The following is a 211,410-nucleotide window of genomic DNA, read 5'->3' as shown; positions in this document are numbered from 1 at the left end:
CATCTAATTAACAATCATCAATCTTTTCTGATTATCTCAAAAACACTGTTTATGGTTGGTTTGTTCAAATTAGGATTCAAATAAGGTCAACACAGTTCATTTTGTTGTTGTGACTCTTAAGTCTCTTTTAATCTAGAACAGTGTTCTCTCCCTGTTTTATTTTCTCATGCCATTGATTTGTTGACAAAATCAGGTCAGTCATCCTGTAGACTGTTCTACATTTTGGATTTGGATAATTGATTCCGTGTAGTGTAATGTAACTTGTCCTTCTATCCATTATATTTCCTGTAAATTGGAAGCTAAAACTAAAGGTTCAATTAGAGTTCAGTTTTAACTTCGTTAGCAAGAATATTTTATAGGCAATGCAATATAAGTTATACTGTATCACATCAAGAGGTATGTAATGTCTGGTTGTCTTACTTTTAGTGACACTAAGTTGACTGGTGGATTCAAGTGGTAACAGCTTAATCCTTACATTGTAAAGTTAACTATCAACCTTTCTCCTAATACTTTTATCATCCATTGATGAGTACTGCCTAAAACACAAAATAGTGGTCTTCTAATTCTATCCCTCCTTTTACGTTTATTAACTCAATTTCTCTCCTCAAGTAGGGCTATTTAGTGATTTTGAAATAGGGTTTGTATAGAACAGGCAAGATAAATTCTTGTTTCTTTTTCTTTAATTTCTAATTTTCAAAGTAAGGACTTGATGCTTGTTGTTACTGAATTGTGTCGTGCCCACCGCGGCCCCCCTCCCCCCCCCCCCCCCCCCCCCCCGCCCGGCCCCAAATCATATGTCAAGTCCTAACCCCTAGTATCTGTATTTGGAGATAAAGTCTTTAAAGAGGTAATTAAGTTAAAGTGAGGTAAATAGGGTGGTCCCTAATCCAATGACTGGTGTCCTTCTAAGAAGAGATTTAGATATAGATACACACAGAGAGTAGACCATGTGACGACACCAGGAGGAGGTGGCCATCTGCAAGACAAGAGAGGCCTCAGAAGAAACTAACCCTGGCCAACACCTTGATCTTGGATTTCTAGCCTCCAGAATTGTGAGAAAACAAATTTCTGCTGTTCAAGCCACCCGGTCTGTGGTAGTTTGCTATGGCAGCCCTAACAAACTAATACAGTGCCCTACCTACTTCTAATGGTGACCAGTGACTTTTGTGTACTTAATTAACTAGTTAATGAACTAGCTTTCTTTTTCTTTTCAGATCATTATGAACTCATGGACTTTATACATTCAATGCATTTCAATAAGTTGTGGTCATTTTTCTTTTGGATGTTTAAACTGTTCTGTATTTTGCCAGAGGAAGTTCCAGAGGAAGTTGACTTTTGTGTCATTTTGATACAAACCCAACAGTCTTGGATAACTTCCTTGCTTTCAGGTAGAAAATATCTCAGGCTCATTTTGTACATTTTCTGTCCCAGACCTGGAATCACTTATCTTAAAAACATAGGATCTGGGTTTATGCCTGTTCATTGCTACTGGGTTGTCATTGCTTCTAAGCTTTTTCAGGAAATAAAAAATTATTGGGCTGTTACATCTTTTTTTTTTTATTTGTATGTATTATCTCTTATATGGGAAGTTTTGGATCCTAACACATTAACATAATCATTTGTTCTCTAATATCCATAAAATAGTTTAAAAAATGAAACCAATATTTATTTTACTAATCATTAGACTACTGAATGAAATTTAAAATTTGCCTTTCTTCTTGTCCTTAGGATACATATTTCTAGGAATAAACGTAGTCAAAGTCTTGTGTTCTAAAAAAACTGAAAATAGTTCTTTTCCTTGTGTAGTTATATCACTAACTTGATATATAGTTAAGTTCATTTGTTTTAGAACAGTTGTCTTGGTACTTTGTCAGGCAATGTTCCTTGTTTATTTTATAAGCATCATTAGAAAATACTTTTCTTCAAGCTGTAATGAGAATTGAGGTTAAAAGACAGAAGAAATGGAAAGAAACACTGTTCTGGGACCTCATCTTCTACTTATATGCACCATTTAATAGTTCACCAGTGATTTCACAGCAATTCATTCAAGATTCCCTGAATAAACTGTTCCCTGACAAAATACCTTAATCACTGCCTCAATTTAGATAATCCTGGTTATGTCATGAACATTGAAGACTTAACGTTTCCAGGCTCTTGTTTGTGCTTGAATACCAAAGCCTACAGATACATTGAATATGTCTTCCAATCCTGTTAATAGTCCTATTTACTGAACTGAAATATTCATGATTAAAAAAAGAAATCCTAGCCAGAAGTTCTCTTTGAGGTCAATTTTCTACATGAAATATTTGAGTTAATCTTTTGCTCCAGTAAAAAGCAAGCACACACATACAAACACACACACCTTTCCTCTTTACACTGTTAGACAGACTGCATCATTTACTATGTGTAAAACATCATCTGGTTGTTGTGGGGCAAGCATGTTTAGACAGAAAGTACAAGAACTCTGGAGTCAGAAGGAATTGGTTTTATATAGCTTAATAGTTGCTAACAGTAAGACTGTAATAAAATTGCCTAACCTTTTATGGACTTGATGACTTCAGCTGTAAAAGGGGTATAATAGTACACACTTAGAGAGTTGGTAAATTAGGTCCCAAATGTAAAGTGGCTAGCACAGTATCTGGCACACAATAGGGGTTTAACCATTTTCATGCTCTCAACCTAAAAACCTCTTAAGACAAAGAGAAGCAGCAGAAATCGTCTGATCTTGAAGATGATTGTGAGTACAGTCCTACTTCCTCCCGTGATTCTTAGGCCATTTTGTGTAAGCTAGCTCTATTTTAAGAGTGACAATCTGAGCTGTCATTCACTACTTCAGTTGGCGAGGAAGCCAAAGTGTTGAGCAGTCTTTTTAGTCCTGTTAATTTATATAGGGCACACAGGTAATATAAAAAAGTGGCTATCCTAATCAGGGGTTCTCCTATCAGCTGTCTGACAGGATATCACAAAGATATCCTAGAGGGAGATTCCTCAGTAACTTTCCAGGGTCACTCATGAAAAGCTACAAGCTTCATCCCCTCTTTGGAGATCTTTTATTCCACTTGAAAAGGCATACTCTCCTCCAGAGTAAAATGAAGCACAAGACTCTTAATTCTAAACCTCAACTTGGTAGTGAGACATCTGGAGGGAGCAATGCTTTCTTTAGGGTTAATACTTTTTTTCTTGTTAAATAATCATTTTTGTCATTTGGCAGTTGTTAAAAAAGGGAAGAGAGCACGCTTCAACCTATTTTTACTGCAACACAAAGTACTCCTCCTAAATCATTATAATAGCAACTTTCAAAGAGTTGCTCTCCACAGAGTACATGTTCCAAGAGATTTTAATGTGTATTACGTGACAAAGTATGTACACATTTGGTAATGCTGGGTTAAGGAGATTTAACAGGTCTCTTTACTACATAACTTCTCAGAACCTTACATGTACTAATGCATATTATCAGTCTCTCAAAACTGCAGATGCAGTTTGTAGAACTTCCTAAACCCACCTGATTCTAGATCTCTTGTTCCACAGAGGAGCTTGGAGGATCATTGTCCCACAGAACACATTCCAGGAAATAATGTCTTATAATTTAAAACTATAGGAGAGAGAAACATTGGACCAATGTGCCCCTAAAATACATTAATGGTTTTCAAGCCAGTATAAGTTCTTCTTTGTCTTGGCTATTGCAACCATTATTTGGCTGTAAGAAATAGAAACCCATTGCAAACCAATTTAAACAGAAAGTGGAAGTTCTTGATAGAACACAGGGTTATCTCACTAAGCCCAAGGTCAGAAAATACACAAGGCTTTAGGAGGACTAGATTGGAACTGGAAAATCAGAGCTTGCGATTAAAAGACCATATGCTTGATTACCTACCCCTCTTCTTGTCTGCCGTTTTCTTTTTCTTTTGAGAAGCTTTGTTTGGACCTGTCAAGAAAAGTGTCTGATACAGTTCTGATTCTATGTTCCCTTTACGAAATCAATAGTATTTATTGCCATGTCCTAAGTCCAACTTTTCAAGAGAAAGAGAATTTTGACCGCCCAGCTTGGGTCAGGTTTTCACCCAAGCCTAGTGCAATCTGCTGTGGCTACAGAGTTCATGTGCTACAAACAGGAAGACTTAGGCCTACTCCCTCAGGAAGGTGAGGGGAACAAATCTTTCTTAGAATGAAGGGGCCATGGCATGAGTAGGGACCATCAAAATAACACTAGGCATGGTTTCCTTACGAGGATCATCTTAGAAAGAAGGGCAGCCTTGATGGCAGTATTTCATATACTGACAGTATCAAATTGGTTTAGAGAGAATGTCTTTCAGAGAATCTATTTGTGAATCTATTGCGAATATTGTGTCAGGCATTATCACTATTTATTAGTATCTAATTCTCCTCTACTTCTGGGTACAAGGATTCCCTGCCCTTTGAAATTAGATGTGACCCTGTGACTTACGTTGGCCAATGAAATGTCACTTTGCGGGAGAACACTTTGATATGTAAGGATTTAGACTGAAGCAGCTTGAAAGTGCCAAGCCAACTCATTGACAGCTGGCAGATCTCCAGGGGACTTAATGTAAGAAAAGTACTTTTACTCATTAAACCCCCTGAAGCTTTGGAGTTGTCTGTTATTGTATAACAATCTAGCCTATCCTGACTAGAACAAATATTCTTTGAAATGAAAAAGATAGGTTCAAAACCGTAATGAAGGTGAAATGCTGTGCTGAGCTGGAGTAAACTTGACAGGCCGTGAGTTTGGTGACCTAGGCCTATGTGCAAGATTCCCCAATTTCTAGTGCAATTGACAAGACTCTTGTGATACATATTGATAAGTAATCTCCTCCTTCCACACTGGAATTTTAAGTATCTTGTAAAGGTTAAAAATATTATTTTCAGGGGCCAGCCCCATGGCTGAGTGGTTAAGTTCACATGCCCCGCTTTGGCAGCCTGGCGTTTCACCGGTTCAGATTCTGGGCACAGACCTAGCACCACTCATCAGGCCATGTTGAGGTGGCAGCATCCCACATAGCACAACCAGAGGCACTCACAACTAGAATATACAACTATGTACTGGGGGGCTCTGGGGAGAAGAAGAAGAAGAAAAAAAAGAAGACTGGCAACAGACGTTAGCTCAGGTGCCAATCTTTAAGTTTTCATTTCTTAACACCATCAAGTGTCATTAGAAGATGATCAGTTTTCTCAGTGAACTAGGTGTGCAACATTTATTATATTACAGTTAGGTAGATTACATCAGATGAGCACCGGTGCCACTGACTTTAGATTATCATACCGTGCTCAACCTGTTATCTTGAAAAAATTGTTCAGGTGTAGTGGACACAGGTGTCCCTTTCTTATACAACCCTGATTTTGCTCACATACTTATCCATATCCCCCACAGCCACCTTCCTCAGAGGAAGCTCAAGTCTCTTCCAGACCTAAGGGTGGGTTGAATGGTCTCAGGGTAACCCCATTCTTTGCCAGGGTGTGGTTCAGATACAGGCATGAGACCCAATTTTACCAGTAGAAGAAAAAGTCTGCTAGAGGGTTTCTAAGACACATTTCCTTTTTCTAAGAGAGAGTTACAGGAAGAGACAGTTTCTTTTTCCCATTCCTTCTGAATATTGTCATTTCTGGATGTGTTGCCTAGAACTGCTACAGCAGTCTTCTTGCTGTTAGCTTGAGGATGAAACCAGAGGAAGCTCAGAGAGTACAGAGCCTTGATATGGCAAGAACCACAATCTTTGAAAATAGTGTTGAGCTACAGAATCCATTGATCCTGAAGTTCTCACTCTCGGCACTGTTACATAGGATAAATTTCCATTGAATCAGAATTTCTGTTACCTGCAGCTAAAAGCATCCTAGCTAATACATTAATAATATATTTACTTTTCTAGATTAGCATATGCTTTTTTATGTTGCCTCTTAGAAAACAGCATGTAAAATTTTAAGAATTCCTAATCTTTATCCATGAATTATGATAGACATTAGATAACAAAACTCTAATAGTCTCTCCAATGATAACTGGAGTCTTTAATCAATCAGCAGTCTTTCAAATTCCAGCAGAGAGAGAAGTTGATTAAACATATGTTTTACTTCACAGGTAACTTACGGTCAAATTTCAAAAATTCAAAATCATGATCTGTCAAGAGGAAGAAGGAAAATTGAAAATCTTCTTAGCTGATGCCTCACAGGGTCTGAGTGCTGCTGGCAATGCGACAGCAAAAGGGGAGGATTAAGCACTGCCTGGTACATAATATCAGAAGTCCTGAAAGGAAGTGAAAATCAAGGTGGTTTATTTTAAATCTTCAAATTGTAATCAAAGTACCTAGGTATCCTATAGATTTTTACCAAGTTCTTGGATAGCTATTTAATTACTTGTTTGCCTACCTGACTAGACTGCAAGCTCGTTGAAAGCAAGTACCATATTTATCTTGTTCTTCATTGCCCCAAAACCTAGAGCAATGCCTGGCATGGAGTAGGTACTCTAAAAAAGTAATTTTATACGAACAACAAAAAGTGAAGAATAGGATATTCTAAATACATGGGACTATTTTCTGGACATTGGATGTAATCTGATAGAAAGCTTATTATATATATGGAGAGAAAAATCTGATACAGGTAACAGAGAAAAATGCTATTTAATAATTCTATACAGGGTACTTTTAAAAATATTGAGGTATAATCTATGTATAACACCCTGTAAATTTAAGGTGTACGATGTGTTGATTTGATATACTTAATATAGTGCAATATGATTACCACTATAGTGTTAGCTAACACCTCCATTACCTCACACAATTATTATTTCTTTTTTGTGATGAGAACATTTAACATCTAGTCTTCCAGCAACCTTCAACTATATAAAACAATATTGTTAACTCTAATCACAATGTTGTGCATTAGATCCCTGGAACTTATTTATTTTCTAACTTCAAGTTTGTACTCCTTGGCCAATATCTCCCCAATTACCCTACTCCCCAGAATACTTATTTTTTTGCAAGCTGTTCCCTTTCCTTGTAAAGTTGTTATCAGGACTCAATTTCCCTTTTAGTGCAGTTATTACCATTATTTTTTATCTGTTATGCCTCTAACAGATGTAGATGAGGCTGGCCAACAAGCGTAGTCAAGCCCTGCAAACCCACAGTGAACATGTCACTAATCCGATTATTCTCCTTTCCTTCCTTCCTCTCTCTGTATACTCTCTCTGACTTCTTCTTAGCTTTCTGTATAGGATCAGTAAATTTCTGGATTTCCAACTGAGCTTCTCTGTTTCAGGGAATAAATTACTGATTCCAAACCACTCTCTAGATCTTTGTGACCTTTGGTAACATCCCTTGATCCCTTGTTATTGGCTAAAGCCTGGAAAGAAAAATTCTGAAAGGCAAATAATAGCAAAGACTAAGAACATGGGGTCTGGCTACTTTTTTCATCCCACTGATTTTTCCTCAGTAGCAACCTCATGTGCAGCTGACCTCATGGTCTATTCTCATTTCTCCTCTGACAGAAATCTTTTGCTCAATTTCCATTCTAGAACATCTCTGATTCTTTCCTCTAGGCTTCACTTAATCACTGAGCCCAAAAGGTACTAAATAGACTTCCCTTTGTGCAAAAGGCTCAAGAACAAGCTTTCCTATATTCAGAGCCATTTTCTTAGTCTTGGCATTAGTGTTAACTCTTAATACCCTGTTTGTCTCACTGAATCATTTATTATGCAGAATAGTAGATATCCACTAGGGTCTTCTCTGAGAACTGCATGCCTCATTAGTAGAGACAGGTCATTCTTAGGGTTGTTTTTACTATGTGACTCCTAACCACCTGGCAAAGGCTGATGGGACCCTTGGTAGAACTTTACTTAAACTGCGCCAAAGGGCCAGCCTGGTGGCACGTCTGTTAAGTGCGCATGTTCCGCTTTGGCGGCCTGGGATTCACTGGTTCGGACCCGGGTGCAGACATGGTACTGCTTGGGAAGCCATGCTGTGGTAGGCATCCCATGTATAAAGTAGAGGAAGATGGGCACGGATGTTAGCTCAGGGCCAGTCTTCCTCAGCAAAAAGAGGATTGGCAGTAGTTAGCTCAGGGCTAATCTTCCTCAAAACAAACAAACAAATAAAAAAACCCTTCATCTTTAGAGGCCAGCTCAGTGGGGCAGCAGTTAAGCGCAGACGTTCTGCTTCGGTGCCCTGGGTTCGCAGGTTCGGATCCCAGGTGTGGACATGGCACCACTTGGCAAGCCATGCTGTGGTAGGCGTCCCACATATAAAGTAGAGGAAGATGGACACGGATGTTAGCTCAGGGCCAGTCTTCCTCAGCAAAAAGACGAGGATTGGCAGCAGATGTTAGACCAGGGCTAATCTTCCTCAAAAAAGGAAAACAAAAAAACCTGGGTCAATCAGATCCTCTTTTCTTGTGAATATGAATTGACCCCAGTGACTTGAGTGAGTCACATTTCTCCCAGCGAATTGGAAATGCTGTCCAGTTACAGGATAACTGTTAGCAGCAGCAATTGGCCACTCCTAAAACTGCCCAGCTCACTGAGATCTGCACGACCTGCTTTGTCAAGGCACTCGGAAGGTGGTCAAAAGTGCAAGTAAGAAAGATGAGCTGCAAACAGAGAAACACGTAACTGACTCAAGGACTTGATAGTGTGAACTGAAGGGAATGGGTAGATCTCAGAGATAGTGACACTGAAGAAGTAGCGAGATTTGGCCAAAAGACAGTGATAAGTTGAAGACGAGTCTACTATTCCACGACTAGGGAACGTTTCCGATTAGTATTGGAGTGGCTGGTTCCTGGGCAGAGGGGGTTCTCTGGGATTCCGGAGCTTTTTAAGCAATGGTTCCTGTCTGTTTCCACAAACAGCAGTGTGAAAGCCAACTACAGAACTTCGCTACTAAAACAGCAGCAAACAATTTAGGAATTACTTTGTTAGGGCTATTCATAAGGGCTTATATTGATTGTGGGTATAAAATCTGGGCTAGTTAGCTCCCCTCTGTTTTGCAGCTAGAGTGCACCCAGACACCTGATTTATAAATACGTGGTTATGGTGACAACCGAGCTAGACTGAGAGACTACAAAGAGTGCATACTCACGAATGATAATAAAAAAAAAATAAAAACACAAAACCAAAATTGAATCAATTTGCCTATGTCCTTGAGAATGTCCAAATTTACAGAAAAAGCACCTACTTCAGTAGATGGCTCTCACAGGGCTAAGGAAAATCTTCACACAATTCTTTTATAAATAATGGCTCAGTTGCTGCTTTTATAAGGAGTCCCCTATTAGCAAAATATTTTGGCTGAAAGGGAACAGATTTCTGTTAGATTGGGGCTTGAGATCTGGCTCCGGCCATTTGCCAGTTGTGTGACTCCATTTAAATTACACAACCTTTCTGATACTGTTTCGTCATCTGTAAAATGAGGATAGCAACCAATTCACACCCTTTCCCTTATTAGCAACTAATCTCTCGGACAGAAGCGTCTAGTGTCACAATTTTTGGACAAGTATTACGTTCATTGCAACAAATGCCTGAACGCTGACGGAAGGCCAGGACCTAAATGAAAGCATTCCTTGTACAGATGGAGCTCAAGGTGCAGTCAGGTGTGGCTGGGACGGGAGAAGCCCTAATACTACCAAGAGCCTTTATTACTGTTTACGAGCCTTTCTTACTCGTGCCGGGTGCTATTGCTACACTCTTTACATACATTATCCCATTTTATCCTCAAAATAACCTCCTAAGGGGGTCTCAGCCTCATTTTGTCCACGAGGAAACTGAAGCCCAGAGAGGTTACTTTGTCCAGGGTCACACAGCTAATGAGTAGTGGAACCCAGACTGAAACCTACTTTACATTCCAAAGGTCCCGGCTCTTAACTATTCCGAGGAAAAGGGGAGGGGGGATTGGCTCTATGAACCGCATTCTGGGATCCGGTGCCTGTAAAACGCCTAAACGGTAAAGCGACCCAGGAATTCTTAGATCATAAGCTTCCCTTAGCCCTTTCTTCCTTTAAGAAAGTCTGTTTAACAGCTTCTCACCATGTGGATTGACTGAAGAAAGTTATAGGAAAAGGAAGGCGGGCTGCGGACGTGGTCCTCAGGACTCCGTGGCGGTCGAGCTGGGCTGGCGCGGCTGTTCACCAGCCCTCAGGTGACCCGTCCCCAGGCGGGCCGGCAGGGTGAGGCGCTCCGGGGTCCAGCGGGTGAAGCGTGGGGCCGCAGCCCGGGAAGAGAGCGTGTGCGGCCCACGCGGGGCGCGCACCGGGAGAGAAGCCGGACTGCGGGGCTGAGAACCCCACGCATTGCGAGGGAGGCAGACGCGCGCTCCGGGAGCCGGGCCCGCGAGCTCTGCCTCCGGCTCCCGCCCCCGCCCGCTCTCGCGCGCGCGGCCCCTCCCACCCTGCTCCCGCCTCCCGGCCGCTCGGGCCAATGGGCGGGGCGGGTGGGCTCGCGGGGCGGGGCGGGGCGGGGCGCGCGGCCTGCGCGCAGGTGCCGCCCGGCGCCCGGCCCGCCTGTTCCGCCGCCGTCGTGCGTGCCGCTCGGCGGAGGGGCTGGCCCTGCGCTCTCTCCTCCTTCCTCCCCGCCTCCCGTTGCCGGCAGGACTGGTCTCCCGCTGCCGCTGGGACCCCGTGTCATCGCCCGCCCAGAGCACGGTGAGGCCCCCGGGGAGTCCGCGGGCGCGCTCCCTGCCGCGTCTTCGGCGCCCCCGCCCGTTGCTGTGAGGCCGGCGTCAGCCAGAGCCAGGTGGCCGGGCTGGGGCGAGGGCAGCGGGCGGCATGGGGCGTCTGGATGAATGAGGCGTCCTGGACTAGGCCGCGCGTCCCGAGGGCGGCCCACGCCTCACCCCGGCACGCTCTGGGAAAGCCTTCTCCCGAGGCCAGGACTCCCAGTGGCCCAGTGCAGAGGGGGAAGGGGTTGGGTGGGGACCTCTTAGGCTGGGCGGCCAGCCGCCCTTCGGTGGGAGGCCAGAGGACTGGAGGGGCTCTCCTCGTGCAGCTGTGCTTCGGAGGCCTGGGCTTTGGCTGGGAACAGGTGTGAGTTAAGACTCTGAAAAGGGAGATCCCAGGTCCTCGGGGTCAAGGACCAGAGGCTGGAAGATCACTTCATGAGCAGGGCCTCAGCGTGGCCCCACGAGGTTCGCCTGGAGCCAGAAGACAAGGGACAGCTTTAGTGCTCAGCTTATAAAACGTGAGGTTGGCAGTCCTCGTGAGTTCAGTTTGCAGTAGTAAAGTGGGATTAATTCTGCACTGAGGAATTTGGAGCCAGGTTAGCAGGGACCGAGAAAGTTTCGACTTGTAAGTAAAAAGAGTTAGTGGGTTCATTTACGACTAAAAATAATGAGACTGTAGATTGCTAAGGTTGCTTATCAAGACTGATGAGTCGTACCTACAGTGCCAAGGGTGGAACAGACTTGGTTGGAAAAACCTTGATCGGGACGTGTGTTCCTCCATGTGAAAAATGGTGTGTGTAGCGGAAATGGGAAAGAGCAGGTTCCAGATAAGAGGAATGGTTTGGTGGGAGGTGACTTGGTTGCTGGTGGTTCTAGAATGGATTTTCTTTGACTCTTATCTGTGCTCCTACTTCCAAATGCTTTCATTCGAATAACCGTATGTCAAGTTAAGAAGTAAAATGTTTTGTGAACAGTCTGGATGGAAGATTTGCAGCTAAATTTTAAGTTTATTTTTGATTTCTGGCGCCACATATTTTTAGATCAATCTTTCCAGGACTTCTCAGGAGTGACTGCTTTGACAACTATCAGAATCAGAACTTTTTTGTTTTTATCTTTGTTGAAAAATAAAGTATCAGTTTTGTGATTGATGTGTACAGTATGTTTTATTCTTAATCTGTAATTCAATAATGTGTTTTGTGTGATGAAATGTGTTTTTGGTTGATGGGATCAGTAAAAAGTTTTGTTCATATATATGTTTGTTTTGACATTTTAGATGCCCCCCAAAAAGGGAGGTGATGGAATTAAGCCACCCCCAATCATTGGAAGATTTGGAACCTCCTTGAAAATTGGTATTGTTGGATTGCCAAATGTTGGGTAGGTGAATGTTGGGCTTGTCTCATTTTTATCTTGTAAATATTTTGGTTCCTGTTGTAGAAATGGAAACTCACGTGGTAATTAAAATTTAAGTTGAAGAAAAGAGGCTGGGAAGCTGGAATACTAATGTTGCAAAACAAGGTTTTTGTTTAGATGTATTTTACTTTCGGTTTTCTACACAGACACTGGTGAAACTTGAGTTACTTATATTGTTTGTTTCCTAAACTCAGAGGAAGAAGCAATGAGAGTTAAAACATCAAGTTGAACCAGATCAGCTCTGTTTGCTTGAAACACTCTTGGGAGACACACAGTATTGAATTTAAGAGGAATTGGAGTAGTTTAAATTTGGTTTTGGTGCTGGTTGGCTGTGTGTGGTACCTACCTATGCCGGCTACCAGGGGCCATGCAATAGGATACTTTTTAGGAAATTATTTTAAAACTTATAAATTTGATTCGATTTTTGGGAGATCAGGGATCAGATTTTTACTGGAAGCAGGTGACAATTTTGAATTTAATTTTGGAAGTTGCTAGATAAAGGGTATCTGTTATAAAGTGACTAAATCTGAAAGTTGTGAGAACAAAAGTTTGAGTTTTGTAATGTTTAAAATTGAAGTGAATCATTTGTTTGCAAATATGACAGTGATAGGAAATATATGTGGAGTTTATCATATAAATCTATACACATGCGACTTGGATGTTCAAAGTCTACTTTTTTCGTTATTTCGCTTCTATTTTAGTATGTTTTACTAACATTAAAATATAAAATGTCTCAAAAGTGATTAGGGTGTACTAATGAGTAACATCCAGTGTGGATTTATTAAGGTGACTGAAGGTATTTTGGCATGTGCTTTAGGCTTTTAGATTGGTGGCAAGTAGGACAACCATGTTCTTTCCTGTGTTCCTTGTAGCCCCTGTCATAGAGATTGCTTAGTGAATGGAGCATGGTATGACCAACTAAGGCAGTTCTTAAATTCTTGTAAAACGTGAACAAGTGTGGCTGTCCTAATTTCAGTCTTTCCCGGAGATGGAGAGGTTTGCATTTTGAAGGAGTTTCCTGCTGTGATATAGGCTGCTTGCAAAGTAAGACTAAATAGAGAGTGGAAATATAAGCAAAACAAATAATTAAGCAGAATACTGTAGGGTGCTGTCAATAAACTTGAAAGCAAGATATGATCATTATGGATGTTGTGAGCTTTATTGCACTAGTGAGCAAGACATAGTTTTTAGATATTCGCTAACCTTATTCTTGAGTCACTGCAGTCAGTGCAGCTTGACTTTAAATGGGACTACTTTAAAATGGGCCATCTTAAGTGTTTCCTGTATAAGTTCTTTAGCCATAGAGCATAATAAAATCAATGTATATGAAAATAATAACCTAAAAACATTTTATTATAAATACATATTTTTAAATAAATATTTTGTTTTTTATAAATGTGCTATTTATGCTTTTAAATTAAATACTCCTTCCACTCCTCCCCAGTTTTATTGAGGTATATACTTTCCAAACAGTAAAATTCACTCATAGTGTAAAGTTTGATGAGTTTTGGCAATTATGTTTGGTCGTGAACACTCCTTTGTGTAGAATGATCTACATTACCCAACTGTACCAAGTAGGGTTCTTTGTAAGCAACACAAATTATGGCTGTTTTAAGCATGAAAAAGAGACTTATTGGAAGGATAGAACTGAAAGACAAGCTGGATAGCCGGGCCTCAGGCAGGACAGGAGCCAGGGTAGTGCTGGCAGAGATGGGTCCACGTGGAGCTCAGCCATGTGAACTGAACTTCTGGGTGTCTCTCATCTGCTGCCTTTCCAGTGATTCAGATTCCTATGTAAGGAAATTCGACTGGACTTGTCCGCTTCTGGATAGCCCCAAAAGAAATAGATAGGGGAGAGGGGTCAGTTCTCTAGAAGATGGCCTGCTGATCAAAAATAAGGACATTTAGTACATCTAAGGAATCTCTTGATTTTTAGAGAACTAAATGAATAAAAAGGTTTGCTTTTTTTAGTATGTATAAGGCTGATTACCTTATAGAGGTAATATTGCTAACAATAGCTAATATTTATTGAACACTTACTATATACCAGTCACTGTTCTGAATGCTTTATATGTATTATCTAATTAAAGCAGCTGTTTAATGCCTTCTCTCCCCATTAAAATTTAAAGTACATGAAAGCAAGGATTGTGTTGTTCTTGTTTATGGTTATATTTCTAGCTCCTAGACTGGTGTTAGGAGCTTAGTAGGCATTCAGTAATTATTTGTGAATGGGATAGTTTTTAAAAATTTTTTTTTAATTAAAAAATTTTTTTTAAATTTATTATTTATTTATTTTTTAATTGAGGTTATGATAGTTTACAACAGTGTGAAATTTCAGTTGTACATTATTATTTGTCAGTCATCTGATAGGTGTGCCCCTTCACCCTTTGTGCCCACCCCTGACCCCCCCTTCCCCCTGGTAACCAGTAAATAGTTCTCTTTGTCCATGTGTGTGTTTGTCTTTAACGTGTGAGTGAAATCATACGGTGTTTGTCTTTCTCTATCTGGCTTATTTTGCTTAACCCTCAAGGTCCATCCATGTTGTTGTGAATGGGACAATTTTGTCATTTTTTTATGGCTGAATAGTATTCCACTGTATATATACACCATATCTTCTTTATCCAGTCATCATTCTCTGGGCACTTAGGTTGCTTCCATATCTTGGCTATTGTGAATAATGCTTCAGTGAACATAGGGGTGCATAAGTCTCTTTGAATTGCTGATTTCAAGTTCTTTGGATAGATACCCAGTAGTGGGATGGCAGGGTCATATGGTATTTCTATTTTTAGTTTTTTGAGAAATCTCCATACTGTTTTCCATAGTGGCTGAACCAGTTTGCATTCCCACCAGGAGTGTATGAGGGTTCTGAGTGGGATAGTTTTTTCCCCTTTGATGCTGTGTAGGTTTAATGACAAAGAGACATGTTTTAATGGACACTTTTAATGAAGTAGAAAGAATATCAAACCAAGAGTATGAAGATTGGGTTTCTAGATTCCTTCTGTTTTTTCTTACCTGAGTGACCCTTTATAAATTAGCTTCTCTTGGGCCAGTGTATTATTGAGGGTGTGAGGCTTGCAGGCTGTTGGGAGAAACTACTTTTTTATAAAAAAGATTAATTTTTTGGGGAACAGTATTAAGTTCACAGCAGGATTGAGGGGAAAGTGCAGAGACTTCCCATATGCCCCCTGCCCTCACACATAAACAGCCTCCCCCATTATCAGCATCCCCAGCAGAGTGGTACATTTGTTGCACTTGATGAACCTACACTGTGACATCATAATCACCCAAAGTCTACAGTTTCTCTTAGGGTACACTCTTAGTGTTGTACCTGCTGTGGGTTTAGACAAATGTATGGTGTGATGTATCCACCATCATAGTATCACACAGAGTAGCTTCACTGCCCTCAAAATCCTCCGTGCTCTGCCTAGTCATCCCTCCCTCCCCACAACCACTAATCTTTTTACTGTCTCCATACTTTTGCCTTTTCCAGAATGTGTTATAGTTGGAATCTTACAGTATGTAGTCTTTTCAGATTGGCTTCTTTCATTTAGTAATATGCATTTAAATTTCCTCCGTGTCTTTTCATGGCTTAAATATCTCATTTATTTTTAGCACTGAATAATATTCTACTGTCCAGATGTACCATCGGTTATTTATTCACTGACTCTTGGTTGCTTCCAAGTTTTGGCAGGTATGAATAAAACTGCTGTAAACGTACACATGCAGGTTTTGTGAGGACCTAAATTTTCAACTTGTTTGCATACAATACTAAGGTGCACAATTGCTGGATTGTGTGATAGGAGTATCTTTAGTTTTGTAAGAAACTGCTGAAGTGGCTGTTCCGTTTTGCATTCCCACCAGCAGTGAATGAGAGTTCCTGTTGTTCCACATCTTGCCAGCATTTGGTCTTGTCAGTGTTCTGGATTTTGGCCATTCTAATAGTTGTGCTGTGGTATCATTGTTGTTTTAATTTGCGTTTACCTGATGACACATGATGTGGGGCATCTTTTTATATGCTTATTTGCCACCTGTATATCTTCTTTGGTGAGGGATCTTTTAAGGTCTTTGGCCCGTTTTTTAATCAGGTTGTTTTCTTATTGATGAGTTTTAAGAGTTCTTTGTATATTTTGGATAACAGTCCTTTATCAGATATGTCTTTTTCGAATATTTTCTCCCAGTCTGAGACTTGTCTTCTCATTCTCTTGACATGGTCTTTTGCAGGGCTGAAGTTTTCAGTTTTAATGAAGTCTAGCGTATCTATTATTTCTTTCACAGGTCATGCTTTTGGTGGTGCATCTAAAAAGTCATTGCCATATGCAAGATCATCTCTTTTTTTCTCCTGTCTTCTAGGAGTTTTATAATTTTGCATTTTACATTTAGGTCTGTGATCCATTTCGACTTAATTTTTTTGAAGGGTATGGGGTCTGTATCTAGATTCATTTTTTTTCTTTTCTTTTTTTTCTTTTTGGTCAGTAATGTTGGCCCTGAGCTAACATCTGTTTCCAATCTTCCTCTTTTTGCTTGAGGAAGATTGTTGCTGAACTAACATCTGTGCCAGTCTTCCTCCATTTTGTACATAGGATGCCATCACAGCATGGCCTGATGAGTGGTGTGTAGGTCCTCGCCAGGATCCAAACCTGTGAACCCCGGGCCACGTAAGTGAAGCATGTGAACTTAACTACTATGCCACCAGCCTGGCCCTTAGATTCATTTTTGTTCATGTGGATGTCCAGTTATTCCAGCATCATTTGTTGATAAGGCTATCTTTCCTCTGTTGCCTTTGCTCCAAAAACTACATTTAAAAAATTTTTTTTTCTTTTTTGCTGAGGAAGATTTACCCTGAGCTAACATCTGTGCCAATCTTCCTTTATTTTGTGTGTGGATCCCCACCACAGCATGGCCACCAAGGAGTGGAGTAGGTCTGAGCCCAGGAACCAAACCCAGACCACCGAAGTGGAGCACACCAAACTTAACCACTAGGCCATGCGGCCAGCCCCCTAGAAACTACATTTTGATATTCCAGACGTCTTTGCTGTGTCATGGGACAGCTCTTCTTGTTGCTACTGCTGCATGAGATGGGATTAGGTTCAGTTGAGAGTGTCAGAAAACCCCAAGTAACCTTGGCTTAAACAGAAGTTTCTTTTTTTATGTGAAAGGGTGAATTTTGCAGTCGTAGATTAGTATTGTACAGTAGTCCCTCCTTATCTGTGGGTTTGCTCTCTGAGGTTTCAGTTACCCACGGTCAAACCACGGTCTGGAAATATTAAATGGAAAATTTCAGAAATAACCAATTCATAATTTTTAAATTGCATGCCATTTTTTTATACCAATTTTTTTTATTGAGTTGTTGATAGGTTACAATCTTGTGAAATTTCAGTTGTACATTAATGTTTGTCAGTCATGTTGTAGGTGCACCACTTCACCCTTTGTGCCCACCCCCCACCCCACCTTTCCCCTGGTATCCACTAAACTGTTCTTGGTCCATAGTTTTAAATTCCTCATATGAGTGGAGTCATACACAGATTATCTTTCTCTCGCTGGCTTATTTCACTTAACATAATTCTCTCAGGGTCCATCCATGTTATTGCAAATGGAATGATTTTGTTCTGTTTTGCAGCTGAGTAGTATTCCATTGTATATATATATACCACATCTTCTTTATCCATTCGTCTGTTGCTGGGCACTTAGGTTGCTTCCACGTCTTGGCTATTGTAAACAGTGCAATTGCATGCCATTTTGAGTAGCATGATGAAATCTCTTGCTGTCCTGCCCGTGATGTGAATCGTCTCTTTGTCCGGTGGACCCACGCTGTATACCCACCTGTTAGTCACTTAATAGCCGTCTTGATTATCAGATGAACTATTGTGGTATGGCACTGCTTGTGTTCAAGTAACCCTTATTTGACTTAATCATGGCCCCAAAGCACGAGAGTGGTGATGTTGGCAATTCAGATATGCCACAGAGAAGCTGTAAAGTGCTCCCTTTAAGTGAAAAGGTGAAAGTTCTCAACTTAATAAGGAAGGGAAAAAAATTGTGTGCTGAGGTTGCTAAGATCTACGGTATCCTTTATTACAATATATTATAATTGTTCTGTTTTATAACTAGTTGTTGTTGTTAATCTCTTACTGTGCCTGATTTATAAATTAAACTTTATCATAGGTATGTCTGTATAGGAGAAAACATTATATATAGGGTTCGGGATTATGTGCAGTTTCAGGCATCCACTGGGGCTCCTGCAGATAAGGGGGACTGCTGTACTCATTTATTTGTCCTTAACTTACTTAACCTCTCTATTTGGCACTATCAGTAACTCCCCACCTCTCTTACTCTTCCTTCAGTCTTTTCTGGTTGCTACACTGCCTGTGTTTGCTCCCTAGTGTTAGGTGTCTGTCCCTGGCTGTCTTTTCTTTTATACTTTCTCCCTGGGCAGTCTCATCCTCTCCTGATTTTAATTATCTATTGGCTTCTACTTTATAAATTTATACATCCTGTTCAGGTTGCATCTGAGTTCCAGATTCATGTATCGAACTGTCCTGAACATCTCCAGTTAAATATCTCCACTCAACATGTCTAAAATTAAGCTCATTTCCCCTTGTAGTCCTTATCTTGGGTAATCTACTTTCCACCTGGGTACTTGAGAAATTCATCCTTTTCCCTCAACTGTATTTTTCAGCAGGGTGCCAAACCTGGTGCCTAAATAGTTCTCTGATAGATTTTCTTCACATCATCATTTCCGCTCATTTCTTACTTGAATTATTCCAGAGGGTTCTTAAGTGGGCTTTCTGTCAGGGCATTACCCATAGTGATTATTATTTTGTTTTGCCCCAGTTTCTTTTTTTGAATTAAAAAAAAATTTTTTTTGGAGGAAGATTAGCCCTGAGTTAACATCTGCACACAATCTTCCTCTTTTTTTTTTTGCTGAGGAAGATTGGCCCTGAGCTAATGTCCATGCCCATCTTCCTCTACTTTTTATGTGGGACGCCTGCCACAGCATGGCTTGACAAGCGGTGTGTAGGTGTGCACCCGGGATCCGAACTAGGTGAAGACTGGGCCGCTGAAGCAGAGCATCCGAACTTAACCACTGCACCACCAGGCCAGCCCCCTGAGTTTCCTTTTTAATTGAGGTATAACTTACATGCAGTAAAATGCACAAACTTTAAATGTACTTATCAAATTTTTACATATCAGTCCACCTGTGTGACCAGTAGCTGCATCAAGATCTGGAACATATCCAGTGCCATGGAAAACTCCCTTGTATCCCTTCCCAGTCAGAACTATCCTTCCTGGGACAACCATGTTCCAACTTCTATCACTACATAGATTAGTTTTCCTGATACAGATGGAATCATATATTAGGTACTCTTTATGTCTTTTCTTATTTTATTTTTTTTAAGATTTTATTTTTCCTTTTTCTCCCAAAGCCCCCCGGTACATAGTTGTGTATTTTTAGTTGTGGCTCCTTCTAGTTGTGGCATGTGGGACGCTGCCTCAGCATGGCTTAATGAGCGGCGCTGTGTCCGTGGCCAGGATCCGAACTGGCGAAACCCTGGGCTCCCGAAGCGGAGCGTGCGAACTTAATCACTCGGCCACGGGGCTGGCCCCTCTTTATGTCTTTTAAATCAACATTATGTCTGAGAGAATACACAGTTTATTACCCATTTTGCCGTTGATGGGCATTTGGGTTGTTCCCATCTTTTAGCTATTATGAATAGAGCTGCTTTGAACATTCATGTACATGTCTTTTAGTGGGTGGATGGATGTAAGAACTCATTTCTGTTGGGTGAATGGATACAACTCACACCCCTCCAACACGCCCACATCCCTAGGAGTTAAATAGCCTTAGTAGATACTGCCACACAATTTTCCAAAGTGGTTGTTCTGATTTATTGTGCCAGCATTGTAGTAGAGTTCTAATTGCTCTGCATTCTCATTTATACTTGGTGCTGTCAGTCTTTTTCATTTTGGCCTTACTTGTGTGTAGGGGTATCTGGTTGTTATTTTGTATATCTCTAACAGCTAGTGATTTTGAGCACCTTTTCATATATTTATTGGATATCTTTTGTGAAGGGTCTGTTTTTTTCTTATTAGGGATTGTTTTTTATTCTGAGTATGAGTTCTTTATTGGATATGTATTAGAACTGCTTCTTCCCAGTCTTCTTGCCTTTTCACTTAAAATTAAAAAGGTTTTTTTTGAAGTAATTTCGCATTTAAAAAACTAGTTAAAAAATTTATATATAATGTCTGCCTATATTCCCCAAATATTAATGTCTCTCATAATCATAGTATAGTTATCAAAATCAGGAAATTAGCATTGATTTACCTGTTGTCCTACTAATTGTCCATTTTCTGGTCCAGGATCTAATCCAGGATTGTATGTTGTATTTAATTGTTTTGTCTCTTCAGTTTCATTTAACCTGGAACAGTTTCTCTTTGTCTTTCATGTACTTGACTCATTTGAAGAGTGCTGGCCGCTTACTCTGAGGGCCCTCAATTTGGGTTTGTCTAATGTTTCTTTGTGATTAAGTTCAAGTTATTCATTTTTGGACACAGAAGTGACGTGCTTTTTAGTATATAATATGAGGAAGCACATGATGTTGATTTGTCTTATTACTGACTGTTTTTGACTGTGATCGCTTGTCTAAGGAGGTGTCTCACAAATTTCTCCACTGAAAGGGTTACTGTATTTGCCATTGCAATTAGTAAATATTTAGTGGGAGATACTTTGAAATTATGTAAATATTGTGTTTTTCATGCTTTTACCCCCTAAATTTGGCATGTATTAATGATTCTTGTTTGAAATAGCTATTATTGTGGTGTTTACCAAATGGTGATTTTAAAATTTCCATTGTTCCTTCTACAGTTATAGAAGGAACAATGGGAATTCTATTATATTACTGATGTATTTGATTATAATTTACTTATATCGAGATCTGTTCTTATTTTACTTTGTTATAATCTGTTACTACTGTTATTTATTTTGCTCCTCAGATTGCTCAGATTTGGCCAATAGGAGCCTTCCTGTTCACACATATTCCTTTTGATGTGTCCTCTATTTTTCCAGTACTTTCTACTTTCTGGCATCACAGTATGTTCCAGCCTTGTTTGTACTTTCTCTGCCCCAGCCTTGGAATACACTAATTTTTGTGTAAACATATGTTTTCATCTCTCCTGGATGTATTAGGAGTGGAATTTCTGGGTTGTATGGTGACTCTGTGTTTTTCTATTTGAGGAACCGCCTAACTGTCCTCTGAAGGGACCGCACCATTTTTACATTCCCACCGGTGTGGGTTCCCGTTTCTCTACGTTCTCACCAATGCTTATTATCTTTTTGATTATAGCCAAGATGTGAAGTGGTATCTTGTGGTTTTGAATTGCATTTCCTTGATGCCTAATAATATGGAACATCTTTTCTTGTGCTTATTATGCCTTCATTTTTGAAAGATTTTCACTGGGGAGAATTTCGTATCTTCCATTTTCTTCTAGCTTTCTGATGAGAAGTCTGTTGTCATTCTTATCTTGGTTTCTGTGTACATAATGTTTTCCCCCCATCTGTATTTAAAATTTTCTCTTTACTACTAGTTTTCAGCAATTTGATTTTCATATGGTTTAGTGTAGTTTTCCTTATGCCTCTCTTGCTTGGTGTCTGCTGGGATTTTAGGTTTGTAAGTTTATGGTTTTTGTTAAATTTGTAAAATATTTCACCAGTATTTCTTTAAATGCTTCCCGCCTCTTCTCCTTCCTCTCCTTCTGGGACTTGTTATATGTGTGTTAGTCCTCTACATAGTATTCCACTGAAGCTCTGGTTATTTTTTTTCTTCAATCTGTTTTTTCTCTATGCCTCATTTGATAGTTTCTCTTGCTCCGTCTTCATCTTTGCTGATCTTTTCTTTTGCAGTGTCTAATCTGTAGTCAATCATATCCACTGTGTTTTTCATTTTAATTTCATTTTATTTCAGATACTGCATTTTTCATACAAAAGCTCTGTCTGGATAGTTTTCATATCTTTCATTTCACTTCTCATTGTCTTCTTACTTCCCTTTACATCCTTCAGAAAATTCTGAAAAGATTTATAACATTTATTTTAAGGTCCTTGTCTGCTAAGTTCATCATCTCTACTGGGTTTATTTGTATTTATTGACTTTTATTCTGATTTTGGTCTGTATTTTCCTGCTTCTTTGTATGCCTTGTAATTTTTATTGGGTTCCAGACACTAAATTTTATGTTGAGCACTTCCTTTAAAGAGTATTCAACTTTGTTCTGGCATTTAGTTATTTGTGTGTCATTTTGATTGCTTTGAGGCTTCCTGTTACGTTTTCTTTGAATTCATAATATTTTTTCTCTGGTGCTCCTTTAGCCCTCATGCTAAGATATGTCTCTTGAAGACTCTGAGTTCCCTTATATTATTAAAATTCTCTGCTCTGGTTGGTAGGAATGTAAAGCATTCCAAGCTCTGTCTGAGCCTGAGAGTTGTTCACTCTACTGCTTTTGGGTGGTTTTTTTCCCTGGTCTTTTGGAGACTGAGCTTACTCATGTGCATCATTACTCAGCCATGTTCTTGAGGATACCTTCTGCTGAACTCCAGAGCCCTCTCTCTGTGCAGCTCCTTCCTTTCCGGTTCCCCTCTCTGTAAATTCTTGCTGCTTTGACCTCCTCAAACTCTCATTTTAGTCTCTTTAACTTTGCATGACTGTCGGGTTCTGTTGGTTCCCCCTCCCAACGGCATTGAAACCACCGTTAGGCAGTAAGCTGGGGCAGTTGTAGAGTTTGGTTCATTTGCTATTCTCTCAGGGAACTTAGTCCTGCGCTGCATACTGTCCTCTGTCCGAAAACTGTTATTTCACATATTTTGTCTGGTTTTCTAGCTCTTTTTGGCAGGACAGTCCCATGGTAGAAGGGAAAGCAAAACTTTCCAATACCATTTTAAATGAGGTTAAATCTTATTGTGTATTTGTCAACATTCAAGGGTGCCTACTCTTTCATGGAAATTTGTGATTTGGGAATTATTTGCTTTCTCTTTTTAATACGTTTTGAATAATCTTTTGGACCACAGACCTGCTCTCCTGTTCACTCGTTCCTGTTATTATTTCAGCAGTAATTGTGTGTCTTAAAAGTACTTCGTAGGTTAATTGGCTTTCTTTTAGATCTTTTAATTTTCATTGTTTCGTTTTCAGAATTCTGGTCTCTCTTGCTGTATCACCACATAATTTCAGATAAACTTTTTTTGCTCACTTACTTATTTACTATTAACTATAGACTTTATTTGGATTTCACCAATTTTCCCACCAATGTCCTTTTTCTTTTCCAAGACGAAAAATTTCATTTACTTTTGAGAAGTCAGGTATTTTGTGTTACATTTCTCAATTCGAGTCTGATGAGTTCTCATGCTGTGGGCTTTTTTTTTAATTGTGGAAAGAAACATGTGATATAAAATTTACCCTTTAAACATTCTGAAGTGTACAGTTCTGTGGTGTTACCTGTATTCACGTTGCTGTGTAACACATCTCTAGAACTTTTTCATTTGCAAATCTGGAACTCTGTACCCATTGAATAGCAACTTCCCATTTTCCCCTCCCCCTCTCCCAGCAATTACCATTCTACTTTCTGTTTTCGTGATTTTGACTACTGTAAATATCTTACGTAAGTGGAATATTTGTCCTTTTGTAACTGGCTTATTTCACTCAGCGTAATGTCCTCAAAGTTTATCCATGTTGTAGCATGTAACAGGATTTCTTTCTTTTTGAAAGCTGAGTAATATTCCGTTGTATGTGTATACCACATTTTCTTTATTCATTTATCTGTCAGTAGACATTTGGGCTGCTTCCATATGGGAAGGTTTATTTCTGGGCTCTCTATTCTATTCTTTTGGTCTCTGTGTCTGTCTTTATGCCAGTTCCACACTGTTTTGACTACTGCAGCTTTGTGATATGTTTTGATATCAGCAGTCATGCTATGGGCTTTAGGGAAGAATACCATGGAGGTAAAGTGCCCTTCTCATTGCGTGATATTGACGGGTATATGATACCAACACGACTTACTACTGGTGATGTTAACCTTGATCAGTTGGTTAAGGTGGTGTCTGTCCTATTTCTCCAATGTAAAATTATCCTTTTTCCTTTTCTGTACTCTATTCATTAGAAGCAAGTTACTAAGTCCAATTCTCTCTCAAGGGGAGGGGAATTAAGCTCCACCTCCTAAAGGAAAGAGTATCAAAGAATTTGTGGATGTTTGTTAAAACCACCTCAGTGATTAGTTAATATTATGGGGGAAAGATATTTTGAGGCTATTCAAATATCCTTTTTTCTCTTTAAAGTTTCTCTGACTTAATTTTATCATTCCTCAGTGATTTTGCCTGCAGCAATTATTAGTGTGGTGTTCTAATAGTGATTTTCTACTTCCTTTATTTTTTTCCATTTATTATTTGGAATTCTTCCACAAGTAAGATTTATTTTTCTTTTTGCTCACATTTAGTTATTTTTAAAATCATTTATATAGTTCTGTTTAGACTCACTAAAATGTGTTTTATTCTTTGGGTTATAATCCAGTGCACTCATGTGCTGCACAGTGATATTTTGGTCAACTACGGACTGCCTGAACCATGGTGGTCCCATAAGATTGTAATGGTGCTGAAAAATTTCTATTGCCTAGTGATTTCATAGCCATTGTAATGTCATAGCACAACGCATTACACGTGTGTTTGTGGTGATGCTGGTGTAAACAAACCTACTGCGCGGCCAGTTGTATAAAAGTATAGCAGATACAGTTAGGTACAGTACGTAATACTTGATAATGGTAATAAATGACTGTTGCTGGTTTATGTATTTATTGTACTATTTATCATTGTTTTAGAGTGTACTATTTCTACTTAGAAAAAAAGGTTACTATAAAATAGTATGTCATGTTATGCCCATAGTAGCCTCAAACATCTTGTGTTTGCCTTGTCTCTTGATTGCATCATTTTCTCTTGTTCTTGATTTAAGGACACTTTATGATCTTTTCACAATGACAGAATCGCCTAGCGATGCATTTCTCAGAACGTGTCCCTGCTAAGTGACGCATGTTCTGTGTTATCAGTATTTTCTTGCTCGCATTGTTCTCATTTTGGCCATTGGGAGCTCTTTCAAGTTGCCTCCTAAGTCCTTTTGACATGCCCCCATCTTTTTTTTTTCTTTTCCTTTTTTTAAGCGCTTCCTTACTCTCTGACGCTATAAGACGTTTCAGGCTAATACTACAATTTTACTGTTCAGCTTTGTCTCCAGGGAACCCTGGTTTCTTTTATTGGAGAATGGTATTTAGAAACTAACATCTGGGCTCTAGGTATGATCCTTCCTGCTGGGGTGTTACTGCTTTTAGGCCTTTTCACCTGATAGAGTTAGGAAATACATGTGTTATTACTAACCCACATATATACGTATTAGTATTCATTTCTGTTATCTATATTTATTTCTGTAGCTAGCAGATAGATACTTTTTAACAGTTTAGTTATATCTAAATTTAAAACATTTTGAAAGAACATTCTACTTTTTTCATGTTTTGGGTCTGTGTTCTGTAAAGGGTTAATTCACAATGCTGTGGGAATTTGCATTGGTATCCTGACTTCCCAATACCTATTGTAATTTTGTATAAGGTTTTAGATAAAACATCTATTCAGTCAGATTTACTTACCTCAGTAAAATATGTAATTTCAAAAATAAAGTATTTAGGTTCTAAATGGAGGGGGCATACATTTAGTCTAGCTACTTTTTTTTTAATGCTACCATTGCTGAAATGATATTTATGTAAACCCTTAAGAGGTTTATCTCTCTTATGCATTTCTTGCGTAGGAGAGATTCCTACAGTGTTGAATCTTATATTTTCAAGCTTTAATAATAACCTTAAGGTTTCTAAGTGTGTGTGTGTGTGTGTGTGAGTGTAAAATCTTCATTTCACAGAAAGCCTTGTGGGCTTTAATATACCAGGCTTAGGCCAAAACTTTCAAATTCTTTGCTTTTGCAAAGCTTCTCTTTAATAGATTTGAATAGATCAAAATGTCTTAATTTGTCACTGAAGCCTGCAGTAATAATCCTTAGAAATTTTTCTTTTTCCTTCTTCCTTATTTCTTTTTACTTTTTTGTATTTATAAAGCTATTGGAAGGTACAGATGACTTGGACTTCATGAAATTTAAAATCCATGTCCAAGATGAGATGATCTGTGCAAATGGAGATTTGTCTTCCAAGTCTAATCTGACTGTATGTAAGCATTTTTTTGGCCTAAGAGATAATGGGACTTTCTTTTGCTGTATTTTTACCATATAATGTTTTAAGGGATAAACTTTTTTCTTTATTATAAAACATGTCTTTGTCGAAGTAGACAGTCAAAAATGCTATACTTGGGACCAGCCCAGTGGTGTAGTGGCTAAGTTTGCATGCTCTTTGGCAGCGTAGAGTTTGCTGGTTTGGATCCTGGGTGTGGACCTACACACTGCTTGTCAAGCCATGGTGTGGCAATATCCCACACAGAACTAGAAGGACTTACAAGTAGGATATACAACTATGTACTGGGGTTTAGGGGAGGGAGAAATGCATTTAAAGAAAAATACTGTCCTTAATAAATTTGAAAATAAGTTCATAAACTCCCTATGGCCTTTTACTATTGCGATTAATATAACTATAGGAATTGCAATGAGCAGGGATTTTTTTTGTTCTTTTGTTTTTTTTTTGCTGAGGAAGATTCACCCTGAACTAACATCCGTCACCAATCCTCCTTTTTTGGCTTGACCAAGATTCACCCTGAGCTAACATCTGTTGTGAATCATCTTCCATTTTGTATGTGGGTCACTGCCACAGCATGGCCACCAACCAGTGGTGTAGGTCCACGCCTGGGAACCGAACCTGGGCCACTGAAGTGGAGTGCGCTGAACTTAACCATTAGGCCACTGGGGCTGTCCCTAAGCAGTTTGTTTTACTACAATATACAAAAATACAACTGCCCTTTTTTTATCCCTCCAGAAGACACAAGTGTTCTATAAGTGTTTGGATTAATTAATATATTTAAATTACGTTTTAAGTACTTTTATGGTAACATTATTTTGTAATATTTTCATTGCAGGGTTGTAATACTTTAGTTACATTTTAAATAAATAAAAACTCACGGACTGTTCTGGCAACCCAGTTATCACTTTTTATTTTTTATTTTTTTGCAGGGAGTGGAGTAGGGGAGAGAGAGTGGGCCCATTTATGTCACCATTTGCTTCAGCCCACTTTTGGAGTTTTCCCTTCTGGGAGAAATATCCTGAGGAGAAAACTGGTTGTGTTCTTGAGATTCTCCAAGTTTCCTCCAGATGCTTTGCTGGGCTCTTTGTCCTTCAGCATCAGCTTTCCGTGAGCGTAAAGCCTGGATTCTTGGCCTTCTTCCTCTGCCCAGAATGGGCAGACGTCCCCAGGGTAAAAGTGGCTTTAGTGGTCAGATCACTTCTTTGAGTTTTTTTTCCCCATTTCCATTCCATTTCCAGATTCCCAGCGCCATCAAACAGATGCTTTCTGTGTTCTGCATTTATATGGCTCTTCTAGTTCTGGTTGAGAGTTAACAGTCTCTTCTTAGCTTTTGCATCTCACCTAGAAGCAGAATTTCCTCCCTCCCCCAATTGACTTGTTTAGGAAATCTGGGTGTTTGTCTTATAGAATTTCCCAAAGTCTGAATTTTGTTGGTTGCATCTATGTGGTGTCATTTAGTATGTTCTTCTGTCCCCTGTATTTCCTGTAAAGTGGTAGTAATATCTAAAGGCTTGATCAGATTGATATCAAATAATTTTTATAAGAATATTTAAAGGATGGCATATATGCTTCTTTTAGGAGTTACTATGGTCTTTTCCTCTTTTTGCAGTATTAATATCATTGGTGATCATTATGTAGATCCATTAATTCTTTAGGGGTTCAAAGGTTGATATTCGAGGTTTTTTATTCTCTCCTCATTTGTTGGCTGGAATATGTCTATGCAATAATCTTTTAATCTGTACTCTAAATCTTTTAAAACTGTACTCTAAAAGTACAGTTCATATAGGAAAGATGCAATAAGTGCTTTGCTTATCAGTCTTCAAAAGAATCAATCATCTAGCATGCTTAAAAGGTGGCCAGAGAGAGGTTCTTTTTGGTCTGGTTTTGTTGAGGACTATTAACAACTCACAGATATAAAGTTATTTATTCCAATCCGTGGAAGCTATTCTTATTGATGCTCAGATTGACTCGTCTTTGGCCAGTGGGCCTATTTAAGTGGGCTCCGGAGTGCTTTTGGTAGGACTTTATGGCCTTTAATAGCTTCCTTATTTTCCCTTGGGAAAAATTGTTTCAGACTCATCTTGTATATTTCTGGTCTCAGACCTGGAACTAGCCATTTCTCTGGGGAGTCCTGGTTATTTTAATGGACACGATATTTAAAGATCATAGTCTTCACATGAATTCTCTTTTTAAAAATTGTCTTCCCCATTACAGGTGTTAATTTTTTTGATGTCTTAAACTTCAGAGTCTTTCTGGAATTAGATGGATTATAACTTTATAGATAAACAGATTATTTTAAATTAAGTACTGTGATGTTTATCTTAACAGGATTGAAATTAAAAGCTAGCACTGTAGAAACTAGTGATTTCCTCTTAATTATCATTCCCAGAGTTCTGGGATTGTTACCAGCCTCTTAGAGGTTTCCAGTATAAATTCTACCACCATCAGTATTATTCAGTGGGTTGTTAGCTGATTCTGAATCTAGCCCAGTGGTTTCAAAACCTGACTTTACATCTGTATCACCTGAGATAATTTAAAAATCCTGGGGCCTACACCAGGTCTGGAAAGAGGCCTGGTCATGCCTGCCTTTACATTCTCAGCTGATTCTATTATAGGCAGGCATTTGAAAGCTGCTGATTTGACCAGTGGTGCCCTAAGTAACCAGTAATGATTTAAGTGACTATTTTAGCAAATGTTTCTACTTTATTCTGAAATGTTTAATCTGAGTGTGATATAAGAGCAATATTTAAAGATCTACAGGCAGTTACAAGTTAAGTATCTTGTTGCCCAAATGTACTTCTCAGCAGTGGTGTTTAGATACGCCTTGATGGTTGCCTTTGTTCATTACTCTCTTATAAGGGTTTCAGAGTTAAAAAAAAAGAAAAAAAGGACTGGTTTTTCTGTTTAAAAGTTCATTCAGATGAGCTAACTGTAGTAACTATAAAAATAAATTTCTCCTGATGAACACAGGTTTAGATCTCATCTTAACAGACATTTTTACCTTAAAAAATGTTTGGAACAGAGAGAAAAATAATCTCCCGTAATTCCATCTTCCTAACAACCATTGTACTTTTTGAATATTGTTTTGTCATCAAATTTGGTCCATATGCAAACATTTTTACATAATCACATCTAGCAAGAGTTAGCAAGCACCAGTCTCACAATTTCTATGTAATCCTTCGCTACTTCCTCAATTCCTCCAGTTTTTAAAAAAATTATATAACAGTGATTTTCCTTTTAAATCCTCATGTGTGCTACAGTCCTCCTTCTGGAGCAAGGAAAAAATCACTTTAGTGAATTCTCCACTGTCCATATTAGTGATGGAATTGAAAAGTAGTACAAAACAGATCAACAAACTTATAAAAATCCCATTTTGTTTTGATTTTTATTCTATGACTTTTGGCACTGTACTTATATTGTAAAAAATGTGGCTGGTGTTAATATGAGTTGGCATTCTCTGAGCATGTGTCACCTGATAAGAATCAGATAATTAGAAAACTAGTGACCAATTTATTCATTATTAATAGATTTTTTCCTTGCTTTGTTATACCTTGAAAAAATTCACATTTTGACTTTCGTAATTATAATTCGCAGTTCTAGACTTAGCAGTAATCCTATGCACTAACAATTAGAAGGAAGTCTGAGTTCCAGCCTTCCATTTCCAACTCCAACCAACCATCCCTTTCCCAATTCAGAATGCTTGCGAAGTGATTGACCTCACTAGATGCACACCTCTCTACGTTTATGCTAGAGAAGATTATATTGGATATAGATGAAGTGATACTGGTACTACCAGGTACTCTTTAGGGATAAAATTTTTTGTGGTATGACGTGAAACTAGCTATCATTTATAACAAAGATTCTTTGGGAAAATGCTTTTCAAGTTCTAAATAGACTGAGATAGGAATGTAAGCTAATTATAAATCATGAGCTGCATTGTTGTAAATTTCATACATTTCTATTGGTAAAAATGTATTATTCCTTCCCACTGCTGCCCTTCCCAGATTTGTTTTATAATCCTCAAGGATCTTATTTGAGCGTTGAAATTAGGGTGAGGTAGATTTTTCTCTGTGTTGGCCTAAGAATTGATTGAAATTGGTTTTATTCATTTTAGGAAATCTACCTTCTTCAATGTACTAACCAATAGCCAGGCTTCAGCAGAAAACTTTCCATTCTGCACTATTGATCCTAATGAGAGCAGAGTACCTGTGCCAGATGAAAGGTTTGACTTTCTTTGCCAGTACCACAAACCAGCAAGGTAAGAAAATCTTAATGCCATTGTTTATTTGGTGGCCCTCTATGGACTGAATAAGTATATGTGAGTGATATATTTAAAATCATGTAGAAGGATTTTTCCCCCAAATTAATACAGCGTTATTATTTTCTGAGGAGTATGAAGTAGAGAGAGTAATTAAGTAGTCTGTATTATATGATCCCATTTATGTAAAATCATTTGGGTATGTGTGTATTCATAGGAAAACGTATGAAGTAAAGATCACAAACTAGTTGATGGTTATCTCTGGGTAACAGAATTTTTAGGTGATTTTTTACTTTATTTCTTATATTCCTCTGTATTGTTTGGAGTTTTTATAACAAGCATGTGTTATATCTTCAATTAGAAAAAATAAGATAATACAGGTTCAGACAATATGGATGTATATAAAGAGAGGAGTAAAAATCACCTGTACTTCTTCTACTTTGGTAGAATAGATATAAGCACTTCGGAGATATGTCCTTCTGTACCTTTCCCTGAATGGGTGTGCACATCCTTACAGAAATAGGATACTTTTTAAATTGAGGTATTATTAATATTTTTCTAGATTAAGAATACAGATTTAAATAATTTCTAATAACATAATTGTGTTTAATACTGTATTATATGAATATACAGTTTATTTGCCATTTCTCTACTATTGAGAACTGAGGTTGCTTTTAGTTTTTCACTATTTTGAATGTGCTGAAAAATTCCATTTCTGTCTCCAGCCCTGAACTCTGCTGAACTCCAGACATATATCTGACTGCCTTCTTTGACATTGACACTTGGATGACTAAATAGGGGCCTCAGATTTGACATGTCCTAAATGGACCTCTTGATTTCACCCGGCCTTGTGCCAAATTTGTTCTTCCTCAAAACTTTTATAATTCAAAAAATAGCACTATTATTTTCCCAAAGTCCTATGAGTTCTAACTACAAAATAAACCAAATTTATTCACTTTTCCCACCTTCATCCACTAGTTTTAGCATCCATTAATTTTTTTGACGAATTAACTATTACTATAATTGTCACATGGTGATTTTGTAATTCCATCATTGGTTTTTCACTTATTAGTTGGCAGTCTACTGTAAGGAGGAGTTTTCTTGTCTTCATTTGTTCATTCATGCATTTATTCATATCAGTGTTACTCAGTTGGTTATAATCTGTCACAGTCAGTGGATATAGCTCAAATTATATCCTTCAAATTGGCTCCTCAAGCTGATTTCTGTGTCCTTTTAAAAAACTTTTTGTTTTCAGATTGTTTCAAATTTATATAAAAGCTGCAAAATTATACAAAGAATGCTTGTATACCCTTCACCCAGATTTCTGTTAACCTTTGAGAATAAGTTGTAGACATGATGCCACATTGCACTTCGTTTCTTCAGTTTGTATTTACTAAAGACAGACATTTCTCCTACATAACCACAGTAAACCATCAAAATCAGGACATTAACATTGATCCAGTGTCACCATCTAATTCGCAGATTCCATTTGGATATCTCCAGTTGTCCTATTAATTAGCTTATTTGGTGATTCCCTTTCCATGTAGCCAGTCTCTTGACCCCATTGGGTTGTCGCATGATTTGGATTCTCCTGGCTTGGACCCTGGCTCCTACTGGGCGGGGCTCCTACCTGGATGCCTTCCTTGTGCAGCCCCTGGCTGCTGCTGTGCTGCATTCTCTCCCCACACCGACTCTTTCCTTGTATGGGTCCTTGCCAGTGCCAGACTGTGTGGTCATGTGACATTGCTGAAATTTCTCAGAGGCATGGAGAGAACAACAATAGTAATAAAGCTCTTGGACTTCAAATTTGTTGAAATTTTAGGCAGTGAGAGAATTAACTTCTCACAATTTCCCTTGCTTTTCCTTTACTAGTGAACATTGATTAAATGCCTTTATGGAGATAAAAAGATTGAATGGGAAGCTATCTTCATGTTTTCCATAATTTAATCTTGGCCTATTTGTGGTCAAGCAAAGAAAAAAGAATTGACAGTAATTCATAGTATTTCTTGCTACCCCAAACTTCTCTGTTATATATATTTTTTTTTAATGAAAGAAAAATCTTACTGGTCATTTCAATCTGATTCAATTGAAGAAAAACTCATAAATGCTTTTGGTATTCAGTGTTCATTATAGTGATTAAAAGGATTTTTAACCTTATTATTTTGGTTTCAAGGAAGTTTCCTATGGTTTAAAAACGTTATTTTGCTCAAGTAGTCATAAAATCATTGGTACAGTACATCAAAATCCTTGAATTAGGCCTCAGATTTTTTTTGAGATACAATATTAATAGTTTAAACCTTTATCTTGGTCTTAAATCAAGAATCAGAAATAAGAAAACTCATTTTCATTAGAAAAATGGAATCTCAGAGCTATAGGTTGTCTTACCTAGTTTTCTTGTAAAAGGAAACTGAAGCCCAGAGAGGTGAAATGATTTGCTCAAGTTCACACAGATAGTATAATGGCAATCAGGAATAAAACCTACAGCTTCTCACTTCAAATTTAGTGCCTTTCCACTCGTATCCATGCTACTGTACTTCATATATATTATATGGGTGGTTTTAGTTGTTAGAATTTATATCATTTAGGATGTTTGGTTACACTTAACATATTGACTTAAAAAGTCGATTTATTGACTTAGTAACAAGTGGCATGGTGTTTGGTGTTGGTTTCAGCAATCAATTATGTCATCAAGGACCTGGCTTCTTTCTCCTCTCCATTTTACTTTCTTTGTCAGCCTAATCATAAGATTGCCTTCTCCTTGTGGTGACAAGATATCTCTCAGATCTTGGAACTTTATACTTTCTCATCCAGGTTCAGAGTGAAAGAAGAGAGGTTTGCTTCTAGAAGCTCTCTCACAGGACTGATGAGCTTCTATTCAAGAACCCTCCCAACCCCTTCCGGCAAAACTCCCCTAAAGTCTTTCTAGACAAATGGGGCAAGGTGAAGGTCCTAGAATCATTAATTGTGCCCAGGGGATGAGATTAAACTGCCTTCTAGAATTAGGGGTAGAGCCAGCTATTCCAAGGCTCTGGCTACACTAGGAGGTGTGACTGGCCAAATGAAAGTCAGTATAGTTACCAGGAGAGAGGCCAAGGATGCTGGGGAGGTGACCACAGTATCCAACAAAAGACCTGACCACATTTTATGTGTGTTTTCTGTAGATTTGCTGATAGCAATTATCAAGTAATTTCTATCTGAATAAAAATTTTTTATAGAATAATTTTTTTTGAAGGACTCATTTTCCATATAAATAATAGGGAAGTATTTTGTGGAAAATTTGTGTTGTATTTTATCATGTGTGAAATTGACATTCTGAAAAATGAATACTCTTTTGAAAATTGACAAAGGATATATACATGAATACACCTTATATCATACACCATATGACATTGAAAATAGCTTTATTTACTCATGTACTTTAATCTCCATTTCCCCGTGGCCAAGTGGTTTATCTTAACTTGGTTTCTAACTTATGTTAACTGTGCTTTTACTTTGAGCAAAGCAAAGGTTATTTTGTATGTATGTCTAATTCTGTTGCCATTGTTAACACCTAGGTTATTACTATGCTGATAACTGGTTCACATCATTGTGTGCATTTTTTGGCTATATAACATGTATGGTAATTAAATGCAAATCCAGGTTTCCTCACTGCCAGCTGAGTGACCCTGTATGTAGTAGGTTTCTTAACTCATCTTCAGTTTCCCCATCTGTGTACATGTACTCTTTACTCGTTCTCTACTGCTATTGTCTATGTGTGCCAACAGAGCAATATAGTAAAATTAATGATATGAGTTTTAATCTTTAGAGACACAATAAAAACACCTATTCTGCTTTGCAGTTTTTTTCCTTCATTTTCCTAGGTAAGAAAGTCCTAATGTATTAAAGGATTATTTCCTATTTAGTTTTTTAAATTCATTTATCAAATGGTTATTGAGTCTTCTAAACATTCTAGAAAGGAAATAATTCATGTAAATGTTTGGGAAATCTATTTGGTTGATAAACAGATTCTTAGTACTATTTTGTAATAAAACTATCTTTTGTTTTTCAGCAAAATTCCTGCCTTTCTAAATGTAGTGGATATTGCTGGCCTTGTGAAAGGAGCTCACAATGGGCAAGGCCTGGGAAATGCCTTTTTATCTCATATTAGTGCCTGTGATGGAATCTTTCATCTAACACGTAAGTGCAGTTGTTTATGGAATTGATTAATTTCATTATGAGCAGTGTTTTCTGTCTATTATTGCTCACATAAAATTAGAAATGACTAATTAATAAAGGTTTGCTTTGCTTCACAAGATGAATCGTGGATTTCTCTGTTAGTTGGTACTTTTAGGCTATTTGGTATCGTCTCCATATGAGAAGCAAGTATGTGCTGTGTTGATATTATATTCTAATTGAATTTTATCCCCTGTTCTGGATTAGATCCATAAGAAGTGTTTCTATGTGGTGGTAATTTTGTTGATTGTATAAAGGCATTTTGAAGTTTTCTTAACTTGTAGAACTTTTCTGCATTCTTGCTTTTCCATGTGTTGAGAAGCAGAATTGATGGAGGAGCGGATTCTGTTATTTCAGAGGAGAGAAAAGCATGCAGGTCATGTATTAGAGCTGAAAGGATTAAGGAAAAACTATAGATCAGCTACTCCTTAAGGGAGACAAGGACATAAAGCAAAGAGAGAAAACCTAGAACTACAAAAGTGAGTCGAGTACATAGTAATTCTCTGACAGAATAGAAAGGTTTGCATTTAGGCTCAGATCAAGACTGCATTGTATGGTAATAGTATTATAATAAGCAAATTAATGCAAATGAAGGAGACATAAGTTAGAGGTGAGGGCCAACTTTGGTCTGGTGTAGTGCTTCTGTTTGTTACTGGTCCTCAACTAGATAACTGTATCGATTGGGAATGAGCATTTAGAAAATTTTATAGCAGTTTGAGTAATTTTTTTGTCATTTGAATTCTAATAAAAAAATTGTGCTGGTATTTTTGTATGTCTTTTTAAAAAAAATTCCTTTGCCTAGTAACTCATTGTTATTGTATTTTACAAAAACCCACCACAGATAGCTTAAGAAGCACTCATCTAGGTAGCTTCTTGGGTAAAGGTGTGGAGACAGGAGACACCTTCCGGAAGGGTTTGTGGTGCAGGCAAAGAATAAGGTTATGGTGTGGGGGGTGGAAAGTCAGTTATGTAGAGTGGTGTTGCCTAAAGCTTGTACATTGGCCAGAGGTTCTGTTTTCCGGATGGTTTGTTTTTTCAGTGGTTCTGGTGACTGATGTGAGAATTTCAAAGAGAGAGTAGAATCAAGTGTGGCTCCTGGATTTCTGGACTGGACCAGTTGAGTGAATCTTTTTTTCTTTTTTAAGATTTTATTTTTTCCTTTTTCTCCCCAAAGTCCCCCGGTCCATAGTTGTGTATTTTTAGTTGTAGGTCCTTCTAGTTGTGGCATGTGGGACACCGCCTCAGCATGGCATGATGAGCTGTGCCATGTCCATGCCCAGGATCCGAACCAGCGAAACCCTGGGCCACCTAAGTGGAGCACATGAACTTACCCCTCGGCCACAGGGCCGCCCCATGGTTGAGTGAATCTTGATACCATTCACTGAGATGTTAAATAAAGAAGGAGCAGCGAGTCTTGGGAGACAGCTGATTTCAGTTTGGGATATTTATTTGAATTTGTTTTGAATTTGAATTTGGTATTTTTTTGAATTTTTTAAAATAGGACGTCCAGATAGGAGATGTCTATAAGGAAGTAGGATTGGTAGGGCAGGTGTGACAGGAGGATAGGGGCAAGAGAACTGAAGGTTTGGGTGTGAGAGTGATTTAACTGATGGGTGGAATAGAGCTTATCATAGGGTAGCAGTAAAAATAGGAGTAAAAAAATGGAAGGCTATGAGATCTGATTTCCTGATGAGGTTCAAGAACAGAGGTACTGGAGATAAGAGGGTGTGTGGTAAGAGGGATATTTGACTTAAAATTTTCAGAGCTGGAGCAGTTTGGGGTGATGATGAGATCCTGATAATGGCCTGGAACCGTTTTAATAAATGTAATCAAGCCTTTGGTTTTGTTGTCTCTTGTATAATATTCATCTGAGCATACATACTTTATTATATTTCATTCAGGCTAAAGTTATTGTTAAGAAAGGATGAAAAATCCAATTAAACTAGGTATCATGCTTTCTTATAGCAGTTGATTTCAGAGATGTTAAACTGAAAATAGGCATCTTAGAACTGATGAAGTATACACACAGATAGTGCACAGAACACAGAATGATACATTTATAAGCAGAATTTTAAAAAACCTTCATAGAATTACAGGCATTAAAAAAGACTTGTAAAGATTAAAAAGATAGATTGATTACTTGGAAGCTATGAAAATTGAGAATTCTTTAATTCCAAGTTATGATATATTTTCATATTCAACAAGCAGATTATTAAATATGAGTGTAAAAAAAGATTTTATCTTTCATATTACTCTATTTAAAGAATATGGGCAAGCCTTTGGTATGCACATAGTGTAGGCTCAGACATTTGACTTGAAGGAAAAGCTTTTGGAATCCCATGGTTTACTTTCTTGTGTGCTTCCAGCAGTGTGCAGTCCCCAATTTGAGAAACAAGATTGTAGGTTAAGGTATAAACACCCCAGACCTACCACGAGGCCTATCTGACCAAACAACTAGGTCCAGCTTGTAATAATAATGAATATCTTTATAGCACTTTGTTTACTTAGTGCTTTTTAAATTGTTAGGTCTTGATCATCAAAGAGCCCAGTGAGATGCATAGGCCTTATTATTATCCCCATTTTCAGATGAGAAAACCAAAGCTTAGCGAGGTAAAATGATGTGCCCAAGTCACAGTCTTTCTGTCATGCTGTAGCATTAACTGCAACTTTGTGTTGTCAAACCTCTGGAAGAAATAGGTGTTTGAGAGAAAACTTTGATAATGCATGGAAAAAGCACCTGATTTTCTAAGGATTAAAACTTTTGATGCTTCATAGAGTAGAAGCTGGGAAGTTTTGGTTAAATTACAATGTTTGTATGCTTCTGTAAGTACCTATCTAGGAAGAATACCTTGTTTCCAATCATTTGTGTTGCTGTATGAAGTACGTAAGGTTTGATGATTTTATCAGGTAGAAAGTCAGTAAAGGATTTTGATGGAATCACTGACATTAGATTTCTTGTCTTTCTCTCGCATGTAGAACGTACCTTTCTCAGTTTGCTTTGCCTGTGTTCACCAAACAAGATACTGGCTCTTAAAAAGCTTGTATTAATACATAAAAATAGTAGAATACAGAATCATCTGTCAGCTCTATTGATAGGGGAAAATGTGTACTTTTGTTTATTAAATGTAGTATAAACTCTGCTTGGGTTAAATTTGCAGTCAAGTACCTTTATATTGTAAAAAAAAAAAAAAGCTCAACTTGAAAAGTTTTATTAGTATATGCTGACTAAAAACCTTTTAAAATGGAGTTTTTAATAGGATTAAGGTTAACTCAAAGAGTTTAGTTTTTCCTGAAAATGGGAGCGGGAGGGAGACGGTTAAACATGAGATAAGAATAAGGTTTTTACAAATTTAATACACAAGTTACTAGCTGAGGGAACCAAAACATGACACATTCGTCTAAGTAATGTTTTTTAAAGAAAACTGACATTTTAACAAATGAGGCTCATCGTTTAGAGGATCTTAAAGTAAACTTTAAGAGAGAATAGCTATTGCAAAATTTGTTGACAAATTTAGGCAAATTTTACCTGGATTCCTTTCTGAGAGCCCTCTCACTGGCTCTTCAGTTACTTCTTGGTGGCCGAGGTGGTTGACTCGATCCGTTCTCATGTTGTATGCAGGTGGGTCAGGTGCAGTTTCAGCTGCTCCGCAGTGGGATGGGTTTATGGGGGTGCGCACTGTCAATCTTGTCCTGAGTTACATGGAAGTGGAGTTGATAAGAGCTCCAAGTTCATAATTTCAGTCAGCAAAGTTGTACTTCCAAGATACCTAATAGTCATCTTATGCCTGAAAATAAGGTGCTATTTATTGTGCTGTGAATTTCCAGAATGTTAGATACGTCTTGAGTTAAATCTAATCCAAAAAACACTCATACATGTTTTTAGGTTTCATGCCTCTTTGTATTATCTGTGCTCTTCTTCCAGCTATTAAATAAACAAACTAATAGTTGACCTTGAGGGGGTTTCTTTTCCTTATTCTCTGTGCTTGTGTTGTTTGAATGAACCTTCAATACTGACAACAAAGAATGTTGCAAAAATTAGATTTCAGTTGAATTTAACCTCTTCTGGTTTCCCTACAATTTTGGTAGTGAAATTTAGTTATTTTTATAAGTAGCTATCCATGATAGAGGATAAATTTTAGGTGGGAAATAGATATCAGAGGCTAACTACCTTCAACACAGGGACCTTACCTCATATGTTCTTATATATTTTATATATAATATCCTTCTATGAAAGGATAAAGGGTTATAATTGAAATCAGGAAAAAAATGAGTATTATCTCTGAGATTTTCTTGTGGATCACAATTTGAGAAATGCTGCCTAAAACTAAATTCTTGTTTTATAAGAATGATTGAATTATTTTTATTTAAACGGAAATGCTGTATCCTAAGCCCTTTGCAAATATTAACTAATTTATTCCTCTTAACACCTCTGTAAGGGTGGGTACTATTATTCTCATTTTGTAAATGAGGAATCCAAAGAATAGATGGGTTATGGTACTTGCCCAAGAATACATGGCTGGTAACAGATAGAACCAGATTTTTTTTTTTTAAAGATTTTATTTTTCCTTTTTATCCCAAAGCCCCCCAGTCCATAGTTCTGTATTTTTAGTTGTGGGTCCTTCTAGTTGTGGCATGTGGAATGCCGCCTCAGCATGGCTTGATGAGTGGTGCCATGTCCGCATCCACGACTTGAACTGGCGAAACCCTGGGCTGCCGAAGCAGAGCTTGCAAACTTAACCACTTGGCCATGGGGCCGGCCCCTAGAATCAGATTTTGAACTCAGGCTCTGGTTACAAAGTCCTTGCTCTGTGTTGGATTAGTCCACTAATCTATGCTGAGAATTATCAGAAATCTTTTTTTAAATCACGAAAATTTTTATCAATCTTGTGAGCCCCTGAGGCTTTGTCTGTGGACCCAGTTTGAGAAACCCTTGTGTAAATTCCAGAGAAGTTGCATTGAAGTTTATCGTTTCTAGGTGAAGCACTTATTTTTTCTTTTTTTAAAGATTCGCACCTGAGCTAACAACTCTTGCCAATCTTCTTTTTTCTTCTTCTTCTTCTTCTCCCCAAAGCACCCCCAGTACACAGTTGTGTATTCTAGTTGTGCATGGTTGTGCCATGTGGGATGCCGCCTCACCATGGCTTCATGAGCGGTGCCATGTCTGCACCCAGGATCCAAACCAGCGAAACCCTGGGCCGCTGAAGCGGGATGCAAGAACTTAACCACTGGGCCATTGAGCCAGCCCCTAGGTCAAGCACTTTTAAATGATACTCAAATTATATCATAAAAGGGCAGTGGAAAATTATTTATTTTATAAATTCTTAAAGGGTAAGGGATGGCTTTATTTAGAGAAAAAACAGACTTGTGTCTCTTGGATGCCAGGTAGACGTTTCGAACTCTTAATGCTTTTAGCAATGAAGACAATGAAACAGATATATCAGAAAAAAGAATGTATTTGAATTTGCTCACACATTCTCTCTTCTGGTATTTTCATTTTGATTTATGAGGGGAATAAAAAGAGAAATGATCAGCAGCTGAGGTCTGGCAGTATCCATAGTGGCTTTCCTTTACCTTTTAGGTGGTAACTTCTTTCTGGAGGTGTACGGAGCTAACGTGTAATGATTGGCTATGTGATGTGATGAAATGTGTACTTTGTTTATAACAGTCTTGTTGGGGAGGGGATATGCCTATTTTAAAGATGAGAAAACTGAGGCTTAAAGAGGTTGGGAAACTAAGCCATGATTTACACAACTGATTAGCGCCAGAACTCAGATTAGACTTCAGGTCTGCCATTTTAGAAGTGTCTGGAGCTGGCAATGCTTAAAATTAAAAATCTGAAAGCAGTCAGATAGTGATTTATCTGAGATATATATTCTTTGATCTGAGGGTCAACTGTATTTGAATGTTGCTTATGTTCTAAATAATCATTTTCCCAGTTAATTCTTCCTCCTCCCCCAAAGTATCTTGAACGTTTGAAATTCTACAGAAATTATTTCTTGGACCAGATATATTATTCTTTAGCTGACTGCTTTTTGGGTTTTTTGAATCATACAGAACATTTTTTAATGGTTTTCATGATTTGAAAAACTTTTTAAAAAGTGGGAATTTCTCCATATTTTTGGCATAAATGGCACCCATAATTTTGGATAAACAACTCTGGATAACTATGGTTATGTCTATACATTACTAATTATGTAATATTCACTATAGAACAGAAATTCTTTATGAATTCTCTATGAATTTTTCTTTTGTTTTGCTTTTGGTTTTTCTTGCTGGACCATACCAGAATTTATTGAACTACTTCCTATTTATGGGCATTTATTTGTTTTTCCAGCTTTATTGAGATATAATTGACATCTTATGTAAGTTAAGGTGTACAATGTGATGATTTGATACGTGTATATATTATGAAATGATTACCACAACAAGCTTAGTTAACACATCCATCACCTCACATGATTAACATTTTTTTGGTGTAGTGAAGACATTTAAGATCTACTCTTTTAGCAACTTTCAAATATACAGTACAGTATTGTTAACTGTAGTCACCATACTGTACATTAGATCCCCTGAACTTACTCATCTTATAACTGGAAGTTCATACCCTTTGACCAGCATCCCCCCATTTTTCCGACCCCAGCTCCTGGCAACCACCAATCTGTTCTCTGTTTCCCTGAGTTCAGCTTTTTTTAGATTCCACACATAAGTGAGATTATACAGTATTTCTTTCTTTGTCTGGCTTACTTTACTTAGCATAATGTTTGAGCATTTTTTATTTCTGACTTTTTTATTGCAGAGACTGTTGCTAATGGACATTGTTATACAGGCTTCTTTTTGGTACATGTCTGGATACTTCTCTGAGAGATATAATGAAGTGGAATTAATAGGCCAAGGGATATATACATTTAGAATTCTATCAGATACTTCCACATCTTCCCCCTACATTCCCATAAGGATATTAGTTTAAAATTTTTTGTTTTTTGAATAATTTTAGGTAGGTCATACATTGGAATAGGTCAAACATTTACATATTTCAAAGAGAAAATTGAATGACATTGGGGTATATATTGAGCAATCTTGTTCCTACCCACATTCTGATTCCTCTGTTTTGCCTTTATAAATGATGGCATTTATTAGTTTCTTGTGTTATTTTTTAGAGCAAGGGTTGGGAAACTTTTTCTTTAGTGGGCCACGTAGTAAATATCTTGCTGTTGCATCATCTTCTGTGTGTGTGTATGTTTGCAACACTTTAAAAATGTAAAAATCATTCTTAGCTCTAGAGTCGTACAAAAATAGGGCACAAGCCTTAGTTTGCTGATTCCTGTTCTAGAGTTTCTTCATGCAATACAGGCGCATGGGAATATGTTAATTATATATGTCATCTTTATTGAAAGTATTTTTAGCAGTCTTTTCTTCTGATTTCTTCTATTACTTTTATATTTAGAAACTTCTTATCCTTCCCGTGATCAGGTAAATATTTACAACTGTTTTCTTCTAGTTATTTTCCTTTGTTTTTATTTAGATATAAAATACATAAAGGGCATAGAGCACACAGATCTGAAGTATATAGCTAGATGTGTTTGTACACACGTACTCACTTGTGTGGCCACCATGTAGATCAACACATAGAACATTTCTGTCACCCTTCTCTGTCAGTTCCCCTCTCAGGGTAATCACTCTTCTGACTTACATCATCATTGATTAGTTTTGCTTATTCTTGAACTTCATATAAATGTAATCATATGCTCTATTCTCTTTTATGTCTTCTTCCCTTCTCTCAACATAATGTCTGTGAGATTCATCCCCATTGTGTATATTGGTATTGATAATTTGTAATTTTCTTAAGTTAGCAGTTTGGATTTCATCCCCTTTGTGGCTGATATGCAGGATTATGTTACTTAGTTAACAGAGTTGAAGCTCTAGCAACTACATATCTACACACTCTGAATAGGTTTGAGTAGGGAGACATTTGGGGCAAAAAGAACAGCCAGAAGATTTTTGTAGTATTTCACGGAAGAAATAATGAGGGCTAGATTTCAGAAAACTGTCAGTGGCAGTTGAAGGGAAAAGCAAATTTGAGAGACTTTGTGAAGACAGGATAGGACTTAATGTTAGGCTCTTCTTACATCTCCTGTAACAGAAATCTCAACTAAGAATGTGTGCCAAAGATTCAGTACAGAATAGGGAAACAGCAACCATATTATGGGAAGCAAATTCTTTTTAAATTCGTACATGCAATGACTTCTGATAACAGGTGTTTTATTTAGAAAAATGATTAATTTTTTCTCTAGGGTTTAGTGAGCCAGTGTGACTTGTTTTTACCAATTTTTAGAAGCAATATACCTTCCTATTGCTAGATTTCTAAAGCTTTGAACATGATGAGTCTGCTGATTTCACTGAATCCTTAGCTTTTTAAGCTGGCATTAGAAGTTTTGAAGTGATATTTCAACAGGAAGCTAAGGCATTTGTGTGTTATCTGAAGGACAGCACCTTTGGCAGTATCACACTGCATCTACTTGTCAAGCTTTTTATAGATAAAATTTGTTAAAGTTTGTCAACAGGTACTGAGAGATATGACCTTGTAGGCTAGAAACAAGAGTTCTGCTTTCTGAGCTATGGGACACTTTTGTTCCCAATTTAGAAACATATAGTAGGTTCAGATTTACAGAACTCTTAATTATAAATCAAGTATATAATCATTTATAGTTATAGAAGATAAAATTTCAAATACAATTTGATTATTTTCAGCTGAATTGGTGTCTGTATATGTGTGTGAGTGCACGCACGTGTAATGGTGGTGGTAATGGTGAGAGTGTGGGATGCAGTAGTGTGTTCTTTCCTGAGTTCTATTGTCCAGGTGCTTGTTAAAGTTGAATTTTCTGCCTGTGGATTTATTTTTAACTTTTTGTGTGAACTTCAGTTGCGTTTATTGTTTTACTCTATTGATTTCTAAAAGGAATTTTAATTGTCTTAGAATAAAAGACAAATATATTAAAATAACAGGAAAATGATGAAGGCCAATTAATGAGAAGTGAGAATTAAAGGGAACAGGGTGGATGGATGGTCACGAGCCTAAGTACATGGTAACACATAACCCATGTAAATAAAGTATTGAAATTGAGAATAAATCTTACCATTGAGCATTATGGTACTCAAGGCAAAGAGAAAAAGTTATGGGTTGTCCAATTTCATATATGTATGATACAAGAAGAGATACCCTTTCCTAGCTCTAAATTGGAGTTTATTGCATCTTCGTAGGAGAGACCTGAGGCACAGCCCAGTGTGTAGTCTTTTCTGTTAGTTTGCATAAAAGACAGTAATTTGGAAACAGTCTTTAACCGCTCTTCTAACACTTCATAAGAATGGAGGACATAGAATTAGATTATTTTTTTCTGAAGTATTTGTCTTTTCTGGAGTATTTGCCTATACTGTTATACAGTAGTATAGGTTTGTAGCTCCAGTTCATACAAGGGATAAAATGTAGAGTCTAGATGACTATAGAGTGAGCATGTTGTTAAACTGCCTCATCAGGGTATGAACACGCTTTGCAGTTGAGGCATAGGGAGAAATTTGATATTAAGATTATTAGCATGTGTCTGAATTGCTGGCATTTTATTTTGATATCCAGGAGAAGGGTAATGATTATTAATCACCTGGTATATGTTATGTACCATGGTAGATTCTTTCTGATATATTATTTTATTTAATCTTAACAATTCTGCAGGATTAGTAATACTGCAGTTGTACAGATAAGGATATTGAGAAAGGTTAAGTAGTTTTCCTAGGGTACAAAGCTAATAAATTGGGTGTAGAGCCTGTCTTTCTTTAAAGTCTTTTCTCTTTCTAGTGTTTCCATCATGCCACACTGCTTTTGTACATTTTCAGATCTGAAGGTTTAAGATCTATGTATTAAACATGTTTAAGATGTGTGTGTTTGTGTGTGTGTGATAGAGAGAGAAAATTCAAATGCTTGGTGTGCATTGTATTTCAGAGAACACCTTCTCTACACAATAGTGACCTACAGGCATATCAGGAGACTCTTCCGAAGAGTCAGGTGCTGTATGGAGATTTTAAAGAAATTGAGTTATAGTTTTTGTTCTTTTGTTGTTATCAAATATTTATTGAGATTCAGTGTGTGCCAGGCTCTGTGCTAAGTGCTTTATGTGAGGAATTTCATTTAATTATCAGCACAAATCAGAAGTGAGTACAGAGAGGTTAGGAAATTTGCCCAAGGTTACACAGCTGAGGATGGTATAGTTGGGAGTAGTACTCAGTAAGGCAAGTCTGCCTCTAAAACCTATACTGTTAGCCTTTGCACCAGTGCTGACCAATAGAAATATAATGTGAGCTACATGTATAATTTAAAATTGTCTGACGGCCACATTAAAAAAAGTCAAATGAAAAGATTAAATTAATTTTAATAACATTTAATCTATCAAAAATATTATTTCAATATGTAGTCAGTATGAAAAATTGTTGATATATTTTTGGTACCATGTTTTTGAAAGCTGTTGTGTAATTTACACCTAGAGCACATCTCCATTTGGACTAGCCACACTTTAAGTAGTTAATAACCACATGTGGCTACAGTATTGGACAGCTCAGCTGTACACTATGCTTGTAGAAAGAAATTTGAAGATACATCAAATCATTGATAGATTTTTTGAGAATAGAATTGGTGGAGGGAGAGATGGGTGACTTTCCTTTTTAACTTTAGAGGCTTGGCTTTTTTATAAGTGAACATGTATTCTGATTTTTAAAACATGAGGAATTTTCTAATTTAAATACCAGTGTAAGGTATGTACAAATGATTCAAATAAAAATCTCAAGCCTTCTGTGTTAAAACAATGAGAAGATGGCTTTGGCTTAGTATGTTGTGGTTCGGGAATTGGCAGTGATCTGATTCTGTCTCTGTAAAAGGTTTGATTTTTAAGCTGAGCTAATCAGGAGGGTTCTGTCAGGGTGATTTGGTTAAGGAGTTTACTCTGAGATAACTAAATTAGTGGGTTCTGTTGTTAAGGAAGTTACTTATGTGATTACTCTGTAGTGTTATTTTTTTTATGGTCTGTTCTGCTGTTTCTAAGAAACCTTAGTGTAGCGTAGTGAGCGCACGCGTGTGTGTGTGCGTGTGTGTGTTGAGGGGAGGAGAGGAGGCTGCAGGGAAGGCAGGACTGCCCTTCTACCTCTTTGTCTTAATAGCAAACTAATTTCTTTGTGTGCGGTTCTCTCCTTGCCATTCTGTGTATTCTTGGTGAGGGGATATTATCCAGCTTCCTCTTCCACCCCGGGAGCCTCGGTGGGCTTTATCTTTGCCCTTGAGCAGAGCCAGGACCTGGCTGCTTAAACTAAGCTGGGCTTTGAAAGATGAAAAAATTGAGGTTATGTCAATTGAGAATTAGTAGTTCATTTCATCTGGCTTTTTTTCTCCCCAAGAGTAAGAATGATGATAGGGAAAGAAGCACAATCTTTAAAGTAGATTCTTAGCAACTTTCTTGTCTTTATACCAGTTGTTTCATTATGCACAGTGCAGAGTCACCTAAACAAAACTCCTTTGTTGATTTGTCAGAGCAAAGGGAAACCTTTGCTAGTCATGCCACCCCACTGTTGCGTGAGATATAATCAGTAGCCATCTACTTGATATAAAAAAACTTCCCTTATAATGGATTGAATTATATGCAATTTAGATACAAAAACCTGTGCTTTAGAAAAATGAGCATCGTTCCATACTGCATATAAAATTGTAATTTAATTATGTGTTTCCACCCCTCCCCTCATATCTAATGAGTAGACAATTTTGGTTTTGTCAGATTTCACTCTACCTTTTGATTATAATAGCCAAACAGATGCTGTTACTGTAAAACATATTCATTATATTTAAAAAATTCTAAATGATATATGCTTATTATAAACAAAATAGGAAATAATTAAGGTGTTCACAATAAAATTTCATGTTTGCCCCTTGTTCCCAATCTCCAGAAGTAATTGCTTTTCTTTCTTTTTCTTTTTAAATCAGAAAGGATAGGGGCCGGCCCCGTGGCCAAGTGGTTAAGTTCGCACACACTGCTTCAGGGGCTCAGGGTTCAGATCCTGGGCGCAGACCTAGCACCGCTCATCAAGCCATGCTGAGGCAGCGTCCCACATGCCACAACTAGAAGGACCCACAACTAAAAAAAAATATACAACTATGTACTGGAGGGCTTTGGGGAGAAGGAAAAAGAAAATCTTAAAAAATCAATCAATAATCAATCAATCAGAAAGGACATATGCTTATTTTCTTCTCCCGATTATGTGAGGGAGTGTAGCTTCTTTTTGAATTTACTTTTAAATATTATTTTCCTAAAAAAGGAGTCTACTTTAGTAAGTAGAGCATTTCAGTTTTTGGAATAATTGCTAATTGTACTGTTTGATTTTTGATGTCATTTCTTTTTATTTTGAAAGATCTATGCAGTTTTATAATTCTTAGAAAACTTGTTTCTCTCTCCCCTATGTGATTTTAGCCCTCAAGTGATTTCCCTTCTCTCTTGGCCTTCACCCCTCTCAAACTAGGCAGATAAGTTCTTACAGAGATGGAACTAAGATTAATCTATGTAGATGATTTCTGTGCAGAAAGTTAGAATTTTTGGCCAGTAACACATTCCCTTTGTTATTAATGACAGATGCATCTTCATTCTGTTTTATATTGCTGTCCCTCTGATTCTGTTTGAATTTCATATGTCTAAATTGCTTAGTTAGAGCTTTAAACAATAAGATTCCAGAGAGCTCCTTTAGTTTTGTTGCCTGTGTTTGCTAAAAAGAGATGAACGTAGCTAGCATTGATGGAAGAAATAGGTTTTAAGTTGCCTTTCTAGTTTATGTGGAATTGTAGCCCCCAAGGCACTACAACTTTATTGAACTGCTAAATGATAAGGTAAAAATGCCTTCATTTAATTGCCCTCTCTCTCCTTTAGGTTGTTAGGTGTTTATATGTTTTGTAAATCACCTTTAATTACCACGAACATAAATTACTGTTTTCAAGAGCCCACCTCTCCCACTCCTCATAAGCACGTCATTTAAAAGTTTAAAATGAATCACACATTTTTGCCTAGACACAAATTGCCTATAGAACGCTGTCTTTGTATCCTGAAATAATGGAGTTTTTTTCTTTGGGTCCTGTAATTTTCTTTTTCAGCAGTATTTATTAAATTAATCTAGTATTGGATTGCAGTAAACAGTCTGACCAAAGAGCATATGTTTTCTTTGTTTCTTTGGTACAAATTCAATGGGTTAAGTAATTATGCAGTGGTTCTCATCTACATATACAATGCATTCTAATAACCAACTTCTGTTTACTGTGGAAAATATTGCAGCATAGGAAACGGTTCCTTCTACTTTGCACTGAAATATTGTATGAAGCTATTTAATCTACTAGCTATTTACAATTTAAGTGTTTGAAGGTATCCTGATATTCATGGTGGTCTATCTGCTTTAGGTGCTTGAGGCGTTCTCATTTTTTTCTTGAATGTCTTTTCTGACATGTTTTAGAGGTCTCATTTCCTGTCCTCTCTACTCAAAATAGCAACTTTTTGGATTGTTTTTAAACCTCTTCTCTCACTAACGAGTTGAAATTACTCAGGGACGTGAGGGCAGCTTTAAGGTCCTGGAGAGTCTCTTGATTTTTAAGTGTCAAATTTTGAACTGTATTTTTTCTTAGTTGTCAGAACACTGTCATTATGTTAAGTTAAAAATGTTAGAATTGAGACTGATTTGGTTTTGAAAACCAGAGCAGTCATTGTTATACTTAACTTGCATGAATGAAATCAGATGAGCACTTGTATTTTATTACAGTAAGTCTCCAATTTCCTTATAACTTGTCCTTTTGCAAATTTTACATTGATGCCCTTAAACCACCCACTGTATGCCACTGCACTTTTCCTACATCAGTGACTTATAATTTTAGTTTATGGGTTGGTGGTAGTGCCACTTGCCAGCCCAGGCAGTTGAAGGAAAGGCAGGACTTCCTCTAAGGGCTACAGGCTGTGTAGCAGCGCTGGTCCTTTAGTACTGCAAGTTTTCTCTTCTCTCCATTGGTGAGGTCAGGGTGTCCCCTCAGAACTCCCAGACTGGCCGAGAGCCTGAAATTTGCTTGTACAGGTCCATGATGTTCCCTCCCTGGTCCATCTTCTCTTCCCACCCTAATCTGTCTTTGCTGTCCTTACTCCCTCTGTGGGAGGGAAGAAGGAGCATTGCCTGGCTGGCCTGGACTTGACTGACTCAGCTCTTGCTAAAGGACCTAAAGAAGATCTATCCCATTGTACCACCAGACCTTTAGATATTTTACACTTCACATAGGTAAGGAGTTGGGTCAGGGGAAGGTGGTTTTGTTCCTCTTCCCTTGTACCTGAGATGAGAGGGACAACGGTATCCACCTTCTCTTCAGGCCAGTTGTGAAGGTCTTCTCTTGCATGACAGGTTGTCAGATGGATAGAACCAAAACTGTGGACTATACATTAATTTGCAGCTTTCTGGGACTAGTTGTCTCCCTCACCCCCCAACTAAATTTATTGTTCAAATTTTGATAAAGCATTAGTGTGAAAGAGAATTGCATGTGTGCCACCATTTTCCTAACTTGTTTTTTTTCATTTTTGTAAATACAGGTTGAATTCTGATATGTGTATTGTCGGTAACATGTTTGGGAAAGAACTCTAATTAAAATTACTTTGAATGTGATTTTTAAAAACAAATGAAATAGTATTATGTTAGGGGTTACAGTCAGACCAAGAGTTGATATTTTACTTTTAAATAACTGAGGAAAATATAAACAACATTAAGGAAATTTACTACAGGTAATAATTTTAAATATGGAACTATAATCTTATCCCCATAGCACCATTTTAGATATGATCTTCTGTTTATAAACTCATGGTTGCAGTAATAGGGACAGATTAGGGTGGGAAGAGAAGATGGACCAGGGAGGGAACATCATGGACCTGTACAAGCAAATTTCAGGCTCTCGGCCAGTCTGGGAGTTCTGAGGGGACACCCTGACCTCACCAATGGAGAGAAGAGAAAACTTGCAGTACTAAAGGACCAGCGCTGCTACACAGCCTGTAGCCCTTAGAGGAAGTCCTGCCTTTCCTTCAACTGCCTGGGTATTACTCATAATTGAGTAATAGGGAAGGGAATTTATTGAGTTAGGGACCAGGCACTTTACAATAATCTCATTTGATTCTCCTGGGAACCCTCTGAGTTAGATCTTATTACCCCATTTTAGAAATGAGGAAACTACATCTCAGGGAGTTTAAATAACTTTCAAAAATCACACAGCTGCTTTTTTTTTTTATGGCTGAGTAGTATTCCAAAATCGTCCTATTTGCAACAACTTGGGTGGACCTTGAGGGTGTGATGTTAAGTGAAATAAGCCAGACAGAGAAAGAATAACTTGATTTCACTAGTATGTGAAAGATAACAAATACATGAATAAAGATAACTGATTAGTAGTTACCAGAGGGGAAGGGTGTTGGGGGGTGGGCGAAGGGGTAAAGGGGCACATGTGTACAGTGACGGACAAAAATTAGACTACTGGTGGTGAGCACAATGAAGTCTATTCAGAAATTGATAAATAATGTACACCCGAAATTACACAGTTATAAACCATTATGATCTTAATAAAATTACTGGAAAAAGAAAGCTAAAGAGAAAAAAATCACACAGCTACTGAGTGACAGAATCAGGATTTTTAGCAAAACTCATACTTTAACTGCTACCCTGTGTTTTCACTCCTAAAGGTATTTTATTACTTAATATTATAAAACATTTTTCTTGTTTTAGAATAGCTTTAATATTAATAAAGATTTTTGATGAGGGGATAATATTTCATTGTGTTGATGATCATTTTGTAAATATTGGAATAAGTTTTCACTTATTTTCCTATGATAGGTAACTCTTCAGTGAGTTACCTATCATAGGATATTCATATATCTTTTTGCATTTATTCTATTATTTCCTTAAGAAATTATTTCTTTGAGAGAAATTAATGAAACAAAGCATGCACTTCTTTTACATTTCACTTCTTGCTAGACATTGCCATGTTGATTCTCAAAAGGGTTTTTTGAATTTACTTTTTGTGGAAATTACCATACTCTATTTAACCAACTGTAAATGTAAATTGTACAGTGTACATTGGGAACAACTTAAAGTGTACATAAATCAGTGAAATAAGATCACATAGTAACTGTTTTACCCTATAGAGAGTAAAGGGGAAGAGCTGGGTGACTTTCATAAGGAAACAGCTGGAGGGGCTGGTCCAGTGGCATAGTGGTTAAGTTTTATGTGCCCTGCTTCCACAGCCCGGGGTTTGCTGGTTCAGATCCCAGGCTCAGACCTATGTACCGCTCAGTAAGCCCCGCTGTGGAGGAGTCCCAGATACAAAATAGAGGAAGACTGGCACAGATGTTAGCTCAGGGACAATCTTCCTTAAGCAAAAAGAGGAAGATTGGTAACAGATGTTAGCTCAGGGCCAATCTTTCTCACCAAAAAAAAAAAAACAAAGAAAACGAAAAAAGGGAAGCAGCTGGAGAAGGCTGAGAGCTGGACTGTTCTAAAACCTATGGCTAGACAGTTCTTGGGAGAGAATGAAGTAGCTTGAATGCTGTGCAATTTATTAGATTTACATGAAGTGTGCACTACTATTCACCTTTTACATACTAGAGAAACAGAAATTAGAGAGGTTAAGTGACTCACGAAGTTAGTAAATGGCAGAACTGGGAGTTGAATCTGGGCTCTTTGATCTAAAGCCCTTCCTTTTAACCACGCTCTCTCATATGTTGTGTACATTTTTAGTTAATTGGCTGTAACATTCATCGTCCCATGTTTTGAGTCTTTAGTCTCCTTTACCTTAGAACCTAGTTACTTCAAGAAAATTGTCACGTTCTGTTTTTGAACCTAAAGTGCTCGTGGTAATTGCTTTGATGTTCACAAGCCCTTCTAGGAATAGAGTTCAGAGGGAAAGAGAGATCCACGTTTCGTCATAGAAGTTGTAATTTTTTTTGGTTCTTAAAGATAGATGTTTTGTGTAGGTTTCTTTGAAGGCAATTTATGCATGGTAAGGGAACTACAGCTTACTTTACAAAGTGGATGCTTACTGTTAATTAGCTTCAATATATCAGTATTTTATCTGGAATTTAAAAATTATATTTAAAGGTTACAGGAACTTACTTTTACCAAATAAGGATTCCATTGAAATGCTTTGTTGACTTTGCAGCCCCACTCCATGTGGGATACAAAAAATGGGATTATATTGACGATTTTCTAGGATAAATTTGGCATAATAATGAGTTGGTTCATTAGCATCCTCCACAAATGATTATTGATACTTTTTGATTCATTGTAAATTCATAGATTCAAATACTTTTATGTTTCAGTCCATTACACTTATCATCATTACTGATATTCAAGTTGTTTGATCTTTGGCCAGGGGAGCCTCTTCAACTTGATTCCTAAACTCTTTTGATACCACACTCGTGGTCTTGATAGCTTTATGCATATCATAAAGCTTGATAGCTTTATGTTATGAAGGATGTTCCTGTCTTATTTCTTCCATATCTCGCCCCAGGTTTGGAAATAGCCAAGTGTCCAAAAAACCTGGTTCCTTTTTCTAACTGCTATAGTCTTTCTCATTCAGCTGTCTCTCTTGATAGCCCTTAGAGAAATTGATTTTTATAAAAAAGAACGCAACTTTTCAGCCACCTGCCCCCATATAGAAAGGTGGGAAAATATCTTAAAAGGAGTTGGGATTAATAACCTCTAAAGCAGCAGTTCTCAAACTTTTTGATCTCAGGACTTTTATATTCTTAGAAGTTTTAAGGTCTTCCAAAAACTTGCGTTTATGTAGGTTCATATCAATCGATATTTACTGTAAGATTTAAAAAAATTATTTCTTAACCTATTTTAAAATAAAGATGATAAACCCATCATATGTTAATATGCTTTTTGAAAAATAATTATATTTTCTAAAACAAAAATATTTAATTAGAAGAGCGGGATTGTTTTATATTTTGTAAATCTCTTTACTATCTGGCATAATAGAAGATGGCTAGATTATCACATTTGCTTGTGCATTTAATCTTTTGCAATGTGTTGTTTTGGTTGAGAAATATGAAGAAAATCTGACCTCACATAGATACATGGTTGGAAAAAGGAAGAATATTAAATTAAATTAATTAATTAGTTAATTAATTTTTAAGGTGGTAGAAGGAAATGTCCTTTTTTAAAAACATTTTTTTGAGGTAACGTTGATTTATATCATTACATAAATTTCAGGTGTACATGATTATATTTTGATTCCTGTGTAGACTATGTCATGTTCAACCCCCAAAGACTAATAACCATCCATCACACACATGTGCCCAGTCACCCCTTTTGCTCTCCTCCTTCCTCCCCTCCTCTCTGGTAACTACCAGTCGTAATCTCTGTATCTCTGTGTTTGGTGGTGGTGATTTTTATCTTATATTTATGACTTAGGTCATACAGTATTTGACCTTCTCCCTCTGACATTTCACTTAGCATAATACGCTCAAGGTCCATCCTTGGACCTTCTGTTGCAACCTTCTGTTGCAAATGGCAAGATTTCATTTTTTTTTTTTTTTTGTAGCTGAGTAGTATTCCGTCGTGGATATATACCACATCTTCTTTATTCGTTCGTCCCTTGATGGGCACTTAGGTTGTTTTCAAGTTTTGGCTATTGTGAATAATGCTGCAGTGAACATAGGGGTGTATGTATCTTTACACATTTGTATTTTCATGTCTTTGCATAAATACCCAGCAGCGGAATAGCTGGATCATATAGTAGTTTTATTGTTAATTTTTTGAGGAATCTCCGTACTGTTTTCCATAGTGGCTACACTGGTTTACATTCCCACCAGCAGTTTCTGAGAGTTCCCTTTTCTCTACATCTTCTCCAACACTTGTTATTTCTTGTCTTGTTAATGATAGCCATTCTCATGGGTGTGAGGTATCTCATTGTAGTTTTAATTTGCATTTCCCTAATAATTAGCGATGTTGAACATCCTTTCATTTGCCTGTTGGCCATCTGTGTATCTTCTTTGGAAAAATGTCTGCTTAGATCTTTTGCCCATTTTTTAATTAATTGGGTTGTTAGTTTTTTTGTTGTTGAGCTGTATGAGTTCTTTGTATATTTGGGATATTAACCCCTTATCTGATATATGGTTTGCAAATATCTTCTCCCAGTTGTTAGGTTTTTTCATTTTGTTGATGGTTTCCTTTGCTGTGCAGAAGCTTTTTAGTTTGATGAGTCCCATTTGTTTACTTTTTCTTTTGTTTCCCTTGCCTGGTCAGACATGGTATTTGAAAATATGCTGCTAAGACTGATGTCAAAGGGCGTACTGCCTCTGTGTTTTACTAGGAGTTTTATGGTTCCAGATCTTACATTTAAGTCTTTAATCTATTTTGAGTTGATTTTTGTGTATGGTTTAAGGTTATGGTCTACTTTCATTCTTTTGCATGTGGCTGTTCAGTTTTCCCAACACCATTTATTGAAGAGACTTTCCTTTCTCCGTTGTATGTTCTTGGCTCCCTTGTCGAAAATTAGCTGTCCATAGATCTGTGGGTTAGGAATAGTGTTTTAATAACCTTTTCAGATAATTATGAGTATTATTCTTTGTTACTGCATCAAAACTTGACAAACAGAAGGTTCTTAAAAGTTAATTGGACTGTGGAGCCTGCAGCTATAGCAATGAACTTTTGTACTCTGTTACATTAAAATTTGTTGCTCTTTCTTGTACTTTGAATGGCTTTTCTACTCATGCATGCATTTAGTCATTTGGGAAACACTGATTCTCAGCGAGTGATGCAGATCTTCTAAATCTTGATACATTTCGTTTTATAATATCAAAAAATACATCTGTTAATATCACCACAGATCTCATAAGAAAAGTCTTTAAATACTGGGAAGCTGTCAAGCTCATGGTGGCATATACAAGTTTTCCAAAATTCTAATTTTCAATTGAAAGCCTGAATTTTATCATTTACAATAAAATGGCTGCCAGATACCGAAGATTAAATAACCATGGTTTGATTGTCAGTCATTCTTTCAAGTAGAAATGATGTTTCTTAAAAGTGGCTAGGTCAGCTTGCAATTCAAATGCTTTTCCTTGACCACCATTGTACTTTGCAGTGCAGCAGAAGTGTTTTATGTGTACTTCTATCTCCTCTCCCACATATTAAAAAGATGTGTACCCAAGAGTTGAGATTTAATAAAATTAATATTTTTTACTTGCTGTCTCATTAAAGTCATTCTTAAGTGAAACTTGATTGTTTTTTTGTGTGTGTGAAGAACACACTGGCTACCAGTACAATTTGGTGTCATTACCTTGATTCATGCTAAGATCCCTGGCAGTTTTTCCACCACTGGTTTTGTACCATGACTGCAAATGTCAACACAGTGGGGAAGGCAAATAACATCTTGGTATTATTGTGAAATAATGTTTTGACCCTGCAGACCCCCCCGGGGTCCATGGCCCACACTTTGAGAATGACTACTCTAAATTCTTTGAAAACGCCCAGGAGCCTTTGTTAGTATTTATGAATCTTCGTACTTTCTCCTCTTCTGTTAACATAACCTGGATTTCTTCAAGTTCCAGTATTCCAGGTAAATGAAAATGCATAGTACTCAACTTTACTGTTTTTGTTTTACAAGCATTGCATACAAAATTTCACTGCAAATGTGCAGAGCTTTCATTTGAAAAGACTTTGAATAATAGATATTGCATGTTTCAAGCACCTTACTTACAATGAATAGTTGGCTAGAGTGTGTACATAAATTAGATGTTACATGTATATCCTAGAATTAAACAGTTGTAATGTGAGTTTTAGAGATAATTCAGTATTCCTGGGTTGTATTGATGTGACTTTAAGGGAAGTTGTATGTCACATCTGCCTGTTTATTTTTTCTTCATTATTTTTAGTGGTTTAAGTCAACCCTTCTCTATCCTCATTTGTTGCCCTTTGAACTAGAACAGTTAAAATCGTTTAATACAAATAAGGATCCTTTTGTATAGGAATATTTGGGAATGGAAAGATTCCTTTAATCATAATCCATTCCTAATCAAAAAGTCTTTTTTCTGTGATTAGTTATTGGGATGGGCGATGGGATAGTGAGTACCTGTGTCTCAAAATTTTGAAGTTTTATTTCATTCTGACTTTGTATTATTCTTTTTTAAAAAACAACATCAAAACAACATAGCTTCTAGCGCTTTCTCAAAAGTTTAGATAGTTAGGTTGGGGGGATGGTGGTAGTGGGGAGTGCTAGTTGTTTTGGACACTACTATCTGTTACACATTTTTCCATCAATGAGAAAACACCTCCAACACTCCTAGCTAATTAGGCCTAAAGAGCTTGGGTGTTTGCTTTTATGGGGAGATTTTTTCCAGCACTGAGTAACAGTACCCAAATATCAATTAATATGGATAGGTTTTTTTTTTTTAATTTGAAAATATTTTAACCTAATTATTAAGCTATGGAATACATTGGTAATATATCAACACATTGGCACTATATTAATACATTGTCTCATATAAACATTTTTGGCCCAGTATTAATTCTGTTTGTCTGGTTCAATTTCTTTTTTTGTATTGAGAATACTATATCTCCCTGTACAAGAAATCTTTTAGCTGTTCAAAGATTAAAGCAAATATTCTGGCAAGACATAAAAATGTTGATTATGAAAATTTTAAGAGCTTTTCTTCAGTATTTTCTTTTTATAAACCACCTGTTGTCTTATGTGCATAGTGTATACATTTGAACAAAATACTTATCACTTGTCAGCCATCATTGGCAGCATAGAAATTACCTGTGGTACTTGCTTTGCAAGAAGTTCTTTTGTATTTGTGACATCAGCTTTGTTTTATACAATTAAAGTATTACACGCTAGAATAATCTAAATTGCAGCCACTAAATGGTGATGTAGTTCTTCTTGCCTTGAGCTGAATTTGTTTACTGGTTGTATACAGCTATTGACTACTATTTAACATGACAGTTTCATAAAAATTTCCCCCTTACTTTGGTAGCAGACGAGAAGGTGGTTATATTCTTAAACGTTTTTCTGAATTTTAAAATTTGCCTTCAGTAAATATTACATTAAGAGATAAAATGTAGAAAACCCTGCGTATGTGGAAAATCCTTCACTTATTTGGTCTGATTTTCAAGTGAAGTTTAATACTGCAAATATGATACATTCATGATCACTTTAAGAGTCTTGTTCTAATTTTTAAATTCCCATTTAAAAGTATTTTCCAGTCATTTTTATTCATTTTCTCCTCTTAAAAAGGAACAAAGTATAACTGTTTGATTAAGACTTAAGATTGATACTAGAATAAATATTTAGACTGTTAGGTAACTTCTTTTATACTTACGGTAGCATTAACTCTACACAGCACTCTGTAGTCTCAGACAACTTTACCAATGAATTCTAAGTAATCTGAATATTTTCCCTTTGGTGTCTTGTTAAATAATGCTAGTTATAATTTATTTAAATAAGTTAACAGCACGAACGTATTGACATTATTTAAATTGACAAGTATTTTCTTCAGGTAATTTTTCGGTGAACAGATTTCAGAACTAATGGAATAAAATTACTCACTTAAGGCAGATTTATCTTGTACTTTGTAAAAAGCTTTAGGAATGTCCCTATTTAGTTTTTATTTTAATAATAAGTAAAAGGTAAAATATAGTATAAGTACATTTTCCAAGGTAGCCAGTGATATATTCTTCAATATAATTGGCTTGCTACACCTTGACAGTAGTTTGTATACAGAAACTACATGTGTTCAGTGATTCAAAAGCAGAAAACTACTTACAAATAAGACTTTCTTGTTCTTTTCAGAAACATGCTGAATCTAAAGGAGAACTTTATATATGCGGGAACAAAATTTGGAGTTTCTTTTTCACTGCTTGGCTGCGCTGACGAGTGATATAGTGTAGTGGACATTAGTATATAAGTAAATGATTAGATGAGTCATAAGATGGAACATCTGCCTTAGAAGGCCTTTCAGACAGCCTAAGTTATGTTGTTGAAGTCTCTAATCAGTGCATCTGTCCCTGAGACTTCAGTTGGTGCAAGGATAGTTTTCTATTTTGGTTTAGTTTCTATATGAAGACAGCATATTAAAAAATTTTTTTTCATGCATGCAACTGGAAAATTTGTGCTTGTGATATCTGAATAAAAAAATTACAGCGATTTTTTTTAGCATAGTAATAATTAAGGAATAGCAATAAATGTATAAACTTTTACTTTTGCTTGCCTTAAAATGGTTATTTATGGTAAGATTTTACATTATAGACCCATAGATGCTTATCGGAGGAAATTTTCTTGCAAATATTGATGTTATAACAGGAGAGAAATCCAGATGGAACCTGAAGCACAGCAGGATTCAGATAAGATATTTAACTAAAACAGAAGCCTGTATTTTGAGTCCGTTCTGGACTAGAACATTCGTATAGTTTTAAAATTGCCACCGGGGTTGAGGTGGGGGGAAGGAGGGCAAAAGAAGGAAAGTCTATGTGCGTGTGTTTTGCACAGGGTAAAACAAAATGTGCTACAAAAGCACATTGTCGAAATATCAGATGATGATAATGACGTACAGAGAATTGTGGTACTTGTATGTGTATTTTAGTCTTTGTAATCAACAAGCCACAGAAGACAAATTCTTATAATCACATTTAATTTTCCCTAAAGAGTGTGATCTAAAGTAGAAAAAAGTCTGCCCTCTTCCCTTAGAAAATTTATACTTAGCCATTCAGTTAATCTTTTTAAGAAGGAAAAAATGAATGTAATTAGAGTACAGGGGTTTGAATAAGAATTGGACACATGCTAATTTACACGTTGGGATTTTTAAATCTTGGAAATATAGGCCAGTCGTCAGGAAATATTTTTGTTGCAAAAATATTTGTGTTAAAAAAGTTACCAGGACTTTCACTTTCTGCCCTGGGATGTAGAGAGCTTTAAGGAGTGTTACTCCCACCTTTACAATGCAAAAGAACCCAACTAACTTCAAAACCTAAGGACAGACAGTGCCTGGAGGGAAGAAGGAGACATGAACCCTCACTTAGCTGAGGTAGACACAACTGGATACCAGTAAGAAGAGTTCAGCGGCAATTGTGGACATGTTGGTGAAGGTCAAAGAGAGGCTGGTAGGAACATGCAGAATTGGGAGGACATCAGAAATTGGAGAACCCTGTACTCTCTTGTGGGGTCTTTCTCCACTACCCCAAGGGGGTGGGGTAAAAACTCCAAGAGATGGGAGATAGGAAAGAGCCGTAAGAAGTATCCATTGTGGTGCATCCTATTCTCCTAGGGAGGAGGATCCTTCTCCGTGCTCTGGACTACATAACAAAAACCTTCATCTGTGGACAGTGGGCTTGGGAGAAGGAGGCAACAAGGACCTCTGCCTTAGGGCATTGATGAAATTGATTCCAGCTGGGGGAAAGAAGGGGGGATGGTGTATTTACTTTCTCAGCATCTGCTGGTCCCACAACTGTGGGATTAGATCAAGGGGGAGGAGAACTGAAAAAGCTACAGCCTCAAGACCCGGAGACACTGCACATGACTAAGTGGGGCTTGCTCAGAACAGCAGAGGATGCACCCTTCCCCTACTATTCCCTGCCACCAAGCCAGGAAGTTCCAAATAATAGCAGAATACTGCTGGTTTAGTTTTGGGAGGGGAGAAAGAACAGACAAAGAGACACAGTGCAAAGGAAAGACCTCAGCTCATAAGAGAATAGACATTACTCTGATAAATCATCCTCCCACCCCAAACACAAGATACCTCTGCAGGAATTTGAAGCCTGTGGTACGCTGAGGGTAACAGTAGCACTAATCTCAAACCCAGTCCAACTCCTAACTAAATAAACTCACCCTCACCCCTACCGCCCAAAGGCTGAGGAGAAGAAAAACCTTGCCCCTTTTCAGGCAGAAAAACTGTTTACCTCAGACTCTTCTGTCCTGTGCAAGATGTTTAACAAAAAATCACAAGGCACACAAAAAGGCAAGAAAAAACACACTTAGGGAAAAAGCAGTCGTTGGAACTAACCTCAGATATAACACAGATGTTGGAAATATCTGACAGGGAATTTAAAATGACTATGATTAATATGTTAAAGGCTTTAACAGAAAAGGTGGACAGTGTGCATGATCAGGTGGGTAATTTCAGCAGCGATGGAACAAAAAGGATCAAGTGGAAATGCTGTAAATGAAAAACACAGTAACAGAGATAAAGAAATGCCTTCAGTAATCTCATTAGTAGATTCCACATAGCTGAGGAAAGAATCAGTGAACTTTAAGATGGGTAAATAGAAATTACCAAAACTGAAACAAAAGAAAACTTGAAAAAATAAAAATAATAAGATTATCCAAGACCAGTGGGAAAACATCAAAAGGTCTAACATATGCATAATTGAGTTATCAGAAGATAAACAGAAGAGAATGGGGTAAAAGAAATATTTTAAGAAATAATGACAGACTTTTCCAAAATTAATGAGACACAAAATCACAAATCCAGAAGCTCCAAGAATAACAACCTGGATACATCACACACACACACACACACACACACACACACACCCGCACAAACACACATACACATACACACATACATACACATACACATATTATTATTGCTGAAAACAGAAGTCAAAGAACAAATCTCAAAGCATTCAGAGAAAAAAGAAACATTACATAAAGAACAAAGATAGGAATTTTGTCTGATGGCTGACTTTTCATCAGAAACTGTGGGAGCCAAAAGACAGTGGAATGACATTTTAAAGTAACGAATGAAAAAAACCTGTCAGCCTAGAACTATATACCCAATGAGAATATCTTTCAAAAATAAAGGAGAAATAGTTTTTCCTAGGCCAACAAAAACTAGATATTCATTGCCAGCAGACCTACTTTACAAGAAATGTTAAAGCAAGTTATTTAGGCAGAAAAAATATGATCTACCAAACTTGTATCTACACAATGACCACTGGAAATGGAAAAAAAAGTTGTTTCTTATTTTTAATTTCTCTGAAACAACATTTTTATATAAAGGGCTAGATAGATAAACATTTTAGGCTTTGAGAGCCATACAGTCTGTCCATCTACTCAGCTGTCTCCTTGTAGTATAAAATATGCAAATGAATGAATATGGCTGTGTTCCAATAAAATTGTTTCCAAAAACAGGCTATGGGCTAGATTTGGCCCATGGGCTGTAGTTGGGCCACCCCTGCTCTAAAAGATAACTACTGACTGTCCAAAGAAAAGGAGTAGCAGTGTGTTGTATGTTTATAGCATATGTAAGAATGAAAGATATGACAATAATGCCGTAAAAGATGGAAAAGAGAAATTGGGAATATATTACTATAACATCCTTACACTACACATGGAATGGTATAATAGTATTTGAAGGTGACCTCAGATTAATTGAAAATGTATATTGTAAACCTTTGGAAAACCACTAAAAATTTGAAATAGAGACATAAATAATGAATCTATAGAAGCAATAAAATGGAATAAAAAGCCTCAGCACAAGCGAAGTTAGAGAAACGGGAAGAAAAAAACAGAGTAGATGAAACAAATAAAAACACAGCCAGCAAGATGGTAGATTTAATTCAGTCATATCAATACAGCCATGTGCCACTTAATGTTGAGGATATATTCTGAGAAATGCATCATTAGGCAATTTTGTCATTGTGCAAACATTATACAGTGTACTGAAGGGGAACAAAATTTGCCACCCCAAAATGTTCCTCTTTAACATAAGGGTTATTTTAGGTTCATAATTTTTAGAACACAGAAAACTCAAAGTTTTTCTTGTTACCTCTCCCTTAACTGCCTAAAAGAATTCAGATAGAAAACCCTGCCTCAGGAAGCGAGCTATTGCCTTAGCAGAACATGAACTAGGTGGTGGACAGGGAATAACCTCCAAAAGCCTGTTTGTTGGGTTCTTCTGTTTCTGTATAGCCAAAAACACACTCATTTTCCAAACATTTGTTCCTTCTCACCCACCTGTGAATTGCTTTCCGTCCCTTTGAAGTCCCTGATTCTCCTCATTCCCAACATCTGCTTTTATTTTTAGCTGGGGATGATATTTAAGGTGAGGACTTCAACCGTTTTGGCGAGTTACTTGGTTTTCCTGGGTTTCTCCCATGTATACGTGTTATTAAACTTTTGTGTGTTTTTCTCCTGTTAATCTGTCTCATGTCAATTTAATTCTTAGACCAGCCAGAAGAACCTAGAAGGGTAGAAGAAGATTTCTTCCTCCCCTGCGGTATTTACACAAACCTAGATGGTATAGCCTATTACACACCTAGGCTATATGGTACTAATCTTATGGGACAACCCTAATATATGTGCTCTGTTCTTGACCAAAACGTCATTCTGTGGTGCATGACTGTAATCACATTAAATGTGGATGATCTAAACCAGGGATTGGCAAAGTACTTTCTACTAGAGTTTCATTTTTTTGTACATGTATGCGGTGATCAAGAAAGTTCCTGGACCTATCAGGCATCTAGAATTTAGGTACTCATATATATTCATGAGGAGGAATTCAAATATTGCACAGTGATACCCCCAGTTTAATGGTAATTTGCCTTTAAGGAATAATTTTCATTTTAGGGGAAAAGTTTGACTTGGGTGTGAGTGAAGGTAAAAGGACAGACTTCTGTATTTCAGACGTTAGAAACACCCATCTGAAACAAAGGAGGAAGCATTACTGTAAATATACATTGAAGCTGTTCTGTCTTATCAATTTCCTAAATGACATTGGATCAGGAGTTATTTTTTAATGTAGGAAATTTTCAAAATTTGTTCGTGAAATAGAATCTGTTATCACGTACATATCCATTCCTAGGGCTAGCGATACTTTTTCCTTTGGAATACCTCTGAGTGTACTGTAGTAGGAATACTTCCACATTACTTTTTGATAAGTAGTGATAGATCAAAATCTGTGCTTAACATTGTGTTGGTAACTTTCATGAAAATAATTTGAAGCTGTACTTATTGCCTTGAAAATAGAATTTCACATATTCAGTATAGAAGTCACCCAATATTTGGAAGAGATTTATGGTTTTCAGTTCCAGCTTTGTTACTTACTGATTCGTTTTGTGCAAGCAGTAACACTCAAGCTCCTGGAGTGAGATGGAGATTATCATCGTACCTGGTTTACAGCCTCATGGTGAGGTTTAAATGAGATGTAATGTATGTCAGACACTAAATACTGAGAAATATTATACAAATTTAAATCCAAAAGTAATTGTTTTGAATACATAACTATATATATGGCTCAAAAGTAAAAATGATATATATAAAGGTATACACTGAGAAGTCTTACTCCGTATCTCTCTCTACCATGCCCCCCTCACAACTCCAGTATTTATTTTTGCAAGTTTTTTTGTTGGTTTTCTACAGTTTCTTTATACAAATACAAGTAAATACAGTTAAGTATTTTTTCTTACTCTTTCCTAAACAAAAAACCTACCATATACACTGTGATGCATCTTGCTTTTTGCTTTTAAAATATCCCGGAGCACTGTCCTTATCAGTGCACAGACAATGTTTTCATTTTTCTTCACAGATGTGTTGTCTTTCATTGTGTGGCTGTACCATCATTCATTCAGAAGTTTTGCTGGTTACTTAGGTCATTTCCAGTTTTTTGCTCTGAGTATATTACAGTGCTATGATGAATAATATAGTATGTATGTCCTTTCATACATGTATAAGTTTATGGGAGATAGATTCCCAGAAATGAGCTTGTTGGGTTACAAGGAAAGTGCATTGGTAATTATGGTAGATACTGCCAGATTTCCTTCCTAGGGGTTGTACCATTTTTGTACTGCCAGCAGCAGTGTGTGAGAATACTTATTTCTCCCTAACCTTGCCTGCAGAAGATATATTAAACATAGATTTTTGCAGGCTATTAGGAGAGAATTGGTAGTTTTAGTTTGTGTTTCTCATTACAAGTGAGGTTGAGCATCTCTTCGTATGTTTAATAGCTGTTTGTATCTTTCTGTGGATTGCCTGTCTGTGTTGCTTGTGGCCATATTGTGATTTGTAAGAAATATATATTTGGTCATTCTCATATATATTTGGTCTTTGTCCACAGTTCCTAGCTCATAGTTCTCAAAACTCTTGGAATTTGCTAAGTGTTGAGGGTGATAAATGTGTCTTTTGTTATGTGAATTAGGTGACCTTTGGAAGCACCCAAGGGCAGGGACTGGTTACCAGGAGAACCAGCCTTGTGATCAGAAGATTGGAACTTTCAGTCCCATCCCTGATTCCTGGGGAGGAGAGGGGGCTTGAGGCTGAATCAATTGCCATTGGCCAATGACCTAGTCAATCCTGGGGTCCTCCGTAAAACCCCAAAAAGACAACTCCACAGCCCTTTTTCGGAGAGTTTCCGTGTTGGGAAACTAGAACGCTTCCATGTGTCATTGTACGTTGCCCCAAGCTCCATGAGGACACAAGCTCCTTTGTTCAGAACCTAACCCTGTGTATCTTTTCATCTGACTGTTGATTCGTATCCTTTAGTATCCTTTGTAATAAATTGGTAATCCAGTGAATAAACAGTTTTATTGAATTCTGTGAGCAAATTATTCAAACCTGAGGAAGGGCTCATTGGAACCTCCAGTTTGTAGCTGGTCAGAAGCACAGGTAACATCCTGGGCTTGCGGTTGGCATCTGAAGTAGAGGCTGGTCTTGGGGGACTGATCCGTTTACCTGTGGAATCTGATTCCGTCTCTAGATAGTGTCAGAATTGAGTTGAATTCTCAGATACCCTGCTGGCATCATAGAACTGCTTTTTGGTGTGGGGAAGCCACCCCCTCGCGCCCCTACCCCCAACGTCGCAATTGAGTCCAGGAATGCTTTGCACTCGCCCTTTTCCTGTTGGGTTGTTCTTTTATTTGATTTTTTTCCTTCAACAACTAAGAATTCTTTTTATGTTGGTAATATTAACGCTATATTACATGAGTTGCAGATATTTTTTTTCCCAATTTGTGGTTTGTCTTTGACTTTGTTTATGGTGTGATTTGCTATATGAAGTTTTTTTGGGAGTTGAACTAAGTTACTATCAAAAAGACCTCCCCCAACTCAGGCTTATCAAGTAATTCACCTATATTTTCTTTCAGTAAGTTTATGGTTTCATTTTTTGTAAATCTCTAATCCCTTTTAAAGTTATCTTTGTATACATTGTGAGACATGGATCCTACTTTATTTTTTTGAAAATGGATCTTTGGTAGTCAAATAATATTTATTAAAAACTGTTTTACTAATTTGAGATGCCACCTTTATCATATGCTAGATTCCTGTAAGTATTTGGGTCTGTTTTGAATCTTCTTAGTCTGTTTCATCAGTGTGTCAGTTTATTCATTTGCTAATGCGATACTTTTTAAATCATTAAGACTTTGTATATCTTGTAATATCTGGTAGGGCTGTTCCCTTTATTTTCAGAGTGTTCCTGGCTAGTCTTGCTTGTTTATTTTTCCTCTATAAACTTAATAATCAGCTTTTCTCATCCCAGAAAAAGAAACCTTGTTGGAATTATTATTATGATGACATTAAATTTATAAGTTAAGAGGAATTTACAGTCTCTATTCAAAAATACGGTACGTTCTTCTACTTGTTCAGGTCTACTTTCGAAGTGTTTGGAAATTTGTTAAAGGTCCCCTTTGTGTTGGTTTTGCCTATTTCTTGTAAAATTTATTTCTGGCTAGTTTATCTTTTCTCTGTTGTTGGTATTATAAATGTGGTCTTCTCTTTCATTATATTTTCTAATTGTTTGTATGTTAAAAATACTTTAAAAAATTACTCTGTTTACCTAATTCTTTATCAGGTTCTGTGGGGATTATCCAAAGAAAATGTGAAAAATTGTCCATGTTTCTGAATGACTAATACGTAAGTTGAGTATATAAGGCTTATATATCTGAAACATCCAGAATACCTTATATTCACATCTGTTATGCACTTCAGACTATAACTGACTTCATAATAACCCAGCATCAGCAGAATGAATTTATAAACTCAACATAGGGGAGACCTGACTAGATAACATAAGTTTTGAAGAAAGCCTTAAAAGGTGGATAAAATATAGATTAGGTGAAGTTAGATGTAGTATATTCAATGGAATACTATGCACTTTATATTAAAGTGGACAGGTGTCTGTGACATTTGAAGTGAAAAAGCAGATTATACAAAGCAGTATAATAGAAGTATTCTGGTTTTGTTTAATCCGTAGGAAAAAAGGTCTCAAAATGTGTTTTCAAATGTTAACAATGGTTATTTGGAGATTTCTATATAATTTCTTCTTTTTGCCTACCTCTTTTGGTGGTGATTACTAGTTGTCTACCAAAATCCATGCTCTCCTTCCTGGTACATGGCTGCTCATCTTTACTGCATTTTCACACCTACCTTGATAATAGACGTGTCTGTATTTCAGCAGTGGATTGTGAAAGGAAGTGTTATGTGACACTTGTGGTCCTAGATGTTAAGATACTGGCTGTGCCTCCTCTAGTAGTTCTCCTGTTATGCTGGTTTATGGAATTGTCTCGACCACGCGGATGATGATGTTGCCTGAGAGGACAGTAGAGCCACGTCTTGGAAGGAACCTGGATCTGTGAATGACTGCATGGAGCAGAGCTGCCTCACTGAGATGGACTTAATTTCAAGATTGAGATTAAAGAGAAATAAACTTTTTGTTTGTTAATCCACTCTATTTTTGGGTCTCTTTATTTCGTGGTCTAGTTTTATTATAGCTAATATATCTGTGTGTTCTAAATATGTGAATACACATCACTTTTATAATTTAAAAAAATCTATTTTCAGAATGTATGATCATATTATACTAAAACTTGTTTTTCTCACTTAGTATATCCTGAATATCTTGCCATGCCATCTCAATGCTCATTTTTGTTTAAATAAACTTTTATTTGGAATAATTTTAGATTTACAGAGAAGTTTCAAAGATAGCACTGAGAGTTCCCATATACCCCTCACTCAGTTATCCTTTTACCTTGGTACATTTGTCAAAACTAGGAAACCAACATTGGTACATTACTATTAACTAAACTCCAGCCTTTATTTGGATTTTATCAGTTTATCCACTGTCCTTTTTCTGTTCCAGGATCCAATTCAGGATACCACATTACATTTACTTGTCATGTTTTTTTAGTCTTCTCTGATCTCCTCTGATGGTTTCTCAGTTTTCCCTTCTTTGTCCTGACCTTGACAGTTTTGACTATTGAGGTATTTTATAGTATGTCCCTCAAATTGGGTTTATCTGGTGTTTTTCTCTTGATTAGATCAGAATTGTGGGGTTTGAGGAAGAATGCCACAGAGGTGAAGTGCCCTTCACATCATACCCTAGAGTACGTGATATCTGCATGATATCAGTGATGATATAAACCTTCATGACTTAATGAAGGTGGTATTTTCCAGGTTTCTCCACCGTAAAGTTAGTATTTTTTCCTTTTCGTATTTTTCCTTTCTTTAGAAGTAAGTCAAATCTAGCACACACTCAAGGGGCAGGGGGAAAATACTCATTTTTGAAGGCCAAATTTAATCTGGTAGATATCATTCTTGATGTCTACCAGATCAACTTTGGGTTCTTGAAATTTTCTGTTTTGATCCTATGGACAGCTGACAAGTCAGCGTGGAACCAGGCTGGAATTTCCTTCTTTATTTGTACAGAATATAGCCTACTAGTTGAGGAAAAAATGGGATCAAAGAGTATGCCTGTGTCCCTCTCCCAATGCCCCATTCTTTCTGTTGGTCATCTTGATCTGGAAATCAAAGTTAGATTCCCCATCTCTGGAGACCTGAACATTTCTGGTAGTGTTAATGGGAAGAAGATTTACTGAGTATTATTTACTGAGTTCCACTTGGGGTCAGGACTATGCTAAGCCTTTTAGATGAATCATATTTAATCTTTGGAGCAATCCTAAGAGGAAAGTAACACTGTTATCTACATTTTACAAATAGGAAACTGAGACTTAGACTTTGAGTTGCCTAATGTCATTCACCCTATAAGTGGTAATATTCAGGTCAAAACGATTTTTTCCCCTTCTTTTTGCCCTCTTACACATCACAATGCCACCAGTTCTTCTGTCTGTACATCAGTGAGAACAACCCAATTATCATGAAATAGAGGCATATGATAGCTATGTGGTGTACTTAACAGGTAGTAAGGACAAATAAAGATCATTAGTGCTCTGTGGTGTAATCAGATTTTCAGGTTAGGATTCTCTCTTCCCCAACCTAGATCATGTACCCTTTCTTTTCCTCTTCTGTTTTCTCTGCCCTAATGTGTACTTTCTGAAATATCTGAAGAAACCCTTGAGAGACTGGACTCTGTTGGTCTCAGTTCCAGCTCACTGTTGGACAGCTAATGGTTCGATGATCAGCTCTGACTTTGTCATTGGCCAGTTCATAATGATGCCAGTGGCCTACTTTCTGCTAACTTGGAATCCTGGTCTGCCAGTGCATTATAACTAATTCCTCCCTCAGAACTAACGACAGTGAAATAAACTTATGATTTTTCTGAGAGTAGGTTATGTGCAGATATAGTAGTCGTATTAGCAAAGATTGACCTTTTTATATTTTTGTTGAAGTAGTGTCCCATTTTATTAAAGAGATGTCAGAGTTTTCTTTAATGGTATCTTTAGAGATTTGTTATAGATAGTAAATAAAATGTTTAAAAAGTGAAATATGTTGTATATTTGGTAATAAATACTAAGAAAAATGAAGTAGGAAAAGAGGATAGTAAGTGTTAGGGTGGGGTTTGCAATTTTAATCACTACAAGGGGAGGCTTCACTGAGAAGCTGACATTTGAGTTAAAGAACTGAAGGAGATAAGGGATCAAATAACGTAAATATTTGGGCACAGAGGCAATAGCAAATGCAAGGGCGCTGAGGCAGAGTGGGGCCTGGGATTTTTGACTTCTGTCATCCTATATCCACCTGTGTCACATAGTCTACCTTTCCTCTTAGTATAACAGGTGAATTGTCCCTGCCAAGGCCAACCTCTGCACTTGCACATTAATCTACTTCCCTCTCTCTCATATAGCACTGTGATCCTGCTGTCATGCCCTCCCTTTTCTGCATCATGTTTCCTCTCTATTGATGTTGATGGCTCCATGACCATGCAAACATGGTGTAATGACCCCTTCAGCTACTGCTTGGTTTCTCTGTTCTCCTTCATGATGAACCTGAAAAGAGGTTGTTTATAATGTCTCCATTTCTTCACGTTCCGTTCTTTTTCTTTTTGTTTTTAACCTATTCTGGAGAGACTTTGCCCCAAAAGAGCATTTAAGAATGCTCTTGTCTAGGTCTCCAGTAACATTAATGTTCCCAAGTGCTCCTTTTTCATCATTCTCTCTGATTAAATATTAGCCACTTATGTGTTTACCTTTTATTATTTGTTTCTTCCTGCTTAGAAGTTCCATGACAGCAGGCACATGGGTGCTCCTCCATGATTGTTGAATGAGTGGGTGAATGATGCTACAAAACCTCCTCGTACATACATTATATGCACCATTGTGTACTTGTCTGAGTTTTTACCCTTAGGATAAATTCCTACAGGTAGAAATGACTGAGTCAAAGGGTGTAAACTTTTTTTTTCTTTTTTCTTTTGATGAGGAAGATTGGCCCTGAGCTAACATGTGTGCCAATCTTCCTCCAGTTTGTATTTGGGACGCCACCACAGCATGGCTTGATGAGTGGTGTGTAGGTCCACTCCCGGGATCTGAACCCAGTGAACCCTGGGCTGCCCAAGTGGAGTGAGCCAACTTAACCGCTATGACACCGGGCTGGCCCCAGGTATACACTTTTTAAAGGCTTTTGTTACTTGTTAGTAAGCTGCCTTCTTAACCAAACATGCTGTTAACAGTTGTTTGTTTTTTTTAGGCTTTGACATTTATTATGAACACCTCTTAAGTACTTTTACTATTTTAGATTTATATCTTTTCGCAGATTGCCAGGATCAAATTGTGTATGCCACAATTCCAGTGTAACTTGCAATGTCATGCTTTATTATTCTGTCAGGGCTAGAGAGTCTAATAGAAAAGGCTCCTCCTGAAGTTCTGTCTCCACAGAGTAGCAGACTTGGAATATCATTGAAGCAGCATGACTGGCTTTAGGAAAGAGGTTTCAGCCATCATACTGCATCCTGCTGTCTTATCTGAGGAATAACACATTTGCCAGAGGTGTTTTCCTTTAAATTGCTGCCCCAGTCAGAGGTCAAGTACTGTGGTAACTACACTTGCTATATTGATTGAAGAAGCAGAGCACTAACACACACATCCACACCCACACCAAATTTGTGCTCTGTGTGGCTGGATTTCTGATGCTGGACTTACAGCTGAGTAGTCTGGTTTCGCTTACATGTTCCCAGTATTTTGTAGTCAAAATGTAGATATAGCTGTTGATAAGAATAAAAAGGGTTACATTTGTTTTATAATTGTCTTAGTGTTATACTAGGTGTAAAATTGTTTAACACATAACTTTATTATATTTCTAACAAGTTATATTTTATTATGGAATCATTAGATTATTTTCCTTCTTTGAGAGAAATGTTTCTGCTGTTGTTAATTAGCTAGTAACTACTGTTTTCAGTGTGCTTCAATTACAGTATGTTGCTTGATTATATGTTATAAAATAAACTTAAGGTTATCCTAGGCTACTAGATTCAGTAGTTGTATGTTAGCTTATTGTAAGGAGCAGGTTTCTTGTAAATTTGGGAGGGAAGAAAAAGATAAAAGTAAAAAAGATATATCAAGGTATTTCTTCTTTCATTAAGCTTTCTCAGTATATTAATCTTCTATTTCTGGTTCTTGTTACATGACTGGCAAGTGAAAAGTAAGTTTAGTTACTAGTCCAGAATGTTTTAGGAACATGGAGTTTTTTAATTATAGCCATCACTACTATCTAGTAATTGATAGCAAACATTTATTAAGTACCTACAATGTCAGATGTAAACCCCTAAGGGCTACATTAGTAAAATGCATAATATATCTATCCTTAAAAAGTTCACAGCCAAATGGGAAAATTAAGACAAATGATGGAATTTGTAATAACTCAGAATTAGTCAATAGTTAATCTGCTTTGTATTCTAAGGGACATCTGGTTTTAGGAAGTTTATTATACTGTTGTTACCACTCTTAGCAACCACTCATACAATGTAATGTAACCTTTACATATTGTCAGGCCATCCCACATGAGCCTGTGTCTTTTTTTTTTTTACAGATAATTGAGCAAAAATATTTATAGGCTCCATGATTATTTTATTTTTTTTTCTCTTAAAGATTGGCACCTGAGCTAACAGCTGTTGCCAATCTTTTTTTTTCTGCTCTTTCTCCCCAGATCACCCCAGTGAATATAGCTGTATATTTTTTTTAGTTGTGGGTCCTTCTAGTTGTGGTGTGTGGGATGCTGCCTCAGTATGGTTTGATGTGTGGTGCCATGTCCGCGCCCAGGGTCCGAACCAAGGCGAAACCCTGCGCTGCTGAAGCAGAGCTCACGAACTTAACCTCTCGGCTACGGGACCGGCCCTACCATGATTATTGATAGTGAAGAATTTCTAAGTATTCTTAAGTTGATAGGGTGCCCGTAAAACAGCCTTAAAGGCCAACAAAGATACATATTTGAATATCCAACATATGGGCATGAAGTTTGGAACATTTAATAAATTGAACTCACATGTTGTGGAATAATGCTCATGCATAACTATTTTGAGAAATTTCTGTTTATTTAAACTTTGATGTATCATACTAATAGGAATCTTTCACATTCTTGGCACCTGTAGCTATTAATTTGTACTTTGAGAATTTGGGGTGTTAGTGAGAATTTCATTAGTAAGTTTTTTTTTGTGATTCTCTCGTTTGTGTTTTACCTTCCTGGATATGAGTAAAATAAACCACTTACAGTTAAAAATAGAAAATGCATGAAAACATATGTATATAATTGTCTGCTCATTATCCTTTTAATTTAAACATTATCCTTGGTTCAAATTTAAGTTATGTAGCTCAGATCATAAACTAAACCAATCCAAAATCAGGCAAGTAAGGCATAATGTTAGGGCATCTTTCTTACGCTTTTATACTTCGTGGTGGAAGTAGAAATTTTGACAATTAGTGGAGATACTCCTTAGAGGGAAACTTGAATGTTGCTGTGTTTGAAATTATTGTTATATTACTTTTTTTCCTTTAAAAACTTGTACTACTTTTCAGAAGTCCAGAGTTTATCTAGTTTGTACAAGTTTTCAAGAACTAGTTCTACAACATAAAATAATTTTGCTGTCTTCTCTTTTTTGTGATTAGATATTTAAAGCAAGCGTAAAGTTTAGGTTAAACATATTAAGCAGAAAATAAAGTACGTTTGTATTGGATTCGAAATATACTTATTTCATAGGCTCATATAAAGGCAGTTTAAATTAGCTGACACAATTTTTGCGGAAAGTAATAACAGTTGATCATCTGAAGTGTGTGTATGTGTGTGTCTCTGTTTGTCTTAAGGAAGTAGAGTAAGTCTGTTAAAATTTTTCTTGCTCATGAAATAATTTACTTTAGATCTTACTTTTTTGGAAGCATTGAGGCTTTGGAACTAGTGTTTGTTTATAGTGTTCCTTCGTGGAAGGAGGTAGATTCATAAATTAAAATTGGCTTGGTTCAACAGTCATTAACTATATGAATACGAAGTGGTCGTTTAGACAACCATATATATTTCCTTGTTCTCTTTTACATTTGAGGTTATGCAAAAATAGTTTATATTTATGTTTTGATATTTAAAAAAATTATCCTGTGCTTTGAATTGATTTAGTGATTGATAGATTGTAGTTCTCTTGTTTTACCAGTGTTTAATTTAGTTTATTAAAGTTAGTTCTTCATAGGGAACTGTGTTTTGATTTGATTAGTAATTAGAAAATAGACATTTAAAAATTTTTGCACAGACTTCTAATATGCCACTAAACGTCTGTAATAATTACTGAAATAAATACCTATATTGTCTTACATGTATAATAAGTCCTGAAAATTATTTAGTGAAATTATTGCATACAGTTGAATTTCCAAGTATAAAAGGGTTTGGATAAAAACTTAACTGCATTTATTAGCAATTTGAAATATACAGCTTTTTAAATGTGATTGAATTTAGTATTTTTTTTTTTTTAAGATTTTATTTTTTTCCTTTTTCTCTCCAAAGCCCCCCGGTACATAGTTGTATATTCTTTGTTGTGGGTCCTTCTAGTTGTGGCATGTGGGACGCTGCCTCAGCATGGTTTGATGAGCGGTGCCATGTCTGCGCCCAGGATTCGAACCAACAAAACACTGGGCTGCCTGCAGCGGAGCGCGCGAACTTAACCACTCGGCCACAGGGCCAGCCCTTGAATTTAGTATTTTAAAGAAGGAGACTTAGTATATTTTGAAACCATTAGAGCATTAGTTGAACTGGGGGAAAGTCAACGATTTTTTGTAAATTGAGTTTTCTTTAAGATACACCTTTCCCTCTTAATTGATGTTAATTTCCTAGGGAATTGCTATTTTCTGATTAAGCATGTTAGGGTTTGCCTGAAAAAAATTTAAGCGATCCAAGTGTACTTGAATTTATTAAACTGACTGACTTGTGGAAAGTCCATTGCCATTTGCTTATGGTTTATGGTTTTTGCAAGCGGAGAATAATAGTGCTCTTAAATTGGATTTATGCTGACTTTTAAGAAACATATTTGTTCCAAGCAGTCTAAGAAGTGCAGAGATCCATGTCAATATTCAGAATTCATATTTTCCTTGAACAGAAGGTTGTGATAAAATGGTACATGGTGTGTTTTCATTGCCTGTTGAAAGACTTTCATGCAGTTAAAATAAGCATTTTGATGGTGGTTGAATTAAGAGTTTTTGTCAGTCTCTTCTCATCATGGATGATTAGACTAAAACGTCTGCTTGTCTTGACTTGAGATCACCACAGCTTCAGATAACATGCTTTGTGATTGAAGGTCGAAATATTTTGAATTCTAATAGGCTGCCAGATGAATTGCTTGAAATAGACTGTAAAATTTCAAGGCTTCCTTTTCCATCTGCTGTGAAAAGAACCATTGGGAATGGTTGAGCTTGATGATCATAGAATTACTGGATGGTGATTCTAAAACCCTCAAAGGGAAGTTGCTATGGAGATCTAGTTCCAAACTGTGAAATGATTCACCTTTGAAAGGCTGCAGGGTCTGAGAAGCTGAACACATCATTGTTGAGGTGGTCATTGGTTAGGAAATTGCTGGTGCCTGTGTAATCAGCACTCCTGTGGTAGTTAACGATCTAAAAAGGTTTGTTCTGAATGATGTGGGACAACAGCAATGTGCATAAGATGGCTTCTGACAATCATGGTTTGTCAGCCTTGTGCTTGTAAAAATACGGTGAACTAAATAGCTCAGAAATGAACTGCTTCACTGAGGAAATCTTTTGAAAACAAAATTTTGCATTGATGAGTTTGACATCTAAAACAGAACGGTTCCTTTTGGAAATAAAGTTTTTGCGGAAACATCCTGTTTTCTTTGTTTTAATCCATACCCCCTCCTCCACTCCCACTTTTGCTTTAAGAAGCTCTTTATCTCTCTGGGTCCAAGCCCTTACCAGGTGAAAGGTTCAGCTTTTAATATCTTAAGTACTCTGTCAAGAGACTCTTTGCATAGCCACGGGGTCGCATGAGAAGGAGTTTAGAAAAGCCCCCAAATCGTAGAGAATGAGTCTAGGGAAGTCCCTAAATCATTAGGAATAGAATGTAATTAATACTCCTATAGCAAATTGTTTCCCTCAAATTGTTTTTTTGTTCATTATTTGTGACATGTACTTTAAATTGATATTTTTTACAATTTTTTCTTCTACTGTTTTTACTAACTTTTTTTTTTTAAATCACTTCACTTTTGTTTCTGGAAACCTGAGACCAGAATAATTTTTGAAATTCATTTGATGGCAGATCATTGTAAACTGCTGTTTTCCTGTATTAAGATTTCAAAATAGGTGAAATTCAGCTTTAGTTAATTTCATAAGCGCCTGTAATGTTGAGCTTTAGTAATCAAGTATGAAACCTTATCAAAGATAATTTTACATATCAAGTTTCTTTAGATAGGGAGTTTTCTCCAAACATTATTGAGGTATAATTTACATATAATAAAATCACTCGGGGCCGGCCCGGAGGCCAAGTGGTTAAGTTCTCGGGCTCCACTTCGGTGGCCCAGGGTTTCACTGGTTCGGATCCTGGGCACGGACATAGCACTGCTTGTTAGACCATGCTGAGGTGGCATCCCACATGCCACAAGTAGGAGGACCCACAACTGAAATATACAGCTATGTACTGGAGGGATTTGGGGAGAAAAAGCAAGAAGAAAAAAAAGATTGGCAACAGTTGTTAGCTCAGGTGCCAATCTTTAAAAAAAAATAAAATAAATCACTCATTCTTAGTGTACAGTTTGATGAATTTTGTTTATTGTGTACACTTGTGTCTCCATCATTGCAACCAATAAATACAATGTCTTAATCAAAAATATTTCCTCGTGTTCTTTTGCAAGATCCCCTCCCCCAACCCTTATCCTCTAGCATCCACTAACCTGCTTTCTATCACTACAGTTTTGTCATTTTTAGAATTTCATTGAGTATCCTATAGTATATAGTCTTTTGTGTTTGACTTTTTTTTACCTACTGTAGTGTTTTTGAGATTCATCCATATTGTGTGCATTAATATTTTGTTCCTTCCTATTGCTGTGTAACCTTTTAATAGTATGCACATGTCACAGTTTGCTTATCTATTCATTAGTTGATTGACATTTGAATTTCCAGTTTCTAATTTTCTTACTATGACTATTTGTGTACAAGTTTTCATCAGGACACGTTACTGTTTCTTTTGGGTGAATACCTAGAAGTGGAATTGTTGAAGCATGTGGTGAACGTGTGTTTAGCTTTGTAAGATACTGCCATATACTGTTTTCCAAAGTGGCTGTAACATTTTGATTTCTCATCAGCAATATGGGAGTTCTAGGTTCTCCACATCCTCTCTAACACTTGGTACTGTCAGTCGTTTAAACTTTAGACATTCTAGAGGGTTTCTCATTGTGGCTTTAATTTTTTTGTTTTTCAGATGGTTAGTGATGAGCATCTTTTCATGTGCCTATTTGCCATCTGTATATCTTCCATAGTGAAGTTATCTATTCAGATCTTTTGCCTATAATTAATTGGATTGTTTTGTCTTATTTTGAGCTGAAAGAATTTTTGATATATTCTGGATACAAGTCTTTTATCAAATATATGTTTTGTGAAATTTTCTCCCAGACTGTGGCTTGCCTTTTGGTTTTCTTTTCTTTTTTTTTGAGGAAGATTAGCCCTGAGCTAACGTCTGCTGCCAATCCTCCTCTTTTTGCTGAGGAAGACTGGCCCAGAGCTAACATCCATGCCCATCTTCCTCTACTTTGTATGTGGGATGCCTGCCACAGCATGGCTTGCCAAGAAGTGCCATGATTGCATTCGGGATCTGAACTGGCGAACCCTGAGCTGCCGAAGCGGAGCGTGCACCCTTAACCACTGCACCACTGATCCGGCCCCAGTTTTTCTTGATTTGTCTTTCAAAGACCAAAAGTTTTTCATTATGATGTTCATCATTTTTTCTTCAGTGGTTTACTGCTTTTTGTGCCCTGTTTAAGAAATCTGTACCCAATTCAGTATCACAAAGATTTTCATTTTATTAAAGTTTAATAGTGTTCTCTTGCATTTAGGTCTATCATTCATTTCTAGTTAATTTAGTATATGGCATGAGGTAAGGGGTTAAAGTTAATTTTCTTCCATACAAATATCTAGTTGTTCCCAGAATTACTTGTTGGAAAAAATTCATTCAGTTAGCTTGGCACTTTGTCAAAAATCAGTTGACCACATTTGGAGGTCACATATAGGTCTATGTCTGGACTCTGTTCTATTCCGTTGAGCTGTCTGTCTATTCTTCTGGCGACACCACGCTGTCTTCATTACTATAGCTTTAGGAGGTCTTGCAATCAGATAGTCTAGGTCTTCCAGCTTTGTTCCTTTTCAACATTATTTTACCTATTTTGTACAAAGTTTAGAATCAGCTTGTCAATTTCTATAACTTAAAAAAAAGCCGGCTGGGATTTTGTCGATTTTTTACTTTGTTTTGAAACTACCAGTGGAGACTGCCGATCCCTGAACATGGTAGATCTCTCAGTTTATGTAGTTCTTATCTCAACAATATTTTGTAGTTTACCATGTACAGATCTTATTCATATTTTTTAAATTCTATCCCAAATAGCTAGTATTTTTTTCTGCTATTATAAATGATATTGTAGGTTATTTGCATATGCCCTCTATGAGATTGAAGAAGTTCTCTTCTATTCCTAGTTGGCTGAGGGTTTTTATTCTGTATGGTTATTGAATTTTATCAAATACATTTCTTTCATATATGGAAATGATCTTTTTTTTATTATATTAATATGGTGAATTACATAGACTGATTTTTGGATGGTAAGCTGCTCATATTCCCAAGATAAACTCGCTTTATCTTAATTCTTTTTACATTATGTTGGATTCGATTTGATGAAATATTTTTTAAAGGATGTTTGAATTTGTGTTGATGAGGGATTATGAGTTGTGTGGTGTTCTTTTCTTGTGATCTTTGTCTGATTTGGATATGAAGGTAATATTCTAAATTTAGTTGGAAAGTACTTCCTCCTCGATTTTCTGAAAGAGTTTGTGGAGGATTGGTGTTATTTCTCCTCTAAATGTTTGATAGAATTTGCCAGTAAAGCCATCTGAGCCTGGAGCTTTCTTTATAGGAAGGTTTTTACTTACTAAATCAGTTTGTTTAATTGATATAGGACTATTCATATTTTCTGTTTCTTCTTGGTTCAGTTTTGGTAATTTGTGTCTTTTTAGCATTTTTATTATTTCATCTAGGCTGTCGAATTTGTTGGCATATAGTTGTTAGCAGTAGTCTCTTGTTAAATGTTTAATGGTTTAGGGTCTATAACGATGCCCTCTCTTTCATTCTGGATATTGAAATGAAATGTAATTTTTGTCTTTTATCTTTTCTTCTTTTTGCTGAGGAAGGTTCGCTCTGAGCTAACATCTGTCCCAGTCTTCCTCTATTTTGTGTCTGAGCCCCGCCACAACATGGCCACTGAGAGGAGTGGTGTAGGTCCAAGCTGGGGAATCAAACCCAGGCTGCTGAAGCAGAGTGCGCCCAGCTTAACCACTAGGCCACCGGGGCTGGCCCTCTTGTTTTGTCTTGATCAGTTTATCTAGAGGCTTGTCAGTTTTATCAGTCTTTTCAAAGGACCATTGGTTTCATTGATTTTTCTTTATTTGTTCATCTCCTGTTTCACCAGTGTCTTCTCATATCTCTAGTTTCCTTCTTTCTACCTTTTTGGTTTTAATTTGCTTTTTTCCCCCTAACTTCTTAAGTTGAAAACTCAGATAATTTATCTTAGAGCTTCTTTTCTAATGTAATCATTTGAAGGTACAAACTTTCCTTTAAGTACTGCTTTAGCTGCATCCCACGTATTTTAATATGGTGTATTTTTATTACCATTTAAAAATATTTTCTTACTTCTCTTGTGATTTCTTCTTTGACTCATTAACTCTTAAAAAATATGCATGTTGGGGCTGGCCCTGTGGCCGAGTGGTTAAGTTCTCGTGCTCCGCTGCGGTGGCCCAGGGTTTTGCTGGTTCGGATCCTGGGCACAGACATGGCACCACTCATCAGGCCATGTGGAGGTGGCATCCCACATGCCACAACTAGAAGGACCTACAGCTAGGATATACAACTATGTACCGGGGGGGATTTGGGGAGATAAAGCAGGAAAAAAAAGAAAGAAAAGATTGGCAACAGTTGAAGAAAAAAAAAAAAGAAATATGCATATTTCTAAACGTTTGGGGTTTCCCTAGTATTCTTATTGTTATTCATTTCTACTTTAATTTCCTTGTGGTCAGGGGTCATGTTCAGTATGATTTGGCCCTGAGCTAGCATCTGTTGCCAGTTTTCCTCTTTTTACTTGAGGAAGATTGTTGCTAAGCTAAAATCTGTACCAATCCTCCTCTATTTTTTTGTATGTGGGGTGCTGCCACAGTGGTCTTGATGGGTGATTGTAGGTCCACGCCCTGGATCCAGACCTGCCTGGGCCACCAAAGCATAGTGTGCGAACTTAACCATTACACCACTGGGCTGGCCCCTAGTCTTTTTAAATTTATTGAGACTTTGTTTTTGACCAAGTGTGTAGTCTGGGCCAAATGAACTATGTGCTCTTGGAAAGAATGTGTATTTTGTTATTATTAGTTGTAATATTCCATAAGTATCACTTAAGTCAAGGTGATTGATAGCATTTTTCATATCTTCTATGTCTTTACTGATTTTTTGGTCTAGTTTTATTAATTTAGTTAAGAGAGGGGTGTAAAAACTCTTGATTGTGGAATTGTCTATTTTTTCTTTTTTCTTTTTTTTTTTAAGGCAGAAGTTCTTTTTACTCACTGCACCTTTCTTTCCTCAGACTTTATTGCTGGTTTTTTGTTTCTGATTTTTTTTGGTGAAGAAGATTGGCTCTGAGCTAACAACTGTTGCCAATATTCCTCTTTTTTTTTTTTTAACTTGAGGAAGATTGTCACTAAGCTAACATCTGTGCCAATCTTCCTCTATTTTGTATGTAGGCTGCCACCACAGCATGGCTTGATGAGCAGTGTGTACGTCTGTGCCTGGGATCTGAACTGGCAAACACCATGCTGCTGAGGTGGAATCCGTAAACTTAACCACGATGCCACTGGGCCAGCCCCTCTTTTCTCTTTAATTCTGTCAATTTTGGTTTCCTATATTTTGAAGTTTTGTTATAAGGCATATGTACATAGATGAATATTGTGTCTACCTGATGAATTTACTTTTTCTTGTTATGAAATATTCTTCTATCTCTGGTAATACTTTCTATTCGAAATCAATTTTAGCTGATATTAATATATCCACTATAGCTGTCTTATGCTTATTATTTTCCATCTGTTTAGTGTCAACCTATCAATGTATTTATATTTAAAGTTGCATATAGTCGTGTCCTATTTTGTTATCAATTTTAACAGCACCTTTTAAAGTGCATTGTTTAATGTACTTATTGGTAGGTTTAGATTTGTGTCCTTATATTTGTGTTCTATTTGTTGCCTCTGTGTTTTGTTCCTGTTTCTCTTTCTCTGCATTTTTTGGTTATTTGAATATTTCTTAAAATTTCATTTTAATATTCATTGTGGTTTTTCACAAGACTTCTTCACCTTTTTTTTTACTGGATGCTTTAGTGATTACAATATACATCCTTAATTTTCACAAGTAGTGTATAGATGTCTTTAAGTTTCTTACAGTTTGTATAGTTTATATCATATCACTTCATGTAAAATATAAAAATTTTGGAAGTATATAAGCCCATATTCCCTCCCAGTCCTTTATGCTCCAGGTGTTGTCTGTAATACTCTACGTGTATAAACCTGACAACTTAAAAAATTGAGATAAAATTCACATAACATTAAAATTAACTGTTTTAAAGTGTACACTTTGGCAGCATTTAGTACATCCCACATACAGCTTTTGCTTTAAACATATACTTGTATTGTAAAGAAATCAAAAGAAAAAAACAAAAGTAATCTTTTGCATTTACTCAGCTATTTGCCATTTCAATCACCCTCTATTCCTTTCTGAAAATCTGAGGTTCTACATACTGTCGTTTCCCTTAAACTTGAAGACTTTTCTTCAGCATTAATTATAATGCAGGGCTGTTGTCAATGAATTCTCTTAGTTTTGTTTAATCTGAAAATGTCTTTATTTCAGCTTCATTCTTTAAGAATATTTTGCCAGATATAAAATTCTTGGTTGACAGGTTTTTTTGTTTTCCTTTCTGCACTTGAGAAATAGTGTGCTCTCTTCTGGCCTTCTTACTTTCTGATGAGAAGTTAGCCATTAATTGAAGCAATCTTTCTTTTGCTGCTTTTAAGATTTGCTCTTTACTTTTGACATTTCTGTCATACCTCTGCTGTTGTCTCTGCCATTGAATGTGTCTCTGCATGAATTTCTTTCTCCTTGGTGTCCATTGAGCTTCTTCAATCTATAAATTTCTTTCAATAAATTGGGTAAATTTTTATTCATTAAGTCTTCACATATTTTTTCTGCCTTGTCTCTTTCCCCTTTTCTCCTAGGACACCAGTTACATGCAGGTTGCCCCATTGCATATTATCTGATAGGTCCCTGAGGTTCTGTCCTTTTTTGCTCAGTCTTATTTTTTTGTACTGTTTTGTATTGTATTTTATAATCTGGATAGTTTGTATTGATTTATCTAGAAGTTAACTTACTCTTTCCTTTGTCATCTCAATTTGGCTGCTGTAGAGAGTTTTTTTTTTTTAAGGTATTGTGTTTATCAATTCTAAATTTTTTCTTTCTTTTTTCTTTTTTTAACCATTTCTGTTTATTTGCTGGGAATGCCTATCTTTTTGTTCATTGTGTGCATACTTTGTTTTTATTTGTTGAAGATAGTTTCAATGTGCACTTAAAAATTTTCTTCAGCTACTTCCAACATCTGGGTCATCTCCAGGTCAGTTTCACTTCTTTTCTTTTCTCTTAGCAATGTGTTTGATTTTCCTTAGGTAATTTTGAATTGTATCCTAGACATTATGAATGTTAAGTTGTGATTCTGGATTCCAGTGTTTTTCTCTGATGTGTTGTTTCTTTTGTATTAGTAGGGAATTGAACTTGAACTACAAACTACTCTTCATAGTTGGCAGCTCCAGTTTCACTTCAGATGTTTTGTCTTTAGCTGGTCTGCCTTGAGGCTGCCCTGCTCATGTGCTGTTCTGATGTCAGAGGTGTGTGTGTACTAAATTTGGGGATTCCCTCTGTCTTTCCTTGCTCTTTGCTGTCCTTTTGCGTTCTTCCATTGCCATAGTTTCTCTGGCTCTTGTTTTCTGGTTCCCCTTCCAGACGGGGTATCTGCTTCTAGTGCTGTGTTGCCTCTATTTGCCCCAGGCTGAAAGTATTGAAAAGAGGAACTCACTTCATATGACTTCCCTCCTTTATGCATGTATTCTCAACTAGTCTGTCTGTTTTTGTTCTGCAGTCTTTAGGTAGCTGGTTTTAGTATCTTGTTCTTGTTCCATAGTGTTTTTCCCCACAGAGTGGTAGTTTTCCAGTGGGGTCTTACTATGCCATTATTGAAAATGGAGGCCCTTGGGTGGAATTTTAGGTTACTTAATAACTCAGTGGCACACCAAAACTGGAATATAATTCCTACCATATTTGTACTCCACTACTTTACTTTCTGTAGTAATAACATGCATACTAAGGCAGTGGATTTTAAACCTTAAGAAGAAGGTTTTTGAGATTTATGGTTAAATTCAACTTACTACCAAAATATAGTCATAATTTTGAATCGACTATTATTTAGTATTTTATCCTTAATTTTAATATATTACCATCATACTTTATTATTAATAATAAAATTTTGTTGAATGAATAATTGATAATTATAAGGATTACATTTCTAAAGATTCTAAATTTACTTGTGCTGGACTGCTGTCTCTCATAGCCTTTGGGGGTGCGTTGAAGAAGATGTAAAAGTTTCAGTCCAGTGTGTTAGTTACTAAATTGTAACTAATTTATATTTACTGATTTCAAATGGGGGAAATATTTTTGTTGGGGCTAGGCTAAATATTGTATTGACTTCTGTTTTTTTTCCCCGTTTTCATCTTTTTCTTTTTTTTAATTTACTCAAGATTCTTTAAGACGTCATTGTTGATACCTTTTAATGTGAGTCAATCTTTATCTTGCGTGGCAATTATTATGACAGTGTTATAAAAGAAGACATATTACATGAATTCTTTTTGTGTGTGTGGGATGCTGCCACAGCATGGCTTGATGAGTGGTGTGTAGGTCCGCGCCTAGGATCTGAACCTGCTAACCCTGGGCCGCCGAAGCGGAGCATGCAAACTTAACCACTACACCACTGGGCCAGCCCCATTTAAGTGCATTCTTAACTAAATATTTACAATAGGAGAAGCGACGAGAACTTTAAAATATTTTTCTCTTAAAGAAAGTCCAAGTTAATAATACCTTTTAGTAGGGTAATTTGGGACAATTAATTGGAATTAGTAGGTAGATAAATCAACAGTACAACAAGAAGTATACTTTACCACATCTTTGTGACCCATTATTTTAAAGATAATACTGATGATTATCACTAACAGAAATTTTGTAGCAGACTATTATTACAGAACAGAATTTTGCAACTATTTAAAGTTGTATAGGTGGAGATGCTTAGCAAAATGATAAAGGACTACTATTGTACGCTGTAATCGTAGCAATAAAAACAAGTTTCCTCTTGGGGACCAGAACCCCATTTAAACAAACTTTTCTTTTTCTTTCTTTTCTTTTCTTTTCTTTTTTTTTTTGTTGAGATTTTCTAGTTTGTGTTCAGATTGTGTTTCCCAGGTGTGGGAACTGGAACTGCCACTCCCACAGTAGGGTTACTGTCAGAGCTTCTTAGTCCTCTGTTGTGTCTGCATGCTCATAACTGATAGAGTAATAGCTGTCACCAGTCTGCCTAGGAAACTGCTTCTTAGAGGCTTTATTATTTCTTTCTGCTTCATAGGAGGCAAATTTAGGTTCTACTTGTAAGCCATTGGCTTATTTTTAGTGTGTGAATTGAAATTCCCAAAGTTGCATCAGAAGTAAAAGGTTCATCAGGTACATAAAAAAACTTTTCAGATATTATCTTCTGATAGGTATTAGGAGGTGACATTAGAGCTATGAGTGATAAATTATTTGCTAGACAATGAAAAGAGGAAAGACATTCTCAGTATCTTATAAAGTACGTTTCTTTTTTCTCTGTTACTGAATTTAATTTGATAAGCTAATCCAATTTCTTTGATAGGTGGTACTCTTACATACAATTGATAAAGGCTTAAACATCATTTAAATGAATCATTTTATGTTTAAGGAAGAAATAAAACTTGAATTGATAGATTTTGGTTAGATGAAAGGGAACAAGAATTTCCTTGGCATGGACTCTCCAGAAAAGGGGACAGCACCAACACTTGTTCTCTACCTTCTTTGTATCAGAGCTATTTTGCTACACAATTTTTTTTTTCAGTAGATAATATCTCTGTTTGGAGATGAAGAAACTAGGAGTCAGAAAGGTTGTTAGCTGCATGCCCTTAAGCAAGTTAATGGCAGAACTCATAATTTCTTTCTCTTTTTTTAAATCAATTTAGCTACTTTTTTTTTTCCCCTAAAGATTAGCACTTGAGCTAACAGTTGTGGCCAGTCTTCCTTTTCTTTTGTTCCTCCTTCTTCTCCCCAGAGCCCCCCAGTACATAGCTATATACCGTAGTTGCGAGTGCCTCTGGCTGTGCTATGTGGGATGCCGCCTCAGTGTGGCCTGATGAGCGCTGCCATGCCTGCATCCAGGATTTGAACCAGCGAAACCCTGGGCTGCCAAAGCAGACCGCGTGAACTTAACCACTTGGCCACCGGGCCGGCCCAGAACTCATAACTTCTGAAGCCAGCACTGTTGGCCTGAGCATATCCTTTCCACGATACCGTATACCAACTGGATGCATTAATTTTTAAATATGAGATAATAGGTACTCCTTATACCAATGTTTTAGTTATGGTAGGAAGCATAATGTCTGAGTTGTGATATTTCCAGTCAATAAAATTCCATTTCAAAATGGCTTAAAAATAAAGTTAATCCATTAGCTTGTACTTTTGAGCAGATAAGATATATCATTTCAGGCATTACTTGATCCACTGACTCAAGACTGTTCCTAAGGACTTAACGTTTTTCATCTCTGCCCTCTGCTTTGACCAACTTTATCCTAAAGCTGATGACTCATGGTCCAAAGATGGCTTCCAGCATCTCACTGGCCATGTGGTTTCTAGTTCACGTCCATCACCGAAGAAAGAGGGACTTTGGCCCACCTTCCAAAAATAAGTTTTGAGATTTACTCCACTTGAATCTGCTTAAGGTCAAATGCCCAATCCTTGACCAGTCACTGTGGGTGGATGGAATCATCTAACCTGAACCCACTTAAACTCCTAAGAAGTAATGGAGGAGTCTAGAAGAGGGTACAGATAGGTGTTAGGGATTGACTACATGTCTGTACGTTCCAATGTAAACTTAAACATTGTTATTTGCAATTCTGTTAATTTGGAGAGGGGAGGAAATGCCTGTTAAATTTTAAGTTTAAAAACTTTTAAAAACTAATTTACTTTGATTCTTGTCTGGCAAATATCATCTTTCTTTTTGTGGTAATACCTCATAATACTGGTTTAAAACATCCCATTATTATGAGTTAAAGCAGTGTAATTCTGATGCAGTTTCATTACTAGAGTTGTAATAAAAATGTTTCCTCTTCATTAAATATATGGGGAAGTTTATTATTCATGAAAATGAAACTGATATATCTTCTTTTTGGGATCAGCAAACATAAAGCAGAATAGTATTAGAGCCTCCTCATAGTGCTCTGTATTGGTTAGTGCAAATTTTAAGCTTATCTATATGGAAAAAAAGGCATAGTATAAATCCAAAACTTTATTAAATGTCATATTTTAAAAGTTTTATTTCTTTTTGTTTATTTTTAAAGTCTTTATTTATTTGGTTAAATAAAGGAGTTCTTTTTTCCAAATGAAAATTTTTCTCTTTTTTGGGTTAAAAGTCTTCTAGTATCTAGATTTAAATCTTTCATCAGCTTTCTAAGTAGGCACCCATACTTTTGTTTAGAGATAATAATTATTTTACTTTATATTATTGCTATAATCTCTCGTAAACTTCTGTTCGTCTTTTCTGGAAGTGCTGCTTTTCTTTCTTTTTTAATTCCTTGTATTAGTCTTTTTTTTTTTTAAAGATTGGCACCTGAGCTAACATCTGTTGCCAATCTTTTTTTTTTCTTTGTTACCTTCTTCTTCTCCCCAATCCCCCCAGTACATAGTTGTATGTTCTAGTTGTAAGTCCCTCTAGTTGTGCTGTGTGGGACGCCACCTCAGCATGGCCTGATGAGCAGTGTCATGTCTGCACCCAGGATCCGAACCAGCAAAACCCTGGGCTGCCAAAGTGGAGCACGCAACCCTGACCACTCGGCCATGGGGTTGGCCCTGCTTCTTTTCTTTTTCTACTTCATTCTGTTTGCACTACCACTTCCTAGTTCAGACTCTCATGCATTATAACTGACCTTAGTCATAAATTCTCGCTGCGGCTCTTTTTTCTAATCAGTGTGATCCTGGAACCACCTGCATTAGACACATTATTTTAAAAATGCAGAACCCTAGGTAGTACCCAGTAATCCAGAATCAGGGAGAGGTCTGGGAATCATCTGAACCCTAGGAGATTTTTGAAAATCACTGTTCTAGTCTCTCCTTCATCCAGCTTCTTCCTTCAAGAGTAGTGGTTCCCAACCGTTCTTATGTCCCATAGTGACTATGTACAAGAATTTGGGTCCCATACCATGGAGGAAAAAAAATGCCTAGTTTTCACAGAGTAGAAAATAATTGTCGTATTTTGTTAAGTTTCCAACTTACATTTTATTAACATTGCAGTATTATTTAGAAGTATATATTATTGCTGGTTTAAAAATATACACACACAAAAATTCTACCAGTAGCTGAATATTACAGTGAATATTAGGTTTTGTATTATGCTGACTCTAAAACACAAAGATAATGAGTATGTAAGGATACAGTTACTAAGTAAGAAGAAGTTACCTTCATAGCCTGGTATAAGGCAAGCAAAGGGGAACCCCCTAGGATCTAGGGATGTTGCTCGTATTCCAGAGGACCACATCTTTGGCATATTGCTTTTAATTGTGATAACAGCCATTGAGAAATTAGATGTATCACTACTTGTGAGTCATTGCATTTGATTATATTACCACCTCTTGTAACACATTCATGCTTTCCTGAGAATTCTATTTTCTGCCGAGTACTCAAGGCTCTTCATTGTCAAGCATTAGTATGCTTTTCAGTGCTCTCTTCTCTGTTCTAAGTTTTCCTCAGACAGATTTGCTTCTTGTGTTCTGAATGTACCTTATGCATTTCACCCTGTCTTTGCTGTACCTCTAGCTAAGTTTTATTCTCTAAGATCCATATCCTTTGTGGTTCTCCTTCCCTACTTGCCTTATGCTCTTTCTTATCTTTGAAGTCAGGAGCTCTGTTTATATAATAGGTACCATTTCATGCAGCCATGATTTAGTTACATATGCTTGTCTTAATTCTCCAACTAGATTGTAAGCTCCTTGAAGGTGTGGGCCATATCATAGAATTTCTTCTCTCCCCATATACCTAAATATGCTTTCTACAAAGCAGTCAGTAAAGAAAGATGTCAGTTTCATTGCTAGAAATTTTTTCCAGCTTTAGCGTAAGCTATTGTAAATTGTGGTCTAGTAAATTTTTTGTCCTACTTTGCTTGCTTGCCTAAGAAAATATGCAAGGTGCATGTGGATTTGTTTTTATTGTCTTTGTCTGAACTGTGGATCAAGCAGTAAGATTTTGTTTTATTTTGTGTGTGTGTGAGGAAGATTGGCCCTGAGCTAACATCTATTGCCAATTTTCCTCTTTTTGCTTGAGGAAGATTGTTGCTGAGCTAACATCTGTGCCAATCTTCCTCTATTTTGTATGTGGGATGCTGCCACAGTGTGGCTTGAGAGATGCTGGTTCCGCGCCTGGGATCTGAACTTGGGAACCCAGGCCACCAAAGCAGTGCACTCAAACTTAACCACTCTGTCACTGGTCCAGCCCCAAGAAGTAAGGTTTTAGATAAATAAAAATAAAATTCTTGTATTCTAATGTTTTACATTTATTATTAGGCCTCTGTATATATTTTTTTCTGTATGCTAGTCACACATGCAGATTTATGTATGGCATATTTATAAATAAGCCTATACATTGATGTTTACATTTTTCATTTTCTTTTATTACTGTAACTTCAGTGTTATATCATCTCTAGTATTAATAATACTTTTATTCAGGGTTAAAAACTTACCTAGCAAAATAATATATGATAATGTGTCTAGATTGTGTTTCATATAGTTGAATGAATTCTTATAGGTAAAAATTTATATGACAGAAAGGAAATCTCATTTAAGAAATGAACTGCACTATCTAAAATAGAAACCTGAGATCTTTTTCACATTGCAGCTGAGTTAAACAAATAATCTTTCCACCATTACTAAGAAGTGCATGTAGTTAAAAATACATTTATACATATTATTTTTAAAAACCTAGTTAACTTTAAAATATGTAAGTTTTCTTGTCGTTTAGGGTTCTGTGAAGCCGATCATCAAGAGGGTTGCAAATCATTGGTGGTTTCTATTTTCAGATTTCCACATCCCGGAGTAATTTGCTTTAATTTCACCCAATTTAACCTATACTTCACACCATCACCATTCAGCTTTAATAGCTATGTTCTATGCATAAGAAAAGCAGATAAATGTCCACAATTAGGCTGCAAATGATTACAACTAGTTAGGGCTTTATGAAGACAAAACTTAAAGGACGATGGCGCCAAACAAAGCCACAAAAGACGGCTGAAAATGCTGTCTCGAGAAGTCAAGTCTACCATGGCATTTGATTTATCACTTTTGTAGTTGATTTTACTTATTTTTAATATATTGGCAGGTGTGCCTACTCTGAGAAATATTCAGCTTTAAGGAATATTAGTTCTCTGTTGTTAGTGTATCTTAGTTTTTAATTTATTTGCTTCCTTGAATTTCAGCATAGATAACCAGATTGAATTTTTTTAAAAAAATTATTAAAATAAAAGCATATTTTTTGGAAATTAAGCATAGTTGGTTTGAAATATACTAGCATTTATATACCTTTGTTCAATGCATTTGTGGAATTAAGGGTTTTCTGAAATGTTTATGTATATGTTGAATGGTCCTATCAGACATTTGATGAAAGTATAATTTTACAATTCTGTCTAGAATTTCATTTCTAAATGGGTCTTAATATGCAAAATATATGCCATAGAGTATTATTTGTGTAATGTATGTGCACATATATAAAAGATTCAGAAATTGTCTTAATCCTATTTATGTGTGTGTTATTTTCCTCTTATATGTAAGTTCTTGTTAATGGTTAGTGCACAGCATCATTTTAATGTATAAAGAATTTGGCTATGTTTTAAGGTTTAAAAAAAAAGCCAAACTATTCATTTTACTACAAAAGTATGTCTTCCTCCTGCAAAATAAAATTTGTCTTTTTGTTAATGTAGCTCCATATTTAACAAGGTAAATCTGAGTTTAAAAACTGAACCTCATCTCTCTTCAAAATTTTCAGTCAAGTTTTGACATAGAAATCTTTTCTTATTTTTTAGTGAGTAAATAAAATTCAAGATTTTAGTTTAGTGTTTAGATTTTAGTCTTTAGTCATTCTGTTAAATATTCGCTCAGAAATTCTCTATGCATAAGGGTAACAATACTGATGGATAATAATTTTATTTTACAGTTTGTGTGCACCCAGAATTATTCTTGTAATTTGAAATACTCCTCATTTTAGAAATGTAGTGCCCACTGCTTTATTTTTTGTGAAGGGTAACGTATTTGTTTAAAACATGTACATATTTAAGATAATCCTTATTTTCTTAAATAATAATCAAATAATTAAATAATGGCTCTTCTGTTTATTATTGCTTAGAAGCCAAAATAAATGTAGATTAAAAACCCAAGCAGTGTGGTTTTTATACACATGTAACAGTCACACTTGTATGTGTGCACACAGTTGCTAATTTTAAAAATAGTGCTCAAGAATTAATAGGTTATTGCCTTTATAAAACCAATGTATGTGGCAAAGTTTTCTGACACTTCTTTAAAATATCTTTATTTTTAAAAAAGTAGTCAATTGTCTATCCTACAAAGACGACCAGTATAGCCATGGCAAGACAATACACTACACAGCTTCACGGTTGTATTAAACTAGTTTTGTATGCTATATCATAAAACTTTCAGTCCAATCAGCAACTACATTTAAATACTGCAAATTGTAGCAGCAAAACAATAATTCTGCTGATTAGCCCCTTTCCATTTCTTGTAAGTGAACTGTTTATGCTGTTGAGTACCTTTTGAAAAAAGAAAAAGCCAAAACAGCCTTGATTAGTCAAGGAGTAATTGGATGACTTGATTTTAGCAAGAGAATGAATTGGTTGATGATAGCCTGTAACTAAGTGTAGTGGTTCTGTTCAGATGAATACATAACATACAGTCGTCAGATCTTGACAGGTATAACATATAAGCTGTGGTAAGATCTGGTAGTGGTGGGGATAGATAGAGATGGAGGGGAATAAATGTGCCGTGAAGTCTTTCTCTCGAAATTTTGAGGTGATTATTAAAGGAATTTAGAGAAACTTCCGTATTTTTTTTACACTGAGGAAGGGGTGGGGAAATTTGTCTTACTTTATTACAATAGTCCCCATGTTTTATGCTCTAAAGACAAAGAGCTATAGGATCATTTAACTTTATTCAGGAGCTCAGTGATACTATGTCCTTTCTCTCTTGTTGAAGATCATGATTCATTAGTAGAGCCATGTAGAAAAGCCTTGAAGCATTAATTGTGTTCATATTTAACTATTTAAAGTCTTAATTGGTCAGAACTTTTTGTGTACTGCATTCTTATTTATGATTTCCTGATTCGTTTTAAGACTTTATCTGAGTTTATATTAACTAAGTATGGCATAAAGCAAAAAAAAATAAATAAAATTCTTTTTAGTGTATTCCTCTGTAACTAGTCTTAAGCCCAAATTATCATCTCCTCCCACCTCCCACTTCCCCCCTTCCCCACCCAAAAGAATGTGTTGCAGTAACCACCCCTCCTCTGGTATAAGGTGCTACTGAGCCCAAAAGTTTCAGTTACGTAAAATAATGAGGTCATTTTATTGCTAGATGAGTGAAATGACTGGGCTGAACCTGCACAGCTAGCTGCAGGGGGGTGAGGGGTGTGGCAAGGTGCAGGCCCAGCCACATCCATTCTGGTACTGGCTTTGGTTTGGCACCACCTGGTGGTGATTGTTTGCTCTGGCTTAACTATTGATGATGATGACTAGGTCTTGAGGACTTGAGGATAGCAGTAGAATTCTAGGAGTCTCTCAGGTAGTTGGTACCCATTTTGTTGAGCCGGTTAGGGTGGATCAGGTTGGAAGAATACTGGAGATGCAGTGATCTCCTTACACAATTTGCTCCCGAAGGTGCGGTTGTTTGCCTGTCCTTAATCTCTCCCGGCTTACCCTTCCTTCCATGTTTCTTGCCCTCATTTTAGAGCTGTGGGTTATTGTATATAAGGGTCTAATTATTTTGTAAAGTTTGTTATCTGGTTTTAGGACATTTACTTTCACAGTACTTTTCATTTGGACCCAAGAATATGATCTCTGTTGTGTAATGTGGATTTAGTCAAACCATCGTTTTCCTGTTCTATCACCAGATGTTCTTGGTGAGTCCTCCTTTTCCCTTTCCTTCTAGTCCTCCCACCCCATATCTTAGAGAAACTAGGTAAAAATCATAATCCATTGATATTATGGATAAAGCTATGAAATAGTTATTTTTAAAAATTAATAGCCAGCCATTTACTTGACTGATTAATACCTGTCACATGTTTACATTTTTCAAGCATTTAAATACCAGTTTCCAACTCTAGTGGAGACAATATTATCTCTTATCACAGCATCAATACATTTAAATATGGGATTAAAAAATAATTTATACTTCCATCAAAACCTGTACATGAAGCTTAATCTAAATTTTAAATGGCATCTATGTAACACAAGTGTTCCAGTTTGCAACCTTGTCTGTCTTTTTTCATCAGCTTGTACTGCGTACTGACCCACTCTCTGCTTCCCTTCTCCCTGGGTTTACTTGTATTTATTATGCGCTGATCTGTCTCCTTTAATAGATTGTAAACATCTTTGAAGGCAGAAACTAATCTTCTTCAGGTTTTTCTCATCTTTGGAATTTGCCCTCCAGCTCCTGGCCCTATTCTCTTTGTGATTAACATTCAGTAAATGTTAAATAATGTGTCTTAAGATGTATATCTTTGAAATCAAAGTGTAATGATGTACATCTGGAATTTATATAGTATTATAAACCAATGTTATCACAATTAAAAAAAGATATATATCTTTAACTAGCTATTACACACCTCCAACTTTATGACCAGCCACATTTCATTTTTTCTGAATTTATCATTTTTACTGCCCACTAGACAAAAAATCTTTGTGAAGATTTTCTTTTTAGATTTGATCACTTTCATGTTATTTCTGTAACTAGTATCCAACAATCAGCTGCTTTGTTTGTGACCATGAGTGTGTCTCTAAGCTGTTAGATCCTGTACATAACTAATAGAATCATTTAAAGAGAGTGTAAGTGAGTAAGCAAGCAAGAGCAAGACCACGAGAGCGCTTCTCTGAAAATCTATGGAGGAATTTTATAATCAAAGAGATTAAACTGCAACTCCTCAGCTCAGTATTAGAACCTTTCCATCAATTGACAGCTGCACGTTTGAACCTATGGTAGCATCTTTTGGTTGCTGCATAGCACAACGTTTGTCTTTTGGTGTGCACTAGTGGTTCTCAGCTGGGGGTTAGCAGTGTCTGGAGACATTTTTTAACTTCTCAGCCACGGTGCATGCCTGTGTGCATGTGCGTATGCTCGTGTGTGTGTGTGTGTGTGTTAGTGCCATCTAGTTCGTAGAGGCCAGAGGTGCTGTTAAACATCCTATAGTGGACAGGTCAGCCCCTCACAACAAAGAATTATCTGGCCCAAAGTGTTAATAGTGCCAAGGTTGAGAAACTCTGGTATATACTTTGTCTTCAGTTTTTCACTGATAAGTATGGCTAACATATTTTGAATGCTTACTATGTACCAGGCACCATCCTAAGATCTTTACATACATTATCACTTTTAATCCTCAGCACAATCTTATTAGGTAGGTATTATTATCTGTATTTTACAGAGAAGGGAACTAAGGTGAAGAGAAATTAAATAATCACATAACAAATGAATCAAACAGTCTGAAATAAACATTTGAATCCATGTAGTCTGATTCCAGTTGGTACCCTTAATCACTTCTGCTATACTTACACTTCCATCCTGCCTGGAATGAATGGCCTCTTGACTCTGACTCTGCTTCCCTTTGCTATCGTCTATCCCTAAAAGTCCTCATTTATATTCACACTTTCCCTCCTTACTGATCAGTCCCTTTTCTGTCTTTCTTTTGTGGCTTAATTTATTGGTTTTAGTTATAATATATAGGTATGTGTTCCCTTTTCTTAATTTGATTTATAAATTTTAAAAATTGTACCACAATATGTAATCCAGTGCAACACACCATAGAAGTCCTCAGAAAATAATTAAGTGAATATCTGTCACTGATAGTCAAGCCATTCAGAGGTGAAGAAATGAAACACAAGAAACTTCTTATGTCTGTTATGACAGTTTACCACGTTTTGTGCTTTATTTACCCTCTTAATTTATATAATTGACATACTTAGCACTAGCTTCTTTGAAATATTTGCTAAATATCTTACTGTATGCTGTGAACTTGATCCTTTGCTGTTGTGCTGCATGTGTAGCTTCATCTAGCATCTATAGCTCCCTCTAACAGTTTTTCATTCTGAGTGCTAAGTGCTTGAGACATTCATTCATTCATTACTTTATTCTTCACTTCACCTTATTTGTGTATCAGCTCTGATCGAGGCACTGGAGGGAACTAGAAAAGCATTTAAGACAGAATTCTCAAGCTTAGGTAACTAGGAGATAGAATCACGTGTTCTAATACTAGATACGGATGCTGCAGTTCATGTGAATAAAACAGCCAGATTATTGTTAACAGTTCAGATAGAGGGTATGGTTAGAGAAGTTGTCATTGTGGAGGTATTTCAGTGACATCTAATTAAGGCCATATGTAATGTTTTTTGAAAGGCAGAAGTGAGGAGGAAGAAGATTCCGTGTAGATGGATGAGTAACAGCATCGAAAATGTAAAATGAAAGCACTGAAAGTGGGTCAGTTTGATTGAAAGGTGCCATATTAATGGGCACCAATATTAGAAAAATTAAAACCCTGATTTGCCATTTAGTTTATTTCTTGAGTGGCAGAGAGTTCATTGCTTATAGTACTGATAGTAAAGATAAAATTCTAGTTTTTATTAATTTCTTTACTGCGTTTTTTTCTCCCTTACAATATTACTCTTTAAAAAGGTATGAAAATGCGTTTTCCCAGGAGCCATAATTAGGGTAATATATTAAACCATCACTTTTACCATACTTTATTACAAACAGGGATGCTAGAGATCTTTTACACCTGGACTTTCTAGAAGTGCCTTGTGGGTGAGGGGAAATTAAGCTATGCGTTTTAGGGTGTTGATGTGATTTGTAATAAAAGAAAGGATTTGTATTTTTGAGGCTGAGGGAAGGAACTGGGCAAAATTTAGTGGCAGTTGAATTTGAAGAACTTTCAGTGCTTGGAGACCCTGTATAAGAGTTTTGTTTGAGCTGAGGTTTTGTGGAGAGTGAGAGTGGGGCAAGGCCAGTTTATAAAGGGCTTTTTCTCCTGGAAGAGGGAAGGCTAAATGATGTTTCAGAAGTTAGGGAGTGAGTGAGATGGTTATTGGGAAGGTGAAATACAGCGGAAGGAGCTAGCTCAACATTGGAAGTAGAGCAGGATCTCAGTAAATATTAATTCGAAGTATCATTGGTTAAATTTGCCTTTATGCATTGAAAGTATCTGTTACATAGAATAAGAAGTGAAAATCTTGCTGAGAGATGAATGTTAGTTCTCATTAAAGTACTTCTACCTGCTTCTTTGGAAAGAGTTGATATGTTGCAGCAACTAAAAATGTAAAACCTTTGAGCAATTGAATATAATTAAGTACAGGTGTTGGCTCTGGCTTATAATTCATAACTTTTAAGTGACTTTAATGATTCCTTGATGGTGTGGATGCCTAATTAGCTACAATATAAGTACAATACCAGTAACTGTTAGGCAGAGTTTTCTGTATATTTGAAAGAATTATATTGTATAATACTGTAATGTGTTGCTCCTAATCAGTTAAGCCGTGTCAGTAATAACCAAAAGCCTTTTTTGCTTGCTACTACACTAATATAAGCTCCAATTTTAACATTTTTCATGTCTTTCTACCTTTTCATGTCTGTTTCTTTTTTTCTCTTTGTTCATCTTATCCTTCCTTCTTAATGTTTTATTTGTGAGTCACTACTTAAAAGCATATATTTTTAATTTATATGATCTCTTAGAAAATTAGGAGAAAATAATACACAAAAAATTTTAAGGTTTCTCAGAATGTGACTGACCCACTTTACTATTCTCCCTTATACTAAATAGGTGTTTGTCTCAAGCTTGGGAGTGATTTTTTACTTCTTGCATTGCTTGATTGCTTCCATATAAGTTAACTACTTTGTTTACAAGTCCTGCATGAATCATTTACAATTTCTTTAATTTTGGATCAGTCCCTCAAAGTCAGCCACGTGTGCATTTTATTTTACTAAACTTTTTGAAAACCATGATCAATTTTTTAATATATCAGAGGGATGGTAGTTTGCTTCCTCTTGGCCAGGATTTGATTTTTCAACCTTTTCCTATAATGAGAGAGGAGGAGGGGAGAGGAAAAGGAAGAGAAAGCAAAAGCAAATTCTTTTGGCTACTCATAGTTCTATTTTCTATTCCAGCATTAAATAATTAGCCTGTAGCATGGACTGGCTTACTTTAGGGCCTTTGCTTTATCTCAAATAATAGGCTTTCCCCTGGAAAATGAAGATTAAAGACTGTAAAGGCTACTTTTGATTGATTCGTTATTATAAATAAGTACAACCCACTAAGTCTAGTTATGCTATTCTATTTATGCTATTGCATCAAGTAATTAACAGTTTACATTACTAGACCAATCATTTCCATTTTTATATGTTTACAAAATATTTTATTTCTCCAGAGGTCTATAAATATATCCACTTAAAGTAATTACAATTTGATTGATACAACTCTTTTCATTTGCTTCAAACTCTAAAGGCTTAGAGAAACCTACATCCCTTTTAGTAGAATTTTGTTAGTAGAATGATTTATTAGTTCTTTTCTGTGTTCCAAAATTCGCTTTGTTCCCTGATACCTTTGATTTTTTTTTTTTATTAATATTATGGTAGATTACAACCTTGTGAGACTTCAGTTGTACATTATTGTTAGTCATGTTGTGGGTACACCACTTCCCCCTTTGTGCCCTCCCCCCACCCCCCCTTTTCCCTGGTAACCACCGATCAGTTCTCCTTGTCAATATGTTAACTTCCACCTATGAGTGGAGTCATATAGAGTTCGTCTTTCTCTGTCTGGCTTATTTCGCTTAACATAATACCCTCAAGGTCCATCCATGTTGCTGCAAATGGGCCAATTTTGTCCTTTTTTATGGCTGAGTAGTATTCCATTGTGTATATATACCATATCTTCTTTATCCAATCATCAGTTTCTGGGCATTTGGGTTGGTTCCACGTCTTGGCTATTGTAAATAATGCTGCGATGAACATAGGGGTGCAAGGGACTCTTGGGATTTCTGATTTCAGGTTCTTAGGATAGATACCCAGTAATGGGATGGCTGGGTCATAGAGTATTTCTATTTTTAACTTTCTGAGAAATCTCCATACTGTTTTCCATAGTGGCTGTACCAGTTTGCGTTCCCACCAACAGTGTGTGAGGGTTCCTTTTTCTCCACAACCTCTCCAACATTTGTTGCTCTTGGTTTTGGATGTTTTTGCCAATCTAACGGGTGTAAGGTGATATCTTAGTGTAGTTTTGATTTGCATTTCCGTGATGATTAGCGATGATGAACATCTTTTCATGTGTCTGTTGGCCATACTTATATCTTCTTTTGAGAAATGTCTGTTCATGTCCTCTGCCCATTTTTTGATCGGGTTGTTTGTTTTTTTGTTGTTAAGCTGTGTGAGTTCTTTGTATATTATGGAGATTAACCCTTTGTCGGATAAGTGGCTTGTAAATATTTTTTCCCAATTAATGGGCTGTTTTTTTGTTTCAATCCTGTTTTCCCTTGCCTTGAAGAAGCTCTTTAGTCTGATAAAGTCCCATTTGTTTATTCTTTCTATTGTTTCCCTCAACTGAGGAGTTATAGTGTCCAAAAAGATTCTTTTGAAACTGATGTCAGAGTGTATTGCCCATATTCTCTTCTAGAAGACTTATTGTTTCAGGCCTAATCTTTAGGTCTGTGATCCATTTTGAGTTTATTTTGGTGTGTGGTGATGATACCTTTGATCTTTGAAGTAAATATAATAAATTGAGATGCCTTTCTCCCACTTTCTAACTTAGGGAAAGTAGTTAAAACTATACATTTTATGTAATACAGAGATAAAGAAATATTACAAGCTTAAAGTCTGGTTATGAATTAGATTTTGTCTTGCTTATATTGCTTTTATTGTCAAGAGGAGAATAGGCTTTATCTAGGTTAGTACTAGAGTTTTAAAGTGCATCTGTAAACCTAGTCTTAAACTATACTTCTAAATCAGAGCATTTGGAATGTGATAAACATCTAACTCCTCCTTAAAACCACTCTTCCCCTGATTCAATAAAGAATTTTTGTCATCTAATTTATGGAAAGGACATAGAAACTGGCACTTTTCCAGTGTTTATGAATAAATCCATAGATTTTAAGAGAATTGCCAATGTAAGTTTAGTTCTCTCTCTTCTCTTTAAATATTAGCGAGCTATAGAATTATAAGGAAGTTGAGAATCCTAGTTCTGACACAAGATAGAACTTTGCTTTGAAGAATGGATTAGAAATTCGGAAAGATAATGATTTTTTGAGCAGGACATCCTTGTCTTGTGATCTCAACATTATAGTTAATAATTTATCTTCTACTTGTTTAGGAATGTGGCCCCTAACCTTTTATTAATATTCTAAAGTGCTACTTTCCATTTGTTACTTACTAACATAAAAACCAATGTTGGTTTTCTATTAGCTAGCAGGTGAGATCCAGATTTACCTTGCTGCTTGGACTTCCCTATCCTTCACCCCAACCTGATGTAATGTTTTTATCTTCTACTATTCTTCAATAGTTTCTCACTATAGTAAGCTCTCCAGTCGGCTGTGTTTATTTCAACCTTTATTTTATTCTCTAGTGCTTTTCCCCATTACTTGTCATGCCTTTCTTCATCTTCTTTACCTATACTATTTTTTGTATATTTAAAGGCCTTAATGATTAATTATTATTAATTAAACCTATATTTGAAGTCCTTGCTAGTGAATATTATTCTCCTTTTATTAGATTAGATTCGTTTTCTCAACTGGATTGTCCAATCATTGAGACCAAGATTCTATTATTTTGATTTTTGTTTTTAATTCTCACAAGACTTAGCATAGTATTAGATGTATAAGCAAGCTTTCTTTAAAAGAGGAACTTAATTTTGGACTTATATTTAGTCCACTTAGAGTATTGTGGTTTGCATATGTGTTGAGGAGGTGGTAGTTTATATATTGCTTTATATACCAAGAAATTCCATGTCTCTGCGTTGTGTAGAGGTAGAGGATGGAAAAAACACAAGTCAAATAGGTCCATCTTGACTACATACCTCTTATTCCCAAGAAATCTCTAGACATGCTATTTAGAATATCAAGGTTTCCGTGACAGGCAGTTTATAAAGCACTGCTGTGAAGTCTGTACACTTAAATATATCATGTGTTTTAAAATCCATTTCTGCATCTAGCTAGGGATGCTTTGCTTCTGAAAACTGAATACAGCCCAAATTTAAGTAGTAATATAGCAAAGCGGTTCACAGAAGTCCTGAATTTCTGAAGTATATTTTTATTTCTGAAATCCTTCCCAGTTAGATTTTGCATCTTAAGCATATAGATTTATCCTTTTTACTCAAATCTTTATGATAGGCTTTGAATGAATGAATGAGTAAATTGATCAATCTTCATTTGATTTATAATAATTGAAAATAGCCAACTCATTTCAGCCACTTCATACCAAGAAATAAATATCATGCAGAATGTCCAATACCATATGGATAGTCAAATGTATCTTACCAAGTCATATATTATTTCTGTATTTTGACTGGATCTCAGTAAAGAAGCTACACAAGTTTTAAAAGTCTCAACTTTAGTATAAGCATTGACATTTTGCATTTATTCACTTATGAATAGATTTTATAATAGAAATGATTTATATAATAAATAAAAAGGTTTTTTGATTCATTTTATTTGCTGTTACCTCAAAGTATACTGGAGCCACTCAGGGGAGTTCTGAGCTGGAAATTCTGTTAATGAGTGTATAATAGAGGGATAAGAGAAGACAGCTAAGAGAGATATCAGCATTTATAGGGTACTTAGAGCAAGAAAAGGAATAGCCCAAGAAAAAATGGCCAGGGAAAATAGAAGACAATCAGGAGAATGAAGTTAGAAAGAAGCAGTGGAAGAGACTATGTCAGTGCTCTGAAGTTAGATGCTACTGAGAGATCATTCAAGATTCCTGAAGAATAGCCGTTTGATTAGCATCATGAAGGTAAATCATTGGTGTCCTTTTTGAGATCAATTTCTGTTGACATGGTGGAGGCACATACCAAATTGCAGTGGATTATGTTTTAAAGAGGAACTACAGAAGCGGAGAGAGCAGGTACAGATGGCTCTTTCAAGAAGTTTGACTCTGAGCTGCCGGAAAGAAAGCATTAGCTGGAATGGAAATTAATGTCCGAGGGTGACTGACATGATTAATTTAATGTAGAATCTTAAACCTACTTAAATGTTGATGGGAAAGTATTAGTGGAATGGATATGATACTAATATAGGAGAGAGAAAGGCAAAATAGATTGCGGTCTCGGGAAATAGAAAGAACAATCTGTGGAGCAAACTTCCTTGGGAGAGGATAAGATCCAGAGCAGAGATGGTAGAGAGATTGCCCATAGACTGTTGGTGGGAATGCAAACTGGTACAGCCACTATGGAAAACAGTGTGGAGATTTCTCAAAAAGTTAAAAACAGAAATACCCTATGACCCAGCCATCCCATTACTGGGTATCTATCCTAAGAACCTGAAATCAGAAATCCCAAGAGTCCCTTGCACCAACTATACACCTTCCTTCTTGAAACATTTTCTTTCCCTCACTCCCATAAGAGCATACTCCTGCTTTTTCTGTGACTGTGCTACCCCTTCTTAGTGTCTTTTGATGACTCCTCCTTGCTATCACACATCTGCGTGTTGGAGCGCTCTACGTGATGTCGTTCAGACCCGTAGCTTCCAACACATCTGATTAACTCCCAGCTTTGTATCTCTGGTCATGACCTTCCATCCTACATCTAGTGCATCTATAAAATATATTCCCGGTACAAACACTTCTCATCTTCTCTGTGGCTATAATTTTATTTCAAGTTACCACTCATCTGGTCATCTCTCATCTGCACCACTACAACCACCTCCTAACTTAGTCTTTCTGCCCTCACTCTTGTCCCCTCCTTTAGAGTCTGTTCTTTTTTTTTTTTTTTTAAGATTTTATTCTTTCCTTTTTCTCCCCAAAGCCCCCCGGTACATAGTTGCATATTCTTCGTTGTGGGTCCTTCTAGTTGTGACATGTGGGATGCTGCCTCAGCGTGGTTTGATGAGCAGTGCCATGTCCGCGCCCAGGATTCGAACTGACAAAACACTGGGCCACCTGCAGCGGAGCGCACGAACTTAACCACTGGGCCACGGGGCCAGCCCCTAGAGTCTGTTCTTTTTAAAGTAGCCGAGGTGGCCTCTTTAAATCATAAATCATACATTCTTACCCTACTTCCCCTTCATCTAAAGCTCTCCAAGTAGTGGCTTTCCATCACAGCTAGAATAGAATCCAGACTCCCTGGCTTACAGATGTATGTGAACTGCTTTACTTCTCCGGCTTAAACTATTTACCATCCTCTGCTGTGGGTCACCTACCCTCACCTTGTTTCTATTTCTGAAACACTTCAAGCTTGTTCCCATTTTAAGCTTTTTATACTTTCTTCTTAGAACCCTCTTCCCTCAAATCTTCACATTACTGCCTCATTCTGGCCATTCTAGTCTCAGCTTCAGTGTCATCTCCTCAGAGGTCTCCCTGACTATCTCAGCTAAAGTATTGCATAGCAGCGTGTCGCCCCACCTCATCATTTTATACAAAATAGTACTACCAAAAAAGTTTGTAAAAATCAGATGACATCCCATCACCAAAATGTCCATAGTTAATATTTTCAGACATTTGTTGATTTTACCAAAAAATGTAGTCTTACGTTTTTGGCTAAATTTATTTAAACAGGAAACGTCACTAATGTAAGGATAATTAATATCACTAGCCAAAATTGAAAATAATAAAAATAAATACAGTGAAACTACATATTAAAAATTTTTTAGCCTTTAGAAGCTCTGAGGCTGAGGCCTGCTCTGTTGGTAAAAAGGTAAATTTATAATATTAGAAAGACCAACAGCATCAAACTGAGACTTTCTCTTTGACGTAGTCAGAAGGACTGAAAGAGAATTGAAACGGAAATAACTTTCTCACCAAGCAATTCAGTATGATATGGTGTAGTCTTCAAGATGACTGGAGTCATCTTTACCAGTACAGTGTGTCCCCCAAAGGGCAATTGTGATAATTGTAACAATTATGATAATTGCTTTAGTTAATGTGAAGTTGAAATAAATAACTTTGACGATGGACTAGGCTAAAAATGTTCTGGGGAAATAGTAAGAATTGATGGTGGAAAAACCCTGTAAACTCATAAAGTTTATTTTAACCTCTTCCAAGGTGAATTGAGTAACATGAAATGATATTACTCAAAATTAATGTCTGATTATATTACTATGGAATTTCTCCTCAATTACTAATTCCTACATCATAAAAAAATGGTATATGCCTCAATTACTAAAAGAATTCTACTTGTTGAGCTCTCTGCTGAGCACTTTACATCTGATTTAATCATACCCCTTCTCTGAGAGGCAGAAACATCTTCATTTTAAAGATGTAAAAGTGAGATCCCTAGAGGTTCAGTGATTTGTCTGAGATTTTATGACCAGTAAGCCTGTGTGACTTCAAAGCTCTTATTCTTAACCACTAAATCTTGTGCTAAAAAAGATAAGATGTGAAGCAATGCTATAATGTAAGTGTAGGGTAAGGTCTGTTGACCTGGAAGCGTATCTTTGGAAAATAATCTCTAATTTTTTACTTCTAAGAAATGGGAAATTACCCAGATGGCCACCAAATTTTCGTAAGCTTATATTTTACAGCTGCTTTTGGCCTCGTTTTATCACAAGGCTATTTAATTTTAAAGGATAACTTTAATGTTCCCTTCACTTAATTTTTTTTCCCCAAAAATTGGCACCTGAGCTAACAGCTGTTGCCAATCTTTTTTTTTTTTTTCCGTACTTTATCTCCCCCAATCCCCCTGGTACATAGTTGTATATCTTAGTTGCAGGTCCTTCTAGTTGTGGCATGTGAGACGCTGCCTCAACATGGCCTGACAAGCACTGTCGTGTCTGCGCCCTGGATCCAAACTGGCGAAACCCTGGGCCACCACAGCAGAGCGTGTGCACTTAACCACTCAGCCACGGGGCCGGCCCCTCACTTAATTTTTGTCTTAATTTTTGTCAATATTTATTATCAAAAATAAATTTAAGTTCTCATAATATGTTGCCACCTCACATACAAATGAATATAATAATACTAACTTTCAGGCATAGTAACAACAATGCAATCAAGAGTGTATAGGGTCTGTGTTGGAGTTTTTTCTTATATGGGGGGAATGGATTAGTGATGATCCAACCATAACTCCTTTCCTAGCCTAATCCTTGGCAAACTCCAGGTGAGGTACAATCTAGAGGTTAATTTGAAGGTTATAAGATAGACAGGTGATTTTCCCCCACCTGTATTCTAGGTTTTCTATTTGGATTAGTTCAGATCATCAGAGAGCTTTATTTTCTTTTTTCCAGAAGAATTCAGATTACTAAGTTTCTCTCTATTATCCACTTCATTAAAATTGAGGGTTGTGATTAAGACGTTGCCATTTAACGCCTGCTGATGATTTACTGTAGGGATGCTTCTGGGGACGTCACTATAGTTTCTTTCTCATGGGCCCTACGTAAGAGTGATCATATAGGATGTTTTTCATTCTGAGTGTCATAAAAAGTTTAGTTATTTCTATAACTGAACTGACCATGTTTCCTTTGTTGCTCTGACTGCTGGGAAGCTAACTTTTATTTTTATTTTCCTGTTTTATTGTGCCATTTGTATGAAGTGCCTCCAATCATAAGTAAATAATATTGTGCTTCTAGAGAGACTTCTTTCATACTTTTCAAATATTTAAAAAATTTACCTAAACCACTGTTTGTCTAGTGTGTTTATTAGTAAGATATTACCTCCTTATTTCTTGATAATTTTGTTCATATGAATTTGTCACTATATAATACATCAGTTGTATGCCAAGAATACTTGTGTTATTTTAAATACTTATATTTTAATTGCATAATATACTATTTTTTACTATTATTACTGAATAATTCCTCACTAAGATACAAACAACAATTATTTTTAATTATGGGAAATTATATTTAAAAACTCCTTGTAACCTGTAGTGAGAATATCTTGGTCTTTGGTATATAAGAATGAGCTATAGTCACTGTTTTTCTCTTATCAAACTGTCTTTCATGATTCCTATGATACCTCTATCTAAAATAATTGATGCTTTATGTTTGAAGACATCTCATTTTGGGAGTATAATCTAATTGGTAATTTTAATTAAATTAATTTGTTTATAAATGTGTTTCTTGTTTTGTGGGTACATCATTGCTTTCTGTTTATAATATTTCTTGGTATTTGTTCATTTTTGTTATACTGTTCTTTATCTGGTAATTTGAGTAAATCCCAGTTGAATTATGTTGCCACATTATGTCTTCAAAAGGGCATAAAGTCAGTACACATGCTTCAGTAATATCTGGTTGTTTTACCCTTATGTTTCCAGTTGGCAATTTGAAATTATGGCTTCAACTGCACTTTAAATATGTGATAATAGCATGTGTTTCTAATAAGGGCCAGCATCATTTTGTTCAGATAGTGTGAATGGTTGTCACTCATATATGACAAATGCACCTTCATCTGCTTTTTTGATAGCCCCCTAAAAACCATACCCTCAAATCAGGCCGATGAAATTAGCTGCTGTGTAAATTGTGTGTCTGAGTGGTTCATTATCTAATCACCGTCAGAACCACAGTGATAAAGTAGATTGAAGCAGGGAAGAGGCCTGCCAGATGATTTCACCTCCTCCCCCGACCCCCCCAAATCCAGTTTCCCTTGGAAACCCTAATAGTGCAGTTTAGAACTTCAGGCTCTCATGCCTGGAATTCAGGCTCTTTTAATGTACCAAACCTGAAAATACCAGTACTTCTGGAGCATAATTTTCTTTTCTGTAAAGATCATAATTTTATTTACATCAGTTAGTTTTTGAGATGTTGAGGCTCTTAAACTACTGTTTTGTTGCTAGTGCCCTAGATATTACTAAATAGGAAAATAAAAATATTATGTCCTACTTGCAAGAATTCAGAATAATTTGAATAAATTGATAACCTTCTAGGAATCTTTGTTCACTCTAATAATGATCTTCTCTATCATTTGTTTATTGAATTGCTTCCCTTTAATTCATTTTAGGTGCTTTTGAAGATGATGATATCACGCATGTTGAAGGAAGTGTAGATCCTATTCGAGATATAGAAATAATACATGAAGAGCTTCAGCTTAAAGATGAGGAAATGATTGGGCCCATTATAGATAAACTAGAAAAAGTGGCTGTCAGAGGAGGAGATAAAAAACTAAAACCTGAATATGTAAGTAAAAATTTACAGTTTCTTCAGATACTTGAGTTCATTTTTCTTGATTAATTTTTTTAAAAATAAAGCAGATAAAATGTCTAATATTGTTATGGAGTTTAAGAATCTAAAGGTCATTTCTGTTTGAAAAATTGTTGAGAAACTTTGTTTTTGTTTTGGCAACAAAGGTCGTAGTGACAGACTATTTAAGGTGTTCTTTGCAAGCAATATTTAGCAGTAATATTGAGCGTTTATATGGTTACTATGTATATCCTTAAGTTTTAGTGTCAGAGAAGTGTGGTTTTATGATGAAAAACTTACTGGATTTAGAGAAATGACTGAACACGTGAGTTTTGTGGATTTGAAGCAGTGAATTTATGCAAGGAATTGATCTTCCATAGGGGTTGACTGAATGAATGCGCTATTAAAATCTACAGATAATTTTAATTTTTTATGGAGTGAATAACTCATGTCATTGTCTTTAATATTCAAATGTGTTTCCTATCACACTGTAGTGGATAATTATCAGTAATATTATAATAAATGTTTCAAAATCAGTTTTGAAGCTTTTAGTTTAAATATCAAATTTCTTTTACATTAAAAAAGCAATGCCCACTTATATATTTTCTCATTTATTAATATCTCCCATAAGCTGTTCTTGGTTTTTATGCTTCTTTGTCATAGGAAGGATTTTCTTTCTTTTTAACTTGTCATATATTTTTAATACATGCTTATTTTTAATTTTTTCATTTTCAGAAACTGTGATTATCTTTTTTTCTTCCTCATTTATTTTTAATAAGTTTGGAAAACTCACAGTTGATTAGGGAGCTCTACAATGTTAAGGAAGAAATCAATTAGAGAGTCAACTTCTAAACTTAGGCGCTGTATCAATAAATAATCGTCAGAAGTGCCTGGTCTTTGAACAGAGAGACCTCTGTTGTGCTACTGATTTACTTGATAGTCTGGAGTAAATCCAAGTCATTTTATTTCTCTTAACATCTTAATATCTGGTTATTTGAGTTTTTTCCTATTCAAATAGAATGGAGAACAGAGAGAGATTTGTCTGAGGAAATTGTACAGGATTTAGGATGGAAAAGGGGATTAAAAATATGGATATGAAAAATATTCCTTTTTGAAAAGGGAAAAAAAATGTGAGAAAGTTGTTGAGATTGAAAGCAATTTATTTGTCCCAAACAGCATAGGTACTGATTAGAATAAATCCTTATGCAGTCGTCCCTTAGTTCATTGAAACTTACTGACATGTGTATGTCTTTCAGAAACATTAACTGTCTTAAAAATAAGTTTATCCATCTTGCTTTTACTTAAATGTGAGAAAGGGGCATCAGGTTCTTCTGAAATTCTTGGGCTACCTTTTCCTGGCTTTTCCTCTCAAAGAAAACTAGAACTATTGCTCCTTGTAATAGCATTTTCTTCTCATTTCTAAGCATTTTCCTAAAATTTCTGAACAAGATTGGAAAGCATGGCTTGGACTTGTTGTACAGAAAACTCTGATCACCTTCTCCCCATTCGTTTTCCCTTTCCCCATCCAGCTGTTCTGGATAGATGGAAAGCATTATAGCCTAATTTTCTCATTTCCAAGAACTATGATTATTCCATCGTTTTCTTTCCTCATAGAAGATTCAACTGCTTCAGAATAGGTTATAGATCAGTGTTTCTCAACCTTTTGTTTAAATTATCACCATTTCTAAGGAAAAACATTAATCAAAATTTAATTTAAATTAATTAATTTCTCCATACTGAGAGAAATTAAATAGTAATGAGTAAGAATTTGTTGGATAAGATTGAGCTTTGGAGGGCCACAAACCATTTTAATAACTAAGTTTTTTCCACTCCCAAGAATCAATTTTTGCCCCTGTAGAAGTAATATTACCTCTATAGAGAATGCATGCTGCAGATTATCTTGTAGCAAACCCAACAATGGGAGGTGTGGTAAAACAGATGACTCTTTAGAAATTTTTTTTTAGTTTGTTCTTAACAAAAATGGGATTTTGGTTAGATCTGTAACTCAATTTAGAGAGGACTAACATCTTTACGATACTAAATCATTCAATGCAGAAGCATCTTAGATTTCTATTTATTGAACTGCTGGACATTTTTTATATGTGTTATCTTATTTAAACCTCACAACATGCAAGATAATATATTGTTATCTCAATGGTAAAACTGAGGAAGCCCAAAATTCAAGAAGTTTGATGAATTGCTGAAGATTTCACACTTAATAAATTGTAGATCAAATTTTTTTTTTTTTTTTTGAGGAAGATTAGCCTTGAGCTAACTGCTGCCAATCCTCCTCTTTTCGCTGAGGAGGACTGGCCCTGAACTAACATCCATGCCCATCTTCCTCTGCTTTATATGTGGGATGCCTACCACAGTGTGGCGTGCCAAGTGATGACATGTCCACACCTGGGATCGGAACTGGTGAACCCCGGGCCGCCAAAGCGGAACGTGGGCACTTAACCGCTGTGCCACTGGGCCAGCCCCTAGATCACATATTTTAACAACATAAATCTGACTACAGGGGCAATATCTTTTTTTCCCAACATTTTTTTAAATTGTAAAATATGTCTTGAAAAAGATGCATTAACTTCATATGTATAATTTAACAAATAGTTGTAAAACAAAGCGTGGTAAAACCTACTTGCGTGTCAAGAAATACAACATTAACAGCACCCCAAAATATCTCCATCACTTACCAGTCTTAACATGCCCCATCTTCCCATAGATACCCACAATTCTGAAATTTACACTAGTAATACCCTTGGTTTTTTATACCACTGTGTGTGCCACCTAAGACAATATGAATTCGTTTTTCCTGATTTCAAACTTTGTATAAATGGTATCATGTTGTATGTGTTTATGTGAGCATTTTTGACTCAACATTATTTTCTACAATTCTTTCATCTTGCATTTATCTTTAATTCATTTGTTTTCTTTACTGTAAAATATTTCATTGAAATAATATACCATAATTTTAAAATCTCTTAATACTGTCACTGGGCATTTGACTTTTCCCCCCAAGTTTTTGATAATTATGAACAGTGCACCCTGAAAATTCTTTTACATCCTGGCATACATAAGGGTAGTCTAAGGCCTATGTCTAGAAGTCAGTAGTATATGTATATCTTCAACTGCACTAGATAACACTGGTTTCTTAGTATATGAGAGTTTATTCTGTTGTCAACACTTGTATTATCAGATTTTCGTTTTTGCAATTTGATAGCTATGTAATGGTATTTGGTTATGGTACTAAATAACTATTTAAGACTGGAGACCTTTTTTTTTTATATAATTACTGGCCCTTTAGGATTTCCTCTTTTGTAAAGTACCTGTTCTAATTCTTTTGTTCATTTTCTATTAAATTAGTGTCTTTTTCTCATTAATTTGTGGAGGTTACTTGTATATTCTGGATACTAGTCATTCATTTTAAATGGGTTACAAATATCTTCTCCCACTCTATGGCTTTTGTTTTTGCTCTTTTTATGGTATCTTTTGATGAAGAGGTCTTAATTTTAAGGTTAGTGCTTTTTGTGTCTTGTTTAAAAAAATTTTTCCTCCTTAAGATCATTAAGATGATCTCCTATCTTCTAAAAGCTTTATTGTTTTACCTTTCACATTTAAGTCATTAACCCCCTGGAATTTATTTTGTGTAAATAGTGTAAGGCAGGTATCTGATTTAATTTTTTCCCCATATGGAAAACTTGTGTTCCAGCACCTTTTTGTGTGTGTGTGTATGAAGAAGATTGGCCCTGAGCTAACATCTGTTGCCAGTCTTCCTCCTTTTGCTTGAGGAAGATTGTCACTGAGCTAACATTTATGCCAGTTTTCCTCTATTTTTGTATGTGGGATGCTGCCACAGCATGGCTTGATGAGTGGTGTGTAGGTCCATGCCTGGGATCTGAACCTGCGAGCCCTGGACCACCAAAACTGATCATGTGAACTTAAAACACTATGCCACCGCACCGCCCCTGCAGCACCATTTTTTAAAAAGACTGTCCTTTCCCTACTCCACCAAAGTGCCACCTCTGTCATAAAATTGAGGAGCTGTGGCATAGTACCTCTTTCCTGAGGATTGACACATGACCCTAGGTAAAAGTGGCCAAAAGCAGTAGGGGCATCACAACCTGTTGAGAGATGAAGGTGAGAAGGGGCAGATGAAAGGAGGGGTTGATATTCCATGGAGTCTCTGGTGCAATATGTGTTCCCCACATCATTTCTATACTTTCCTCATCCCCAACTGTCCCAGCCTCTAGTCTAGATCAGAGGCAGTTAAAAGTGTGGTCCTCAGACCAGCAACATCACTTCACCTGGGAGCTTATTGGAAATGTAAGCTACAGATAAAACAGGATCTCTGGGGATAGGTTTTAATAAGCTTTCCAGGTGATTCTTGCATGTGCTAAAGTTGGAGGGTCGCTGCTCTAGACCTTCTCTCTCCACACCCCCTCCCCCCACCACAGGGATAAGTGGGTTAGGCCTCCTCACTCCCGGCCCCTTTCTTGTCTGGTAATGCCTCGCTATCTTACTAGGTCCTTGGTACTATTAAGAAGATATTTTCTATATTTAGACCTATTTTATTGTTGTCTTTAGAGAGGGGGTTACCCTGGATCACCTAGTTCATTATTTTTGAAAATGGAGGTCTCCTGGATATAATTTTGCCAAGAATTTGCCTGATAGCATAATATAACAATATGACAGTTGATGAAGATAGAAACCAATGTTAACTATGGAAAGGTGTTTGAGAATGAATTAGTTTTGTAAGTAGTTGGTTTATTTTTATGTTTGCCTTAAAAAAAAGCAAGTCATATAATATGTACAGTATAGTCCAGTTTATGTAAAAAATGATGGCTGTATTTTTATAAGTGCATCAGAAGAGGTATAGAAATACACTCAATCGTGTTTTCACAGTAAACATTTGGAAAGTAAAATAAGTATTAATAGTGAAGTGTTTGGAAAGGGGAGTAGGTATGAGAGTAAGTGATTAGTGGGCACTTTGTTAGCCTCTGTACCTCTCATATCTCACGTTTTTCATGTATTATTAATTTTTTCATTTAGAAAAAAGATCTAAGGAAAGTATTCCCTTTAAGTGGCCTCCAAAAAAAGGAATTAAATGCATATACATTGTCCTTAGCTGTTTCTGACCTGCATCCATCAAACTGTGATTTTAGTTTTGCACTGGCGAAAGTTTTGAAGTTTCTGTCTGGAGTTGGAAAAGGAATAAGGTAGGGGATGTGAAGGTGGAAAAGATGCACGTGTGAGAAGTCATAGTCTTTGGGATCACTTCCATCTTCACTAGCCTGAAAATTGTGTAGGCAGTGTCATTTAGAAATAAAGATTAAGAAGAAACTGAAGAAACTCCCTGTGAGTTTTCTCAAGACTGTGCCGTTTTCAGTGGCAAAGCCATTTTGAGTCATGGATGAGACTTTTTGCCTTTTTTAAGCTAAACTTAGGTTTAGGGCTTAGGTTGGGTTTCCTCAGAAGTAGACCCAGAGGCAAGGATTGGAGTGCAGGTAGTTTCCTTGGGAGCTGTTTCAGGGAAGCACACATCAGAGAGTGAGGAATTCAGACCAGGAAGGGAAGGAACGTGATACAAAGGCTGTAAATAAGCAGGTGGAAACCCTGAGCAGCTGGGCCTCAGTCCTGCTACGGAGCTCTGGAAAACAGGGTAGAAGTGTCTTCTGGTTTTTCTGTTGGAAGGATGAGGAAGCTGGGGTAATTATCAACTAATTTCCATCAGTCTTTGGTTATGGGCTACTCCTAGGATTGTTAACTCCCTGGTACCTGACGTCTCTGTGTTCTGAGCACAGCGCTTAGACAGAGTTACAGATGCTTTCAGTAAGAGGCCATCAGCATTTGCTGGACCTATGAGAGCAAAGGGGATATGGGCAGGGCACTGACAGCCTCTGCTACACAACTGTTCACCCAATGTGCATTTAAATTTTTTGTCCTGTTTTTGGTTGTTCTTTAGGATCACAAGTTTAATTTGTGGGTGTTCGATATTTTTCCATGCTTCTGATTTAGCCTTAGTCTTCCCGATACAAAGAGGGGAACCTATGTGATTATATCATCAACTGATTCCTGAGGGGAGTTTCTAAAAAAATGTTTCCTGATTTTCTCTAACAAATGGTCTAAAGGTGTAATATGTGATTGGCTTCTTGTCTTCAGTTTATGTTTGTAATCTTTGCTACCAGAATCAGGGACTTTAATTGGACATAGATCCCAGGAAGTTAGAGGAAAAACAGGTAGATCACTTTGTTCACTAGGTATTTACCTGATTATTCCTTAGTATTCATTCAAATGTATCTTTATTTTCAGGATAATCTTTCAGAAATCCAACGTTCAAACCTCTTTTCCTATGAAGTTTCCATTTTCTAGATTTGGATGTCATTTGTATTTTTATGTAAATAAGCAGGGAAAAGTTGGATTAGGTATATACTGTAGCATAAAACATGAGTCAACTTTTTAATGCCAAAACAGAATCTTTCCTAAGTGTGAGGTTGGTAAATTCTGACATAAAGTCCCTTTTCTTACTGGGTCTTGCTGTCTTTGGTAAAACTGAAGCACTAAAGAAGGCAAGATTGGGATAAACATTTCCTATTGGTATTAATTAGCCAAGTATTTTAGTTTTTGAGGGCTGCCGTAACAAGTACCATACACTGATGGCTTACAGAAATAGAAGTATGTGTTTTACACTTCTGGAGGCTGTAAGTCTGACATCAAGATGTTGGCAAGGCCATGCTCCTTCTGAAGCCTCTAGGGGAGAATCCTTTCTTAGCTCTTCAGCTTCTGGTTTGTGGCAGTACAACTGCAATCTCTGCCTCCATCTTCACCTGGCCATCTTCCCTCTATGTCTCTGTCCAAATTTCCCTCTTCTTGTAAGGACACCAGTCATGATTTTATTGAGGGTCTACCCTACTCTTACTCCAGTATGGCCTCATCTTCACTAAAGTCGTGTGCTGCATAACAACATTTCGGTCAACACGAACCATATGTATGACAGTTGTCCCATGAGATTAGTGCCATAAGATTAGTGTGTAGTACGTTATACCATCTAAGTTTGTGTAAATTCTGCAGGGGAGGAGGAAATTTTCTTCTACCCTTTTAGGTTCTTCTGGCTGGTCTAAGAATTAAGTTGACATGAGACACATTAACAGGAGAAAAACAAAAGTTTAATAACATGTATGCATGGGAGAAACCCAGGAGAATTGAGTAACTCACCAAAGTGGCCCAAGCCCTCACCTTAAACATCCTCAGCTAAAAACAGAAGAAGATATTGGGGGTCAGGAGAGTCAGGGACTTCAAAGGGAAGAAAGGCAATTCACAAGTAGGTGAAAAGGAGCAGATAGTTGGAAAACAAGTGTTTGGCCACACAGGAACAGAAGAATACAGAGGGAGCCCAACAAACAGACTTTCCCGGGTTCCTCCCTGTCTGCCACCTAGTTCATGTTGTGCTAAGGTAATAGCTCACTTCCTCAGACAGGTTTTTGTTTTTATCTGAATTCTTAAGGGGAAGATAATAAGAAAAGTTTTGTGAGTCTTTTGTTCCTTAAGAATAATCTGTCTAGGGGCCAGCCTGGTTGTGCAACGGTTAAGTTTGCATGTTCTGCTTCCGCGGCCCAGGGTTCACCAGTTTGGATCCTGGGTACAGACCCACGCACCGCTTATCAAGCCATGCTGTGGCAGGTTTCCCACATATAAAGTAGAGGAAGATGGGCACAGATGTTACCTCAAGGCCAGTCTTCCTGAGCAAAAAGAGGAAGATTGGCAGCAGATGTTAGCTCAGGGCTGATCTTCCTCAAAAATAATAATAATAATAATCAGCCTAAAATAATCCTCATATTAAAGAGGCACATTTTGGGGTGGCAAATTTTGTGCCCCTTCAGTGTACTCTATGAAGTTCACATAAGGATGAATCACGTAATGTTGCATTTCTCAGAACGTATCCCTGTCATTAAGCAATGCATGGCTGTAATTTTCAAGTAAGGTCACACTTTGAGTACCAGGGCTTAGGACTTCAACATATCTTTTTGGAGGACACAGTTCAAGCCATAATAATAACACCAAGGCATCAAGATCAAGATTGATTTTAAATCTATTTAAGTGTCTATACATTCCATTTGGAAAGACAAAATTTGGAAAATGAAAGTAGAAGGCTTTAAGGAACAGCTTATTTTATATTGATCAATTATTTGGACATTACCATAGTTAAAAAAATATTCATAGAACTAACAGTTATCTAATTGAACAACTAATGGAGGCAACCAGAAATTGTAATTGAGTCCTTTTTTCCTGTCAATATCTCTGAGTTAAGTAATGTCCCTGAAAACATATAGCTGTTAGCAGATTTCATCTCATTATTCTGATGGTGGTTTTTAAAGTTGATTTTTACATAACTTTAAAAAAATCATTAAAAATATTTAAGTATGTAATAGATATGTTTTTCTCTAAAATCAAAATATCCAAAAGGATATACTGTAAAAACATAATTCTCCCTCCGACTTCTGTCTTCTCATTTACCCTTTTCTTCTCTTTAGAGTCTTATGTATCCTTCCAGAACCATTCTTACATGACTAAAAAAGAATGTTTCTAAAAGACCAAGATACTAAAAGTACTTGGTGATGGTGGGTAGCATTCATTCGTCTGTCTCCCCATATTTTGTCTGTCCACATAGTCTCTAATTCAGTTAATGGAACCAAATTGTTTGAACTAAAACCCAATATCTTTGACTCCTTTCTTTCCTTTACCATTTACATCCCATCCTCTTGATTTAATCCCCTGAATGTTCCCTGTATCTCTTCCTTCCTCCTTATTTTCATGACTTCTTTAGTTTTCCATTGAAAATAGTTTAGAAGAAAATATTAAGTGATAATAGTGGCTTAGGGAGGTAGAGATATGAATGCTTTCCCCTTAAATGTTTTTCTACTTTGATTTTATTGCTTTTATAAAATAAAACTTATGGAAATGAACTCTGAAGTTAAAAATATACCAGCCCATTTAAAAATGCATGAGCCAGGGATGTGATTAGAAATTATTGTAGTTTATTATTTAGGTCTACATAATACACATACCCCAAAGGAAAGGGGTTATGAAATTTTCAAAGTAAGAGTGACAAGTTTCTTAATTTGATGTGGCAATACCAATGTGGGAGTCAGACTGTGGTAGGATGGACTGCTTCCTTGGTCCAGGAGAAATGATTCTCATAGTAATTAAGAATAAATGAGGGTTTTTTGGACAATGATGCTCTTAAGGTGGCAGTGGGAAAGATTGAGTGGAAATGTCTCCTTGAACTGGGATGAGAAGAATGAGAGTGTGGGCGTCATTGACCAGGACTGATCTAATGGTCATCTTAACACTGTATATTTTACTTTCTTAGTTTATAGTCATTATTTTAAGCAATTCATTGTTTTTCTTTTCAGATTTTAGGGAAAAAAATTTCACTTCTTGTTTGGTAATACATTATGTGAACGTATAGGTAAGATCTGCCAGAGATGAAAATCTGCTGAGTCATTTAATCACAGAAGTTTTATTGTATTTTTTGATTAGGGTCTTTTAGTTGTAAGAAGCAGAGATTCAACGTAGGCTATTTCAAGAAATGTATTTTTATTTTTAAAATACAATGCAATAAGGAAAATGGAAATCCAAAAGTATTCAAGATCATTAAGTGTGGTATGGCCAGGCCTTTTGGAGTTGAATTGTAAATCAGCCCAGGACAGCACCTAAGAATTGGGCAGACGTCTTTGTGGCTTCTCTGTGGCGCTCTGCCGTTCACGTAACTCAGATGTTCTTCATTTTTACTTCACTAGAATTCTTAGTTTTTTTCTGCCACCTCTAGAGTTCACCTGCTGTTTTGTATATTGCTTTTATTCCTGATTTCTGCTTACTTATAATTAACTTATTTGTCATGTCATGCAATTTATTCTATCTTCTGTTCTTTCAGTGTATCCTTTCAGCTTAAGCCTCTAATTGTATTATCTTGGTATTTCCTAATTCTAATTCCTGAGAGCAAGCCTCTGATTGCCTCAGTTTATTCCCATTTTGGCAGACTTTTTTTGCATGAGGCCACTGCATAGAAGTGCCCACCAGTTCTGGCCAGGAGACTATTTTCTGGGTAGGACTGTCCCCTCAGCAGAAACTGTTTCAAGCAAGGTTCGTGAGAATTAGACTCATTTGAGGCCAGACTACTTTAGAATCATCTATTTATATATACCCTGAGGGAAATGAACTCACATAAGAACTGATATTATGGTGCCATATGCTATAGGCATACTTTCCTGAATATGTCCACCTGTCCACTTTCTCCTTGCCTGTAACCAACCAAACACAGATGGAGAGAATTAAGACTAGGACATGTTTGTATCCCCGTAAAGTCATTATTACCAACCTCAGGTGGGCCCTTGCTATGTCCAGCTTTCCTATTTGCCCTCCTACTCTCTCCTGCAATTGCTTCCCTACTCTCCTCAAACCTCTTAATTATGCTCACTCCCTACTTTCATCCATCCCTACCCTCAGCAGATGAGCTTGCCTGCTACTTCAAAAATCTAAATAAAGGGCTGGCCTGTGGCCAAGTGGTTAAGTTTGCGTGCTCCACTTCAGTGGCCCATGGTTTTGCCGGTGTGGATCCTGGGCATGGACCTAGCACGGCTCATCAAGCCATGCTGAGGCAGCGTCTCACATAGCACAACCAGAAGGACCTACAAGTAGAATATACAGCTATGCACTGGGGGGCTTTGGGGAGAAGAAGCAAAAAAAAAAAAAAAAAGAAGAAGATTGGCAACAGCTGTTAACTCAGGTGCCAATCTTAAAAAATAAAATAAAACAAAAGCCCTCTGAGTAGAAATTATCTCACTTTTCCACTAGCCAAACCTAAAGCCTATTTATTCACTCCTCTTATCTATGGCCAGTTATTCTAATTCCTTGGATTTTATCACTTGCTAACTTTTCAGAAACCTTATACTGTTAGTCATCCCTTCTTTTTGTTTTTGTTGTTGTTTTTAAGAGACTTTATTGAGATAAATTCACATATCATAAAGTTCACTCTTTTAAAGTATACAATTCAGTGGTTTTTAGTGTATTCACAAGGTTGTGTTTCGATCACCAATAATCCCTTCTTTCTGGTATATACAACTTGTCCCTTTCAAACTAGATCATTTTCATCAACTATTTTAAGATGGCTTTTTTAACCTTAAAAAAAAAAACTTCCTGCATACCACACTGCTGATTCTTCAGTGACCATATTTTCTCTACCATCATTATTAAAAACCTCTTGAAAAAGTTATTTATCCACCTCCTAATAACTCAATCCAACCTATCTGGTTGGATTTATCTGCCCATCATACTCAAACAGGTTTCACCAGAGACATTAGTGACTTTTGCATTGTTAAATCCAGTGGACATTTTCAGTCATCGTGATTTGTCTACTACTATTACTATTGGGTCATTGCTTGAACTACTCTTCTCTTGGATTCCATGACTGCATTGTCCTGGCTTCCCTCCTACTTCTCTAGCAACTTCTCAGTTCTTTTGCAGGCTCATCCTCTTATACCTTGGTTAATAAATTTTGGCATTACTTAAAATTGAGTCTTAGGCCCTCTACTCTCAATTCTTTTCGTATGTGTCATCCACATCTGTTGCTACAATTACTCTTTAAATACAAATAACTTCCAGACTTATACCTCTTGCCCTGATCTGTCCTCTGAGCTCCAGTCGAGTATGTTTAATTCCTGACTTGACATCCCATGGATTTCTCAAAGACATCTCAAAGTTAGCACATCTAAAATCAAAATCAAGAGTTCCCTCCCTCAAACCTGATTCTCTTGCATGTTTTTTAGCTCAGTGAAATGTACCACTATCTGTTAGATTATCCAAACCAGAAACTTAGTCATCTTTGACACATTCTCTTTCATCATTTCTCATATCCATTCCATCACTGAATTCTGGCAATATGTATACATAAGATATAAAAATATGCCTATATTTTCTTGTGTATATGCATGTTTAGATACATAGAAATAGAGAAAGGATAAGACAAATATGGCAATATCATACATTAATGAATCTGGGTGTACAGACATTTTCTATTCTTGTAGCTTTTCTGTAAGTTTGAAATTATTTCAAAGTAAAAACAAAAGTAAAAATGTCCTATGATTTTAATGTATAGTGATACAGTTAAAATACATGCCAATAATAGCACAGTGTGTGTCAGAGGGCAGTAAAGGAGTAAAAGTGTTATAATACTCCAACTAAAAGACAAGAATTTGGCAGTTCCTCACATAGTTAAACCTAGGATCACCATATGACCAACAGTTCCACCCCTGGCTTGATATTTCCAAGAGAGTTGAAAACAGGTACTCAAACAAGTATATGTACATGCAGCACTATTCAGAAAAGCCAGGGGGTGGCCCCGTGGCCGAGTGGTTAAGTTCGTGCGCTCCGCTGCAGGCGTCCCAGTGTTTCGTTGGTTCGGGTCCTGGGCGCGGACATGGCACTGCTCATCAAGCCACGCTGAGGCAGCGTCCCACATGCCACGGCTAGAAGAACTCACAATGAGAAATATACAACTGTGTACTGGGGGGCTTTGGGGAGAAAAAGGAAAAAATAAAATCTTTAAAAAAAAAAAGAAGAAAAGCCAGAAGGGGGAAACAGCCCAAATGTCCATCAGGGGATGAGTGGATAAGCGAATTGTGGTATATACATACAATGGGATATTATTCAGCTGTAAAAAGTAAATGAGCACTGATGCTAGACCTGGATCGACCTTGAAAACATTATGCTAAGTAAAAGAGCCTAGACACAAAAGTCACATACTGTATGATTCCACATGTGTAAAATATCCCAAACAGGTAAATTCATAGAGGGAGAACCGCAGATTGGTGGTTGCCAGGAGCTATGGGGAGGAGAAAGTGGGGAGAAACTGCTTAATGAGTATGGGGTTCATTTTGGACTGATGGAAATGTTTTGGAAGTAGATAGAGGTGGTGGTTGCATAACATTGTGACTATACTAAATGCTTAGTACTAAATTACTTTAAAATGGTTAATGTTATGTTTATGTGAGTATATGTGAATTTCACCTCAATAAATCTTTTAAAAAGTAAATAAGACAAAGAATGTCAGATTGGATTATAAAAGCCCACCTCTATGCTGCTTACAAGACACACATTTTAAATATTAAGATACAGAAAAATTGAAAGTAAAGGATGGAGAAATATATACTGTGCAAGTCCTAACCAACCTCCCTCAGAAAAACTGATGTATTATACTAATATCAAAGTAGACTTTAAAGAGTTAAAAGAGAGTATTTCATAATACTAAATGTTCAATCTACCAGGAAGATAAAATAATCTTAAATTTGTATGTGCCTAGTAATATAACTTCAAAATATGGAACTAAAAGGTTAAAAAACACACAAATCTATAATCATGATAGAAAATTTTAATACTTCTTTTAGTAATTGATAGAACAAGCAGACAGAATTTTAATAAGGATATAGAAGATTTAAACAATGAGATTAATGAACTTGACCTAATTGACGCATATGGAATATTTCACCCAACAACCAGAGAATGTGCATTCTTGTCAAGCACAAATGGAATGTTTGCCAAAATTGACCGTATCATTGGCCATACAGCACATAAACAAATTTCAAATGATTGAAATCATAAAGAATATGTTATCTGACCACTTTGGAATTAAAATTAGCAATCAATAATGAAAAGATCACTACAAAATTCCTGAATGTTTAGAAATTTTGCAGTACACTTCTAAAAGGTCTCATGATTTAAAGAAGAAATCATATTGGAAATAAAATATTTTAACCCTGTTATAATGAAAATACAATATATCAAAAATTTTGTATTCTTTTTTGATGTATGCATTCAAGTTCTATAAATTTATAGTCTTAAATATATATATCCAAAATAAGATATCAATGATCTTGTGTAAAATATATAAATATACAGCTTGATAAAGTCACTGATCTCAAAGTATTCATCTGAAGGAGTTAGAAAAAGAACCCAGAGAACCCAGTAGATGGAAGGAAACAATAAAGATGAGAGCAGACATTAATGAAATAGAAAAGAAAGAAACATGTAATAAAGAGGCTCAAAATGGCCAAAAGTTGGTTCTTTGGAAACACGAATAAAATTGATAAATTCTTCTTTTTTTTAATTGAGTTAATGATAGGTTACAATCTTGTGAAATTTCAGTTGTACATTAATCTTTGTCATTCGTGTTGTAGGTGCACCACTTCACCCTTTGTGCCCACCCCCCCACCACACCTTTCCCCTGGTAGCCACTAAACTGTTCTCTTAGTCCATATTTTTAAATTCCTCATATGAGTGGAGTCATACACAGATTATCCTTCTCTAGCTGGCTTATTTCACTTAACATAATTCCCTCAAGGTCCATCCATGTTATCGCAAATGGAATGATTTTGTTCTGTTTTGCAGCTGAGTAGTATTCCATTGTATACATGTACCACATCTTCTTTATCCATTCGTCTGTTGATGGGCACTTAGATTGCTTCCATGTCTTGGCTATTATAAATAATGCTGCAATGAACATTGGGGTGCATTCGACTTTTGGGATTGCTAACTTCAAGCTCTTTGGATAGATACCCAGTAGTGGGATGGCTGGATCGTATGGTAGTTCTATTTTTAATTTTTTGAGGAATCTCCATACTGTTTTCCATAGTGGCTGCACCAGTTTGCATTCCCACCAGCAGTGTATGAGGGTTCCTTTTTCTCCACAACCTCTCCAACATTTGTTACTATTAGTTTTAGATATTTTTGTCATTCTCATGGGTGTAAGGTGATATCTTAGTGTAGTTTTGATTTGCATTTCCCTGATGATCAGCGATGATGAGCATCTTTTCATGTGCCTATTGGCCATCTGTATATCTTCTTTGGAGAAATGTCTGTTCATGTCTCCAGCCCATTTTTTGATGGGGTTGTTTGATTTTTTGTTGTTGAGTTGTGAGAGTTCTTTATATATTATGGATATTAAGCCTTTGTCAGATGTATGACTTGCAGATATTTTTTCCCAGTTGGTGCGTTGTTTTTTTGTTTCAATCCTGTTTTCATTTGCCTTGAAGAAGCTCTTTAGTCTGATGAAGTCCCATTTGTTTATTCTTTCTATTGTTTCCCTTCTTTGAGAAGGCATGGTGTCCGAAAACATCCTTTTAATACTGATGTCAAAGAGTGTACTGCCTACGTTTGCTTCTAGAAGCCTTATGGTTTCAGGTCTCACCTTTAGGTCTTTGATCCATTTTGAGTTTATTTTGGTGAATGGTGAAAAAGAATGGTCAATTTTCATTCTTGTACATGTGGCTTTCCAGTTTTCCCAGCACCATTTGTTGGAAAGACTTTCTTTTCTCCATTGTATGCCCTCAGCTCCTTTGTCAAAGATAAGCTGTCCATAGATGTGTGGTTTTATTTCTGGGCTTTCAATTCTGTTCCATTGATCTGTGCACCTGTTTTTGTACCAGTGCCATGCTGTTTTGATTACTGTCGCTTTGTAATATGTTTTGAAGTCAGGGATTGTGATGCCTCCCGTTTTGTTCTTTTTTCTCAGGATTGCTTTAGCAATTCGGGGTCTTTCGTTGCCCCGTATGAATTTTAGGATCCTTTGTTCTAATTCTGTAAAGAATGTCATTGGGATTCTGATTGGGATGGTGTTGAATCTGTAGATTGCTTTAGGTAGAATGGACATTTTAACTATGTTTATTCTTCCAATCCATGTACATGGAATGTCTTTCTATCTGTTTATGTCATCATCCAATTCTCTCAGAAAGGCCTTGTAATTTTCATTATATAGGCCCTTCACTTCCTTAGTTAAATTTGCCCCAAGGTATTTTATTCTTTTTATTGAGATTGTGAATGGTATTGTGTTCTTGAGTTCTTTTTCTGTTAGTTCGTTATTAGAATATAGAAATGCTACTGATTTATGCAAATTGATGTTGTACCCTGCAACTTTGCTGTAGTTGTTGATTACTTTTAAGAGTTTTCCAATGGATTCTTTGGGGTTTTCTATATATAAGATCATATCGTCTGCAAACAGCGAGAGTTTCACTTCTTCCCTCCCTATTTGGATTCCTTTTATTCCTTTTTCTTTCCTGATTACTCTGGCCAGGACCTCCAGTACTATGTTAAATAAGAGTAGTGATAGAGGGCATCCTTGTCTCATTCTTGTTTTCAGGGGGATGGCGCTCAGTTTTTGCCCACTGAGTATGATGTTGGCTATGGGTTTGTCGTATATGGCCTTTATTATGTTGAGGTAGTTTCCTTCCATGCCCATTTTGTTCAGAGTTGTTATCATAAATGGCTGTTCGATCTTGTCAAATGCCTTCTCTGCATCTATTGAGATGATCATGTGGTTTTTATTCCTCAGTTTGTTGATGTGGTGTATCACATTGATTGATTTGCGGATGTTGAACCATCCCTGTGTCCCTGGTATGAATCCCACCTGATCATGATGTATGATCCTTTTGATGAATTGCTGAATTCTGGTTGCCAAAATTTTGTTTAGAATTTTTGCATCTATGTTCATCAGTGATATTGGCCTGTAGTTCTCTTTTTTCATGGTGTCCTTGTCAGGCTTTGGTATCAGCGTGATGTTGGCCTCATAGAATGTGTTAGGAAGTGTTCCATCCTCCCTAATTTTTTGGAATAGCTTGAAAAGGATAGGTATTAAATCCTCTCTGAAAGTTTGGTAGAGTTCCCCAGGAAAGCCATCTGGTCCTGGGGTTTTATTCTTTGGGGTGTTTCTGATTGCTGTTTCAATCTCTTTCCTTGTGGTTGGTCTGTTCAAATTGTCTGCTGCTTCTTGAGTGAGCTTTGGGAGATTATAGGAGTCCAAGAATTTATCCATTTCCTCTAGGTTATCCATTCTGTTGGCATATAGTTTTTCATAGTATTCGGTTATAATCCGTTGTATTTCTGCAGAGTCTGTTGTTATTTCTCCTCTTTCATTTCCGATTTTGTTTATTTGAGCTTTCTCCCTTTTTTTCTTTGTAAGTCTGGCTAGGGGTTTGTCAATTTTCTTTATCTTCTCAAAGAACCATCTCTTTGTTTCATTGATCCTTTCTACTGCCTTTTTCGTTTCAATTTATTTCTGCTCTGATCTTTTTATTTCTCTCCTTCTGCTGACTTTATTTGTTCTTTTTTCTCTAGTTCAGTTAGGAGTAGTGTAAGATTGCTTATTTGGGATTTTTCTTGTTTGTTAAGATGTGCCTGTATTGCGATGAATTTTCCTCTTAATACAGCTTTTGCTGTATCCCATATGAGTTGGTATGACATGTTATCATTTTCATTTGTTTCCAGGTATTTTTCTTCTTCTTCTTTAATTTCTTCAGTGATCCACTGCTTGTTCATTAGTATATTGTTTAGTCTCCTCATCTTTGTGCCTTTCTCAGCTTTTTTCTTGTAATTAATTTCTAGCCTTAAAGCATTATGATCGGAGAAGATGCTTGTTATAATTTCAATTTTTTTAAATTTGTAGAGGCTTGCCTTGTTTCCCAACATATGGTCTGTCCTTGAGACTGTTCCATGTGCACTTGAGAAGAATGTGTATTCTGCTGTTTTAGGATGAAGTGATCTATATATGTCTATTAAGTCCAATTGTTATAGTTTTTCGTTTAGCTCCACTGTTTCCTTGTTGATTTTCTGTCTGGATGATCTGTCCATTGATGTGAGTGGGGTGTTGAGGTCCCCTACTATTATTGTGTTGTTTTTAACATCTTCCTTTAGGTCTGTTAATAGTTGCTTTATGCATCTTGGTACTCCTATATTGGGTGCATAGATATTTATAACCGTTATTTCTTCTTGATGAAGTGTCCCTTTGATCATTATATATTGTCCCTCTGTGTCTGTCTTTACCAGTCTTATTTTCAAATCCGCTTTGTCTGATATAAGAATTGCAACACCTGCACTTTTTTCTTGCGATTAGCTTGAAGTATTGTCCTCCACCCCTTCACTCTGAGCCTGTGTTTGTCCTTGGGGCTGAGGTGTGTTTCCTGGAGGCAACAAATTGTTGGATCTTGTTCTTTAATCCATTTTGCCACTGTTTGTCTTTTTATTGGAGAGTTCAATCCATTGAGAGTGATTATTGATGCATGTGGACTTAATTCTGTCAGTCTGTCTCTCATTATCCGGTTTTCCTGCATTTCTTTTCCTGTGTGCTTTAGCCTACCCATTTAATACTGCAATGTCTTATGCTGGGTTTCTTAGATTTTTCCTTATTTATGTTTTGTGGCTCTGTTCTGTTTTTTAGTTTAGTGGCTACCCTGAAGTTTGTATTTAGAATCTCGTGTATAATATAGTCTATTCTCTGGTGGTCTCTTACTTACTTGGCCTAGACTGATTTAGACCCTTTGCTCTTCCCCTCCTAACTTATTATTTTCATTTCTTATTCCAACTTGTGTTATGAATTTGTAGTTAGAGTGATAAGATCGTCTTTGCTTTGGTAGTTTCCTTACCTTTATCCTCATGCTATAGTTGAATATTTGCTATCCTGTTCTGGTTCTATCCATTGGTCTTCCTACTCTGTGTAGTTTGTGACCCCTTTGTCCCTTTTTTCTGTTTTCAGGTATGAGAGCCTTCTTGAGGATTTCTTGTTCTGGTCTGGGGCTTTTATAAATTGCTGGATGGTAGAGGAGCGGTTTTTTCGCATGGTGGTAGAATTCGGTTGCAGTTACAGCCTGTCGCCACTAGATGGGGGTCGAGAGCTGCGCCTTCTGAGCTGTCCGCCTTCGGGCAAGATGGCGGCACCCAGTGCGCTTTGCCGAGAGGGAGGGGCTGTTTTTCTTGCTGGCTGATCTGGCTTTGGATCGGTTCTGTTCTCTGGTCTCCCGGGGCCCTGGGTTTATGGGGTCCCCGCGCATGGAAGCTTTCCCCCGTCAGTGGGTTTCCACTGTACCAGCGGCGGGAGTCCTGGACGATCCCCTGGTTGTGCGGCCCCTGTCCCGCTCCTTCTCGCACCCCCAATAGCGATCCCGGTCTCTAGGGGAGGGAGCAAAGTTCTCTCCTACCCCATTCCAGCTCCTCTGAGGCCTGCTGCAAGGTCTCCAATCTCCGTCTTCTTGGTACTGTAGGTCTCTGATGTGTTTGCATTAGGTTTATTATCTGAAATTCAGTTTTTCCAATCCTTTGTTGTAGTTTGGGAGGGGAGAGAGTCCCGGGTCAGCTCACCCTGCCATTTTGCTCCACCCCTTCAGATAAAATTGATAAATTCTTAGCAAGACTGGTGAAGGAGAAAGAAAAAAGAAGCACAAAAGCAGCATCAGGAATGAAAAAGGAGTAGTGCTACAGATCCAACAGACATTAATGTACTCATAAGAGGATAAACAACTTATGACAATGCTTTGAAAAATATGTGAAATGAACAAATTTCTTAAAAATCTACTTAACAAAACTAATAGAAAAAGAGTAAAATTCTGAATAGTCCTATATCGAAGAAATTGAACTCATAATTTAAAACCTTATTATAAAGAAAACTTGACTTATTATAAAGATGACTTGACTTCACACACACTCTTCCAGAAAATAGAAAAAGAGAGAAAACTTCCCAACTGGTTTTATGAGATCAGAATAGTCTTGATACCAAAACCTTACAATATAAGAGAGAAAAATTAAGGACAAATCTCTCTCATGAACATAAATGCACAGTCTTAAATAAAATATTAGCAAACTGAATCTAGTAATAAATATTAATGATAATACGATATAACTAAAATTCTAGGAATGCAAGCAAGTTTGACATTCAACACTAAATGTAAAAGAATAAAAGGAGAAAAATCACCTGATCATCTTTATACATTGGAAAAAGGATTTGATAATATTTGATCACTGGTGATTTAAAAAAAAAAAAACACACACACTTCTAGAAATAGAGGGTAATCTCCTTAATCTGAGATAGCAAATCTACAAAAAAACCTACATAAACAGTTATACTTGATGTTGAAATACTGAAAATTTTTCCCCTCATAGCAGGAACAAAGCAAGTCATGTTCATTATCATTGCTTCTATACCATCTTCTACTAGAATTCTTGTATTAGATAAGATAAAATCAAAGTGCCATTGTTCACAAACAGCATGCTTGTATATTTAGAAAACATGACAGAATTTGGGATATAAACCATTAGAATTAGTAGATGAAGTCATCTGGCTTGTTGGATTCAAGGTCAATGCAAAAAATGATTTATATTTCAGAACTTAAATGACATTAAAAAAATTACCAGTTGAGTAGCATTTAAAAAATGCATATACCTAGGAATAAATCTCCTGAAAATTTTACTAAAATTTCTACCCAGAAAACAATAAAATGTTATTGAGAGAAATTAATGAATGATTAAATAAATGGAATGTTTTTGATTGGAAGACTTGATATTTTAATCTCTCCAAAATTGATCTATATATTCAACCCGATCCCAGTGAAAATCCCAGCATCTTGTTTTTTGTAGAACTTGACAAACTGATTCTAATTTTACGTGCAAATGCAAAGATCCAAAAATAGGCAAGATAGTCTCAAAGAACAACAAAGTTGGAGGACTTGGTCCACATGGACTTTATATCAGGACTTATAGATCTGCAGTCATTCAGACAGTCAAGGATTGGGGCCTGGCCCCATGGCCGAGTGAAGTTCGCGTGCTCCACTTCCGTGGCCCAGGGTTTCCCCTTGGAGCAGGAGGAAGCTATATTAGTGGACTTCTAACCAGACTATTTTGAGCTGGAGGCCTTGCCCCCATACTTTTCGTCTGAGTGCATTGTTGGCTGTGTGTGTTACAGCCACCCAGCCAGCGTAGGTCAGCTCATCTGGATGTCAGCATCAGGTATTAGGGTAGTGGGTTTGGCTAGAGGGAAGTCTCAGGCTTGGAAGCTATAATTATTAAAGAATAAGAGTGAGTCACCTTGATAAACTGCCAAGTCTATCCATTTAACCATCAAATTTTAGGATTACAGATGGTGGACAGAAAATAGATGAGTCCTCCCTTCCCCCTCACCCTGTGAATATATATATTTTTTCCTATTATAAAGATGATATTTATTGGTTAAACACAAACAAAACAGCATTATAGTTTTTTTTTTAAAAAAAAAAAGCAGAAAGGAAGAATCTCTCTGGTATCCAGTATTGCTAACAATTTGATGTGGCATGTGGTCAGTTTCATTATTTGGGTACATTTATTTATATGTATTATGTATAGTTTCAAAGCCACAAATGGAATTACATTCTTGCATTCCACCATAAATAATAATACTTAATATCTATTGAGTATTTGCTATGTGCTTGGAACTGTACCAGTTACTTTACATGTATTTTCTCATTTAATCCTCACAATCACCATATGTTGAATTGGAGTTATTATGCCAATTTTACAGAAACAAACTTAGAAAGCTTAAGTAACTGCCCAAAGTTACACAACTAGAAAGTGGCAGAGCCAGGACTCAAGCCCAAATCTGTTTGACAACAATCCGTGTCCTTTACTTTAGTCCGTTGTTCCAAACCTGCTTTTTTCACTTAGCAATATACTTTGGACATTTTCCCATGCAACTGCATATAGAGATATGTCTTGTCTTAATGGATAAAAGCTGTTCTGTTGTGAATGTCCCATAATGTATTAGCAAGTCTCCAATTACTGGGTTTCTAGGTTGTTTCTAATCTGTACCTCTCTTCTTGTGCTAGTGTCACACTGTTCTAATTACTGTAGCTTTAGGGTTTACTTTCATATGTATAAGGCACGCCACGTATTCTTCTCTCTAAACGTTTCTTACTCTCAAGCAGTTCATCCTTTTAGAATAAGACATATTCAGTGTGTAATGTTGTCAATATCCCCATCATAGTGGCTGGAATTTTTATCAGCTTGGTGTTGGTCAGTGTAGATGAACTTGAGTGCAGGGTCCAGATGAAGCAAGTTTTAGGTCAGTGTCTCTGGACCTCAGGTCTGGGAGTCTGTGAACCTATAACATTTACTTAATTGGCTGTTGTTGAGGTATTTGAGTATTGCCACAGAGTCACTCACAGCTATGGTCCTTTGATTTTGGCATCATGAATCTCTTTTAAAAGCATTTGGAAGATATGTGCCATCATCCCTCAAAGGCACAAACATAGAACTTTACATACAATTTCAGGGTGTTAGTGAATCCCTGAAATCCATTTATGGATCATAGGTTAATAATCTCTGCCAGGGGATGAAGAACCAAAATAGCGAAGTCTAGTAAGTAGTCTTGGAAAGTCTAGTAAATAATTGGGTTATGTTATTGTGTGCAAAGAAAAAAATACTATTTTTGTGATACATGGATTGATTATCAGATATTGCACCCAAATAGTAAGAATATTGAATTTCCCTGATGACCTTAGAATAAGAGTGAGGACTTTGACTAACCATTTGGGGAATGCCTAGGCTAAACAAGGAGCAATTAGAAAGGCAGTAAGTAAGATAGACAGGCCAGGGTGATTGGACAGAGTATGAATTTTCGAGTCACTTGGACCTGAATTTGAATCTCAGCTCTTCCACTTACTGGCTGTGGGAATTTAGGCAAGTCATGCATCCTCCCTAAGTCTAAATACGTTACAGCTACTATTAACAGCCGCAATAATAAAGTACATGAAGAAAATAGAGGATTTCTAAAGTGAATGTGAGGCTATCGGTAAAAAGAGTCAAAGCAGAAGAGCAAGGTATTCAAGGTGAGTTTGGATTAAGTTTCTTTGCAATTAAAAGGTAGTTGTTTAGCAAAAGCTAGTTCTTATAAAATGTAAAGAATGGAAGCTTGAACTGAGATTTGACTAAGAAAGCCAATATTGTTGGTAACCTCAGAAATATGAAGAGAAGGACTAATGAACAATTATTTGGATTGGAGAAGACGTATATGTGCTTTAAAGGAGTACCCAAGAGAATATATTGCCATTTTGTAGATCACTGGTATTTAGTCTTTCAACAATCATAGTAACAATGGCGACAACTCACATTTATTGAGAACTTCTTGGTACCAAGAACTGTGCTAAACACTTTATATACATCATCTCTTTTGATCTTCACAACCCCCGGAGGTAGATCATATCATCGTCTGCATTTTATCAATGAAGTGATAGGTCACACCTGGTAACTGGTAGATCTAGGATTTATTCCCACGCTTAAGCATTAAGCTGTTACCTCTTGATTATACACTCCCATCACTGCAATATAACCAAAAGTTCAAATGACCATTAACTTTTGCATAATCTCCGTCATGTGCAGAATTTATTTTGAAAATGAGGAATTTGTTAAAGTTATCAAAACAGTCCTCCTACACCTGTATTTCTATATAATGTTGTTACTAAAGAAATATGAAATTGTAAAGTAACTTCTGATGCCTCAGGCTTTGACATGTTTGTATTTTATGTTTTTATTGTATTCTGATTTGTTAAAAATAGGTTAAGTATGTACAGTAGTCCCCCTTTATCCTCAGGGGATACATTCCAAGACCCCCAGTGGATGCCTGAAACCATGGATAGTACCAAAACCTATATATGCTATGTTTTTTCCTATACATGCCATACCTATGATAAAGTTTAATTTATAAATTAGGCACAGTAAGAGATTAATAACCATAACTAACAATAAAATAGGACAATCATAACACAATATACTGTAATAAAAGTTACCGTCAATCTTAACCTCAGCACACAATTTTTTTCCTTATTAAGCTGAGAACTTTCACATTGTCATTTAAAGGAAGCACTTTATGGCTTCTCTTTGGCATATCCGAATTGCCAGCATCACTACTCTTGCCCTTTGGGGCCATTGTTAAATAAAATAAGTGTTACTTGAACACAAATACTGCGATACCACGACAGTTGATCTGATAACCGATATGGCTGCTAAGTGACTAACGAGTGGGTAGCGTATACAGCAGGCATACGCTGGACAAAGGGATGGTTCACTTCCCGGGTGAGACAGTACAAGATTTCATCATGCTACTCAGAATGCTACTCAGATGCGCAATTTAAAATTTATGGTGTTTATTTCTGGAATTTTCCATTTAATATTTAATAATGTTTAATAATATTCGGACAACTGTTGACCACAGGTAACTGAAACCGTGGAAAGCGAAACCATGGATAAGGGAGGACTGTTGTGTTAGGTTATTCTTTCAGTTAACCATATTCAATTAACTGGAACCTTATATTGTTCTAACCATAATTATTAATGTGTGTCTCTATGTACAACCATAAGAAAAAAGTTCAGTCAATCCATTAAGTATTATATACAAATAAGTCCAAATGTTTTCTTTATCTGATTATAAGTTTTTCAGATAGGAATATAACGTTTTAATATTTTGCTAAAATTAATTTTTACTTTATGTAAGAAAGACAGCACATTGCAGCTATACCATATAATGATCATTTATGTAAGATAATCTTACCTGAGAGCAGACTATTTTTGATTTGTCTTAGGTAAAACTGGCATCTTTTAGTAACCTAAGGTGTCTTTCCTCGGCTGTTAAACCTTTCGTGGGGATAATTAAGACTATTGGGTACAAAATGAAATATTTAAAATTTTTAAATATTTTGATTTTCAACTGTTCAAAAACTTGGTTATAATCTACAAATATTTTTAAAATATTGGAATGTGGCTTTAGTGAGTATACTGTTTGAGAACTTTAATTATGAGTTAGTTCTCTTTAACTAAAAGTTGAGTGCTCCTAATTTGTAATATTATATGTTGGTATGGGGGGGAACTAATGCTAAAAAGCTTTTGTGATAAGATTTCTATGACTGAAGTGATGGTCTAGTTAATTTAAAATGAAAGAGAAATACTGAAATTCCTTCACTAGGGATCAGCATTTATTGAGGCCCTTTGATTTTGTAAAAATATGTCTAGTTACAAAAGTATTTTACACTTTCTATATGATTAAAATTTAATTTCCTTCTTTATTTTTGGTTTGGCTTTCTTTTGTCTCTTTTCTTCTCTTTTCTTTCTTTAATTGAAAAAACTAATGGAACCAAATATAAGATGGTACCACTGTTTTCTCCTTCTTTTGTATAATCTTGTTGCGTGTCTCTACATAAGCTGTTCTGGCCACTCATCATAGTAACCAGCTGGGCCATTTCACCTGCTGGAGCCATTAAAGAGGACTCTCTCCCCCTAGATTAATCCCCTCCGACATTAGTTTTTTGCACTGACAACTGGAGCAGGCATTCAGAATTTGCAGGTGGCCAGTGTGACGCACATAATTGCCTACAATTTTAGGCAATGAATAAAAATGGTCTACATTACTTGTCAAAGGTTGTATATGCAGTGCCAAGTGAGATCTATGGGAAGCCTTTTAGGGTTTAAAGAACAGTTAATAGCAAGGCTGCACAGGGCTTTTTTAATCATAATGCATTTGTAATATAGCACTTTGATCTTCTCCTTGTAGGAAATGGTGTTACATTAGCCACTTTTAAACATTTATGAGTGAAATTCAGTTATAGAAGAGTAAAAGTGATTATTCTTAAGCAGAACATGTTAGATTTCATTAAAAGTTTTCAGCTTGCCCCTTCCTTGTTAAAATCTGTGGGAAGTCCTTTTCCTGGAGAGTTTCAAATCAGGATCTAAGGATATAGGGCTTTTTCCTTATTTTTCCTGTTGGTAACAGCAAGATTTGGAAGGAAGGTATACTAAATATTGAGGTAATTTGTACAAGGGGATATTTATAGAAGAATAATTGATTTATGGCAAAGTAAAATACATTGATGAAAATCCAAGGAATCTGTTACTAATAATTATGTATTGCAATAAATTTTGAGAAAGGCATATTTAAAACATATTCATAAATTATCTTTAACAAAAAAAACCCAGATGACTCTCAAATGCACTTCTTCTGGACGAGCTGATTTTGACCTTTGAGACCCAAGAGCCTTTTATTAACACCTGCCTGTAAGGAGAACCTTGCCACACGCAGCTTTTAGATTCAGAACCACAAAACTGATGAGGAAAGGCTTGAAGGGTTCAGTTTGTGTCACTTGCTGTTTGCCGTTTCCATTTCACAGATGATTAATCTTTCTGTGAAGAAAGGCCAGAGAAACAAAGCACATTGGGCTCTTCCTGCAGTTACTCCTTCTGAATGCACACTAGCTTGCTAACTAAAAGGCCTTTAGATTTCCAGCAGCGAGAGATGTTCTGAAAGTGAATGCAGCTGGTTGGAGGTCACCAGTGCAGGGCTCTTGCCATTGTGAAATGGAGGCTTTGGCAGGTTGGGGTGGGGTGGGGGGTGTTGGAGCGGGGATGGGAGAAGTGGTCAGGGAGAAGGTGTTGGCAAAAAATTAATTCAGTATAAAAAGGGTTTTGGTCAGTCGATTTAATATTTTGGAGGGTAGATCATTAATAATAGGCTCAATTTCATCTATTTTATCTGTTATTCTTTTTAAGGAAAAAATTGTAATTTAGTCTCTTTCCAGAATCCCCCCTCCCTCCATTTCCTAGTAGCCTGTTTATCTTGCAAGTGGCATCACTAGGTAATTTGGAAATATCATTAACTCTTGGAGTCTTGGGTATATTTGAATTGTCTTGAAATTTTTAAGACTGTTACTAATTTTGCTAGTATTCCACGTTTTGTATATTAAAATTTCAGTGCCACAACAATTTCATTGGTATTTGGTTTTTTCATGAGATTGAAAATAATTATCTATGTAACTTAGTTCCCTTTTCATTAAAAAATTGACTTTATTTTTATTTTGAGGATTTGAAAACTTTTAATTTTAGTATTTAGCACCTAGATGCTTAGTATTCATCTTGTCTTTACTTTTTTCTCAATTGTACATAGGATATAATGTGCAAAGTCAAATCCTGGGTTATGGATCAAAAGAAACCTGTTCGCTTCTATCATGATTGGAATGACAAAGAGGTAAGTTATAAATATCATGCCCTCTGTTACTGCCTTTGCTTTGATTTCTTAGGAACACGTTAGAGTTGTCATTATTTTATACATTATTATATCTAGTTAAACTTATTTTCTATCGATGATTGCTTATTCCCAAGCTTGTTATTTTTTCTTTTCCCCTACTCTTGATATTTCATAACAACTAATCTTTAAGAAACAAGAATTATGAAGGTGGAAATGGCTATGTGTTTAAAAAGTTTACTTTTAAGTTAGTCAATGACTTAATATTTACTCAACTTTTAAAAAGAATTTTTTTCTCTGTCTCCCACTTTAGATTGAAGTGTTGAATAAACACTTATTTCTGACTTCAAAACCAATGGTCTATTTGGTTAATCTTTCTGAAAAGGACTACATTAGAAAGAAAAACAAATGGTAAGTTTTTCCTCCTCAGATCTACCCGGACATATCATATCTGTACACACGCAAACACACATACATATGCACTTAACTGCTGTGTGTGATTTTAATATTTTTCTCCTTACTGTTGAAAAGTTTAAAATGGATGAGAAAGCTTTGCCTGGTGTTTACATTCTGAGAGGAATCTCCTAATTGATTTATACTGAGAGAACTTAGCAAAAAAACAAACGGAATTACATTAGCCAGTATTGAAGCATGCATATTTACTTATCAAATTGAAATTATATAGACTTTGTTTCCTTTGCAAAATGAGAATAAATGTAGTTGGAGCAATAAAACTTTTTAAACTAGGAATTTCTAGCTGTGTTGATATTATATGTGACTTTAAAATAACCACTTGGAAATGTAGCTGGACATAAATTCTAAAATACAGATTGAATGCTTTAAAAAATTTTTTTAAATTAAAAAGATTATGGGTGTATGGGCAAGAGAAGACCTGTATGGGCAGGTATCTGTTTCAAATACTTTAAAAAGGGTACAAAGGTAAAAACTATGCATTCATGTATTTTGATTGTCATTTTTGACCTGTAACCAAAATTTGCAAGGTTTTCTTTTCATTCGCTAATAACTTCAAAAAATCATATATGTTCATGTAACGTGTGGGCATGTACACATTTGGCATAGTACTAACTTTGACTTGCCTCCCTGGATCCTCAGAATTTTATACTATTAAGTCATACAAAGAGGTCAAAACTATCCAAAGCAAAATATCTGAATTCTCCTAAAATATATTGTTGGTTTTTCCCTGTACTTCATTAAGTACTTAGATGCACATGGTTTCAATTTTCCATTAAAAATTCTCATTTCCATATGATATCAAAGAGTGAGAAGCTTTAAACTGAAAAATAAACATTCATAGACTGGAAGCCAAAACAATAATTAATGTCAGATGGTTAACTCCAATAAATCATTAGAATAAATTCTGTGAAATTACTGCAACTAAGAATGCCCCGTTGATACTACTATAAGACATTTTGTGTTCCTGATAGAAAGCTGAATTTGGCCTCTTTTTTGGTAATGTTCTAGAAAGCATAAACTTAACATGAAAATTTAGTTCTGACTCGTCAGTGTCTTCTAATAGATAATTAACTTTAAAATAATCAGTTCTGTCTTGTTTCAAATTCTTATAGATTTGATGATTAATGTGTTAAAAATTGTTAGCTTTGGGAAGGAATTTTTAAATTTATTACTTGACCTCAGTTAATAAATCTTCTCATTGTAGTATGATGGTAAGGTTTCTTGCGGCACTGTGAAACAATACAGACATCAAAGTTTACATGAAAAGGGATGAGTCAGTTTCCTTGCCCAAAGGGGCTTCTCACACCTGTATTTGGATGATTACAGGTAGAACTCCCTGGATCTAATTGTATAGTAAATACCATTTCCCAGACCCTAATGGTAGACAGACTGCTCGGGAGACGCCAGTCTGTGATTTAGCTGTCGCCAGACACCCCATGTTTTTTGTGAGACCAGTTGTGATGATGATATGGTTATAGCCAATTGAAAGTAAACTCTTGTCTAAATAGCAAATTTTAATTTATAAAAATGTAGAGGTATGGATGATCCTATTTATAAAACCAAATTTTAGATTTTATGTGTAATTAATGATCTGGTTTGGGGTTGTGTGTGTTTGGGGGGTGGGGGGATCAGATCTTGTGGAAGTTAGTGTAATTGTAGCTGAAAGATCAAAGACTGGGTAACTGAGTGATGTTCCAGAAGAGAATTTACCACATAGCCATTTTCTGTACAGTTTCTGCCGCCTGCTGTTCCTATTTTCCCTCAAGCTAGCCATTGACTACCCCCTGTGCATCCCTGCTCGTAAAAAATGATTGAGGAAGTATTTGTCATGTATTTATGAGTGGGAAACATTGTGTGATAGGGAATGGCATCTACTGGAGCCAGAAAGATTGCCATTTTCCTTTCATTCAGCCACTCTGCTATAGCTTTAAATCCTGTTTATGCAACATAGCCTTTATATTAAAGTGCAGAATAAATTTTTATGATGAAGGATATGAACACTAGGTTTTCATCATTTATAACACTGCAAGCAGATGTAAATAGTTAAAATACATTTTAACTACTAAATCCTTTTAATTTCTATTAGCATCTTTTTTTTTTTTTTTTGGTAGTGTTTATATCTAAGCTCCATTTGCATTAGTTGCTGCTTTGGCAAAAGAAAAAGTTTTTGTTTTTTAAGGTTATTATGTAATGTTACTGTAGCAAATTAACAGTGATGCAGGAAGTCGTAATAAATATTTTCATGAGTCTTTTAGATCTAGAAAACTATTTTAAATGGTCAGGAAACGGGAGGAGGGGTTTGTGATTTTGGCCACAAGAGGAAGACTAAAACTATGTTTTAATGGGTCACCATTTCAGAAGTAATGAATGTTTTAATTAGTAGTTAAAGTTCACTTTAAATTTAAATGGTAATAGGTTATTCTTCAATCCTAGAAAAAAAGTAAGCATTTTGAAAGATGTCTATTGTTATTGAGTAGGTATATTGACCTTTGAAACATGTGAAAACTGGAATGGCTCCAAGCACTGCTCGCTGGTTTTAGCAGTGTTGAATCAGTCGTTTCGTTGATTTATGATCAAGGCCTAGCCTCTAAAGAGAGCTGACATGGCAGCTGGGTTAGTACAGTTGTGTGATGATCAGATGACAGTAATCACGATGTTATAAGGGGAATCCACAGAAATCTTTTTTTCTTATTACAAATTGCTGTTCTTTGAATGAATAAAACTGAAGAAGTTGTCTTTGGTGGATGCCAATGATTTTTGAACACTTGAGGATTTCATTTTTTAGATGTGATCGGTTGTTACTTACAACTAAGATTGTACTGTATGCAGTATTAATTTTCATTTGAGATTGCCTACTGAGTTATGGCATCAAGCAGGTACAGGACATTGGATCTGTCAAACCATTGCTTAATTGGGGGTTTAAATTTCAATCTTTGCACCTTTGCTGCTCTCTTAGTAGTATATGCCACCCAATTATGAAATCAGAACAAACTAATTTTAGATATTTTGTGCACCTACATAGCTTCCAATTAGGTTTCATTTTTGTGTTCTCTTGCCCCCATCTTTCTTAAAACTATCAATAAAGAATAGTTATATTTTATTGTTTATTATACTACGTATTCACATTCAATTGGAAAATATAACTAAAATTTAAGACATTCAGACTTATGTGCATGTGTGTATATGTGTATAACACACATATTTGCATGTGCCTTGGTGGGCTTGTGGTCACTGCACATTAATTACCCTTTGGATAATAATATATGAGTCAATTAATCTGAGTGTTGAAATTCATTCAAGATAGGTAGACAAATATTTGCGAAATCTTTTAAGCTGTTGTATAATCCAGGGCAATGTGTCAGGTTTACTAAATGAATTTTAAATAGAAAAGGTTTCATTAATTCTTATTTTACTATGATTCAGTCCCCCCACCCCCACTTTTCTGCTTTTGTTAATTTTCCACATAATTTGTATGCAACAGCTAAAAATAGTTTGGCAATACTATACCTTGTATGCCTGGTTAGGGGGAGAATCATGGAATAAATCCAATATTTCTTGATCATTTTGAACTGTGTATAAGAATTACAGGTACTATATCAGCAGTTGCGTATGAAGGGGGAAGTGTTCATTTTTGACATATGCTTTTGTATTTCTATACATATATCTCTATATACATATCAGTACATATATATCTATAAATATAAAACTACTTCTATAAAACTATTGTAAGAAGTCACCAATTTTGATAAGATTATTCACTGAAGTTAGAAATTAGAAAACAAACTTGTAAATAAATTATTCATTTTAGTTCAGGAGGCTACTCAAGTAGATTTGAAATTAGGTTCAATTCATTTAAAGTTTTCAGGAACAAATCCTATTATATAAAGCAAGATTTACACCTATAATGTTTTTTAAATGTTTCACCCTGTCATCCATTAGTCTGGCAAAGTAAAAGCCCTGAAATATCCATGCAACGTTTCCTAGGATTATATTTTTTATCACTTGTGGTTCATATAGTTTTGGGGATAAGTTATGTCAGCTTCATCTTGAAGTACCTAACATTATGAAGGCTATGATAAATAATACTTTATTTATTCTGAGTGTGTTCCTGCCTGCTTGAAATCACAACATAATATTGATAGGTTTATTTTAACATGTGAGGAGTTTTTCAGGTGAATTAAATTTTGTAAGCTATAGTTTGTAATGGTTTTCATAAATGAAATACTTTTTAAGGGGTGATTTGTTTATGAGGACTAGTGCTTATTTGCTCCTTTGACAGATATGAAAGGGTGACAGGGCAGGTCAGGGGTATTCTGGAAGTCTAAACTGAGCAATTGTCTTTTTTTTTTTTTTCTTAATATGGCATTGATTAAATCCATGAACTATACAAAATATTCTTAATTTTTCTAAAGTTATAAATGAATCTAAAAAAAATATTTCCTTAAGACCCCTGTCTTCATTTTACAATTTCTTGTTTATACCACTGGATAGCTCTCAATTATTTGCTTCTAAATTTGTATTATGATAAAGCTTTAAAACTGTCATATGCACAATGAATTACAATTTCAAATAATTTCTGCTGAATGGATTTTGTGGAATTGGTTCTTTCTTAATTTCTCTGATCAGTATCTTCAGAGTTAAAAAGAATATACTACAGCAAAACAGTCTTTTTATTACAAGTGATGGAAGACTGAAAGAAGTGGGGGGGAAAGACCTTTGAATCATTTTACTTGAAATGTTCTTTTTGTGTTTGTGTGTGTGTATAATCATACTTGTGAATTTCTTTCTGGTTTTCATTAAGTGGTTTTAGCTTACTCTTTCGCAATTTTATATTCTTATTAAGCAGTATTAGTGCCCTAGAGCACTTAGTCATAATAAAACCAAATCACACTTCTGATTCCAGATTATTAAAAAAAATTAATAGAAGAAAGCACATCTTTTTATATGAACATAATGCTATTGGCCCACCATACTGTGCGTATTAGGAATTTCCCTTGGCCTATTTGCATTTTTGCCCGGTACTATTTATAGATAATAATTTCTATTTGTAAGATGGCTCACTGAATTTGAGAAAGTGATACTTTTGGGGGGGGCCAGCTGTTATCTTCATTACACCATCTGTTGACTTACTGATTTATGAGTCAAATAATTTATCAAATATGTCAAAACTTTCATCTTTTTAAAAGTATCTAAAGAATTTTACTCCATATAATAGGGAAAGGTTTTACAATGTTTTTTCTGGCTTCAAGAGACCAAAGCTCTTTTAAAAAGAAAGTGTTCTCTAGGATTCTCTCATATGAAATTGAAACATATATTCCCCATTCATGCACACATATATATAAGCTCTGACTTTCTTTCTAAAACTATGAGTTGAGATGAGCTACACTAACAAAATGGGAGTTTTGACTGGTAGTTGGTGGAGATAAAGGAGAATTTTGAGGCTCAGAAATCTCAGGACTGTTGGGGATAGGAGATATATATGGCAGGAACTTGTGAAGGGTTTAGAATGGAGCCTAAATGCAGTATATACAGAATCTGAATAACAGTTTTCCCTGGAAGAAGGCATAGAAAAGGAAAGGAGAAGGTGCCATTTGGGGCAATTGCAGTGTTTTGCCTAGTACCTCCTGCTTATGCAGGAGAGGAGAGGAGTATTATTCTCTCTGCCCCTCTCTCCTGTGTTCCTGGCTCACAGGATCTACCTTTGGAATTGATGTGGTAGTTCAACTACATTATGAGTTAAGTAGACTTTTGAAGGCTAGAGCAAAATGTTGGGTGCCGTTAATAACATTGGTTCTGTAAGGAAAATGAGTTCTCAGAAACTTTGAGCATATAGTCTATTTGTAAATTTGGTAGTATATATTATCAAGAAGTCTGGTGTAGTAAGAATACTGCCACTTTAAAATTTGAAATACTAGTGTTGTGGTCCTTATTTGCTGCTAACTGACTCTTTGATTTCAGGCAAATTACTTAGCCTTTTATGTATTGAAGACAATTCATCAGAATGTTCACATAAAATTTGTTCTATATAAATAATATTTCTCAAATTTAAGTAACGTAATTCCAAAAGAATATAATAATAGAAAAAAGGACTTGTTTAGTCTTCTAAATTTGTCTTCCAGACACATTCCCTTGGTTTTGCTTTCCATTATTATGGATGAAGGAACAAAACATATCTTATGTATATTTACAGCTGTAATTCCATGCTTTGAGACAGCTGTCCTCCAAAACAAAACCAAACAACTGAGAACCGTCCCTACTATGCAATTGCGGCAGCAAGAAGACCCCCATGACATCACCATCACCTTCCAGATGACTCCGCCCCCATCTCGCTCTCACATGGGGCCCTATGACTTCATTATGTGCATCCTAGAGGATTTCATTGTCACTTTTTGGTTTCCATTAGGGTAAATCATTCTTTAATTGTTTACAATAGCATAATTTTTGAATAGATGCTTATTCTTGAAAAGCCTTTTAAAACAGTTCCATTGTGATCTCCTGTATCTCAGTTTCTCTATTCTTGAATGTATTTATGAGTGTGTTGGAGGTGAGCCTGTGAAGGTTAGTAAAAAATTAAAGATCATCTCTAAGGTTCCCTTCCAGTTCTAGAATTTTATGATTTTAATGAATTGGGTTATAGCAAACTCATAAAGAAAAGATCTCCATGCAAATATCTAGTACCTTCTCAACCCTCATGTATAGGTTTATCATGGTAAGATTTTTTTCTAACTGTGCAACTATACAGAGTATTCCCCAAGTTGCAGTTACCCACTTTATGAGCAACTTTTCTGGACCGGGTTGGAAATAAGACCTGGTCTTGTACCCTACTTCATGCCCCATCTCATATCTCTACACCTTGAAAATAAGTCTTTTTCTGGGTCTCACTCACCGTGTTTCTTTTCCTCATAGTGGGCAGTTATTGCTCTGGCTACAATGAGAACAAATGGAAATAAAACCTGTTTTTGGAATTGGCATCTCTATATTCGAGGCTAGTTACTTTACTCAAATGATTACATGTCCTTACTCTAACTTGGCCTAGAAAGCATTTCCCTATCAAAAACATTAGATTATGAAATACTCTCAAAAGCCTGCTTAATTCACAATGTAGTAGAAATAGTGCAGTTTGGGTGAGACATATTTTGGTATCTGTGACCATTTGTATCATCAATTTTTAAATTCTGCTTAAAAATATGTTCCAGGGCTGGCCCAGTGGCGCAGTGGTGGTGAAGTGTGCACGTTCCGCTTCTCGGCGGCCCAGGGTTTGCCAGTTCGGATCCTGGGTGCGGACTTGGCACCGCTTGGCACACCGTGCTGTGGTAGGCGTCCCACATATAAAGTAGAGGAAGATGGGCACGGACGTTAACCCAGGGCCAGGCTTCCTCAGCAAAAAGAGGAGGATTGGCAGCAGATGTTAACTCAGGGCTAATCTTCCTCAAAAAAAAAAACCACAAAAGAAATACCCTAAATGTGTTCTAAAGTTTAATTTGGAGTTTTAAGAATGACCGTCATTTACTTTCTAGTTTACTGTAATTCATTTCTTGTAGTCCAGAAATATTTTCAGTTGGTAAGTGTTTTAGCAACCTTTAAAGTAACATTTACAATTATATAGATTTATTTTGAACTTTATCTTTACTTTTTTTTTTTTTGGTGAGGAAGATTGGCCCTGAGCTAACATCTGTGCTGGTCTTCCTCTATTTTGTATGTAGGATGCCACCACAGCATGGCTTGATGAGCAGTGTGTAGGTCTGTGCCCAGATCCAAACCCAGGAACCCCAAGCTGCTGAAGCAGAGTGCAAACTTAACCCCTATGCCACTGGGCCAGCCTCTCATCTTTACTTTTTCATCTTTACTTTTTCATGCTTGTCTAGCAACGTGCTGATCCATGCTACTGCTTATAAAGGACTTCTTTTAAAAATTCCTTGACGTATGACCTCCAAGAAGTAAATTGAACCTTACTAAGAATAATAGCCACCTACATTTATCAAAACTTTACAGTTTTTACCTTACATTATTTCAGTGGACCCTCAGCCAAATCCTGAGATGGCCCTCATGACACTGTTTTATTTTGGCCTTGAATTTAATTTTTACTAAAATGAAGCGTTTTCCTCATTGAATTAGAGATCTGCATTTTAGCTAGGAATGGGTTAAGCTAGCAGAGGGATATGTAAGATTTATGTTTCCAGTAATAAAGATGCAAAGGTTCCTTTTCAGAACTTTAAATACTTGTCATTAAGATCAAGGAGTATGGGGCTGGCCCCATGGCTGAGTGGTTAAGCTCGCGTGCTCCGCTGCAGGCGGCCCAGTGTTTCGTTGGTTCGAATCCTGGGCGTGGACATGGCACTGCTCATCAAACCATGCTGAGGCAGCGTCCCACATGCCACAACCAGAAGGACCCACAACGAAGAATGTGCAACTAGTACCAGGGGGCTTTGGGGAGAAAAAGGAAAAAAAAATCTTAAAAAAAAAAATCAAGGAGTAGTCATCAGTATTCCTGGATAATTATCAATGTTTTCCTTAGAAATTCTTTAAAAAGAACAGTATAGTCTGTGGAAAACATCTTTGGGTTTAGTCTGTTTTGAAATTTAAAAGGAAAAGATCAAATAACATCTGTCAGTAATCGTTTTTTAGTTTGGTTTTTTTTTTTAATGATATTTTAAAAGATTTTTCCCAAAGGGCGTATCTGGATATTTAAAACATGAAGGCCACTAGTACTTTTCATATATAATTTACGTTTAAAATTGTTACCTTTCAAATTGTGCCATTTTTCTTTCGTCTGTCCTGCCCTACCCTGTACACACCATTAAATGACATTGACTTAGCTTTTCCTATATCAAACCAAAAGACATACATAACAAACTGTCACTTATTATTGAGTTCCTGTTATGTGGCAGGCACTCTTTTTAGCTTAGAAACTGGTGAGATGTTAATAGAAGAATAGATGAACTTTATATGAAAGTTTTATGAATTTTTGTGAAACGTAGATATTATCATGCCCATTTTACAGATAGGGCAGTTGGAGAAATTATGGAACATGCTCAAGTTCTTCTGGCAGGCAAGTAGTAGAAATAAGACCTGTTTGACTTCAATGTTGATGCTGTTCCACTCATGACAAGGTATATTTGTGAAGCTTCAGAAATCTTTAAAAATATTGCTTTAAGACTTTAGCATCCTGCTACATTTTTTTAATTGAGTTCATAATAGTTTACATTGATGTGAGATTTCAGTTGTACATTATTTCTTGTCTGTCACCACATAAGTGCTCCCCTTCACCCTCTGTGCCCACCCCCCACCTCCCTTCCCCTGGTAACCACTGAACTGTTTCTTTGTCCATGTGTTTGTTTATATTCCAAATATGAGTGAAATCATATGGTGTTTGTCTTTCTCAGTCTGGCATATTTCACTTAACATGATACCCTCCAGGTCCATCCATGTTGTTGCAAATGGGATGATTTTGTCTTTTTTATGGCTGAGTAGTATTCCACTGTATATATGTACCACGTCTTCTTTGTCTAATTCTTGGTCGATGGGAACTTGGATTGTTTCTGTGTCTTGGCTGTTGTGAATAATGCTGTGATGAACATAGGGGTACATATGTTACTTTGGATGGTTGATTTCAAGTTGTTTGGGTAGATACCCAGTAGTGGGATAGCTGGGTCATATGGTAGTTCTGTTTTTAGTTTTTTGAGGAATCTCCATCCTGTTTTCCATAGTGGTTGCACCAGTTTGCATTCCCACCAGCAGTGTGTAAGGGCTCCCTTTTCTCCACACCCTCTCCAACATTTGTTGTTTTTAGTCTTAGTGATTATAACCATTTTAACAGATGTAAGGTGGTATCTTAGTGTAGTTTTAATTGCATTTCCCTAATGATCAGTGATGTTGAACATCTTTTCATGTACTTATTGGCTATCTGTATATCTTCTTTGGAAAAATGTCTGTTCATATCCTCTGCCCATTTTTTGATCAGCCTGTTTGTTTTTTTGTTGTTCAGTTGTGTGAGTTCCTTATATAATGAAGATTAACCCCTTGTCAAATATATGATTTACAAATATTTTCTCCCAATTGGTGGGTTATCTTTGTTTTGATCCTAATTTCTTTTTGCCTTACAGAAGCTCTTCAGTCTGATCAAGTCCCACTTGTTTATTTTTTCTTTTGTTTCCCTTGTCTGAGAAGACATGGTATTCTAAAAGATCCTTTTAGGTTCGGCATCAAAGAGTGTACTACCTATATTATCTTCCAGGAGTGTTATGGTTTCAGGACCTATCTTCAAGTCTTTGATCCATTTTGAGTTTATTTTTGTGTGTGGCATGAGATAATGGTCTACCTTCATTCTTTTGCCAGTGGTTGTCCAGATGCTACATTTTATCTCAGAAAATATCATCTCCACCAAATTGTATGGGGTTTTAGTTAATAAAAGGAAACAATTCTGAAGATGACAACTGTGTGCTTTTCTTAGATAATAAGCTTTAGCTGCTATGGTTTTTGCCTTGCCTTATAATTTTATTAACTCTGTAATAATTTTTGTAGTGATATATTTTAGCACCCACTTTAACGTCCTTTTTTTTTTTTTTTTTTTTGAGGAAGATTAGCCCTGAGCCGACATCTGGTGCCAATCTTCCTCTTTTTGCTGAGGAAGACTGGCCCTGAGCTAACATCCATGCCATCTTCCTCTACTTTATATGTGGGACACCTGCCACAGCATGGCTTGACAAGCGGTACAAAGGTCCCTGCCTGGGATCCGAACAGGTGAACCTTGGGCCACTGAAGTGGAGCACACTAACTTAATCTTTACACCACTGGGCCAGCCCCCGACATCCATTTTTAAACATATACCATATATAAAAATTTTAGTGGAGAAAATACAGTCATTCTTATTGAAACCAAAATAAAACTTGCATCAGGTTGCCAAGTCTAAAATAGTACTACAGAACAGACCCCAGAAAACATAGCTTTAATCACAAGTCAGTTTTTTTATATTAATATGATAAACAGAATTTGTCTTTTTTTTTCCTTCTAGCATACCATGCAGTTTCTTAAGAATAGTCATTCACTAAATGAACAGGGAAATGAGAGAATACCATCAAGTAGAACAGCACCAGATAATTCATATGCCTAAGGTATTGTTGCTGTCATATTAGCAGTTGTCACCATCAGTCAGCACTTACTGAACACTTAACTATATGCCAGTTACATTTAAGACTCCCAACAACCTTATATAGTAGGTACCATTATTATTTTAAGGAAGGCAAAGCAAGTAGAGAGAGATTGAGGAACTTGGCCAAGGTTACATAGCCAGTCAATGGTGCCAAGATTCACGTCTAAGCAGTTTATCTCCAGAGCTCATGTTTTTTATCCTATGCTGTAGTGTCTCAACATTGGGACATTGCTGATGCTGGAAAGGTAGACAAGGCCTGAGAAGTCGGTCATATACTAGCCACATTTCCTGTCATTATAAATTTCATTCAGATAAGGTTTTGTTGTTAAACTGTTCCTGCACTATAAAATTTGAGACTAAAATTCACTATAACCTCATTAGAGAATGCCAACTGAAGGTAATATAAAAATTACGTCTAAAACTGTATCTTTATTTTCATGGACTACCTCTGAAAGCTATTTTCCAAATATGTACCAACTTAATACCACTTTGTAGGGACAACAATTAAAATAGTTTATATATTTTTACATAGAAAATACGTATAATCGATCCTTTTTTAAGATAAGTTCCTTCACTTGGTTGTTTTGTTTGTGTGTTTGTTCTTAACCACATAGTAATTTGTTCTCTTTCCTTGCATTTTCAGTAATTTGGATGTGTTTTTGAGACCATCTTGGGAGTAGGGAGTTGTGTATGTGTGTGCACACGTGCCTCTCTCTTTATGAACTGAAGTACGAACAGATAATTTATATAGTATTCTCTTCAAATACTATATTGGTGCATAGCAATATAATGGCAAGAACATTATATATACATATACATGTATATCTGTACATGTGCATGTATGTACACGTACATCCAAGTCTTGGCAAAATACCGACTACCATTTGTTGAACATCTGTTATTTGCTGGACTTTGGGGCACTTACATATGTTCTCTCATTTGGTTTAATCTTCATAACAACCTTAGAAGGCAACTATCTACCCATTTACTTAGAGAGATGTGAAGTAAGGAACCTAGTTAAACATTTTACAGACTTCTTTTACTTCAGCTTATGAGAGAAAGTATAAAACATTTTATTCCATTTGTAGCATGTTTTTTATGCAACAAAAAGTGTACAAAGAATTTTCTATGTTAGTTGTATTCTAGTGAAAATTACCCAGAAACCCATACTAGCTAGAGAGCAGACACAAATGCAGTGATTTATATAAGCAGGACTAAGTTGGTTATTTCCTTGTTTCCTCACCTGTCAAATAGAATAATAATTTTCTTGCAGAATAATGAAAATTAAAATAATTTACATATATTAAATGAAATTATTCTGTGAGAAATAGATTGCTTTGTCTTGGAATTTAATTCTCATAATTTGATGAAAAAGCATATATATGAAAGTTCTATAGTTAATTAGTATCTGGCAGTTGTAATTACACAATAAATTCTCTTAACTAACTTGAGTCCTGCTTATAAACATCACTGCAATTATGTTTGCTCTCCAGGAGGTATGGGTTTCTGTGTAGTTCTCACCAGGGTACAACCAACATAGACAACTCTTTCTTGCACTTTCTGTTGCATGAAGAGCATGCTATCAATGCAATAAAATGTTTTATATTTTCTCTTGTGAGCTGGAGCTAAAATGGTAAAAATGTTTATTTTAACCTATTAATTCTCAAGAAATAAAAGATAGCAATTTCCCATTTTCTTCCATTCCTCCTAAATATACATATTTTTTGTTTTTTATATTATAATGTTCTATCTTCTGAAATTTACTAGAATAAGATCATAAGATATATTTTCCCTTCCTTCAACTGTATTTTTGTTTTCTCTCTCCTTCCCCCACCAAAAAAAAAGAATTTCTTTTGAAAATCAGTTAGAAATCTGTTTAGAAATAGAAGTACCAAACTTCATATTTGGAACGATTTTGCTGTTTTGTGAATGCTCAAGACTTTTAAATGGAACAGCAGCACTTAGAAAATCTTGCTGTGTTTCTCTTTTCCTTAATCAAGACTAATACCCATTTCTTTCCAACTCTGTCCAAATGGAATTTTCCCTGGTGCTATCAGCAGCTAACATCATGACACTTAACTACGTAACTAAGAAAATCAGTGGTTCACAAGACAGTTTGTAGATGTACACTAGAAAAGAAAAATTTGTAATAATATTTTTATTATTTAAAAGTGGGTTTTTTCTGAGTCTTATTTTGATATTGTATGGAAGAGTTTGTATGGAATATTTCTCACATCATAGAACTTTACATTAGAACCAATGTAAGATAGAGACAGAAGAGAGGAAAAGAGACTAAGAGAGAGAGACTATAGACAGTATCAACCATTTGTTTCCCTTTCCTATGTTCAGAGTAAACATCTTAGTTGTCCAGAGCTCTTGAAATTAATGTTTTTTTAAGCTTTTAAATGTTATTAGAATACATTATTGATGTCATATCATATCATATAAAACATATCCGGTTAAAGTTTTTTGATTAAGTATGATTGTTATTATTTTTCTGCAATTACACATTTCATGATTATGATGTATGATGGGACATTATTTTAAATCTGTTATTAAGTGAAATTTGTATGGGTGGCCAAGTGTATGTTTTATTGTGACTTTGTATTACTTAAACATCTTGGACATGCAGTTTAAAGACCACCAGATTAGACTGGAAATTCTCTCAGCTTCACAATCTTGGAAAACTGAAACAAAAGAAAAAGCAATGCCTGTTACACATTCTTAGCCAAATGCAGGGGAGATCTATGAGTGTGGCTTAGTTAATAATGATGACTTTCTTACCATGTATCATTTAGAGAATTTTTCTTCCTGTGAAATATTTAATAGTTATATATTTGCTCTTTATAGTTATTTCAGTGCCCTATTGACATCGAGGGTTACTGATTGTTGTATTAGTAATTCCTGACAGATAGAAATTATTTGAAATGCTAAGCCATTTCTGACAGAAGATATAAAGTTTTGACAAACACGTATGGCACAGCAAGTGTCCAATTCTAAAGAGCAAAATAAATGCAAACCACCATTATGGTGAACACAAACAGCCTGAAAGCAAGTTATCAGTAAGCAAATAATTGTTGAACTGTTATGAATGGAATAGGATGTTGAAATAGGGCATGATTGGCTGATGTTACATATGTCCTTGATTACCTTCCCTGTGCTTTTATCCTAATAAGTGACATTCTTTGTATTCCCTTGGATGGCTAGACAGTCTGACACTGAAGAAGAATAAATATTGCATGTGGTACACATTAAGCTGTCATCCAAGACAGCATTTATAAAAAGTAACTGGAGAAATTCATAAGAAATTCTGCACTGCTACAGTTTCCTGGCTCCAGTCATAATTGTCAAAGTTCTTGACACATTCAGGTCTTCAGAAATGATTTAGGTTTACAGTGGCTTGGTGTATGAATAATTATTATGGATTTGTGTTCTCATATTGCCTTAGGAGGTTAATGTTAGTTACCCAAATGTTGTATTTTATGATAATTTTTATTTTAAGAAATGTCTCTACATTGGTAATAGTGCAGTGACATAAATTCCATCTTATAATCTTTCATAAAAGAATTTTAGACAATTCATGTATTTGAAGGGAAGAACAGGAGTTTTTAAATGCTTACTTTATCTTTAATCTGTTGGAAAATACTGCTTGCTTGTCTTTAGGGCTAGTAAACAACTTTCAAAATAAGTTTTTTATCTTTCTTCTCCAGCAGCATTAGAAAGCCTTCAAATGGTTCAAATGAATACCATTTTAAAACTATTTCCAAAAAACCCAAATCACTGCTTGATGTTTCATTTAAAAATATTGTATGCTTTTATTCACATACTTTTGTAATTTTAATATGGTTCTTTGAGGCAGGGCAGTGTTTTATTTGTTCCAGTCAATATTATCTCTTAAAATTTCCTTCTGGAAGAAGATCGGTAGAAGACATAGTGTTGTACTAAAATAAGCATACCTAAATAAAAAGGTAAATTATGAATACAAATTTAGCAAACATTTTTTAAGTTCCTCTTTCTTTCGCTAAACTAAAGTACTTTTCTTTTCATCCTATTTATATGGTGTGCCACATAATAACTAAAGGATGCCAAAAAAACCCCACATTTTCTCTTTTATATTTCTGTAATGTGACACAATTATTCTAAGCCATTTGAAATTAAATAATTAATATCCGTTGTATAATCTAATCAAGAATATAGCATATTCTATCAGCTGATTACTACGAAAATGTGATTGAGTATCAGAACAATTTAGGATCCTGCACAAATATGAAAATAAAATACAATATTGAGTTCTAAATTATGAGCCTTGTTTTAGGGAGGACAAGAGGTCAGTCAGGGTTTCTGTGACAACTGAATTTTGTGTTAGTTTTTAAATTATGTAATATTAATTTAGGAGAATGTTTTTAGGATACTCTCTTTGCTTTGAAATCTAAACCATCCATTTGGATTGAAGAAACTTTTCTCCAGGTATAACACTGCTCAAATGTTACCTATAGCTTTTAACTCTCTAGGCCACTACAGAGCACAAAATATTTGCCCAACTGGTAAATTGAACTGTAAGTCCCACTGTGGGAAATTGCTTTGCTGTGCTCCAAACAGCAGTTATCTTAGTAATTGTACCTGAATTCTTTGTGGCTAATAGAGCGTAGACATCCATTTTACAAGCAGAAAATTATTTCTCTTAAATACTTTTAATTATAAATCCCCCAAATAAAATGTGGATCAGTAGACTATAGTGAGGCATTAAATTGCATAAGTTTTAATTGTTAGTGCCGAAAAGTGAAATTCTTTTTTCCTTTTAGTGTAAAACTGTACATATCCGACATTTCACATTCTAAACTAGAGCTCCCAACGAGGAGCTTATCAGAGCAAATTGTCTAGTCCATCCCCTTCCTCACTCAAAACCTAATGACCCTTTATCATCATGGTTTAGATTGCTGGACACAGATGTGAGAAAATACAAGTAATCTACAGGTAACTACAGTAGCTGCACTGATGTTCTCAGAGAACTGACTGCTGGGAAGATAAAGAGCTTCCCACAGAGTCTGTGACTTTCCGGCAGCAGAGCACATCATGAGCTCATACATGAAGTTTTATTTGCTGAAGATTCACAATAAGATGCATTAGAACATTCAGCAGGGACTCTTGTTAGATGGGCATGGAAATTCTGGAGGGTTATTAGTTGATGCACCAGTGCATAGCATCACACTAAAATTTTTTAAAAGTTCAACTATGTTAATTCTTTCTATGGATATCAAAGATTATGACTACAATACAGTATTAATATTCAACTTCTTGATATTTATATAATCTGCTACAGATCTTAATCTCTTTCTCTTCACAAAAGGCTGAGCTTTGTGCTGAAAAGTAGTTTCATTATGATTTTTAATATGCAGAACAGCAATTTCTCAAACTTTAGTGCTAAATTGTATTTCAAAAGGACTTGTTTGTGGCCAGCTGCTCTGCTTTTGTTAGTGCTTAGATTGTGATCAATGAGGTAAACTCATTTATCTGTTTGCATGCAATTGAGTAATTTACCATGAAAAGGATGATTTTTTTTTGGGGGGGTAAAGGTACTGCACCTGTAGCTTAAGTTTTATAATTGTTAGTTTGACTATTATTTGCAGTGAACATAGTTTTGTACAGCTTTAGAAAACTACAATGCAAAAAATATTTACTTAATCTATTTTTATGTGTGAAATGTTTTGTTTTTAGTCATTGAATTTGATTTAAGTTTGCTAGATTGAGGTGAATCAATATGAATTAGACTGCCTGAACTTCAGGTGTGTGTTTCTTTTAAAATATCATTTGCTCGTCATATTTTTCTAAAAGCTAATTAATTTTGTTTCTGTAAAAACTATAACTACAGATTAGGAATAGTCATATTACCTTCATATGTCAAAATGAATTACAGTCCTCAAATCATTTTTAGAAATTACCATTTTAGTAGCTGAAAGATAAAGATGATTTTCAACAACCAGTATTGGTTAAGCAGTTGACAGCCAACAAAAAGAGTAGTAAGATATTTGGTTTACTCTTATGTAGTTCTATGGATTATGTAACTAGCTTAACTGTTGTTCTTTATGGAAAATATGGAAGTGCTCAGAAAATTAGAGAAGATACTGGCTACGTCTTTTTGACTAGGTTCCTATTCATTTTTGCTTCAAGAATATTGCAGTGTTGTACTTTTAAAAATAATTCTTTGCAAGTAGAGCGCCAAAATTACATCAAGTATACTTGCGATCTTAATTTACTATCAAGTTTCTAGTATAGAATGACCAATGAACAAAGTAAATTTCTTATCAGAAAACAGAAAAGACAAATTATCTATAAGTACTACTAATCATTGGAACTCCTATTATTCTTCTGATAGCAGTTAGCATCACTCTTTGGAGATTTGCATCAATGAAGATTTTTAGTTTATGCTGATACATTTGAAATGTTCATAATTGCATGGCATAGATTAATCTAAAAAATAGGTCATTGAAGAATTGTTTGAGGCAGCATTATGCATTAATTCTGTTTTTAGTTTGCTCTAAGATCTAAAGAAAAAACTATATTTGTTTCCATTTAGCAACAAATAGGAAACACAGAGCTTAATATTCTACAAAGCACGTTTTCTTACCCTCTTTATGTTTAAAAGGAAAGAAACCAGAGGAGCATGTGCAGTATAAGATTGTTTTTCATTTTTGTTTTTACATCACCAGATTAAATATAATGAAACCCATCTGCAAATTGTGGGAACTGCTCATTGGTTTTTGTCAAGGACTGTAGTATGGTTTTTTCCCTTCTTTTTCTTCTACAGTTTTTTTTAATAAATTTCAACAAGATATACAGGAAATTAAAAACCTTGTCTGTTATAAAGTTTTGTTTGAGCTTTTTAAACTGAGTGATTAGCAGAAATAATGACCCTGTCAGCCTTAATCACATTAAAATGTGGTTAACATCATTTAATTTTTTCCACTTAATATGCAAAAATTTCCAGTAGATTTGCAGTGAAGGCCATTGAAATTCCATTAGAACAAGAATAAAAATTTCAGGCGTCATTTATTCAGAGAAGGAATAAAGGTCTAGATTGAGAACTGCTGAATCTTTCTATTAGAGACACTATGAATCATTACATTGAATGTACCTTACATTTCGATAGACCTGTGTCTGGCTTTGCAAATGGTTGAAAATCGTGTTTTATCATTTTTCATAAGGAGAAATAAGCTAGAATGGCATAATTTTATAAATATCTAAAAGACTACCCAAACGTTTTATTTTGTACTCCTTCAACTTGTTTAAATTTTAGGTAGAAAGTTATTTGTGCCTGAAAAACAAGATAATGAAGGAATTAATTATTTTAACGTGGAACAAACTGCATAACCAACCCACAAAATGGACAGGTTGTGTTTTAAATAGTTATTTTGGTATATGCCAAGTAAGAAACTTAGAATTAACCCAAATGACACCAAGTCTTTCCCAAAGTTCATAGCTTATCATTTGTCAAGCTTCAACTGGTATGTTGTGCTGCATTAGCTATGTATGAATTACAATTGAAGAACATTCTGTGGTTTCTGTATTATTGATCCTTTTATGATCATTCCTGATATTTATTTGCTGATGTGTTCACAGAATAAAAAAATAGGAAAAGCTTAATTTTATTTTAAGCAATTAAGAAATGCCTGTCATTTATACTTTCTTTGGCATGTTTGCATTTGCCAGTATCCTGTAAAACTTATACTGTGTGGAATGTTTCTCCCCATTAAAAAACAGACTGTTACTGTATATACCTGATAAGCAGAAATGGCTTTCTGGAACCATTCCTATCTCTCGGGTAATTAAGTAATTATACAGTGTTTTGTTTTGTTTTTTTAATTTGTATTTTGTTCCCAAACCATTTGAACCCATTATATAATTACTTTTTGTGTACTTTCTAGTAAAAATCCCATTGGAAAATCCATCAGGGAAAGTCTTCCTTGCATATGCTAGTCACAGTGTATAAATTTCTCCATCCTCGCCTATTTCTGTGTCTGTGGAAATCTAAGAACATTAGTTGTCTGCTCCGCCTGTTCTCTTCACCCCTTCCTCTCAGCATGGTTGGCTCCTATGGCCTCCTGAGAAATACCTTTCCTGACTACCCTGTCTAGAGTAATCCCCCAGACTCCCTTTTGTTCACAGCATCATGTGTATTTGCTTCAGAGCACTTACCACAAGATATATAATCTTACTTATTTGTCTGTCTTTCTGTCTCATAAGAATTTAAATTCCATGAGAATAAGGACCATGCCTGTTTTGTTCATTTTATATCTCCATTGCTTGGCACTGGATTCAGTAAATATAGTTGATTGATCGAATGGCTGGCTGGATGGAATCAGTTGAATTTATCTCTTATGTTTTAACACTGACTTTTAGATTTCTTTAATAGAAATGTCCAGATCATTTGAAGTCTGTCTATTCTGATTAGATACATCTAAAGTTTAGAGCACAAGTGGAGAGACTGTGCCAGGAATCAGCGGATGTTTTCCATAATGGGTCAGATAGTAAATATTTTCGACTTTGAAGACCACACAGTCACTGTTGCAGCTACTTACCTTTGCTGTTAGACTGCAAAAGCAGCCATAGATAGTATGTTAACAAACAGGCATGGCATGTGCCAATAAAATTTCATTTCTGGACACTGAAATTTGAATTTCGTTGTCACAAAATATTTTTTTTCTTTTTGAGAAATCATTTTAAAACATAAAAACTATTCTCAGCTTGCGAGCCATACAGAAACATGCAGTAATTCACTGACCCTTAGCCAAAGACATCTTTTCAGTTGTGCACGTTGATTATATATCCCCACTCATCTGCTGAAGTAGTTCCTTCTCTCTCTCCTGCCTCGTCAGTTTTTCCTCCCCCCGTGGATGTTTCCCGTCAGCATATAAGCACACTTGCCTTTCCCATTCTCTCTCCTTCCTCCTTGAAAGAGTTACAGAAGTATTAAATGAGATTACATATGTAAGATGCCTGTCAATTTCTCCTTTCCTTTTAAAAGAAGTGTGATTGTATAGTAGTATTTTGTATATTACTTTGTTTGCAGATTTCTCTTATTTAAAGGAAAACTAGTATGGAAAATATATCCTGAATAGTATTTTTCCTCAAAACAGTATGACCCCTTTGGGGTGAGGGGGCCGGGGGAAGAGGTCTATAAAGGGTGAAAGAATGCTGCATTCTGTGTACTTTTCTCTGTCTTTCTATCTCCTTTCCTTTCAGAATAAACTGTGCTTAGAAACTTTGTGAAATTCTCTTCTGCCTGGCTTTAGGGTGACAGGTATATTAGCCTTTCACTTGTAATCTTTTTTCTTTACTGATTTTCTCTCTGCCTGCCATGGCTCTTCCTAGGGATTAGTAATTGAGTGACTGTTAACTGTTTTCACTCGCCCTTTGGACTTCTGCCTTCAACTCTAACCTGTATGCTAGTGGCTCTCAGAGTTTAGCTTGCATCAGAGTCATCTGCAGGGTGTATGAAAACAGATTGCTGGCTCTACCACCAGAATTCCTCATTCACTAGGTCTGTGACAGGGCCTAAGAATTATGTCCAACAAGTTCCTAGGTGACACTGGTGCTACTGGTACATGGATGTTTTTGAGCAGCAATGCTCTCCGCTAACGATTTGTAAGTGTACAGCTTAGTTTCTCCTCCTAGCCCTTTTCAATTTTTATTATTCCTGACTGGTAACAAGAAATCTCCGTTTGGCTCTTCCATTATCATTATTAAGTTTGATATGTATGAAACTAAACTCCTTATTTTTTCTTATAATATATCCATCATGGAGTCTACTTTCAAACTTTCCTATCTTAATAGTACTAGCACTCGCTGAATCTTTTAGGCTTAAGTTCTTCAAATCATTTTAACGAGTCTTCTTTCATGCACCATACTTAGTTAATCACTGAATTCCATCTTTTTTCTTCTAAATCTGGCCCTTATTCATCCTTCCTCTTCAATTACATTGCTTATCAACCAAAACTGAAACCTCATCACTTCATTTTCTGAGTTAGGTAACAGCCTCTTAACTTATCATCCCTGCCTCTCTAGCTGCTTTTCATCTGCAGAGCATTCTGATTTGCTTTAAACATGTTCACTCTGCTGTTTTCTCAGTCCACAGTCCTTCACTGAAACATAGGAGAGTATCTTCACAACTTAGGATAGGCTGAGATCTCTTGGATGAGATGCAGAAACACTAACCACAAAAGAGAAAATTGGACTTCATTATAATGAATAGCTTCTTTTCATCAAAAACACTATTAAGAAGATGAATAGATTAGCCATAGAATAGAAAAATACATTTACTACACATATTTCTGACCAAGGACTTATATCCAAAATATATTTTTAAAGTTTCTACAAATGACTAATATACAGACCAATGACCCAATTTTTTAAAAGGGCAAAAGACTAAACATACACTTCACAAAAGATACGTGAATAAACATGAAACGATACTCAGCTTCTTTAAGCCATCAGGGAAAGGCGGTTTAAAACCACAATGAGATAGGGCCGTTCCCGTGGCCGAGTGGTTAAGTTCGCATACTCCGCTGCAGTGGCCCAGGATTTTGCCAGTTCAAATCCTGGGCGCGGACATGGCACCGCTCATCAAGCCATGCTGAGGTGGCATCCCACATACCACAACTAGAAGGACCCACAACTAAAAGTACACAACTATGTTCTGGGGGGTTTGGGAGAAAAAGGAAAAAAATAAAATCTTTAAAAAAGAAAAACCACAATGAGATAAAATTTCATACTCACTAGAATGGCTAAAATCAAAATAACTAATAACACCAAATGTGGACAAGGAAGTGGACCAGGAATTGTCATTGATTACTGGTGGGAATATAAAATGGCACAACCATTTTGGAAAACTGGCGATTTCTTTTAAGGTAAGCATACATCTACCCTGTGATCCAGTAATTCCAACTTTCAGTATTTACCTAAAAGAAATGAAAGCATTTATTCATACGTTATAAATGTTTTTGTTACACAAAACATTTATAATAGCATAGTAACATAATATTAGCCTTATTTTAATAGCCTTATAATACCATAATAGCAGCCTTATTCATAATAGCCCCAACTGGAAGCAACTCACGTGTTTGTTCATCAGTAAGAGAATGGATAAATAAATGGTGGCATATTTATAACATGGAAGTCATATACTTCACCAATAAAATATACAGAGCAATATGGAGAGGCGGTGAGGATTGACTGGAAAAGGTCATAAGGGAACTTTCTGAGGACATGGAAATGTTCTGTATCTTTTTTTAGGGTGGTGGTTACATGTGTATATAAAATTTTCAAGATTTATCAAACTGAACATTTAAGATCTGTGCATTTTGTTCTTTGTTAAATATACCTCAATAAAAGTAATTTTTTAAAAAGCCATCAATGGCTCCTAGTTTCCTATTAAGTGTATATAAATATACATATAAAATATAGAGAGATCAATGAGCTGACTTGGTAAGCTCTGAAGACAATGCTTGTCTTATTTATTCCTACCAACCCAGCTCTTGGCTAGCACAGAGTAAATATTTAATAAATAAATATTTCTTGTGTGAGTGAATATTCTAATGCACCATGAATGTTTTTCAACATAGTTTATAATACTTTTTCTAATCACTATGTGATATGTCATTATATTGATGCACTATATCTTAATTTATCCAGATTCTCCCGTTTTTTTTTTTTTTTTTTTCCTTTTTCTCCCCAAAGCCCCCCGGTACATAGTTGTATATTCTTCATTGTGGGTCCTTCTAGTTGTGGCATGCGGGACGCTGCCTCAGCGTGGTTTGATGAGCAGTGCCATGTCTGCGCCCAGGATTCGAACCAAGGAAACACTGGGCCGCCTGCAGCAGAGTGCGTGAACTTAACCACTCGGCCACGGGGCCAGCCCCTCTCCCATGTTTTTTATTGAATTATTTGACCTCATGGGTTTGTTTTGTTTTTGTTTTTGTTTGGTGAGGAAGATTAGCCATTACCTAACATCTGTTGCCAATCTTCCTCTTTTTGTGTGTGGAATACCGCCACAGCATGGCTTGATGAGCGGTGTGTAGGTCCATGCACAGGATCTGAACCCACGAATCCTGGGCTGCCTAAGCAGAGTGCACAGACTTAACCACTATGCCACCATGTTGGCCCCTATTTTTTTTTCTTTAAATGAATAAGTCACAGCATCTTTGTAGCCATTCAAGAAAGTACATTTTTCTTAACCCCAGCCAAAATTAGGTGTTACTGTTTTAATCTTTACTAATTTGAAAGACAAAAAGTGGTATAATATTTTAATTTTTATTTCTTTGATTACAATGTAAAGATAGGGTACCTTTAATGACTCTTAGACTAATTATTAGAGAAAAGTTGTATCTCCACTGGGAATAAAATTAAAAATGGGTTTAAGTCAATTGCATAGCATTTGATTTCTCAATTTATAATTATTATTTTGATGTGTTCTGAGAGCAGAAATCTTACAGTAAAGTTAGAGAAACCACTCAAGAATATGCATTTAATTGTAATGTGTCATTAATAAAATTACTTTTGGCAATTTCTTTTCAAGTGAGTTCATTTAAATCAGTAGATAAGTGTAGCAGGCAATGTGTCAGGGTGGTGGAGAGAAACCTTTGAACTGGAGTGAGAGCAAGGGAATAAATGTATATCAATTTTGTCTCTACCAGTATGGCCAGGGATCAGGGTGTGAGAAGGTGTTCTTCGTACCCAGAGGCAGGTAACGAGTGTTTCCTAGACTGCCTACTTTGAGTAATATTGGTTTAGCAATTATAGCAAAATCAAATACGCTTCCTATTGGTTTACCTCAAATCTATTTCTTATATGATATTTGCAACCCTAAATAATTTTTTGCCCCTTCTTAGAAACTGTAGCAATATCACTCATCAGTGATTTTAATGAGTAGCAAAACTTACCATTTTTCTATACAGCAGACAGGACAGTTAATTAAAGAGGAAAATAAGGGGAGGAAGTCAATCCCTTTTAGTAAGTTTTGAAGTGGCTAGTGCTTAGACCTGCCTCCTCAGATAAATCTGATTAGTAGCCAGATCGCAGGTAAATACAACACAATTCTGTTTAAGAAATTGTGGTCTGAACATTGAGATGTTCAAAAAAAATAAAGCCGTTCTTCACTTTATAATTAATAATAGTTTATGTTTAGCACTAACCTTGTGTCAGATACCATGCTAAGCATTTTACATGCGCTTTCTCATTTAATCTTCACAACAGCCCTCTGAAGTAGTTGCTATTATTATCTTCGTTTATAGATGAGAAAACTGGGACTTTAGAAAGTTTCCATGACATCGCTAGGATCTCTCCTCTGTCTGGCCCCAGTGCTCTATAACCATATTCTATACTGCCTCCCTTTCACGGGGATTACCTGTGGGACTCTTTTAATTTTAGGATTCCTTTCATTAAAATAAATTAACTTTTGTATTTTATTTACAGCAGTTCGTTTCGCATACAGTGTCTTTTCAGTAAAATAATGGACTCTCGTGTATTATTATTTGCTAGGGCAAACTACAAGCTATGAAACCAACTACAAATTTTGGTAGATGTGATTCTATTCCCACGTTTTTACCAGTTATTCCTTTTCTTGTGTAAAAATATTCCATTAAGTCAGTTGGCTCTTTGTATAAGACTATGCACACCAAATTATGTTAAAATAATAACAGAATAAGTCTTCTTTCAGAAATAGCTGAAAGTTTTGCCACAAATTGTATACCACTGATCGGGAAAAGTCACTTCATTTCTCATCTAACATGGTTCCATTTAGTGCCTCTGAAAATACACATTAATGAGAATAGTTGCATGTGCCTGTTTGCAACTATTGAAGTTTGCATAAGAGCACTTCCCTTTTTAGCACTTCTTGTCTCTCCCCTGCCCCCAAATCCCTTTTCTCCAAAGATACAGAAATAGTGACTTGCCCCTTTTCACAATGACTTGTGTTTGTATCCTTTCTACGTCTGCTCCTTTATGAAATTCACATATATCCCACATGGTAAATTTATCTATTTACCAGATCTGAGAGGATTTGGATAAATGATATCGTGAGGGAATGGCCTTGTTTGTTAGAACATGGAAGCACCCTCCAGAGGCTGAGTTAAGAACAACTTCAGGAAGAAGGATCTGTTTGGGGAAGGAGGTCTGTGCAAATGGAGTCTAACATATGCACCCATATTTATCTTTCCCTTGGGGGTTTCTTACTTTCTTACTGGCCCCACAAAATTCCAGCTCTGTCATAAACAAAAACCCCTTTCCTTTTCTGCTTTTCCTACTACAATTAAATTAACCTGAAAAAAATGTTGTAATTACCTAACTGAAAAGGCCATTAAATATATTGGTTTCTTTTTCCAAAATTCCTGGTTTTGATGAGGCCAGAATCTTCCTTTACTGAGATTGTGTACCCGCTCCTCCTCGTTGCCTGTGGCACATGACTTCCAATAACATAACACTTATCGTGCTCTTTTGTAATTATGTGTTTGTTTTTCCTCCTCCAACCCTACACACCCCTTTTCAAAATTGCGTCCCCAAGATCTAGCATAATGCTCTTTAGCACATGTAGTTACTTAATATATATTTTTGTTGTAGTTGTGCTTGAATTCTTTTCCTTCCAGTTAACTCCCTATCTATAAATAGTTAGGCAAGACTTCTTCCCAGAAATACAGACCTGAATTTTAAAAAGAGCTCTCAATCTTTACTCAAAGGCAATCTAACAGTATTTTTAACTCTGCAGTAACTGTTGAGAATGACTCCACTGACCAATAGGAGACAGCTAAGATTGGCAGCTAACATTTGAAGGCCGCTTGTGTTCTCTGCACTTTAATACTAACATCAACCTGTGAGGATAGATACTATTATTTGTGTTATAGGTGATTAAACTGAGGTTCAGGAAACTTAAATGACTTTCCCAGGATCTTATAGCTAGTATGTGAGTGAGATGGATTTTTTTTTTTTTTTTTTTTTTAAAGCCTCCAGGACACATTTGACTTTTTTTTTTTTTTTTAAATTTTTTTTTTTTTTAAAGATTTTATTTTTTCCTTTTTCTCCCCAAAGCCCCCCGGTACATAGTTGTGTATTCTTTGTTGTGGGTTCCTCTAGTTGTGGCATGTGGGACGCTGCCTCAGCGTGGTCTGACGAGCAGTGCCATGTCCGCGCCCAGGATTCGAACCGACGAAACACTGGGCCGCCTGCAGCGGAGAGCGCGAACTTAACCACTCGGCCACGGGGCCAGCCCCGAGATGGACTTTTAATTGATATTTGCGTAACTTCAAAATCTCTGCCTTTTCTCTTGATCCCTACTATCTCTGCAGGAAGATTAGACTTTATAGGATCATAATGTGCAGAATGTTATAATTTTTGTTTTTTATCTTTAAATTCTCAGTTTAGCTTTGGGTTTAACTTTTATCTTTTAGATAATTAATATACACAAAGTTCTTCCTTTTAAAGTAAGTACACAATTCAGTGGGTTTCAGTAAAGTCACAGTGTTGTGCTACCATCACCACTAATTCCAGAACATTTTCAACACTCCTAAAAGGAGCCCTGTGTCCGTTAATAGTCACTCCCCATTGCCTCCTCCACCTAGGCCCTGGCAACCCCTAATCTGCTTTCTGTCTCTGGATTTGTCTACTGAGGATATTTCACATAAATTGAATCATACAATGTGTGGCCTTTTGTGTATGGCTTTTACGTAAGATGTTTTCTAGGTTCATACATGTTGTAGCGTGCATCAGTACTTCATTTCTTTTTATGCCTGAATTACATTCCATTGTATGGATATGCCACTTATTATTGTCCATCTTTTTAATTATAACCATCCTAGTGGGTATGGAATGGTATCTCATTGTGATTTTGATTTGCATTTCTCTAATTATTAGTGATATTGAGCATCTTTTCATATGCTTGTTGGCCGTTTATCTTCCTGGGAGTAATATCTATTCAAATCCTTTGCCCATTTTCAATTAGGTTTCTGTCTTTTTATTATTGAATTTTAAGTTGTAATTACTATTGTTTTTTTTATATATTCTGGCTACTTGGCCCTTATCAAATATATGCTTTCCAAATATTTTTTTCTGTTCTATGAATTGTCATTTCATTTTCTTGATAGTGTTTTTGACACACAAAGTTTTTAATTTTGATGAAGTCTAATTGATTTTTTTCTGTGGTTGTTTGTGCTTTAGGTATCATCTCTAAGAAACTATTGCCTAATCTAAGGTTGTGAAGATTTCCATGTGTTTTCTTCTAAGAGTTTTAGAGTTTTAACTCTTACATTTAGATCTTTGATCCATTTTCATTTTTGTTTGGGGATATCCAGTTGTCTAAGAACCATTCATTGACTATTCTTTCCCCATTGAATTATCTTGATACCCCTGTTAAAAATCAATTGACCATAACAAACTCAACAACAAAAACCCAAATAACCTAATTAAAAATGGGCAAAGGGAGGCCAGCCCCGTGGCCTAGTGGTTAAGTTTGGTGTGCTCTGCTTTGGTAGCCTAAGTTTGGTTCCCGGGAGCAGGCCTACATCACTTGCTGGCAGCCATGCTGTGGCAGTGACCCATATACAAAACAGAGGAAGATTGGCACAGATTTTAGCTCAAGGTGAATCTTCTTCAGCCAAACAAAAGAAAAAGGGGCAAAGGACTTGAATAAACATTTCACCACGAAGATATACAAATGGCCAACAAGCATATGAAAAGATATTCAACATCATAATCATTAGAGAAATGTGAATCAAAACCACAAGTAGATATCAGTTGTCTCACACCCATTAGGATGGCCACTAAAAAAAAGCAAGAAAAAGAAGATAAGTGTTGTCAAGGATGTGGAGAAGTTGAAATCCTGGTGCACTGTTAGTGGGAATGAAAAATGAAAAACAGTATGGAGATTCCTTTAAAAATTAAAAATAGAATTATCATACAATCCAGCAATCCAGCTTGTGGGTATATATCCAAAAGAATTGAAAGCAGAATCATGAGGAGATATTTTCATTACATCATTGTTCACACTAGTAAATGGTGGAAGCAGCCCAAATGTCCATCAGTGAATGAATGGATAAACAAAATGTGGTAATACATACAATGTATTATTCAGCATTAAAAAAGAAGGAAGTTCTGTCATATGCTACAGCGTGGATGGACCCTGAGGACGTTATGCTAAATGAAATAAGCCAATCACAAAAAGACAAAAACTGTATGATTCTACTTATAAGAGGTGTCTAAAGTAGTCAAACTCATAGAAACAGAAAGTAGAATGATGGTTGCCAGGGGCTAGCATTGGAGGGAGAAACAAGGAAGTGTTGTTGAATAAGTATAAAATTTTAGTTTTGCAAGATGAAAAAGTTCTGGAGATCCATTACACAATAGTGTAAATATAGTTAACAGTACTGATTTGTACATTTAAAAATGGTTAAGATGGGGGCCGGCCCAGTAGTGGTTAAGTTCTCACACTCTGCTTCAGTGGCCTAGGGTTTGCAGGTTTGGATCCTGGGCATGGACAAAGCACCGCTCATCAAGCGACACTGTGGTGGCATCCCACGTAAAACAGAGGAAGTTGGCACAGATGTTAGCTCAGCAACAATCTTCCTGAAGCAAAAAGAGGAAGACTGGCAACAGAGGTTAGCTCAGGGCCAATCTTCCTCACACGTATACAAAAAGGTTAAGATGGCAAATTTTATGTTTTTTTTTTTTTACCACAATTAAAATTTGTCTTAAATCAATTGATCATAGGCGTATACGTTTATTTCTGAACTCTCAGTTCTGTTCCATTGATCTGTATGTCTAGGCTTAGGCCAGTGCCACATAGTCTTGATTACTCCAGTTTTATAGTAAGTTTTGAAATAGGGAAGGACGAGTCCTCCAATTTTGTTCTTTTTCAAGATTGTTTTGGCTATTCTGAGTTCTTTGATTTTTCAAATGAATTCTGGTACAGGCGTGTCAGTTTCTGTACAAAAGGCAGCTGGAATTTTGATAGATTGCATTGAATCTGTAGATCAGTTTGGGGAATATTGCCATTTTAACAATATTAAGTCTTCCAATCCATGAACACAGATGTCTTTTCCATTACTTTGGTCTTTAATTTCTGTCAATGATGCTTTGTAGTTTTCATGTACAAGTACAGTCATGCATCACTTAACAACAGGGATGCAAGGATCTGTTATGAGAAATGCATTGTGAGACTGTTTCATCGTCGTGCAAACCTCACAGAGTGTCCCGACACAAACCTAGATGATATAGCCTATTAAACACCTATGCTGTATGGTGCTACTCTTATGGAACCGCCGTTGCTGACTGAAACGTCATTATGCGGCATGTGACTATACACTTATTTTGTTAAATACATTCTTATCTCAGTTTAGTTTTTATGATTTACAAGCTCTTCATAAATTTAGGCCAATCTCACGAAAGACTTGAGACTGAAGTTTTCATGATCTTTATGGTACTGTGTTTCTTTGGCACACTACCACTATGACACATGTGTTGCAATGCATGCTCTCTCTCCCTACATATACACACTCACTCTCATTCCACGCTTCTTCTCCCTCATCTCTTCCCAGATATCAAAGATATTCTTTTGACTTTCTTCATCTTTATAAGTGGTCTGGATATGGAAGTCCCATTTTTGATACCATCTACAGTCTTAAAAAATATGTCTGTGATAGTTAAATCAAGATTTGTGGGTATCCCTATAAATTCAGCTTTTGAATATAGATTGCATCAATCTGGTGTCTTCCTATGCACAAAAGTGGAAGGAAAGATAGTTTATCCTGGGACCCCATGGCCAGAAGTAATTTCCTTGCATCTGTAGGATCATAACATAGTTGGGAAATTTTCTTATAGCTAACAGAGTCTCTAATAGTCTCAAGCTACAAATATTGGTTTACCTCATGACAACTGTAATTACAGAATATTTCCAAGTGTAATGTTTAAGATTAGAATATAGAATTGCAAAGAAATGGCAGAGACTCAAAAATAGTGGCTCTCACACATCAGAGTGCAAAGTGTTGTATGGTTAGGTGCAAATCCCACTTCCAGAGATCATAAATATAGGTTTTCTTGTAGAGTCCTGGATTTACAGGTGGTCCAGAAACTATATTTTGAGCAGCATTGCTCTAAATTGTCAAAAATATGCCCTGCTTTGGGCCACTTAGTATAAACACAGATCATAACTTAGTAGCTTTGAAGGGGTAAGAAGCCTTGAAGGAGTAAGAAGAGATTCAGGGAACATCTTAAAGTTCGAGGTGGTCATTTTGGTACTTTCACAAGGAACCTTGATGGTTCAGACTTGAATTTAACTTGAAAATGAAAATAACCCCACTATACTATGAATTTTTGTTTGATACCCTTACCTGAATTAGGTATGCTCCCCCTCTGTTCTGTTGATAAGATTTTTCACTTCACCATTCCAGCTAATAAACATGCATGCATACCTTCAGTGGTCAAGTCCATCAAAGCTTATTGATTTCTGAAGGTTGACTCTGGCAGAAGAGACAGGTAGCTCGGGTCTGTAAGAATCTGAGTGTTCATTTACCTAATCTTTTTTAGATTAATTTTCAATTTAAGTCATTCCTATTCATTGATCCATCCAATATTTATTGAGCATCTGTTTGTGCCAGACACCGTTTGGGGCCGGCCCGGTGGCGCAGCGGTTAAGTGCACACGTTCCGCTTCTCAGCGGCCCGTGGTTCGCCAGGTTCAGATCCCGGGTGCAGACATGGCACCCCTTGGCACGCCATGCTGTGGTAGGCGTCCCACATATAAAGTAGAGGAAGATGGGCACAGATGTTAGCTCAGGGCCAGGCTTCCTCTGCAAAAAAGAGGAGGACTGGCAGTAGTTGGCTCAGGGCTAATCTTCCTCAAAAAAAAATCTGTTTGTGCCAGACACTGTTAAAAGTGGTGCTGGAGACACTGCAGTGAACAAAATATTCAAGAAGCTCCATGCCCTAATAAGTGGGTACGAAGGTTCACCAATGCTGGGTGGAAGACAATAAACATTAAGAACATGCAATATAATGACTGCTATGAAGAAAAATAAGTCAATGTAAGGGAATAGAGAGTGACAGAAAATGAGAAGGGGGAGGTTTTTTTTTTTTAAAGATGGTGAAAAGTAGCATTTAAACAGAAATCTGAAGTGCCTAGCCATCCTTGTTGGTCTACTGTTTTAATATTCTGCACTCTCACCACCTCAGCTCAGGTTCCTCTCCTGGTCAGGGAACCACACCACCCATCTGTCAGTTGTCACGCTGTGGCAGCTGCATGTTGCTGTGATGCTAAAAGCTATGCCACTGGTATTTCAAATGCCAGCAAGGTCACCCATGGTAGTCAAGATTCAGCAGAGCTTCCAGACCAAAACAGACTAGGAGGAAGGATCTGGCTACCCACTTTTGAAAAACTTGGCCATGAAAACCCTGTGAATAGCAACAGAGCATTATCTGATACAGCAGTGGAAGGTAAAAGGATGACGCAAAATAAGCCAGCAAGGTTCTGCTCTACTGTACACAGGGTTGTTAGAAGTTGGAATCCATTTGATGGCACCAACAACAACAACTGAATTGTCTAAAGATTTTAGCACTTGTACTTGTTCAATTTCTGGCATATGCCATAAAATGATAGAATTTGCCATCTGAAAATGATCATTCAATCATTGAACTTTAGAGTTAAAAACAATGAAGCTTTTTCGTCTGATGAAATCTGGTACAGAAATCTAGCATATAAGAATAATGCAGATCAGGTTGAAATGCAAGAGTGGAGGGTCCAGAACCTCCCTGTTCCTTCCTCCCTTGCTCTCTCCACCCTTTCTCTTCCTAGCACCTTGGGATCTCTTTTAGAGAACCCAGTACAGATTGAAAACTGCTTATCAGTTTGGAGATGAGTAAATTAAAGTTGAGACCTTAAATAACTGCCCGTTATCAGTCAGCTAATTATTAGCTAAAGCTCTTTCCTGTTATTATCCATTCAGAAAATGTTTGAGCATCTACTATGTGCCAGTGCTATGCTAGGAGAGGTCTGTGGATGTATCAGGGAACAAAGATAAGTCCTTGACCTCCAGAAATTTTTATTATAGTGGGAGGAGATAAACAAGAAAATAGGCAATTTATAGCAGAGGGTGGAGTGTGGTAATAGCTTCTATCTATATGGAAGCTCAGGGAAAGTTCTGCAGGGGCTGGTTTCTTAAAGAATAAATTGGAATTAGGCCAGTTAAGAGGAGCTGCAGTCATATACTTAAATGAGGCTAACCCCAAAATGTGGTCATTATCAGTATCAGGGTGCTTTCAGCTGCAAATAACAATCCTGGTACATAAGAGTGAGACCCAAGGTAGTTCGTCTACAGGGTTGGTTAATTCCGCGTTCCTGTGAAATTATCAAAAAGAAGGGTTTTTCTCATCTTTCCCCACTTCCATTCTTTTGGTCACAAAATAACTTCTAGATTTCTAGGGATAGGATCCAGACAGTGTCCAGCAGAGACTCTCTTCTTTCCTCTTTTTAAGAGCCAAAGGAATCTTTTGGGATCTTTTCCTGAAGCTGCTAGCAGACTTCCCCTCATGCCCCATTGACCAAAATTGGTTCACATGCCCACTCAAACCAGTTGCCTGCTTGAGAATGAGAGTTCTAGGATTTACTCAAACTAATTGAGATTCACCCTTATGTTTCCTCCTGATTATTCATTGCAAGAAATTTTTTTTAAATAGAGTCTTTTTGCTGAATATAGAAAATATTTCCATATAGTTATTACATGTTCATTGCATATAGATTAATTGCATGTATTATATTTGAAATTTTTAAAGCATTATTAAGAAATCCCAAGTAATGGTGAGTCCAAAGTGTTGGGATAAATATTTCCCAATTTTTCTAATTTGCATTTAAGGTTGTTTGCTTGTCATAACACTTATCATTTCAATTTCCTTATAACCTTACATTTACCACTAGTGTCAGAAAGCTTGTTAATCCTTGAAACAGAAAGCCTGAAACCCAATTTTTATTCATTTGCTGCAAAAGGAATGCTCATTTCTCTAGAATTTATTTCCTTTTAAATATATACACCACACACATACACACACGCACACTCACACATATGTATGTGTACAAATGCCATTTTATTATAGTGACTGCAAAATGAATGGGGTTTTTCAGACAGTGGTTCTGTGAGATCCTTGTAGGGAACAATTTGTGTTAATATCTCTTTTGCTTGATATGAATTCAGATTTCACAAAGTCCTCTCTGCTGGAATAACTTCTTATAATTTGAATCTAAACTCCAAAGCTAACTTACTACAGATGTTTTTCCAGGTACTGAGGTTTATTAGAATAAGAGAGGCATAATTATGTCTTATTAAGTAGGAAATTGTTGACCGTGGTAATTCTGTCTATACTAATTATTTTTACTGTGAACCCGAAGCTTCTTTTCGTTGCAGGGGATTCAGAGTAAACCTTTTCCTTACACTTCCTGAAATTTAGTGACTTTTTCTTCTTCTGGTTTTGAACCTGGGAGATGTAAACAGGAATTTTTCTATTATTCTTGCTCCTCTTCTATCAGCGAAATAGATAGTCAGCATCTGCTTAGTTATCAGTCGGTCTGTGGAGTTATCCCAGACCTTTTCATACTTTCAGTTAAAGTGCTTTTATTGTCAAAGTCCTTTAGTCAGTGCTTCTGAAAGTTTAACATGCATATGAAATACCTGAGGATCTGGTTAAAATGCAGATTCTGAGATTGTACATTTCTAACAAGCACCCAAGTGATGCCACCACACTTTCAGGAGCAAAGTTGTAAGTATTCTGTACAACTCCATGAAGTCAGACAAGAACACTGAAACTTGAGGTCTGTTACTTACATCAAAGATGGGGGTCTCTTTTAGAAGAAGAATTTGATTTCCAGACACTAATCAATTAGAGTAGAATTTACTTTTTTTGTATTTCTTCTTTCTCCCTCTTTTTTCACCACTGACTTCCTTAATAACCTCATTCTAATAACTTTATTAGATTTTAAATTTTAAAGAGTGGCGAATTTTAGATTTCCTAGAGCAAATTTTTTGGCCTTGAGTGAATATTGTTTACGGTATATATGTCAGTTTGTATATTGTTGTGATATTAACTTTAGTGCAGCTTTCCAGTATTATTTATTGCTATCTGTAAAATAACTGGATTAATAAATAATGTTTATGTCATCTTTAACGCAATAACTTTACCTTCCATAAGCCTTACTCTTTTTTTTTTTTAGAACAGTGTAAATTGACATTAATTTGCAGCGGTCATGTTTGGAAAATGGAAAAGAGGAATGTGATATCTTAAAGTCATTCTTTGGGACTCTGAGCAGTTTTAATAGAGATGAGAGTAAATCTACAAGGGAGGAGACTAGAAATAACCTCAGTGTTTATCAGTACCCCCTGGATTTATGGTATATCCACACCATGAACAACATGAGGGGATCTAGCTTAGTAAAGACCAGGTCCTTAATAACATTGACTGAATGATGCTAAGTCGCTGAATGAACCTGCCCTGGATCTCTCTTTGTGTAAGTTACATCATTTTCTGAATATTGACCTATGGTTCTTGCCAGCAGTTATATTCAGTCAGAAGCAAGAGATTACTGTTAATTTTTTTTTTAAGTTAAGACCTAGATTCACACAGAAAACTATATATGGTGTATATAAGGAGCTAATATTACTATATGTATCCATTTAAAAGATTTTAAATATACTTTGACATTGCAAAGTAGAATAAGCATATTTGAGAGAGTTCTAATGTTCAACAAAGATGTCATAAATGTAATATAACTTCGCTTTAGTGCTAGATTGAGTCATCTTTAAAGGATTTTTAGGAAATGTTAGAATTTGAGTAGCTGAGTGTAGTTGAATGGCTAGACGGACATGAAGTGTAGAAAAGAATAGATTAAGACACAATGAAGTGGAGAATTTAATTCCAATATGGAGAGCTTCCAGTGAAGACGGTGGACTGAGCCAATACAGGAAGCTCCCTTCTAGTTCCTAATATATAGAAACACCAGCAAAGGATGGTATTGATGATGATCTGGTATTTTTAGAACACATAGCAGGACTTAAAAGCAAGAAAAGGGATTCTCTAGGTGCCAAAAACAAAGAGGAAACTAAGTCACAGTAGAGAGTGAAATCAGCAGTGTAAGGCCCTCAGGGAAAACTAAGCTTATATATGGTTTAGACACTTTGGTGTCCGTGTAGGAATAAGAGTCAAGGCATGGGCCCCAGGCTATGGGTGCTAGAACGAGTCTCCCTCGTAAAGCCTAGAAAAAGCTATCCTTTCCAAGATCAGATACTAGAAAAATGCCTTCCACTCCCACCCCTTCTGGACAAGGGAGCAAACTGTTGCTCTTAGGGAATTAGAGACTAGGACTGCATTATAAGAGGTCGGGCCTTAATTTCCATTACCAATAACCTAGTGCAGAAACACTGAGCCCTAAAATGATCCAGAGCCCACCTCCATAGGTCCTTCCCTCGAAGAAACAACCACAAAATGATCCCATAGAGACATAACAACCCAGGGAACCACAAACTCCCTTGGAACATAACTGCTGTTACCAAATGACCACACACCCAAAAACAACACAGCACATACACAGGAACCAACTGTGGTGAGAGGTCATTCATGAGCAGATGGCAAATGGTAAGGGATAGAGTTATACCCAAGAAAGCAGAAGTAATTAGAGAATCTGAAAGGAACTTTAAATTAATCTGATTAAAATACTGAAAGGGACTAAGAATTCATTTAACAAAAGTAAAATATTACCCCAAAAAAAGAGCAGGTAGATTTAAAAGAGCAACAAATAGAATTTTTAGAAATAAAATTAGTGTCTGGGAAAAGAAATACAACCATGTAAACTAACCCTGGGAAAATCAAATTATGGAATCTGGAATTTCAAGACTGGCTAAGAAGGTCAGATTATAAGACCAAAGGTAAATTTGAGACATGATCTTTTAGAAATCTAATACTAATTTAATATTAAAGATCTCATTCTGCCAAAGCATCTAACAGATCATAACCTACCAGTGTATCTCAAAGCATCTCCCTTTTAGTCTTAAAATCGATTGTCCCTGCTTTGTCCCCTTTCTGTGGAATCATTACCAGGGAGAAAAATATAACTAATGGCGGTTCTTCTTTCCTTTTGTCACTCATAAGATTTTGGGGAAATCAGCATGGCTCTGGCTCCTTATCAAGAGAAGGATGGATCTCTTTGCACTATTCTGTTCATATAAATTTGTAAAATGAATACTATGAAAGTCTTTACAGTTTATGTCTTGGGAGTGTATTATCTTTACTGTTTCTTCTCCATTCATATAATGTTATATTCTATGACACTATCATCATCATCATTATCATTATTATCTTGGTCACTAACAATTTGGGTAGGATAATTTTCTTTAGACATTTGCTAACATTTGTATATGGAGATTATTATTCAGTCGCTTTGACACAATGTACTTGAAATTGTTTTTCTGGTAGTGGTACTGAGCTCAACTTTGATTTTCCATATCCCTCGTGTGCTGGTAGCACACATTTTTGAGATGACTAACTATAGTTTGGGGTATGGTTTGTAGCAATAGAATAGACATTTTTCTGCAAAAGGTAACTGGTCCCAATGGGGTTCAAACTTGTGATCTTGGCCTCATTATCACACTTTTGTAACCCTCAGACCTAGTAAATATATTTTATGTATTTTAGTCTGTAATCTTGAAGGCGAGTCATATTTTTTAATTGCCCAAGGCTTTTTTCAAATATGTAATTAAAAATCACTTTGGAACATTTCTTATTTTTGTTTGATAGTAAAAGTAACAAAAGTAAAGCAGACAGCCAAAGAACCTAACTCACTTTTCATCTTCCCTGTGTTTTCTATGACAGTGAAAGTCACAAAAGTGAAGCTTGCAGGCAAAGAGCCTAACTCACTTTACGGAGAGTGCTACGGTACCTTTTTCTTTTAGTGAGGCTGTAGCAGGTCTGATGTCAGTCACTTTAGAGACCTTTAGACCTCAGTGCTCATTTATTGCTAAAATGTACCAGCTCTGCTTCTGCATTATGAAGATCATCTGTCAACACTTTGAGATATTCTCCTTTGTTATTAAGCTTGTGATGCTCTACACTGTCAGGTTTTTTGCCAATTATAGTTAAGGTACAATGGTGTATTCACCAGATCAAAGTCTCACATTGGCGGTAGAGGAATGATTTGTAAGTCTTTATTCATCTGAATTGTACAATAGAACACCTGAGGAATGCAAATAATCCCTCTGAGGACTCTGCAGGAAAGGCTGTTAAAATGACAGGGTAGCACTATTGTTATTCTGAATTGATGTTTTAGCCAAAGTAATTATTTCTTATCTTGTTGTTTCATAACAGTTCTGGTTTTATTAGTTATGTTGACCATATTTACGAAACAAAATGTGAATGATATTTTTATATTATCCTTTTACATGGGCTTGTTCTATTTCACTTTCATTGAATCTGTATTTGGTGTGTGATCTTTTTTTAATTACATATTTGATTCTGACTTGTATAATAAACTTATGTTACTAAACCATTGATGATAACATTTAACATACACTTTTGTTTGAATAGGGTAAGTCTATGAAATAACTTAGAATCTTGTAATGTTATTATAGGCAGAAGTATCAATTTAAATTTTCCTTTTTTTCCTTAACCTGTCCTTCATAATTTTGGATAAGAAAATATCTGGTTTGGATTTCCTATTTTAAAAGACACATACTTTATTCCAAAATAACTATTAGGGATTGGTCTATTTTTTTCCCTTAGGATGTGACCAAAAGGAAAAAAATATGAAGATCAAAAAACACTGGTAACATATTAAATAAGTAAATTATAGGTTAGCCTTGTATAACAAAGATATATAAACTATTATGTGAATGTTTCATTCCTTTGTCCCATCCTAAATCCTACTTAGTAGGCCATATTCTTAATTTTCTGATAACTCGGATCCCCTGCCGTTTTCTGTGATAGGTGAGTGTTGATGAACTTGCAGTTTAGCTCTTGTGTTCATTTTCCCCTAAAGTGACATTTACATTGATTACTTAAAGGATTCCTGCCACAGCTTTTTTTATCACAATAGCTATTAAAATCTCAGTCTAAATATGGGAGGCTAGTGGAATTATGTAAGACTATGGTATACATAAAACTTTTTAATATAAATTTCTATGAAATCTATATTCGATTCTATACTAAACTATTCTAGAATCATAAGCATATATGCTCTGATTATCTGAGAATGAAAATTCATAATAGTAACTATTGTTATCATTTACTATATGCCAGGCATTATTTTCTAGGTTCTTTACAATATAATAAATACTATTATTATCTCCATTTTTATAGATGAGGAAACTGAGGCTTAGAAAGGTTCATAACCTGCCCAGGAATAAGAAGCTAGCAGAGTGGTAGGATCAGAACCCGGTTAATATATTCATTATACTTATTTCATTTATGTTCTGACTACTACTTTGTCAAAATACTTCATGCTTTGGAAGAAAGAAAAAGTCACTTAATAGCTTCTTTTCAGGTAACACTTGGTATCAATTTCCTAACCAATTTGTCTTTCCAAACGCTTTTTGAGTAAAGGAATTTATTTCCTCTATAGTTCTGTTATTTATGATCCTACAGAAGTGAGGTTCGTAAGACTGGTGTGTACACCAGTCAACTAGGTTTGTAAATCTGTATTGCTGGACGTCTTTGTTTTGATTAGCAAAAATCTCCCTCAAAACCAGTGACAACTATAGGCTCTCGTTAGTCCCAGAAGGAAGTGAAACCAGGCATACGCATATCTGGTGAACAAATTATTTATTTGTCAAAGCTTCTTCAAAATTAGCTGGCAGTTTTAGGTGTGATTCCTATACAAATGAAACTTTATGTTTTTGCTTTTTAAAATTTTACTTTGTAAAGTAAGAAAAAATTGTCCTAAAATCAAGGTTTTTAAGGGCACGTATGTTAATGCTGAACAAATTTAGTGTAACTTTAAAAAGTTTTAAAATATTTGTATAATAGTTTCTATAGATAATGTGCTAAAGTAAAACTAGACTACAGTAAAATATTATGGCGTATACCTGAAGCAATTGCTGCCTGTTAATGCCTTGACCTTGGAAAGCTATACACAAAAAGATGGCATCATAAAACCGTGCAATTCTTATGAATATGTATGTGCTACTTGATAATAATGAATGTGGTACAGTCATGCATGCACTACAAGATAATGTTGTGCCCTTTTTTGTCTACAGGTTGATAAAAATTAAAGAGTGGGTGGACAAGTATGACCCAGGTGCCTTGGTCATTCCTTTTAGTGGGGCCTTGGAACTCAAGTTGCAAGAATTGAGTGCTGAGGAGAGACAGAAGTATCTGGAAGCGAACATGACACAAAGGTTAATTAGCATTCATTTTCCCTACACTTTATTATCAACTATTTCCTTGCAGTAATTTAATTGCTTGCGCTGATAGAATAATAAATGACAGAGTAATTACCATTATAAAGAGGGAATCTTCTCCTTTCTTTACCATGAGACAGAGTGAAAAGATTTATTTTAAATTAAGTTTTTAACTGTCATCTGTCATCTCCGTACAGTGTTTTAATTATAACATAGGTATTAGTTATGTATATTTTTGAGAAGGAACGATCGCCAAAACTCTTTCGTCATGTTCAGTGGGGGAGGAGAAAGGGTGAATCAGTTGCCTTGATTTTTTCTGAGTAACAGTAATATATTGTTTAAACATTGGATTTCCAAGAAATAATTTTGCTTTCATGACCCACATCCTGGAAATAATTAATATTAGAGGGAAATAGTCATAGAATGGGTAGACCAAATTTTTCTTTTTTTATAGTAAACAATTCAAGATGATATATTCAGACCAATACAATTAAAACCAATTTTAGAAGGGATTTTTTAGAAATAGTTATATGCTTTCTGACCTTTTCAAGTGTTTTATGAAAGATGAATGGTCATTTACTAGTGTCTTCAGCATTTTCTGCTTGAAATGAATAATTTTAGCTCTACATCCATCTCTGGCACAATCAACTTATATGTTGAGTGAATTTGTTTCATTTTATTTCAGCGCTTTGCCAAAGATCATTAAGGCTGGGTTTGCAGCACTCCAACTAGAATACTTTTTCACTGCAGGCCCAGATGAAGTGCGTGCATGGACCATCAGGGTAAGATTCATACTTATTCATCAGCTATATCCAGTTCCACACTATTGAATTCAGATTGATATCACTGACTTTGAAGTTTGTCATGGTGGCGGTTAGCTAGTCATTACAGATGAGGTTTTTGTCCAGGATAACTTTAATTATTTGTGAGCTGCTGAACAGTGAAAGTGGAGCGGCATTGATTGAGGCAGGTAACAATTGATTCTGCCTATTACATAGTCTGAATTTCTTCATCCTGTAGAATCTGTCTACCCTCCTCCTGTGGTCAGAGATAAGACGCACCAGTATTGTGCTTGCTTAATCTGTGTGACTGGGTTTGTCTGCAGTGAAATTGATGTTGCTTTTCATTTTGTGTTCGCTAAGTTTGTTTGGGTTGCGGGTGGTTCTTTCCTCCTTTGCTTTCCTCGGATTACATTTTCAGCAATAAAAGCAATATGACATCATTATGCTCTTCATGGATACACAGTTGGGCTCAAAGAGCTAAACTTAATATGTAATAATTCATGCCTTTTTTTATTTGAATTCATAGAAGTAGTGTTTATTTTTACAATGTTATATATTCAATCTTTCTTTTTTAAAAATGTGATATGTGTTTTAAATATCGGTGCACACTGATTATGACCAGAAAGAATGACTAATTTATTCCCAGAGGACAATAGAAACTGAACTGTAATGGCTTGCTTTTAAATGTAAATATATTGTAATATGGTAGTCACTATTGAAAAATATTTTAAAATATATGTAGTCCCAAATAGTGTTGCAGAATATAAAAATGTCAGAACTTTTAGAAATACTGTCTTAGTCATTCTTTTATTATGCTTTTTTAATATGTGTTAGGTGATAAATTTCAGTGCTGCTTTGATTTCTGTTTTCACTGACTACTGTAATCTATTGTAACATTTACTTTGATTTGATATGGATGGGAGCATGGAGGCAGTTCAACATAATGTTAAATGCATTGTGTGAATGTGAGATTCACTTTTCTTCTTATCTCCTCTCCCCTTTGTAAAAAAATGATTGACTTCTAACCATGGCCCGTTTATATAGACTTAGAAAATATTGTCAAAGCAAATCCGAGTTGGTAAACAAATTGCCAGGGTTTATTTTTACTTTATATTTTAAAGCCTTAAAACTTCCAAACTTAAGTATGTGCAGCAGGAAAGATAACGTGTTCTGGGCTTGTAAATGTGAAAGCTGGTTTATCTTAAGACTGATTGTAAGTATCCATGATTTAATGTGCTAGGATATTTGGTCAGGTAAGCATCAGTGAGTAGCCATATTAACCCAATACATCTTTTATTGTAAAAACTGTGCTTTATAGTGTCAGACTCCTTATCACTTTAACATGCTTTATTGAGCAGCCTTTAGGTCACCATTATTTCCCAGATTTCTTTCCATGGTTGTGTGTGCCTGGAATGCATGTCCTTGTAATTTAACATATGGGGTAATTATAAGACATTTCTCTTCCTATATCAACTTGAATTTTCCTTCATGATGGTTAGAGGCAGGGTGTATTATGTAAAATGTTCAGAAATTTTATGAGAATTTCAAAATTATTTGCTGAACATAGATTATATGATTTGTTGGAAATATCTTTAAAATGTCTCTTTATATATTGATTTTTATATGTTCTTTAGATGAGCTGAAATTTTCATGGCTTTTTATCTTTTTAAAACCTTTGATAATTCAGCTTGAAAGTTACTTTAAAATCCTTATTTTTTTCTACTGTGAAGAATAGAAAATTGAAATGAAACCTACGCCAAAACCAGACCACCGCATCTAAATCAATAAAACTGTGGACGACTCTTAATAAAAACAGAGCTGTGCTTCTCTAATATCTACTGATGTGTCTGTGCTCAGTCTGCTGCACAGACAGTGCCCAGCATTGAAAACGTACTAATTGTATATCTGACATCTTAACTGATGCTAAACTAAGTTTAAGTTGAGCCCAACTGCACATCAGAGAAAAGAAACTCTACACTTAGAATCAGTCATCTTAAATGCAATTAGCTTTCTCTGGTCTTTCTTTTCAAAGAAAGGGACGAAGGCTCCTCAAGCTGCAGGAAAGATTCACACAGATTTTGAAAAAGGATTCATTATGGCTGAAGTAATGAAATACGAAGATTTTAAAGAGGAAGGTTCTGAGAATGCGGTCAAGGTAAGGAATTATTTTCCAGTTTCACATTTTATAATTTTTACTAATACAGAGATACTCATGATTAAAATGAATAACGGTCTTTTAAATTATATATCGGGATTTACTGTTACTATAAACCAATTGAAGAGCTGTAGATGTTTACATGCTTTTAGATAATTTTTAAAATGTGTAAATTGTCAGTAATTTTGTGGTGTTTTTCTAAAAATGAAAATAAAAGTACAATAGTTTTAAGTAATTATAATAACTCCAAAGATTTTATTCACCGATGGCCAATGAAAAATTATACTTTTACATCTGAATATCTGAAATAGAAGTAGCACGTATCTGCTTATGATTAATTCAAAGAAAGGGACAAGAAATTTAGTTAAATAAGACCTGTTCTTGCTGAAACTTCATGGTTGTACTTTTTTTTTAAAAGATCTTTGGGAATTTGATTTGCTTTCTCAACACTAGAGGGCAGGTCCAAAATTGTGCTTTATTTTAGCTAATGAGTGTAATTTGATTTGCAGCCACTAATGATGAAGCAGTGTTATACATGAGTAATAAGTGACTTTTTAAAGTGTAAATTGTATTGCAAGCTTAATTTTGTGTGGCTTTATTGGGTTTTACTTAGTGAAATCTTGAAGGTATGTCATCTCTAATCAATAGAAATAGGTCAAGTGATTAAACTGACGTTGTAGGAAGGCTTCTTTATCTTTAGTTTGGTATTTGAAGACTACCGTAGAAAATTTTAAAGAATTTAAACAGGTCTCTCTTGTGTTTACTAATTCATCATTTGAAAGGAATGCGAAAAAGTTTATTTCAAGTTTCGTTTATTCTCATTGGTATCATTGGAAAGATCATACTAAACAGCAAGACTTTAGTAGAAGTGTTGGAACCGCAGGAAGAGGAGGGAAGAAACCTTGGTATAATTCATTCAGTATTGAATGAGAGCCATTTTGTTTTTTGAAAAGGAGTGAAAGAAGTTACAGTTTACAACTAAGCAAAGTTATTAACTTTTCAGTGGTGTCGTCTGTATCAATAGATAGTTATGCAAATACTGAGATTGAATCTTGTCAGGAGTACTAATTAGCAGTGAGAAATCTCAGATTATTTTTCAACCTGCTACATCATGTTAGCAAATATACTTTTCATAGGTAAAGAGGATTAAGGATATTTTTCTGTTACTAGAATTCAGAAATCAGATGCTTCTTTTTTATACTCTCATGTGATAAGCCTGTTTTACCAATCCTTAATAGATATCTATGTTGTAATAAACTTAAAAGATATATAAATTGTGAATACTTCCTTTAACAATACAGAGAAACTTTATATATAATATACAATAAAATAATATTTCCTGCATGTAGAAATGCTTAACACTGACTGGGAGCTTTTATACTGTAAATTGGAAAGGATTGACCTCTGGCTTTTCAGTTTAGAATACCATTAAGTATTTTATGTGTTTTTTAATCTCCAAAACATTTCAAAATTTGAACTCCAAATAAAGCATTTATGAATTGCTTTATGCCCTCTTATTCAGCAAATATTTACTTGCATATTATCAAGTAGGTTTGGGGTTTGAGAGCAAGATTGTGTATATGCGTATGTACATATATCTGTTTCTAACACCAGGGCAGCATAACTAATTTAATGCCAGTGCTGTGAACTATATACTGAATAGCTCTGTGTGGGCTTTGTAGTCTACAGGGATATCACATTATTAGCAATCATATCTGCTTAGGCAAAGCTGGCTTCTACAGATGGCTGCTTTCAAGTGCAAATGAACTGGTTAGACGTGTCTTGTTTAATACATACTCAAGATTCACAAATGGGTATTGATTTTTTTTCAACCAGTGTTTCTGATAGCAGTGGAAATGGATTAAATGGTCTCTAGAGAATTTAAAGGAACACTGTCACCTTTAATTAGGAGTAAACTTGAGTGGTAACAAAGTATATAAACTTACATTAATATGTCATGTAAATATATATTTGATCTAAATTGTCTATATAGTTTTATAATGGTGGGCTTTAGATTCTCAAAATGAGTAGCATATGGCCTTCAGTACATCACATCTTTACAAAAATCATGTGAGTTTGTGTGTATGTTGTATGCCTTTTAGAATGTTAGGGTATATTGGCTTTTAAAAATTAGCTTCATTTTAGGGGCCAGCCCCCAGTGGGGTAGCAGTTAAGTGCGTGTGCTTAGCTTTGGTGGCCTGGGGTTTGCAGGTTTGGATCCTGGGCGCGGACCTACACACTGCTTATCAAGCCATGCTGTGGCAGGCGTCCCACATATAAAGTAGAGGAAGATGGGCACAGATGTTAGCTTAGGGCCAATCTTTCTCAGCAAAAAGGGGAATTGGCAACTGATGTTAGCTCAGGACTGATCTTCCTCACACACACACACACACAAAATTAGCTTCATTTTAATAGCACATATTATTAGTAGGTTATTTTTTATATGTAGTCTGGATAATTGGAAATATGCTTACTAGGGCTCTGTGATCTAGTTTGTTGATTTTAACCTCACATGTATGATCTTTGCTTGTTGTTTCTGATTAGTGTAATTGCAGTTGACTTTAAACATTCCTATCAATGTTTTCAAAGGGAAGTACTGATCTTGTTGGACAAAGGTTTCATGTTCTCACTAAATTCCAACAGAAGGGAAATACTTTTGAGAATTTTTTCCAAAACATCCTTGAGTCCTCATTGTTGAGTGGTCGATGGTGGGGTCACGTGGGACTGTGTCAGTTGTATGCAATGTTAAGAGCGGATGCTGAAGAGCCTGTCGTGCTTAGGGTGAAGTGTGTGTGCTGTGCCGGGGGAACCTGGGTCTCTGGCACTGTTGCTTGTTTGTGTTAGAATGACTGGCAGATTGCATGTCTAGATCTGCATACCAGCAGGTGGAATCAGTTGCTTTGTCGACTAATTTACACGTGGTGAAAATATATGTCTTTGCAGTTCCAACTGTTTAGAGTCTGCTTGTAGCTAGGGCCATTAGTCAGTAAACTTCTTCGTGATGTATTCTCATACACACCATTATATATGGTCATTGTCAAGACTAAAGAAAAAACTACAAGGAAATCATGTAAAATCTGTACCTTACAATTGATAATAGTTTTCCTTGTAGCAAACTGTCTTTTTGGCATCACCAGAATCACCAAAGAGTTTCTTTAAGCAAATAAAGCAGCTTTAAACTAGATATGTAGTCTTCTTTTCCTGCCTGGTTTGATCTGTTTTGTTACAGTGACTTGCGGATGTTTGCAGACACATCAGAAATGTACCATAAACAGCATGTAATGAAACTTAATGATATTGGTATAATTACATTTATGTACCATCAATTTAGTGGAGAATACATTATGATTATGTACGTATGGAAAATCTAGTTCTGTCCAAATCAGAAGTACTTTGCTTCTCTCCACGTCTAGTTTTGAACTTATCGCCTTTCTCTCTATATATTTTTTAATATGACCCAAGAAATGTAATACTTTCTGCATCTGCTTCTTCCATTCACCTTATGTATTTAGTTGTAAAATAACCCATTTCCTCTATATTTCCTATTTACAGGCTGCTGGAAAGTACAGACAACAAGGCAGAAATTATATTGTTGAAGATGGAGATATTATCTTCTTCAAATTTAATACACCTCAGCAACCGAAGAAGAAATAAATTTTAGTTTTTGCTCAGATAAACATACAACTTCCAAAAGGCATATGAGGTTTTTTTTAACTAAAATTTCTGAAAACTGAAGGGACAAATAAAGTTGGGGGGATGGGAATCTTCTAGAAACAGAATTATTTTTATTTGTTTTAAAATTAAAATACTGTGTTACTTCCAGTGAAATGCAAGTTCGCTAAATGTGAACAGCTTTGCTTTTCACGTGATTAAGACCCTACTCCAAATTGTGGAAGCTTTTCAGGAACCATATTACTCTCATGATACTTCATTAATCTCCATCATGTATGCCAAGCCTGACACATTTGACAGTGAGGACAATGTGGCTTGCTCCTTTTTGAATCTACAGATAATGCATGTTTTACAGTACTCCAGATGTCTACACTCAATAAAACATTTGACAAAACCAGCCTTGGTGTGTTTGGGGCTGTCTGTATTGACTGACTGTGGTGTGCTGAGTGCGATACGGCACCTGGTGGTTGCTGATTACAGAATTTTAAGGCGTGTGTGTGACACGGTAACTGGCAGTGTGGGGCAGCTGCAATTGTGTCTTAAAAGTGAGTCTTTCATGGGAATCAGAAGAATAGTATACCAGGGATTCGTCTCAAAGTTAATTAATTTGTAGATGGACATTTGTTGAAAGGTGATGGCAATGATGTTACAAAGGATATAACATAGGTGACTGTGACCAAAAAGAAAATAGTGCTGGAAAGAAATTCTTCCTCAAAAATTAAGAGATTTTCTTGTTGCTCTGACCATATTAAAGAGAGTGTTCATTTTTAATCTTTCTTTGAAATTATTAAATTATTGTGGAAATGAACCCATTCATATCTGGTGGGTTATGTATTTGTTTCAATTCAGTGGTGAGTGTAAAAGTTGAATACTAAAAAGATTAGACCTTGAAAATTATAAAACTTTTCATACTTGCTATTAAAATATTTTAGACCAGTTGAAATTTTAGTTTGTATAAGTTAAGTCCTTTCTAAAAGTACAGCATAAAATTCTGAAAGAAAATAATGACAGATTACTTACTTTGGAGACTGGCATTTAGCCTTCTCCTCTTACTCTGATAGTCCTGCCATCCCTTTCTCTCCCATGTTAACACTCCTGCGAGCCTTCCTTGCCCCCATGCACAGCCCTGCTGTGCTCCCCTGTGACCGTAGGACCATTTCAGTGGAATGCAGATTCACACCTAGGCCAGCCTGTGCCACTACTGCGTTACTTTGTCACATTAAAGATAGGGAAGTATTTTAAAAAACACGTAAACTTAATATCGAAAGTTACTTAATGTAGCATAAAAGGCAAGAGAAGAAGTAATTTTAAAGGAGATTTGGCTATACATAGGAAAGGAGGTTTAAAGAGGATTCCGTTGAGTAATGAATATAACTCAGGAGCTCTTTGGTGAGTCCGCTCTTTTTGAGAATCAAGTAGTGCTCTTATTTGCTAACATAAAAATTAGTAAACTGTAGCAGAGAAATAAGAATAAAATGAAATGAAAAGGTTTTTCTTAAAGAACTAAATAAAACATAAATGAGAGGCCAGCCCCGTGGCCGAGTGGTTAAGTTCACGTGCTCTGCTTTGGCGGCCTGGGGTTTGACTGGTTTGGATCCTGGGCACAGACATGGCACCGCTCATCAGGCCATGCTGAGGCGGCGTCCCACATAGCACAGCCGGAGGGACCTACAACTAGAATATACAACTACATACTGGGGGAGCTTTGGGGAGAAGAAGAAGAAGAAAAAAAAATGAAACTCAAGTACAAGTGCCATTGACCAAGTTTTCTGTGAAAATTCTTGTTATATTTCTGCACTGGAAGAATGTACAGATTAGTGGATTATTAAGGATTCCAGCAGTATAAGAAATCAAATCTCTCACTTTTGAGTCTTCTCCAAAGTAAATTGCATAGAATTCTTAAAGAAGTTTGAAATCTCATTTAAAAATTAGCCTTTAAGATTGTGTCATTTTACTTTCTCTAACTTCTGATCTGATAATTGCACATTGCAGAACAGAACCAGTAATAAGAGAAAGAAGTTAGTTTTGAGGTAACTACATTCATTAGGGGTTGAAATTAAATGCTAAAAATGTTTAATTTGGTTAAAAGTTCTGCAACATTCTATATACAAATACAATATTATGTTTTCTACAAAACTTGAAAATTCCAGGAACTTTTACATATAGATAACTGGGTATATTGCCTATGCCTTCATGTTTTTCCTCCTTTAATATTGGTGATAATTAATGTAGTTTCAAGCTTCTAAGTGGATATTTTTTTCACCTATCTGTAGAACCATCTTAATCAAATTCATAGTTAAAAGAGATTTGATTTGTGCCCAAAGCTTGAAAAAAGTTTGTGAGAGCATTTAGTTTTATCATATTCATAACGTGGACATGGGGCATGGCTCAGATCAGAACCAGAACCCCCCAGAACACACGTACTTTCCATCATGGTTGGGAGGGAAGCTTCTGTTCACTTAAATTTGCCAGCTCCATTGGAGTGTAAATCTGACTCATGACTAATCAACTTTCCTGTGTTAAAATCCAGGTTGATGTCAATCTCTAGTTTTCTTTTAGATTATAGTCTCAAAGCTCTTTTGTAATGACTCTGTCCGCTCTCATTCAAAGAGTCAGAGACAGAAATCCCTTCTTTTCCTGTCTCTTACATTTTTCTGATTAGTCTACTTAAATGCACTTAATGTTCCTTTTTATTTTGCCAGAGACTTGGGAAATGTTGATTGTTTCTAGTGGCAAACTGCTTTAACTGGGCAAATTGATCTCCTCTTATTTTAAGCTTGTAAAATATGGTGAAAGAATAACAGACTTAGGTCTGTCTTTTGAGTGACGTTTTTTGTCTCCTTCTAGCAGATTTGGTGCCCCATATAAAAACAGACAGTTCTTGAATCGCCTTCATGGTCTGTGAATATCCTGAACCACTTGCAGATTAGTATCTCCGTGAAAGGCCCAGTGTTGCAATTAGCAAATAGAAAAAGAGAGGACTCACTTGACCACCCAGGCGGCACTTCACAGAGTCCCCAAACCACACGCCGATCTGGTCCTTGGCTTTGCAGTTCTAGGGACTTGATTTTTTCAGCTCTGCTGATGCTGTGTATAACATTTTCCAGACTCTCAGAGTCTAATTTATAAACTAGAATGCCAAGTTCCTTCATTCACAGTAAAAGATGTTCCTGATACGTAAATAGCAAATGGTGGTGAAGGCCCACATGCAGGAGCCAGGAGGCCAGGGTTTGAATCCTGGCTATACCGCTTCCTAGTTGTATGACCTTGGTTGGGCGAGTTTACTTAACTACCCTGAGCCTGTTTCCTTGGCTTTAAAATGGGGATAATAGGACCTCCTTCATGGGGTTGTGAGGATTAAATGAATTTATACATGTAAAATGTTAACATTACTTAGTACCTAGTAAATGCTTGGTAAATGTCAGCAATTCTTTTAATTTATATTTGGAGTGCTTTCTTCTAGCATCTGTATCCACTCAAGAGACAAAGTTATAGAAAAGAAAGTTGGTTGGTGAATGTAAATTGAGAAAAGAGAAATGTAAATGTTCTTTAGGAAGTCACTTCCAGGACTTCTGATGGATGTCCCCATGTAAGGATACTTCTGTCTACGTGATTAGTAAGTCAGTTTATTAGTTCTGCCTCTGTACAGTCGCAGTGAAAAGCTGGGCACAAATAATTAGGAAATTTCTTCTGAGGACACATAAAAATGAGAGATAATGGGGGATCTGCCTATTCAGCATCACAGGCTTCCAAACTCTAGGATGTGCAACAGAGTTCTTAATGAGACATGAACTCAGTCACATGATTTGGGGTTCTCAGATCCAGCTCTTTCCTTTTACTCTGAATTTATGCTTCCTAAACCAGAGAGTGGCTTGTTTTGATGCATTCCAGGGGAGCATTTCTGTATCTGCTTTCTTTTGCATGATAGAGTTGCTTTCACGTTTTGGCAAGCAACTAAGGAGGGAAGAAACCTTCACAAGGTGCCTAGGTGTGTGGCCTGCACTTGAAGGCGCAGAGCCCATCCAGCAAAGTCAGTGCATTCTGTTTCCACAGGAGAGTGGGAAAGACGGAGAAGTAGTGATCTGTCCAGATCTTCACTCTCCTTCTTCTGGTGTTCATGCAAATTGCCTTTTTTTTTTTTTTCTGGTGAAATAAACTATCTTGGTTGCCTGAGAGTACAAGCAATAGATCACATCTTCATTTAATTACATTTCAATCACATTTCCCTAGTCCTCTTGACATAGTTTTATAAAACGCTCTACTCTCCAGATCATGACTATAACCCATCTGTTTGAAGGAGGTTATTTGCACATTATTTTATTTGATATTGATTTTATTCTGAGAAAACAACATGATATGAGGGTATGCTAGTTGTCTACCAGAGTGCATTCTTGTTTCTTCATAATAGTTTAAATACATGGCTTTCCCAGCCTCCTTGCAGCTACATGTAGGTCACTTAACTAAGTTCTTGTCAGTGGAATGTGAATGAAGACTGATTCCAGATCTAGGCCTTAAAACATTGGATGTGTGCTCCTCTCAGGGGCTGTTTTCCTTCCAGAGAACCCATCGTTAATGCATGTAAGGACAGCACCCTGGGGGATGGTGGAGCAACAATATGGCGGGAACCTGTATCTCTGAAGGACTCTGGGAGCAGAGCACCCAGTAACCTGGCTGCTTACCTTGGATCTGGTACATGAAAGAGAAACTTCAGTGCTCTGTAGGCTACTGTATTTGAGCCACCATATTTTTGTTACAGCAGCTTAGCTTTTCACCCTAGCAAACAGAGACATTTTCTGTACTTGTCTCTATTATACCTTATTTGGAGTTTGTACCTTTTGCTCTGTATTACGAACACAGCTTTATAGGGTAGAAAGAGCTTCTAGTCAGATCTGGATTCAGATACCACTTAGATGTCACCTTATGCAAGTTATTCTTCCTGCCTCAGATTCTTCATATGTATAGTGAAAGTCATACTAATGTATAGATTAAATGGCCAAATATGAAAAGCCTAAAGAGAGTTCCAGATCTATAAAAGGCACACAATAAATGTAAGTTCCTGGATAGTTCCATTACCATCGCCTAAAAGTAAGCAGTACTAACAGGCCCAATCCTTAGGTGCTACACACAACAAAACTATGGAGCATGTTTTTCTGTGGTTCCTTAAAAACCTATCCTACAGGAGAAATATTAATATTTTAATGTTGCTGAAGAATATTCTGAAAGAAGAATTTGTTGGATTGAGTGATAAATGTTGACACTTTGCTAATAACATGCCAGGACTTCATATAAATCATTGAAGTTTTTAACTGAAAATGTCATTTCAGAGTATCTTGCTCAACTCACCTATTCTGTAAATCCGAAGTTCCTGAGGAGTGGAAAGATTAAGTAATGCTAACCAGAGTGACAAGTCATAAAAGAATAAACTGTGTTGCAAAGATTAATTTATAAATAGTTATTTGGACGTTGGAATTAATTTTCTCACAGAAAATTATTAAATTTCCAGAGAAGCCACAAAATTCTGTTTAACACAATGTAACTGAAATACGGGGCGGGGGCTGGGGGTCTTGGACAGCCAGGAAAAAAGAGACAGAAAGAAGAAAGAGTAAGGAGTCCAAACATCTCAACTTGGCCATTGAGGCTGGTGAGGCCATTGATGATCTGGCGACAGATCTGGCCATCTCTCATTATTCCTTTTCTTGTAAAGATACAAAGAAGTTAGTTTGTTTAACTAAAATTGCACAGCTCATTATTTCCTCTGCCAAAAAAAAAAATGTCCATAATTTCAAAACCAGTACAGGATAGCATTATTTGCGTTGAATGACCCATATTGGCCTTAATGAATAGAAACAAGTTAGGGAGTGGAATGAAAATCCTGTCAGCCTGGATCATATAAACTTGAAAGGTTTTGGCAATCAATGATTTTCCTGTAATCCAGGCTAAGATTTCCGTGAGCAGTTTCTGAAAATAAATAAATAAATGATTAGGGATGAGTAGAAGTGAGAAAAGACCCAACAGACCCTTGTGACTCCCCTATTTCTTCACCCCACGCTCTCCTCCAAATTATTATCACCATAAGAATCATAAAGGAGTATTCATCCTAAAGAAATGAGGAATGTGGAAATTCAAAGGAAAAAAGATGCTTAAAAAGTATCCTACTCCGTGCTGTCCCTCAACCTGCTAAGGTGTAAGAAGTGCTCTATATTGTTACCTGGGGAGCAGTTACTCAGATACATACACATGTAAAATTTCACCAAGTTGTACAATCAAGAGGTGTGCACTTTGTATAAGTTACACCTCAATTTAAAAAAGAAAAGGAAAAAATGTATCCCTCAATTAAATGGTTGGTTGGTACAGCCCTTATGCACAAAGCATTACTAGCAATGTTGAGTCTTCATAAAGTGCTTGTGTACTTTAAAATTTTAAAGATGTTGGTTAGAGATGATAACATATAAACTACATACAAAAAATTTGTTGATGCTTAAGATGGCCACATTTCACAGTTGAACAGGATGTGTTATTTCAGAAGCTATGGTAAAAGATTGGTTCCCGTAGATGAGAAGGTAAATTATTTTCTATGATCCAAAGAATTGAAATCCATATCAGCAGTAATAAGATTCCACTGCAATAGCAAAAACAATTGGAAACAATTTAAATATCCATCAATATAGGAAAATGGTGAAACGAATTAATACATCCATACGAAAGAATTCTTTCAGCCATTAAAAAGAATAAAGTACATCTATATGAACTGACATAGAAAGATTTGTTTATGCTTTATGCTTTATATTTATTTCATATTGCTTTATGACACAGTAAGTTGCAGAACAGTTTATATAGTATGATCACAGGTAACCTCAGTTAACTGATGTGTATCCTTCCAAATAGTTATCGTATTTACATATACGTATATATCTACGTATACTTTTACATAAATGGGATTAAAATTATTATGCAATTTTTTCACTTAACTGAAGGTTTGAAAGCAATGTAGAAGTGCATCTAGAATTACAACATGTCTGAGAGCTGTCAGGTATTCAGTTATGCCAAGACGTGTGAAAGGGATCCAGCCATCAAAACAAGTAGGGTAGGAGCATCCCAGGCGGAAGGAACAGCGAACGCAGAAGCTATGAGGCAGAAAAGAGCCTGGTGTTTTGGTGGAACAGACAGGAGGCTGGGGTGGCTGAAGTGTGATGAGTAAAAGGTTCTCAGTTACTCAGGGCCTTGTATGTGTGATACGGTGCTGGGATGTTATTCTAACTTAAATGGACAGCCGTTAGAGGCTTTGAAACAAGAGAGGCATGCAGCCTGGTCTATATGTTTAAAGATCACTTGGCATCTTGACCCATCTGCCATCCCAGTTGTGAGCACCACCTGTGAGGAAGAGGCACAGAGGAGAGATGAGGCAGAGATCCTGGGAGCGGGAAAGGGGCCTGTCAGGCCAGAGAACAGCACTGGGCGTGCGTGACTGTCCAGGACAGCACTGTCCAATAGAAAACAGTGTGCGTCATCTATGTCGTTTAAATTTTTCTAGCAGCCATGTTTAAAAAAAATTAATGCATTTTATTTAACCCAATATATCCAAAGTTTTATCATTTTAACATGTAATCAACCTAAAAATTATTAATAAGGCAGTTTAGATTTTTTTCTTTTAAACTTAAGTCTTCAAAATCTCGAGTGTATTTTATACCTACAACACATCTCAATTCGAACTAGCCACATTTCCAGTGCTCGACAGCCACACGTGGCTTAGTGACCAGTGGACAGTGCCGGTCGAGGGCTTTACCTTTCCTTCTAGGAATTTAGCCTGAACTCTCATGCCCATCTGATTTCCATAGATCTCGTAAAAACCCACTTTGCTCAGACTAGTGTTTTCATTTAAGGCCAAATGTAAAAAGTGTACGATAAATCCTCATTTCTGCTTTTTTTCTTATTGAAGAAAAGAGGGTGGGGGGGCTCACTAACTATAGTGGAGGACAAGGGGAGGCCAGTTCTAGTAACACCAGTGAGGTTGGCTCTTATCTTGAGAAGTAAAAATGGGGAGCCACAACTTGATTTGACCTGCTTGCTGGAGGAAGAATTAACAAGACATACTGATGAACTGGATGGGAAGAGGGAAGGGAGGAATCAAAAATGACTCCTAGGTTTTTAGCCTAATCAACTAGATGTATGATGGTGCCATTTTCTGAGACATGGGGGAGGAGCAGGTATGGAGTGTGTGTGGAGGAGGGAATCAAGAGTCTATTTTGAATGTAGGTGACATAACCTGACTTCAAGACTTCCTATAAAGCTACAGTAATCAAGACAGCGTGGTGTTGGTGAAAGAACAGACGAATGGATCAGTGGAACAGATGAGAGAGCCCAGAAATAGACCCACATAAATACGGTCAACTGATCTTTGGCCAAGGATCAAAGGCAATACACTGGGGAGCAAAGACTGTCTCTTCAACAAATGGTGCTGGAACAACTAGACATCCACATGCAAAAAAATGTATCTAGACACAGACTTTACACCCATCACGAAAAGCAACTCTAAGTGGATCACAGACCTAAATGTAAAACACAAAACTATACAACTCCTAGAATATCACATAGGAGAAAATTTAGATGACTTTAAGTATGACAATAACTTTTTAGATAGAACACCAAAGACACTATTTATAAAAATTGATAAGCTGGACTGCATTAAAATTAAAAACTTCTGCAAGACACTGTCAAGAGAATGAGAAGACAAGCCACAGACTAGGAGAAAATATTTGTAAAAAACATCTGATAAAGAATTATTACCCAAAATATGCAAAGAACTCAAAACTTAATCAGAAAACAAATAATCTGGGGCCGGCCAGAGTGGTTAAGTTTGTGCGCTCTGCTTCGGCAGCCCAGGGTTTCGCCAGTTTGAGTCCTGGGCGCGGACATGGCACCGCTCATCAAGCCATGCTGAGGCGGCGTCCCACGTGCCACAACTGGAAGGACCCACAACTAAAAGTACACAGCTATGTACCGGGGGCTTTGGGGAGAAAAAGGAAAAATAAAATCTTTAAAAAAAAGAAAAGAAACAATCTGATTTTAAATGTTTTTAATATAAGCTCAAGATGCCCTACGGGGTCAGCCCGGTGGCACAGTGGTTAAGTTCACACATTCCACTTCCGTGCCCGGGGTTTGCTGGTTCGGATCCTGGGTGTCGACCTACACACCGCTTGTCAAGCCATGCTGTGGCAGGTGTCCCACATATAAAGTAGAGGAAGATGGGCACGGATGTTAGCTCAGGGCTAATCTTCCTCAGAAACAAAAAAGATGCCCTTTAAACACCCTTGGGTAGATATCAAGTTGGCCACTAGCTACGTGTGTCTGAAGCTCAGGAGAAAGTTTGAGGCAGCAGAGATATCATTTTGTAATCTTCACTATATGGATGGTTCTTAAACCTGGGGACTAAATCACCTAGTAGTAAATCACCTAGACTAGAAAGAGAGAATTTAGAAAGAGAAGAGGAGAGGGTCCAAGGCTGAGTCTGGTGCAGAGGTCAAGGGAAGGAGTAGAGAATCAGTAAACGGACCGAAGGAGCATCTCATGAGGAAGGAGTACACCAAGACTATATGGTGAGAGCAGCCAGGAGAAGGCAGAGTTTCAGAAAGAAAGCAAATGCTGCTGAGCGGTCGGAAAAAAATGGAGATAAAGATGTGCTGGTTGGCGAGTTCTGTTTCATTTGAAAGCAAATTTGGATTACTCTTGAGAAATTTACCATAAAAGGGGAAAAGAAATGGGGTAGAGGCTGGAGGGAGATGTTCAGGCAAAAGGATTTTTTGGTTAGTTGGTTGATTGGTTTGGGGTTTTTTAGTGATGAGAAATGCTAAAGCATGTCTGGGTGTTAATAGGAATACTCGTGGAGAGGAAGAGAGTTTGAGGCTCATGGGGCAAGAGAGAAAGAAGGGGACAGAAGTGCACTCCTGGGGCCGGCCCTGTGGCCTAGTGGTTAAGTTCACGCGCTCCACTTCGGCGGCCCAGGGTTTCTCGGGTTTGGATCCCGGGCGTGGACATAGCACCACTCATCAGGCCATACTGAGGCAGCGTCCCACATGCCACAACTAGAAGGACCCACAACTAAAAATATACAACTATGTACCGGGGGCACTTTGGGGAGAAAAAGGAAAAGTAAAATCTTTTTAAAAAAATTAAAAAAGAAGTGCACTCCTTGAGAAGCTATGGGGTAGAAGGCTGTGATCTGGAACTCGGGTGGAGGGACCGGTCTTTGGTAGATGCAGGAATGCCTCTTCCGGTGGAATAGAAGAGAAGACAGGGAAGACGTGGGTAGATGTGTAGCTTGTTTTCTCAGTAAAGTCAGAGCCATCGGCAGAGGGTGTGGAAAGTAGGTTTGAAGGGAAGGTAGAAGCTTTTCCACAGCCCTCTTCAACTTGTCCTTTTGCTTTGGTTTTTCTTTTTAACTGAGGTTCCATGGGCTACCACAGAATCCTGGAAACCTCCATGTGTGACCCTTTAGTTAGTGGTTCATGGGGAGGTGGAGGAGCACTTGGGGTTCAAGTCAACTATCGGTTACTTCAGAAGCTTCCAATATGTCATCAATGTGGACAGTGCCCCCGCGCCGTGCAGCTGAGCGTCAGCCCTGGGGAAGGAGCACCTTCGGACCCCTCAGCCTCCTGCTCTTCACCTTGTCCCAGGGAGTAGAAAGTAGCAGTGCTTAGGGTAATTTCTCATGAGGCTCTCTGCCTTTTCTCTTTCTATTTTTGTGGTGAGATTCCTCTGTTCTTGCTCTCACGAGGCCTCCCAAATCCAAGCAGTTTCTGTTGTGGGCAATTACCGATCAAAACAGGCTGACTCATTAGAGACAATTGGTCATGGCCACGGCTATAAATGATAGAAATGGGGCGGGGAGGGGGGGTCAGTTCATAGGGTTTCACGTCGATCCTTTGAAAGCCCATGGAAGCGCAGACAAGAGAGCACATCTCGATCTTTTGAGGCTCTTGCCTGGGTGGATTAACTAACCCCGTTTACTAAGATCTCTCTCCCCCTCTGAGGACCCTTGTCTGTAGAATTCAGTGCTCTCTTTGCTTTGAACAAACCTCCAGTGTGCCGCTCTTCTGATCAAGCATGAGAGCAAACTTCCCTGCTTTGGTCAAATTTTGTGTGTAAGTGATTTCAGCCACTTGGGTTATTGTATTTGTGTCATTTTGGGGTGAATTCCAGGGACCTTAGGACGTCATTCCTTTTTTACTTGAAAATAGATTTAATGAAGAACTGTATTAGATTTGGCCACGTTTTATTTCCAAGGAAGGAGCCTGTCTTGTGGCTTAATTCATGCAAACCCACAAAGGATGTCTGGTTTGACTGAGATCTTTACCCAATTTAAACAATATAACAAAGGAAAGTTATGTGTCCTTTTTGTTGCATTCTTTGAATAGTAATGACCAGCTCAGGCACTGGGACCAATGTCCCACCTTTCACCTGCTATGGCCTGCAAAGATCACAAACATAGTTGATTGTTTACCCATAACCATCTCACAGATCCAGCTCACCCCCTTTTCTTTGCTAACAAAATCTCACTTTTGCTCCATAGTGAGTGAACATGCCCAGCTCCAGGAAATGAATCTTCTTCCTCTAAATTCGTCATGTGATCTCTCTTCTCTGCCAATGATAGGGATTGGCAGGTGACCCAAGTCACCACTTGAACTCTCGGCAGTGAAATGTAAAGAGGTCTGGGGAGGAGGCTTGACTGAGTTTTGGGGGAAAAAATTTTTCCCTGATAAAAAGAGGGAGACAAAAAGAAATCGACACTCTCTTCTCCCTCCTGCTATGAGGGACTTGAGGTGAATTCCAGCGCCCTCTGGACATCATTCCTTTTTATTTGAAAATAGATATAATAAAAAACTATATTTGGAGTTATGGAAAAGGAAAGCCAAGAGATGGGCAAAGAAGTGCCCCTAACTGTTGTTAACCAATGCTGGATCAGCCTCCCTCCAGACTTCTTATTTTGTGCAACAATTCAATGCCCTCATTGTGTAAGCCACTTTTCGTTGAGTATTCTGTTACTTGCAGCTAAAAGCCTCCAGATACATGTGACTTCACAGAACTTATTATGCTCAGGAGCATTTACAACTAACACTCTTTATCCCAACTCAACACAAACAATTGCCCATCTTCCACTTGGCTGTTGAGGCATGGTTCCTTAACAGCTTGTTAAATATGGTTAAAGATCCAAGAGTATTACAAAAGCAAAGTGTTTTAATTCTTCTGGTTTTCTAGCACACTTTGACTAAGTGGAATATTAGAAATAAAATGATTTTTCAATAACATCTATAGAAAAGAGAATGTCCATGTTCCCAAAGAGTCACTTTAGGGTTTTCTTCTTTAAAATCTTTTTCAGCCTTTCTGGTTCGGAATTTCAGTTCTTAATTGGGTCAGCCTTTGGGAATTATTGGAAATCAACCATACGCAGCCCCTACTATTGCCTGAGGCAGTCACTGTGTTGGCTGTTTTGTTTTTTTGCATTTTTTTTACTGCTATAAAAGCTCACCTGCATTATTAAAACTTCAAATATTCTTCATTCTTTATGGTGTGGCATTTCTTAACCTTATTTGTCTATAACTTCAGCACTTTATCCATTTTTATCACTGGAAGCTTAAATTTGTTCTGTATTTAATATTTTTCTCACAATTTTTCTCCTTTCCAATTCATTCATATCTTTACACTTTGTGTCCCTGAAAATGTGGACATATGACCACACCTCATTTTGGGGACTGCTGGGTCAAATTGGAAGATGACAACACTGTCATTTATAATTAACCACCAAATGTACACCTTCAGTTTACCAGGTTTTCTGTTTTTCATATCTTTTCCTGAGAAAACAGTTAAGGTGTTTGAGTTAAAACCCGCTCTAGGCAATCCCTGACATTTTGTAATAAGCAAAAACACTCGTAAACTAACATTTGCTCAGAGCCTAAAATAAACGATACAACAAGCCGAAATGGAATAAGCACAACTTTCTCTTCTCTCTGAATTTTAGGTTTTAAGGTGGCCAAGGCGGGTTTGGTTATTGGCAGTAGATACAAGCTTCTTTGCTGACTAAATGAATTAGGGAGGTGGATGGGGAGGGGAGGGCAAAGAGTGACAAAAGAACACTGACCAAGTTTGGACATAAGTACTTCCAGTAAATTCAGTCAGCGCAGAATTTGTAGGCAAATGTGCATTTCCACAAGTGGTTTATTGAACTTCTTTTCAGATTCCACATAGAGCACTGATTGCATCAAACAAGATGAATAATTTATCTCCTGCACCACTGGAGCAAAAACCGATAGCATAAACTTCTTCATTAAATTCAACAAGCATGTACAAGCCAGGCCTGCGTCAACTCGTAAGGACTATTGCCCTCTTGAAACCTGGGCCTGTGGAGGACAGGTTTCAAAGTTGTCTCAATTGTATTCACAGGATTTTAATTTATGAAGGTGACTGAGTGACAACACAAAGCGGCTAATGCTGTTGAAAGAAGATTGTTATTACTTACATTCCCCAAGAGAAGGAGCACGCCCCGCCATGCAGGGCCACATGGGGAAGCGCCAGTTTTGGTCAGGAAGCAGAAGCCGTGAGGGGAAAGCACAGCCCAGACCATTATTTTTTTCCATGGGAAGGGAAGGCAAGGCAGGGCAGACAGCTTAGGATCGGCTGGTTTGAATAATGTCAGAAGGCTGCGGGCTATAGGGCTGGTCTCTAGTTGTGTGCTACCCAGCCCTGTGTGATTAGGGCTGAGGGATATTGGCTTGGTGTGTGAGAGTTGGATAAAGGAGGTGGTTGGGAGGATGGACTCGTGATTTGTTGGAGGGTTTGTAATAGATTTTCAAGCACCCACGAAAGCTGGCTCACAGAGGAGATGTAAACAACTTTGGCCTTTAGTTTGGCCTGGTGACTAATGGATGCAAGGCAGACAAATATAGAATCTAAGAACATCTAATCTAAGACTAAAAATCCACATGATCAAAGAGTCTCAGGGCAAATCAATCCTCTTACATAAAAACACAACTTAGAAACTGTACTACATACCGACAAACTCATGGAAAACCAACGGCAAAGCTATTCCAGGTTTTAATTATAAAAATGTGTGGTAAAGAATTTGGCCTTGCCCAAAGAGAGGTTTGGCCTTTGCCCTCAGCTTCCAGGATTAATCTGATACCTGATGGGACTGACTTTGTTTAGGGCATGGGAGGGCCACAGTGGGCCTTAGGATGGGGACTGGCCTCTCCAGAAAGACCAGCCATGTAGTTCAGGGTGGGGCTTTAGGTCTCACAGTATCAGTCGACCTGCAGGCTGAGTTCAACCACATGGCCAATCAATCAATGATGACTACATGATGAAACCCCAATAAAAACCCTGGACACTGACGCTCAGATGAGCTTCCCTAGTTGGCAATGCTCCATGCATATTGTCACATACGTAAATGCCAGGAGGGAAATGCATGCGAACTCCACAGGAGAGGACAATGGAAACCTCCCATCTGGAACCCTCGCAGACTCTGCCCGATCTGTCTCTTCCTTTGACTGATTTTAATCTGCATCCTTTCCCTGTGATAAACTGCAACCATGAATATAAAAGGCCTCAGTGAGTTTTGTGAGCCCTTCTGGTGAATTGTTGAGCCTGAGTGTGGCTTTGGGAACCCCGCCCCCCACCCCCACCAAACATGCAGTTGGTGTCAGAAATGAAGGCAGTCTTGGGAACTACGACCTCAACCTTTGCTGTTGGTCTAACTCCAGGTGAAAAGTATATACACGTGTGTTGTAAATAAATTAATAAATAAATTTTAAAAGTAGAGAAGGTGTTAAGTAAAAAATGCAAGGTTCTCCTCCCGTCTCTAGCTTCATCAGTCCCAGTTCTCCAGAGGATCCCATTGTTAATTGCTTCTTTCTGGTTTATCTTTCTAGACATGTTCTGCACAAATATAAACATATACACATTTGGTTGTGTTTTTTTGTCATAAATGAGATTGTGCTCTATACCCTTTTCTGAAACTTCCTGTTGTCCCTGCTGTTTCATGAGTAGTCTTTGTGTCAGCACATCTGGACCCACCCTGTGCTTTTGGATGGCTGAATGGTGTTTGTGGGGCTGAACCATCATACAAAGAGAACCAAGTCTTAGGGTTATTGTAACAGCACATTATTTCACAAACATAGAGCTCTTACAGCAGTGCTGACACAAATAAGCCAGCACTCCATGTGTTTGTTATCACTTATTTGTTTGTTTATTTAGCCAGCACTCTATTGTGTGCATCGCTATTTCTAATTTTTCCATTATTTCCAATAAGGCCACAATGAATATCCTTGAGGTTGTACTTATGCCTTCACGTCTAGGATAAATTCCCAGGAATGGAATTGCTGTGCCAAAGGGTATGTGCCTTTAACATTTTGCTAGGTTTTGTCAAATTGCTGTCTAAAATGGTTGCACCAACTTACGTTCCTACCCCTGGCCTGAGACATGCCTGATTCCCCTTACTCCCAATTACTGAGCATTAACAAACTTTTAAGTCTTTACTAATCTGACGGTGCTTGTAAAATTGCATCTCCTGTAGTTTAGTTTGCATTTCTTTCATTGTTGTGAGTCTGGGTGTCCTTTTTTTTTTTTTACACCTATTCGTTTGCTTTATATATATATATATATATATATATATATTTTTTTTTTTTTTTTCCTTTTTCCTCCCCAAAGCCCCTCGGTACATAGTTGTATATTCTTCGTTGTGGGTCCTTCTAGTTGTGGTATGTGGGATGCTGCCTCAGTGTGGTTTGATGAGTGGTGCCATGTCCTCGCCCAGGATTCGAACGGACGAAACACTGGGCCGCCTGCAGCAGAGCGCGCAAACTTAACCACTCGGCCACGGGGCCAGCCCCCTTCATTTGCTTTATATTTATAGCACTTTTTCTTCCAGCTGCTAAACTCATGTGCTCTAATTTTCTGTTTGATTTAAGCAAACTTCCCATTGCCTTTTGAAACTAATATCTTGAATGAGAATCAGGCAAAATGAAAAGATACCAGGATGCTTTCCCAGCCAGCGTTTCCACACCATCATGACTTCCACTATGGTTTTGAACTTGCTTAAAAAAAAAAAAGCAAAGCAAAATGAAAAACAATAGACTGGAAAGAGGTACTAATTTTCTCTTGTTGATTGAAGACTTTTGTTTGTTTGTTTATCCCTTTCAACTAAATAGAAATCATTCCTTTTATTTCAGCGTATATCCATTTCTCGAGCATGGAAATCAACCCACCAAGAACTGAACCTTTCTATTCTTTAATTTAAACCAACCTAAAAATAAATATTCTGTTATTTCTCACCCAACATAAAAGGTGGTAAATAGCAAACTGGTAACAATTTTGTGTGTATTGGTAAGTTTTTTGCACTTTTTATAAGACTGAATTCCTTTGCTAAAAACAGATTGACTCGTATCTTGTTCTAAAGATATGTTCTTGATTTTCAAGTGAATTTCACATTTTGCAAAGAACATATACGTTAACTCATCAGGAATTTGATTTCTCCAAAAAGGAGAGACCCCAAAATGTGGTCCCGCCTTTCTTCAAACCTCCTTTACTTCCAAAATTGACCCCTTGAAATCTTCCCAAATGAGGCTCCTTGTCCTTCAGCTGTACAACCTCTTCTCTCCCTCCTCCCACTTTTCAGAACTTGTAACAGTCAGTGTATGATTATACACATACTGGCTTATTTCATATATTTGTATATATCCATATGCATCTTTTCTCCCCTGCTAAATTGTGAAGCTCCTATAGATTAGGTACTTTATCAGTTATAAATTAACAAAACAAATTACCTCCAAATTTAGCAGCTTAAAACAACAATACACATTTACTATTTAGCACAGTTTCTACAGGTCAGAAATTCAGGAGCAGCTTAGCTGGGCTACAGTCATCTAAGTAAAGACTTGACTGAGGCTGGAGAATCTGCTTCCAGAATGGCGCCCTCTGATGGCTGGCACGTCGATGCTGCATAGTTTCTCACCATATGGACTCCTTCACAGAGCTACTCAAGAGTCTTCATGACATGGCATCTGGCTTCCCCCAGAGTGAGTGATCCAAGAAAGGCCAAGGCAAAAGCCACAATGTCTTCTATGACCTAGCCTCAGAAGTCACACATTTCCAAAATATCCTATTGGTTACATAGATCAGCCCTCTACAAGGGCCTGAATACCAGAAGGCAGGAATCATTTGTGGCCATCCTGGAGGCTGGCTACCATGGGGACCTGTCTTTCATTCATTCTTTATGTTATGCTTCATAGATCATAGATCTCGGCCTAGGTATAATCACCTAAAAGAAAACAATTATGCAGAAATACTATAATGAATCAGGAAACTGGTTCCTTTAATTAAAACTGATGACATGTGTAAAAGGACAAGTCTTAGGGCAAGTAACCTGGGAAACATCGCCAAGGCAGAGATTTGCATGCGAGAAGTTTGTTGTGGAGCATCCTCTGGATCCCACCCCCCGTGGAGCGTGAAGGCAGGAGGATTGGGATCAGGGAGTTGTAGGCCTCAGCAAATGCCAGGGGAGCTCTGGAGCTGGGGGGGGGGGGGGGGGCCCTCAGAGTATTTACACCATGGAAATTGGCAAATGCTACAAGTCCAGATTTGTAATCCCTGATTTGACCCCTGAGTCGGTTATTGATCATTTACCAGCACACAAGTGACCTATTGAATCCCTTTCTCTGAGCTTCAGAATGCATAATATTAGCATATTAAATTTCTGAGAAGTCCTACAATAAGGTAATGTGTTTGACTTTGTGAAACAGGCATTTCCCAAACATATGACATGGGTATAAATCTTAGTCCACAGACTCCAGCGTACAAGAAGCTATTTAATTTATGATTCCAAGTTCCTTTCTTTCAGATTGATGGGGAAAAATCAACAAAACATAACCCCCCTCCTTCCTGGAATTCTCTCCCTCCCCCTGCACCCCCGGAGTTGTGCCCGAGTTCCAGGTGGCAGGAGGGCTGCCCTCCTGGTTCTGGTTTTCACTCATTGGTCCACCCAGGCACTGCTCAGATGCGCCGAATCCTTGCCCACAGGCCTGCCAGCTCTGAGGTCTGGGCTAGCCCTTTGGTGGCACACTCAGGTAAAGGAACCCTTGTCCTTTGGGTGGGACTCACCCGCTCTCTGGCTCCTCTGTCTGCACCACTTCCAGTTGCCCCTCAGGCCTATTTCACCCCTTCTGCCGCCCGAAAGCTTCTGAGTCCTAAAGGCTGGTCTAGGTGGCCTTGCTGACCATCCCTCTGCCGCCTGCCTGGGCTCCACTGAACCACACAGACGCGGGCGCCCTCCCTGCCCTCCCCGCACTCCCCTCCCCGTCCTTCTGCAGACTCCCCCTTCCTTTGCCCCATTCTTCATTCCTCCTCCTCCTCCTGTCCCTTCTACTCTTCCTCCCCACCCCTCCTCTCCTTTCCTTCCCTTCTCTCCTTCTCCCACCGCAAAAACTTCCCAGGCGAGGGTAAGTCCCTCTCCATTCATCCAGTCTTTGCTTGAGAATCTGCTAAATTCTCCGAAGGATTTAGGTTTTGAATAACAGAAGCCAGAAAGGTTGGTTGTTTTGTTATCCTAACAGAAGCTTCCCCTAAGGCAATGAGCACTGTACCCGCTAAGTGCTTAAGTGGGAAAGAAAATAGGAAATTGGGAGAGGTGGGGTGAAGAAACTCAGATCTAAAAATACCTTTCACTCCATCCCACCTGTTTGAACTTCGGAATGGCTTTGTGGCGCCCAGTTCAGGGAAACTCTGCAAGTGGCTTTTCCTGTGGCCTATTAAGGAACCTTCTGGGTGCCAAGGAGGTGCCACAGGATGGCTTCAGGGCTCACAGTCTGGTGATGAACAGGCGACAGACCATCGGGAAGCACTTTCATCTACAGACGTCTCCCTTCTGGAGCATAGGTGCAAAGGGGAGGGAGGGTGGAGTGGGTGGAATCCCAGGTACCCCGGAGTCACTGAGTCCCTGGGCTGCAGAGGGTGAGTGCAGGAGGCTGTTTGAAAACTTTCTTACGAGACCCCGTCTTTGCCAGTGCACTTGTGTTCCCACAGGGACTGCTTTCGAGGGGCTCACGGCAGTTTTGAAAAGGATCCTCATCCCCACTGTGATAGTATAGGGCTCTGGAAGCATCTTAAGATCCCCCAGAAAATTGATATATTGATTTAGAAGTGATACCAAAGTGCAAAAACTCCCCCAGACTAAAATAAATTCAAACCCAGTGAAATGGGCATGATTTAATAGCAGGCTATTTCTAAAGTGTTTATTTCACATACTGTTTATTTGGGGGCAGCTAGGATAACGAGGCCTAGGGCCTTGATAAGATCAACAAATTACCAAGTGCTAATTGTTTCTGCTGGGTGTAAGGAGATAAATAGCTTATAAATTAAACAGCAGTGCCTAAGGGTGCCATTCCTAGACTCTTGGGCTGTTCTGCAGTCTTCAGCAAAATAATTTCCTTTTATCCTGTAATTAGACACTTCTATCTTTAAAAACTGCACTCATTAATGAATGTTATCCTTCCACTGCCAAATTTAGAAGAGAAGAAAAAAGATAAGAGAGACAGTAGTCTAATAAATTGAATGTCAGTGACGTTTCATCCTTTTGTCATCATGGAAATACAGACATCTATCTTGGATCATATCTGGTCATCTATGGAGTTTTTCCAAGGAGCTACTTTCCCAGTGCTGAAGTGAGGCCATCATCGTATCTGGACCTGCACGGCCTGGCACCTTCCAAGGCCTGGTCACATGCCATAGCTGTTCAGTGCCATTCAAGATCTTCCCTCAGATTCACTCATAAGTGTTATTATACCATCAAATGTATTCAATTCCAGTTCATATGTCTCAACTTTATCATGAATGTCACTTGTTCTCTTCCCAGCTTGCCATCTCACGTGAGAATTGAAAGGGCTGAATATCACTGCCACGTTATTGTCCTAGAAATGCAGACACAGAGTGCAATGCAGTGTGAAGGGTTGTTTTCTTTCCTTTTTTCTCCAGCCTCGGAACATCTGGTTAGAAGAGTGTTATCCGGATAATGTTATTTTTCACTCTGCTTTAGTCATGGTATGTTAAATGCATTGGAAATTCTAAGAACAAAAATGTATCCATTCCTTGTTATTTCATCCATCCATCTATCCATTTATCCATCCATACATTTACTTCATCGTTTATTGTTTGCATGTTTACCAAACTCTTTTGGTTCAGATTTGGTGCAGTGTGCTAGATGGAAGATAAATATGAGTCCGGCACATTTCTTTCTGCTGAGCTCAGAGAGAGAGGCCAAAATTGTAAATACTGATTGCAGTATAAAGCTGCAGGCAGGCGCTGCTCAGCTTGGGCTTGGGCAGGAAGATTCCAGTGAGGAGATGGTAAAGCACAGAGGAGCAGCAGAAAGCAGTGGTGTACAGATCCGCAGCTGAGCCATCCTCAGAGGCGAATAAGTGCCCGCTGCGCCCAGGGTACGGAGTGCAGGCTGGGCCAGGGGTGCCTGCGAAGAAGAGGCTCAGCACTTGCCCAAGGTTACCCCATTTTGTTTTCCCAGTAACCCTGAGATGCAGGTACTCCCCTAGCTGCTCTACAGTGGGGAGCAAGAGGGATGAAGGAAGAAATCCCAGCTGCCCTTCCCTACTGCGACCTTGGGAAAGGAACTTAATCTCTCTGGGCCTGAGTTTCTTCATATGTTGAATGGAGATCAAAACAGTTTCTACCTCTCAGGCTTGTTGTGAGGATGAAGTGAATTTATATGTGTAAAGCGCTTAGAATAGTGCATGAGATCAATAAATAGTAGCTGTCGTTACTAATCCCACAGATGAAGCTTAATGAGCGTAACTGAGGGACCCAGATCACCCAGCTGAAGGGGGCAGAGCTAGAGCTGAAACCTCTTCCTTACCAGCAAGCCTGTGTGTAGGGTATGTGCACAGACTGACCACCTCATCAAGGCTGGGTGCAAGCAGGAAGGGCTTCCTGCAGAAGGAGGCCTGCGAGCTGAGTTTGGAAGAAAAGCCCAGAGTTTGCCAGGGAAAGAAGTACAGGAAGGCATTTCAAGGAATTAGAGCCGATTGTGTGAAGGCCCAGAGCAGGAGCATGTCTGCATCTGGCGGTAGGGTGGACTGAGGTGTGGCTGGGGCGTGTAGGGGAGCGAGTGGGGCCAGGGTACTGATGAAAACCACTGAGGAGTCTGGACTGGATCCCAAAGGCCTTGCAGACTATTTTGTTTTTGGTGCTAGTTGTGTGTTATGTGAAGAGTGGGAAAAAGTGAAAAAGAAACTTAAAAATACAGGTCATCTATGCTTACAATTTATTCACTGTTTCTCTTTAAATGACTTGCTCTTTTATCTAAATTTATTTTAAAAGGAAAGTTTATTTCACAACCATAAATGGTCAGCTCACAGTGCCAGATATGTTTTGGAATTCAAATTGCTTTTCTGATTTCAAAAGGTGATATAGTGCATGTACCCCACGTTAGTTAACACCCCCAGAGTGCAAAAGCCTCAGTGAATATTTCTGCAGAGAAATATATAAATATTTACACCAAGTAGGATAAAGACTATATATAGCTTGCCTCAAATCAGCTTTGGCTCCAAACTTACAAAAAACTTTCATTTTTCAGAGCTTTTTGGACTTTAGGATGTGGATGAGTAGTATCACTTGCTGGAAATAGAAGGTAACAGAAAACATATTCATTGCCAAAGAAGCACGTGGTTAGAGTCCAGCTTGCCCTCCCTGCTGTGGCTGCAGACCGGCCCTGGTGAACAGGAAATTCACCAGGGAGGCGTCCACAGCCTCCACGGGCAATGCTAACACACAGGTGACCTGGGTGCCCGGGACACAGAAACTCTATATGATATTCTTGCAACTTTTTTGTAAATCTAAAACTATTCTAAAACGAAAAGTTTATTTAAAAAAAAAAAGTCAACTAGCACAAATCAGACTTTCTCCTTGACATTAAGAACTGAAAGAGAATAAAAAGCAGAAATATTTTCTCATTCAGTCATCCCATTTCTTAATGCTCCTCCTCATCCCACCTGGAATCATCCCGAGGACACCCCCACCCTCACGGCAGACCCCCACCCTCACGGCAGGCTCCGGCCTTGGGAAACCCTGGCTTGGGGCTGGGCTGGGCTGCGAGCTGTCACTGAGCGTCAAGCCAAGGGCTTGGACTTTTTCTGTGGACAGTGAGGTTTCATTAAAGCTGTTTAAGTGGGTTTGAGGGTGCCTTTGAGAGTTTCATCTGGGGATGGGGTGGGCAGCTTGGTGGGAGAGGAAGTGGGACAGGGGAAGGGAAGGTTGGTGGTCATGAAGGGACAGATGTGGGACAGATGTGAGTGGACGGGAGGGTTCAGAGCAGCAGGAACCCAAGCCCACTAGAGGTGCTCGTGCGGGGGGTTGGGGGAGTGGGGGGAATGTTATATAGGAGAGTGTGTTAGGGAGCCAGCTGGAGCAGGATGCTGCCTTTGAGGGGGCCTGGGGCACCTTTTGGAAAGTTGTCCTTCACCGGGCTAGAGGCCGGAGCTGGGGGCCAGAGACGCGGGTTTGGATGCCACCCTTTCAAGGACATAATAGGGCCCTGGAGCTGGAGGGCATCTCCAGGAGAGAGAAAAGAACATTCCACTCCTCTCACCCCTCACTCCCCCAGGCCCACCCCCGCTGCAGTTTAAATTGAGGAGGAGGGGCAACGGGACCCAGGCTTCCTAAAATCTGGAATATAGGCAGAAGGATCCTCCTTCCAGGTAGAAAAGGAAGCTTGGTTCCTGCTTGTTAACTGTGAAGCCAGAGGAATTGGGATCTAACTGGCGAAGGGAGGAGACCGGCCCCTAGAGGACCCGATGCCCAGGGCCGCCTAAGCAGGGAGCTAGTCTACCAAAGGCAGAGGGACCAATACAAAAATGTAAAGGATGCACATGGAGACATCCTGGAGAAAGCAAGGAAACAGGGTTTGTGTCGTGAGTCTGCAGGCCTCTTTGCACGTAGAGGACACCGTCCTGCCCGTATGCCTATTTTTGCCCCCTGCCCCCAACTCTCTCCTGCCTCTCAGCCCTTTGCCTGAGCCACCAACACCCAGGGACCCTGTGCCAAGCCAGTGCCATTCTGGGGCTTAACCCAGCTGCTGGAAGCAGGAGAGAAACTGGGGCCCCCAGGGCCAGATGCTGAACTTGGATCCTGGCTGAGGGGAAAGCAGCCCTTAGCAGAGGCCACTCGCCGGCCCTGGCCCCCTGGGGCCGGTCTCCTGCCCGGCAGGGTGGGAGGAGTGGCAGCCGGCTGCGGGCCTGCCTGGGAAGCGGGTCAGCCTGACGTCCCCAGCAGATGTCAGTCTGAGAACAGGAAGCAGCTTGTTTGGGGCTTCTAAAAATAAATAAATAAATAAATAATAACCACAACCACAAGAACGGTCTTTTATTCCAAAGTAAAAAAATGCTTTAATGACTAGAGCATTTAGCACATCGGGGGTTTTCATTGTTTTCAATTATGTGCAATTCTGAAAGGAGAGCACAAATTCTGAGCCTGAATGGAGAATTGTGGGGCTGTGGATTTGTGCTGTTTTAAACATTTGCTTTACTACTTTAAGGAGAGAACTGTAAAATGGAAATAATGATATATTATTACAAGTAAATTACACTGTGGAGTAGCATTAATATTGCAGTTGAAACCTAGAATTTGAAATAAAGATGGAAATATTCATTTGTACATAGTTTTTGTTCTTAGAAAAATGATTTGGAGTTAGGCAAGAAGCTTCCTTCTGCGCGTGTACCCGGTGGGGTCTGAGCGTTCCCCGGCCGCACCTCCAGCCCGGTCTATACCCGCTGCCGCCCTGCCGGGCCAGCAGCAGAGCCCCTGGCACCCGCTGGGACCGGGCACCAGGCGTTGTCAGCCCGGGGGCGCTGGCAGGGCGGCGTCCTCCGTGCTTCCCTCAGCGAGGGGGGAAATGAAGGCGTTACAGAAATGTGTCATTTAGAAAGCGGAAATCCCTGCGTCTGGGGTGGTGGGTGGACCTCAGAGTCTTAGGCGCTTGGGGACAGAGAATAGATAAGGAGAAGGTGGCAACAGGAGACAGGCGAGCTTTCCTCTTTGACGATCACTAATCACTATCTCCGTTCTCAGAAGCAGGTCCTGTTGCCAGGTCCCCCATGCCACCCTCCTCCTCTCGCTCTGAAGAAAGGGCTGCGAGAAGGGCAACAGGAAAAAGGTGAGGCTCCATAACTTCCTACTGCTTGTCACTTCAAGTGTGTTTTAAACCAGTATAATATAGCTGAGCTCTGCCGATTGTGTTTTCTGAAGCAACATCAAGGCTGCCGTGTCAGTAATAAACGATCCTCGGAAGTGCTTGATTTAGAGGCGCCCCGTGGCCCTAGACCAGGCCCACGCTGCTCACACGGCCCCACCGGTTCCTGACCTGGCCCTGCCGGCTCTGCCAAGCTCCCTGCCCTCCTGTCTGCCTTTGAGCCTGAGGTCCCTCAGTGCAGGTCACTCCCCTTCCTCATCGCTCACGCGGGCCCCCAAGCTCACCGTTCCAGACCGCACAGCCTCTGTGGAGTCTGGGGCATCCCTCGTCCCACCCTAGCCCTGCGCTCCCATAACACACAGCACTTCTCTTTTGGCATTTACCACAGTGTGCCCCTCCCCCGCTTTTAATCATGAGTTCTCTGAAGTAACTGGATTCCTGTGTATATCCATTGCCCATTGCAGGGATAACTATAAATAACTATAAATGGTTATTAAATGAATGAACGATTTGGCAGTTTGGGAGGTGAGTATTATTTACTGAGCACATTACAACAATGCTGTAGGGTAGGCATGATCTCTTTTTGCACAAATGAGGAAACTGAGGGTCAGAGATGTTTAGTAATTTGCCCCAACTCACACAGCCAGGAACGGACAGAGCAAGGATTAGAATCCAAGCCTGTCTACTCTTCAAACCAGTTTTTTACCCTACATGATGGAGGGAGGACTGACTCAAAGAATCCCGAACACGGACACTGGGCACCACCGAGACCTTCATGGCGCTTACACTTTCCTTGGAATCTTCAGGACAGCCTAGCAAATGCCAAGGGTCTCCCTCATGGAGATTTGCATTGAGTTCCTGGTAACCGCCCCCCAACCCCCAACCCCGTCCCCTCCTCCATTACCTTTTCTTTGGAAAACTTTCAACCTAGAGAAAGGGTGAAAGAATAGGACAATGAACACAAGTATATCCTTCATATTTGCAAATATCTATACATACTTATATATGTCTTTATACGTTAGGGGTTTGGGGGTTTTTTGCTTCTTGGCTTTTTTGCTAAACTATTTGAAAATAACTTGTAGATATCTTAACACTTGACTCCTAAATATTTCAGCCTGCTTCTGCTAAGGAGAAAGATTCTCCTCCATAATCACAATCCCGTTATCACACCCAACAAATTTAACACACACTTAATACTTCATATATTGTCTATATTCAAAGTCCCTAATTGGTTCAGGAATGTCCTTTTGTAGCTATTTTTGTTTTCTGATCCAGGATCCAATTAAAGGTCACAATTGCAATGAGTTATCTTTTCTCTTTAGCTCCTGTAACCTAGAACAGTTTGACTTCTTTTTTCTTTTTCATGATACTGGCATTTTTGAGTCCAGACTCATTTTCTTGTAAAGTGTCCCATTTTCTGGATTTCTCTGTTTGTTCCCTCATATTTTTTCCCCAAGAATACTACATAGGTGACATTGTGTATTTCCCACTGCGTTGCATCAGGAGGCACACGATGTCAGTCTGTCCCATTATGAGTGGTGTTATTAGGGTTAATTACTTGGTGTGGTGGGCAGCCTCGAAGATGGCCCTCAATGGTCCCTCCCTCCTCCATTCACATCCTGCGTGTCCTCCTCCCCTTGAGTGTGGGCTAGATTTAGTGACTCACTTCTAAAGACTAGAATATGTCAGGAGACAGAGAATGTCACTTCAGAAACTAAGTTATAAAAAGAAGGGTTTTCATTTTGGAGCTCTGTCTCTTTCTGTTTGCATCACTTGCCCTGGGGGAGGCAGCCCAGTGGAGAGACCCACAGGAGCGATCTTGGAAGTGAATCTTCTGAGGCCTCCCAACAGCCACCTGAGTGATAGAATCGACTCTAACTTCTTTCTGAGAGTCAAATTGTCCCAGATTTGGTTAGCAGAAGTTCCTTAACGCTGAGGTCTGTATCCTGTTGACAGGTTCCCATCAATCTTTGAGCACTGTCTTACTTTCTGGCTCACTTCGTATTTTCTCTGCTCCAGACCTGGAATCAACCATCTCTCCAAGGTTTCTTTTAGTGGAGAATGGCATTCAGAAACCAAGCTCTGGCCACTACGTTTGCTAATTGCCACTGAGACATCATTGCTTATAGACTCTTTCAGTGGACAGAGCTAGGAAATGCGCTTTTTCAAAAGAAATTTCCTCCAATTCAAATCTATCTCCATAGGGTTCTTTGGATAAGAACCATTGCATGTTTGTATCTCTTTTCCTCCACAGTGAGACCCCTGATTCCTGACAACAATCTAGTTAATCATTTGCTCTGTCCTGCAACGTACGCAAAATACTTTCAGAATTACTACTCCCAAACCATTTCCAACAAGAAGCTTTCTAAGAAAAATTCAAGTCTTCTTTTCAGTTCTGTTTGTTCTTGGAATGTATCCCACTAGAAGTATGTAGTCAGAGTGCAGTATTCACAAATCATTGAAATTAAATGTGTGTGTGCGTGTGTGTTTCCATTATCAGTTTGATATGCTCTTAGGTTTCTTTGTTTCCATTTGCATTGAGTTTTAGCATTTGCTTTCTTCAAATTTTTTAAAATTTAATTTATTATTTTTTAGTATATAAAACTACCACATGGTTCAAAAGTCAAAACTATATCTAAAAAGTATTCTCAGAAGTCTTACTCCCATCTTATTTCTTCCACTCCGTTCCTACCTACAGCCAATTGTTTTTACTAGTTTCTGATTTATGCTTCCTGGGTTTCTTTTTCTCATGCAGAAAGTAGCATACTATATTCACTCCTTAGCACTTTTGAGTTTTTCACTTAATATATCCTAGAAATCATCATATATTAATTCATAGAAATAGTAAATATCAGCTGTTTATTACTCTATTGTGTGAATTCATCATAACTTATTCAGCTAGTATCCTAATGGGTGAACATTTACATCGTTTCTAGTAGTTGTTATAAATAATGTCTCAGTGAATAACCTTATAAATGTTGTTTTATATTTGTGGATGTGTACTTCCAGGGTGAATTCCTGGAATTAGGATTGCCGGGTCAAAGGGTAAATGTGTATGTAGTTTTGCTAGATATTCCAAATTCCCGCCATGGGCCTTGTACCATTTTGCACTCCCGCCAACATTATGAGGACACCCTTTCCTCACAGCCTTGCCAACAGAGTGTATTACCAAACTGTTGAATTCTTGACAATTTGAGAAAGACATATGCATCTATATCATCATGAGTGAAGCTGAACATCTTTTCATATTGTTAAGGTCCATCTACATATTTTAATTGTGTGTGTGTGAACTTTCCATGCTTTTGGCCCAATTTTCTATCAAGTTTTGGCCTTTTTTTCTCAATATTTAAGTGTTCCTTATATTCCTAATATTACAGATTAGCCTGTATCTGTGATAAATGTTGCAAAACTTTTCTCTCAGTTTGATTTTTTTTTTTTTTTTTTTGCCATGCAGCAGGGATTTTTTAAAATGTTGTTGAATTCGCTAAAATTTTCTTTTATTGCATCTGGATATTTTATCTTTCACTAGAAAGCATTTATTTGGGGGTTGGGCTGGGCTTGGACTGGGTTTCCATGCATCTTGATGTCACAAGTGTGTCCATTTTGTGAGGCACAGTAGCGAGACCTCTTTTCCCTTCTGCCAAGAAGGGGATGGGGGCTATGAGCCAAGGCAGTCTGATTGGTTTTTTATCTGTTTCTTTCTCAGGAGTTCTACATCTGTCCCCTTGACCCAAAGAACCCTGGTTGGGGACAGTCACTTAGCTCTCATTGGGGAGGGTGGATGCCACATACCTTCTCTCTCAGTTCAAGGAGCAGGTATCCAGAGCTGCCCTTGGCTTGCATGGGGTTTGAGTCATAGAAAGACTTCCCACACCCAGGGTATAAATAAATCCATCCATGTTTTCCTCTAGTACTTGTGTGATTTCATCTTTTAGAGTTAGATTTCTGATCCATTTGGCGTTTATCCTGGTGGTATAAGGTATGGGTCCAATTTTCTTATAGGCAAGGTGGCACCATGGAGGGGGGGGTTGGGTGGCGAGGGGAAAATAAGCAGTTATCCTTATGGTCTTGACCACTAGGTGGCGCTCCTCTAGGTACATTTCTGCAGGACCGTAGGCGGAAATGCTGTAAGTCTTTAGAAGAAAAAGGAAATGACTGGATAGGTTTAACTGGCCAAGAGGAAGCCCTAGTGGGAACTTGCCCTCCATCCACACAACCTTGACTTCTATAAACCAGCTGGGCATTTCTTTCCCCGTTTTAAGAAAATATCACTTCCTCCATGTCTGTTTCCACCAGGAGAGCGATGTGGGCCAAGCGTCTGTGCACAAAGACTGCCTTTGCAGTGAGTGTCTCCAGGCCTGGGGTGAGGCAGAGGGGAGAGAAGTCACAGAGAAGTCAAAATGGCCAATGCCCTGACCTGTGCTTCTTGAGGAGCCTGGGCCTGGGAGGGACAAGCCCTTGGTTCCTATCCCAAAGCTGCTGCCAACTGGCCCTGTTATCTCAAGCATGCTGCTTAGCCTTCTGTTCCTCAGCATCCTCATCTGTGAAATGGGACAACAATGCCTTCCCTACCCATGTGCCAAGGATGTCAATGGAATAAAATGATATAAGTGGAAAAGTGTGTGCAAAGTGAAAAACGCAATGTGCAAATGTGCTTTTACTATCATAATGGTTACATTTTGCCATATACGGATAGATATTTAGAAGATATACATCTTCTCTACAAGATATAATAGTCATAAGAACTTGTATTTATAAGTGAATTTACTGTTTATAAGATGATTTATCCTCTTTCTTGCGGAAGCGACACAGCCTTAATAAGAAAATGGACTAGGTTAGCTTAAAAAGGACAGCCAAAGTAGAGACCCTAGGAAGGGGTCTATGATGAGCTTTCCTAAGGGTCACCAAACCCCCCGAAATTGTGTGCAGAGTTACATAGGTGTGTATTTTTCGCAGCTTGTATCAGATTGCTAAAGGGGTTGGTAGTTCAAAAGTGGTTAAGAACTACAGCCCTGAGAAAAGGAGCCGGCGACCCAGGGCCCCTCCCCATTTGGCTTTAGTCCCTCCCAAGTCCCAGGTGGGATGTTATGGCTACTAGTCTCACTTCTTACTAGCTGGGGAGAAAGAGAAGAGAGATGCGGGAAGGGTCTAGGAGGGGCCTGTAGAGTCTGGAAACCAAAGATGAAACTGCGGCAGTATGGCTCCAGTGGCAGCTCAGCAAACAGATCAGAAAACAATTTTGTCTTGCAAAACTCTTTGTCATGCCACGATGGTCTTCTTTCTGTTTCTCAAACGTGCCAACGTCATTCCTTCCTTGGGCCCTTTTGCAGAGGCATTTTTGATTACCTAGAATGTTCTTGCTCTGGCTCTTCCCCCGACTGGCTCCTTCTCATTATTATCAGCTTGAATGTCGCTTCTTCAGAAAAGTCCTCACTGATCACACAATACCCTCCGAGCCTGAGTTATCTTCCCAGAGCATGTGTCACCGTAGGAAATCATCTATTTTATTTGCTTACTTGGTTGTTGCCTGCTCTGCCTGCGCCCCCACCCAGCAGAATGACACCTCCTTAGGGGCAGCAGCTGCAGGTTATTCCCAGAGTCCACAACAGTAGCTGACACCGGTGAGCATTCAACACACACGTATTGAATGGCCACGTGTCGTGTAAAAGGAACCATGTTCTTGCTGGAAAGTGCTGCATCGGCATCCTTGACTCTTCTTTCTCCCTCAGTGCCAATATCAAAGTCATCAGGTCCTGCCTATGAGTTCTACTTCTGAGAAATGTCTCACACTTGTCCCTGTGACCCTCTGGCTCCCCACCCCCTAGAGTCACGGCTGGGTTGCCCGGGTACTGTCAGCCCTGTACCTCTCTCCCTGCTGCCAGACCTTCCTGAAACTCAGGTCTCCCTGCCCCAGCTCTGCATTCTCCTTCCCTGCTCCCACTCACCCTGCCCTGACTCCTGGGATAGCCAAGCTCCTCGTGTGTCTTCCTTGCCGTTCTTGAGGCTAAATCCAAGTGTCTTCCTATAGTAATGCCAGGCCCTGCTTTCTAGCCAACAGACCTTGCCTCTCTCATTAGTGGAGCCCAAGCATGGACAGCTCTTTGGGAGTCCCTTGAGAAGACATAAATGTCTGCCCCTGAGGGGCATGGGGCTTCTGAAGGCAGCAGGGTGGGTGGGTGTGAGAGGAGGGGCTGGGGCAACAGCTAGAGAGAGCTTTCTGAGGATGTCTCAGGAGCAAGCCAAAAAGGGCCCCCGCAGGGCAGACCTGGGGCCCCTGGACAGCTCTTGGTGAGCCTATGGACAAAGATGCTGGGCTGGCCTGCAGCAAATCAGTCAAGCCCTCAGCAGGGCTGGGATGGAGCTGCACCCAGGTGGCGAGATAGCCTCGTCCCTGCCTGTTTTGCAGCCGTGGATAGCCGCCCAAGGGTGAGCAGGTGGATTGTGTAATAACTTAAGGGGGAGAAAGCAAACCCAGGGAGAGAGGATATCTTGGCTTCGGTGAGGGAACAAATACTGACCACAATCGACGATGTGGTCCTTCTCTTTCCATCAACAGCTGTTGCCAGGTGTGGCTGGTCAGGAGTTCGCAAGCTACTGCTTGTGCCTCAGCAGAACCCACATTAGAACTGAAGTGGGAAAACTACGTAGATTCTTCAAGTAACAATGTTTAAAGACCTTTCTTATGTAAGACACTGTATTCCTGTAAGTTATTACCATTAAGAATATTTATTTTTAATATCCAGTGTCTAAATTCATCTACCCTCTAGAGACCATTTCATCTTGTATTGTGTGCTATCTCAGCAGAAAAAATGCTTCCCCCAAATGTGTCAGTTCTATTTTTAAAAAGGTTCAGTGACCTATTTCTGTAATTCTCAGAGACACTGAAAGAAGAGCAGAGTCTATTTAGGCTCAGCTCCGTCACCAAAAAGTTACCCCTGCCAGGTGTTGCCTAGAGAAGTGCCATCTTGCTTTGCAGTAAGGAAGCATAAATAAGGAAGAGGGGTCTTGTCAGCATGAGCTCATGAGAGCGTAAACACAAACACACACTGCACTCACTTCTCCACTTTGGAACAATGTCATGATGACTACAGTCCAACTTTGGCCAAACTCGACATTAGGAGATTGCTTAAGAATCGAACATTTCCTGGATAAAGAACTTGCAAAGACAATTTACAAAGAGGAACTGTAATTCATCAACTAATACATGGAAAAATGGTTAGCTTCTCTAGTAATCAAGGAAATGAAAATTGTAATAATGCCACTTTCGAAAACCAACCCATAGTGTGAGAAGTCAGGGTAGCAATCACCCTTGGGTGGTGGGGAGGAAGTAGGGGGCAGGACCGAGGATTCTGGGGTTCTGGCAATGTTCAGTGTCTTGGTCTGGGTGCTGGTTCTTTAGAGGTGTTCATGGTGAAAATTCACTTATGATTTGTGTACTTTTCTGAATGTATGATAAACCTCACTACAAAGTTTATAAGAAAACAAGCTCACTTTCTACCTATTAAGTTAGCAAAAAACACGTTTTTTTAGTGATAATAGCCGGTATTGTAGAAGCCATTATGAAGCTGGAATTTTCACATATTGCTAGTGGCAGTGTACATAAATACAGCCTTCTTTGGGGAACAATTCCACAATATGAATTTAAAACTCTTAGAAGCATTCATATTTAACTCAATAATTCTGCTTCTGAGACTCTATCTTAAGAAATAATCCTAAATGTCCAAAATGTATGCATTGTATGCATTGCAGTATCATTTGTAATAACAACAAATTTATAATAGCAAACATTAAAAGCAATTTAAATGTCCAACTATAGGGCAATGGTTAAGTCAACTTTGATAAATCCACACGATGACGTTTTATGCACCCATTACAGTAAACTAAAGTGACTAATGACGAAGGAAACACAATATAGTCACTACGAAAAACACGATATGAAATTGTAGGCATGATTATAGCTAAGTTTAAAAAAAAAAAAAGGAACATCCCTATGCAGAGAAAATCACCAGAAGATCAAACAGTGAGCAATGCATGGATAACAGGACCATGGGTGACATATTTTCTTTAATTTACTTTCCTGTGTTCTCCAAATTTTATTAAATGAGACTATTACTTTGGTAAAGGAGGGTATGTTTAAAAAGTCAGCCACGTGCTTTCCACTCTGTCTCTGAAGGCACTGCCCTCTGCTTCTCCTGGGTCCCCTACACTCCTGCCAGTCTGAGCTCTGGTACCGGGCTGCATGGAACCAGCATTATTTAGGAGCAAATTAACTGTCCGGTTCCTCCTTTCTTCAGGGGCTCACAGAAAACTGTCACCTCTGAGGGAGAGCATATTGAAGTAAAACATAGGGAATTCTGAATGGAGCTGTACTTTTTTGATTGTGAAGAAGACTCTATTGAAAAGTCATCTGCCAGGTACCCAGGTAACCACGGTGCTGAGTTCACTCTCCCTGTCTGCTTACTCTCCCAGTTCCAGGAGACACGTGCGACCATGCTTCCCTCCCCAGACATCACTTCTCTCTCCTTTGCCTCCAGCCAAACAACTTGAAAGGCAAGTCTTTAATAAACTTCTTCAAAACCCACCTTCTGCCCTCCCCCATATTGTCCTGACCCCATTCTCACCAGGGCCACCTGAGTTGCTCTGGCCCATATGTGACTTGGTAGGGAGACAACCCTAACAATGGTGCACGACTTGGGGAACAGGACGCTGGCGAGACTTTAGCCCTCATCCCCACTGGGAGCTGGGTGCCGTCGTGCAATCCCACAACCCTTGACAGAGTGCTGCTAATTGACCTCCAAGTTGCCAAATGGATCCTCAACGCCATCTTGGCAGCCACTGACACTGATCGTCCCACCTCCCTCCTTCTGGCATCCCTGAGGTACCCAGGACCCAAACCTCCCCAGGTCTCCTTCCTGTCCTGCTGCTTCTCCTCCATGCACTTTCCTAAAATGTTGGCATTCCTTCAGGACTCATCCCTTCTCTCTGTACACTCTAACCTTTATCTACATTCCCAAGGATTTAGTT

The 211,410-nt window shown here is 37.2% G+C and overlaps 1 protein-coding gene and 1 long non-coding RNA gene across 4 annotated transcripts; one reads left to right on the top strand and one right to left on the bottom strand.

The window, feature by feature from the left end:
- Window positions 1-5,998: 5,998 nt before the first annotated feature.
- On the bottom strand, window positions 5,999-10,376 carry LOC139076636 (uncharacterized). Its single transcript, XR_011528426.1, has 2 exons — window positions 10,019-10,376; window positions 5,999-6,253 (listed from the first exon to the last, which is right to left on the bottom strand). It is a non-coding gene; the product is annotated as an uncharacterized lncRNA (long non-coding RNA).
- A 45-nt stretch (window positions 10,377-10,421) lies between these two features.
- On the top strand, window positions 10,422-178,548 carry OLA1 (Obg like ATPase 1). 3 transcript variants are annotated; one of them, XM_070580219.1, is made up of 11 exons: window positions 10,432-10,723; window positions 11,923-12,023; window positions 30,424-30,567; window positions 34,616-34,743; window positions 104,488-104,663; window positions 131,437-131,517; window positions 131,828-131,925; window positions 171,399-171,539; window positions 172,228-172,324; window positions 174,357-174,479; window positions 178,032-178,548. In XM_070580219.1, the coding sequence occupies exons 2-11, from the start codon at window positions 11,923-11,925 to the stop codon at window positions 178,131-178,133; spliced, it is 1,191 nt and encodes a 396-aa protein (XP_070436320.1). In that variant the 5' UTR covers window positions 10,432-10,723; the 3' UTR covers window positions 178,134-178,548. The 3 variants fall into 3 exon arrangements, with proteins under 3 accessions (XP_070436322.1, XP_070436320.1, XP_070436321.1); XM_070580220.1 differs by having other exon boundaries at window positions 10,457-10,632; XM_070580221.1 differs by lacking the exon at window positions 11,923-12,023 and having other exon boundaries at window positions 10,422-10,632.
- The last annotated feature ends 32,862 nt before the right edge of the window (window positions 178,549-211,410 follow it).

Source organism: Equus przewalskii, chromosome 17, assembly GCF_037783145.1.
Source record: "Equus przewalskii isolate Varuska chromosome 17, EquPr2, whole genome shotgun sequence".
Taxonomy (NCBI): Eukaryota; Metazoa; Chordata; class Mammalia; order Perissodactyla; family Equidae; genus Equus; species Equus przewalskii.
The sequence above is the reverse complement of the archived record's forward strand: the minus strand, read 5'-3'. Positions and strand labels throughout refer to the sequence as shown.

Coding starts and splice junctions, on each gene's coding strand:
- OLA1 (XM_070580219.1), top strand. CDS start 11,923: ATGCCCCCCAAAAAGGGAGGTGATGGAATTAAGCCACCCCCAATCATT. Junction 12,024..30,423: donor GTTGGATTGCCAAATGTTGG/GTAGGTGAATGT, acceptor TATTCATTTTAG/GAAATCTACCTTCTTCAATG. Junction 131,926..171,398: donor ATTAGAAAGAAAAACAAATG/GTAAGTTTTTCC, acceptor TTTTGTCTACAG/GTTGATAAAAATTAAAGAGT.